Source organism: Eptesicus fuscus, chromosome 20 (assembly GCF_027574615.1).
Source record: "Eptesicus fuscus isolate TK198812 chromosome 20, DD_ASM_mEF_20220401, whole genome shotgun sequence".
NCBI lineage: Eukaryota > Metazoa > Chordata > Mammalia > Chiroptera > Vespertilionidae > Eptesicus > Eptesicus fuscus.
The window spans coordinates 39,523,614-39,797,612 of NC_072492.1; the positions used below are offsets into that span (position 1 = coordinate 39,523,614).

Below are 273,999 nucleotides of genomic sequence, written 5' to 3' on the forward strand. Positions count from 1 at the left end.
GGTCCTGCAGCACAGGCTGCCCCGACGCACAGCAAAACCGGATCAGAGGAGGCATCTCCCCACTCCTGCGGCCCAGTTAGGGTGGGGGGAGAAGACACACCGTCACCCCCGACCAGTCACCTCTTACCAAGAATGAAGACTGAGGAAATGAAAGAGGAGACCAGAAAACGTAGGAACAGAGAGGAGAGATCCATTCCAAACACCAGGTCTTGTGCAGGTGAACTGACCCACAGCAGAGAAACGGCTGGTTTGCTCAAGAAAGCCAAACCCACCCCGTGGTCTCATTCACCAGCCCAGCGGGGACTGTCGGGGCTGCCTGTACTCCTCCCGCACTCGGCGTCAGCCCGATGGAGGAAGACGGATGGCTCCGAGCCTCACTGGCTATGGGGACTGGTCTGGAACAGACTTCCGAAGGAGCGAGGAAATGAAGTGCCAGGCACTTTGCAGCCCCTAGAGAGGCAGGCTTACAGGTCTGAGGGATGGCCTAAACGCGGAGGTGTTCCCAGCAGCTGTCCCAAGAGGCCTCAGGTCAGATTTCAGGGACTTCATTTCTCACCTTTTTATAGTATCTGCACAGCAGAGCGGGAACTTCTGGCAATTTCCCAGTGAATTTTGGCCGTGAAGACAATATTTCCAGCCCAAAGCTCTTGGGTCTGAAGTCTTCAGACGACTCCAAGCCATGTAGATGTATACTAAAGTCCACCTCCGCCCCTCCCCCCTTCCTCCCTGCCTCCTTCCGAGGTCCTAACCCCCACACCTGTGGCCAGGCGGAGACAGCCTGCCCCGAGGTGTGTGTAAGGGACCACGCAGCTTCGTTTCCCCACTGCTCCATTTTTAATGGATTCAGGCCAGCACTCCAGAGTACAGGGCTCAGTTCTCAGGGACGGCCTGACCTGGCAATCTTGTTTCAGGAGGACAAAGCTTTATTTAAAAAACAAGAACAAAAAACGCCAGAATAGAAAATAGGAAAAGTCATCCAGGGCTGGGGAGGTTGCTCCATGAAGTGATTGCAAGCAAGTGTCGTGGGGGACGTAACAGGAGACTGGGAATCAGGAGATCCGGGGACTAGTCTGGGCTCTGCCTCAAACCGCCCGTGACCTTGGGGGCCCGTGACCTTGGGGGCGCGTCGGGCACCCCTGGAGCCTCCCATCCTCATCTAAAGCAGTTAGCACGGTTATCCCGGGGAGCGCTTCACAGGAGCAAACATCGAACAAATGCCCCCAGCCACCGGGTTAATTCTGCTGACATGTTTGGTGTCCTTTGCCTTCCTGAAGAAAACCAGGTCAGCCAGGAGGAAATCCCAGGCATATATGTTAGGCAAGACCAGCATCTCTGGCCATCCCATAGAAGATGCCTCTGGCTGCGATGAGGTTGGTTGGAGAATCAAATTCAGCGACTGTCCCTTTGTCCAGGACCAGGACCCTAGCCAAAAAAAAACAACAACAACGAAGCGGTCAGGTCTCCGTCAGCCCAGACCTGGCCTCGTAGCCCGACCCTGCCCTTCTGGGTACCGCTCAGGCCCCGCAGTGACATGCCAACCCTCCCACTTCAGCCGGCCCACCCAGCACAGCCGCTACGCCGCATGTGCGCACTTGCAAGGCTGGCTATTTTAGCCGCTCCGTTTGCTCTCCTGGCAGACGAGGCGGTTTCTGGGATCAAACACCAGGTTCCTATTCATCTCTGTGGGTCGGGGCTCCGAAAACCTTCCCTAATGAGCCTTTCTCCTGGCCAGGGTCACAGGACTGTGCGTGGGGGAGCCACGGGCCTGAGCGCCGGGCCCGGCGTGCTTCCATCTGCTTTGTGCCCGCTCACAAAGGCACACGGTGGGAAACCGGGCTGCAGTGAGCCCTGACACTGGAATCTGGGGCTCTGGCTGCAAATCTGGCTGCTGCTGAGGGGTGGAGCTCCCCCACCCACACACATGCAGTCAGGCCTCGGCCTGGGATAGATAATCACCGGGTGCACCTGGTACAGGGCCAACAGGCTGGCTCCCAGGGTGAGGCAGGAGTGGAAAGGCCTCTCCCAAGCCTGGGGAGATGCCCCTGGATGGCAGGGCGTAGAACACACTCTGTTTCCCCACCTGTGGGACGCCCAGAAACACGTCCTGGGAAGGAGTGTGTCTGTGGTCATCACTGCCTGGCCACTTCCCATCCTGGAGCCCTGGAGACTGCCCTCTCCCTTCTCATGACACGTAGGGTATGGGATGCTTTTCCCTGGTCCTAGGAGTGCAGCATAGCAAGGCCTGTCCCTCTCCCCCCTCATCTTGGTTCTACCGTCTTCTTTGCTCTTTGTACTTCAGCCTCATGGGCCTGCCTACCTCAGGGCCTTTGCACGTGTTGTATCCTTGGCCTGACATTTTCAGCATCCTCCCTCTCCCATCTCCTCCCCCACTTCCCACCTCCTACTCATCCCTTCGGGCCTGGCTGGGGCTTCCCTTCCTTAGGAGAGAAAGTGTCCTGGCTGCCCTGGGGAAATGGGCTTCCTCGCGCCCCCACCCCGCGGACCCCTGCTGCCTTCCCGTGGGGTCTAATTACACGGACAGCAGCATGAGTATTTGATTCATTTCTGTCAGCCCCACTACCACTCCCGAGGTCAGTTTGAGCCTTCTCCCCGCAGGGCAGCTGGTGAAACCATTCTCAGTTGGGCCCGAGAAACAGACTTGCTCGGCCCAGCCCTGTCCCTTATCTGGATCCAGGGTCCAGCAATTCCTGCCCACCCTCCCTTCTCTTCTCCCAGTGGGGTCCTGGGTGGGAGTGGGGAGTGGGGGGGGGGGCAGGGATGGAACAGACAGAACACAGCGTAGGGCATTCTCAGCTTGGTGCCCTAGCGCCTGGGGCCGTGTGGGGACACTCCTGACACAGGGACAGCAGCTGCCACTGCCCCATCCATGGCACCGTCTCCACCTTCCCATGCCCTGTGGGTGTTCATTTTGTGAATGAAGGCCTGGCGGTGTGCTCGCACCGTCCTCCTTCGCCATGGATTTGGGGCCGGGGCCGTCCTGCCTCCTCGTCTGCATGCTGCGCTCCCAGGCCTCCACGGGGCCAGCCTGCTGGGCCAGCACGGCTCACTCCCATGAGGCGTCTGAGTCACCCAGCCCCTCCCCTTGTCCTCAGCACCGCACTCTGACACTGGGCACAACGAGGGAATAGGTCACGGTCTTTCTTCTTGGCCGAGTGAGCTGCCTCTCCAAAGAAGCCATAGGTTCCAAGGACAAGGCCTCTTTCCTAATCCTCAGAGGACATGGGACTCGGGAGAATTCCGGTAAGGAGCTGGGGAGGAGACGAACATTTCCCAGGATCTCCTGCACTTGGGATGCTTTATGGCATTGGCTCTTACTCCAGCCCTGAGGCACTGAGGCTCAGGAAGGCTCATCCAATTGCCCAAGGTCACAGCTCTCTCCCGTGTCCAGGTGACCTTCCCACTGGCCCAGGTGACCCCACCCGCCCCTCCCTGCTTGGGTCCTGGCGCCCCACCTGGTGTAGTCCATGATGGTGTTGAGCCGGTGCGCGATGGTCAGCACTGTGCAGCTCTCAAACTGGGTGCGGATGGTGGCCTGGATGAGGTCGTCGGTCTCCAGGTCGATGGCGGCCGTGGCCTCGTCTAAAACCAGGATTCGGCTCTTGCGAAGAAGGGCTCGGGCCAGGCACACAAGCTGCCGCTGACCCACGCTGGGCACGGGGAAGGCAGACATCACCAACTGGGGAACCCCCAACCTGCCCCCAGGCCTCCCTCTCTGAACGGTTTCTGTCTCCTCTCCTTCCCAATGGCCCAGGACTGACCTCTTTCATTTCTACCTCAGCCCTGACCTCCTGGATGGGGAGTCGGAGTTGAGGTCTGGATACCAGAGGATTAATGTGGGGCCTCGAGGACAGAGCCAGTGCACAGCAACACTAAAATCTCCAGTCTGCCTCTGGCACCTGGGCACTTCTTTCTTTGCCTTCTTCCTCCTCCTTACTCCTCAACTAGTGCCATGATGTTTCTCTGCTTCCCTCTATCAGTCATTTACACCTTAGTAAGAAATACTTAAATGGCTCTCTCTGGATATTTGCACACAGATGTCATCTTGCTGAGCCTAATATCACACAATTCAGAGAGCCTCTCCTGCCCCCATGGGAAATATAGGCCAGGGCTGTGGGAAGAGGAAGGAGAAGGGCAGGGAAGGACCTGGGGGACTCCCCGTGTCTGGTCATTGGGGAGAAGGAGGAGGGGCAGGGTGCATACCTTCAACCTCTTCCCTTGGAAGCCAGAGCTAGTGAACAAAGCGAGGCTGTGTTCCCAACCACAGAGGCTGCAGCACCCCCACACCCAAGGACAAATACCTCAGCCCTTCCCAAAGGGGTGAGTCACCACAGCCCAAGTGAAGGCCAGGCTCTCTCCCTGGCCCATTCCCACAACTAATGAAGGTTTTGGCAGCAGAACGAGCCGCCAGATAGAACTCGGGACTGATTTATGGTGGGACTGGCACAGGATACAGGTTATCCTTAAAGCAGCTACAAGCTCAGGGAGGGAGGCGGGAGCCCATTCCTGCCTGAGGTCCTGATGTACGTGGGGTGGGAGGGGATGGAACAGGAGAATGGGCCAAAAAAACAACTCGGGGGCGCAGGGTCTGGAAGCTGGGGCGTGTCTGCCAGCTGTGCCCAGCACGGCTGTCTAAGTGAAATCCCGTTAAAATGCAGTCTTCCAGGGCTGCCTGCGGAGGCCGGGACATCCCATGGGTGGCGATAATGCAACAGCAACAACAAAGGTTTGGGGCAAAAGCCCCCACTCGCCTGAGTTTCTGCCCCTCCCCTTGCTATCTGAGCAGCTTTGGGCAAATAATCTTACACTTTGGAGCCGCGTTTCTGGCCCAGAGGCCTGCAGTAAAGACTAAATGAGATAGTGGAGCACCGCTAAGTGCTGAGCAAATGTAAAGGTTTCTGTTTTTGTTTTTGAGGTCTGGAGAGAGTCCAATGGCATGGACCAAGTAGAATAATAAGAATAAGAATAGCCCTAACCGGTTTGGCTCAGTGGACAGAGCGTCGGCCTGTGGACTCAGGGGTCCCAGGTTCGATTCCGGTCAGGGGCATGGACCTTGGTTGCGGGCACATCCCCAGTAGGGAGTGTGCAGGAGGCAGCTGATCAATGTTTCTCTCTCATCGATGTTTCTGATTCTCTATCCCTCTCCCTTCTTCTCTGTAAAAAATTAATAAAATATATTTTAAAAAATGAATAAGGCCGAAACCGGTTTGGCTCAGGGATAGAGCGTCGGCCTGCGGACTCAAAGGTCCCAGGTTCGATTCCGGTCAAGGGCATGTACCTTGGTTGCGGGCACATCCCCAGTAGGGGGTGTGCAAGAGGCAGCTGATCGATGTTTCTGACTCTCTATCCCTCTCCCTTCCTCTCTGTAAAAAATCAATAAAATATATTTAAAAAAATGAATAAGAATAGCTAAATTCCTCAGGGGTGTATATAGGCTAAGCACGTTCTATTTAATCACAGTGACCCTGAGACTGCTCTGTCCTGAAGTGGGATGTGCTGTACATGTGAAAACACACATGGGATTTCCAACTTAGTGAGAAAAAATGTAAAATACCCTAATCACTTTCATGTCAATTACATCTTGGAAAGATAATATTCTCTATGTATCAAGCTAAATAAAATACACTATTAAAATTTATTTCCCCTGTTTCTTTTTCCTCTTCTTAATGTGGCTAACTAGAAAAAAATTTTAATTACACACCTGGGGCTCACATGGTATTTTTATTGGGCAGTACGGTGCAAAGAGGTATGGGACTGTTATTATTTCCATTTTAGCGTGGGAGAAAAGGAAGCACAGAAAGGTTAAGCAACTTGCCCGAAATCACACAGCTAACCCAGGTATGGGATTCTCAAGCTTTTAGACTCAGTAAGAGGAGATTTCTGGCTCTCCTGGATGCACAGCCCGGAGGCGGGGGATATACAATCTAGGGCTATGAAGAAGCAAAGAAGGACCTAGCGAGCTCACTTTCCTAAACTACAGACGAGACTGCATCCACCTGGGAAAATATGATTTGCCTAAAGCCCTGTAGGTGTCCTCTCACCTGCTCCACAAGTTCAGTCCACACCCACCCCTGCTCCCTGCCCTCTCCCTTCCCCCTCCCCCCCTCCCCCCAGCCAATATGGCATTGAAAACCTACAGGACAAGACTGAATAGGGCTTTGGAATCTCCCAGACCTGGTTCAAATCCCAGGCCTGCCTTTTCCCAGCTATCTGACTTCGGGCCTGCCTCAGTTTCCTTCCAAGAGGGACCATGGACCACCTCTAGGGCTGATGGGAGGAGACAGTGAGAGGGTGCCTGCCTGGCACACAAAATACGTTCAAGACAAACAACGCCCCCTAAGGGCACCCAGGCTGCGATGGGAGTGGGAGGGCCGGAGGGGGCCGTTACCTAAGGTTCTCCCCTCCCTCGGAGCACAGGAAGTCCAGGCCTGCTGGCTGCGAGCTCACGAATGTGTGCAGGTGGGACAGCTCCAAGGCCCGCCATATGTCTTCCTCCGAGGAACTGCCGAAGGGGTCTAGGTTCATACGCAGGGTCCCCGAGAACAGGATGGGGTCCTGGGAACACAACAGGGTCTTAGAGGGAGGTAGCTCGGGCCCCACAAGGAGCCAGGGGGTAAAACAAGGGATTTGAGGTGGCAGCATTCCCACCCTGCCCCCGGCCCTCCAGGAGGGAGGCAGTGGCCACGGAGACAGAAAATGCCTGTGGGGAAGCGATAAACCTCAGCTCTGCCCATCACTAAGTCCTCCGCTAAAGCAGGGACCCGCGCGCTAATCTGGCTCCGAAGTGTCCGGTCAGCAGAAAAACACCCCAGAGCAGCCAAAAAAGGGAAATGTCATTTAGAGCCGAGAAACCAGGAAGCTGGGACAGACCATCTCGGAAACAGGCTGCTTTGAGGGGCCCTGGGGTCCTGGCCCCATTTGCTGGCCCAGGAGGTTGCAGGACAGGGTCTGGTTGGGCCAGGGTACCTCTGACCCTCCCAGATCCATAACAGGTGGCCGCTCTGTGGCTCTGCTCCTGCTGTGTGGCTCTCCAGCCTTGAGGTCCAGTCTTGCCTTGAGGAACAGGGCTGGGGTCTGCCCCCCGCCCCAGGGTAATTGGCCAGTGTGGCCCGTCCATGTCCAGTTCATACCTGGGGGATGATGGTCAGCTGAGAACGCAGGTCATGGAGCCCGATGTCTGCCACGTTGAGGCCGTCGATGCGGATTTCACCCTCTGCGGCCTCCAGGAGGCGGAACAGGCTGAGGGTCATGGATGATTTGCCAGCCCCAGTGCGGCCCACGATTCCCACCTGGAAGGGATGGGGAGCGGCCGGCAGAGGGAGGCCCAGGGGTCAGTGGGGACACCTCCTGGACTCCCCGAGAGGCCAGCAGACAGCTGGGATGGAGCACCCGCTCTCCCAAAGACCCACTCTCCCCACGAGGGGTACAGTCACGTCCCAGGCACAAGACCACCCAGGCGCACCTTCTCGCCACCGCGCACGCGCAGACTCAGGTCCTTCAGCACCAGATCCAGGCCTGGCCGGTAGCGCACGGAGTAATTCCGGAACTCCACCTCGCCCTGCGTGGGCCAGCCTGCAGGAGGGCGGCTGCCCTCCACCACCCAGGGGGCCTGGCATGAGGGGAAGAGGAATAAGAGTGCAGGTCACACAGCATGAAGCCAGCCTTGCCTGGAGGCAGGGGAAGCCAGACTGTCCAAAAAGCAAAGCAGCCCTAGCCGGTGTGGGTCGGTTGGTTGAGCGTTGCCCTGTGCACCGAAAGGTCGCTGGTTTGATCCCTGGTCTGGGCACATACCCAGGATTCGGGCTCGATCCCCAGTATGTTGCGTGAAGAAGGCAACCAATTGATGTTTCTCTCTCTCTCTCTCCCCTCTCCCCTCCTCTCTCTCTAAAAATCAATAAAAATGTATTTTTTTTAAAAAGCAGTAAAGCAGCCGGTACAGACCTCCCTCCCTCAAGGAGGTGTCAAAAGATGTCCCAGCCAGTGTGTCCCAGTGGTTGAGCATCGACTTATGAACCAGGAGGTCACAGTCTGATTCCAGGTCAGGGCACATGCCCGGGTTAGGGCTCGAGCCCCAGTAGGGACATGCAGGAGGCAGCCAATCAATGCTTCTCTCTCACCATTGATGTTTCTATCTCTCTCTCCCTCTCACTTCCTCCCTCTGAAATCAATAAAAACAGTGAAATTAAAGTACTATGTCCTGTACTTAAAAGCAAAACAATGAACAGCAGGATTGCAGGGGTGGGGGGGGGGACAGAATTTTTTAGGATATGGAGACAGGATCGTGCGTATAGATAGGGGGAAATGGAATGCTAGACATGACAAGGGAGAATTTGAAGATCCCAGCAAGTGGAGGGTTTGAGGGATGGTGGAGGGTGCCTGGGAAAGGCAGGGGTAGATGGAGCCACAGGGGCAGGAGAGGTCCGGCTGGGAGGAACAAGTGGGGTGGCGGCTCAATGGAGACCGACAAGGAGAGAGCTCCAGGCACAGAACCCGTGCCTTCCAAGACAGGAGGGGTCATTTCATCTGCACGTCACTGAGAGGTAGAATTAGACGAGAACAGAAAAAATGTCCCCTAGGTTTGGAACCAGGGAGGTCAGGGGTGAGGGGTTTCAGTGGAGCGATAGGGCCAGAAACCAGACGGCAGGGGGCAGATGAGCTCAGCGATGCCGAGGAGAGCGCTTGTAGACCATGTTTTAAAACAAGCTCCAAGCCAAAACCGGTTTGGCTCAGTGGATAGAGCGTCAGCCTTCAGACTGAGAGGTCCCGGGTTCAATTCCGGTCAAAGGGCATGTACCTTGGTTGCGGGCACATCCCCAGTAGGGGGTGTGCAGGAGGCAGCTGATCGATGTTTCTAACTCTCTATCCCTCTCCCTTCCTCTCTGTAAAAAATCAATAAAATATATTTGAAAATAAAATAACATAAAACAAGCTCCATGACAAAGGGGAGCAGAGAAATGGGGCAGTAGGATGCGGAAGGGGAGGGTTGGCTTGTGTGTCTAGATGGGGATCATCCAACAGAGGGAGCGAGGTAGGCTCAGTGGAGTGGGGTTTTGTAGAGAAAGAGAGAGGAGGGCAAGGGACCCGAGAGCAGTGGTGTTGGTGGGAGCACAGAATCCAGGCTAGATGAGCTGATGGGCAAAGGGACAAAGACAGGGGTCACAGGATGGGCAGTCCCAGTGAGGACAACGTGCCGTGCTCGTGGAGGGTTTGGGATCCATGAGCTGGGAGGGAGGGGCAGGATGGTCTGAACGAGGGATGCTTGACATAGAGACCTCAGGGATGGGCAGTTTCTGGGCACAGGGAGAGAGGTCTGGGGTCGGAGCACGGGAGGGTGCGAATGGAGAAGTCGGAATCTCCCAGGAGATTCAAACAAAGGGCAGGCTGCCGCACCATCACTCCTTCCACCAGGCCAGTGGTCCGCAAACCGCGGCTCGCGAGCCACATGCGGCTCTTTGGCCCCTTGAGTGTGGCTCTTCCACAAAATACCACGTGCGGGCGCGCACGTACAGTGCGATTGAAACTTCGTGGCCCATGCGCAGAAGTCGGTTTTCGGCTCTCAAAAGAAATTTCAATCGCTGTACTGTTGGTATTTGGCTCTGCTGACTGATGAGTTTGCCGACCACTGCACCAGGCTGCTGGCTTTGGCTGGATGCTCACCTCCCCTGATCATCCCGGCTGACTGATCCTCTTGGGGTGCATCACCCCGGAGCTCTGGTCTTCCACCCCAGCACCCTGCAGCGTGTCTTACCTCTCCCACGACATCAGAATCTGCTGAAGGGCAGAGCCTGTCTTGCTCAATTGGGAACCATCTATGCCTCCCTGCAAAGACCTCTGGTTGATGCTCAATCAGGATTGAAGGAATAAATGAATCAATGAAGAGCCACCTGAGTAGCTGGCTTCGGAGCTATAGGGGTGGTGGGCTACTGAGTACCCTTCTCCAGCTCTCCCAGACTCCCCCACCCCAGGTTCACCCCAGTACCCACCTCGGTCTCCGTCTTGGAGTACTCCTTGACTCTCTCCACAGCCACAATATTAGACTCCAAGTCTGATAACATCCGTATCATCCAGTTCAGAGAAAATGTCACCTGGCCAAAGGGATTGGGTCATCCATAGGGTGCTCTCTCCCTCCCCCGCCCCCTGCAATGGCTTTGGGAGCAGTTCCTCTCCCATCGATGACCCAGGTGGGCCCGGGTAAGTCCATAGGGTGTGCCACGTAGGGCTCGAATCACAACTGCAGCGCTGACCGTGACCATGCAGACTTAACCAAGGGCCAACGGGGCTAGCGTTTCCCAAGCTTTAATATGGATAAGCCAGGCTTCCCAGAGAACCTTGCTTCGGAGCCAGCAGGTCTGGGGGAAGATTCTGCGTTTCTAACAAGCTCCCAGATGATGTTGCCACAACTGGTCCTTGGACCAGACTTCGTGCGGCAAGGAGTCTTGATAGACACGCAGGATCCTGAGCCCCATCCTGGGCGACTTAGAGCAGAACGCGCATTTTAACACGATCTCCAGGTGATTCCGCTGCACAGGGAAGTGTGAGGAGAATGTGATTTGCTTCACAAAATTCCAGTTGCCAGCAGTGACCTGCCCAACCTCCATCCAGCCCAGGGCCTTTCCCTGCAGGCATGGGAAAGGAGGGGTCTCCCAGCCCTATACCCCCTGCCCCAGGAACCGTCAGGGCGGCGAGCCTTCTAGATCGTGTGCTCAGGCAGGACAAGTTCTGTTGGTGGTTTGGGGCCAAGTGCCAAGATAATGTCTCCAACACCCCAAGGTGGAGCATCTCCTCCAGGCTCTTAGAACGTTTTGTTCCTCCCTCCACCGAGACCTGCTCCCCCAGCATTGCAATCCCCTGCTGGGGGGAGTGGCTCTCCATGCTCGCCTGTGAGCGGAACCTGGGGCTGGTCCCCACCTGGGCAGAGCGAGGCGCTCAGGAGATGCCTGTGGCACCTGTGTGGCCCTGCCCTGCGGCCCGGAGCCCGGCATACCTGTAGGGCGTAGGACACAGAAAGGCCCACCAACCCTGGACTCAGGCTGCTTCTGCCAATCACAGCGAAGAGGGCAGCAAAGAACACAACACAGTTCCCCATGAACTCCACTCGGACGCCCAGCCACCTGCAAGGATCGGACAAGGAGGAATTGGGGCAGAAGCAAGAAGGGGGGGGGGGGGCGGGCAGTTTTCTGCTTAAGGGGAAGGAGGGGCCCCAGGGCACTGCAGAGACCCCAGTGGGAGCTGCTGCAGGAGCAGGGGTGGGGAGGAGGCCTCTGACCTGTTGGAGGAGATGTTGGGGTAGCAGCTCCTCTGGTTGGTGTCCACCTTAGCATCACTGATGGCCTCAAAGGCCTGGCTGCGGCCATAGGCCCGGATGACGCTGGAGCCAGTCACCGTCTCCGAAAAGTGCGAGTAAATGGGCGAGCGGCTGACAGATTCCAGCCGCTTCAGCTGCCTCGAGGTGGCCACATAGAAGCGCTGACGGGGGATGGAGAAAGAGCTTGGGGTGAGGACTGTGGAGCCCCAACTCAGCCCTGTGTACCCTCTGAAGCATCAATGATGTTTCTCTCTCTCTCTCTCTCTCTCTCCCCCCCCTTCTTCTCTGAAATCGATAAAAATATATTTCAAAAAAAAAATAAAAAACGAACAACAACAAAAAACAACCCCATCCATATACACATACGTTTAGAAATGTATAAAACGAAGGGAAGGATAATATGTCTCAAACTGTTAGCAGCATTTTATTTAAAAAATAGCCAGCAGGAACGCGTTCTGGGGCCAGTCACAATTTACAAGGATTTCATTTTATCCCGGCAACAACCCTATGAGGCAGGGTCTACGATTCTCCCTGTTTTACAGGTGAGGAAGGGACAGACTACATCCCAACCCAAGCCAGCTGTGACCCTGGGTTCTGCCTTCCCTGCGCCTGGCCTCACCTCGGTCGTCAGCCCTCACAAAGCCCCGCCCACTCAAGCGCCCCGCCCTCCGGACAGCCCCGCCCCCGCCCCGCCCCCTGAGCACCTGCACCGAGATGTAGATGACAGCCAGAGGCAGGATGACCACAGCGAAGAGCGGCGTGCTGGCCACGATGACCACGAGGGTGGAGATGGAGGTGTAGAAGGAGCTCAGCAGCATGAGGATGGTGGGGGCCAGAGCCTCGTCGATGACGCAGATGTCCTTGGAGAAGCGGTTGAGGATCCGGCCCGACGGTGTGGTGTCGAAGAAGGACTGCGGCGAGCGCATCTTGTTGTGCAGCAGCGCCTGGTGGAGCAAGCGCGCAGCCCGGACACAGCCCACGACCATCATGATGGACGACAGCACCACCAGGACCCCTGTTGGAGGAGGCAGAGGGGCGCTCACTCCCCTGGGCCAGGGGGCGGGCATGCAGGCGCAGGTTCCCAGATAGGGGCTAGGCGGGGCTCAGAGGCAGGTGGACACTAGAGCGGGTGAGGGAGGCACTGGGGCTGGGCCATGGCTGTGAGGGTGGAGGGAAGGGCATGGTGTGGGGGACTCCGCAGCTCAGGGGTGAGAAAGGGGCTACTGGAGTCCCTTCCAAGTCATCTCTGCAGGCTCACCTTGCAGAATTCCCAAGGTGGCATAGACACCCAGCCTCTGGGCAGTGCTGTTCTGTCGGCCAGCCACCGTGGCCTCGTTGGTCCAGGCACTGAGCCACATGTTGGCTCCAATGGCAGCCGCGCTTTGCCCCGCGTACAGCAGACAGATGACCAGTGTGGTACAGAGCCCCACAGCCCTGGCATAATCCCAGAACACGCTCAGCTTCACCTGCATGGCCGCGGCGGTCAGGGGCAGAGGACGCCTGTGAGCCCCAGGCCTGACTGCTGGGGCCCTGCCCATCCTCCCCAGCCCTCCTTGTCCACCCTACTCACCTTGCCCATCTCCACCTTCTCCTCTTCAATCAGCGTCCCATTTGCCTTCGCCTCTGCTGCCTGCACCAGCTTTTCCGCTGGAGCCAGGCGCCGCCGGGGCACAGGCCGACCTTGGCCCTCCCCCTCCGAGGACATGGTACTCAGCTGTCTGTGGAGGCAGCTGGTCAGGCCCGGAGAGGAGGCCTCTGACTCCCCCACAAGACAGAGGCCCAGGAGGAGGATGCAGGCAGCAGCAGAGGCCCAGGGTGTGTGTCGGGGAGAATGCCCATCCACCTATGTACCCCACCTGGCAGGGCTTGGGGAGCCCTGACCCAGCTTCCCAGGAGGCTGCGCGCTCCCAGGAGCTCACCTCATAAACTGCTTCTGGACCTCATATAGGACTGGCTCATTATCCATCAGGTCTGTGTGGCTGCTGAGCGTGTCTTCAATCAGCAGCACCTCCTCATCGTCTGCCTCCTCCAAGGCTGCTGCTGGGTGGGAGGAAGGAGACAGAGGTCTGCTAGCTCCCTACAGGGCCCATCCCTACTTCAGTGAAGGAGCCTGAATGGACAAGCATGAGCTAAGGAAGACGAGAGGGGTTGAAAGGGCAGCAAGAACAATAACGACAGAAATAAGGGACCGATTTTGTGTTGGAAGAGGAAAAGGGCAGCAAGAAAGACTTAGGTGAGACCAGAGGGGAAACTTCCCACCAGGGGCTATAGAGAAAGGGACTCAAGTGTAAGGGTTAGGAGCGTGGGCTCTGGAGTCAGCCTGGCTGCGCTTCCATCCTGCTTCCTCACTGCATGGCTTTAGGCAGGCATGGGAAACCGGGATAATAATAGTACCCACTTCATCATGTCGTTGTGAGAATTAAAGGAATAGATGTGTGTCAAGGGCTTAGCAAGGGGCAGAGCCCTCAGTGAATGCTCATACAGCAGCAGGCAAGAAAAGCCAGGGAAGGCCAGTGAGCCAGCCCAGAGTGTGGGGTTGGGGAGCTGAGACTGGACGACAGGGGGCGAGGATCAGGGGTGTCCCATGAGCCCAGGGACTTAAATATGTTCGATGAGGACAGGAATTTTGCTATTTGTTCACTGCTACCTCCCAGTGTTTAGAACCGTGCCTGGCCATAGTCATTGCCCAATAAATATGTGTTCATAAGTAAATGACATAGGCACCAAACCATGTATCCAGGCAATAGCCTGGGCCCTTATGTCCCTTTGACACATGGGAAAACGGAGGCTCCGAGGGTGCCCAGTTAGGGAAGAGGAAGAGGAGGGACTGACGACATCCAGTTCCCTTTCCCTCCTGGTGATGTCTGACCATCACACAGCGGGTCCAAGTTCCCCGGAACCTCCCTTGCACAGCCTCGGGCCTGTCCACAGACGCTCAGAGACCCCGAGGCGGGGGAGATGCTGGGAGGGTACAGGGATATGGAGGGCCAGGGGTACCGGTCCTGCTGTTCTCCTCCTGGTGCTCCTCGCCCTCATCCGGGGCGTAGTTGTGGAGGAAGTTGGCAAAGGAGCCGTTGCGCTGCAGGAGGGCTGGGTACGTGCCCACCTCAGACACCTGCCCGTCAGCGAGCACGACGACGAAGTCTGTCTGGGGCAGGAAGCTGATGCCGTGGGTCACCAGCACCCGAGTCTGGGGAGAAGGCAGGGGGCTGTCACTCCCACAGCCCTTAGCACACCCCTCAACCATAGGCACAGGGCCCCGGAGTGAGTGTGAGGTACCCATGTGCCAGGGAGCCCGGGCAGGCACATCAGGGACTCACCCTGTGCTCAGCACAGCTGGCTACTGAGCTCCCATCCCACACTCCTGCTTCTCACATCCCCACACCTCCAAGTCTCACCCAAACCCCTTGGCCTCCCACCAGTTCTCTCCTAGGCCCTAGATCTCACCTTAGCCCCTTAGCCTCCCGGAGGCCTCACCTTGCTGGCCAGCACACCTTCCGGCCCGATGACCTTGTCAAAGATATGCTTGGCCACGTGGGAGTCCACGGCTGACAGTGGGTCATCCAGCAAATAAATGTCGGCATCACTGTAAACGGCTCGGGCCAGGCTGACCCGCTGCCGCTGGCCCCCAGACAAGTTGATGCCCTGGATCGGGGAGAGAGGAGGGGGGTGGGTCCTGGGAGGAAGGGGGTCAGTTAGGCACAGGGGAACAAGGGCCCTGTCCATTGTCGTTCAGCCAGGCACGCCTCTGAATTCCCATTTCACATGCCTGGTCCTGTCTGTGAAGCTGTGAGGTCCTGGGGAAAGGGTGGTGGCTCTCAGAGTCCTCCTGGGACACGTGAGGACATCCTGCTCCCCTTGCCCCATCACCCTGCCCAACTGGTTCCCCCGCCTGCCACCCTCTCGCTCTGGGAAGCTGGAACTCCCCAGGCGGTCCCTAGCAGACCTTTGACTCTTCTGTCACCCAGACAGTTTGCAGGTGACTTTCCTAACCATGAGCTCATTTGGTCCTCAGGTCATTCCTTCCAGGGAGGTGTTGTTAGCCCCACTTTCTAGATGGAGAACTGAAAGCCCGAGGTGGTAATGACTTTGTCCAAGTTCCGGAACAATTAAGGTCAGAAGCAAAGACAGAAACCCAGCATCAACCCCAGAATTCATCAACCCTGACATCGTTCAGGTGCCAGAGGGGAGGTAAGATCTCTCCTTAAACCCAGGAGGGGGAAACTGATGCAGACAGCAGCAAGGCTGGGCCCAGAGGGCAGACCCCAGGGGTACAGCCTGCTTTCCTCCCACCAGCTTTCCTCATTCCTTCCAGCCCGGCTCTTAGGGGTACCCCGAGAAACTGACCCCTGAGGCAAGCAGATGTGGGAGCTGGAGCTGGTGGGGAGAATCAGGTGCGGTGACTGAGGCATGTGAGAATGCCTGCATTCAACCAAGCAGTCTTTCTTGAGTGTCTACTATGTGCTGGGCCCTAAATTAGGTTTGTGTGTGGGGAGGTCAGAGTGGGTCCAATGGAGATGGGAAGGAGGAGTTGTGTCAGAGAGGAGGAGGTCTTCTCTGGGTTCCTATGACCTTGGACTCCTACTTTCCCATCCCCTCTGCTCAGGCTCAGGTCCTCATCATTCCTCCAAACAGCCAGGAGGGCCTTCTCACTGGGCCCTGTGCCTTTGGGTCCCTCCACACTGCAGCCAGAGCAGCTTTTCAGCTGTCCCAACTTAAACCCTTCATTCACAAATTGAATATCAAGATAAATAATGAGCCCTGGCCAATATTCTCAGTGGTTAGAGCATCAGCCCACACTCAAAAGGGTCACAGGTTTGATTCCCGGTTAAGGGCAGGCTCAATCCCCGGCCCCAGTTGGGGTGGATGCAGGAGGCAACCCATCGATGTGTCTCTCTCACATCAATGTTTCTCTCTCTCTCCCTCCTGCTTACTCCCTTCTACTCTCAATAAAAGTCAATGGAAAAATATCCTGGGGTGAGGATTTAAAAAATAACAATAATAACGAGTGCTGGCCGGTGTGGTTCAGTAGGTTGGGCATCATCCTGTGCACCACAAGGTTGCCAGTTTGATTCCTGGTCAGGGCAGATGCCCAGGTTTCAGGCTCATTCCCTAGTCGGGGGCATGTAGGAGGCAGCTGATTGATGTCTCACTCTCACATCAATGTTTCTCTCTCTCTCCCTCTCCCTTCCTCTCTCTCTAAAGGATCAATAATTTAAAAAAGACAAATAACAATGGTACTGGATTATAATCCATTGGATCAAATAAGAATCTTGAGCCCAAATTGATATAAAGAAATAAATGAATAAGTAAAAAAGACAAAGGAGGAGAAAGCTCTTTCTTAGCGTCAAATGCCAACTAATAACTATAGAATGAACGGAGGTAGAAAGTTAGTATTTGGCAAACATCATAGTAAACACTGACTCAGGCGAGACTCATCAGTGAAAGTTATGAAATAAAATGATCAATGAAAAGACATGCCCTCAGTCAAGTGATCAAAGTTAATAAATTGACATCACGTGCCTCCTAATGCGGTGCACCGAGGAGGACATAATATTACTCCTTTAGTAATTCCCCCCAAAATATACAATGTGCATCTAACTGTGTTCAAATTGAGAGACATTCTACAAAATAACTGGCCTATACTTTTCAGAATTGTCAAGGTCCTAAAAGACAAAGACTGAGGAATCATCCAGATTGATAGAGAATAAAGAGATATGACAAGTAAATGCAATTCATGATCCCAGATTAGATCCTAGCCCAGGAAAGAAAATAGCTAAAAAAAGACATTTCTGGGACAAATGATGACATTTGAGTACAGACTGTGAATTAGTAATATTATATCAATGTTAAAATTTCTGGATTTTGATCATTCATCAATGGTTATGTAAGAGAATGCCACTGTTTTGAGGAAATACAGGCTCAAATCTTGAGTATTAAAAACAAAACAATCCAGTGTGGCTCAGTGGATTGAGCGTTGACCCATAAACCAAGAGTTCACTGGTTCAATTCCCAATTCCTGGTCAGGGCACATGTTCAGGTTGCGGGCTCGGTCCCCAGTGTGGGGCCTGCAGGAGGCAGCCGATCAATGATTCTCTCTCATTATTTATGTTTCTGTCTCTTTCTTCCCCCCTTCCTCTCTGAAATCAATAAAAATACATTTCTTTAAAAAGAGCTAAAATACTTAGAAGAAAGCATAGGGGAAAGTTTCATGACATTGGATTTGGCAATGATTCTTGGATATGACACCAAAAGCATGGGTAACAAAAGTAAAAATAGATAAGTTGGATTATATAAAAAATAAAAACTGTGTGTCAAAAGACACAACAGAATGAAACGGCAACCCACAGAAGAAAATATTTGTAACTCATATATCTGATAAGGCGCTAAAATCCAGTACAGTAATTCCTCTCTTATTGTAAGTCACTATGACTTTAAGCTAAATGACATATAACGAAACCAAATGATATAATCGATGTAAATAAGAGTTAAGTTCCTACAGCATGTCATCATGTCATAACAGAATAACACTGAATGAAATAACATTATTTGGGGGCCTCCTGTATCAACTCAACAAACGAACAACTTGGTCAAAAAATGGGCAGAGGACTCAAACAGACATTTCTCCAAAGAAGATATACAAATGGCCATTAAGCACATGAACAGATGCTCTGCACCACCACACCCCATTAGAATGGCTACCATCAAAATCCAAAAACAACCCCCCGCCCTCCCAAAAGCCACAAGTGTTGGCCAGGATAGGAGTTGGAATCCTTCTCTGTTTCATTCTTTCCCCCTTAGCATTAATCTAAAATATTACATATTTTACTTATTTATCTTGCTTAGTGTCTCTCTCAGAGATGTGGGACTGGTGGAGTCACTACTGTATAATATTGCCTGGGGTATAGGTGTGTGTTAAAATCTGGTGAATGAACGAGTGTATAGATGAACAGATGAATGACAAGCTCTCCTTCCTCAGCTGTTAAGTTCGGCTCAAAAGTGATGCTTTTCCTTATGCAGTATTCCCCCTCCCTGCCCTCCCTGTCCCCTGCACAGGCCTTCAGCCTGGCGGGCAGGCATTCTACAGCCCCCACCCGTTCACAAGTTGGCCTCTCCCCAGTAACGGATCTGTTTCCCCAGTGCCTAGCACAGAGCTGGACATGATATATTTACATGAATGTGTGAATGAGTGAATGAGTGCATATATGGGCCTGGGCTGGGCTGGGCTGGGCTGAGGTGGGCAGTTGTATATGCTGACTCCCCAGGGGACGGGAGGGGACCGTGTACCTTCTCTCCAATCTCTGTCTTGTCCCCACCAGGCAGCACCTCCAGGTCGGCTAGCAGGGCACAGGCCTCCAGGGTCCGCTGGTAGCGCTTGGGGTCCAGGGCTTGGCCAAAGAGCACATTTTCCTGAAGAGTGCAGTTCTGGATCCAGGCCTGCTGGGGCACATAGGCCACGGAGCCCTGGCCACAGGAGAAGCCCACAGTTACCTGGGGGTTCGCCAAGCTCCCCTTCCCAGGAGTCCCTACCCCACTCACCTTCACGTACACCTGGCCTTCCAGCTTCTCCATCTCTCCCAGAAGGGCAGACACCAGGGAAGACTTTCCACAGCCCACGGGCCCTACCACGGCCACCAGGGCCCCTTTTGGCACCTGGATGTCTATGCTGGGAGACAGGAGCCCAGTCAAAGACAAAGAGCAGGTTTTTGATCCCCAACCTTCCACCTGGAGACCCAGACCCTTCCTTCTTCCAGACACCGCCCTGGCCGGTGGAGGCTCTTCCTGCTTTCCAGGGCAAAGACTTGGGGGTAGGGTCGGGGGCAGGTTTTGCTATTTATTGATCTGAATTTTGGCCCCCTTTAGGCAGCTAAGAAGGGATGGGAGAAGCTGGTACCTGTGCAGGGTTGGGGGCAGGTCCTGGGCCCAGGTGAAGGTGCCATTGTCTATAGTGACTGCATAGCCTGGGAGGGTCAAGGTTTGCAGGGTCAGGGGAGTGGGGCAAGGCAAGGGGGAGGTGGGGAGGGAGAGGCACGGGGAGCCCTGGGGAAGGGGCCAAGGGGAGAAGGCAGGGAAGCTTGGAGCATAGTGAAAGAGACAGGAAGTCCTGGGACAGGGGCACAGGGAGCCCCAGGGAAGGAAGGAGAGTGGGGGGAGCCTGGGGAGGGATGAAGGACAGGAGAACAGAGAGAGGAGGGCAAAGGCAGGCATAGAGTTAAAGATATGAAAGAGGAAGAAGAAAGGGGGTCACGAGAGAAAAGTTGAAAGCTTGGGACAAGGATTTTCTGGAGCAGGGCCGCTATAAGAGCAGCCCAGGCAGGGGTGTCTGGACCTGGGGTGATGGTATTTCTTTCCACACACTGGGGGTCAAGTTCATCTTGGGTCAGGAAATGCTGGATCCGTTTCAGAGACACGCTGGTCTGCAGGAGGGCGTGTGTCAGCCCCGGAAGCCATGCCTTTTCTATCCCCCTCCACTCCCTCTTACACTCGCCTGGCCCTCAACTTCCGGGGCGTGGACAGGCCCCCTGAAGGCCCAGACACTGGGGGCCCTCCTGTGACTGAGTCTTCCCTGGCTCCCACTGCCAAAGACAGAGTCCAGGTTGGTAAGAGGAGGTTGTCTCCAGAGCTCAGGTTTCCAGGGACCCGACCTGACCTCCCTCTGACCCCAAATGACCCCTGACTCTAATGACTTCATTCAACTTTGAACAATGTCTTCATAATGTCGGATGGCCCCCTCCTGATTCCAGTAACTCTCCTTGATTGTCCCCTGCACCCAAGTGACCCCAACAACCTGCCCTCGCTCCAGCAGAATCCCCAGCCCCACTGGGGTTACCTGGGTCAGGCCGCTGATTATCTGGGGCAGCATGCTGAGGGGGTTCTTTAAGATATTGAACAGGGACACGGACACAAAGGCCCTCTCAGCATCCAGCACGTTGTTTGGGTCCACAGACACGTACACCCAGAGGGTGATGAGGGTCACCTGGAGAGCAGTGGGGGCGGGTGTCAGGGTGGGGTGTGCTGGGCCCCGAGGCCTGGGCTGCCCAGGTGGGAGGTGGGAGACGGGAGGCCAGCCCGGAAGGAGAGCCTCACCAGGAAGGGGGTGCAGATCCAGGTGAAGATGGATATGGCGTGGAGGTAGGCAGCCTGGCGCAGCAGCCGGAGCTCACTGTGTCGGATGCCCTCCACCTGCTGCAAGAAGCTGGGTTCCCAGGCATACAGCTTCAGCACCTTGATGCCACCCAGGATCTCGCTCATCAGCTTGATGCGCGAGTCCTTGAACTTCATTTGTTCTACCTGTGGAAAGCGTGGCAGTGGCGAGCTCCACTCCCCAACCCGGACCTCTACCCACAGGGGCTGGGACCTTCCAGGCACTGGCCCGGGCTGCGGCCAGCGGGCTGCTCACTGTTCCTCCTCCCGCCTCCCCGCGGGGCCTGTGCTGCACCTTAGCCTGGAAGGCCCAGCCCAGTCTCCCCTCTCCTCCCGACAAAAATCCAGCTCCAGCCTCGGTACCCGTGTCGTGGTCCCTCCCAGGCAGCATCCTCTGTCCCCTCCCCTGGGACTCTAGGGCACATTGTACTTTCCTTTAGTCCCCAGCGAGATCCTGTCCCTAATCTAGGGCACAACCCCTATTTGTTGAGTGCCTACTATGTGCCAGGCCACATGCTAGACGTGGGGCAGATAATGATGAACAACTCAAGCAAGGCCCCGGCCTTCACGAAGCTGACCGTTTGACGGGGAGGCAGGTCGGGAGCAAACAATCACCTAAATAAATGCTCATTAAATTAGTATGCGTGCTCTGAAGGGAAACAACGGGATTCCGTGAGAGTCTGGGAAACCAGTTTATGTTGGGAGGTGGGAGAAGAGAAGGAGTTGGACAAGCAAGGGAGGGACAGCATCCCAGGGAACAGTATGTAAGGTGGCCCAGAGGCACGCAGAGCTCGGTGCTTTAGGAGAAATGTAAGAAGGCCAGACTGGCTGAAATTTGGCCATATCTCAGGGGGTAAGGGCTTTCAAGGTGAGCAGGGAGGGACCCGGTAGGTGGTCCCAGGAACTTTGTCATTTATTCGATGTGCAGTGGGAAGCGACTGAAGACGTCAACACGTGTTTGCCAATAAAGGACTGGATGACTGGCTAGTCTCACTCAGCACAGGGTGGCAGGAGAAGCGCTCATTAGACCAGAAGATGCAGGTTCAAGTCCTAGCTCTGCCTGACGCGGGACTGCCATCATCTCTCTGGGCCTTGGCTCCTCAGCTGCATTTTTCCTAAAACCCTGTCAGGGTTGTTGTGAGGCCAGAGTGAGCTATGGTTTGTGAACGTGGCTTGTAGCCATCCACAGTGACTCAACAAAATAACCGAGGGGCCCCAGGTTCGTGAATGCCCTTTCCCAGCACCGAGCCAGGTGCTCCAGGCAGAAGCTGCGCACCTGTTACAGTGCCCACCTGTAAAGTCCGCATCTTCATGGCCACAACGCCATTGATTGGGATCAGCAAGACCATGAGGGCGACGCCAGCCAGAATGGAGGGACCCAGTTTCTGAGGAGGCACAGGGGGATAGATAAGACAGATAACCAAAGTGTATACGTAGACAGAACCCAACAGATAGAGGCTTATTGATCTGAAACATGGAGATGGAGCCTAAAAGACTTTGCACAGATGCAGTCAGCCATCAGATAATGACAACAGACAGGCACAGACAGGCAGACACAGGGATGTCCCAGGAGGGCAAATACAGTCAGACAGTGACAGTCAGTCACACACACCCTGCTTCCTCGTCCCTCTTTTCTCCCCTGGGATCTTTGAGAAGGATAATCATCCAGGTTGGAAAGACTTGGTTGCAGACACTAGCATCCTCCCAGTCCTGACCCCCACCCCAAATACCCAGGGAAGCCCTTGTGTCCATTAGGCAACCCCTCCACTGACCCAGGTAACCCTCCCTCATCCTTTCTCAGCGAGGTCAAGGTCAGAGGAAGGGAGCAGAAGTCGGGCTCTGAGAATCACCTGCCAGAGGAAGTAGATGGCCAGGATGATCTGCAGAGGTCCTGACCACAGCATGTTGAGGAAGGGGGCAACGTCCATGATGCGCTGGGCATCCACTGACATGAGGTTGACCAATTCTCCCACCGTGGACTCACGTTTGACTGAATTGGTGATGACCAGAGCCTGCAGGTAGACAGCAGGTGATGAGCTGCTCCCCAAGCCAGGCTCCCCAGCACCCCCACCCCCGTGCCTTGCTCCAGCTGACCTTCCTGTAGATGACACCTATGATCCCCGTACGAAGCCTCAACCCCGTCACAAAGATGCAGTGGTAATACTGGTGCAAGATCAGAGTCTGCATCACGGAGCACACGAACATCAGCCCGGCCACCAGGAAGCCCCACCAGGTGGGGGCCGTGGGGTTTGAAATAAATCTGATCAGGATGCTGCAAGGGCAGAAGAGAAGCATGAGGGTGGGGAGAGAGGGTTCCCCAGGCTGCTCTCTCTACTGCCCTCCCCTTTCCCCCTCAGCCTCCACTCTGTCCCCTGCTCTGAAGCCTCTCAGGAGGGGGCTGCTGCCCATCCCCCCAGACCCGGGGGACTTAGCCCAGTGCTGCCTCAAGACCATGACTCTCCATCCTTGCCCCCTTCTGCCTTCACCTCCTTTTCTATCTACTGTGGCTCCCACTGCCCCTTCCTTCTATCACTCTCATCACCAGCCTCACCTGCCTGCCCTTCTTGCCTGCTTGGACCACATGGCAGGAAGTAATGCCACATGTTCCTGGATTTGCCTTTCCTGTGTCTTCTCAGAGCCTACTGCGTTGACCATACAGACTCTTGCCCCTCAAATCCATCCTCTCCAACATCGGCCAGCCCCAGTGCCCCCTGGTGACCTTCTCCAGGGCCCTACCCACCTCCTCTTCCACAGCCCTCCTTACTTCTCTAACCTTCTGACCCCTCCCCCTCTCTGCCCCTCTCAGCAGCTACTCACTTAACTCATCCACTGAGAACTCCCCACCAACCTTCGGTCCATGTGGCCAAGACTCAACTCACCACCTCGCCCAGTGCCCGGCCCCCTCCTCCCACTGAGTTCATCATCTCAGCAAAAGACCCATCGTCCTCCAGTCACCCCAGCCAGAACCCAGTCACCCTTGACACTTCCCTCTCCCTGGCACACCACCCCCCCTCTCCCATCTCCAGAGTCGCTTTGGAATCCTATCTCATTCCCGGCCTGGACTCTCACCTACCCTGGTTGGCCCGCTTCCACCTGGCCACCTGCCCTACATCCCCCACACTACTGGCTGGGAATCCTTCCAAATGCAAAGCAGATGCCCCTCCCAGGCCGCAAATCTTTCAAGGATCTCCCTCTCCCTTTGTTTTTTTCTGCCCCTCCCTCTGCATTCCAGCACTTAGAAACACCTGGAGTTCCTGAGTCATGCTGTCTCAGGCCTTCGCAACTTCCCCTCCTTCCTCACCTGGTTCACTAACCCCTGCTTGTCCTTCCAAGTTTGATAACCTCTCTGGCCTGCAAATGTCCCTTGCTCCTTCCCAAGCTGGCCTCTTCACCCATCCCGGGGTTGTCCAGACACTTACAACACCTCTGCCCGCATTGTGCTCTAATGGATTTACACACTGGTTTCTCCCATAAGACATGAAGACCATAGCTCGTTTGATGTCTGCGTCCCTAGCATCTGGCACCATGTCAGTACCCTGGGGCTCAATAAATATTCAGTGAGTAAATGAGTGCCTGAATGGAGGGGCAAGGAGTTGGTGGCTCGGCAGCTAGGCAGCACTCTTTCCCACCCCCCTCATGTGAGAGCTCCTTCAAGCCCAAGCCACTCTGTGACAGATGAGAGAGCCTAGCATCTGGAGAGAATGCTGTAGCTGGAGATCAGAGCCCAGCACTCAAATCCATCTTTATCAGCTGGGTGCCCTTGGGCAAGTCACTTCACTCTCTGAGTTTTTGCTTCCTCGGTTGTTATTTTTGTTTATTTTGTTAATCCTCATCCGAGGATATTTTTCCATTGAATTGTAGAGAGAGTGGAAGGGAGGGGGAGAGGCAGAAAGAGAAACACCGATGTGAGAGAGGCACATTGATTGGTTGTCTCCTGCACCCAGGGGTGCTGGGGAGGAGCCTGCAACCGAGGTACATGCCCTTGACCAGGAATCAAACCCAGGACCCTTCAGTCTGGGAGACAATGCTCTATCCGCTGAGAAAACCCAGCTAGGGCCGTGTGTGTGTGTGTGTGTGTGTGTGTGTGTGTGTGTGTGTGTTTTAAATTTAGTTTTTTGCTTCCTCGTTTGTAAAATGGGAATAGGGACACTTTGTAGGATTTAAAGAATGTTAATGCATTCGACAGGGAGCCCGGCACACAATATGCACCTGGTAAATACAAGCTGGATGCGAATGGGGAAACTGAGGTGAGAGGCACTGCCACTGCCTTAGGGCACCCAGAAAGTGGAGAGAGCCCCTTCGCTTCCTGGGCTGGGGCTCTTTTCACTACATGTCGTCCCATCCTCTGGGCTCGGTCCTCAGGGACAGCCCGCCGTCCCCCGGTCCAGGGAAGGGCTGCAGCAAGAGGGAGGGTGGTGAGACCTGAGCAGCTGCGGGTTGACGAAGGCGAGCAGGTCCTGGATGAGCATGAAGCAGGTGCTGATGATGAAGCCGGGGCCAAAGGTGACCAGCAGGGCCTGCAGGAAGGAGGGCTCCCGGGGCCTGGGCCGGCCCCCCAGCAGCTCCTCATCCTCACCGGACACTGTCTTCCCAGGTGCCGCGGCGGCCTTGTGTCTGGTCAGGGAGGAAGGAGCAGTGGGTAGGAATGGGCCCCATGAAGCCAAGCCCCTGGGGTGAGTGAGGAGAAGAGGGGAGCTGCTTTCTTCTTCTTCTTTTTTAAAAAAAATATATTTTATTGATTTTTTTACAGCGAGGAAGGGAGAGGGATAGAGAGTTAGAAACATCGATGAGAGAGAAACATCGACCAGCTGCCTCCTGCACACCTCCTACTGGGGATGTGCCCGCAACCAAGGTACATGCCCTTGACCGGAATCGAACCTGGGACCTTTCAGTCCGCAGGCCGACGCTCTATCCACTGAGCCAAACCGGTTTCGGCGGGAGCTGCTTTCTTGACTTTCAGGACTGGGACGGGGAGGGGCAAGGTGACTGTCCAGGTAATTCCCCAGGACACTCTGTCCTCCGGTGCTAGAGGGGGTATGAGTGGTACCCTAGCTGCTACCTGAGGACGATAACCCAGCAATGGCCAGCCTCTGGCTTGCTGCTGCCACCCCAGGGAGGATGCTGAGAGGGAAGGGATGCATGGGCAGGGAAGGCTAGCGGCCTAGTCACCGGGGAGCTGAGCAGGGAGGGGGTAGAGGTGACACGGAGATGCCAGAGGAGTGACCACGCAGACTGGGGGTCCATAGGGCTTCCCAGAGGCTCCCAGCCACGGAAGCCACAGCATTGCTGACCGAGCTCAAGCCTGTGGCTCCTCCGACAGCCCGGGGGTAATCAGGGCTCTGACTGAACACGCACTGGGATCCTGGGGAGGGGCCTGTCCCAGGGTCAGCAGTGGTAGGGAGGGAGGACTCAGAGCCCCAGCTCTCGGCTGGGCAGGAGGCCAGAGATGGGTTTCCTGGTGGGAGGCTGCCAGTGGGAGGCTGCCAGTGGGAAGGCCCCTCAGCTGAAGGGCCATCTTCTCCAGCCCCTGCCTCTCCTGAGGGAAGTCCCTGGACTCTACCCTTCACTTGGGCCTGGTGGTGCAGTGGTGAGAACAGTGGGGCCAGACAATTGGGTGTGGATTCCAGCTCTACCACCAACGAGGGGACGTTGGGTGCTCCATTAAGCCTCTGTGCCCCCAGCTGTAACGAGGAGACAACAGAATGCACAGCGTAGGGTTGCTGGAGATTGAGTTCCTCTCCGTGCTCAGGGCCATGCCTGGGGTAGAATCAGTGCTCCGAAAGTGGCAGCCATTCTCTGGCCTCAGCAGAGGCGGGGAGAGCTGGCCCACCCAGGCCCAAGTGTCCCACCTCAGGACCTCCTAGCCCTGCTCTTCTCCCTACCCTCTCCCTGCAATCATCCCGGGTCCAGCAGCCTCCCCTCAGGAGACCAGGGTGCATGAAGGGGCCGGGTGGAGAGGTGTGGGGACTGGGAGGGCCTTACTGTGCTGCCTGCTTTTGCTGCTTCTTCCAGGCCTCCAGCAGTCTCTGCACCACCAGCTCAGAGCGATTCTCCTTGTTCAGGGACCAGAGGTCCTGATCTTCCAGGGGGCGCCGGTAGCCAAGGATGGCCAGCCTGGGGCAGGCAGATGGCCCCACAGGGGGCAGAGTTTAGCAGCCTGGAACTAGGACCAGGGTGTCCAGAAGGAAGGGGGTCCCTAGGGAGGTGTCTCCTTTATTGCCACAGTGAGCAGGCTGGAGGCCACTGCCTCCCATCCCAAGTTCCTCTCTCAGCCCCCTTCTCTCCCTCTTCCCCAGATGCGCCATTGGCCCCTGGGTCTGGTGATGAAGTGCATGCTGGCTGGGGCCCTCTTCAATGCTGCAGGGTTAGCGAGCTGTCACTCAGGTCACAGACACAATTATCCTGCTCAAGCCACTCTGACAGGCGGCCAAGGAGATGACAGAAGAGCGTAGAGCTAATTAAGGGTTCCTTCTAGCCCCTGGGCCTGTCCTCGCCACCTGCCAGACGCAGGGCTGGCCTGTGGCCTGGAGCCTGGGCCAGGCCTGGCCTTTGCACGCAGCCTCCAGCCCAAACAAGCAGGCTTCCCCATCCTCTCCTGCCCCAGGCCACTGAGGAGGGGGTCTGGGGTAGAGGGGCCAGCCAGGCCCAGCTCCGCAGGCCCTTGAACTTCCAGCCTGCTCCCCTTCCTCCCTCTTACCCCCTATCTCCTGGACCCCTCCCTCTGGCCCAGCCTAGAGGAAGAACCAACTCACTTTGTGAACCACCAGAAAGACAGGCGGGAGAGGAAGCCAGCGTCCGTCTCCGGGCAGGGGTTCTAGACGGTAAGAGTGGAATGGGGGAAATCAGGAGTGCCTGCCACCCTCTCATGGCGGAGTAGAGGGAGGAGGGCCCCTCGCCCTCCAGCTCCAAGCCCAGGTGGCACGTGGGGAGATGACCTGGGCATGGAAGGGACTGGAAGTTGCTGGGAAGGGCTGGCTGAGGGCCGAGCGTGGAAGCTCCACTCCCGCCCAGCCTCCGTGGGAAACTCACAGGGTCGACGTTCTTCGGGGAGAAAAACGGTGGCTTCTCCCTGAAGCAGGACAGGATGAGGGCAAAGAACACCAGGGCGAAGTAGATGTAGAAGGTAGTGAAGCGGAAGGGGTCCAAGATCTTGCCCTGGGGGGACAACGGGGAGGAGCATCAGAACGCCAGGCTCCTCTGGGGGGAGGGGGGTCATGAGGGGGCCCCTGTTCAGTGAGGACTTGCCCTGCCTCAGGCGTTGTGCCAAGCACCTCCCCCGCATCACCTTGTCCAACCTTCCTTGTCTCCCCTACAAGGTAGGAAGTCTGCGACACCTACTTTCCAACTGAGGAAATGAAGCTCCAAAAGGCTAAAGAGTTTGCCTAAGGTCACACAGAGAATAGGGGATTATTCCAAGCCACCCCTGAGATGGAGAAATGGGGAGATGCTAGATTGCCTCCCAGGGTTCCTGCCACCTACCATCAGCCCCACCGCAGATCAAGAGGAAGGCCAGGAACGGAGGAAGGTGGGAAGAAAGGGGAGAACAAGACCATGGGACTTCCAGGGGAGCCAGAACTCTCCACGCCTGTGTGTCACCTCACAGAAACTGGCCATGGAGGCTACAGAACAGCCCCCTGCGCTCCCATGAATATCCACCAATGGCCCCATTCCCCTGCGTTACACTGGTCCTCAGCCTGACCCCCCTTCCCCGTTCTGTTCTGCTTCCCAGCAGGGATACAGCATGTAGAGAACAACACAAAAAGGACTGAACTCAGTCCCAGAGGAAGTCCTGGGAGCCAGGGAGGGGCAGAGGGGAGGAGCCTGGGACCAGCAGTGACCTTGACCCTGAGTTCACCTCCCAGACAGGTCTGGATCGGCAGGTGCCCCTCTTTCTCCTTACCTCCACCATGGCTGAAAGGATCTTGGAGCGGAAGGGGATGATGGCGCAGACCACACACAGGAACCAGAAGATGATGAGGACCCCCGAGGACTGCACCCCCTGCAGCCGCTCGTACTGGATCAGCAGGGTGGCCAGCAGCTGTGCGGGGAGGGCAGGGGAAGCGGGGCTAGAGCACACACATCTGGGCTTGCCTCCCTTCCTCCCCCTCCCATGGTCAGATGTCTGTGGGGTCACCCCCATCCTCTTCCCACTGCTAAGGTGTCCAGGTTCTCCTCAGAGCCCACGGTTCCCCTACCACAATCCCACAACCCACTGGAGACCCTCCCCGACTCAGCTTCCAGGGCCCCCCACTGACCATGGTGACCCCCACCACCAAGGGGGTGACAAAGAAGACGGGGGCGGGGGCCCAGCCGTGGACCAGGCCATGGAAGGAGTAGAAGAGGTCAGCCCAGGAGACGCACCACAGCAGGACACCCAAGACCTACAGAGAGGGCACAAGTTGGCGCGGACATGCCCAGAGGTGGGGACGATCACTTCTTGCTCCTGAAGCTACCGGGCCGGCCTGGGCCTGGCCCTGAAGGCTGGAAGCTTCTCAAGGGTGGGAGAGCCCTGGCGGAAGCTTTGCTTGCACCTCCCCAAGCAGGGACTGTATCAGTTGGCTGCAGACTCACTTGGCAAGCTGCCATGGCCAGAGCAGCTGGTGGTGAGGCTGGGAGGTCCTGTCTAGCTGCTGAGGGTGGGGGAAGGGACTCATTCAAAAAAGAACCCCCCCACCCCCCGCTTCCCGGGGCCCCAGCCCCACCCGCAGGAGAGCCCCGAGCCCCTGACCGTCTTGAGCCTGGAGAGGGTGGAGAGGACGATGTAGCCTTGGTGGTGGTGCCGCAGGTAGAACAGGTAGCAGGGCAGAGCGGCCCACAGGTAGATGCAGGGGACCCAGGCCAGCAGGGAGTTCTGGAAGCAGGGAGTGAGGTCCGGGGTGTCTGTGTGCAAGGACAGGTTGGCGTCCTGGGGGCAGAGGGGACAAGTCAGTGCTCTGGCCGCCTTCGGCAGCATTGGGCTCTCCCTCCAGGGCGGTGGCTGGGCCAAAGAGACACTCCGTGCGCACGGGGTCAGAAGGCGTGTGAAGATGAGAGAGTAAGTGTGCCAACAAGCACGTGTTGTCCCGAGTGTGAGCTCTCCTAGGAGGTCCTGGTTGCCCCATTTCCTCATATTCTCTCCCTCTCAACTGCGGTATAATTTAAGTACAAGAAACTGCACCCATTTAAAGTCCATGATCCAATGGGTTTGACAGGTGTACACAACTGCCAAACCACCGCCCCAATAAAGACGGAGATTTCCATCCTCCCACAAGCTCCCTTGTGCCCTTTTACAGCCCGTCCCACTGGCAACCACCGACCTGCTCGCTGCCATTCTAGAGTTCTACTCGTTTTCAAATTAATTTTTTATTTTATCAGAACAACCTATGCACATAGTGGAAGATCCCACTTTCTCTCTAAGCCTTTCCCAAGAAGGGCCAGAGAGCTTCCCCGAGATTTCATGCCTCTCCTGTAAAATGAGGGAGGCCGTCCCCCACCCCACCCACCTCCCTGGGTGGCTGTAAGCTCAAAGGAGCAACAGGATGCGGAGAGAGCTTTGTACATGACCAGGCCTGGGGTGACCAACCATCTTGGTTTGCGTGGGAGTGTCCTGGTTCTAGCACCAAAAGCCGGGTGTCCTGGGGAACCAGTGAGTCCAGACAAGACCCCCCCCTCTTGTCTTGGACTCTAACTCCACCTAAGAACTTTTTTGAAAGAGATGGAAGAATACACGCAAACACGTATTTTACTGAGATTGTCTCCTCCAAGGCCATCAATCAACTCATCTTTTTTTCCTTTCTTGCAAAGAATTAGATGTTCTTTACAGAAAGCTCAGAAAATATAAACAATTTTTTTTTAAAAAAACCACCCACACAAAGAAAAAACAAACAAAACAAAAGTAAGTAATAAAACACCACCCGCAATTTCATCTACCTAGAGACAACTGTTAACCCCTACCTTCTAATTGAAAATAGACCTAATTATCATTTTTATTGTTTGTCAAAGTTATACATGCACATAATTTAAAAAGTCACACTGTGAAAAAGAAAATGGTACCTTGCCTCCCCACTCGCCCCTTTAGCTCCTTTTCCCAGGGTAAATACGTTCAAACGGGCTAACTTTCTTCTGGCATCTACTGCCATAGTCTAAGCCATTCGCTTTGGCCATTATTATCTGATTGACGATGATTTGATAATCACTATTTGCTTTCCCTTTGGAAGGTGAGGCGGTCCTAGTCTCTTGAGCGTCCTCACCCTTCCGGTGTAGAAACATCACAGAACTTCTGTTAAATAAATATTCCAAGTTGACACTTTTTGACCGTGTGTATGTTGTTCATTGCAAAGTTCAATACAAGCGGCTGTACCTCTTTCGAGTGGTGTGACCGTGGGGTTGAGTGTAAGGACACCCCGTCCTCTTTACTGCCTAGTGGTCTGTTGTGTGAGTGGACCCACGTATGTATGCATTCTACTGTCATCTCAGCGAGCCCTTTGAGCCCAGCCACTTAGATGCCCTCAGGGAGCCTGTCCACAGCCACCCCTAACGCAGACGGCTCGATCTCCAAGCCTGCAGTGCGTGTCCCATCTCTCTAGGCCCAACCTGAGCCTCACCTCCTACAGGAAGCCCTTCTGGGGCACCCCAGCCTCCAGAAGGGTTTTTCTTTGCTTCATCCTGCCTGGCCTTGGCAGCCAGGTAAAGGTCCCTTATGTTTCAGTGGTCATTAACTGGCTGGTTGGTTCAGAACAACTTCCGGAAGCAGAGAGGAGGAGCAGTATTAGGCCCAGCTCGCTAAAGAGAAAAGCAGGCTTCCCCTGCTCTGGTAACAGGAGCAAGGACCCCAAGCCTTGTGATGCCAAACTGGGGTTTCTCCCAGGCCACGCCCCCTGTGCCTCTGAACACATCCTCCCTCCTATAGAAACGCGAGCCCTTGAGGACAGACACGAGGCCCTATTCCCTGGCCCACATCCTCCAACTTCCGGCACAGGGCCAGATACGCAGGAGGCGCCCAGAAATGGTCTACGCATTGATTGACAAGGGAACCCGAGTTCAAGGGCGTGACAGGAAATCCCTGCAGGGGTGTGCGAGTCAGTGGCTCTTTGAGGCAGGCGGGGAGTGACCACTGGAAGAACCAGAACCTGATGCAGAGGATCCCGTGAGGGTTGTCCCTTTTGGACCATGGAACCATGGGCGAGCTCCTTCATCTCCCTGAACATCTGTCTCCACGTGTGAGTCATAACGGGAGTGATGACGGCATGCTGGGCAGCTCCCCACAGCACAGTCTCTTGACTCAAACAGGGCAACGCTTAGGAAAGCAGGCGATGGAGCAAGAGGCTGTGGGGACTTTGTTTCGATTGCACAGACAACCTGCATTGTGACAGCAATCAAGAGATCTTGGGGGCGTGAGGACTCAGTGGCTGCTTTGGCCCTCCGGGAGGTCCAGCCTGGGCTCCATTCCTTCAGATAAGCATGTCTCAGCTGGGCAGAGTCCTCTCCAGAAGGCAGCGGGTACCCATCCGAGCCTATGTCCTCATAACTAGGACGTCGATGGGTGTGTTCCATGCAACAAGCCCAGAACTGAACTCCCGCCCATCCCCTCCTCTCCAGCCTGCCCACCTCGATGGAGGGTAACGCTTTCCTTCTCCAAGCCAGATCCTTGGAGTCATCCTTAATTCTTCTCTTTCTGTCACACCCCACATTCACCCCTTCAGCAAATCCTGATCACTACCTTCCAAAGGATCAGGGTGAACTAGATGAGAGTGCTGTAGTCGACTGTTCTTATCTATTAAAAAGGCAACTTCATCTGGGTCTCCTTGATGGATCCAGAATCCTACTGACTCTCTCCGCCCACTCCCCCACCTGCCATAGCCCCCGCTCTGGGCTCCTGCTCCCACCCCTGCCACTTGCCCGGCAGCCTTTTCCAGCACAGCAGCTAGAGGCAGAGCTTTATGAAATCTAAGCTAGGCGACACGCCCATGTTACTGCTCGGTTCTACGCCACCAAGGACTCCCCACGTCACTCAGAGTAAAAGTCAAAGTCCTCATGTGACCCTCATTACCTGCCTCTCTCACCTTTTTGTTGTGGTTTAAATATATTTTTATTGATTTCAGAGAGGAAGGGAGGAGAGAGAGATAGAAACATCAACGATGAGAGAGAATCATTGATCAGTTGCCTCCTGCACGCCTCCTACTGGGGATCGAGCCTGCCCTTGACTGGAATCGAGCCTGGGACCCTTCAGTCCACAGGCCGACACTCTACCCACTGAGCCAAACGGGCTAGGGCTGTTGTTGTTCTTAACCCTCACCTGAGGATATTTTTTTCATTGATTTTTAGAGAGAATGGGAGGGGGGAGGAACTGGGGGAAAGAGAGAGAGAAAAAAACATTGATGTGAGAGAGATACATTGATTGGTTGTCTCCTGCACATGCCCCAACCAGGGCTGGGAATCGAACCTGCAACCCAGGAACATGCCCTTGACCGGGAATCGAATCTGAGAACCTTCGGTGCACGGGCCAACATTCTAACCACTGAGCTCTAACCACCAGCCAGGGCTCTCCCACCTCTTTGACCTTATCTCCCTCCCTCACTCCACAGCTGTCACCCACACAGTTCCCACAGCAACAACAGCTTCCTTAATAATGCGATTACACAGCTGATGGATCTTACTAGTACAAGGGCCCCTGACTGGGCCCTGCGGCTGAAGACCCTGTAGACCCCAGCCCAGCCGGGGACAGGTGGGACTGAGGACCCTAGAGCCCTTTGAGCCAGCTGGCCACACTCGGTCAGGGACTTCCCAGCCGCCACCCCCACCCCAGACTTGCTGACAGCCGATATCATCAGGAGAGTAATTACTTCCTTAATCCTGTGGGGTGGGGGAGAAGTGGGAGAAGGGATCAACTGACAAGTTCCTGTATCTCAGCAGAAATGGGGGTACAGAAAGGGCTCTGATCCCCGTTCGCATTCAGGGACCTCCTGGGGCTAAAACAGCCGCCTCTGGAAGGGCCTGGGTGTGGGGCAAAGCCTGGCTGTGTGTGTGGGGGGGAGGGGGGGACACGTGGCGGGGGGCCTCTATGGCTCACAGGCCCGGCTGGTCTGGCCACTTCTGAAAGGAGCCGTGCCGGCCCACAGCAACTTCGGTCATTTGAGCACCACTGTGTTCCAGGATTATCACTGAGTGTTCACAACACGGAGACCCTCGGCTGGAAAGTGACCGGCCCCAGCTCCCATGGTCTGACACCGGGGCAGGAACCTGGGCAGTCTAGCTCCAGAGTCCCCACCCCGAACCCTGGGTTCTGGGGTCCTTCCTCTATACCCTGTAGGACTCCGGCATGACATCCCGCCTCGGGGATAGGACACGCGTCCAGATCACCTGAAACATGAAAAATCTCCTTTCAGCCCTGCAGCCACCCCCACCCCAGTCACCTCCTTGCTTACAGAGCTGAGGGGAAGGGGCGGCGTGGAAGTAAGAGACCAGCTGGGTTCTGGGAGCCGGTACACTAGAAACCTGAATATCCAGTTAGGAGGAGAAAGCCAATCGAAGGTTAAGCCTCAATTATCCCTCTCCCCCTGCACCGCCCCCAGCTAGAGCTAGCCCCAGGTGGGGGAGGGGACAGGCCCAGCCACCCAGCAGTGGCACACCCAAGTCTCAACCCTCCCCCGGGATCCGGCTCCACCTGCGGCCCCGGGACGGTCCCACCAGGGTGGGGTGGACAGAGCCCAGGCTCCTGCCTCCCAGGTGGGTCAGCGCCTGTTCCTGCCGGGACCACCCTCCCTGGGGGCTGGCCTGGTGCCCCAGAGCACTTCTCTGTCTGGGGGCCAGCACACGGCCTGGGCAAAGTTCCCTCCCAAATGCTACTTCCCTGACTCATTTCCTTCCCTAAGTGAGGGAGCAGCAGGTTGGGAAGAAGCCAGCTTGGGGACACAGGGACCAAATCCTCCCACCAGAAGCCAGGAACTCAGAATTTCAAGCCATCCAACCCCAAGTTCACGGTCCCCAGATGGGATGGAGGCAGGCGATTCTAGGGGCCCTGGAATCTGGGGAGACTGGTTCCTGAGGGAGGAGCTTTGGTGCCCACCTGCCTACCGTAGGGGCCCTGCCAATGCCAGTTTCCCACAGCTTCGCATGCCACAGTCTTTATTTGAGAGTCAAAGTACACTGGAGTCAGTCTCGCCCATTACTCATAAGTTCCGGCAGCCGCCTACTCGGCGAGGAAGCAGCCCAGGAGGAGAAGCCTGGGGAGACAGCGATACCCAGGAGCCTGGCCACCTTCCCCCCTTCCCCAAGCCTGAGGCTCGGACTCCCAGAACCGGCACTGGGCAACTAGACCTGAAGGGGGCCCCAGAGCCCACCTCCATTCAGCCGGAGCCCAGAGACAGTCATTTGTCCATAGTGAGTGACAGATGGGACTAGTTGGAACAGAGCAGGAGACACAGGGAGCTGAGCCTCCGAGGGACGAGGGCTTTGCCACTCCCAGGGGTGGGTAAACAGTCCAGTGGACCGTGAACGTGCTGGCCCCTGACCCGTGAGAGACCCAGAGGCCTCTACCAAGAGCTGCTCCTACGTAAACTCTATGTGTGAAGCGGGGAGAGCGCCAGGGAAAGAGAGGTCTGGACATCTCAGAGGAAGGACCAGCCAACCTCTCATTGGCCACATCTTCCCTCTTTCTAGTTGGAATTTCAGGGTGAGACCCCAACCCCTTCTTTGACTTGAATCTTCTCTCTGCCATCCCCACAAGTGGTCACTAACCAGCGATGAGGGAGCTCACTGCTCATCAGGCAAACATTGCTATCTTTGGACAGCTTCATACCCAGGACCTTCAGATTGCACAGCCATCATCAGCCTCCTAGGGGCTTCTTGGGCCATCAGAACAAGGCTGATTCTGCAAATAGGTCAAGACCTCCTGAGGGTAAACAGCCCAGCCCTTCTCCATGCACCGTCTTCACCCCCTGGCTGCTGCTCAGAGCAGAGAGCAACCCTCCAGGCAGGGGACAGCAGGGTGCAGCAAAGGGACATCCTCACCTCCTTTGTTCTATCGGCATCTCTGTCTTCATGAGCCTTGGGCAATTTGGTCATACTTTATTCTTTTAGAATGTTTTTCTATATAAATTCCCAAGGCACACTCAGAGATGTTGGTAATCTGCCCCAGAGTAGGTAGAGATGAGAGAGAGATTTAAAAAAAGATAAACCATTCACCCCGTACATGGTGTGTGGGCGCACAGGTGTGGGTCCCCTTGAGTCTGCTACCCTCAGATTCATCTGGGGCTGAAATGGATGGATTTGGCCCCCAAATCCCCAGCAAAGAGCTGAAAAGGGAGTCCCTGGCCCACGGACCCTGCCAGCCCCTTTCTTGTAGGTCTTGCCAGCTCCAACACTCCCTTCTAACTTCATTTCTCTTTCTCGCCACTCTTCTTCCCAAGGAATGCCATGACCTGCCATCCATAGAGAGTTTTTTTCATTCTCAGTATCATTTCACATTCCCTATCTCATTTCATCTCCACAAGAGATGGTTAGGAGATGGGTTATTTTGAAATTTCCCAGGTGGGAAAACAGGCTGTGAGGCTAAGCTGGCAAAAAGACTTGGTAGAGGAAACGAGTGGCTCGGAGGGGCCTGAACCATGCCTACGCTCGCCCCCACGTTTCCACTCCTGCCTCAGGGTGCCCTGATCTACTTCCCACAAGGTAGCTCACCCACAAGCCCCTAAGAGAAAAGATTCGGGTGCAGATGTACCTGCATAATATGAAATGCAAATTAGCGCACCACAAATGAGTAGCCCAGGGTTCCAGGCTTTTTGGGTAACTGAGCCAGAGCTGAGGCCACAGCTCCAGCCTTCCCTGGCCTCAGACCCACCCTTGTCTCAGTTGTGCAAACCTTCGGAGGATGAGCTGGGAACCTTTCTGCTTTCTCCCTGCCCCACCCTCAGACGCCAGCCACACTGGGTGCAGCTGGGAACAGCTTTCAGGAGCCAAGAGATCATTGGGAGATGGAGGGTGTATAGAGACTGCGGTGAGGAAGAGTCACTTCCCGTGTCCTTTGAGGTATCCGAGCAGACATCCCCCATAGATGACATCCCTCAGACCTAATATACACTGAGTGGCCAGATTATTATGATCTCTGAACGCATAATAATCTGGCCACTCGGTATATATATATTAGAGGCCCGGTGCATAAATTTGTGCATGGGTGGGGTCCGGCCAGCCTGGCCAGGGGGAGGGGACATGGGTGGTTGGCCGGCCTGCCTGCTGGTTGAACTCCTGGTCGAGGGGACAATTTGCATATTAGCCTTTCATTATATAGGATATACACTGAGTGGCCAGATTATTATGCATTCAGAGATCATACTAATCTGGCCACTCAGTGTAGATGTGGTGACTCCCATGAACCCTGAGGTCCTCAGAGCAGATACATACAGCTCACGAGCCACAAGAAGTTCAGGGACAAGGAGGCCCAGAAGCCCAAAGGAGCACAGACAGGCAATGGCAGGACCACATCCCAGGGGTCCTGCTTCCCAGTCCGGCACCCTGCAACTGATTGTTGTGTGACCCCGACAAGTCCATTCCCTCCCTGGCACCCAGTTTCCCCAGCTCTACAACGAGAGGATGGGCTAGCTGCTCCACGCCCCCAGGCTCTGATCCTTGAGTTCTCCAATATCATGGAAGGGTAGAGTCAAAGGATCTCTAAGCTTGGAACAAGAAGGGAATCCTGAGTATCCCAACTCCAAGTTCCTCAAAGCTTGTCTCTGTACAGTCCTAAGCTCTCAGGGTCACTGTCCACCCAGGAACAGGGTAGCCCTTGCACTTGAGGCATGGACACATCTGCCCCCTTGATTTGCAAGCCCTCTGCTTGGTCACCCAGACATCACGACCATGCCACGGCCACCCCAGCCAGGCTCAGGTGGGCAGAGAAAGGACATACAGTTTGCCCTTGAATAACGCGGGTTTTGAACTTCCTGGGTCCACTTAGATACAGAATATTTTCAGTTGATCCACTCAGTTCAATTGGAAGGCGCAGTTCAAACCCACGTTGCTTAAGGGTTAACTAGTGGTTGGGAATTCAGGTACTGCATTCGGAAGGCCGACTTAAGTTATGCACAGATTTCAACTGCATGGGTGGTCAGCACACACCTGACCACTGCACCGTTCAAGGGTCAGCTGGATACTCATGAGCCAAGGGTGCAACCATCAGACTCTGGTGACGAGTGCCCAGTGCAGGCTGAGTGACAGATGGTGTTCATGTGGGGTGGGTGGGCAGCTCCAGAAAAGCCACATCATCTCTGGTTAACCCTTTAGTGACCCGGAGAGAAAGACACATTCTCCAAAGATACTTTTTTTTTTTTTTTACAGGTGCTCCATTGCCCCAAGTTTCAAAAATCCATGTAACCCCCACAGCCCATTCCACACTCAGCCCATAGTGGGGTTCCTGCCTGTATATACACACTTATGTACACACACACACACACACACACACACACACACAACACACACACAAATACACACCCATGGTAACACACACTTGGCACACACACACTAGGCATATATGTACAAATACTTGACATGGGAAAGGGGTTAGAGACTGAGGTTCCCAGGCCCGGGATTTGGGACCAGCCTATGGTGGGCATTGCCTGGGTGACCACACACAAGCCCTTTCCATCTGAGCCCATCTGTACGATGGAGACACAGTATCACGTGCCTCCCAGGGCTGCAGCGAAGGTCAAGGGAGCTGCCCTCGGTGGGCAGGGAGCTGCAGGAGAGCACCGGGGCTGACAGTGCATGCGCCCCGGCTCCTGGGGACCGGGGGTCAGCTCCGGAAAGCACCCTGACGGCTTAGAAAGGGGGTTGGTGTATCCGTCAAAAGGCCGCTTTTCCAGTCCAGCTCTGCGCTCCTCTAGCGAGGTGACTTAGGCCAGGCCCTGCCTCTCGCTGGGCCTCCCTTCCCATCTGTAGGCGGCCGCTGGCCCAGGTAATCCCGGGACCTGTAAGGGCCTGCCTCCAGCGTGAGGGCTGCCCTTCCCTCCCCAGCCCAGGGCAGCGAGGGCCGCCGGCTCTCCGGCTGCTCTTGCCCCCAGGAAAGAAGGCGGCAGGAACCCTTTACAAGAAGGGCAGAGTCCAGGGGGCCACCCTCCCCAAATCCCTGGTTGAACAACAGCCCTGGATGCCCTGGGCCACGGGGCAGGTGTAGGAGTGCTCAGCCGCCCCGGGACGGGGGCACCAGGCCCGTAGCTAACGGGGAAATGCCCTTCCTGCACCCTGCGGTCAGCCCCAGGCGACGCGGCAAGTGGGGGCACCTTCCGATTCCGAACGCCACCCACGGCGCCCCAGGAGCCCAGCGCCCCGCGGCCCCAGCTCCTCCACGCGGCGGGGGAGGGCAGGGCAGGCATGTCGGGGTGCCCCGAGGGGCCGGCTCTGAGCGCGCGGTCAGACACCCTCCCGGCGTCGCTCGGCCCCCTCCCCAGTGCGGTCTCTGAGGCCCGCCGGGGGCGCGCGCTCTCGGACCCGAGACACCTCCTTACCCAGAACTTGGAGCCGAACTCCCCGGAGCCGCACAGGGCGTCCATGGGGCCGAGGCGCGCGGCGAGGAAGGCGAGCGCGGTCCCGACCCAGCCTGGGACGCCGCCGGCGCCAGAGCCTCCTCCGCCCCGCGCTCCGCCCCGGCCCGGCCCGCCCCGCCGAGCCCTACCCCCAGGCCCTTTGGGTCTGATTCTGGTATCTCCGCGATTGTAGCCGAGCTCCGCGAAGGCTGCGGCTCTGGGAGGGACGCTGGGACCGCGGTGATGGTGGGGGTGGGGAGTCATTGACAGCCCCCGAGTGGCCACCGGGCCGCCCGGGAGAGATGCCGCTTCAGGTCCCGAGGCTGGTGGGACCGGAGCAGGTCTGTTTCCAAGGGACTCCCGCGCGCTCCCGCCCCGCACAACACTGTGGGGCCTGGTGAGTCACTGAGACCCGAGGGGGACCTAGCAAGCCCCCCTCTGGGAATAGATCCTTGAGAAGGTCACATTCATCTCTGGAGCTCAGTCTCCTTATCTGTGAAATGGGTAGAGCTTGTCTTCCCAGACAATCCAGAAGGCTGCCCCTCCCCACAAGTTTCCGGAGAACCAGCGGACACCCACACCTTGTGTGCACAGGAGAGGGGCAGGGGCAGGGGCAGGGGCAGGGGTTCTAGCATGATCCAGTTGGCGGCTTCCGAAGAGTCCCTTACATTGCTGCCTTCCGAGGTCCTGGCTCCCTGATCTTGTGGGTGTCGCCTTAGTGTCACTCCGTGCTTCCACTTTCACTTTGTAAAACAGGGGCAATCACAGCACCTACCTCCTAGGGTTACTTCGAGGGTTAAATGGGAAAGGTATGCAAAACATCAAGCATACTGCAGGCACACGTAGTAGGCACCCAGCATGTGTTCATTTCATCCATTTCAGCCTGGTCAGGGGAGAGGACCGGCTAAGGAACCCTTCTTCTGCACAGCCCTCCCTCCCTCCCTCCCTGTGTTGTATCACCCATTGTCCTGCTTACCTACCCCAGAAGGCAGTGGATAAGGACCAATTCTTGTTTATTGCTGTATCCTCAGCATCCAGGACAGTGCCTGGCAAAGTCGGTCCTCAGGAAACGTTTGTTGACTGACTAATCAAGTGATAGGGCAGGCAGTTAGACAGACGTGAGCAGAGCAGGAACGCTAGGCCAGGTACAGAAGGACATCAGGGCAGAAAGTCCCAGATACCAGGCAAAACTGGGTGTTGGGGAAAAGCCCCAAACGTCTCAATTCAGGATCGATTCTGAAGAACTGACCCCTAGCCTTATTCAAGTCCCTAAGAGCGTTAATAAGAGAAACTTACACACAAGGGCAACGCAGCTACTTCCAGGGGTGGCGGGCCAGGACGAAGCCACACCCCTCCCAGGACAGGGTCCCTTTTACAGGGGGTTCCTAGCAGGGCTTATAGGAAAGCCAGATAGCGGGTAATTGTGTGGACCTCCCAGAGGACAATGAATCACTAATTAAAAGGAAAGTTAAAAAAAAAAAAAGGAAAGTTAAAGATAACATCAGGCAGTTATGACATTCTATACATTCATGAACCTCCTTCCTGGGGGGCTGATGTGCATCTTGGGGCAGCATTCCAGTTTTGGGGGTAGTCAGCCAAGCATGAGGTTACAGAGAGTTAAACAGTCGCAAAGAGTTCAACAGTCACAGAGACCTTCACTGCTGGAGCCACACTGCATCTTTAACCCTTTGCACTCATTTGCTTTTTTCGATTCCTTTATTCTACTGCTAACCGTGTCGAGTCGCACTCGACATCCGAGTGCAAAGGGTTTTAAAGCGAGTTCCCCTCCACTGGGCAAAGCAGCATTGTCGGACCTCCCCACCGGGTGACCTCTCCTCCTCTAGCATATCGCTGGTCACGATGTTTAGACCCTTTTGGCCTTTCATATCGCCGATCATGCGGTTCAGACCTCCCCCTGCCCTTTGCTCCCCTAGCATGTCTCTAACCATGTGGTAGACCCCCTGAGAGGAGGAACAGGGGGACCGGAGCAAAGCCTCATATGGTTCCCATACAAGTCCTTGCATCAAGCTCAAGACGATGAGGTTCTGACCCACATCGAATGATCTTAGGAACACAGCCTCTGGTCTGCTGACCACAGAGACAAAGTCTAGGCTTCCATTGCATTTTAGCTCCAGGTCCAGAAAAGCAGCAATGAAAGAGTGGACCAGCTGCTATGACTAAAGATCCCCCGCCCCGCCCTTCCCAGCCAACCAATCACTGGAGACCATGACACTGACCAGATACACCTGGAAAGCCAATGAACATTCTATTGCAGGGGTCCTCAAACTTTTTAAACAGGGGGCCAGTTCACTGTCCCTCAGACCGTTGGAGGGCCGGACTATAGTTTTAAAAAAACTATGGACAAATTCCTATGCACACTGCACATATCTTATTTTGAAGTAAAAATACAAAATGGCAAAAACACCCGCATGTGGCCGTAGTTTGAGGACGCCTGTTCTATTGAGACCTTGCCTGGGGCCTTCAGATGAAAGCCCTTAAGACAAGGCCCCAGCTCTCTCTTGCTCTCTGGAGCACACCCATACCTTTCCCCTCTCCTTCCCCCAGGTGCCTCTTGTCTTTCTTTTCCCTAAGCTCCAGGGGCCCTTCTTTAGCCTCTGTAACTTGTTCCCTGAGCTCCTACAACCCAGCTGGCTCACTCACTCCTTCCTCCTCGGTGACTTTCTAAATAAACGTTTGCTTGTGTTTGCGTCTTGGTTCTGAATTCTTCCTTAGCCAAACTCAAGGACCCAGGTCTAATATTTGGTGCCATTCGCCTTTAACACAAGTATCTCATGTCCTAAAAGGAGGTCGTAGGTAGCAAGGCCACCGTGGCATTAGCACACACACTATGGGCACTGTCCACGCTGCTTTGAGCGTCCAGAACCAAGATTTTCCAGCTGGAGGCTCCTAAGAGGAGCAATAATGACCTGTGGGTTGGGCTGCAGCAAAGAGAGGGACTGAACCTCCTTCAGCTTGAGTGCCCCAGCCCCAGCCCCAGCCTCCCTCCCCAGCTGACTGCAGCTCCAGGCAGGATGGACAGAGCCTGTGCTGCGAGCCTCCCCTGCCAGCGAGCATCCCAGGGGAAGCCAGCATCCGGGATTTCCTGGCAGGGAGATGAAAAGATAAGACGATTTCAAGGTACAGGTCTGAGCAGGAATGACAACAGAGAAAAGAAGAAAGCAGAGCAAGGTGGGGACAGGGAGGCCCAAGGACAGGAAACGCTGCAAAGGAGAGTGAGATGGGAGCTGACAAGACAAGGAGGAGGGTGTGGGGTGGCAAAGGCAGGCTTCTAGCTCTCCGCTCCGATCACTGCCCGGTTCCTTTTAGCCCCTCGCGTCTCCTTGAAGGCCTGGAGCACCCCCACCTGCCTCCCGTTCCCAAACTCCAACCTCCCCCTTCCCTGCGGCTTCCTCCAGACCCCAGCCTGGTGGAGGCCACACTGATCCCACTCCTGGCCTCTGCAAGGCTGGCTCTCTGCCCCCCAGCCTGCACTTGATCTGATTTGGCATGCGTGTAAGCACCGGCTGCTGTGCCCGATTCAGGAATTTCCAAGACAAGAAGAATTAATTAGCTCCGTGGGCCTCAGTCAGCATTTCCCACACCTGGGCCGGGGCTAAGACAGTTTCAATGTTCCCTTGCAGAATCCCCACCTGGGCATTCGCTGGAGCTGCCACCGCTTTCGTCTGCTTTGCTGTGCCCTCAGAGCAGGACACCAGCCAACAACTAAACTCACTTTGGAGCGTTAACCCCCCTCCTAGAAACCACTGTTTGGATTAGCCCTGGTCACTGGCCTTAGGCAGGGATCCCTGGGTGCCACGGCTAAGCACTCTGATGACGGGGCTTCCCCAACCACAGACAAGGCCCCTCGCTGGGCCCCGTGAGGCTGTTGCCTCCTTTGGGGATGGGGTATGCAGAGCACCTGTCCACAGAGCGTGTCCACGTGTTGGTGTCCTCTCCCTGGCTTGGTACCTCTGAGAGGGGGCACTGGGTGGGGTGGCACCGGGTGTAGGTGGCTGGTGCTGCATCTGGTGTCTGATGCCCTCACTACACTGCTGTCACCAGCCCTATCGGTCAGGCCGCTCAGCTAGCCCAGGAGAGCAGACAGGAGGCCATGGGGCACCAGGCTGTGGTGGGGGGGGGACTACGGGTGATGATGGAGGTCTGAGTGGGGCAGGGGGCGAGGACAAAAGAGACAAGGGGCTGGGAGAAGGAGGGGTGCTCGGGGGTGGGAGGGCAGCGTTATGTCAGGGAAAGGTGGTTTCTGGGAAGCTGGGGGATTGCAGAGCCAGCCGTGGCCAGCCCTTGCACAAGCCCCTAGAGCTCAGGAGGTGGGGATATAGCTCAGTGGTAGAGCGCATGCTTAGAGACACTTTTTGTTGCGGTGGAACCTCTCTCCCCATGCAAGGTGGAGGGCTGGGGCTGCTCTAAGCCTCCAGGTGTGCCGAGCTGGGCGTTCACCTGTACCTTTCTGTGAACACAGGTGGTATCGCTTTGGAAAAGGCCACCCTGGCGAGGCACTTTGCACCACCCCCCATGCCCTCCACAGGAGAAGCGGCTGGGGTCGGGTGAAGCCAATGGACTGTAGGTTGGCCAGACTAGCATAACGTCTGCCATTTCCTGGCTGTGTGACCGTGGGCAAATCACGGAACCTCTCTGAATCCATAGCCTCGTGGGGAAATGAGAGCAACGGTACACCCCTCGCTAGGGTGTTGTGAGGAGTAAGTGAGAGACTGCCGGTGAGTCTCAGATTTGTTTTTAGCACCAGCTCAGCTCACTCCTCGTCCCAGTTCCCTCCCCCCAGACAGACCTTTTCCTGACGTCTGGGGGTAGAGGAAGCAGAAGCGGCCAAGCCTGAGCGGGGGGTGGGTGTGTGTGTTGCAGCTGCTGACATGATTTCTTCTGAACCCCCAAGGAGGAGGCTCAGAGCACATGTACCTCCCGAAGCCCCCACATCCCTGAAGTTCCTAGTCAGTTCCAACTCTGGCCCTGGAGGCACTAATTCAAGACCTGCTGCCTCCCCACCCCCAGCCTCCTCAGCACCCACCCACCCCCACCCCCGCCCGGTATCCTGGAGCAGAATAAAAACCATCCACACAAGCATCATGAGGTGAGCATCATTGTTATTATTACTACTGTTAATAAGATTCAGTAGTGCCATCATTTCCATTTCAAACTCTTTTAATGGGACACAACAGTTTCCATCATTGATAAAGACTTTACATGGTTAGGGGAGATGCCACGATTGATTCCCTCCCCCAGATACCCACGTTGACTCTGAGGGGTCCTGGGCTGGGTTGGAGGGGACAGGGTGGCAGCTCAGCTCTCTGGCTTAATCGTGACCCAGAATCCTCCAACTATTAGAGGTACAAAGGCCCCAGAACCCCTTTCCCAAACCCCCCAGCCTTACTAAGGAATAGACAGCTACGGAATTCTACAAAAATATAAAAGCTTAACTTGCAAGCCTAGGTCACAAAACTCTAGGAATTTTGTACAATTTGGCTAAAAAAAAAAAGAAGGCAGCTTCTATGAGCACCCTCCCCCCTCCCCCACCCGAGGAGGACAGAGAAAATAGAATCTGACATTATTGCAGGTTTTTGGGTCAAACTCCAAGAGAATCAAACCAGGTGTTTGCTTTAAGGAGTGGTATCATTTCTGTCCAGGTTAGGAAACACCAGGTTGGAAAAAGCATCCTGGTTCATCGCCCAGCAGTCTGGCACGCACCCGCGGCCCCCCTGGTCCCAGGTTCAGATGGGGAGGAGCTGCGAGTGAGAGCTGCCAGCTGCTGTTGAAGTTTCAAGAATCCTGGAGTTGGAAGGTGCTGGGCCTGTTCAAGGGAGTGGGGTTGGGTGGCTAGCAGGGAACAGGCTGGTTGAGCCTGTCCTCGGGGCCTGTGGCGCCGCCTCTGGGCACCAGGGTTTCAGATCAGAGACTGTTGCCCGCGGTAGCACCAGAAAGGAGGTTCTGGGCCATGTCCATAGCCCCTCCTCCTCTCCCCTTCTTCCTGTCCTTCCTTCCCCTCCCTCCCTCCTCTGCTTGCTCCCACTGGGCAGGCAGCAGCAGGCAGTATGAACACCTTGTGGGCACTCACTCAGCCCCGGGAGCCAGCTCCCCACTCAGCCTGGCTTCCCGACCTACCAATTCCAATGGACACCTGGCCCTGGTCCCCTCGCCCTTGGGAGACAGCAGCCCTCTGTTTATATAGCTCCATCCCGTCGCCTGTCCTGATGGGCTGGTCCCCGCGGCGCGGGTCAGGGACTCCCACAACCGAAGCCCAGACCCAGACTGCTGAGGTTGCCCTGCGGAAGCCTGGGAAGGGAAAACCCAGAAGCACCGCCCCTCCCCCACCAACCCAGGGATGGGATCTCAACAGCTGAAGCTGCCTCTCCCAGCCTCAAACGGCCCCATTAACCAAAACAGCTTCATTATGCCCATTTCCAGCTTTCGGTGCGAAGCTGGTAGCTGTCAGCAGAAATAAGAGTTAATCTGGAATTACATTCGCAGAGCGGCCTGGCTCAGAGGCAGCAGCGATAAAGCTCTGATAGAAGCCGGAGTGGATCCTGCCTGCCCAGCCTCCCACCACGCAGAGGGGCGGCTTCTCCCCTCCTCCCTTCCCCTGCGAGGTCAGGCTGGGAGGCTGCAGCCTCCAGGGAGAGGCATTTGGGTTCTCTTTGCCTCAGGCATGAACAAATACATATATACTCATATATACACACACATACACTCATAGACATTCACTCATATATATACACTCTTACACATCACTCATATACACACACATACACACACTCACACACACTCACACACATCCACTCATCCACACTCATACATACACACTCACAATACACTCATACCACTTATACATACACACCCCCTCACACACTCATACATAATCATATGCACACACACGTGTGTGCGTGCACACACACACACACACACGCAAAGGCAGCTTTGATCCCTTCCCTCCCACCGCCCACTCCCCACCTCCCCGAATCTCTCCAGTGCCATCTGGAAATGCCTAACTGTGCCTTGTGCTTTTACTCTGGACCGTGATTAACTTTATTTTGGAAAATTACTTTATTATATAGATATAGATATATAGATATAGATATGTATGTACGTATATATATAAAAAGGTTTCATTTCATTTGTAAAATCGTATTTTTTTCTTTTTCTCTCTTTTTCTTTTTTTTTTTTTCCTACAGAAAATGATGACGAGGTTCAAGGAGAAAATAAGTTACATTACAGTTTCCAAAATGGTCCCCGCTCTCCGCTGAAGATGGGTCACCGTCAGGGCTGTGATGCACTCGCCGTCCCAGCTTGTGCTTTGCAAGAAGAGGGGCTATAACTAGACTGGTTATTTTAGGTTAAAATAGCCGGGACAGACGCCTTCGCCTCAGAAATATTCTGAGACACATAGAAGTAGAAGGAAACAAGTCTCTTCAGTCACAAAAGGCCGTACATCCCGCATATACTAGATTCAATTAATTTAATAAAATAGAATATACACAGAGATTCTGCACAAACGTATTGCTTTCTCCCAACAGCTCCTGGTGTCGGGGTCCTCAGCTGCACTGGGCTTCTCCTCCTGCCTGGAGCCAGGGTGGGCACGGCTGCTGCTTCCCCCTCGCTGGAAATCCTGCTTCTGCCCGTGCCCAGTGCCACCGAGGGAGGGAGGGGCGCCTCCTGGGTGTCCACGTGGAACCTTTGTCAGGAATAGAGCCCAAGAGGAGGAGCTAGGATTTGGCACCCAGTGGAGAAAGGTGAGTGGGAGAGTGGGGCAGGACTCAGGGGTCCCGGTCTGCTGGGTCAGCGGATGAACCGGAGACACCCAGCATGTCTTTCTTTGGGGAGGGCGAGGCAGCCATGCTGTCAGGGGGGCCGGAGGCCGAGAGATCCTTGGAGTCGCTGGACGGAGCCCTCCTCCGGAGGCAGATGCCAGGGCTGGGTGGGGGCCGAGCGCCCTGGCCCTGGGGGGGGTCTATAGAGATACTGGGCGGACTGAGTTTTTTCTTGGGCCGGCTCCCAGGCCCCCCAAGAGGTTGCCCGCCAAGGCCAGAGGGGCCGGGGTCCAGGTGGGGTTGGGAACCGCTGTCCAGGCAGCTGACAGCAATGGAGTGCCTCCTCTGCTCCTCCAGCCAGGACGCGGGCCGGCGCCCGCAGCTCTGCGCCTCCACGCTGTAGCACTTCTTCAGGTCCCGTGGGGAAGGGGGCGCCTCCTGGCCGCCCGCCGGCAGGAGGTCTCCTGAAACCCAGCTCAGCTCCGTGTCCAGCTCTAAGCTGCGTCTGGTCTCCAGTGGGCTTTGGCCCCAGGTGGGTTCTGGGCCCGGGCAGGGGGCTGGCGAGTGCGTGTGCTTCAAGATCTTGCTCTGGCTGCAGGAATGCTGCGCCGGGGTGCTCAACCGGCCCCAGAAGGAGGAGGTCCGGGCCAGAGGCGGGGAGGGCCCACTCACCTCTGACAGCAGGTCCTCCCTGCTGCCGAGGCCCTGAACGTCCAGGGAATCGGTCCTTATTGCTGCCTGTGTGGGGTGGGGGGAGGGCTCAGCCTGGGGCTTCCTCTTCCCCATTAGCTGTTCCTCCAGGCAAGCCAGGGAGCCCCCTCCTCCCCGTCCAGGGAGCTGCAGGACCGCCCTAAGCAGAGGGCCCAGTATTCGCTCTTGTTGAGAGGTACGGGCCATGTGCATCGGGCCCTCTAGCCACTGCCCCCCTCAGGGTCTCCCCCAGGCCTGCAATTCCCAGCCCCTGGGACCCAAGGAGGCACTGGGTCAGCTCTGCTCTCCAGCCAGCTCCCGCATGCCTCCCTGCCTCTCTGGCCGGAAGCACCCTCAACTCTATGGGCTCCGGTCCTCTGTGATGTCCAGCCCGACCATCTCCACCCTCCAATAAAGCAGACCCCTTCCTCGTCTTTGCTCCCTGCTGCACCAGGCCCCCGAGCATCTCAGCGCCGTGACCCGTCCCTGCAGAGATCTGATGGGGTATAGTCTACTGTCACACCCTGCGCTCCGGAGGGCAGGGGCTGTCTCATTTGTCTGTCTCCCCGGGGCCTGGCACACAGGGACGGCTCAGTGACTATTTACAGGACGGATGGGGACTGTGCCTGTTCCCCCAATGGGTGGGATTGAGCAGATTCTCATGTGGCCATGCTCAGACCTAAGGACACACACCGCATGAGCTGTGGGCTTGTTGCTGGGCAACACACAAGCCTCACCTGGCTACACGAGCCTCTGCTCTGGGCCCCCGGAGTGTGGCCTCCACAAGGTGGGCCCCAGGTTTGGCCAAAGACGGGGACACCTAAAATGTGCCTCGAGCCCAGCCGGTGTGGCTCAGTGGTTGAGTGTCGACCTATGAACCAGGAGGTCACAGTTCGATTCCCAGTCAGGGCTCATGCCCTGGATTTCGGGCTCCATCCCCAGTAGGGGGCGTGCAGGAGGCAGCTGATCCATGATTCTCTCTCATCATTGATTGATGTTTCTATCTTTCTCTCCTTCTCCCTTCCTCTCTGAAATCAATAAAAATGTATATTTTTTAAAAATCTGCCTCGTGCCCCTTAGCTAGGATTAGAAATACAGAGAACAGGGAGGCAGCTCTGGGTCGGGAAAAGGGAGTCAGAAGCCTGGCTCCGCTCCAACTTGTCATGTGTCCCTGGGCAGCCTGGGCCTCCTCTGGCCTCCAGGCTTCCTCAGTGAAACAGGGCGGGGGGCCAACTCCTGGAGGGCACAGACCGCCTCTGCTTGGTCTGGCATTGCGTCCTGGTGCCTGGGCTGGCCTGTCACCGGCTCACAGTCAGGGTTTGCTCGGAGAACGGAAGAGGCCGCCCTGGTCATCACCAACAGCCGAGGATTCCCGGCAGAGAGGCTGGCCCTCAGGCCCATGCCCACCTCTCCGCGCCTGCTTACCTGGCGCCTCAGTGGCCTCTGAGCCAAAGGGGAGCGGCCCGGCGGGGGCAGTTTGGGGATGGCGCCCCACGTGGGAGCGCCGTGGGGCTGGAGCAGATGGGGTGCATCTTTGGGAAGCTGCAGGATGTAGCTGGTGTCTGCTGGCTGGGAGTGAACGGACAAGACAGAGCCTGCGGGAGGAGGGCACAGGGGAAGGAGGAAAGAGAAGAGCTGGAGGGCCCACCAGTCTGGCTCCCACCTGGGTCCCCTCCCTTCCTCTCTCCGTCCCCCATCAGGGCCTCCACCCTTACCACAGAACCCTCACCCTGTTCGAAAGCCACCTCCCTCAGGCAGGGGCTGGGGGCTCCTCAGAAATAGGAGAGCCCTCTTTGGCGGCCTCAGTTTCCCCCCAGGTTAGGACTGAGCCTAGTCAAGGACGGGGTCCCCAGTGTGAGCCATGCTGGCTTGCCCCGGGCCCTGGTACCTGACTGAGCTTTGGGGAGCCCCCAGCTCCTGTGTCCTAGGGACCCCTCGGCAGTGCTTCCATCCCGGCACATGTAGCTGTCATTGGGCAGAGAGTGCGTGCGGCTGACCCCGGACTTGCGCACCGTCAGCAGGTCTGGCACCTCCCCCGGGTGGGGCCCCCTCTGCAAAAGAAACAGGGGAGGGAAGTGGGCGGAAGAGGGGCCGTCTAGATTGGGTAACTGAGGCAGAGAGGGACAACAGAAGCCAAAAGCTCCCCACCCCTCGCCACCGCCCAAGGCCCTGGCCCCCATCCCCTTCTCGGACAAGGTAGTGATGGGATGAGTGTGGTCAGGCAGAAGGGTAGACACATGGAGGAGCCCTCCACACACAGGGAGGAAGGGGGTGGGAGGAGGCCCTGGCCCCACAAAACCATCCACACTGTAACCCTTGGAGCCTCCCGGCGGGGGGGGGGGGGAGATGGTGGAGGGTGAGGAGGTGTCCAAAGGAGGGAGAGCAGCCCCCAGCCCCCAGCCTGGTTTAAGAGCTCATCCTCAAGGCCCCACTGAGAGGGGCCGAAGGACCACAAGGGAGGGTGAAAAGCTAACAGCATTCGGCAGTCCTCCTTGCTGGGGCTGTGGAGGGCGGGGACTGGGAATGGGGGAGGACCCTCCCAGTGAGCAGGAGACTTGGCAGCTGGGACTGCCTTCTATGTCCCCATCTGATATTTAAGGCAGCCTCAGCACCCACTACTGGGCATGGGCTGAGTTAACAGGCTGAATGACCGAACGCTAGGGGATGTCACAGCGGGTGAGGCCCTTTTAATCACACAGTGGGGTGGGCTGGGCACTCAGGTCCTCCTCAGTGGAGAGACTGGGCGTTAAGGTGGGTGTTTGGAATCTATTTCAAAGAAAGGCAGGAACCAGCCTTTGACCCCAGCCAGAGGGAGACACGGTTTGCTCCCAAGAGACGTCTCCATCCCCCGGTCTGTTCCCCGTTCTCAGAGAGGCTGCAGGGTCCCACACGGGCCCAGCCGGCTGAGCAGCCCACCAGGCCTGGGAATGGCTGTGCTGAAGGGAGTCTGGTTCCTTTGCTTCCCCCTCTCAGCTCAGGTTCCACTTCTGCACCCACCCCAAGACCCCTAGGGACCCCCAGCCTGTGGCCAGCACAGAGCCCTGCCGTGAGGAAGGGGGTCCCAGTCCCCCTTAAGACCCAAGAGAAAGAAGAAGGGAGGGAGGAGGGGGCTGCTCATAGTCAGAAGGAACCAGGGGTCGGGCAAGGGTGGAGAAGCTGTCAAAACACAAAGAAGTCCCCGGGACACAGGGACACGCAGGGACAGTGACAGAGAAGACAGGACACCCCCCCCCCCCCCCCCAGCCCCGGTGGAAAAGGGCAAGATGGTGGCAGCAGAAATGTGGCTCTTACCCACTACGTGGTGGCAGATGGCGGGGGGGAGGGGAAAGGCGGAGGGCAGGTGGGAAAGAGGGGTGCAGGGAGGGGGAGGGCTGGCTGGCACAGGGCTCCAAACGCAGAGGCTGATTCTGCATCCTGATGCCACCTCTGCTTTGGGCTGTGTCACTCCTGGGGGTCTGGATTAACCCTTTCACAACTGTAGCCCCTGGGCCCTTCTGGGGGAGGCCCCGATTTCATATTATCTAATTTCTTTGTCCACAGTGGGGGGACCCGAGAGACACCTAACAAAGCCCGGGGCACTAAGTGCCTGCGGTGGTGGGGCTGTGACAAGGGGAGGGGGGGGACCTGGAGCCCGGCAGCCAGCCCAGCCCCCGGGGAGGCTGGGGGAGCAGTGAGGGGCTGTGCATGTACATTGCTCTCCGGGGCACTAAGTAAGAGTGTGTGAGTGTCATCAGGCAAAGAGTCATCCGTCAGAGCTAGAGAGCAGGACGGTTCAGACACAATCTCTGACGTCAGAGACAGAGCCTCCATCTCAGCTAGAGGGATCTAGACAGGGAGAGAGATGATCAGGCATAAGAAACCAGGACGGAGAGCACTCACGCACACACATGCAACGCACACGCACATACACAGAGCCCCTCTGTCCCCCTTTCCACAAAGCATAGGGAAAAGAGGCCTCCCTTCTCTCTCCCCACCGGCTTCCCGAGTCAACGGACAGCCCCCCACCCCCAACTTCCACCCCAACTCTGATCAGAGAGGCTGCGGCAGGCACCAAAGAGCCAGGGCAAACACTGACAAAAGCAGGAGACACAGGAACGTATTCTACAGATCCCCCAGGAACCTAACAGCACCCCCACCCCCCGAGGGAGCGGGATGGGGAGGGCTTTACTCTCATGAGGATTCCAGGGGGGGAGATGCAGAAAGGCCAGCAACGCGCCTCTCTGCTCTCAGCACAGACAGCGGCGGCGTGGCGGGTGCTGGGCACAAAGCCGCCAATCTGACGACTGCTTTCTGCCTATTCTCTCCGCTTCCAAAGGCCTGGCAGGACTTGGCCTGCCCCCGGATTCTGGCTTCTCCCCTCCCGGGGCCTCCTCCGCCTGCTGGCATAGCAGCTGCCCTCTCCAGCTTGTGCTCTGGGAGATGCTCCCCTCTTGCCAGCCGGCACTGGACACACCTGGCTGGGCGGCCACACCGCGGGCTGTCTCACCTGGAACCTGCTGGGGGGGGGAACGTCAGTGCCTGCAGGACCCTGGGGGGCAGGGGGGCCATCTGGCCCCGATGAGCTGGCTGCCCTGACCCCTTCTCATCGCATCCTCTTCTCTCTCAGCACCTTCCCCCACGGGCCTCCTTCAGGAGGGAGGCCTCAGGAAGGACTCGCTCTCCCTCTGGTCACTCTGGGTCTTCGCCAGGTTCAGGTCCCTGGAGCCTCTCTGAGACCCTGGCGGCCAGGCCCCGCCCCCTGGGAGGACCACTGTACATTTCTTTGGATCCGGATGCAGGTGTCCCAGACCCTGGAACCTGCCTGTCCAGCCCTTCACCCAACAGGGCCGGTGGGACTCGAGGCTTTTCAGTCTCCAGCTGACACCTGTTTCCGTGCCTACTCTCCAGGTCTACCGCAGCCCCTAGCCTAGGAGAGGGGTGTGGGGGGGTGCTCTGCCACGTGGAGGGGTCAAGGGCAGCCAGAGAGGTCACGGGGGGAGAAGAAGAGGACCCCAGAAAGCAGAAGATCCTCGTCTAGACGGGACTGGGGGAGAAAAACCTGTGGCACCGTGGGGAGGGGCTGGGCTTGAGGAGGAAGCCGAGCCGTAGGTCAGACCCACGTCCCAGAATCCACTCCCAGCTGGAGCCTCCCGTCCTTTCTCAGGACCAGGTCAGCATCCACGGGCTCCTGACCGCACCCGTCATGCCCAGGGGGTCCCATGGCTTAAAAAGCCTCCAAACAGAGGACGGGGGGGTGGCTGGTGGGTTCAGAGAAGGAAGACTGTGGCCTAAGCCTGTCCCTCAGTGGATCTCCTTGCCACCTGCTCTGCTCCCAGAGGCCTTTCTCCCTGGGGCCTGGCACCTCACCTCCTCCACTCTCCAGACCACGTCTCCATCCATCCTCTCCCTCAGAAGCCCAATCTCAGCACCCCTCCCTTCCAACTAGGTGATCCAGAGCTTCATCTCAGGCGGAGGGACACCTCGGTGCCTCCTGCCAAGCCCAAAGCTCAACTGAGGCCCTCAGGCCGCTCTTCCTCCAGGTCCCCAGTGCGCAGGGAACGCCCCACCTCCCCCGAAGCAGGCACAGCACGGCACAGCTCGCAGGGTCAGGGAAGGAGGCACAGCACGGGCACAGTAACCTGTGGGTCGGAGCCACCCGGGCTGCTGGCTGGAGGGAAGGCAGAGGGCTGGCCCTCTGGGCCTGCCAGCTCGTCCATCAGCTTCAGCTCCCCCTCCAGGGAGCCCTGGATCAGCAGGGATATGGTGTCAAACATCTGTCTGTCCTGGGAAGGACCAGCCCATAGGGGGAGCCGGAGAGTCAGGGAACGGGGTCAGAGGGGCAGTGAGGGGAAGTGTTGTGGCAGGGGATTGACCAGAGACACAGATGGAGAAAGAGGAGGCCACACACACACACACACACACACACACACACACACACACACGTGTGTGTGTGCACACACACAGCAACAAAGAGCCGGAGGAAGAGGAGGGAAGGGGATGGTGGGGAAGAGAGAGGGGTGGGAAGAGGAAGGAGAGATGGGAGATGGAAGATAAGAGCCCACAGGGAGAGGGAGAAGGAAAGAGAAGATTGGGGAAAAGGATTGAGAGATGGAATCAGGCAGGTTGAGGGTGGGAAGGAAAGAGGTTTGGTAATCGGGCAAGGGTAAGAAAGAAACAGGAAGGAAACAGAAAACTTAGCCTTGAACCTAAGAGCCAGGAAGGGGAGGCCAGGCCGGTGGAGGCTCAGGGGATGAGTGAGCCAGCACATACGTGGCCCTGGGCAGTGAGTGTGGGTGCCATCGCTGGGGATGGGCAGGGGACTGCTGGTCCCTCCACATCCAGGCAGGAGCAGCAGGAGGGCCAGGGGGAGCCCTTGGGTCAGCTGCGCTGCCCACTCCCTGTGTTCCACCCATTGAGCCACTGGCCACCCACCCGCCCCCGTCCCCGTCCCCACACCCCCTACAGCAGGTGGGGACGTGTGCTCACCGTGGGGTGCTCCAGGGAGTAGCGAGAGGAGGCTGCTCCAGCGTGGGTCATGGCATGCGGGGCCCCAGGCTTGGGGCTGTCGGGGCCCTCGACCCCGGGCCAGAGGAAGGGGCTGCCCAGCGGCGAGTGGGGCTGCGGGCTGAGCGGCTTCATCTCCAGCTCCAGCTCGGCCTCCAGCTCGGCCTCCTCCTTGGCCTCCTTGTTGCTCTCCTCCAGGTGTTTCATCAGCACGGCAATCACCACGTTGACCAGCACGAACTGGGCCGTCAGCACGAAGGACACGAAGTAGATGGGGGAGATGACCGTGTTGTAGCAGGTGGACTCCTGGTCGCAGTCCCGGAGGGTGTCCTGGGGGAGGCGGGTAGAGGGGTGAGGCTGGGCGGACAGCGGATGGAGCTGTCATGGGAAATCGGGTCACTGGTGTCACAGAGCATGAAGGAGGAGACGGAAGGGCAGGAGGAGAGCATTAGACACTGGCCTGGGAAGCATGAGTCAGAACATGACTGGGGGAGAGGGAGGTCCGGTGTCCCGGCATGGCGGATGGAAGGGCATGTGCTTTTAGTCACATCTCGCCAAGGAATCTTGGCTCAAGATGTAGGGCTGTCTTTTGGGGCCCAAGCCAGCCCTGGGGGTACCCCACTGCAGGCGGCTCTCACCTTCATAATGCCATTCCAGTTGTCACCTGTGGAGACTCGGAAGAGGGTCAGAAAGGCCATGCCGAAGTTCCGGAAGGTGGCATGCCGGCCCAGGCCCTCGCAGGGGTGCGTCTCGTCACACTCTGGAGGCGGGAAGGGGAGAGAGGCCCGAGTTAGTCCAGGAGGCCCGGGGTCCCCCGGCCTGGCTCCTCCACCCTCCCCACCCCAACTCACCCAGGTCTCCAAAGAGCTCCACGCCCAGAGCTGCAAAGATGAAAAACAACAACATGAAGAGAAGTCCCAGGTTCCCCACCTGGAAAAGAGGAAAAGCAATGGAAAAGGCGCCGCTGGATCTCCCAGCCAGCTCCCCTGAGCGCCCCACCCCTTCGGAGAGCGCCTCCCGCCCGGAGAGGACCCCTCCCACCTGCCCCACCTCCCAGCTACCTGGGGCAGGGCCTGCATCACTGTGTCCAGCAGCGCCCGCATGCCCACAGCCATCTTCAGCAGCTTTAGCACTGCAGAAAGGACAAAGTCGTGAGCTGGCCCCTCTGAGTCCCAGGTCACGTAGCTGGTGGGGCCACGGCCAGGGCCGGGGCGGGTAGGGTGCCTGGTCCCGGCGAGCCAGGCTGCCATGGCTCCACTGCCACCCTCAGCCCAGCCCCATGGTCCCCTTTGGCGGAGGCTGGGAGAAATACCCACAGGAACCCACACCTACCCAGGCCCTGGCCAGCGCCCGAGCCGACCCCTGCAATCCCCCCCGGGGCCGGTCACCCAGGGAGGGCGAGTGTGGTGGGCAGGCAGCTGGCCACTGACCTCGGGCGATGCGCAGCACCCTCATGATGCGGATGATGGTGGGGTTGATGGGCAGGGAGGCATTGACCTCGATCTCCTCCAGCGTGATGCCCATGATGGACAGCAGCACAATGGCCAGGTCCAGCTGGTTCCACCTGGAATGCAGGACACAGATCCCTGAGGGTGTGTGTGTAGGGGGGGAAGGGGAGGAGAGGGGCTCTGAGGAGGAGGAGGAGGCAGTTTGGGCTACAGAAAGGAGAGTGGAGATCACTTGTCCATGGTCACGTAGCCAGTCCAGTCGGTGGCATAGGCAGGGCTATGACTTCAGCTTGAGGGCCTCTGCTTTTCATTGTTATTCATTTGCTGTTTTATGGACTTTATAAATAGGAATGCTTTACCACTCTGTGATATGGATATATTATCGCCCATTTTACAGATGAGGAAATGGAGGCACAGAGATTTTAAGTAACTTACCCAAGGTCACCAGTTTCTAAGTGGTAGAGCCAGGATTCAAATCTGGTCCAGGCGGTCTGGCTCCACGCTCTCCGCTCTTAAGCCCCAGTCTAGGCCACATTGATTTCCAGCTGCCCCTGGCCCCCAGGCCCTGTCTCGTCAAGTTCCCTTCCTTCTCTCCCATCTCCCAGGCCCTGGATACCACACAGCCCACCCCACCCTCAGCCCTTGGTAGGTCCTGGGCTGAATCTCAGGAGTCCAGAAAGGTCTTCAGGCTCTAGGTCCTCCCCCCCTCCCAAACCCTCCTCTGTCCCCTGTCCCCTTCCCCTCTGTTACCTGTCCTGGAAGAACCGGCGGAAGCCAAAGGCCACGAGTTTGAAGACTGACTCCAAGACGAAGATGATGGTGAAGATGTAGTTGCAGATCTTCAGAGCCTCGTCCAGGATCTGGCAGGGATGGGGCAGGATGGATAAGGCCAAGGACGATACCTGCTGCCCCCCGCCCCCCCCCTGCCAATCGTACCTCCCAGATCTGGGAGACAGGGTGAGTCTGAGAGGAACTTTCTTCTCTGTTCCCGCCATGTTGGCTGACCACTGCTTACTACTCTCGGGCAGAGTAGGGTCCTCATTCTCGTGCATAACCCTAACTCTGTGCTAAAGGATCTCTCTCCTTGAGGGATGGTGAGGAGCCCCCAGGACAAATGTGCTGGAAGGCAGAGAATGCAACAACTGGAAGGGGCCTTGTGCATTACCAGTTCAATGTTCCTATTTTACAGATGGGGAAACTGAGGCCAGGAGGGCAGCCGATGAAAGCTGACACGAGGAGTGGCAAGACTGTTGGTGCGTTTGGGGGCTGGACATTCACTAGAACCTACGCTCCAGAGGGGCTGGCACTAGTCTGCCTTCTTTTTAAATTTATTTTATTTTTGTTAATCCTCACCCAAGGATATTTTTTCCATTGATTTTTTTTTTTTTAGAGAGAGTGGAAGGGAGGGAGGGAGGGAGTGGAAGAGAGAGTGAGAAACAGAGAAACATCAATGTGAGAGAGACACATCAATTAGTGGCTTCTCACACATGCCCCAACTGGGACTGGGGATCGAATCCGAGACCCTTCTGTGCCTGGGCCAATGCTCTAACCACGTAGCAACACCGGCTAGGGCCAGTCTGCCTTCTTTACCCTCACAGGTCCAGAGCTCAGCACAGGGTAGGCACTCAGTCCCTATGTGCTGGGTGAAGAAGTCAGGTCCTCTACTTTCAAGCTATGTGGCCTTGGTCAAGTCAATTAACCTCTCTGAGGCTCAGTATCCTCACCTGTTAAACCAAGATGAGACCCACCTCCCAGGGTGGAGAGAGGGGTGCAAGAGGAACCCATGCAGAGCGCCAGCTCAGGCGTGGCGGGTCTCACCCCGTGGTCCCACAGCAGGAGGCAGGGCCCACATGGCTGGCCACTCACTCCTACCTGGGGCTGCTGGTAGTGCTCCATGGCCATGGTGACCACGTTCAGCCCAATGACACCCGTGATGAAGAGGTCCAGGTAGTGGCTGGTGCAGAAGTTGTGGACGAGGAGCCGGAAGCGGGAGTAGTCCGAGTAGTAGGGTTTGCACTGGGCTTCTGGTGGGGCCAGGAGGAGAGCAGAGCAGCCGTGGGGCCCTGATCCCTGCGCCCCCTCCGCCCACAGTCCCTCATAGCCACCAGCTTCTAATGCCCGAGCTGAAACATTCCAGGATCATCAGCACCCTCGCCCTCCATTTACTTCCTTTTCGGGGGGGCGGGGGGAGCTCTCTCGGCATCGCCCCTCCAAGCGTCTGTGCTACTGGCTACAGGTGGGTGCAGAAGGGGTCAGGACATGCAGAGCTCCCCACCCACATTAGACACTAGGTGAGCCCCCGCCCCGAGGCAGCTTCCAAAATCCACCAGCCCCTCATAACTCCCTCGACTCGGTGTTCCGCAGCCAGGCCAGATCAATAAGATGAAAAACAACCGTTCTTATCAGGCTCAGAGGAAACTCCATCAACAGAGAGGCAAAAGCTCTTGCTCCTTCACCAAGCAGCCCTTGAGGGCAGCGGAGGAGATTACACAGAGCTGGGATTTGGAGATAAAACCGGAGATTGGAAATTGGACATCTTCTTGGCAGGCTGCACTGACCACCGCCCCCCACCCCCCCCCCAGAGGGCCTCCGGGGAGGCAGGGCCTGGGCCTCCTGCACCCTCATGTGCAGGAGGGCAGAGCGGAGGCCACAGGGCCCTGCTCTGTCCCAGGCTCATCTGGGAGGACCCCACTTGCAGGACTCACCCAGTTTCTAATGAGGCAGCCCAGCCTGCTCCGGGGGCCAGGGCAGCATTAGATGCAGGCTGGGCTGAAAGCACTGTCTGAGATCTGTCAGAGGCATACTCGTTCTCTTGTAATTAGGGAATCACTTAGTTATAAAAATCATGGTGCCAGGAAGTTGGCCTGTTACGCAGGCAGAATGCATCTGAAGGCAAGAGATTGCAGGGGGCCGGGGGGGCCTCCTCCAGGTGCTGGGGAAAGGCCAGGCCAGGTTGGGGATACATGCCATCCAGGGGTGGTTGACAGAATGGTCTCCCAGGCAGCCACAAGGAAAAAGAGGCTTCCCACGGGAGGCTGGGGCAGCCTCAGGTCCCAGACAGCCCTTCCCCCTCAGGAAGTCTAGGGCGGAAGCCAGCTAGCGAAGGCTGCAGCCTCTGAGGCCTGTGCCAGGGGTGGCTGGCTCAGGGGCGGCAGGAAGCTTTGGGCCCAGGCCAGCTCATCTATAATTGTCCTTTCCCATGCAGAGGACTGTTGGACAGAGAGGTAAACTGAGGCAGGGAGTGGCCTGGGTGGGCCCCCACCAAAGGCCGAAGGAAGAAGAGTGCCCATGAGCTGCACGTTCAGCCTCGCCCGGTGCCACGGTCCAGCAACAGCCCTGGGGTGTGGATAACCAAGAGGCAGCAGGTCTAGAATATTTGGGCGCATCACAGGCTGTGCTAGGTCACGGCTTTGCCTTCAGACACGGGCCAGCCAACGGTGGCTTTGTGTGCTCAGGCGGCCCTCCTGACCCCCAGGGGGGTGGCGGTGGAGAGGCCTGGCACAGGGGACAGCGGGAGGCCGCGGGTCATCCACAGGGCGATGGTGGAGGGCGGACCAGGCGAGGGGGCCTCTTCCTTCCTTCCGTCAGTACCCACAGAACCAGAGGGCGCTAGTCGCCCGTGTTGCTTTAGCAGCTGGAACTCTTTCTCTGCATTAATCTCCATAAGTGCCGAGAGCACCGAGTCCATTATGCTAAAATATGAATGGAGAATTAACTAAAATGTTTGAATACAGTTAGGTTAGAAAAAGTGGCTCCTTATTAGCCCCGTTATCAGCTGAGACAATGCAGAGGAGAGGCTGGGAGAGTGCCCCCTCTCCCCTCTCACCCCAGTCTGACTGTGTAGGCGGCCCCAGGGCCAAGTAAACCTCCACCTCCACCTCTGCCATCTGGCCAGGGACCCCTCCTCCAAGTGGCCCAGAGAGGAAGTGGGGGCAGGACGACTGAGGCAGGGCATCTGCTCATAGCGACTGGCGGGCCAGTCGGTCCCAGGCCCCTGAGGTCTGTGCAAATGCCCTTCCACCCCCACCCCCACCCTAGACCAGCAGGGCAGAGGCTGCTGGAAAACCCGTTAGCGCACAGGTCAAAGTGCACCAGGCCAACCCCTTTGTTTCACCGAGGAAGAGAACAAGGCCAGCAGAAAGCGAGTCGTCCACACACTGGGAGGCAGTGACAGAGCCCGGACCTGAACTCCCAGCTCGAGGCCCCCAGCAGCTGCCAGGTGGGCTCAGACCCACAGCTCGGGGCTTTGGCCCAGAGGGTGCCCTCGGAGAGTTCGCCAAAGGCCCTCGCTGTTGGGCTCTGAATGATGACACCCCCTTTCTGCTCCCCAGCCCGTGGTTTTATAGGCAGCACCTGGGCTCCCAGCAGAACCAGAGACGCCCCCCTCCCCACCCCCGGGAGGAGGGAGGAGCCTTGTGTGGATCTGCTGCTCCTCGGGTCATTGCCCAGGAGGGACCCAAACCGGTGGTCCCTGGCATGGTGGCAGCCCTGGCCCCACCTCCCTGCCTCCCAACAGTATGAGCTGTTTTAGGCAGAGAAAATACCAGAGTCAGACCGTGGAGAGAAGGGCACCCCGGGGGACTGCCCGGCCCCAGGTCAGGGGCAGGAACCCAGGAGAGGTGCAGGGAGGGTGTGAGGCTGTGAGTGAGGGCAGCAGGCACAGTGAGTTAGTAGGGGTCACTGGGAGCCGGAGGATTGGCAAAGGAGAGTGGCAGGGAGTAGGCGGAAGGTGGAGACACAGGCCCCCATCGCAGAGGCCACACCAGCAGCTGTCTCAGCCAAGCCTGCTCGCTGGGTTCAGTGGGAAAGGAGAGGGCAGTGCAGGCAGGCGTCCCACACCGGTGCGGTGGGAGTGGAGCTGGTGCCGAAGGCCACGTGGTCCCTTGGGGCTAACCTGACTGCTCAGGCTGGACCCAGGTGGCCAGTCAGGCCCATGGCCCTGGTAACCAAAGCCTTTTCCCCGCTGGCCTCTCCCTGGGGTCTGGCTGAACCCCTCCCGCTGGGCACAGCCCTGGTATTAGCAGGGAGGTGTTGGATTCCTGCAGCCCCAGGCTAGGGGGTGTGACGTCATCCCGGGGACACTGTGGGACAGGCTACGCAGCACCATCTGCGGCCCCAGGGAACCGACTGGAAATACAGATGCTCACCTCCTGCTCCAGTCCACAGTGTGAGCACTTCTAGGTGGGGCTCAGGAATCTGTGTTTTAATATGTCCTCTGGGCAATTCTTTGGCACACAGAGATTTGAAAAGCTCTGGTATGGACCACCCGGGACCCCAGATCGGGAAAGAGGGATATGGGACGATCTGAGGCCCTCTTCGGGGTCTCTGAGCATCCATTACTGGCTGGAAAGGTAACACACACTATTGTAATCCGTGTACACACTCTCATGTGCCAACAGGAGCACACAGAATGTCCCGAGAGGGGGGGGGGGGTATGGTGTGAGAGTAACGAGGTGTTTAGCATCGAGCCGGCATGTCAGGAGTTCTCAGAGGCTGTGAGAGTCTGCCTGTGCTGGCTCCAGCCCGACGCTACGGTGGTGTTTTGGGGTGAGCGTGTACGTGTGGACACTTCAGTCTACAGACCAGGTGAACCCACAAGGGAAAAACTGAAGGCTACGGCCTCCCACCTTCTCCTCCCCCCCCTAGCACGTCTGGAGCTTGCAGTACAGGCTGACGCAGGGAGTGGACCCAGGCGATCCAGACAGGCCAGCTGGAGACACCGGCGCCCCCGAGAGACGCCAGAGCTCGCACCATGGGGCCAGCAGACAGCCACCCACCTAGGGCCTCAGGGATGACCTCCCACACGGGGGCGGGGGGGGTCCCTGAGCCCCCGTAGCTCAGGTAGCCCAACACCCACAGGGCAGTGTCTGCCGGAGTCTTGTTTCGCGGGGGGGGGGGAATGCGGAATAGGGGAGAAAGGCTCAGCCCAGTGGTCCCCAGCCGGAAGCCCCACCCCCTCAGCAGCCTGAGAAGGCAGCCACATGGGGGTTCTTAGGTTCCTTTCCATATTTCTAAAAGCTTAAAAGAAGTCACGCATACGCCTGTGTTAAGAGCCCACAGATGAACTGAATGGAAATGTTTTCTGTTTTGTTTTGCTTGGTTTTTCTTTCTTTCTTTTTTTTTGCCATCATTCAGTGTGAAACCTTCTGCGGCTTAGAAGCTCTCTGATTAGCAATTTCATGTGCCTTTGATTAGCAAAAACCGAAACAAAGTCATTATTGAAGTGCTCTTAACTTCAAAACCAGACTTGTATCATGTGGGGTTTGTTGGCGATGATAAGGGGGGGAGGCCCTTGGGGATAAACAGGTTGGGAACCACTGCGTGGAGACATCAGAGGGTGTAACTGAGGTCCCACTGCCCTGACCCAGATTCTCATGACCTCAGAACCGCTGTCGGCGGGGGGGACGTGTGGGCAGAGCAGGCGCTGAGGACCCAGGGAGGGCAGGATCAGGAAGACTCCCCAGAGACCGGCTCTCGAAGAGAAGGACCCAACTCACTCCCAAATCGTGGGTTTCGGGGAGAAGCTGATGGCTAGCTCAGGCCTTGGATTCCCAAGTCCTGCTGTTTGTAGGGGTGACGTGGCCACCGCGATTACTGGACGATTAATGAGTCTGTTCAATTATTCATCGTTACATTTTTAAAACAAATCCTTCCCCTCTCTGCTCCTCTCATCCTGATCACTTGATCAAAGTCTCCCCTTCAGACAAAAGGAGCCGGGAGAGATTTGCAGCTCTAAGCATCGAACGGTGTGTGACCTGGGAGAAGGAGCAGGACTGGGAAGAGGCAGCAGGGGGCTGGGGAGCTCGGGTGTGGGGAGCCTTGGAAGAAAAGGTGGGTCCTTCAAGAGGTGTCTGAGGGAGGGGGTGCTGAGACCCTCGCCTCCCATCCAGCGAGCGCAGCACAGGTCTCTGGGAGGACCCAGAGCCCAGCACCCCGGGGACCCTCACCCCTTCGCCCCGAGAGGATAGAACCAATGAGCCGTGGAGAGGCAGCAAAGAGGAGGTCCCCAAACCCATGAGGCGGGCCTGGGGGCAGGCAGGGCCTGACCACCCCCGGGCCACACCCTGGAACCCGCAACCCCAGACGCAGTACCTGGCGCCGCGCTGGCGGAGCTGCCGGAAGCAATTACATCGTCCAGCATTAGATCTAAAAGAACGAAACACGACATGGGTCACTGGCCGGACCTGGTGGGCTGGGCAGGGCCCCCTCAGCAGCTCGCTCCCCCTCGGCTCTGACCCTCACTCCGACTATGAATGGGGTGTGGGTTAGGTGTCCAGCCCCAAGCTCGGGGCACACAGCACTTGAGGAAAAGGAGCTATTCAGCCAATTCAACAGGGTCACAGGGACAGGGAATCGGGCACAGGGAGGGGCAGGCAGCCGTCATCAGCACAGATGCCCACGCCTACCTGTGCCCCCGGCCTCAGCAGCACCTGAGGCGGCTCCAGACCCCAGAAGGGGAGCCAGCTGGTCAGGCAGGGCCACAAGTGCCTCCTGCCAAAAGGAATTCCGTCTGCAGATGCCCTGCCGAGAAGGCAGACTGCAAGGAGGGGAGGGAGCGTGGCTGCTGGGGGCAAGGTGCCTGCTCAGCTTCAGACACTCACAGAGCGAGCCAAGAGGGGACCCCTGCCCCAGAGCTGAGCGGTTCGCCTGGGACACAGGGATGGAGGATGTGGGACGGGGACAACTGCCACCACCTGCGGCTGCCCAGAGGCCAGCGGCCCCGCCTCTCCCAGGGCACACGGGCTCTGCCCCACCCTCACCCGTTTGGTGGTACTCACATGTCAACACACCCAAGAGCAAACTCACTGCACCCAGCTTACCGGCGGAAGGAAGACGGTTTGTGAAGAGGTGGGGAGAGAAAGGGAAGCCCGCAGACCCAACAGGGACAGACACACAAAGGCTTAGAGAAACCCACACACAGAGACACGCAGGGAAACGTGGGCAGTGACAGGAAGAGAGAATCGGGGAGATGACTGGGTACCAGACAGGCAGGCAGGCAGGCAGGAGCCCCGAAGACAGGTGCAGGCGCACCTGGAGGCTCCGAGGAACAAAGAGGCTCTTACACCTGTCACGTCTCGTCGTCTCGTCCGTCCTTCCTGTAAGCTGTGTGTCTGTTCCCTTAGTCTCAGGGCAGAAGAGCGTGGGGAGGGTGGGGAGGGGCTCACCCAGCCAATGCCAAGAAATGTTGGAGATCACAGGTGAGGGGGCTGAAGGCTCTAAGGCCAGAGAGTCATGTGCTTAGAGTTCCTGTGACCTCAGACCTTCCCTGAGCCAGGAGGAGACTTTTTTATTTATTTATTTTTTTTACAGCTTGGCTAAAAACTGACAGTCGGGAAGGCAGGGAGTTTTGCTGGAGATAGGGAGGGAGAGGGGGTCTGGGGTCCCCTCTCGCTGCTGTCCATTGGCAACCTCTGTGGAGACCTTGCTCAGCAGCTAGACACTAGGCAGGCACAGGTTCAAGACGCTTGCGTGCCAGCCCTGGGCCGGGCAAGGCTGGCACCTGGGCCAACCCCTGGGTCTCTGGACACGGGCCCCGGACCATGGAGCATGATTCTCATCCCATGAGGCTCCTCCGAGAGTCGAGCTGGGAGAGGTTGTGCACAACTCCCCTGGAATCATCTCCGGGGTCTGACGCGGAGGGAGACCTGGGGAGCCCCGCAGGGTGGGGGTGGCTCCCCTCCCCCACGGGGCTGAACTGGTCTGCTTCATGCTGGCTCTAAAGGCTGACATGCTCTTGTGGGGGAGGAGGTGAAGACGGGGGGTTGGGAGCAGCGTCTCCCTGCCCCCAGCCCCAGCCTCAGCCCCTGGCCCCCTACAGTCGCAAGGCCAAGGTCAAGCACGACTCAGAGAGATGTGGAAAGACTACCGACCAGCCATCTGCTTCTCCTTACTCCTTCTCTTTTTCTCCAGCCTCCGCAGCCGCTTCTCCTCCCGCCGCCGGGCCTCCTCCTCCTCCTGGTGCTGCCGGCACTTGTGGAAGTTCTCCACCACCACGCCCACAAACATGTTCAGGACAAAGAAGGCCACAATGAGCAGGAACGAGATGAAGTACAGGAGCATCCAGGGGTTGTGGTTCATGATGGGCTGGCAGGGAGCAGGAAGGACAGGAGGAGCCATCAGCCCCGGGGGACTGTCTCAGGTGCTGCCCCATCACCTGAGCCCTGTAAGACAGGGCCCCCGGACTCAGTGAGCTACAGGGACCCCGCAGGGGACAGAAACAGACCGTGTGGGTTCCGTGTTGGACAGTAGGGAGGGGTGGGGACTGTGGCCAAGTGGAGAGTGGCTCTATCTAAAGGGGAAGCTGCGTCTTTGCTCTGCTGATTCCAGCCTCGGGGGAATGCAAGTCCAGTGTTCCCAGGTCTTTGGATTTCTCCTGAGCAGGCCCAAGTCTGGATTTTCATGTGCAATTTCGCCAGCTTTTAAATGCTCACCACTAATTCAAAATGTTTAAACATGTTGCAGAGCCAATAAGACATGCCTGGGTTGGGCCCTCAGGCTGCCAGTTACAGCCTCGGCCGTGAGAGGCAATGCCTCTTCGATGGCCTTTTCCCAGCCTGCCTTGCCCTCTTTCTCTCTAGTGTCTGCACTTGTCATGCCGGGCGTCGGCCCATGCTGAGTGCCCTCAGCCCACACATGGGTCCTGCCCACCTCGGCCCTACCTGCTGGTCCACACCCACGGCATCCAGCCCGTCGTACATGATGTCCACCCAGCCGTCCTTGGAGGCCAGCACGAACAGGGACATCAGGGCCTGGGGGGTGGAGGGAGGAGGGAGAAGGAGAGGAGACCATCGGAAATCCAGGATGTGTGGCTAAACCACCCACTCCCTGTCCTCAAAGCACCTCCTGGCAGCAGCTTGGGGGACCCCAGCCCCTGAGGTCAGGCTGGGGTCACACTCCAGGCCCCTGGAGGGCTCCGGAGCTGGTATGAAACCAGAAGAGCCGTGGGGCGTGATCAGACCCCCTGAACTTCAGAAACCAAAACCAGGGTGAGCCAGGGACACAGCCGCCAAATGGAGGGAAGTACTTCCTTTTGTACATCTCTCTGTTCCTGTGAATGTGGAGTGGGAAAAGGGATCGTCTTGACCCTGTGCCTGTGCCAGGACACGAAAACACACACCGCGTCTCACTGCACCCTTCCTGTGGGCCTCCACGGGCGACACCACTGGGACCCATTCCCCCGCCGAGCACACAGGCTCTGGCGAGTCCACTGCCCTGCGGGCCTCATGAAGCCGGACTTGTGTCCTCTGGGGCCTCCTGCCACCACTCCCACCTCCACCGCACGGCCTGGGGCTCACCTGGCCGAGGTTGTCAAAGTTGTACTTGTGCCGGACCCACCGGTAGCTGGCTTCGGCACAGTCAGACTTGTTGGTGATGTTCCTGGTGTCCTCACCCTGGCACACGAAGAACTTCCCTTTGAAGAGCTGGGCACACGGGTACCCGGAGACGGGGAGGAGTGAGCTGTGACCACCGGACGCCCAGAACTCCCAGCCCCACCTCTCCCAGCAGCCCTGGGGCCTAACAGCTCTGCGCGCATCCTGGGTGAGGGTAGGGGGCCCAGCCCTGGGATCAGCGGAGTCAGGGAACCCCCCCCTAAACGCGCCCCTTCCTCTGAGCTCCTCAGAGCAGAGCCCTAGAGAGGGGAGGGAAGGGTGGCTACTGAAAAACGGGTGAAAGGACGGGAACAGCCATTCCTTTTCTACAAAGGGCTGGGGGGCTGGTTCTCCAAGTGGGGTCCCTGACCAGCATCAGCATCATCTGGGAATGTGCTATCATTACCAGTTCGCAGGTCCACCCGGACCCACTGCGTCAGACAGTCTGGGAGAGGGGCCACGTGATCTGGCTTAATGGTGGGGGTGGGCTAGGTATTACTGAGCCCACTTGACAGATGAGGAAAACTGAGGCTCAGAAAAGTAAATTCACTCACTAAGGTTGTATAACCTTATACGACCGGAAAGGGGGCTCAAGCTCAGGTCTGTGTGACGGAACAGCTCACCCTCATTCCAGAACAGACCAGGCTATGACTGTGGGTGAGGAAGGGACTTGAGGAACGAGGACCAGGGGGGCTGGGCAGCTGCTCGGGACAGACCTAAAACCCCTGGAAGAGCCTCAGACAGGGCTCAGCAATGGTTCCCTCTCCTCATCCAAGCAGGCGGGGAAGAGAGGGGAGGGAAGGGGCACTGGTCGTGCAGGGAAGCACCACACAGCCTTGGCAATGGTACCTGAGCCGGGTCCCCGGGGCTAGAGAATTCCAGGAAGCCTGGAGCAGCCCCATCCCCTCCCCAGGGCAGAGAAGACATCCAGAAAGTCAAAGGAAAGGAGGGGGACAGGGGTAGCCACCCAGGAGCTCCCCTGCTGCCCCCACAGCCAGCTGTCTCCCCTGCAGCTGAAACAGCTGGAGCCAGGGCCTCGGGAAGACAGGGTGGAGGGGCTCCCAGAGGCGCCTGCGGAATCCTATAGGCAGCTCCCGCTCTGTTTCCTCCAAAGCCAAGTTCCCTCCCTGGGCCAGAGGCCAAGTTTCCCCGGCAGCCCCCACTTCCTGCCTCGTCTGGGGTCTGCACCCGCCTGCCTGCCAGCACGCCGCTAACCTGGCCCAGCTGTCTGGGTCCTGGATCCCCAGGCCTGGCCTGCAGCCCACCCCACTCCAGCAGGGAAGGCAGGGAGGGGATCCCGGAGCAGACGGTGGGCCTGTGCCAGCATCTGCACTCCAAGCGCAGTGCGCGAAGCGGGCGGAACAGCAGCCTGCAGCTGTCACAGGTCAGCAGCCTCTCTGAGGCCCGCGCCCCCTCCGGGGCCCTCTTCCAGGCTTCCAGTTTCCTGCAAAGTGCCCAGGCGGCGAAGAGGCCCGAGGCCCGAGGCCCGGGGGAAAGCAGCCCTGCTTATTGCTTTCTGGAACAAAAGGTGGCACCAGCTTGGCTTCGCCATCCAAGGACCAAGAGGAAGGCCACTCCTCTGGCTTCGGCTGGCAGCTGCCCCCCACCCCCCACCTCCACAAACCTGCACCCCCAGGATGCCAAAAATGATGAAGAAGGCACAACAGATGACCACAATGTTGCCGATGGGCTTCAGCGAGGACATCAGCGTTTCGACCACCAGCTTCAGGCCCTGTGCCCGGCTGATTACCCTGGGGAGGGAAGGGGATCAGAGGGGTCCCCCAGCTCGGACACGCCCCTGCCTCTTGCCCTGCTGCCCCGCCCCCCAATCTTGGTTCCTTGGTCCCCTGGACTCAGGCTGAGGGAAGAGGCTGGCTTTCTGGGCAGAGCGGCCTTCATGTCCTGGGACCCCTGCTACCGGGATTCCCACCCACCATCTCTCAAAACAGGAAGCAGACACCCCCACTCTCACTTCCCCTCCCAGGATGTCAACGAGGACCTGGTGGAGCTAGGTAGGTGTTCAAGAAAGGTGTTCCCCGGGGATGCAGGGTGTTGCGAGGACAGGGACAGACACTTGGGCGGAGCATGCAGGGGGCGAGCAGGGAGGAAAGGGGGCGTGGCTTGTCACAGCTTGGGAAGCATCAGTAGCCAGGCGGTAGAGTCCCCATCCGTGTCCCCAGCCACGGACAGTTCTGCCTCTGGCCTGGGGATGGGAGGTGACCGCCTCCCTGGGGAGGGTTTCCTGAGGGGGTGGGGCCCCTGCTGCATCCGGAGGGTGGCCCCCTGAGAGGTGAAGGTGAAGAAAGCGAGGAAAGGAGGGTGCGGCTTCACCAGGGAGGGCAGTGCCACCCTCGAAGGTACCACCCAGGGCCCTTGGTACTGTGCCCTGCACAAGGCCAGGGGCACGGCCGCTCTGAGCACTATGTCCTCTAGGGGGTGTCCCTGAGGGAGGTGCCCGTATGACGGCGGGGTTCTCTGTGGGGGTGGCCCGAGGAGGCCCCTGGCGCGGGCTCACCTGAGCGGCCGCAGGGTCCGCAGCAGCCGCAGCACCCGCAGCATGCCCAGGATCTTGGTGCCGCTGTCCGAGACCAGGGACACCAGGATGTCGATGATGGAGATGAGCACCAGCAGCCCGTCCAGCACGTTCCAGCTGCTGCGCAGGTACGCCTGCTCCCCGAAGCACCAGCCCAGCGCCACCACCTGGGGGTGCCCGCCACACCACGGTCACCACCGCCCCCACCCCGGGTCCGCGGCCCTGCCCTCCACCCCCCCACCCCCCGGGAACCACCGCGACCCCTCACCTTCACGGTCATCTCCGCCAGGAAGACCGCGGTGAAGACGTAATTGGAGAGGGTCAGGAAGATGCGCTCCTGCAAGAGAGAGCAGGCGCGTGTTGCCCACCGGGGCCCCTCCTTGGGCCAAGTCGGCGCTGCACACAGAAACCAGGACCGTTCCAGCATCCGACTCAGAAAACGACCCCTGCCCTCCCCAACAAGGCAGATAAGCTCCTCTGCCTCCCCCCTCACACACACACCACACACGCACACACACACACGCACACACACACGCGCGCACAAACACGCACACACAAATGCACGCGCACACATATGCACGCACACACATATGCACTTGTGCACACACACACACACACACACACAGTGCTAGGCTCCTGGCTCACTAGCTCCCCTGCCCTGAACAGAACTGCTTCCCTCCCCAGAGTGGCCTGGAGGGGGGATGATCCCACCACAGTGCTGTTAGCTGAGCCCCATATCTCAGGCCCTATCCCGATTTCTTTCTTAAAACTGGGGCAGGATTTAACTTGATCTCCGACCCCCCTCCCCGCTTCTACTCTCCTCCTGCTCCACGGACTCCCTTTCCTGCTGTGTGCCCCAGAAACGGAGCCCCAGGGCGAGCCGGGGGCCTGAGTGCAGGCTGTGCATGCCCAGGTGCAGGGCTTGTGCTGGGCACAGGCTGGGGCAGGAGGGGAAAGAAGGCGGCCCAGCCCCCTGATGGCTGTGGGCGGATTCCATTGCTGGGTGGCCAGAGAGGAGTGTAGAGGACTGCAGAGGAGCAGGCAGAGCGTGAGTGTCAGAGAGAGAAACGGAGAAAGGGGAGAGAGAAGCACGCATGCGACAGCTGGCGATGGAGGAGCCGAATGGAGAGGTCGGGGAAAGCCTTGGGGGCCGCGGCAGAGCTCTGCAGCAGGGCCGGTGTAACCCGCGGCCCGTGCCCCACCCCACACAGTCCCTGGATTCATACACTCCCAGGGGTGGGAGTCCCAGTGCTGTGCTCACTCAGCCACCTCTTCCTGGGCTGGTCTCTCCATCCCTCAGGGCTCCCCCCCCCCCCCCCGGCGCCCCGCCTGGCTGGAGCCCACCCTAATGGAAGCCAGAAGCCACCGCAGCACTGACATCTGAACAATGGTGTGGAGGCAGTGAGGGGGGACGGGGCGCCACCTCCAAGCAAGTGGTGCAAGATGCCGTGAGAGGCAACAGAGCCACCCCCACCCACCCCTCTTGGACCAGAATCATGTCGGGGTGGGGCTGTGATGCCAGGCTCGGGAGAGAGAGCTCCCAGAACAGCTGGGCCCTCCCCGAAGAGGCTGGGCCCCGGGGAGTATGTCCTGATACTCAGGCCTCTGGCCTCTCCTTCTGAGAAGGACTGACAGGTTCACGGCCAAGCAGAAGTGACCAGTGTCCCCCCCGCCCCCCTCTCAGTGCCCCTGAAAACCCATTTGTTGTGACCTGGCAGGACCATGGGAGCCAAGGCCGCTTCCCTCTCTTGTTCTGCATCCCCCATCAATGCATGGGTCATGGGTCATGGGTCATAGGTGAAACTGAGACCCTTTGCCAGGAGCAGGGAAAGCAAGACAGCTCTGCCCAGCCAGGACCAGTCTCGCTGTTTGCATCATCCCAACACTCACCGGCTCACACAGGGGCCTCACAAGGCTCTGGCTCACGAGAACACGCCGTCTGCAAATAGCCGGGTGCGACGGAGCTCGCTTTTCACCCAGGAAAGGAGCAGGGCCCCCTCCCCCAGCTGGGCTGGTGTGTCAGCGAAGGGAGCCAGAGGCAGGAGAGGGACACAGGCGCCAGTCGCAAGGGTGGGAGTCAGGGGGGCCTACGGGGGAGTCCTGGCTCCCTCCCTCGGTGTGGTTCTGGGTCTCCGTGCCCGCCCTGCTGGCTAACCCGGGAGGGGCCCGGCACCGAGCAGGCACTCCACAGCCACCACGCGTCGTGCTGGGGACTCACAGCGCTGTGCGGGTCGATCTTGGGGCGCTCCATGGCAATGGTGATGCAGTTGAGGAAGATGATGACGAGGACCACGTGGTCGAACATCTTGTGCGTGATGACCCGGTGACACAGGAGGCGGAACCTGCTCCAGGACAGAGGCCAAGGCTGAGCGGGAGGCAGGGCAGGGCAGCGGTGAGAGGCATCGCCCGAGGCCCCGCCCCCTCCTGGGCCCTCCCAGCCCGAGGCCCCTCTCTCACACACTCCCACGTCTGGGGACACTTCTAACATCTCTGGGATGACGTCACAGGATAATCTCCTGTGAGGAGAGGTTGGGGCACAGGTCAGGGGGCCCCCCTGCTTACCTTGACTGAGGAGGGAAGATGTAGGCAGACCAAGTGTCTCGCTCTCGGCAGCAGGCAGGGAGCCGGGCTCGGATCCACGCTCTCATCCGCTCCCCTTTGCTCTGTAGGAGGATCACAGGGGTGTGAGCAGGGCCAGGCCTCCAAGGCCCCAGCCCCTCGTTCTTTTATAGCAGCTCCACGGCCCCCACTCCTTGTCTACCTTCCCCCAGCCGTGTTTCTTCCTGTATTCCTAAAACCACCTTCCCACCTCCCTCTGAGGCCCCTTTGTCCCCCGAGCATCCTTCACGTCCTTCATCTCCCCCCCCCCCCCCTTGCCCAAGCTCTCCACCTTTTCCCATCTCTGCCTCCAGCTCAGCCCTCGCCTGCCATTCCTCCTTCCCTCCCTGCTGGGCTTGGAAGTGCATCAATTATCAAACATTGGACCCATCACAGCTGTCTGTTCAAAGACACACCTGGGATGAGGGGACCCTGACCCCTTCTCCTCACGTGCTAACTGGGAGGTCCTGATCCCTGTGCCCCATCCCAGGGTTAAAGGTGGTGGCTGGGGACTGCGGGGGGACTGGGGGGGGGAGGGGTAATGGGTAAGGATGGGTGTGAAGTCGAGGCTGTGATGACGTCCAGATGAGACAGGGGGACAGGAGAGGGCATCAGTTTGGAGAGATGAGTGATGGGTCTTTCTGAGTCACAGGGGTAGGACCATGAAAGATTCATACACATCTGTCCAAAACCATTCATATCCACCAAGGGCCGCAGAGACACAGCCCGGGGGAAGATGAGGATCTGGGGCTCAGCGAGGCCAGGAGAGGGAACAAAGGGGGTGTTTGAAGCTCGGCCTCCAGGGCCGGCACCCTGATATCCCTTGGGTGTGATGGTACACTTCCTGAATGCCATAGAGCTGGGAGGGGCTGTCCACCCTTGCCCCAGGCCAGCATAGCTCCTCTCACTCAAGGTCGGAGATGGGGCGGCGGGGGGTGGGGTGGGGGGGGTGGGGGGGGGTGGAGGGGGGGGGGTGTCACTGTGCCCACAGGGGCCTCACCAGATTGCCCTCGTCATCGCCATCATCTCCATCCAGTGGGGGGTCGTCGGGGTGCAGGGCCCGGGCCAGGCGCCCCGAGGCCGACTTGCCATTGCAGCCCTGGTGCTCGGAGGCGGAGCTGCGGCCGCTGGCTGTGCGGTGCAGCCCGGGCACCTGCAGTGTGTCTGGCAGGTCCAAGGAGCTCTTAGCCTCCGGCTCCAGGGAGCCCCTGTGGCGACGGTCGCTGCCTGCTGGGCTGGCCCGCTCCTCCTCCGAGCTCTCCTCTTCGTCCTGGCTCTCCTGGCCCTCGCCCGACAACAGGGACCTCCGCTCCCCACTCGGGCTCCTCCGCTTCAGGCTGGGGGCCCGGCCCAGGCTGTTGCGGCTGGAGCGCCTGCTGGCCCAGCTGCTTGCTGCGCTCCAGGGGCTGTGCGGAGAGCTCCAGGCACTCGGCTGGGGATGAGCAGAGGAGAGGGTGGTCTCAGCCAGGGCCCCGTGGCCCTGCATCCCCCACCTGCACCCCACCTCCTGTGAGCCTCCTGGCATCGCACCAGGTGCGGAGGCACGATGGGCAGGAGCCTGGTGTCGGAGGCCTGGATTCAGGTCCAGGCGTATTCCAACCAGCTGTGTGACCTCGGCCAAGTTACTAAACCTCTCTGTACCTCAGCTCCTCATCTGTACACTAGATAGGACACGAGCACCTATTCCACACTTAGTTGGTGAGAGGAGTCTTCTACCAGCTGGTGGCAGTATAACGTACTGGTCAGAGCGTCGGCCCTGACCCCGGCCTCCTGGACGAAAACGCTGGTTCCATCACCTACTTGCTTCGGAGCTTCCCACAAATCACTTGGGCAACCGGAGATGCAGGTCCCCAAATAGGGACGGTAACAGTACCTACCTCATAAGGGTGCTATGAGGGTTCAATGTGTCTAGAACCCTCGGAGCAGCGTCTGGAATCAGTGACCAGGTGGGGTTTGCTACGATCGTAAGGTACTAAGGAGGTACCGCCACCACCACACACACACTTTACAAGGAGGCTCGGAGGTTGAGCCTCACTCAGTTCGGGAACAGAAGAAGCAGGATTAGAGCCCAAGGCCACGGCTCCTCCACATGGCCGCGTGACCAGCCCCGACCGACCTCCCGGGGCCTGCCCACCCGTGGCTCGGGGGATACCTTCTCAGGCCTGCCCTCCTCCCTCCTCTCTCCCTTCCTGATGTCCTCACATCTCCCGCCCTCGGGCATCCACGGGCGCCCCTACCGGGGACTTCATCTCGTGGCCTGCCCCGGGCTCCGCCGACCCGCTGCTGCTGGTGCGGCGGGAGGCAGGGCCCGGCGCCTCCGCCAGGCCCGTGCTGGAGCTCTTGGGCAGCGACATGGGCGTGGCGGCCGTGTGGATGATGAGAGGGGGCAGCAGGCTCCTCCGAAGCTCCGGGTGCTCTCCCAGGGACACCACTGCAGGGGAGAGATGGGGAGACCCTGCGTCCACTCAAAGCTGGCCCAGGGCCAGGGGCTGCACCCCGCCACCCCCAGGACAGATACTCACAGGCCAACCGCTTCTTCCTGTCCCCGTCGCCATCCAGGCTCGGGGAGAAGAAATCGGGCTCCGACTCGGACTTGGTGGCATCTCCCTAGGGGAGGGGAGCAGCGGGCCATGAGGGACCTGGCCCGGCAGGGGTCAGCGGGCTGGACGGAGGTCTCCCTGTCTTCACACGCACACACTACACATAGAGGCCACGGGGACCAGCAACCATGGCACGAGACATGCACTAGCATCAACCAGACCACCCAGGCTTGGGGCCCGGGGCTCCCCAGGGTCCCTAACACCTGTGTCTCCCTCCAGCCACACCGCAGAGGCCACTGTGAACCCCGGAGCCCACAGCACAACCAGTTTGGCTGGGACTGGCTCCCAGAACGGCTGAGGGGAGCGAGGATGGCTGGGTGGGTGGTGGCACGGGCCAGGGGGAGCTGGGGACCTGAGTGGTCACTAGAGCCTCAGTTCCAAAGGCCACCTGCAGCCCCTGCCTTCCCTCCGTGGCTGCCCTCCCCGAGCCTCAGCCCCGAGGACCCCAGAAGGAAATTGAAAGACCCCAGACAGAGCGGCTCAGCCCAAGGACGCCACTTGGGTCCCTCTGCTTCTCCCTGCACCCTACCCAAGCTCCCACCCCTCCCCCTGCCCCCATTTTGTACCTCTCTCTCTGTCTCTGGGACAGTTTTTTCTTCCTTCTTAGCAGGTCAGTAGGTTCCCCAGTAATTACACACTTCTCCTTAAGAAGTTATTAAAAAATACTTGATTGCTACTTTTGATAAGGACATAAATATTGCGTAATTGGCATCTCAGGGGATCATTTTCATTAACTCCGCTTACGTCCCTAACGAAGCTTTTAATTATCCAGTGGGGTCTCCAGGGGGCTGCTCGGGATGTGCAGCTCTGTGGGTCCTGCGGGAACCCTGACTTTGCCCTGAATCCGGGTGCCGGTGCAGGAAACAGCAGGGCACAGGCTCGGCGCTGGGGCCAGAGGAGGAGCGTGTCCCCCAAACACCTGCGGGACCTCCTGGGTGGGTGAGGGGCCAGAGCCTGGGAAGTGGATTTAAAACTCTGGCGCATTCTGGCAAGAGCCATCCCTGTCCCCCCCATCCTCCAAAGACATGTCCCGAGCTGAGGCAGCTAGCGGGGTCTCCAACAGGGGCTCAGGGCAAGGGGGGAGGGAGAGAGATGGGGGAGCACGGTCTGGGCCACGGATCGGACTCCACTGAGGCCCCGCGACTAGGACTCCCGGGGGCCCTTCTGCGTCGGCACGCACACGCGGTGCGCCACACACGTGCACACAGCGGATTCTAAGTCCCTTCCTTCTCCCTCCATCCACCGGTCTGTCGGGGACGGAACATGCCCTCTGCGGGTGGATGGGGGCAGAGGCAAGGAGGCTCCTCTCCTCGATGCCCTCAAGGGGGAAGGGACTTAAAATCGAAGCCAGGCTCACGACACCACTGACCACCACGGCGACCACAGGTTGCACAGGAGCTGAGCGTGAACACGAGCACAGAGACATGGAGGCGGAGTGGAGGGGGCACGGGGCACGGGGCGGGGGCATGCCGACTCGGATCGCGTACCTACCCCCTGGGAGTCGACAGGCAGCTGAATACAGCTTAACTGTCCACTCGCATCTTCCCGTTTGCTGATTTCCTACAGGGAGAGGGGGAGGCAGGGGCCGGGGCTGGTCACAGGCGCCCAGGCTTTCAAACATCAGCAGCGTCCAAAGAGGATGGAGAGAAGGAGCGATGCGAACCCGACAGCAGGGGACAGGAGACACGGGGGTGGGAGGAGGAAGGGGGGGGGGGGGGGAGAACGGCCTTCCAGAATTCAGCCACAGGCTCCAGGGCCAGAATGAATCTGAAGGGTGAGGAGGGAGGCCACGAAGATGGGGACAAGGGCAGGAAAGGCGGTCAAGCCCCCCCCCCGGGTGGTTCTAATGACAGCCACCATTCGCCGGGTGCGCCAGGCATCACGGAACGGCTTCATGAACACTAGCGTGCTTCCTCGCCGGGTGGGAAGCAGGTGCTGCCAGAGCAATCTTAGAGGAGGCGCCCGAGGTCTGGAAACGTTCGGAAGACTGTGCAAGTCATCCAGAGAGTCAGAGGCGCCTCGGGGCCTCGAACCTAAGAAAGACTCCAGCTCCCCCTTCCTGGCTGGGAGGCAGCAGGCTTGGGGAATGGACAGGAGCGGGGGGAGGAGGAGCGGGTGGAAGTCAGAGGCTGGGGAAGAGACCAGGTCAGGACTGAGAAGAGGCCTCCGAACTCCCATCCGTTCTGCCTTCGTCCCTCCCCATCCGAGCGGGTCCTGCCGCTCCAACTGGGATGGGATGTGACAAGGAACACCGGATGACAGCTATGATGTTGTTTAATATCAATTAATGGCCTCACACAGGGCCTGCGGCCTGTTCATTTAATTAAGTGTGTGGATGATAAATATACAGGGACTCAGGGCTCTGCCCCCTACAAGTCAGGAAATCTACAGCCAGCCGGCTCCGGCCCCTGGTGGCGTGGTAAGGCCAGCAGGGGGCCACTCTCGAGGCTCCTGCTAATGACATCCACAGAAATGAAGGCAGCCACTTCCCCCACGAGGTGGGCGGTCTCATGCCATCAGAGCGGCAGGAACCAGACTCCCCTGGCAGATTGTGGGGCCCCCAGAGCCCCCGGGGCAGCCCCCCAAAACTCGGTGCAGGAGAAGGCAGGTGTCTCTGGAGGTGTGCAGGTCACCGGCACCGAGCGCCCACCCTGCACCCAGGTGCTGGCTCACGTGCAGGACACCACCCACCCCATGGAGGGGGTGGTGATGCTGAAATCCTTTCTCCATCCCGCCCAGACCCGACGCACAGGCCCTGCCTGAGACCCTCCCGGTAGTCACTTGTCCTCTGCAGGTTGAGGAGGATGTGGCCCCAGGTCCTGGCTGGCCCCTTGGGCTGAGGCCGCCACAGGCCACGAGCAGGGCCAGAGTGACCAGGCCGGGCCCTAGGGCCAGGCTGCTCTCTTCCCACACACAGACGTAGCTGCTGCCTAGCAACCGGGCCGGCTCCGCGGCACTCGATTTAACAAGGTGTTCGCTGAAAAAGGCAGCGGTGGGAGGGGGCTGTCTGCGCTGGGCACCGCCAGGACTGCCCCGGTGGCTACGGGCCAGTTGAGGGAAGCAGAACAGGCTGGGGGTGCTTTCCATTCCCCTCCACATAGTTCCACAGCAATTATTCTAGGGGAATCTTGGCTGTCAGGAGCTGTGGTCTGGAAGGGGCTGAAGGACCGCGTCCCCACTCTGCTTCTCCTCCCACAGGCCAAGAGCTGTGGCTGAGAACGGTGGGTCTCCATAGAGACCCTGGCTTTTGTGGGAGCATGGTGGCACCCCTTAACCCTTCATGCCCCAGGGAACCACCCAGCAAGCGTCCTGCTGCAGGGAGAGCACCAGTGTCCCTCCCTCCTGCAAGAGGCCCGGCCATCACCAAGGCAGGGCTCCACCAGCGGCCCTCACTCACCCAGCAGGAGGAAACGCGATAAGGGGGAGCTACAGAATTACAGGGGACGCCGGGGAAGGCCAGGGAGGGACAGATGCCCCCGCACCCCACCAGCCTGGCCCTCGGGGAGCAGCCCTCCCTCGCAAGGCTGGGGAAAAGGCGGAAAATAGATTTTGTTTTTCCACCGTGTGCCGGGTATTTATAGACCAGGCCGCAGCGGGAGTTTCCATCCGGGTCACCCAAAGAGAACTGGACCGAGAGCTTCTCCACGCCCAACCTGGAGCGTTTCTAGGTTGGGTCAACCTCCCCGGCGCACGGCACCGGGCCGGGCCTGGGGTGGGCAGAGGGGCAGGGCTGAGGGAGAGGAGGAGGGTGCAGCCTTTTGGGCAGAGGCTGTGCCCTGGCCCCGCGAGGGCGGGATCAATGCAAGTCAATATTAAATTGATGACGCTGCCTGTGACGAAGGCGATGGAGCCGGGGCTGGAAATAGGACTCTCATCTCTGCCATCCCCACAGCTAATTGGGCTCATTTCTCACCCTGGGCAGCTCGGCCCTGCCCGGGCCCTGGTGGCATCTTCATCATCTCAGCCAGAGCTCAGATGACTTGCACGCAAGCTCCCCCCACCCCTCAGCTCAGATGGGTCCCCCCAGATGTCCCCGAGAGCACCTGTACTCAGCGATCCAGACGCCCTGTGTGCTGACCCTTGTCTAGCTTTCTGAGGAAGGGTCTAGCCGACTCGGAAGGGGAAGCCCACTGGGCAGCTAACCTGGGGACCCAAAGACACCCCCCCACACACAAGTACCCCGTTTCCTGAGTGCCCAGGGGCTTCCTGAGACCCGGCGCCTCCCCCCCACTTAGTCACCCCCACCTAATCTGAAGGGCGCTTCCTGCAGGACCTGCCAGGCCCCCAAAGCTCAAGCTGGGCAGCCGGTTCCTCCCGGAAATGGACGGCTGCGGGCGGGGGGTTACCTCCGCCTGGAAGCCCTCGACCAGGATGGCGACGAGCAGGTTGAAGAGCACGTAGTTGCCGAAGGTCATGAGGGCGATGAAGTAGAGGGCGGCCCAGGACGACGTGGAGGCCATGCCGTTGTAGAGCACCTTGTTCCAGTCCTCCTGGGTCAGGATCTGGGGGCAGAGGGCGGGAGTCAGGGCGCTGACCGGGGTCGTCCCCCCACCACCCCTGCCCACCCTGCCCTGTTTCCCTCGCACCTGAAAGACGGTGACGATGGCCCAGAGCAGGGAGTCAAAATTCTTCCGGTCCGGTAGCGTGTCCCCGTCCCGCTCGGATGCAAACTTGCAGCCGAAGAGATGCATGCCCAGGATGCTGAAGACACAGGGGCCACGAGACGGGCTCAGCCCCGGCGGCCCTGCCCCCGAGGCCCTGCCCCGCGGGCGCCCACCCTCACCTGAAGATGAAGATGAAGAGCATGAGCAGCATGCAGAAGGTGGCCACGTTGTCCATGGTCTTCATGAGCACCACGAGCTGCCGCTGCAGCGCCGGCAGGAAGCGCACCAGCTTCAGCACCCGCATCAGGCGGAAGGTCCGCAGCACCGACAGGCCGCCCCCCTGCTGGCCCACGATCTCCCACACACTGCAAGGGGGGCGGGGAGCCTGAGCCGGCGGCACTGCCCACCCTCCGCCTGCCCCTCCCTTTACGAGGGGCCAGCAGCACCCGGGGGGCCTGGACCGGCGGGCACAGCCCTCGGGCCCCCGAGATGCCAAGGATCTGGGGGACGGCTCCAGCCCTCCCCACCCTCCCTGCCAGGCCAGAGGTCACACAGCCTGGCCGTGGACCGCCCTCTCCCTCCACCGGCCAATGCAACAGCATCAAGTTATGGACTATTCGCTTTGGTCTCTTCTAATGAAATCTAACGCCAATTCCAAAAAAGCAATAAAGCAGTCCTCCTGGCTCCTGGCTTGAGGGGACGGAGCGCTTTCCCGAGGCCTTGGAAACCCTAAAGCAAGCTGTCAGCGTCTGAGATGGTTTCCCAAGCACTTTGCAAGCAGGGATGGCTTGGCTGGGCCTCTGACCTCCTCCAACTCCTCTCCAAGGCCAACTCCCCAGTCCTCACCCACCCGGGCCTGCGTGGGGGTGAGGACAGGAAGTAGAAGTGGGGAGAGGAGACTGCAGAGGGGCTTGGCCCCAAGAGATGTGAGGCCAAGACCCTCCTGAGCAGGGTAGGACCGAGGGACAGGGTGGAGTGGAGCATGGGGGGACAGAGAGTCCCCACCTGGGGGAGCGGCAGGGCCTGTGGGTCAGTGGGACCCCTGGGACAGGCTGCGTGGCTCCTCGCCCCAAGCCGCCCCATGGACGCTCTTCAGGCAAGAGGCAGTGCGGGGGCGGTCATACCTGATGACAACAATGACGCCATCGAAGATGTTGTAGGGGTTCTTGATGTAGCCAAAGGGACCGTACACGAGCAGCTTCAGCAGCATCTCCAGGGCAAAGAGGCTGGTGAAGACGATGTTGCTGATCTCCAGGGCGTTGGTGAGTTCCTCGGGCTGCAGGGCAGGGCGGGCATGAAGCACCCGTGGCTTGTCCCTGAGCCCCTCACCCCAGTCCCCCCGAACACAGGACCACAGGAGCAGGAACGGAAAGCCGGGGGAGGGGGCCAGGGTGGCTCTGGATGCTCAGGCTTATGGGGAACACCCTCCCCCAAAAGGGTCCGTGAGGAAATGCTCTGAGGAGCAGCCGTCACATGCAACCCTCGGCCCCCCCAACCCCCACCATTCCCAGCTCTGGGTCTCAGATCCTGGGGCCTGCCCTGTGGGCTCTGCCCACCTCCTGCTGGCAGCTCTGAGAGCCATCGGTCCTGTGCTGCCAGGTCAGCCCAGCGAGCCCAGGCCAGCGGCGCAAGGATGCTGGCCTGGGCCACAAGATGACTGCCAAGGCCTCACATGCATACCAGTCACACAGCCACAGGCTAAGGCACACGTGCTCCACAGTTCCTCTGTGGGCTTGGCAGCCTTCTCCTGGACAACTACTGGCTACCCTGCTTCCTTCCAGACAACGCACCAACAACGTCACACGCAAACACACACATGCACACAAACATGCTGACACACAGAAGGGAAACCCCAAGAAGGGTTGTCACAGATAAGGAGGTTCCTGAAGCTGCTCCCTGAGACTAGGACACCTCGGCTAATGCTGTCCACTCACTGTGTGACCTTCAGGAATGAGGACCAAGGACTCATCCCAAAGGGGTCACCAGAACTAACGACAAACCATCTCACCTGCTTTCCCAGCTCACTAGTCACCGCCCCCCGTTCCTCCTCTTTTCAATATTAAGTGTTTACTGCATGCCTAGAACGGCACCAGGTACAGAAGGGGCTGCACAAACATGCCGGCCACGCCCTCGGCCTCCCGGGAGCTCAGCAGCTAGCCGGAAGCAAGTTGTACACACGCAACACAGCTGAGTGACCGCCAGAGGCCGGAGATGCTTCAGTGGCAAACTAAATGACCCAGACAGTAAATCCAGGAGCTCGGGGGCAGAAGGTGCGGGAAGAACACGCTGGGAAAGCCTTCGTCGGCAGCCAGCATTTGACATGAACTCTGAAGGGTGAGTGGGGTCTCTCCAAGCAGAGGGGAGGGAAGGCATCCCAGGTCCAGCACAAGAAACCAGCCCTTTGCCCGGCCGGTGTGGCTCCGTGGTTGAGCATCAATCTATGAACCAGGAGGTCACGGTTCAATTCCCAGTCAGGGCACATGCCCAGGTTGTGGGCTCGATCCCCCATGGGGGGAGTGTAGGAGGCAGTCGATCAATGATTCTCTCTCATCATTGATGTTTCTATCTTTCCCTCCTTCTCTCTTCCTCTCAGAAATCAATAAAAAAGTATTTTTTAAAAGGAGAGAGAGAGCCGAAACCGGTGTGGCTCAGTGGATAGAGCGTCAGCCTGCAGAGTGAAAGGTCCCCGGTTCGATTCCAGTCAAGGGCATGTACCTTGGTTGCGGGCACATCCCCAGTAGGGGGTGTGCAGGAGGCAGCTGATCGATGTTTCTCTCTCATCGATGTTTCTAACTCTCTATATCTCTCCCTTCCTCTCTATAAAAAATCAATAAAATATATTTTAAAAAAAAAAAAAAAAAGGAGAGAGAGAGAAAGGGAGGGGTGTGGCTGAGCTGGAGGTCCGAGTGGAGGTGATTGGTTCAGCAGAGCCCACTGCCCATCGGGTGGGGTGTTTGACCATTCAAAAACCCAAGCTCCATGGCAGCCACTCGAGAATAATAAATAAATAAGCCGATGAAGCCCCTCGTCCATCAGACACCTCACCCTGGTTACCTGGCTGCCTCATCTGGCCGGCTGTCCAGGGAGGTCACCCAAGCATGGAGCCAGGCTCTGGACGCCACCAAATGGGTCCTACTGGCCCCAATCCGTGTGACCAGCCTGGGAGGAAGCGGGGGGAGCGGAGAATTGGGAGGAAAGGCCTCTTACTGCCAGGCGAGGCACGTTTGAGGGTCCGTGGCTGCTCAGGAAGAGAGAAGCTCTCAACTGGGCATGCGTTCTCTCCAAAGGCAGGCCTGGGGGGCAGAGCCAGGGTCAGCAGGCAGGGCCGAGAGCCAGCTGCCCAGAGAGTGAGTGGCTGTCACAGGGGCCGGTGTGGCACGGAGCCCGTGGCTCCTGTAGATCTGAATCGAGTCTTTTCTCCCCAGACTGCAAGTGGGGGCAGGAGAGGGCACCACCACCTGACCTAGTGAGCGGGGTCACAGAGAGACAGGACCTTTGGCCACTGCCTGTGAGCGCGGAGCAGGTGGTGGGGAGGGGCTTATGTCAGGACAGATAAAGCCCAGGGCGCAGAGCCCTCCTGAGAGAGTGGATCCCCGACTCTGTGCTCCCAAGTCCAGTCTCCCGGGAAGCTGTGATCGGCGAGCCTGCCTCCCTGTCAGTCTGCCACCTGCCCAGTTGGTCGCTCTTGGATTGGATAGAGATGAGGAGCACAGACCACGCAGGGGCATTATTTTGCGGGTCCCCAGGCTCATGTGTCTCGCCTCATGCCGTCCACACAACAGCGGGGGCTCACACCGGGGGCTTACAGATGAACAAAAGAAGCCAAGAAGATGGCGAATGACAGGTTCAAAGTCACAGGGCGGGGAGAACCAGGGAGGGGGCCCAACCCACCTCACTCTGACTCCAATATATACCGAGCAGGACCCCAAAGCTAATGTGGTGACAGTGACAGGCCTGTGAATCAGATACACAGATGGACTGAATATATTACGTATCTTCTAATGTACATAAAGTTACATTTCACATGGACACAGATGTATGAATAAAGAACAAGTTGAGCCCAGGCAGGGTGGCTCAGTGGTTGAACGTCAACCTATGAACCAGGAGGTCACGGTTTGATTCCCCATCAGGGCACATGCGGGCTCGGTCCCAGAGTGGAGCGTGCAGGAGGCAGCCGACCAATGATTCTCTCTCATCATCGATGTTTCTCTCTCTCTCTCTCCCCTCTCCTTTCCTCTCTGAAATCAATAGAAATATATTTAAAAAAAAAGGAACAAGTTGATTTGAAAAAACGTAACTGAAGTACACTATGTACATAGAGCAAATACATTATACCTCAACAGTAAAAATGAATGCAGCTTTTTCAGCTGAACACCCTGTCGTCTTCGTTATCATGTATTTACTCAGTCGGTGAGCCCTCAAAGTACAACTACTACCAGGCGTGTGGAGGGGGGATGTTTTCATCATGTCCTAACATTATCCCTGGGGTAGAGACAGTCTGTACCCGGTGTTCATTGACACACACACACACACACACACACACACACACGCTCACAAACCAACTCAGAGCCTCATCAGAAGGATGGTGCAGGGCTCCCCCAAGGCCTACATGATGAATCTTTGTCGGGGTGGGGGGGGGTGCAGAAAAGCCTAAAGCCTCCACCTCATCCCTCCAGGCAGCTCAGGGACTGGAGAAGCAGGTGGGGAGGAGGGCCGGGCACTCTCCCTCAGCCCGTCCTCTCTCCCCTCCACACACTCACTGGGCACACGTAGGGGCAATGCCTATCCTATCCCAGGACCCTGGGATCCCCCATGATCCATGGGAAACAAGCCCTCCTCCCCCAGACATCCTGGTCTGTCCAAGTTACTAAATCGGAGGCTGGGAACCGTCTGCAAATGCAGGACGAGGGCGCAGAGACACAATCTTAGCAACAGAGTGGCCCCAGGGACCAGAGCCCTGATCCTGGGACGCCGCAGCGGCGAAGCGGTGGGGAGGGAGCCAACTTCTGCTAACACCCTCCCCAGTCCCGCAGGGCTACTACCTTCCTCCCAGAGGTCACTTCCTCCCGGCCTCCTCATGGCCGGCTCCGAAAGGTGTGGTCATTGAAAGGAGCTCACTTAGGTGCAGGGCTAGGTCCGGCCGTGCTTTTCTCTGCATCTTTCCACGCTGCCCAACCCCCCATAGAGCCCCTGCCCTGATGTTATCCCTGGAGCAGATGCACGCAAGCCCGTCAGCTCTCCCCGTGGCCAGGAAGTCCTTTCTCAGGTCTAGACTGCATCCTCCCACCCGATGCACAGAGGTCAAGGCCCAGGAAGCGCTTTGGTGAGTGGAGGCCAGGCAGCCTGAGCTTCTCCCACCCAGAGGTCCCAGGTCTTCTCTGGGCTGACGCTAACTGTACGTCCCCCATGTCCCATGTCCCAACACCTTCCCTCCCTCAGCCTGTCACCTGAGAGCAGCTGTGGCCCCAGGTAAGCCGTACATACTTCCCAGCACCAGGTCTCCCCTGACACCCCACAGCAGCTCCATCAACGAACCCTTAACGTGCCCACAGTGTGCACAACCCTGGTGATGCAAGGTGGGATTGGACCCGAACACAGGAGGCCTGCCGACTCTGGGGCTGTCTACCTGTGTGACCTGGGGCAAGTCCCTTAACCTCTCTGATCCCTAGCGGCCTCTTCTGTCAAACAGGGTAACACCACCTCATGGTGAGGCTGCCTGGCAGAACACAGATCAAGCCGGTGAACACATCCAGCCGAGAGCCACGCTCAAGTGGCCCCGTGGGCACCGACCGTGGAAGTGGGCCTCACACGTGGCAGGACAGAGTGCCTGCACGGCTGTAACTAAGCACCAGGAGCACCCAGGAGCTCCAACCCCGCCGAGGTCAGTGGGCCAGCGGGGAGGAGCAGGCGGCAGGAGAGCGCCCATGGAGGACATGCCCAGCTGGGAGCAGTGTGAGCCAAGGTGCAGAGGAGAGAAGGGCCGGGCATACCAGGGACCAAGAGTTAAGTGGTCTGCCTGGGTCGGAGAGGGGAGGGGCCGGTGGCGGACAAGGCTGCAGGGTCAGCAGGGCCAGGCCCTATGACTCCGCTCCACGCCACAGGCTGGACTTGCCTCTGGGCACATGCTGCCATTGAGGCTGCCGGGGGTGGGGGTGGGGGAGGGAGGAGATGTGCAAAGCGGTGTATTAAGAAGATTAATCTGGCTGCAGTGGTGGCAGCGTGCGGATGGCGCGGAGAGCTGGAGAGACAGAGACCAATTAGGGGAGACTGCAGAGGTCCAGGCAGGAGGCCTGAGAGCAGGCTCGGCGGAGAGTGACATGCCTACTGCAGAGAAGGTTCCAGAGGGTGGACAAGCCAGGTGAGAGCGGAGTGGGGGCCTGCGTGAGTCACCCCAGCACTGCCAAAGTGCCACTCCCTCCCCTAGCTCCCCAGCTCCCTGCTCCACTGACCCGGAAATCTCTGCTCCCCAGTTCTGACTCTCCAGCTCACCTCACCTCTGCTTTTGACAGCCCGGCCTGCTGCCCCCACACACCGAGGAGAGGTGTTGCCAGGGGCCCACAGGGAGGGGGTAAGGGTCTCTGGGTCTGTGGGACCCCCTCCCTCCTCTTCCTCCTCCTTCAAGGAGGTGTGGGAGGTCAGGAGACACCTGTGTGGCGGGAGGTTTCCAGGAAACGCCACGGGCTTCAGCGTGGAGATGTGGCCTTGCTGTCCGCCATCCCCCTGGAAGCTCTCCAGCTGGGAACCGTGCCAGCTGGAATGTCACTGTGCCCCGGCGCCTCCTCCGAGGGGGTGGGAAGGCGTTAGCCCTTCCCCACGTCGCCCACGAGCTCCTGGAAGCCACCCCAAGTCAATACACACGCTAAGTGGGCTCAGGCCCCTCCAGCGCTCACTCAGCTGGGAGACAGCTAACCCAAAGCCCCTTCGACTTAAAACTCTGGCGCTGTGGCCCCCGCCCCTCACCTGCCAGCACAACCTCGCAGCCCAGAGCCCAGGGGACCGTTTAAAGCTGCCCTCATGCTGCAGGCCTTAGAGGGCTGCGGTCCTGCCCAGCCCAGCCCGGGCAAGGCCCCACTCCCGCCGCCTCTCCGCTGCGGCTAATTGCTGAGCGTTGCTAGAGTCACCAGCCTCTGCTGACTGGACGGCGATGCCCTGCTGGGGGCCCCAAGGCTGCTGCGCACCTTTATTCGCCGTCTTCTATCGCTGACTGTCCGTCCCTCTCCTCCAAGAAGCTGCCCCAAACCTCGCCCTCCCCTCAGCCCCCATCCCCACTCCCGACCTGGCTCCTCTTCCTTCCCTCCCCCACACAGCGCTGGTCCACAGCCTCCTCCTCTCTCTGCCCCTCCTGGCAGGGCGCCAGCCGCTCCTCCACCTGCACCTCCACCTCACTCCCATCCCTCAGGCTCCCCTGGGTCCCATTCCGGTCCATCGTTTATCCCTGGTTCCTGATGCCTCCAATCGCCTTTCCCCTGCCTAAAAGCAGAGCCTTCCTGTGAATCCGGGCCCATCCACGCCTAGACCACGGGGCCTACCTCGCCAGCGCTCTCCAAGGCCCCTCTCCCAGCCCTCCTCTTAGCGGAGGCCCTGCCTGAGCAGCGTCTGAGCCAGTGGCCACCCCTGCCTGCTGCCCAGCCTGCCCGGACTTCCCTGACCCCGTGCTGCTGGCCACCTCCTGCCCTCCAGGGCTGCCTGTCTCCTCTCAGGCCAACATTCTTGAGTGGAGTCTAAGCCCACTCCCTCCCCTTGTCTCCCCCTTCCCCCCCCCCCATCTCCCCGACTCCCACCTCTCCAGCTGTCACTGGGTGTAGAGGACACTAAACAATCTCCCCCCAAGAGCTTGGCTCCTCACCCCGAGAGCCAGCCTGTCTGAGAGCCTTCTCGGGGTGGCCCTCGGCCAGCTCAAAGGCAGCACGTCCAAAACAAACCCTCTCACCTCCGCTCCCAAACCTGTCCTTCCCTGCATTCCCGGCTCCCTCACTGTCCAGGATTCTGTCTGGGAACCTGGGAGTTATCTAGGATTCAGGCCTGCCCTCCATCCCTCCAGCAGCAGGGGCCAGCTGCAGACCCTGCCAGTGGGATGGCTGTTCCCCGACCCCTCGCTCTCCCTGCCACCACCAGACTTGGGGTCCTCATGGTCTCTGATCTGAACGACAGAAATAGCCTCCGGCCGCTCCCCCAACCCAGCCCACACCTACTGGAATCTCAGGCTTCCTTCAACTCTGCTGGACTCGCATCACTGCTGCTCAGACACCTCGGGGTGGGGGTGGGAGGCAAGACGTCTGTCCTTCAGAGTGTCCGAGGCCACCCTGCGCATTTCCAGGCCAGGCTCCTCCCACCTGGACCTCTCAGCTCCTATCCCACTTGGAGTTCAAAAGCCACCTCCTTCATGAAGCCCTTCCGAACCCCGCACCTGGGTATAAGCATCTCTCTCTGTCCTCAGAAGCCTCCTTACAGCATTTGGCCTAATCGCCCGTGAAGCAGAATGACTTTTCCGCTAGAACTTAAGTCTCGGGGGTGCTTCTGGCTCTGCCCTGCCCCTGCCATTCTATTATTCTATTCCGGTGTGCTGTGCGCAGGCAGTGCTCCTGCATTGGCTGAACCGGGGGAGCCCAGAGCCAGAGGACGCTGATAAACACGTGGGCGCCGCTTTAGTTGGCCATTTCCTTACAGCATCCTTCTCCCTCCCACGTAGGGAGAACCTTTGAAAGTCTGGGGCCTGGGCAGCAAAGTCCTGCTTGCACCCCAGCCCCAGCTCCTCAGCCAGGGCTCCTCTGCCTGGGAGCTCCAAGGAGCAGGCTTGGGATGGAAGGTGTCCACAAAAACCCTTGTTCTCTAAGGCCCCAGTTGGGGTGCCTAGGCATGTATGTGACTTCTGGGGAGAGGGTCCCTGGCTTTCAGCAGAATCTAAAAAGAGTCTGTGAATCTTCTCAAAAGTCCACATCTGGACTCCGCCACCCCCGCTCCCTTCACCTTGAACAGCCGATCTCACTCACTTATAAATAGAAACCCTCTCTGGACATGTATCTAGAGTGACAGGACGGGCCCGTGACAGTCGGAGCAACGAGCAGAGTCATCTCCTGCCCTGTCCTCTCCTGGCCTCAAAGGCCACCATCTCTGGACCCTCCCTCGCTCCCCTCTGTTGCCCAGGAGACCACTGGGCCGCACGCCCTTCCCCTACTCCCACACACTGTTGCCTCTTTTCTGGAATATGAGGTGAGCCCCGGCCCAGAGCAACCCACAGCCCAGAAGGGGATGATGAGGAAGCTCCTGTGTCCCCTAGACCTCGGCCTGGCACCTCCCTCCGCGCCCGCCTCCTGGAGCGGCCTTGCCCCAGTGCAGACCCAGGCAGAGACAGGTCCTGGGAGACAACCTCTCTTCTGAGCTCCAGCCACCTGCTGGATAGATACCGGGGTGTCCTATGGGCACCTCCTATGCATCGTCCTCCAGCCCAAATCTGCTCAAGCCCCAGTGCACCACCCCAAGCAGGAATCCGGATGCTGTCCATGCTGCCTCCTCTCCCAAATATCCGACTGGTGTTGAGTCCTGCAGATGCAGCCACCCGCCAGCTCTCCTAGCCCTCTCCTCCCATCTCCAGGGACAGAGATGTATGAACCGCCCGGACCACGGCAGCAGCCCTCTTGTCAGCCTCCCTGCTTCCTGTCCCCCCTCCCTCCCTTCCCCACAAGGCTTCTATGAACACAAACCTGCTCATATTATTGACCTGCCTCAAACCTTTGTTGGAAACCTATCACCTTCAGAATAAAATCCAAACTCCATCTCTGCCTCTCAGGACCTGGCCTTCAATTTTTCCCAAACCCATCTCTTATCATTTGCCCATCTCAGCCCCTACCCAATGCCTGGAACTCCTTATAAACCACTCCATTTTGGTGCCTGGTATCTCTGGCCCTTGCGCACACTGTGCCCTCCCCTCCCCCTTCACCATCACATCCCAGTCTTTCTTCAAACTCAGCTCCAAGGTCATGTCCTACATGGAGCCCTCCCGGAATCCTTTTCCCAGTCTGGGTCACGGGTTGTGCCTCTGTGCCTCCCTCTCCGAGCTCGTACTAATCAAGCAAATGTGACTATTTACTCGTTGGTGACCTCTTTGCGAGGAAGGATGAAGTGCCGCAGGCCCAGGGGTGTGCTGGAGCCACCTCCCAGCAGCTCAGGAGAACCAGTTGTGCACATCTCTTCCCAGCTCCGCACTCAGTGACATCATGATGGCAGCTTAAAATTGGCCTCGGTGGGAGCATTTACACCATGGTAATTGGCACATGCTACAACACTACAAATCAGAACTTCTTTTTCTTTCTCTTTTTAAGGGCTGATTGTTGTTGTTTTTTTAATTACTTTATTGATTAAGGTATCACATATTTGTCATCTACCCCCCTAAGAGCTGATGGTTAAACATTTATCAGAAGGCCACTGCTTAGGCCCAACTCTGACACACAAAAAATGTGTGTGCAATGGACGGACGCATGGGAAATTCACAGTAAGTTCCTTGCTCCACGTACTGCCCCCTAGTGGATGGGGCACCCATATGTTCACTCCCCATCTCCTCAGTGTCCGGTCCTTATCATCCTCACCAGTCCCCTCTGGACAGACCAGTCCTGTCAGTCCTCCACCAGCTGGTGGGTTAAGGGGTTGAGGAAGGAGGGCAGTGTGGACAGCATGGGGCCTCCCTTGGGTAGGGTGGGGTAAGACAACATGGGTTCTTCCTCAGTCAAGATGTTGGTAGAGAGAGAGGCAGAAGAGGCCTCGCCATCCCCAGCAGGAACACTGAATGATGGGCAAGTAGGTGCCAGTGGAGAGGACAGGCCTGGGAGGGCAGCGGCACCTGGCAGGGAAGAGGGCTGGCTCCTCCCCCAGGGAAGCACAGCAACACCCCCTGCAGCGCCCCCCAGCCTGATCAATACCAGGATTGATGGACACGATCACCTCATTACGTGCTCTGCAGGGGAACCAGGAGCCTGTGTCAGCATCTGCTGCCGCTCTCCCTGCTGTCGCGCTCAGCCTCTCTCCTTCCTCTGCAAGGCTCCATTCGAGCCCGTCTCCCATCCCTGCCCTGTCTGCCCTGGTCTGTCCTCTGTTTCTGGGTCTTGGTCTCTGTCTTCGGCTCCCTCTCCATATCTCTCTGTCTCTGTCACATGTCTCTGTGACTCCATCTGCTTCTGTCTCCTCCCCCTGAGTCTCTATCCCCCCTTACAACTCCGTCCCTCTGGTCTCTGTCTTCCTATCTTATATTCGCCTCTCTCCCCGGGCTTCCTCTTGTCCTCTGTACCCCGTCTCTCCGTCTCGGTCTCCCCCTTTCTCTCTCAGTGTCTCTTCCACTGTGTTTCCATCTAGATCTCTGTCTCTCTGCGTGTCTCCGTCCCCCACCTCCTGTGTCTCTGTCTCTCGGCCCCCACGTCTCCTCACTTCCCTCCCTGCCCACCTCCCCCCCACCAGCAGCCTGCTCAGGCTCCGGGGCCCAGATGGCGGGATGTTCACGCCGCAGTGCCTGCAAGCACAGGGCCATGGCTGCGTCTGGGACTTCTCGCCACCCCCGGTCCCTAGGCCTGCCCGGCAGTCAGTCATCTGGCCAGCCTGCTGGGGACTCCCACTCACCCCTATGGGGCTCTCAGCAGCCAGGTACCGGAACCAACTCCTCCCTGGAGCAGACACCGTGCCACCACCGAGTGGGGACTCCCTGCCAGCGAGGGCTTGGGGGGCCATCCCCTGCTTTCCTCAGGAACTTGGGCAAGGCGATGCCGAGACACCCCTGACCGATCGCTGCTCCTTTCTCCCCAAGTGGGTGTCCTTCTTGACGTCTAACCGAAAGCCCTCTTGCTGCGCCTTCATCTGCCCTCTGTCTCTGTGACTCAGCTTCTTCCTAGTGCAAAGCCTCCACCAGCAGCATCCGGCTGGGCAGAGACTGCTGGGCACACTGCCCCTAAGGAAAGCACGGAGGAGGTGACCCCTGGGGGTGGAGGGAGAGGAGGTTGAGGGTCAGGCTCCGGGAGCTGGGGTAAAGGGAGGTCAGGAGCTGCCACCACCTGGGGCCCAGCAGCAGAAGATGCTGCCCCCACCAGCCTGGAATAGCAGAGCAGCTCTCCTCAGGAGGCTGGCGGAGCGGGCAAGTGCCCACACCGCATGCCCCGTGCGCCCAGACGCTACACGCCCACCACGGTGGGTGCCACACTCCCCTCCCGCTGGCACTGCAGCCGGCGTCCTTCCTGCCCCCTCTGCCTCTCTCCTCCGCAGGGAAGGGCTCCAGCAGAGCCGGCTGGGGTGGGGGGCGCTGAGGCAAGCAGAAGGGATGCCAAGGTGTGTGATGGTGATGGGGGGGAGGTTGGGGGTTGGGCACACCTGGCTGGACAGGGTGACTGGGGTAAGAGCTGAGTGCTCACAACACTCAGAGGTCAGTGGGGTGAGGGAGGTGGCTTCCAATCTCCTGAAAAATGAACACCTCATGTTTTCCCAGCCCCAGCTTGGACCTACGCTCCCCAGCCATACATGAGACCCCTCCTTCCTCCCTCCCCTGTGGACGCTGGCAAGCCAGACCCAGACCCAGACCCCGGCTCAGAGTTGCCCTACCCCTTCCCACGTATGCCCTGTCCAGAGTTGCCCTACCCCTTCCCACGTATGCTCTGGCCCCTAAATGCCCCTACCCACAACTAGGGGGGCTGGGCAAGCGCATGGCCTTGGTGCCACACCAGGGACAGCTAGGTCCTGGTGACCCAGTTCCCGCCCTGAGCCCCAGGAAGCCAAGAAACACCCAGGAGAGAAGAGCAAAGCAGGGCCCGTGGACGGCAGCACCTGCTGGCTGCCTCCTCCTTTTAGAAGAACCAGCCAAGGGGTGACCGGGAAGGCACCTGGGGGGAAGGACAGCTTTCTGGAAGGAACCTTGTGGGGGAGGCAGCCAGACCTGGTTGTGAGGCCCCCTGGTGCCTACTCCCACCCCCAGGAAGCGTGAGAGGTGGGGGCCCGGGGGTCCCCCAGGCCACTCTTTCTGTCCTTGCATAGCTCTGAGAGTGAGGGCAGCCTCCTCCCCTCAGCCCAGATTCCTCTGCTTGCAGCCGTCGCCCACAAAACAAGCCTGCTCCCTCTTCCACACGATGGCCCTTCAGACATCTGAGACAGCTCGCCTGCCCCTGCTGAGCCTCCTTTTCTCCCGACTTCCACATCCCGGTTCTTAGAATGATTCCTCAAACGCGACGGTTTCAAGTCCCCTCACCACGCTAAGGTCCTCTCATCCACACAGCACCCCGCTCCCAGCAAGGCTCCCAGAACAGAGGCCAGGCCCCGGCGGCCTTGGCTCCATCCAGGCGCAGCCACCAGCCCTCCACCCCTCACCCCTACCTACACCCCTACCTGCTCCTAGTCCATCGTGATCCTAATTATGAGCCAGGTGAACGCTAGGGGGATCCCCCAACCCCTCCCCTCCCCCCATTATCTTCTCCAAAGACCCAAATCTCTTCCAGGGACTTGTGGCTCCAAAGAGGCCTTGCCCACAGCTGGTGCTCGTCACGCACGCACATCCTTCAAAGCCTGACTCCCCTGGGAAGCCGTCCCAGGAAGCACACACCCGGCTCAGACCCTGCCCCTGCCCCGGCACCTCCCAGACTCAGACACTGCGTGACATTCACTGGTTTTCACCCTCCAACGCGGCCCCACGCGCTGCTGCGTCTCCCCCGTCCTTCCTGCCACGCAGGCTAGCAGCGCGGTGAGGCAGCTGAACACAGCAGGTGGGAGGGGAGGGAGGCAGAGGGTCCCCAGCCCCAGGGACCCTCGGGCCCTTGCCCTACCTGCTCGTGGTACTCGATGCCCATGCTGAGCGTGTTGACCAGGATGGCAATCATGATGCCCCGACCAAAGTACTTGCTGTCCACAATCTTCCGGAAGGTGTCACAGATCAGCCTCCAGAAGGCCAGCACGGAGCTGGGCTCCACGTCCAGCCCCAGGCTTCGTCGCCGCCGACTCGGGGGGTCCCGGAGCTCGCCGTGCGGGGCGTCCTGTGTGAACTCATAAACCGCCTCGCTGTCTGAGTCAGGCATCTCGTGGCCGGCGAGCTCCACCTCCCCTGCCCCAGCCCGGGCACAGTAGGGGCAGCTGTCGGGGCCACAGGCTCCACGGTCTGCCTTCAAGCAAGGGCTGGAGATCTTGCAAGAGCTTTGGCAGGTGCCTGAGACAGGAGGGCAGAGGTTAGAGGCTCCAGGGTTTCTTAGTTGGGGTGGCCCTTCCCTCAGAGGGTGGATGAAATGAGTGGGGAGCATGGGGTTGTTACAATGAGGGGGTGCTGGGCACTCAGTGGGCCAGGGATGCCGAATGCCCTACAATGTGAGCAGTTCTGAGCAACAGAATGCTCCCAAATGCCAATAGCATCCTTCTGACAGTCACTGCAGTGTCCCAGGGTCAGGCAGGTGGCCTTGATGTCCTCTGAGGTCCTGGGAAGCTCTTATGTGAGGTCCTAGGAGCCTTCAGCACAGAGCTTAGGTCATCTCTACATCCCAGGGTCTCCAGCCCTACACCAACACTGCTCTGAGCAGTATTTCCCAAAGGACTCTTAAATCACACGCCCTCACATGTGTGCTCATGCACGCACCAGACACATGCACATGTGCACCATAGACACTTCATGTGCATAAACACATGTACTATGTACACACACACTATTTGCATACCACACATGCACAGCCAAACACATGTGCACACAGACACATGCAAATCACACAATGCACATGTAACAGGCACGTGCACACATGGGCATGCATACACACCAGACAGGAGCATTACTCCTGTGTGCGCACACATGCACCTACACCATCAGATATGTATGCACACATACACACACGAACACCAGACACATGCACACATACAGACACACACACACACACAGGATGGCTTCATGCATACACACACACACATACACACACACACCAGACCGTGCATGCGCACACACACAGTGACCTATCCCTAAGACATAAATGTCTGTTTAAACCCAGCTTTGACCATAACATATGGGAGCTGAAAGGAACGTGAGGAACCACCCAGGGCCGTGGTTGGCAAACTGCAGCTCGCGAGCCATATGCGGCTCTTTGGCCCCCTGAGTGTGGCTCTTCCACAAAATACCACGGCCTGGGAGAGTCTATTTTGAAGAAGTGGCATTAGAAGAAGTTTAAGTTTAAAAAATTTGGCTCTCAAAAGAAATTTCAATCGTTGTACTGTTGACATTTGGCTCTGGTGACTGATGAGTTTGCCGACCACTGACCCAGGGAAAGCAGGCACCAGGCTAAGAGCCCAGCCCCTAGTAGGCACCCAACACTGTTCCCCTTCCCCCTGCACACGGGAGGGTGTCCCTAGGCATCCACCGACCATGCTGGTCCCGCCTGCCTCTATAGAGCAGGGAACTGAAATGTGCCGGCGCGTGTGCGTGCAACTGCTCGCGTCACGTGGCGGGTAGTGGAAGAGTTGGCACCAGAACCCTTCGCACTGCGTCCTGTGATCACACCTTCCTATCCCAGCCCACATTCCCACAAATACACCACTTCTCCCACGTGCCAAGTCCTCCCTGAAATACAGGCCCTGGGCTGTGCTGCCAGGGAGTCTGTCTGTGGAAGGGGGCCCACCGCCCCTGCCTGCCTGACTGGGGGACACCCACAGGCAGCGAGCATCTCCCTCCTCCTGACAGGGGGTGCTCCTCTCATCAGAATAACAGCCCCCCGAGGGCTTGCTGCTCCAGGCGCCCTGTCTCCCCGCGGGGAGGGAATAAAACTCGTGCCCACGAGAGCATGGTGCTGGCCACAGTCATACACCATTTCTCCTCCACGCCTGGCAACGAGGGGGTCCCAGCATAGAGCATGGGCCTCAGTGTCAGAGGGTCCTAAGTCCACCCCTCACTAATGGCACAACCTTGGACCACGACCTGCCACCTCTGCGAGCCTCCTTTTTCTCATCAGTAAAATGGGGTCAAAAAGAAAGCTTATCGTTCAAACCGGAGGAGCCAACAGGATTTTGCCTGCAAGGCATGTGACAGGCACGGAGCAACTGGCCAACAACCGTAGGTATTATACCAAACAGCGCAGAGCATGTAGCAAGCAGGTGCTTATAACATGATGGTTATTGTTATTATTACAACGTGGGAACTATAATTCCCATTTTAACAGGTGAGAAAAGTAGGGCTCAAAGAAGTCACGTGACTGGTTGAAGGTCCCAAGGCTGTGAGTGGCAGAATGGGGATCCGAGCCCAGTCCTTCTGACTCCAGACCCCCAGACCCCTCTGGGCCACCACCTGGCCCCGGGATGAGAGGCAGCCACATGCCCCCTCCCGAGTTCTCACCTGTACTCTGCGTCTCTAGCAGCTTGTGCATGGAGCTGTAGCGCTCAGGTGGGATGTTGAGGCTGGTGAGGGTGGGGGGTCCGGAAGTGGGGGCCACCTCCACAAGTGCCTTCTCCTTCAGCATCTCTGGCGGAGGGCTGGCGTGCACAGTGGGGTACACCTTCCCGCTGCTCACAGTCCTGCCTGATGCCTCGGATGGCGACCTGGGAGCGGGTGCCTGGCAGCGGACTGGCTCCAAGTGGCAGTCGGCATGGTAGAAGCTGTGCACAGCCTCTGCGCCCCGAGGAGGGCCCCCCGAGAGGGCAGGTGTCGAGGGCGGTGGCAGCATGAGCCGGCGGGACCCGTTGGCCTCCCGATCCTGGATCTCTGGGCTGGCCCGGGGGCCCCGCAGCGTCCCGTTGCCCAGGTGGTAGTGATGGTGGTGGTGGTGGTGGTGGTGCACCAGGTGATGGACGGACGGGCGGCGATGGGAGCGTGAGCAGCTGCCACTGGGCTGGGGCTCCTGGACCCCGAGGGCCGCCGGGCTGAGCAGCCCGGCCCGCACGCCCACTGCCCGAGACACCTGGGCCAGCCTGCGGGCCGCTTTCCGGAGGATGTACACCAGGTACTTGAGCAGCTCTTCGTAGCAGCTGCCCGGCTCCGAGAAGCTGGCCAGGGTGCTGGCGTTGGACAGGAACCGCACGCGCTGCTCCCGCATCAGCTGGCTCTCCCGCTGCTTGGTCTCTGAGAACTGCGTGGCGATCACCACCAGGCACAGGTTGATCATGAAGAAGGAGCCCACCTGTTGGGGTGGGGACAGCAAGAGGAGATGTCCTGAAGAGGAGGGAATCACAATGCCAGCCACCGAGTACGGGGCACTTCCTGTGGCCGGGCACTGGGCTCGGCCACTGTCCCAGCGCTGTCTCATTGTATCCTCTTGACCAGGCATCCTCAAACTACGGCCCGCGGGCCACATGCGGGTGTTTTCTGCCGTTTTGTTTTTTTCCTTCAAAATAAGCTATGTGCAGTGTGCATAGGAATTTGTTCATAGCTTTTTTTAAACTATAGTCCGGCCCTCCAACAGTGAACTGGCCCCCTGTTTAAAAAGTTTGAGGACCCCTGCTCTTGACTGTCTCAAGAGGTGATACTTCTGTTATCTTCATTGGACGGTGAGGAAACTGAGGCTCGGAGGGTCTGAGGAATCTGCCAAGATCCTTCAGCTCATGTCTGGCACAGCTAAGGACGGAACCCAGCTCGCCGGCATTCTAAGGCATCGCTGTGGCTCCCGGCCCCTAAACGTGCCTGTGCACAGATTCCGGACACCCCTCCCCAGTTCCCGTCAGGAGTAGAGAAGGCTGGGGAAATGAAGCCAGCCTTGGGGACACGGGGTTTTCACACTGGTTCGAGCCTTTGAGATGTTAGCAAAATCCTTGTTCACAAGACGCCTGCTTCCAGTCCCAATTCTAGCCGTGTGACCTTGAGTGGGAGAGTCTTATAACCTTGGGTCCTCAGCATGCTCATGACCATTGGCTCTGCCTGTATCTCTTTTCCCCATGCCTACCCCCTCGCCCAGACAGGTGATGGGCTGAACCCTGAACCCTGGGGACTAGCCAAGCTGTCACTCTGACTTGTCCACACTTCCCTGTCCCCATCCCCGTGCCTCAGTTTCCCTAGAGTTCTGGGATGGCCATTGCTTGGGCAATAATCCAGAAGGAAGGAAATGAATATTTATGGTGACAAAGCAGTTTTGTTTTTCTGAATTGTGTCCTGGTAATTATGATAATTAGCTTCACTGGTGTGAGTCCAGAGAGCTGTTTGGAAAGATTTCTCAGGGGGTGTGTGGGAGGGTGGAAACTGGGCCCCTCACCTCCCTGTCTACGTCCTTCCCCCTCACCCAAGCCCAGAGAGAACAGCAGAGTGAAAAGAACCGGCTTCCACAAGGCACTGATGGGGGACGCCACCCCAGGTCCTGATGGGGGATGGGAACAGGCCCCCAGCCTGGCCACTCTTTCGCACTAGGGACTGTTGCAGGGGCCGGAGGGGGTGGCCTGGAGGACTCGTTCTTTCTCAGGGCCTATCCACCGTCTCTCACTGCCGTATTCTGTCTCCACCTCTCTCTGAAGCTTGCCCTAAATCCTGTGTAGATTTTGATCTCTTTCTCTCATATCTGCCCCTCTGTTGGCTCTGTCATTGGCCTCTTGGTGACCTGGGAAAAGGGCTGGGCTTGGAGTCAGTGGCCTGGGGTGGATTTCTCGGCTCCAGCCACTCAGCCTGGTGACCAAGCCCTCTGAAGCTCAGAGTTCTCATGTAGGAGCTGGGGCCCCATTCTCTGAACCCCCTTCCCTAGGGACTATGGAGACTCAGCAGGCAGCAGCTGTTTGAGTGCACAACAGCACCAACGCCCCACCCAGCAAGATTAACCCACAGCACATGCCAAACCCACAGCACATGCCAAGCCCACGCTGAGGTCCGACCAAGGAGGACACGTTGGTCTCCTCATCTGTTAAGTGGAAATGATAACAGGGTCCTGGTGAGAATTACACGCACCAGCACATAACAAGTGCTTAGAGCAGGGCCTGGAGCAGAGTACCAGGTGCACCGGTTCACAATGCGGATTTTGTGCAGGGCGTACCGGTTAAGAATGCAAAAATCCGCATTACGAACCAGTGCACCTTGTAAGTGCTCAGTAAATATTAGCTATAAGTAGTAGCAGTTAAATTGTTAAACGATGGGATGGCAGTGACTTAAATTTTAAATACTGCTACTTTTGCCTCTGTCTTCTGCCCTCATTAAGTCTTGGAGCTTCTGAGCTGGAAGGAACAGGAGATCGTGCAGTGTTTCTTCATAGCAGGCGATGGGAATTTGGGGTCGAACAAACCATTTTGCCGAATGTTTACCACCTCCTGCCCGCTCCCCAACCAAGTGCCAATAGTGCCCTGCCAGTCCTGGTGAAAACCAGGACCAGCCTTTGCCACTTCCGGAGGTGGTATCACCCTGGCCTGAGAACCGCCCATTTTACACAAACAGAGGTCCGGGGTGGGGCTGGGGGCCTGGCGGGAATGACTCGCCCTATGTTGTGAGTTGTGGTAAGTGACAGAGTCCGGCCTTGACCTTGCATTTCCTCCCGAGTGCTCCCGACAGGTGCCCTCTCTGTCTGCGTCCCAGTGGGACTTGTCCTGAGAGCTAGAACTTGAGACCGAGCAAGCTTTCCCCTCTCTGGATTCCCCCGACCCGTTTCCCTAGGATCCCCCATCCCCTCGGGGGCCTGAGGAATCACTCACGATGATGAGGAGGATGAAGTAGATGAAGTTGTAGAAGGAATGAGCATCCATCACAAAGTACATGATGTCGACCCAGCCCTCCAGCGTGATGACCTGGGGAGGTGGGCAGAGGGGCAGGCTGACTCCAGGCCCCCTAAAGCCTCCTGCAGTCTCCTCCAGAGGCCCTGACCCCACCCCCCACGCGGAGCAGGACCGCCCCAGCCCGGCCTGCGGAACCTCCCGGCCCCCAGGCTGCCCCACCTGGAAGATGGCGATCCAGGCGTAGCCGATGTTGTCGAAGTTGATGGCGCCCTTGAAGGGGTTGTGCTCCCCGGCGGAGCAGTTGGTGTAGTACTGGTTCCAGTTGACGCAGGTGGTGTTGCTGGAGCTGTTGTAGGCCTCGTAGTCCAGGCCGCAGGGGGAGCCGCCCCCGCCCTCCCCGCGCAGGGTGGGCACGCTCCGGCAGGACCGCATGCCGTTCTCCCGGGGCTGCGAGCAGATGAAGGGGTTCTCGTCCTCGTTCTCCGTCTGGTAATAGGGCTCCAGGTCCACGCTCAGGGGGCTGTGGAGGGGGAAGGGGTGAGGCTGGGGGCGGGTTCCCCGGGGGGAAGGCCCCAGAGGGGAGAACTGCATGTGTGCACCGAGGCATGCGGGGTGAGGAGGGCAAGGACCAGAGCCGGGGCAAGCTCCGGGCCGGCGCGGGGACTGGTGAGTGTGGATAGGGGGTGTGAGGATGAGCCGGAAACTCCAGAGTCGGATCGTGGGAGGTTTGTCCCATGAGGCGGCATCTCAGGCTCACCGAGGAGCTTATAGAACTCCCCAGGCCCAGGCTGACCCCCAGACCAATGAAATCAGACTCTGTGGGGGTGGGACCCAGGCCTCAAGAATTTCGTAAGCTCCCCAAGTGACTCTAATGTGGGAGTTTGAGAACCAGACGTGTCACGGGTAGGAGAGCAGATATGTCAACGGCAACGGGGACGGAGGCGGTCCCAGCCCTCCACACCACTCGCAGGTGACCCCCGGCCCCTGTGACACTCACAGGCTGAAGTTCTCGGGCAGGAAGCAGCGGTTCCGGAGCAGCCCTGCCCACAGCTGGACGCCCACGATGCCGAAGATGAAGAAGACGAAGAAGCAGAGCAGCAGGACGTTGCCCAGCATGGGCAGCGTGTCCAGCAGCAGGGTGACAAGGATGCGCATGCCTGTGGGGGGCAGAAGCCACGCTGGGGGCGCCAGGCTGGCTGCCACGGGCCTGGCAGCACTCCCAGAGGGGGCCCACCGGGGCCTCTGAGGCTGAGACCTACCGACCGACCAACAGACACCCCGAACTCCGCAGGCAGCCCTTTGCAGCTGCTAACTCTACCAGCAACCCCTCGTGGCCCCCCCACCTTAGTCAGTGTGCGGGACCACCAAGGGTGAGCCAGAGTAACGGCCCTTCCCAAAGCACCCTCCTGCACCGCATCCCACCTAGCATCCTCGCGGCGTGAATATCAGGCCCAGTTTGCAGAGGAGGGTCGAGTTCCAGAAAACTGGCATGACTGGTCCAGGGCTGGTAATTGTAGGTGCCGGGACTTCAACCAGGCCCGGCTTCCGAATCCCATTACACACACACACACACACACACACACACACACACATACACACACACACACGCTCCCCTCCTAGTCTTGCTCTCACCACAGTCAGCTGACCTTTTTCTGTTACTGCCACCACAGTCACTGGGGAAACTGAGGCAGAGAACTCCAGGAGGGAAGTTAGCAGGCAGGACTCTCACTTTGAGATCCAGGCCCTCTGTCGGGGATGAGTTGTCCTGTGCTCCACAGCGGTTCCCAGCCCCCTGCCCCCAGTCTGCTCTCTGTGTGGTCCAGATCGCCACCCCAGGACCTGACGGGCACACAAGGCTATCTTCTCAGGTGGCCATCCATCAGCAACATCCTCTCAGGGACGAGCCACCACTACCCCACGCTCCCTTACCGCGTCAGGTCTAGGACCAATCTACCCACAAGGTCTGGACCAGCCTCCAGCCTCCAAGCCCCTGTCAGACTCACAGACCTTTCATGGCTGGTTTTGACTCCCAAAGTGCTGCTTCCAGCCCCCTGCTCCCTCCAGGGGAAAAGCTTCTAAGCGGCAGCTAATTAACAGGCTTGGTGACTACAGCTGCCCTGTCCCTGCCCCTAGCAGCCCCGTGTTCTCACTTCGTGCCTCTCCCTCTCCTCAGCCCCATCCCCCTTCAGCTCCTCGGTGCTCCAGCTGAGATCAATTCCTCAGGGTTTGCATTAAAGGAATTACACCGGTGGTTAGACAGCAGCCTATAAATCTGCCAGCCATCACCTGGGCGGGAGAGGCGGCGAAGGCAGGCCTCGCCCGGAGCTCCTGTTAACCAGCACAGCACAGCGCCTGGAGGACACACTGAGCAGCTCTGCCCACCCAGAGGCAGCTCATCACACACACAGGATGCATGCACACGCACACACACGCATGCACACGCACACACACAGCAAAGGGGGCTGCCGCCACATGACTCCCAGAAACCGGCTCCTCCAACCCACCCCACTCCAGGGATTTCAGCAAAGACCATCTGCAGCTGGTGTAGGTTAGGGAGTTGCGAAGGGGGCCTGAGCAAGGGTGGGGGGCAGGATGTATGGGGAGCTAGAACTGCCAAAGCTTCGTTGGCTCGGGGAGCCAATGCGGTTTAATTTAGATAATGGTCCCGGCAGTCAGTTGCTATGACGAGTTGGAAGGGGGTGAGAATGAAGAGGGGGATACAGGTGGGAGGGTGAGGCACGGAGTGGCCTTGTCTTGAGAGAGGTCAGGCTCAGCGCGACCATGTGGTCTCACCAATGAGACCCCCATCGCATGAGAGACTTCTGGCTAGAAAAGGCCGAGGCGCCTTGCACCCACTCCCGGCCTGCCATCCTCTCTACCTCGTTCTCACCACCCCTATCCCAGGGAAGGAGTCATCGGAGACACTTCTGAGACTCTGACCCAAAATCAGGCTCAAGTGAGCGGGGAGGGTCTTTCCAGGTCATTCTTACAGAACCACAGCCAGGGGGGAGGGGCTCCTTTTGGCTTCAGTGACCCCAGCTTCCCACTAAGCCCTTCCTTGATATGGCCTGTGAGTGGTCAGGAGGTAGGGGTGGGGTCTGAGATGTCCCTATTTCCTCTTGGGGCTCTCGGTCCAGGGGCTGAGGGCCGAGGGGTCACTCACTGGGCACCCGGTTAATGGCCCTGAGCGGTCGCAGCACACGGACTGTCCTGACAGCTGAGAAGCTGACGTTCTGCAGGTCCAGCGAATACTCCAGCATCCTGCAGGGAGGGGCCCAAAGGGAGGCCCTTTGAGTCTGAGGCCGCCATGGGGGTCAAAAGAGGTCAATGAGGAATCCTGCTGCAGAGGTGCAGCACAAACTCCGACCCTCCCCTCCTCCACCCAGGGACCCTGCAGAGGCCACGGATTCAGAGAAGAACAGGCTGGACAGCCTCGGACCCTTAGTGAACGGGGCGGGGGGGAGGCGGGGGGGGGGAGAGCAGCACTGTAGGCTGGGGGGGGGGGGGGGCAGGCCTAGGACTCTGGCCCGAGGGATGGGACTGATCTAATCCATTTCTTGCCCACACCCAGCCCAGGATCTCACCCTGCGATAACGATGAAAAAGTCCAGCCGGTTCCAAGTGTCTCCCAGGTAACACTTTTTCCCAAAGATGCCCAAGGCCACCATCTTCACCACCATCTCCACGGCGAAGAAGGCAAAGATGAAGTCATCGAAGGCCTGGTGTGGGGATGAGAGGCTGCTGAAACTGAGAAGGGGGTGGGGGAATATGCCCCACCCCCAGCCCATCAGCGGGGTCAGGGCCTCTTACAGAGAAGGGGTCAGGGTTATTAGGAGCCCCCCCGCCACACACACACACACACACACACACACACCGCACACGCACTCACCTGCAGGATCCGGCAGCGCTGGGAGTCACAGGCCATGTCCTCACACGGCCGGAACATGCCCAGAGTCACACAGTTGAGAAGGATGACCAACATGCTGATACGCTCAAACCAGGTAAACAGGTGGTCAAGGAAACAGCAGGCCAGGGCTGGAACGGAGCCCATGCCCCACCCCCACCCCAGTGCCTCCAGCTTCTTGACCTCCCAACCCCATCTGACAGGAGCAATGGGAAGGCCCTGGCCCCGTCCCACCTTGGTCATCTCACCCCTCTGGACCCAGCCTTCCTCATCTGCAAAGTCAGAAAAGCCATAAATACCCTGACTATTTACACAAGCCATTTGGGGAATAAAATCGATCACACTTATGGAAATGCCAGACACCAAGAGTTTGCTGCTGAATCTGAATCCGATTCTCCCTACCTCCCAGGGAAGATGTGAGAAGCAAATGAGATAATGTATGTGAATGTGTGACACAAACCTAAAGTCAGACTCTGTCTGCCTTACAGTTTACCAAGCACTCTCACACCACGCCACACGTGGTGCTCACAGCCCCCCGGGAGGTGCCTGGGGTAAACCGTTTTCTTCCCCAGAACCCAAGGAAACTGAGGCTCGGAGAGCCAACGTCCTGTGCTCAAGGTCACAAGAAAAGCCAGCGTGAGACAGGTTCAAGCATGCAGGGCGAGGGCTGTCGTGGCCACACTGGCCCAGACAGATAGGCAGAGGCAGCCAGGAGGGTCCACAGCTTCGCCACAGCACCAGAGCCCACGGCTGCCTCTTCCACCACCAGCCCCCCGGCCTCTCAAAGACCTGATGGCCTCTAGCACAGTCACGCGTTAAATCATGAGCCCCCACGACACGCCGTGCCCTGTGCTGGACACAGCCCCCAGCCTGTGCAGAGTGGACAGTACCCTGCACACACAGACCAGGCTGCCATCACACCTCCTTGTGGCTTCCAGCCAAGCCCTAGCCCGGACCAACGACAACAGACCCTGTTTTGCAGGAATGGGGAGAGAGGAGTCTTTCTGAAACCTGCTTCTTTCCACATCGTGTACTTCATTGAGGGGCTCACCTCCAGCCCATCAGCAAGAGATGCATGAAATGGGTCTCTGGACCTTAGAAGGTTCTGGACACCAGAAGGTTCTGGACAAGCAGCCTATTTTTCCCAAGGAAAATATGAGAGGAGTGGGCAAGAGCAAAGAGGTTGGAAGCAAGCAGAGGTTGGGCTCCAAGGGATGGAGGGAGGAAGGGTCTGCTCCCAGCATGACCCGCCAAGCCAGAAGCAGTGGGGTAGAGAGGGCCCAGAAGAGACAGGACCTTCCTGTTGTCACTCCACTTCTAGAGTGAGAAACCTGTGACCAAGACCCAATGACTCTTCCCAGCCGATCCTAGCCACACCCCATCTCTGCCCTGTACCTGACCATGCCCCCTCTCCAGGAGTCCTTGACTCGCTCAATCCCTCCATAGCCCTCCTCCCCTCCTCTGTCAGCCAGGCCCTCTTCTCTCAGACATCACTTCCCTCCATCAGATACCCAACTGTCCCCAGACACGGCCATTTCCCTACCCTCCACCTCCTCACAAGAATAAAAGTTAGAAAAAAAGCAAGTTCTAGGTTTCTGGGGTAAGTAGATGGAAGTGGGAAATGAAAAGTGTTGTTTCCATGGAGCTGTTTTCCTGAGTGGAGCTGGAGCCCAGTGTGTCTCTCTCCAGAATAGGGGTCAGCCAGGGGTCACCCTGGAAAAAGGGGGACAGGGAGGGAGCTCCCCTGGGGCTATCATCCCGAAAAGCAAAGACACAATTACTCTCAAAAATTGGTCTGCTTTCGCCAAGCTCGCCCCCTCTCCGCCCCTCTGCAGGGAAGGGACCCATGTGAGCAGATATCTCTGCATTGGGGGAAGGTAGGTAGTTCTGGGAAGAGTGGCTGCTGGGACACCTGTGTGAACTGCTCTAATGGCGGTGGCTCCACCCTGTCATTCTCTTCACCTATCCCATTTCCCTTGCCAAGTCAGGGGCGCTCTGATACATCTTTATATACCCTACAAAGCTGAGCGTAGTGCCTGTCATATAGCAGATGATCCATACCTGGAAAGAAGAAATGAATGGATCAATGAATGAATGAGTCAATCAACTGGTCAGTCAATGCCCCTGCCTAGAAGCTAGATGTATTTCCCCATTCATGTTTTCCTGCCTTACTTGCCTTGATAACCAAGGCGGTAGGTGGGGTGGAGAGGGCAGAGGTACCATCGGGGAGCCGTCCCTCCTGTCCCTGCTTTATACATGCTCACACGGGGGCCTCTTGTAGCCAGAGTGCCTCCAAATAGTCCCATCTCCAGCTCGTAACCACAGAAGCCCCTTCTCTAGGGCCCCCTTAGCAATTCAGCTTATGCCCAGGTACATCCTGCTCTCTCTCTACTTCTCTCCTCTCCCTACAGATAAACATACAGGGACAGGGAAGACACCAAGGCACAGAAAAATGTGGGACAATCTGAATTAAGGAATAATTAATGGGGGTGGGGGGTGTCTTTCACCTTTCTCAAAGTAGGGCTTGTTTCCCTGGGAATATAGCCGTATGTCACTGTGTGATGTTCCTCTGTTGCCATAACAACAGGAGGATGTGTCACCAGGTGGTGTGGATTTGTTGCCATGGTAATTAAAAGGACCCCCTCACACATGAACTCCCCTTACCTAGGCTGCTGTCTAGTCCTCGAGCAGGGAAGGAGAAGCAGGGAGACCCACAGGTTATCAACTTGGGGGGAAACCCTGTGACAAATCTCCATAGCAACCAAGAGAACGGGGGACACTGGTTGCTATAGTGACGATGAGAGACCTGTGCAGTCACATGTCTACTGTTGCTATGGTGACTGTCCGGGCTGGAGTGGATCCCAAAGGGAGAAGTGGGTAGGAGAGGGGAGGATCTTTCTTCTCCTCACAACCCACCATCAAAAGCAGAGAAAAAGGAAATGGCAGGGCGAGGGACCCCACTTCCATGGCTCCTCCTCTTCTCCCTCCAGGAGAGAGAACTAGAGCATGTTATCTGCACAACCGAGTCCTCTCTGTGGGGCTTTGTCTAGAGCCCTTGTAGCCTGGCAGCTGTAAGGGAGAGGGAGGTGGGAGAGGAGGGAGGGGGGCTGGGGCACCTCCAGAGGCCCGGGGGGTCTAAACAGGGCATGACTGAGAAGGGGAGCAGGCCCTCAGCTGCCCATTCCCCACTAGGAACCTGGAAATCTGAAACGGAGGAGCATTGAGGAGCCGGCCTGGACCCAGGAATCCTGGCCTCCCAGAAGTTGGTAGGAAGGTGGGGTGCTGTTCTCAGCCACTCCATGGAGAGGCTGGTGTCTATGGGATTCAGCGTTCCCCGGGTTGGGGTGGGATAAAGGGGCTCAGCAGCAAGGCTCCTGCTAGGAAGGCAGACAGGGGAATTCCCCCGCCGAGCCCCCACTCCCACACGCCTGCTTCCCAGTGGTCTCCCCGCCACCGGCTCCAGCATGTGGGTGTGTGGGGAGAGAGGCTTCCAGCTGAACTGAAAACTGAAGCCTGAAGAAAGGCAGCCGGCCCCACCCAGAGACAGACGTGAGGCAGAGACACAGAGAGCCGGCCTGCTGGAATCTTTGGAGAGGAAATAGGCCAGAAATCCGATTCAAATGTCTGTGACTGTGCGTGTGTGTGTGTGTGTGCGTGCGTGCGCGCGTGTGTGTGTGTGTGTGTGTGTGTGTGAGCAGTTGTGTCTGTCGCCATCCTGGCTGAGGCAGGCAGGGTGGGGTGAGAGCAGGCGAGGGGTAAGGGGGGCTGTGGGGTGGGGGTAATCCCAGGAATGGCTCCAACTGGCACTGTGGGTGATGGGGAGTCCCCCAACAGTTCTGTGGAGCAGAGTGGGTGTGTGACCCAGAAGGAAGGTGTGCCTGGGACAAAAAGAGGCTCTGCCCTCCTGCCACCCCCCCACACACACACACACACCCCGTCCTATTCAATTCCTTAACCCCAGCCCTTCTCCCCAGAACCCCTCTAGAGAACCTTGGGTTTGAAAATGGGAGGACGGCATTCGTGAAGAGACAGAAAGAACGCCCCTCTCCCATTTGCTCTGAGGACCAAAATGGAGATTTCTCCCCAGGTAGGAGAAACAGGCAAACTTGGGGCACTGGGACAGTGGCAAGGAAAGCTCCAGAAATTCCGGGCGCCCCCTCCCCTCCAGACGCACACACTCAGACACACACAGTGACGCAGTCACACACTCACACTCGCTTCTGGAAGCCATTAGGGTTCCTGCCCGTCCAGGCCTCCCCCTTCTCCTCCCCCCACTCCTGGCAGGCTCCCCTCTCCCCCTCGGGCCCCCCTCCCCCTCTCAGCATCCCAAATGCCAGCCTGTGATTTCCAAATGAGAAAAAGCTGTGCTGGGCTCTGAGCTTGGAGAAACTCCTACACAAACTTCCAGATGTGACACAACAGCCGGGGAGGGAATGCTCAGGATCTCCTTCCCGGGCGGGGAAGCGCACTCCCTCACACTTGAAGAAACACATACTGGGAAGTCCACCACACTCCCCTGTAACCTGGGAGGAGGGGGGCCTCTCTGACGCTGAATTGACTGCTGGAAGCTCCCCTGGCCTCCCCAATACCAAAACTTCCCAGCCTCTCTTCCTTCTGCTGCCCTCCCTCCCTCCCCAACACACACACACACACACACACACACACACACACACACACACACCCTTCCTTCTACCTGGGTCTAGATCTCCCTCTAGGAAACCTGGTCTCTGACAGAGGCCAGGAGAGCAGGGCACTGAGAAGGACGCCCGGAAGAGTCTCACTAGCTTCGGTTACTTGGGGGGAAGGTGTCCCCGGGTCCCTCGGGGTCAGAGGTGCAGAGAGAAACCTTGTGGCGTCAAGGGAAGCTTCACAGAAGCCAGAGAGACAGAAAGGGAAACAAACGCTGAGGCCCGGAGCCGGTCAGAGCGCCTCTGGTAGCAACAACACGGGTTCCGCTTGGCGCCTGGGTGCCACGGGAGTGGTGGGCACACACCTAGGCAGCCCACTTGCCAAGAAACTGTCCTCGACCCATCCTCAGCCAGTCTAGCCAAAGCGGCTTGTCCAGACCGAGCGATGCCAAGCCGCACCCCCTGGACACCCACTGCCCCAGAGACAAGCTCCCCCAACCCCAAGACAAGCTCTGGGCTCCTACCTCTCTTCTCCTTCCAGTCCTCCCCATTTGCCCCCTCCCAGAACCCCTCAAGGAAGGAATCTGCCTCCCCCTCCCCACCCGCCGCCCCGCATCCACTAGCACCTGGAGATAGGGCAGGTGGGGAGATGCTAGTCAAGAGGTTTGGTGTTTGTGGAGGGGGAGGGCAAGGGGAAAGATCTGCCTCCCCTGGGCCCCTGAGGAGCGGGGGCGGGGGCTGGTGCTTCCTCTCGTTCCTGAGGAGTGTGGGTAGTTAAGGGTGGAGGAGAAGGTTGCCCAGAGCCCATCCTTCTAAACTGCGGGTCTCTGCGCAGAGAAAGGGGCCTGGGGACAGGGGGGTGGGGGCGGGGGAGAGTCCAGAGCCCAAGACGCGCCTACTCAGCAGGTTCGCAGACCTCTGAGGCCCCACCTCTCTCTTCCTGCAGCTCAGAGAGAAAGGTAGAAGAGGCAGGGAATGGAAAGAGGGTGTGATCAGGGGAGCTTCCTAAAAACCCCTGGGGTGTACAGGATGGGGGTTGGGGGAGACCCAAGCTCACATCCCCGCTTTGCGCACTAGAGGCAGCAGAGGCTGCAGAGAGCGAGGGCGGCACCGAGCTTCCCCTCCACCTCCCACCCCTGACTTCCCCAAAGCAGAGTCCTGGCTGGGCTCTCAGGGGTTACGGGGAGACCCGCAGTCCCCCGCCCTGGGTCCAAAAGAGCCCCTGAGCTGGGAGGGAGGAGCAGGGAGAAGCCGTCAGGACCTGGGATGGCAGCGCACTCTCTCCCCTCTCCTTCCGGCAGCGGTGGGACCCACCCGGGAGACCGGGAGCCTGGCATTAGTCAAGCGGCACTTGGTGCCAGGGGCTCAGGGAGAGAGGCCGTGGGGATGAGGGCGGGGAGAGGCTGGGGTCTCCCATACCCCTTCAGACGGGGAAGAGGATAGGGAGGGGGCAGTGCTAAACTGTCCCCCTGGAATGCGGGGCTTGCGTTCCACAAACCCATCCAAGGAGTAGACGCTGGGGTGGTGGACCGGAGCCTCCTAGTGACCTGGCCTACCGTCTCAGCCCTCCACCCGCACCCCAGCACTTTCTGGAAGGGCTGAGGTCTCCCGTGCCTGCTCTGCGATCCAGCGGGAGCACTCTTTATTAGCGAAAGGGAATGGATAACTTAAACCGGCTTCATCCCATCCCCCGCTTGCCAAAGCTCTTGCCACAGTCTTTCCCTCCACAAGAAAAAAAATCCAGCACAAAACTCCCAACCCAACCAGCCTTAAGCACCCCGCATTGAGTAAGGGCTGTGGGGCAGGGCGGCCCGGGGCACCGGCTCCCCCGGAAGGGTCCCGGCTCCGGCTCTGGGTGCAGACAGCTTCCCCTCCACCACATCTTGTTCTCATTCTGCGCCCCTGACATCAGCCGCCGCCGGAATCTCCTTGTTGTGCCTCCAACCCGCGGGGTGGGGGTGGGGGGGTTAGGACCTGGTCCCCGCCCCCCCCCCCAACATTTCCCTCTGGGTCAGTAAAAACCTCAGCCTCAACGACCAGGTTGGGGGAGGGGGTCAGACCCTAGAATGCACTGCAAACTTTGGAGCGGGGGTTCAGAAGGGAAACCCAGGAGATTGCGGTCCCCCCTCCCCCGTCCCCGCAGCTTCCTCCCCACCCCACCCCCCAAACTCGGAAACCGAACCCAGCTCGCTAACCGGCGGCGGGCGGAGCAGAGCGCCCAGGCTCCCGAAGATTCCCACATCTGGAGGACGACGACCCTCCCCTGCCCACATCTGGAGAGCATCCAGCCGCCAACCCACGGGGCACGTCCCCTCTCTTTTCCTGGCCTGAATCCCAGCCCCCCCAAGGAGGTCTGAGGTGTGGGTACCGAGGTGGGGCTCGCCAGGGTGTCTGCCAAACCCGCTCGAGCCTCCGCTCCCCTCTGCCGCCCCCTCCCCTTCTCAGCAGCCCCCCCCTTTCATCTGACCACCTCCCAGGCTCATCCTTCCGACTCACCTGGCCTTGGGTCCCCTCCAGCGGCGCGGCCCGCCCCCCTGCGGACCCCCCAGCCTGGCCGTCGCGGCCGGAGGATATGGGTTACAGACCGTGCGGAGACACCAGCTCCGCGGACGGCTGTCCTGGCTCAAGTAGAAGAAGACCACCGGGGCCAGCGCGGGGTACGGCAGCCCCTCCGCCTCGGAGTCCGCGCTGCCCGGGTCCTTCTCCGCCGACCCCGGCCCCGGCCGGCCCCCGGCCCCCGACAGGTCGTTGAGCCGCAGGAAGCTTCGGGGCTGTCCTGACTCCTCGGCGCCCGCTCCATCCTCCTCCTCGTCCATCCTCTGGCCGACCGGGGCCCCGGGCGGTCTCGAGAGGGGCGAGCGGCGCCCCTCGGAGGAGGTGTCCTCACGCAACCGGGGGGCCCCGGAGGGGGCGCATCTGGGGGGCTCTAGGGCGCAGGCTGAGCCCCCGGGAGGGCCAGTTCAGCCCAGCTCCCCCTGCCCGCAGGGGCATGCTGCCCGCGGGGCGCCGGGTCGCTGGGAAGCCCCGCCCGGCGCGAGTTCCGCTACCCCAGGGCCCCTAGGGCCCCCCCGCCCCGGGCCAGCCGGCCGGCTCCCCCTCACTTTGTTCCGGCTTCTTCGCTTCGCGCCTAGGCTCCAGTCGCCCGATTTGGCTCTACCTTCGGCGAAGCGGCCCCGATAGAGGAGGCGAGAAGGGGGGGTGGCGGAGGGCGGGGGGTCCGGTGAGGGGCGCCCCCTCTTCCCGCGCCGCGGCTGGAGCAGGATCTAAGGGGTCAGCATCGTCCCGGCTCCGCGCCAGAGACGGCGGGGGGAGGGGAGGAGGGATCTCTTTGGGGGTGGGTTTGGAGGGGGTGGGGGCCGGCTTCTTCCTCCACCCCGCGGCGGGCTCACGGTCCGCGAGAGGCGGGGAGACCGCGGGGGGCAGTCCCTGGCGGGGGTGGAGGCGGAGATGCCGCCGCCGCCGCAACCGCCGCGGTGGCTGCCGCTGCCGTAGCTTTCGCCGGCGCCACAGCCGCCTCCTCCGGCCGAGACGCGGAGCGAGCGAGCGAAAGCGGCGGCGAGGAGCGCGGCGCACACCACAGCTGGATCCCTCACTCCAACTTCAAGCCTCGGCCCCGCCTCTCCCCAGCCAGCCTCGCAGCCAATCGCCGCGCGCCGTCGACACCGAGCCGCCTGCCCATTGGCCGGCCGCCGTGGCAGTGCGGGCGGGGGCGCCCCGGGAGAGAACCACAGCTGGAATCCGGTTCCCACCCCAAAGCCCAGGACCGCCCCTCTCTCCTCCTCTCGGCCCTGGGTCCGTTCCCGAAGGCTGGAGCCAATTAGACGGCTACCTAGACCGAACCCACTTTCCTATTGGCCGCTGGGGTCTCGGGGACTCCCCTGGAGGAGGAAGCCCCGGGAAATCGGAGTCTTCGGCGCGGGGTCCTGGGATGGCGCCGCCCGCCCCCACCGCATTCTTTGTCCGAGACCCTTTAATTGGACTATAGCCGGAGGGCGGGGCTCAGCTCTGGGCGGGCCTGGAGGTAAAGGGAGGCAGGCGACCCGGGGGTGTGGGGCGTGACCAGGATCCCAGACCGAAATCTAGGTATCCCCCCGATTAATCGCCCACCCTGGAGTAGAGCCTGAACGGGACTGAGGAAGGAGAAGAGCGGAACAGGTTGTCAGGCTGGAGGCTGCCAGTCTTGGGAATACCGGCGGATCCCAGGAAAGGCTGGGGTGGGCAAAGTCTGGGCGTGGCCTCTGCCAACCTCTTGGACTTGATCTAGTCCCAGTTCACTCCTGCTGCTTCCACCCTGATCTCCTAACCTTCACCCGCTGACCCTGACCTCACATTGACACTCCTGAGCTTCATTCCCTCTGCCCCCCCAGGGATCCTGTGGAGGGTGTGCATTCCACGCGGGAGCTTTGCACTGGAACACGTGGCCCCAGGCAGGTCATGCTGGACCCAGAGCCTATCCCCCAAAGCAGCTGCGAAGCAGAGATAGGCTCCTGCGAAGGGACCTGGGGTCCGGGGGGGGGGGGTGTGTGTGGAGGCTCAAGTGTGGAAGCCCAGAGCTGGGCTTTACTGACTCTTGAACTGCAAAGTTTCACCAACCCGCCACTCCGTGCCTCAGTTTCTCCCTCTCAAGTTCCAATATGGTTTATGGGGAGACTGCACGCAGGGCAAGAGCTTCGTGGGGCTGCTCTCCTCGCACATCTCCAACCTACCAGGAGCGGGTCCACTCACGTGCAGCCCCCAGCCCCCACCTGGCCTCACCTTCCCGATTCACCTGCCCGAGCTCAGGCAGCCCTAGCCTGCTCGCCGCCAACTCAAAAGTCTGTGGGTACCCAGAGCGCCGCGGGAGTGCTGGGTGCTGGGTGCTGGGTGGGGTGGGGCGGGGAGAGCACCGAGGATTAGCGGTCGGGAAGCGCTTCCCCACTTGTGCTAAAGGTAGACCGGGAGGAACAGACCAGGTCAGAGTCTCCCAAGCCTTCGGGATGCGCACGCCACTGCGGAGAGGCAGAGGAATGGACCAGAGGACCTCCCGCTCCCGCCTCTCCCCTCCCCCACTCCCCGGCGGTCTGCGCTCCCTCCAGGCTGCGCCACTCGCGCAGCCCCCGCGCGCCTCCCGCCGCGTCGGATGGGAGTCTCAGCTCCGTCCCGGGCGGGGTGCGCTGAGTGCGGTGTGGCGGGGAAGGCCAAGCGGCGGCTGCGCCTTCGCCACCCCGTTTGCCCTTTCTCCGAATCCCCGCACCGAGTTGTGCAAATGAGGCCGGGCTCATTTGCATTTCATGCTAATGAGCAGATCCCTTAAGCGCCTCTCCCTCCTGGCGGGAGTCTCTGCTCTCATTCTGCGTGTGCCGAGCCAGAGTCTTGAACTCGCAGCGGTCTTCTGGGAGAGGGGCCTATTTATGGTCGGCTCCACGTGTCTGACACCTTCTTCCCTCCCGCCGGTCCGCAGTCTGCCGGGTCTGCCTGCCCTTTGCGCCGGACCGACTGGATCAAGAAGCCTAGGGAAGGTAGCGACTCTAATCAGCCCCTCTTTGCAAAGGGGAAAATGAGGCCAGAGAGGTTTGGTCGTGTTTCCTGGTGGCCAACAAGCTCAACACCTTAATCCACCATCCAGGCCACCCCCTGTCTCTGGGCTGAACTCTGTTCTAGAACATAGGCAGAGCAGAAAGAGGGTAGACACAGGCACCATCTGAACAAATCGAGACCCACATTTACTTCCCTGGGCTAGGGGCCTGGGGTGACCGGCCACCGAAGGCATCCTGGTCTCTGTTCATGGCACCAGGGTGCTCTGACACCCCCCTCAGGGTTGCTCCCTGTTGGCCTGAGTGAGGGAGGAGAGAGGAGAAGCAGAACCCATAGGGAAGGCAAAGGAAACCTTGAAACCATCCTGAACTGCCACGGTCCCCGCCTCATCTCTGACATCACCTCCTCAGAGTGGCCTTCTTTCAGCAGCTGTGCAGTGCCAAGGTGCAGAGGACACGGCGCTGAGCGGGTCGGAGTCTGGAACCCGCGGCACTCAGTCCAGGCTGGAGTTCCATGGCTATGTTTGTAGTAATGAAATGATTGTCTCTCCCTCTAGCCTCTGTGTTCCCTGAGGGCAGGGGCCATGTCCATTTTACTCACCGGGGCCTAATCTAATGTTCGGCAGATAAACAGGTACTTAGTATCTATTATGTTAGATGAACAGTGACTCTCAGGCAGGGAGAGGGAATGAGAGGGACAAGACATTCCTTTTTAGGGGGGGCTGCAGTTTCCCAACAAAGAAGTTAGGCCTACGTGTTACCTAAGCTTTCTTCCGAGTTTGAGGGAGCGCCCCCATACAGGCCCTGCTCTGCCAGCGGCCCCTCCAGCCCCTCCCCTTTCCGCCTCCCTCACAGCCTGGCCGCTTCCTCAGGAACCCGATAATCTCCCCATCTGTGATGCTCTCTGCGCAGCAGTGATACACGGTCCCATTTAGTCACCTCGCAGCCTTGGGAGATGGGTGGTGGTTGTCCCATTTTTTACGTAAAGAAACCGAGGCGCAGAGCGATGAAATTAACTTAAGCGACTGCCCAAACCACGAGGCCCCGTCTCCAATGGCCCTGGCCCACAGCCCCTCCAGGACAGTCCTGCCCACAGAGCAAGGAGCATAGCCAAGAGGGAGCAGCATGAGGGAGAGGGGGTGCAGACTTAAAATCCCAAGTCTGAGCAAGACGTATGTTCAGCCTTGCCCTCTTTAGAAAATGCAAGCACTCCCAGAGAACTAGCCCTTTAAGGCCCCAGCGCCTTCCTCTGAACCCATTTACAGAATCCAGGTGCCTGCCTGGTGCCGGAGGAAGGAAAAGCAGACACACAGAGCAGAAGGGAGACCGGAAGCGGGGGACAGGAGACACCAAATGCACCCTCCCTCACGGCTGGGTCTGAGTGGTCTTTATTGTATCCCGAAGGCCCCAGAAAGAACCAGACGTGTTGAGCCATCTCAGGCCAATCTCTCAGCCTCTCTGGGCCTTGAATATCTTTATCCGTAGGCCAAAAGTACTCACCTTCTCACCTCATTCATGAGGGTCAGTGGGATGACTGAGACAAGGGGACTTTGCAAACTGCCTAGACCTTTCCAAAGCCACGGCTGGGGATGCCAAAAAGGCCACCTGTGCTTCACAATGCTCCGCCTCCTTCCTCACTGCCCCCAGACCAGGCTCTCTTTGCCCAGCCCTCAGATTTCCTGGCAAGGCTGGGCAGGCTCCAGCCGGAAAGGGGACAGCTGACCTTGTTGGCCGGAGCCCTAATCCCCTCCAGATGGGCCGGTGGCTTGCACAGAGGGCCCAGCTGCCCGGATAAACCCTGTTTCCTAGTGACCATGTGCGACTGTGTGTGACCGTGCCCAGGGGGTGGCCATGGTCCTCAGCAGACCTTGGAGTGACTCAGTCCAGTCTCCAGCTCCTTCATGTCCCACTCCTCCCACTGCTGGCATCCCCACAAGCAGTGGCCACACTTGGGTCTGGTGTCCAGCAGCTCCGCCTGGCTATCTGTGCTGTTGGCTCTAAGGCTACAAGGCTCAGCAGACTCCTGAAGGTCAGGGTAGGGGACAGCTCCGTCCCCTCCTCCCCACCTGTCAGCCCCTTCACCCTACACCTGCCCTTCCCAAAGCACAATTCCTAGCGCCCTCCCCATGGTGGGAGCTAGATGGGGTTTCTGGGGCCTGTGAAGGGGTGGGGGCCAAGAAGGAGACTTGTGAGGATCTGCCAACATTGAGGGGACAGGAGGTGGTCATGGGAAGGCACCAGCTTTCCCTGCAGCAGGAAGGACTCCGATTTGGAGAAGGACTTCCAACTCCATAGATGCTCCAAGTGAGAGGAACTCTGTCCCCGGCCTGGGGGTGTGGAAGCAGGGGGATGGGCCATATGACGTCCTGCAGGCAGGCTTGGCTCCATCCTGGTGAGGCTGAGGGCTGGATGGACACCCCAAAAGAAATATCCTTGGTCCTGCTAACAGCAGCTCCCACAATGTGCCATATGCAAATGTCATTTCAGGGAAAATAAAAGTTAGTATAAAGCATCTTCCTGCGCCTTCGCCAGCTTAAAACAGGAGGGGATGATGGGAAGCGGAGGGTAGACTCCTTGCTCAACCCCACCTAAGGGCAAGTCCACACTCCACCCCACACCCACTGGTCATGACTGGTCCCCTGACCTCAATTTTATCCGGACCACAATGACCGTGGCCAGGGGCAGGGTGACCTCTGAAGGTGAAGGAGGAATTTGAGAAGGCAGAGGGGTCAGTTAGGGGCTCCCAGAAGGAGGGGGCCTGGCTGCTAGCTAGGCCTGGGCTGGAGTCTGAGGCCCCTCTCTCACAAGCAAGGACAAGGCCCCGGGTTACCGCGGGACGCTGTTAGGTTTATTTCAAGGTGAGTGGGTGCCCATGCGGTCAGTGTGGATGGCCAGGTCACCTGGTGACAGGGTGCCCAGGGTTGGCCGCAGGCTCTGCGGGGCCCTACAGGGCTCATTCTCTGGTGGGTCGGGGAGCTCCGCCTCCTGCTCCAGTCCCAGCCCAGGGGGGCCAGGCAGTCAATGATGCAGCAATTTTCGCAGTTCACTGGGCTCCGTGATAGGCATGGAGCAGGCTTGGTTCTCACACACGTAGGCGGTGGCCCGGTCTTCTAGCCGCCGCAGGGTACTCAGAAAGGGCAGCTGGCGGGACAGGAAGCTAGAGGGGTCCCCATCGGCCAGAATCAGCACCTGGGTGGTGGCAGGAGAGAGGGGGTCACCTGGGGATGCTGGGACACTGCAGGGCCCGCTGGAGGGTTTCCTCTCCCCAGGCCCGCAGAAGAGGAGATGCTGGGGAGCTGAGGAGGAGAGGGTAGGGCCAGGTTCACGGCCGCACACCTTGTTAGGGATGTAGATGGAGTGGACACACTGCACCAGAGCCTTGGTGTCCTTGGCCTGGGGGTCTCCACAGATGACGATCTGGGCACAAGAGGAAGGGAACTCAGGGACCAGACCTACCAGGGCTTCCCCATCGTCCCTTTACCCCCACGTATCCTTAAGAAGAATGGGACTCTGCTCAGCATTCCCCAGACCAGCCACCAGGAGGCCGCCTCAGATTCACTGATGGGCAAGTAAGGACACACACTCACTCCCCCCCCCACACACACACACATGCATGTGCATGCAAATTCGCAAGGTGTCACGCATAGTGGTAGTGATACAAACATGGGGAGACACACACATGGGCAGAGACACCTGCACATGCACACACACACACACACACACTCACATGGTACAAACACACAGAGACCCATACACGGAGAGACAGAGTCATCACATATGCCCACATAGAGGCAGGTACCACATATACAAGCAACCACACACACACATACACACACACACACACACACACACACACGGAGAGATATAAAGGTAAACATGCAAACGTACGGCATATACCTGCACACACACCAGCAGACCCAACTACACGGTACACGGAGACATACAGAGAAACACTTCATCGGCCCCAGCGCCCACCACCCATAGGACCCCTGCCTCCCGGCCCGGCTCTGAGAGCCCAGTCACAGGCACTCGCAGAGGCACCTGCCGGTACCAGAGGCCTGTCTCAGACGCACACTGACACAGACGCCTCCACCTGCACAGAGCGGCCCTTACAGCTGTTCCCGCCGAGACACCTGCGCACAGACACTCCTAGGTGGCCACACACTCATGGGCCTGCATCCTGTCCTATGTCCCCATCCCCCACGGGGGCACTAGCTTCCCTCCCACCCCGGCTCCCAGCCCAAGTGTCCTCAGCACCCCACCTGCTTGAGAGTCTGCTGGTGGGCCGAAAGGGCCCGGACCATCTCGGGCAATGCCACGGGGACACGGCGCATGCGCTCGGAGAAGGCCGTCAGCAGGCACACACATTTGTCTATCCAGTCCTTGTGGCCCGTGAAGCCGTGCAGCCGGAGCAGGTTGTGGGCCGACACGGAGTTGGCGCTGGGCTCTGCACCATCCTGGTCTGCAGGGTGCATGGGGGCGGAGCCATGAGGGGGGGTCCCTGGGCCCCAGGACTGTGGCCGGGGCGGCTAGAGGGATGGAAGGGGAGGAGCCCTGCCCACCCACCCTGGCCCAGGTCTGAGTGGAATGCCAGCACAGCAGTGATGGAGCTGTTGCTCTCCCACATGCATACTCAGCTCCCTTGCCCTAGATCAGTGGTCGGCAAACTCATTAGTCAACAGAGCCAAATATCAACAGTACAACGATTGAAATTTCTCTGGAGAGCCAAATTTTTTAAACTTAAACTTCTTCTAACGCCACTTCTTCAAAATAGACTCGCCCAGGCCGTGGTATTTTGTGGAAGAGCCACACTCAAGGGGCCAAAGAGCCTGCATGTGGCTCGCGAGCCGCGGTTTGCCGACCACGGTCCTAGATGAACTGTTGGTTCCCCGGTTCCCCCATCCCACTGATGACACCTCCATTCAACCACCCAGCTGCCAGCCAGGGTGGCATTCTCCTTGTCCCTCCCTTTCTCTCACCTCCCACTTCTAATTTCTCCACGAGACGGCTGGGTCTGCAGCCAGAATAGACCCAAATCCTCTACTTCTCCCATCTCACACTTCTCCCTGGTCCAGGCCTTTGCCAGCGCTCGCCTGAACTGAATGCCATTAACAAACAGCCTCCTAACCTATCTCCCTGCTTCCCCTGCCCCCATCCCTTCTCCACCATCAGTCAGAGTGACATTCTTAGAGCTAATCAGAGCAGGTCACAGTCCACTTAAAACCCCTCAGAGCCTTGGACTCCTTGCCACGCCTACAAGACCTGCAGGGAGCCAGCCCCCTCCTCACCTGGGCACTCTCTCACACAAGCTGATCTCTGCCTCCATCCTCCATGGCGCAGGCTGTCCTTTCCAGGCCTCTCAGAGGCTGTTCCCTCTGCCTGAAATCCCTCCCCCCTCCAACTCCTCCATGACCACTGGGCCCCATCTTGTCCTCTGACCCTTGCTTAAATGAACTTGTCACTGGTTTAATCTGACCTCCCTCCAGCTGAGTTCTGCTCCACTGTTGTTCTCTCTCAGTATCTTTTATTCATTCAACTAATGTTTCTTGAGCACCTACTATGTGCCAGGCCTGTGCTAGACCCCTGGGGATGCAGCAGTGACAAAGTCCTGCTTTTGAGACCAGGGGAGGAGCAGGGGCGGACCATTAACAGACCAGACACATCAAGTGATGGTAAGCGCTACTGAGGAAAGTTAGGGGACAGGATGCAGAATGAAGGCCTCATACTTCCTCATGGCACTCACAATTTTAACTGTGCATTTGTGCGTGCATTTTTGCATTAAGTCTTAAGGTGTCTCCCCTACTACACTGTAAGCTTCGTGAGGGGAGGAAACTAGTCGGCCTTGTCCGGTATATGAATCCAGGCATGCCAGTTACTGTGCTAAGCATATTCACGGAACAGTTCATCTTTACGTCAACCCTGTAAGGTAGCACCAGTGTTAACTCCACTTTGCGAATTAAGAAAATGAGACTGAAATAGAATGAGACCAGGCCAAAGTCACTCGGTGAGTAAGTGATGGAGATGTGTACCCAGGAGGGCCTGGCCCCTGCCCTCGCTGGCTCTTCACCACCCACCCAGCTTATGCCGCCTGCAGGGTAAACCAAGCCCCCGTTGGGTCCAGGAAACCAGGCCAGCTCTGCAACCCCTCACTGACCATCCTTCAGACGCAGGGGCAAGCCAGCCCCCAGCTCAGCCTCACTGCAGAAGTAGCCGCCACCACGGGAGTCCCAGAAGAGCCTGTCTTGCGTATCCTGCAGCCTCAGAGCCCACTCGAGCCACGCACTCTCCAGCGAGGCCTCGTACAGGTCCAGCAGGCCCCGCACCACGAAGGCGTAGTCCTCCAAGAAGCCCCAGCAGGGCGGGTTGCTGAGAAGACAGGCACGGGGAGGGGGGAGGGGCTTTCACAGAAGCGGCCCTTTTTGTGCATTCTTTCATTGAACACAAAAAAGTCTACCTCTCCGGTGGGTCCCATTAGCCCATTTCCCGGGTGAGCAAGTAGGCCCAGGATGGCCAAAAGCTCACAGCCGGCCGATGGCAGAGCCAGGACTGGAGTCTACCCAGAGGGGAGGATAGGAGCAGAGCGAGGCCTGGGTGCCCAGGGAGACAAGCCTTCCTCAGCTGCTTGCCCACCCCCACCTGTGCTCCACGGTCCCCCCAGATCCTGCGTAGCAGGTCCGCATCAGACGGCTGCTGGCCACGTCAAACATGTGTCGCTTCAGGAACTTGGCACCATTGGTGGCGTAGTTGACCAGCCTCTCCATGCCCAGGACAGCTCCGGTCACAGCGTAACCAGATACCATCAGTCCTAGAGGGGGGTGACACCAGTGGTCGTGAGAAGCTGGCCGGGGCCCTCCAGGTATGTCCCCTCCCTTTATCCCCCTGAGCCCTGATGCCGCTCTGGAGCCACTCGGTGAGGGGGTGGGACTTGGGCTCCAGCACCAGGCGGGGCTGGGCTCCTAGCCCCTGTCTGTGACCTTGGCTGAGTTACTTAGTCCAGAGATAATAAACCTGATTAGGGAAAAATGAATGTACAGCAGGTGTCGGACACACGGAAGGGTAATTCTATGAACGGGCCGGGCTTCAGACACGGCCGCCCCACCGTTCCAGGCGGCCAGCATCTTGCTGTCCAGGTGCGGCTTCGGCCGACGTTTCCGGGCCTGGAAGAGCTTCTCCAGCCCTGTATTGAGCAAGGTCCGCACCACCTCCACCTCCAGGCCGAAGCGGGCCGCGGTCAGCTCCAGGGAGTACCGCACGGTCAGCACGTTCTGGCCCTGCAGCTCCCCCTTGGGGTCCTGCGGAGAATAGCTCTTGTCCGAGAGAGTCCCGAGCCTGTCCGCCGGCCCAGCTTCCTGCCCCGCCCACGCTTCCGGAGCCCTCACCTGGCTGGGGCTGATGTTGCCGGCCTCCGTGAGCCCGTAGTGCTTCATGAGGAGCTGGCCGGAGGTCAGCGGCTCCGTGGCACCCAGCACGGGCTCTGGGAGCAGCTGCTGGACCTCTTTGATGGTCCACACGTAGAAGGCGCCCTCTTTGGGCGGCAGGCCCCGCTCCGGGGGCGAATCCGCATCCTCTGCGCTGTAGAAGCCTCCAGACTGTGGGGAGGGGAGAGTTGCTGGCCCCAGCCTTCGGCGCAGCGGAGGCCCCGAGCCCTCCCGCAGCCAGGCCCGCCTGCCTCGGTGGACACACACCCGGTGACTCAGGTTCCGAGCCACGTACTGCAGGATGCCTTTGGCAACGTCGGAATAGAACTCGTCGCCAGAGATCTGAGGGGAGGAAGGAGGCTGTCAACAGAGGTCCCGGGGCAGCCGAGGCACAGCGGGGCAGGCAACATCCTCCCAGGGGAGTGCGGAGGGGACCTGGGTACTGGCCTTCTGGAAGGGGATTAGGAGTGGGGTCAAGGGGGAGCCACAAGTTACCAGAAAGACCCTGGGAGGAGCAGCCAGGAGGAGGTAGATGGGCTGGGGTCAGGGGTCACCTGGAAGGCCTGGGAATAGGCCACGGCAAGCTGCCCCTGATCATACAGCATCTTCTCAAAGTGGGGGACGTGCCACTGGCGGTCCGTGGAGTAGCGGTGAAAGCCCTGGACAGGCGGGACATGGGTCTGGAGGCCGACCCCAGCCTCTGCCCCCACCCCACGGCCTCCCGCTGCCCCCTCCAGGGAGCGTCTAGCCCCCTCACCTGCCCTATGTGGTCTCGGATGCCCCCATTGGCCATCATTTTCAGGGTGTGCAAGGCCATCTGCTGGGCCCGGGAGCCATCCTGGGTGAGTCGGTGGCTGAGCCAGTAGGAGAACAGGAAGCTCAGGATCACTGCGGGCACCAAGAGCACGTGGGCAAGAGAATGGGGGGAACAGAGGGTGCAGATCTGGGTGGTCAGCAGGCCTCTGGCCAGGCTGGGGTTAGGATTTCACACAACAAGGCAGTCTCTCTGACAGGCTTGGGGTCAGGGGGTCAGTGGTCAACCCAGAGCACAGAAGGTCTATCTTCAGGTCAGGGTCAGGGTCAGGGTCACGGCTAAGGTCTTCAGTCAGATCTTGATGAGATAGCTACTGACAGGATGGGAGTATGGAGAACGGGAGGATAATGACCAAGCCATTGACCAGGACAGGCATCAGAAGGCAAGGCTGGGGTGAGGCGGGCATGGGAGGGGGGGGCACTGACCTGGTGTGGGGAACTTGGGGGCCTCAGCGAAGCCGCCGTACTCCTCATCATAGCCCTCATCCAGCTGCTGGAAGCAGCGGCTGTTCATGGTGGCCGCCGAGGGCGGCAGCTGGCGGTCCCCCGTGCTGATCTCCGACCGGGCCAGCAGGGCCGTGGTGACACGCTGGCTGTTCTCTAGCAGGGCATTCTTATTCTGTTTCCACTGGGCAAGGCAGGAGCAGACCTGGAGGTCAGCTTGGGTGGGGGTCCCTTGTTCCCTCGCCCTTGACCCCTGCCACCACCACCCCCATTCACACCCACCTGATCCCGTATTCTTAGCAACACTGTCCGGAAGCCAACTCGGGTCAAGCCATCCTCGGGGGGGAAATAGGTGCCCCCCACAAAGGGCTGGAGGTTGGGAGTCAACCACACACTCATGGGCCAGCCCCCACCACTGCTGGTGGCCTGGGGGAGAGAGGGCGAGGGTGAGGGGAACGCCCCGCCCCCGACCCCCGTGCATGCGCACCGCCCCCCTCCCCCCCCCCGTGGGAAGACCACCCACCTGCACGAAGGTCATATACACTTTGTCCACATCTGGCCGCTCCTCCCGGTCCACCTTGACACTAACAAAGTCTTCGTTGAGCAGGCGGCCAATCTCCTCATTCCGGAAGGACTCCTCCTCCATCATGTGGCACCAGTGGCAGGTGGAGTACCCCACTGGAATGGGGCCGCGGGGCCACCGTGGGGACCAGTGACTGGTCGGAAGGGGTGCCAGCCAAGGGGGCCCAACTGGACTGCAGAAACCCTGACCTCTGGTTTCTGGGAGGTCCCGTCCCCCAACCACCACCCCTCTGCTCCCCGCCCTCCCCGGGGAGGCAGTTGCATTACCTGAAAGGAAAATGGGCTTGTTTTCTTTCCTGGCCTTGTCGAAGGCTTCCTGTCCCCACGGGTACCTAGGCCCGGCGGGCATGGGGGAGGCGTCACTCGCTAGCCCAGGGCGGGGGAGGAGCTGGGAGCCGGCTGCCCCAGGAAGGGCACGGGGAAGGGCACTCACCAGTCCACAGGGTTGTAGGCATGTTGCAGGAGGTACGGTGACTTCTCACTGATGAGGCGGTTGGGGACCTTCTGGGGCGTGGACTGGGCGCAGTTGGTGCGGCTGCCCTTGCCTCCAGCGGGCATGGACACTGAACTGCTCACCGACACGCTGCGGTCCTTGTCCCGGGAGGAGCCGCCCCTGCACGCGCAGGTGGGTCAGGCCAGGGGTCTCCCTCCCCCACCCCAGGGGCCCACCCCACCCCACCCTGCCCTCTGGCACCCCTCCCGGAACCCCCCGCTCCCAGCCCAACCCACCTTTCTGAACCACGGGGGAGACTGTGGCCTTTGTGCTCCCCCTTATGTTTTGGGGGGGATGAAGAAAGGTGGCTCATTGGGGGCTCCCTGCCAGGTTAGTCTCCCCCAACTTCTCGGCCTTTAACCCCAACTTCGCGGCCTGGCGGTGGGAAGGATGATGACTGTGAGGTCAGGGCAAGTCACAATGGGCAGAATGGTTGTTCAGGCTCCATTCTCTCCCCCTGGCCGGGCCCCCTCCCCAGGATGATGGTTCTGGAGGCGTCTCTCCGGCATGCCTGGCGTGGGATCCGGGCGGAAAGGCCGCCCGTTGGCAAGAAGAGTTGAGTCTGGGACTGGAACAGGTTAGGGGCAATGAGAGGAAAATCCAGAGAGAACTCCCCCACTCAACATCGACTCACTCGGCACTTCCGTGGGGCCAGGTCCTGTACCGGTCTGCCGGGACCCCTGGTAAATCGGAAACTGACCCTGATTTCAGGGGGCTCAGTCTGGGAGGGCGGTGCTGTAGGGTAACCTAATTAATGACAGGCCTCTGCACCAATAAGAGCTGTGACAGGCCAGCCCTGGGTGCTGTTAGACAAGGACCCTGGCCTAGCATTGGGGTTCACGGAAGGCTTCCTGGAGGAGGGGTCAGGACAGAGTCCCAGGGGAACTAGCCCTGCAGCTGGAGGGCAGGGGCTTGGAGGGGAAGAGGGCGGGAGGACGCTACTGCCAGGGCCAGGACCAGGGCGCCAGCTGGGGAGTGCAGAGGGGGTAGGGGTCAGGCGTGAGGGGCTGGCCAAGCATGCACTGAGTACCAGCGCCCGCCCGCCCGCCCGGGATGCCTGGAGCTGGGGCCCAGCAGGCACAGGGCACGCAGTAGCGACCCACTCGCCCGCCTGTACCTGCGGCTTGAGGCGAGGCAGGGTCTGGCGCGCAGCAGCAGGAGGCCGCGGCACCACCAAGTTCGCGTGCCCAGCATGGCCGCTCCAGGTCTGGGGCCCGTGCGCTGCGGACCGGGAGGGAGGGAGGGAGGGAGGGAGGTCTGGAGGCCGCAAGGGGCGGGCCCAGGCAGCGACCTAACCGCCAACACTCCGGGCCGGTGACTGGTCTCAGAGCGCCTCCTGGTGGCCGAGCGCGGGATTCCATACAGGACGACCTGGGATTGGGAGCACCTGGGTTTGCGCCCAAACTTGGGTGGACTCAGCTAGTCCTCAATCAGCTGTCTGAGGGAGGATCACCCTCCTGAGGAGAACACGGAGCACTGCGAGGATGCCAAGGCCGTGGAATGCCAGAGCCTTGGCTTATTTTGTCAACCCTTGCCCATTTTACAAATGGGAAAGGAGGCCGGAGCAGAAGATAGGGTTTGTCCGGGCCCAGCCAGCAGGCGAGCTTTGCCTCTGTGCCGCCTCTCCATTATCAAGGCCCAGCTCAAATCGCACCCACTCCAGGAGGCCTTCCCTGACCAATAATGACGAGCCCACTTTATGTCCCATCATATACTTTACACACTTGTCTCATTTGCTACGTTCTGCCAATATTTATTAAGTGCCCCCCCCCCCCCCGGCCCACTGCCTACCAGACACTCTGCTAGTTACAACCGTGGCAGAGAGAGACCAGGCACCTGCCCTAGTGTTGTGCACAGTCTGATGAGAGAGGTAGAAGGTAATCTGAAAGCCATACCAATGAAGGTACAACCACCCACCGCGAGAAGGACCGCAACTAAGTCTAAGGAACTTGGTCTGGTGGAAGAGGCAAGGGAGGGGAAGGCTTTCCTGAGGAAATCGTGTTTGTGTAGCAGCCATCGGGAGAACAAGAGGATGGAATCTGGAGAGGGCAGGTGGGGAGTACTGGGGAAGCAGGAGGAGGAGATATGCAAAGGCCCTGGGGCAGGGCAGTGTGAGTCAAGGCTGAGGAACTGCAGGAGGCCAGCCTGGCAGCAGTCCAGAGCACAGGGAAAAGGGGTCATAGATGAGATTGAGGTTCGGAGGAGGGGAGGGCCCAAGTCTTGGAGGGACTGGTGAACTGGGAGAGGGAATTTTGTTGTTGAGGGGAGCAGAAGAAAGCTGTTGCAGGGCTTTGGTCAGGGGAGTGACCCTGCGTTTTGGAAAGCTCCCTCTGACTTCCCAAGGAAGAATGGCCTGGAAAGGGGCAAGAGCAGCAGGAGTGGTTAGGAGGCCCGAGCAGGACCCGAGGAGAGGGTGGAGGGCTGCACCCGGTGGAGGTGGAGACAGAGGGGATGTCAGGAGTGCTTTGCAGAGCGGGGCTTGCGCTGGGTCCATGTGCTGATGAGGCGGTCCAGGGAGAGGCTTCGGTGAGGGTTCCTGAGGTCAATTCTGAACATGTTGGCTTGAGGAGCCTTTGAGAAGTACAGGTAGACATGACAAGGCTCCGGAATGCAGAGGAGAGGTGGGTGGGCGAGAGGAATCTGGGTGTTCGGCGTGGAGACAGTGCGGGCACAGGAGAGATCATCCAGGCAGACTGTCATGAGAGAAGGGAAGCGGGCTTGGGCCTGGCTGGGGAACTCAGGAGTGCATCCATGAAAGACAAGAGAGGAAATGGCCACAATGTCAAGGGCAAACCAGGACAGGGTGGCACCCCAGAGGCAATGGGACAGAGAGTTGCAAGGAGAGGGGGGTCCATGTGGTCAGACTCCAGAGAAGCCAACTGGGAGGGGACACAAAAAAGGTCCGCTGGCTTTAGCAACATGGCCATTGGCGGGCCTGGCAGACGCTGCTCCATGAGGTGAGGCTAACAGCAGAGGCTGGTAGAGCGGGTTGAGGGGGCAGGGGAAAGGAAGGGGACGCAGAGAGTGTGGACATGTGATGCGAGAGGAAAGACACTTTCAAGATGGATGAGGCTAATTATGACCAATACCAAGGGGAAGGGTTCGGTTTAGAGAAGGCAGTTGATGATATGGAGGAGAGGAATCTCTGGAATGACAACAGGGTTGGCAAGCCGGAGAGTCTCCTGGGTGCTCCCTGGGAGACATGAGGGCAAGGTCAGAGATCAGGGAGCCTGCCATGAAGGTGGAAGAACCTGGGGTGACATCCACCTCCAAGGTGTGACCACTGGTGAGGGTTGCTGAGATGTCATGGAGACGCAAGGTCATCCTCTTGGACAATAGAGTCACCTGGGATTTAGCAAGGCCTGGGTGAGTAGCAGGCTGTGAGCCAAGACTGAAGCACGGCAGGAATGAGGTGGAGCGCGGCCCTTGGGGTGGTGGCGGGAGGAGGCAGGGACGGCCCAGTGTTCCCCACCTTCAAGGAAGGAGGGTCTTCCAGGAGGAAGACGGTCTGGAAGCAGCTCTTCTTCGTGGGAATCAGAACAGCACCCCTGGGGGGAGAGGGTCCGGGAAGCCGTGTTCCCGCGACAGCCAGTCGAAAAGAGCCCGAGTGGGGGAGGGGTGAAGGGTGGTCAGTGACCAAGGATGGAGACCACCTGTGTGTGTGTGTTGGGGGGGGGGGGGGGGAGGCAGAAGACAGATGGGGGCTGGATTCGCACTGCCTGGCAAACCAGGAATGAGGGGGATGGCAGGTTAATCCGCCTGGTTAGCCTCTGGAGAGGGTGAACCCCGGGCCACATGGACAGTGGGCCTGGGAGGAGCCACATAGCGACCTCATAAGGAAGGAACTCCTGTTCCCACTTGACAAGGAAACGGAGGCAGAGTCAGAGAGAGGTGACGCACTTTACTCAAGGCCAGGGAGCATAACCACTTATTACTAAGTGATTATGGCATTAGTATTGCTCTGTGCAAATCTCGGAGCAGAGCTTCGAACTCTTGTCAGTCTGAGTCCTAAGGAGGTGCTCTCGTCCGTGGTGCCTTTCACAGCCAAGGTGGGACTGACGCCCTGCACGCCAAAAAGCAGCTCCTTTCCCCGCCCCAGCCTTAGGAAGGGGAGCAGCACTGTGTCTCCCGAAACCCCAGCTTTGGTGTTCCCGGCCTGTGGACGGCTATTTTCTCCCTGCACCCCAAAGCGGGTGGCGCTGGCAGCAGGCTGCCTGCGGGCCAGACCCTGAGCACTAAGGACGCATCAGGGCCTGGTGGTCCAGTGGTTGGAGAGCATTGAGTAGAAAAGGAGGGAGGGTGACCAGGGTGCTCCCCAGGATGAGGTAACAGCACCCCCCCCCTCTTTCCCCCGGCTTGGTTTCCCAGACCCCATATAAGCCTTCAGGCTCCCTCTGCATGGCTGAGGTTGAGTTTATTGCCAGCCCCGGGAAAGGAGGGGAGGGGAGCGCCAGATTGAAGGCGACTCAGTAAAACCAAGGAGCTGGGGCTCCTGTACCTGGCTCGCCTGCCCCAGTGAGTTCTGGGCTCCGGGAGGCTGTGGGCTTAGTGATGCTTAGTGGTTTCTCCGCAGTCAAGCCAGCACTTGGTTCACGACAGTCCGTCAATATTTGCCAATTAAACCCGCTGTGCAGCCAGGGACCTCAAAGCCAGTGGAGCCAAACTGTCTGACGCTGGGTCCCAGCCCCGCTCTGTGCTAGCGTTGTGACGTTGAGCCTCAGTCTCCTCCTCTATAAAGTGGGTTTTGCGCTTGGTTTAATGCTCTGCTGTCCGCCTGTGGACATTCTTAACCCAACTCTGAGCAAGGGGCCCTGCGTTTTCGTTTGGGGCTGGGCCCCACAAATCACGGAGCTAGTTCTGAATGGGAGTCCTGTTACCTACTTCAGAGGGCGGTTGCAAGAATTAAAGGAAGTAATCTGTCTCAAGTGCTTAGCACGTGAGTGTGTAACAAATGGGTTCCGTGCTATTCGATCACCCCAACGCCTATGTGTGACAAATGAATGAAAATGATCCAATGAGGGAGCGCTTAGGGAGCATCTGGGAGCGAAAGTGCCAGGCTGAGGGGGCTGTGCGGGACCGGGGAGCGGGTTTGGGCCCCACGTTGTGGGGCGATTTCCACAGCAGCCGGTGATGTGCGGTGTGGTCCAGACCTGGCCGCCACGTCCCGCAAGGAGTCCAGTTGGTGAGAGCCGAGACCCTGGGTTCCAGTCTTTATTGCGGGGACGTGGTCTCGGCCGGAGCCGTCCTCAGCCTCTAGCTCCTGGACCTCCCGAGGACCTGGGTCGGCCTGGCCTCGGGGTGGAGCCTCAGCCGTCCCGGGCTTCCCCAGCAGATCCTAGCCTCGCCCCAACATCTGGGGAGCAGGTCGGCGCGGTCCGGGTCGGGGGGCGGGGCCTCGCCCGCACGCCGGGGGCCGGTGCTCAGAGGAAGGGGTTGGTGCCGGCCTGCGGGGCGGGGTGGAGCGGCCCGGCTGAGTCCAGCGAGGGCAGCAGCGGCGGCGGCAGGCTCGCGGGCGGCGGCGTGAAGGCTCCGGCCCGCGGGAAGACGCTGACGGAGGCGGGGAGGGTCACGCCGGCCGGCACGCTGCTGAGGGGGAGGGGCAGGGAGGTGCTGTAGGTCATGGAGCTCAAGGGCGCCCCCAAGGGCCTGCCGGCCGCAAGGCCCAGCGCCGGCGACCCGGTGCGCATCTGGTTCAGGGTTGGCCTGCCCGGCTCGCCTGCGCCAAACGGGTTGGTGGGGGATGGAGCGCCTAGATCTGCAGAACGAGAAGGGGTTGGGGGGGTTTGGAGTGGGCTTGAGGCATAGCCCTAAAATAGGAGGGGGACAAGATCTAGGGTTTTAGAAATAAGGAAGAAGAGTGAGATTCTAGGGCAAGGGCTGGGCTCTGAAAGGAGGAGGGGGGAGGGAGGGGGGCAGTGTTGAAACCTTGCAGGGGGCAGGGGTGTTGTACCTGTCAGGAAGGGGTTCCGGGTCTTTGCAGCCTGGGGTGTCTTGACTAAGGAGTCCAGGTTGACCAGCGAGGAGGCTGAGGGGCCCAGGAAGGACTCGGGTGTGCGAGCTCGGGCCTCCTTGCTGGGCTGGGCTAGGGCTTCCCCCACTAGACCCAGGTCAAAGGCATCTGGCTCCTTGGTACCATTTTGCTTGGAACTGGGGATGGGGTCTCCAAACAGGTCCAGCTCTGGAATGCAAATGGTGGGGAGAGCGGTTGCTCACTCTGCAGGAGGAAGAGGGCAGAGGCCAGCTCTGGGCAGGCCCCTCGTTCCGCAGCGCTGTGTCATCCCCTGCCGCCTGCTTACCCACGGGACTGCTGGCTTTCCCCGAGGGCAGGGCCTGGGCACCCTCCAGCCCCTCCTTGGTCTCTGTGGATCCTGGAGGTTTGGCAAATGGATCAAAGGTCGAGGTGCCACCTAGAGCTAGCCCAGAAAGAAAAGGGAGAGGAGGTGGGTTGGCAAAAAGACAGGCATTAGACTGACCTCTTTCCAGGCAATCACCCCTCCTGACAGACAGGATCTGCTGCCCCTTGGCCCTGGAGAGCAGGGGACCCAGGAGTCCTCCAGCCCCTCACCCGGACCCTCTGGCCCTCCACTTACCAGGTGTGTTGGACGTGTCCACCAAGGCCCCCCAGGGGTCAGCCCCAGTGTTGGGGAGTTTGTTGGGGGAGGAATTCTGTGTCCAGGGGTCTGTAGTGGGGGCTCCAGCAGGCAGCACTGGGGTCCGGCCCCAGGGTTCAGAGGAGGAGAGCGTAGGGGGCAGGTCCCACGGCTGGCTTCGGGACAGGATGCTTCCCGCGGGGACTGGAGACCAGGGGTCTGCAGAAGGCCCCCAGGAGGAGCCGCTGGGCTCTGTGTTGGACCTGAGACCTGAAATGGGAACAGCAGAGACATGATCCCAGGCTCACCCTGGGCCTTCCCAGTTACCCGGTCCAAGTTTCGAGGCTAAGGGATCCATTTCACAGATTCGGGGTGCTGACTCCGAACCACCCAGCAAGCTGGAGCCCAAATCCAGTAAGCTATCCCAGGCGCCTGGACTCGGGGGCACGGGCAGCTCAGGCCACGTCCCAGTCAGGGACTGGCCGGGACAGGAGAGCCAGGGGGACGGGCAACCAGAGCACATTTCTGGGATCATTTCCCGGGAGCTGGGCTCTTCGGACGTGCTCCCCCTTCCTCACTGTGACGCCACAGAGGAAGCTGAGGCTCAGAGACATGGGTGGCTTGCCCCGGGGCCCTCAGCTGTGGGAAAGGGGGTGCCAGCAAGTGGCCAGGAAGGGAGGGGCTCTCTGGGGCCAGCCTGCATGCCCACCTGGGATGTCCCATGGGTCGGCGGAGCCGTGCGTGGAAGGCGGGGCAGGGGTGGGTGCGAAGATGTCCGCCAAGTCCAGGATGGAGGACTGTGGAGAGGAGAGGCAGCCATGGCTCAGAGGAGGGCGGGCCCACAGGAAGGCAGGCCCTGACCTGCCATTCTGACTCCAGCGCATCCTCTCCAGCCATTCCATAAACACCTAGTAATGACCCCTTGCCTCTGCGCAGTGCTTCTCAGTTTGTTTCCTCATCCATTTAGCGCCTGGTTTTCCTAACAACCTTGTGCAATGGGTACGGAAGGTGGTGCTGTGCCCATTTTACAGATGTGCTGGCTGAGTCCCGGAGAGGGGGAACAACTTGCCTGAAGTCACACAGCCAGGGAGAGACAGAGCTGGGGGCTAGAACCCAGGCCCGTCTGACCCTTCCTCACCTGTTCTGCGCCTCAGCCCATCAGTGGTAAGACTGGTCATGTGACTAGCTTACCTCCCTAAGTGTCCAAGAGGGACTGGCCACAGTGAACGCACAGAGCCAGCAGAAAAGAGGCAGACACACCCCAGGGGTGGCCTGGACAGCTTCGGAGGGTGGCCTTGCTTCCAGCAGCTACCCACTTCCTCCTCTTGAAAAATATGCACATGAGCTCGTATGCCTGAGTCCACCCCCAGTCTTGATCCACACCTCACATCATCCTAGCATGTCAGAGCTCGAACTATCCAACAAGCCCACTACACAGAGGAGGAAACTGAGGCCAAGACGACGACGTGGCCCAGCCATAACGTGGCAACAAATCCAGAACCCAGCTCACGGGGTCTCTGGTCAGGGTTCTTTGCCCCCCGTGGCCAACAGCTTGGTCACCAGCCTATGCAGCATGGGACCTGACCCGGGACTGCGGCACCCCCTCCACCCCCATTTCATTGAATAAACACTTAGGGAGTGCTTACTGTCTACCCAGCACGGTTCCGTAATCTCTGCAAATCTGAACTCAGTTTATCTCCCAGGCTCTTGCCAGCCCACGCACCCCAGCACCCTCCCTACCTGGCTGGTTTTCAGCTTCTCCTCCTCCTTCCTCTCTTCTCTCTCGGGCTCTCTTTCCCTCCGACGGTGGGCTGCAGCCCCAGCACCATTGGCCATGGGGGAGTCCTCCCCCCGCCAGGACCTCACCTCCTGCAGAAGGCACAGAAGGAGTGAGGAGAGCGTGGGCAGCCCAGGCTGGACGCGAGGGGCCCCGAGCTGAGTGGAGAAAAGTGCAGGGTGGGAGGCAGCTGAGAGGTTAGGCACGCGGGACCACCAGGTGAAGCGGGAGGACTCTGGTTAGTGCCCCTTAGCACCTCCACCAGCACCGGCACCAGCACAGGAGGCTCAGCCACTACCTTCTGGTGCTCCTGCCGGCTCAGGCGAAGAGCCAGCTGCAGCTGCAGGTCCTCGTCCCTGAGGGAGGTTGGGGGGACTGGCTGCCAGGGAGGAAGAAAAAGGTGAACTTGGCCCAGCCCTCCCACTCCTGGGCCCAAAGGCAACAGAGCTCCGCACAGGGCAGGGGATGGAGAGAGATGCCCACCCCGGGCAGCCATGTGGTGTGGCCTCCCCCACGCGGAGAAAGCTCATTCCTTTTCTCCTGGGACCCCTGAGTCTCCGCGGGCCCTGCTCCCGTCTGGTCTACCTGGATCCACAGAGGTGACGGCAGAGAGGAAGGTAGCGTATGGGGTTGTCCCTGCCCCCCAAAAGGATAGCTGATGGCGGGGTAGTGGTGGTGGTAGCATGTCACTGTGTCTCCCGGGAATGTGTGTGTCAGCAAACACACCCCCTTCCCCTCTATGGGGCAGGCCACAGGCCCGTACCACACTCATCTACTCCCAACCCACGACACTCACTGTCCTTCCAGGCCCAGCCAGAGGGGCCTGGGAGCTGGAAGGTGGTCCCTGCGGGGACAATCGCAGGGACAGACGGGCCCCGAGCTGTCCTTGGGAGCAGGACGAGGGCTTTGGGGCCCAGAGTAGGGTAGTCCAAGAGTCAGGGTGTGGGGATGCAGGCACCTCTCCTTCCTCCCCCAGTTCCCTCCCCATGCCACCCTCAGCCCAGCTGTGGGGCCCCCGGGGCTGCCCGGGAGGGGCCTCACCTTCTCCGCCTCCTCGCGGCTCATGGCCAGGGCCAACTGCAGCTGCAGCTCCTCTTCTCCCGACGTCTGGGGCCGGGCCTGCTCCAGGTCTGAGGTGTAGCGGGGGGATGAGGAGGAAGCTGCAATGACCGTCATGGCTTCTGTGACCACACAGGTGCCCATGGGCTCCCACACCCCTTCCCCTCCAGAGACGGAGGCTCAGAGAGGGAAATGGGGGGAAGAGAAGAGCAGGCATCCGAGGGCCCCAGGGGGCCAGGCCGTGTGCTTGGCCCTTTCTGTAAGGTTTCCTACCCACCCCATAAAGAGTCCAGTCCCTCCTTTACAGACCCCCAACAGCTCTGACCCCCAGGCAGTCAGAGTCCTGCAGCAAGACTTGAACCCAGGTCCCCGGACTCATCCAGTTGGGCCCCATCCAGCCTGAGGTCACGTGGGGTGGGACGGTGAGATGCTCCAACCAAGGTCACAGCTCTCAGAGCCCACAGCACAGTGCCAGGGGCTTTATGACAGGAGGCCATTCTGAGTAAATCTCAGACCAGGGAAGCCCCCACCAGGAGGGAGAGGAGGGTCAGGAGCTGCTCATCGGCTACCCCCATTTTCAAGGACAGGGCCCTTGAGTAGGGGGTGGGCGTGGACGGGTGATGGGGAATGCCACCGATGGAGCACGGTGTGCCACGTGTCTGGGTGAAGAGCTGAGAGCTTTCCTGAGCCTGGTCTCATTCATTCTCGCATCAAACAATTGAGGTAGCTAAGATGACCCCTATTTAATGGACGAGGACGCTGAGGTTCAGAGAGCTGGTTGTCCAGACCACACAGCCTGGAAGGGGCAGGGGCAGGGATGCTACCGGACTCCAGAGCCCGTGCTTTTACCTCACACCATCCTACCAGACAGCGAGCCAACAACAACAATAACAAATGCATACCGACGTTACTGTTTACCCTCGCTCGTTGAGCACGTGCTATTTGCAGGGCATTCTGCCTCACACTTTACTATCCGTATCTCACTGAATCCTCATGACCTCCCTCTGAGGTCCTGGGGCCAGGACTGGAACTCAGACACCTCCCTGTCCCCAGCCGTGCACCCAAGGCCCACTCACAATTGTAGGAGGACGGAGAGCCCCTGGCGCGGCCGTAGTCCTCGCCCTGGCGGCGGCTGAAGCCCAGCTGCCCGCTGCCCATGGCCATGCCCTCCAGCGCCATGCGCTCCTTGGTCTTGAGGGCGTGGGTCCGCTCCTGCCGGAGGCGCTCCTCGTCCTTGAGCAGGGCCATCACCTGCTTGACCTTCTCGCGCACGTTCACGCCCTGGTCCTTGCCGTCGCGGTCGATGTACTGGAAGTCCTTCAGCGTCTGGATGGTGAAGAGGTTCTCCCGGCACTGGTGGGCCACCCGCTCCGAGCCCGTCTTGAGCAGGTAGTCCAGCAGCGTCAGCGCCTTGTACACGTGCCTCCAGTTCTTGCCGCTGTCGTTGAGCCGCCGCCACAGCATGCCCATGACCTCGGCGAAGGCCACCGTGTTGAAGGTCAGGTCCGCAATCTCGGACATGAGCGAGCTGGGCGGGCCCCAGGGGTCATTGCTGGTGGCCTCGCGCACCTTGATCTCCGCCTCTGAGTAGTTGTGCACGATGTTCTTCACCTGGCGCCGCAGCGCTGAGGTCGTCATGGCTGGGGACTGGGAGATGGGCGCCCCCCGCCCCGGCCGGGGGTGGAGGGCCGAGGGCCACCGTCGTCGCGAGGTCACGGTTTCCGAGGTGGGGCCGCCGTGCTCTCAGCAGGGCGGCTGCGTCCTTGGCTTCCACATGGGTCTGAGGAAGAGAGGGTTTGCAACTCAGGGGCAGTGGCCCACCCCGCTCGCTGGCCAGGGAGTCACCCCCTGAAGGCCTGTGCAGGGTGTCCCCGCTGCCAGGAACAGCCTTCAGCAGGCATTTGTTATGTTTCTTATTTTAGTTATGATGTAGCAGGCACTTTTAGCGTTGCCTGCGCATTTCTCTTCACCCCCACACTACAAGATGCTATTGTTATTATCTCCATTCACAGAGGGGAGAAATGAGGCTTCGAGCGGATTAATTGACTTGCTGTCCAAGATCACAGAGCTCATAAGTGGGGAGTTAGGATAAAGCCCGGCAGACACACCCCAGTCCTTACCCTTATTGGGGGACATGACAATGACCCCCCAGGAATGCCTACTCGCCTAGCTTCTGCTTGGGTCCCTCTCCCCTTTCTGCCAGGATCTAGCTTAAGACCTATCCTTTCCAACTTCTCAGTCCTCACTTTTCTCTCCTCATATTGTTAATTTTTTAAAAAAATATATATTTTATTGATTTTTTTTACAGAGAGGAAGGGAGAGGGATAGAGAGTTAGAAACATCGATCAGCTGCCTCCTGCACACCCCCTACTGGGGGGATGTGCCTGCAACCAAGGTGCATGCCCTTGACCGGAATCGAACCTGGGACCTTTCAGTCCGAAGGCCAACGCTCTATTCACTGAGCCAAACAGGTTTCGGCTCATATGGTTAATTTTGTAGCTTGATTCATTTAATACTATTTCCTGGGGCCTTCTGAGCCAGACACAGGGCTCAAGTCCTGGTGCACCTAAGCCCAATTGAGAGGCTACAGACAATCACAGCCCGGTGTGGGAGTGCAGAGGAGCACAGGAAAATCAGGGGAGACTCCCCAGAGGAGGTGACGGTTGAGCTGAGACCAGAGATCTGAAGCCAAGGGAGAGGAAGCGTGAGCCAGCAAGGTGGGAGAGGGGGAGGGGCAGCTCAGAGGGAATATTGTGAGGGAGGAAGGAGTATTGGGAGAGGCTGCCTCTCAAAGAGGTTTAGCCGCCGCCACCCACGCTGTACACACAAGAGCACTGAGGCCAGAGCGGGGACATGGCCCGCCCACAGCCACACAGCGTGTAGGTGGCAGAGCTGCGCTAACACCGAGGCCTCCAGTAGACTATTCAGTGTTGATTGTCAGTGTCACCACTTCTGTAATTCATTCATAGGATTGCTCCACTGTCTCAGCCCCACCTTCTCAGCCAGAAAGTAAGCTCCCTGAGGTCAAGGCCAGTCTGGGCTCCCCAAAGCCCCAAGGCCCAGGGCCCAGGGCCCAGGGGCCCAGGGCAGCACTCTGATACGCCAGCCGCAGGGGGATCAGGGCCGGCCCTAGGCCCTCCCCGCAGCCACGGGACCAGGCCGTCTGCTGAGAGCAAACCCAGGCCCAAGTCAGACAAATGTTCTCCCCGCGCCCTGCCAGAAACCCAAACTGAGTCCTCCTGCCATCACCATTACTCTGTACGGGCACACACGGGCGTGGGCGTGCACACACACACACACACACACACACACACACACACACACACACACACACACACACACGCTGCCTGGACCTGCAGAGCCTCCACTTCACCAATGAACCCCCACCAATACCAGCACCCACAGAGGCTGCACCTCTCAGCTCTGCCTTGGGACTCAGCGGGAGTCAGAAGGAGTTTGTTCTACCCGCCCACACCCCTAAATTCAGTTCTCCCTCCACCCAGTCCTGCCAACACGGGGCTCCTTTCAAAGGGGCCCGCGGGCCTCCGTAGTTTTCTTCAGGGCCCAGGGGCCTGGGAGAGCTTCGCCCAAATGCCGGGGTACCACGGGGGACCCGGAGGGATGGAGAGCGCTCCATGGAAGCACTGCCTACCTTCTGTCTGCTGTCTTTCTGTCCCGCCGGCCTTCTGAGGGGATGCCACTGGCCAACACTTGTTTAACTCCTGCCCTCCCCCTCACTAGTGACTCAGACCTGTCTTTACCTCTCTAACCGGTGGGCTGGCAGGTGGCAAGAGTCAAGATGAGAAATAATTGTGCCCCAAAGCCCGCCCTGAGTGCATGCCCCTCCCGGAGCCGCTGGAACCTGCAGAACCAGTCAGGCATCCTGACTCCAGTGGGAGCTCGGCCTGGTCCTCCAGCCGCCAGGGGTGGTGGGAGGGGCCCTCGGGGTGGGCCCTGCAGCCCTGCCTGGACTGTTCTCCGGGGAGGTGGGCACGGAGGAGCCTTCTCTGCACACCTCTGCCCGAGCTGGGGGAAGGGAGGGGTCAGAAACACCTGAAGGCCGAAGGGAACCAGGTAGGGAGGAAGAAGGGGGCAGGGTGAGGCCCAGGGAGCGTGGAGGGGAGGGCGGAGGAGAGGAAGGAACGCGGGAGGGAGCGGCTGGGAGCTCTGCCAGCGGTGTTACAAGCAAAGGGTTTTATCGAACACAATATGCCCAGAAATAAAAGGGAGTGAAACAGAAACCCAGCAGCCGATAAGGCGGCAGCGGCGGCGGCAGTGGCGGCCGGGCAGCCCGGTATGGAATTACCGCAGTGACCTTGAGCCAGACCCTGTCAGGTGGAGGAAGGACACTGAGAAGGCAGGGCCTGAGAGGCCAATTCAGAGATGGGGGAGAGGGCAGGAGGGGCAGAGGGCAGGGGAGGAGGGAGGAATCCACTGGGGGGGGGGGCACCAAGGGCCAGCAGGGGGTGGGACCAGCGTGGGGAAGGGGGCAGGTGTCAGCTCTCACCTATATTAGGGTCCCAAGGAGAATGTTGTAGCGGGGAGGGGGCTGCTGTTCCCAGGGCCCAGAGGACTGGGGGACCTGTCAGGACTGGGGAGCAGGTGGCATCCCCAGAGTGAGGGTTCGGGGAGATGGAAAGAACCCAGATGTCTAGAGTTTTTCCAAAGTCTGTGGGTGCCCCCCCAGTGCACACCCCCTCCCACCCTCTGCTAAGGCAGACTCTGGCCCCTGCCCCCATCAGCTCCAGCAGGCACAGTGGGGGGGAGTGGCAGTGCCCTAACTTTTGCTGCTGGAGGGACAGGGTAGTGCCCTCTGGCTCTAAGCTCAGGTACTGGGGGCACTGGAGTTGGGTAGGGGATGCCCTGAGCCGAAAGGTGCATCAGGGCTGAGGAGAAGGGGTTGGTAGAGAGGAGCGGGAATCTATGGGGAATGCCACCAAAGATGCTAGTCCCAGGATGGGGAGCAAGCCCCCCCTCCCCCGTCCTCCTTCCTGGGGGCAGCAGGGAGGGAGGGGCTGCAGGCAGGAGACCACTGGAGGCCCCCCTCCACCGCCCTGCCCTCCTCACCCCTTTCCCCGCAACCTGGGAGGGAGGCTAAGCCCCGAACCTCCCATGAGGGCACCGCGCTGCCAGGGAGGGGCAGCTTACCTCTGGTGCAGGCTCCGTGGGTCCCTGCCCCGGGACCACAAGCAGCCTCTGCAATGACCCTCCAAGCTGCAGGGCAGGGGGGCGGCACAGCTTCGGGAGCGTCCCCAGAGCCATCCACCACGGACCCTTGTCCCGGAGACCCACCCTCTCCCGGGAGGCGCAGACCCCTCGGAAGGGCAGGGCGCGGCAGGGTCCCCAGAATGGGCTGCAGCTCTGCCTCTTGTCCGCTGGTGTCCTGGATGCCCGGCCGGCCGGCAGGCAGGCAGACTCGGAAGGAAAGTTGCTCAGCTGGCCCGGCAGGTCTGCCTCAGCAGTAACAGGACACAGGAGGCAGCGCAGGCGTGTTAACCCCTTCCTGCTGGCCAGGCGGCGGCACCTTCCCAGGGGGGTGGGAGGCTTGCCTGCTGCCAGTGCCCGGGAGGTGCTGATGGAGAGCCTGTGCAGGTGGCCTACTCCCACCCTGCGGCGAGTTAACCCTTCCCCTGCCTCCTCAACAGGAGACGGCCGGGGGGGCCCCAACCCCCCTCCCCTCCCCAGAAGGACCTTTCCCCGGGGCTGGCGTCTTTGTAGTTAATGCCCACTGTGGGCCCCCAGCTGGCCCTCTTGGCCATCCTGACAGGGGCATCAGGACTCCAGGCACAGCCCCTTCCCTGCCTCGACAACAGGAAGTGTTCTGCTCTCCCTGAACCTCCTCCTCTGCCTCAACGGAAGGATGCGCGAGGCCCACGAGGTCCTTCCTTATCAGAAGCACCAAATGCAAAACCAAGCGGGTGGGAGACTGTGGCCACCCCCTGGGTCTCCCACTCCCACCTCTGCTCCATCGGCCCTTCAGGCAACAAGCCCACCATGAGCAACGTCGTTTTTCAAACTCGGGGAGCCTGGCGCCCACTCCACACAGGAAGTCTGGCCAGAGAACAAGGACGGCACTGAGCCCGAGCTGACAGCACCTTTCTTCGCAAGAGCCATCTCTTGCCCACTGCACGTTTCCCTGAGCGAGGGGCGGGAGATCAAGTCCAGAGGCTGGTTTTAAGGCAGAAAAGTGGCTCAAGGAGGCCAGAGGCTCTAGCAGGTGCCAGCTTTCCTTCCTGTAGGATCACACGCTGAAATCCGGAATAGTAACCTCTGGCCGAGGACAGAGGGATCCAGCCTCTAGGGGTGCAGAGTATGGTGAGCATGACCTCAGACACCGGGACAGGGCCCTTGGCCCCAGCTGAAGTGGGAGGGTCTCAGGGAGCCAGGTCCCAGGGCGTCTAGTTTTCCTAGTCTCAGCTGTTGTCATACTTGGTGATGACACTTGGGGAAGACCTGGCTCCGGGAAGCACTACCCCAAACGTGTGGGGGAAGGAAGGCCGGGAGCAGGAACTGGGAGGGGTGATGCTATCTGTCCTACCCTCCGCTTCATTCCTTGTCCTGCTACCAACCTGCTCTGAGGCTCAGCATCCCACATATCACCTCCCCAGGTGCGTTTCTCTCACTGCCTGTTGGATGACTCCAGGGGACAGGGTGGGGTGGGGAGGGGTAGACCTGACGGCAGGTGGGACCTGGGAGGACCTGGGCCATGAGCTGATCTCATCAAAGAGGCGGCATTCAAGACAGGAAGCCTGGTGGAAGTGGTAGGAACTTAAAGGCTCTTTATTGATTTGTTTGTTAACCAGTTGCCCAGAAGCCTGCTTGGGCACATGCGTCAAGTGCAAGGGCGCAAATGCTCCTCAACGTCCCTTTGGGGCTTGAGCTCATCAGCCAGAACCATGAGGTTCGTCACCATGGCGTCCAGCAGCCCATAGACCTGGAAGGACAGGACAAACGTCACAGGCAGCGGCTTGCTCTGTGGAAAACACCTCCACGAGGGAGCGCCCACTGTGCGATGAGGGGGGGCGGGCATGCTCACTCCACACTGAGAACAGCTGGGGAGGGGATACGACCAAAGCGGTGAGAATTTCTGTAGAACTTTCGTTTCTGAAAATAGTTGCATTTTTCAAACCAGTCTGGGCCCTGGCACGTATGGGGACATTGGGGCCCAGTATGGTTAAAAGGGGCAATTCTTGGGGTCTGGGGAGCAGTGCCCATTTCCTCCCTTGGGGTGGCCCAATCCTACTCTGGCCTCACAGGCGCCAACTTTACTTCCTGAAATGTTTCCAAAGCTGTTCCCTAAGTGGGGCTGGACCACACACGCCTCAGCAAGTGGACTTAGTTTCAGAAAGCTGAGCGAGTCCACCGCACGGGTCCTCGGAGACCTAAGATAACTTGCCTCCATCAGCCTTCAGAAGTCTCAGGGATGTCACCAGCAGCAAACGGAGCTTCTGGTCAAATGAGATCCAGGGTGTCCCCACAGTGCAGAGTAATCCCAGCCACCCAGCTGTCCACACCAGAGGAAGGCAAAGCCTCGCCATTAGACGGGCAGATTGAACGTGGCTTTGTGGACCCCCCTCCCCCGCCCCCGAGACAAACAGCAACCCTAACTGCGAACCCAACACAACACACGATGAGTTTCTCAGGACCTACTGCTTGAGAATGCGTTACCATGAAGTCTCTCTGGTGTTTCAAAACCCTTATGCTCGCTAGAAATCCACTCAGCATGGTGTTCCGGCCGAGATGCCCTCTGACACGCTGGGTCTAGCTCCCAAAGTCAGACCCTGTCACACTCTACTATTCTAATCCCTGTTTGGTTTCTCGTTTCGCTCAGAAAAACTCTTGAGTCCTCACATAGCCTACAAAGCCCCACATGACCTGCCCCCTCTTGGTGGCCCCTCTGCCCTCTGTCCTCCTGGCTCCTCCCTCCCCTGGCATTTGTTGCTTCCTCTCCTTAGGGCACTGCTCCTCAGGGGTCCACAGGGCCACCCCACCTCCCTTCAAGTCTGTTCGATGTCACCTTTTCGATGAGGCCTCTCCCCCGCCCCCCTCGCTGCCCTTGGGCCTTTGTCGTCCCCCTGGCTCTGGTCTGTTTCTCTCTCCCTGAGGGCTCATCGCCATACCAGATGTGTTACTTAGTCACGACGTCTGTCTCACACAGGAGGACGCCCCTCACAAGGGCAGCGCTGCTTACCCTGTGGATGCAGCAGGCACTTACCATTTGTCGAACGAACGGGATGGATGAGGGAGTGGGGGAAGCGCAGGTGTGAGGGAGGGGAGGGCTGGGCCCGGGGCCTGCCCTCACCTCCATGTACATCCTCTGGGTGTATTTCTCCATGACCAGGGGATCGATGGGCTCCTGAGAAGTGACGGTGATGTCAGGGACAGGGTCTTCCACGTAAAGCCTGTCCCGACTCGAAGACTTCGCAGGTTTCTTGTCGTCCTTTGCCTTTTGCTTCTTGCTGTTCAAACGGTCCTGCTTGGAGAGAGGAGACACGCATCGCCTTCACTAGCTCCCGAGGGCGGTCCAGGGCCTCACCGGGAGGGTCCCGCGTCATCCCAGCCCCGCCCCAGGCCAGACCACGCCCCAGAGCGTGCCTCTTTCCCTTGCGCCTTGGCCTTTTTATCTTCTTTATCTTTGATTCCCAACTGCTTCCTTTCCTGGGCTATCCCTTTCCGGTCCTCCTTCCCAGCTCTTCCGGGAGTCACCTTCGTCTCTATGATGGAAGGCGTTTTTCGATCTGAGGGAGGCGAATGGAAGACAGTGTGGACTGCGGCCTCGCTGCGCCCATAGGCGGGAGTCAGGAAAAGCCGAGTGCTCTCAGCAGCCTTGAGAGGATTCCCACAGATGAGGAGCAGAGCCCCGGGTTCAGGGGTGGACGGATGGCCCTGTGGAAGGGGACTCTGTGGGGCAGGGGCAAGGGGCCTGCTTCTAGTCCCAGCTCCGCCACTCCCCCCTGTATGGCACGGGCAAACCCTTAATCCTTCTGAGAGTCCATCTGCAAAACGAGGGATGTGAACCCAGGTGATACTAAGGTCACTTCCGGGTTCCAAACCTTGGCAACAGATAAAAGGGTAGCAGGGGCCTACTCCATGGATCAACAGAGGTCCCCCCAGAGGGTGTGCAAGGCGGAGGCAAGGGGACAGGGAAGACTGCGGGCAGGCAGGCTGCGCGGAGTCTGACCTAGCTCTTCTGGCAAGTCCAGATAGGTGGTCTCCTTCTCGGGCAGGCCCAGCAGAGCCCTCAGCCACAGGGAGTAGATCACCAGGCCGTCAATCACGTCCCGCCACAGCTGAAAACTAGAGGACAAGACACACTGGAGACAAGCCATCACCCTTCATTTGCCCTGGAACCTGCAGACACACTGGTGCCAGGAGATGCCAGGGACGTGCCATGCCCCTGTCCAGCCAGCATCCTCACCAGCACCTGGGCAAGCGTTTGAAACCATGGCTGGATCTCGCTCAAGATTCCCAGCTGCCGGCTACCAGGGACGTGTTCGGAGGGCCTTGCGAAAACCCGTCCCCCCCCCACCCCCCACCCCGAAGCCTCTCCACACAAGTTCCAAACCGGCGACAGGAAGGCCGGTCCCCGAGGGATGAGGCTTTCTGTGGAATACGCCCCTCCTCTCACCGCCCTCTGGCTTCTCCTCCGTTCGTTCCTCTGCTCGTTGAGAAGAAACAAAGGACGAGGAAGAAAATGAAGGTCCAGGTGCTTCCTCTGCTGTGACGGCCCCGCAGGGAGCAGCCGGAGGCTGCAGGGGCGGCTGCGGCGGGTGCCGAGCATGGACGGTGGTAGCATCTTTCGGGGACCTGAGCTCAGGGGAGCTCCGCACCCTGGCGTGCTGGGACTGCCTGCTTAGCACCCTGGCCCGATGCCACGAAGGGGAGGAGATGAGGCTGGCCTGGTGGGGCACCTACCACATCTGGTACAGGAAGTCCGACTGCAGTGGCCTCTGTCCCTGGCACAGCTCCAGGGCTGCTTTGTTGAGCCTGATGAGGGCATCTTCTCTCTGGTTCTCCTCGGGGAGTACCATCGCTGCCTGGCAGGGTCACAGGTACCATGAGCAACCCTTGTGCCCAGGACACCAAGGGTCCCTGTGTCCTCTAGTGATGGGCGTGGTGCTGTGAGGACAGGTGTGCGGGAGGCGAGATAGCCATGGGCAACCTGTCTGGGGTGCCTTTTGTGGGAGCCTGGGACCTCCTTCAGAAACCTGTTCCCACGAATCCCTTTGGCAAGGTTTGCCAGGATCACAGAGGGAGCCCCTCCGGGCACCACGGGGGCCTAGCCACCCGAGGCAGAAAGAGATGAGCCCAGAGACAGCTCTTTCCGGGCCCATGGGCGCAAGAGGCACCGCTGGGGCCCTCCCTCACCCCGCTGTGCCAGAGCTGTTTTCCCCACCCGCGCCTTCGGCGTCAGGGCCCCACCTCCCTGAAGTCCTCCAGGCAGAGGTCCCACTCGGGCGGCGGGAGGCCCGCCTGCTCCCAGGGGCTCTTGGTGCTGTCCCAGTCCCGGCTGCCCTCCACCAGGATCTCCTCCATGATGCTCTTCCGCGGAGAAGCCTTGGTCCCCACTCGGACCCTCTGGGGCCTGAAAGCATCTTGGGATTCCTTGAAGTACGCGTTCTCCTGCTGGGGCTCCATGGCGGAGCCCTTCGGGTACGCCAGAGAGTCCGCCTGCAGCGTGGTCTTGTCCAAATAGCCTGACTGGCTCCTGGCCGCCCAGGCCCGGGGCGCCGTGTGCTCCTCCTCGTTCGGCCTGCCTTCCTCGGCCTTGTAGGGCAGGACCATGTACTGGTACCACAGTCTATGCAGGTTCTGCACGACTTGGTGCTGGTAATGCAGCTGCAGCAGAGGCAAGGGAAGACACGTGATGAGGAGGCGGGGCGGCGGGGGCGGGGGGGGGGGGGCGGTTCGGACCCAGAGCCCGTGGACCTGGGCCGGTTTCCCATCCCTGAAGAGCACTGATGGAGGAGAAGGGAAGGGACCAGCAGGAGTGGCTCTGGCCAGAGGATATCCCCACTTCGCCTTCAACCTGAGCATCTCCAACTTCAAGCATTTTTTTTTTTTTTTTTTTTTGCATGTGAGCTTCCAAGTAACGTTGGGTTTGAAGGCAGGAGTTGGTGAAACTGTTCTCACCAAGCATCCACTTAGGAGCCACGTGATCTTGGGCAAATTACTTAACCTCCCTCGGCCACAGTTCCCCCAGGTAGCGTGCGGATAGAAATAGTGCCCATCTCCATGGGAACATGGAATGGACTGACCAATCTCAGAGGGAAGGGGGGTGGGCGGCGGGAAGAGACGAACTAAAGATCTTACGTGCACATATGCATTACCTAGGGGCACAGACTATAGGGTGGTGAAGGCCTGGGGCGGGGCAGGAACTGGGTGGACAGGGGCAATGGAGAGAGGGGGCGGGGGACATATGTAATACTCTCAACAATAAAGGTTTTGGTTGTGCTTTTTGTTGTTTTTTTAGAAAAAAAGTAGTACCACCCATCTCACAGGGCTGCTGGGAAGTGAAGTGAGTTACTCATGGAAGACGCTCAGAAGAGGTCCTGGCGCATCGGAGGGTTTGCTATTCCTCCCACGGGGCGGGGGGCCAGTGCTGGGCTGTACCTGGGGGTTCCTGTGGTAGAACAAGTCCTCCTCCGTGAGATAGGCGTCCACGGGCGACGGCACACGCTCGGGGGTCAGGATGCCGCCCAGCAGCTCCTGCAGCATGCTCTGCGCGATGGTGACCGCCTCGTGGGAAGCCAGCTCCTTCTGGGGGAGGCAAGGTGGCACGAGCGGACAGCTCAGGCCTTCGAAACCCATGCTGCACCCCGGAGGGAGCCAGGTCCCTCAGGGCTCTGTGCCTTCCGAGGGGTTGAGTTCCCGCCATTGTCTCTCTCTCTCTCTCTCTCTCTCTCTCACACACACACACACACACACACACACACACACACACAACTATTCCCAGACTCAAAACTCCCTGGGTCTCCCCAAACATCCTTGCTCCCTAAAAGAGGCTGGAAGGATCCCGAGGAGGAACCAGTTCCAGAGAAGTTGACCCTGGCGGGGCCAGGAGGTCCGGCAGCATTTCCCAGAGATTAGGAAGGCCAAGGCCAGGGGCAGCCCCTGGCCTTGCCGAGCATGTGACTTGGCCACACAGTCAGTATCACAGAAACGGGGTCATCCCGAGAGAGAGGCCAGTCCTAGACTAGCAAATGAAACAGACATTGCACGTGTCACAGTCATCTCCGATCGCCGCAGGCTGAGCCTCAGCCGCAGCAGCTGGTTCGTGTTTGGGGACCACGGTGGACAGAAAAGCACAGCTTTCCACGGAATCCCACAGAGGGCAACGCCAGGCGGCCAGGCGATGGACGCGGTGGGGGCCCGGCAGACGCCCAGTCCCCACCTCACACTCGCTCCCGGGTGCCGGCCCCCCTGGTTAAATTGCTCTCTGTGGTTTTGAAGTCTTGCCAGTTAAAGGCAACGCCACTGGAGGGTACCAGACAGCAGTGAACAGATACAGTACCCGTGCAGGGGCGTTCCTTGGGTTTGTGCTCAAGTACTTCCACGAAGTCTGCACCCGGAGGCCCAGCCTCATCTCTTCCTGGCGGTGGGAGCCAGGCAGGGTGGGGCTCAAAACTGCCCCGCTCTGGCCTGCCCACCCACCTTTTACCTCACAAAGTCCTGGGAGGTGGTTTGCTGAGCCAGACTAGCCGAGAGAAACAAGAGCCCCGCAGGCAGGGCGAGGAAGGACACTGGACCTATCTGATGTCCACACGGGGCCTCGGCCCCGGCTCCCTTCCTTACCTCCAGTAAGTTCCTCTCATCCCTGTAAATGTCCTGGGCCAGGGAGACTGCGTGGAGATTGACCTGCAGGACGGCACCCCCTAACAGGGTGGGGTGAGTGCCAAACTCCCAGAATTCCCTGAAGATCCCAGCATTCACAGACTTGAAGAAGAAGGTGAAGGTTTTCGTTTCTCCAGGCAGAATCACACCTGAGGGGGCAGAGACAGAGGTTTGCACTGAGAAGGAGCTCACGGAGCCCCACGCCTGCATGTCCGCAGGTAGCCGAGTCCTAAGCCTCTGGGGATACATTTAACCGAGCCCCAGGCAGGGTGACACCCCCACGCCCCCCCGTCCTGGTTTGCCCGGGAAGGAGGGCTTTCCTGGGTTGGGGGACTTTCGGTGCTGAAATGGGAAAGCCCCCGGAAACAGGCGCAGCTGGTCATCCCGGCCTCGGGTCTGTGCAATGTAACTGAACCCCTAGAATGCTCCTGCTCCCCCGGGGCTCACCTCCCTGCCCCCAGCAGACACGAACAGTTAGGAGATAACACGCGTCACGGAGGAAATAGAGGGGAGGAGGCAGGGAAGAGGGGCCTGAACTTTCAGGAGCTGGGCACTCGCTCGACGTCAGCGTCTGGACATGAAGGTGCGCAGGGCCGGCCGCGCCTCCCAGGTACCTTCCCGGTTGTTAAAGTAGAACTGCTGTGTCCTGTTCCTCTTCAGGTCCTGGAAAGCGTCCGGCTGGAACTGCCGCCGCCAGTCGTACCAAATGGCCACGGTGCCGTTGTTGACCACGGTCAGCTCCGAAGATGTCTTCTGCCGTTCTACGGTTTCAAAGGTCAGGCGGACGGCGATGCCAATCTGCTTCTGCGGGAGGGGGCGGCGTGAGACGTGTCTTGGACGGGGAGGCCCTGTCCTGGGAGGATCAACTCATCCCAGTTTGCCAGGGACTTTTCTGGGTTTTGGCACGGAACGTCCCCTGGTCCCGGGGCCTCCAGGGCCTGGCTGCTCTCAGACAGAGGGGTGTCATCCCCCGATAGCGGCTGTCCCTGAGGGGCCCGTCCGCAGGAAGAAGAGAAAACAAAACAGATTTTATACCGGATGAACATTTTTGCTCCTTAGCATCCAAAGAATATTGTAGAACCTCCCTAGAGCCACGCCCAGTGGGAGAAGTTTGCTTACACGCATTCTTGGGGACTGGGTACAAACGGGGCGGCTTGTGACTCTCCCCTTTCGGCCTTGTGACTTGATTCTGGGTCGCGCGAGCCTTGCTGTTACCATTTTCAGACATGCTGAATGCAAGGCCAGGTAAAAATGCAGGCGGGAAGCGGCAGGCTCCTTGTGACGGCCAGTCACCTTGAGACGGCACCCAAGGATGGGTGAGGGCGAGGCCAAAGGCAGGCGTACCTTGTCATGGGGGTTACAGCCTCGGATCCAGCAGGCCGGCTTCCCACAGAACAGCAGAGAAGGGCCAAGAATGGGCATGGGGGCCGCCTCAGAGTAGTCGGTCAATAAATCGCTGTAAGGAAAACCAATGGCGTCTTTCCCCGGAGGCTGCCATCGCCTGGCCACATGGAGCCCCCAGCAGTGGCTGCCAGCTCTGCCCTCCCACGGAGCATCGTCAGCTCCCCTGGAGCTCGGCCTGGTCCGGCTCCCTTCCCGTAGGCGGGAGGTTCTCGGACACACACAGTGCTGCCTCTCCATGGGCACAGCCTGGAGCGCCCCCTCCCCAGCGAAGGGATGTCTGGGAAATCCCCATTAGGAGCTGGTTGCTAGGAGGGAGCAGTGGCCATGGGGAAGCGAGCACAGGTGCTGGAATGGGCTAGAGGAGGGGGCGGCAGCATCAGGGGCGGCGGCGGGGGGCGGGGGGAGCCCCACTCCCCAACCTCTCTCCCTAGGGCCCAGGCCGACTCACACGCCTATTATGTCTCCAGAGGAGCTTTTCTGGCTCTTTTCAAACACTAAAAAGTCTTTCACTGTAACCGTTGAGAAAGGCTGCCCTCTGCCCACCACCTCCAGGCCATCAATGTCCTCAGAGAGACCAAGAAAGGAAAGATGAGCCGACTGAGGGCAGGTGCCACCCTAAGGGGCTTCGGACGGGGCACGGGGACATGACCAACCTGCTGGCTGAAACCCAGCTGCGCCATGATGTGCTGCAGCTCCTTGCGCCGGTAGATCAGAAACAGACTCCGGTCCCAGGTGTAGCGGTACCGCGCGTCCTTCCGGGCCAGCAATCCTACCGCGGGGTCCGAGGGCCCTCAGTACGGGCCCTGCCATGGCCCCTTCCCCTCACTCTCAAGAGCTCTGAACACACCCGTGCCAGCACCATTTCTGGGAAAGGGGGTGGGGGGTGGAATACGGCTTCCCTGTGCAGCTGGGCTCCAGTCCTCCTGCCCATTCCTGCGCCTTGGCCACCCCACACAGGACTCCCGCAAAATTAGCTTCCAAACCACCGCATCTTCGGATGATAATGCGTAAAAGCAACAGCAGCCACCTTTACTGAGTGTGTAGCAGGGGGCCAGAACCTCTTTAACACACACCGTGCTTCCTTTCACCCTCTCACAGCCCGTCAGGGTTTCACAGATGTGGACACTGGGGGCCAGAGAGGCCAGCTCACGTGCTCTGACCGCAGGGGCCCCGGCAGCCTTGAAAGCCGCGCTACCCAATAGAAACAGCACGCAAACCACAACCGTGAGGCACGTCCTTTAAAACTGCCCAGATGGTTGGAAAAGGTCAAAAGAAACAGGGGGGATTCATTTTAGTTGAACCCAATGCATCAAAAATATTACCATTTCAACATGCAATCAGTATAAAAATTATTAATAAGGAATTTCACGTACGAATCAGTGCATCATTTACACCAGTGATGGTGAACCTCTGACATGCGTGTCAGCACTAAATATTTAGTTTTTGGTTTATTAAATACAATTATATATAACAATTACACATTTATGTTATTTAAACTACAAATATCGCGAAATAATGTTTTTCCCTCAAAGTGACACACTACCCGAGTTATGCTCAGTTTTTTGGCGAAGTTTGACACACCAAGCTCAAAAGGTTGCCCGTCACTGGTTTACACTTACATCTCAGTCAGCCCAGCCCAGCCACACATTCCAGGTGTTCAGAGGCCACAGTGGTTCATGGCTGCTGGACCGCCGCACAGCCCTAGGGCCTCCCTCTCACTCCCTTCCGCCCCCTCTTCCATCTATCACTGTCTAACTGAACTGGGGACTCGACCTCCGGAGGGTTAGGAGACTTGATCCCCGGTCGGTCCCGTACCAGGGCCACACTGTCTGCCCCCCGCGCCCCCGGTACCCCGCTCCTCACCCATCTCCTCCTGGATGGAGTACGGCTTCCTGATGCGAGTGACTGGCTCCAGGAGGCCACGCTGACTTTTTGTCTTCGTTATGACCAGACCCGACATTTCGTCTCCCAAGTATTCCAGTCGACTCCAGAACCCACTGGACTCCTCAGAGCACTGGCAAGGATGGGCAGACAAGTCGGATCACCTGGACGCCTTGGAGAGGGGCTGGGGGTTGGGGCGCTGGGAGGCAAGAGCACCGTGGACAACAGACGCTCGCTCCGGGGATTCGCAGGAGAGAAGCAAGCACACTCTTGTTCTCAGGTCGCCCTCCGATAGCCTTTCCCCGGCCCCAGACAGTGTGGGTGGCGCGGACACTGCACTCGCACACCAGACACAACGGGGTACCCTGGGTCGTCCAAACGCTGGGGCCTCGGCCTTTAAGAGGGAACACCAGGACTGTTCTAGTAACTCAGGACCCGGGCTGTCTTTCTCCTCACATTCACCACTGACCACCACTGACCACCACAGGCTGAATTACGTAACTGACCAGTCCCTGAACGCCCAATAATAGGACCAATAATGTCCTTTTAATAAAGGCCTTGAGGGCGTAACACTGCTTTGCAGTGGATAGATTTGTCATGTCCCCCGCTGTGCACACCGAGGCAGGCAGCCGTCCCTGTGTCCAGACCTCCTCCTCGCAGGGCGCGTGGGAACGCTGTCCTTACCTTCCCATCATGCTGCGTGGGCAAGATTCGGTCAATGACCGCCCGTTCCTCCTGGATCTGTCTGTAGGTCTCCCCGATGTGCATCAGCAGCTCGCTGACAGGTTTCTTCAGGCGTTCTGGAGAGAAGAGCCGAGAATGCAGCCCCTCCACCGAATCGGAGCCAACAGGGGCCCAGCACTCAGCACCGGCCAGCCCCGTCCCTGGACTGATCTCAGGACCCGCCGAGTGAGAAACACCGGGGAGCGAGTGAACGGCACCACGCGCTCAGCCCGAGTCCATCACTGGACAGGCACAGGGAGAGAGCGCGCCCAGCAGCAGGGCCGGGTGCCGGGGGCAGGGTGGGGGGGGCGCCAGGCGGGCGCCCATCCTCTCTGCTCACTGCTGAGGGCCTCCTGCTGCCTCTTCCACAGGGCTAGGTTGCGCTGCCAGTTTCTCATAAAGTTGTGCTGAGGAGGCGGGGCCCAGGGAGGTGGCTTCTCTTCCTTGGGGGCTTCCTGCTTCGGCTCGTCAGCAGCTGGGGCGAGGGTCATCAGGCAGGGTGGGGTGTGGATCAGCTCAGCCAGCTGGAAAGCACAAGGTGTGTGTGGGGGTGGTGGTGAGAGGCGCTAAGCTGGGGCCGAGCTGAGACTTCTCTAGGCCTAAATCCCTGCTGTGCGCCCGCTCTGCTGGGGATCCCTCCTCTTCAGGACCCGGCGGTTGTGAGTGACCGAAAACAGGTCCCAGAACCAGGGGGCCGTGGAAACCGCCGCCAGTCTCCTCTCTCCCAGAACGGGGACCTCTGTGCTGAGGCTGTGTTCCAGACCCTTCCCTGTGTCTGTCCGCCGACTGATGTTCACGGACGCCTTCCCCTGCAGGGTGACGGGGTCATTTTTAGATGACCCCAGGCTAGCCCCTGACCAGTGAGGTTCTTAGTCTGGAGCCAGGGAAGCGAAGGAACCGAGACAGCGAGCAGCACTGCATGGTGGGAAAGTCGGGGACACGCAGGCCCTCTGTGTGGCCCTGGAACTGTGGACTGAGGAGAGCAGGCCGGGTTTTGGAGAAGGGAAAACAGAGTCGGTGCACAGAGGAGCAGAAGGCGATTAGGGGGCACAGGCCCGGAACCCTGATGCCTTTGTGGGTTCAGTCTAACCCAGCCAGACACGCTATTGCCTTTGCGTTCCCCGAGGCACCTCTGCGTCCTTAGAGTGACTTCCTGACTTGGGCTGAAGCTCGCTGAAGCGGGCGTCACTGTTTCGGGGGGAGGGTCACGTGTCACTTCAGACTCCGGGGCCCAGAGACTAGACTGTCTTTGTAACCCCAGCCTGCCTGGCTCTGCAGGTGTGAGACTGGAAGGACTCTGGTGACTGGCCCCGTCCAGGCAGCTCTGTGCAAACGAACCTCGATGTTCCCTTGAGCGACTGCAATTCTCCTGAAGTCGTGGAGACTCCCCAAGATGTGGTGGGGCAGGATCTGGTCACCGCTATAGAAACTGTCACGGGGACCTGGGGAGAAGGGGGGTGGAAGACAAGCTGCAGCGAGCGGTGAATGTCAATGATTCCCGGGGGCTCCTTTCTGATGGAGACCCCGCTTTCTTTCCAGGCTGACCCGTGAATTCTGAGGCCGGCGGGGCCAGGGCCGGGGCCGGACATACCGGAGTAGTCCAGGGGCCTCATGGTGGCATCTGGAGTGGCAGGATGTGCTACCAAGTGGCAGACCTTCCTCCCAGGATCCTTGGGTTTGACTTTACGGATGAGAAATTTCTGGGTGATGTCAGATTTATCTGCTGTTTCAATAAAGCGAGGAATGTGTTGCTATAAAGAAACAAAACAGAGGAGAATTCCACTTGAGATCTGGAGGAGGAGACACACCCCGTCGCCTCTGTCCGAAGTCTTTGTGGAATTCCTGAAGGCTGGCAAATCTGTTTCTCCAGCTCTGACCATATGCTCTGTCGAGGAAAACGCCTCTGCAACAGACGAGAGACTTAATAATGTCTTCGAGGGGGAAAAATACCATTTTGTGCTCTGGCTGGGTGGCTCAGTTGGTTGAGCGTTGTCCCATACACCTAAAGGTTGTGGGTTCGATTCCAGGTCAGGGCACACACCTAGGTTTCAGGTTCGATCCCCATCGGGACATGTAGGAGAAGCAACCAATCGGTGTTTCTCTCTCTCTCTCTCCCTTCTTCTCTCTCTAAAAAAACAAAAATAAATCAATAAACAAATCCTCTGGTTAGGATTTTTAAAAAAAACAACAAAAACATTTTGTGCCTCCAGACAGTTCAGGTGAGAAGTGCCTGATTCTTTCAGGTAAAGCCTGGGGTTAGGGAGTAGCAGGTTTTTCCGCATTTGTGACTTTGACTCTCAAACTCATTTTCCCGTCGGTGAAATGGGGATGACGGCTCTTGGCTCCATGGGGAGCAAGACACCTCGTTCTCTCGTTCCCCTGTGGTTCTATATGCCTCTCAGGAATGCTCAAACAAACACGGTACATTCCTTTAGCTGCAGAAGTGAAAAGAATTTGCGCCCAGTGGGTTTTTCCATGGAATCAGACACGCCCTGTGAGGAAGGAGGCGGCAGAGAGGGTGGACGTGGTTGATGTTCTAGAACACACAGGCTGGGAGAGAAAAGCTCGGCAGGAAGGGGTCCCTGGATTTCACCCTTACCTTCTTCAAGTTCTCCTTCTTAATGGCCAAGGCCAGAATGTCATCTCCTTGCAGGACATTGCTCACAGGCTCGGGTTCCTCCTGAATGGGGGGTGTGGACTGTTCAGGGACCTTTGCCCGCTTCTTTTCTGAAGAGAAACAGAAGGTGACAAGTGCTTCTAGATAGACAGATGTATCAGGCCCCAGAGCGGGGAGGCAGAGCTGGCCACAGGCAGCAGAGGCTGCCAGGGAGACTGGGCTGCACTTGCCTGGGGCAGCGGGAGTTCCTTCTCGAAGGCTCCCCTGCCCGTGGCCCTTGGCCTGCCTCACTGACTGAGGCTTCTTAGCTGGAATTGACATGGAAAGATGCCGCCCCCCCCCCCCCGCCCCCGCCCAGGCTGTGCTACTTATAAGCTGGACAACCTTGGGTACATCACTTAACCTCTCTTGGCCTCGAGTCTTCCTGTCTGTAAAAAGAGGAAGCTGGGCTAAATCAGTGGTTCCCAAATATCAGTCCAGTGTCTTCCTCCCAATCTTCAGGAGAGTTTTACAACTACAGCTTCCTGGCTCCTGCGTGGAGCCAGAGCCTGGGGAGCTGGTTCTATAAAACTCGGCAGGGGGTTCGGATGCACCGTGGTCTGGGACACCTGGGCTAGATGCTTTCTCAGCTCCTCCATTGCTAGCACTGCTGCATTCTCATGGGTGAAGGAATCAGCTTTCTTTTTTTAATCCTCACCCCAGGATATTTTTCCATTGATTTTTAGAGAGAGAGCGGGAGAGAGAGGGAAAGACAGAGAGAAATACTGATGCAAGAGAAACACATCGATTAGTTGCCTCCTACACGAGCCCCGACCAGGACCTGGGCCGGGAGGAGCCTGCAACCGAGGCATGTGCCCTTGACCGGAATCAAATCCAGGACCCTTCAGTCCACGGGCCGACACGCTATCCACTGAGCCAAACCGGCGAGGGCGGCATCAGCTTTCTTAAGACATTGGTTAAAATACCGATGCTCTGGGGGGGTAACAGAACACCCATGGCTGACCATTTAATACATACTGTTTAAGTATTTCCTATGTGCCAGGCTCTGGGAACATAAGGCTTCAAAGAGTACACATCCATGAAGACAAGGCTGTCAGGCTGAACTATGGGAGCAGCCAGGGGGGTCCCCGCCCAATTCTGGGGGTCGTCAAGGCGGGCTTCCTAATGAGGTGATGTTTAAATGGAGAGCTGGAGGATGAAGAGAACATAGACCAGGGGAAGGGTCTGGGGACCAGGCAGTCTACAGGGACGAGCAGAAAGAGGCCTAGAGGCGAGAGAGAATGGAGCGCCCCCCGGAACGCAAAGCATGTTTTTAAAATCGCTGGAGGGTAGCGAGCGGGGAGGGAGGAAGGCGTGCCTGGAGAGGGACATAGGAGCCGTATCACGAAGAGCTTAGTGAGCCGTGCAAAGGACTTCACCCCGGGGGCCATGACGTAGCAAGGAATGGACTAGGGGGTGCAAAACCGAGGACGAGATGATTTAGGGGTCTACGGCAGTCACGAAGCGGCTGATGACGCCAGCGACTGGTGGAGCTGGAGAGCTCTGAGCCTCTTTCTCTCACGGGCCAGGCTGGAGCCCGGCAGGGAGAACTCATGCCCGAAGCCAGTCATTCTCCAAAGAGGACGCCCTCCCTGCCTTCCCCCCACAGGGGTGGGCTAACATTTCACATGCATCTCGTTTCTCTGGCTGGAGCCTCCTGTCTGCTGCCCTCTGGTTTAGAATGGTTTGATGTAAGGCCTACGGAATATAATCAAAAGAAAACCCGAGTCCCGACCTCAGGGACGTGAAAACAGAACCAGGTTGTGTCCTGCTTTGACACGGAACCAAAGCACTCGCCTTTTTTTAAAAGGCAATCTCGCTAACACATCAAAGCCGGTGTTTTGGTTACCAAAGTCAGATTCTCTCTTTTTTTTAGGAAATGCCCACATAATTGGTGACAAAGAAGCACACATACAAGAAAACCCAAGCCAGAATCATTCTAAACATAACTCTTAAGTTCTCTGCCTCCGGGCCAGAGTCCATCTCCTCGGCCCTGGGGTCGGCGGAAACTCGGGAGCATCGTCAGCTAAACCGCGTGGCCCTGGTCCCACCCGCTGCCACGTGTGGAGGTGCAGCCTTGGGTTGTGATTTACAAAACCTATACAGCCACCAAAGGGTGTGGCAGCCCGAGAGAGAACTGGGACCAACGGAAGGTCTGCTTTTATAAATGTGATGGTGTTATGTCTCTTGTCCAGGACATCTGCTTCCTCTGTCCACCACCTTGGCTGGTTCTATGCCTTCCCAAGGGGATTAAACATCTCCAGCTCTGTGCTTTTTACTGGTGGGTGTCTGATGATCATGTTCGAATGTATAAAACTTCACCACTGTTGAAGATTTCTGAAATACGGGGGGTGGGGGCAGCCGGGGAGAGGTCAATGGGGGGGGGAAAGGAGACTCATGTAATACTTTTAACAATAAAGAATAAAAAATTAAAAAAACCCAGATTTCTGAAATAGTGGAACTCTGGCCTGAGGTTTATCTGAGAAGGTTCTCTTAACATACAGCCAGGGAATGGTGTGTTCTAGTTATACAAAATATTCCAAATCATACGTACATTTTAAACTTTCACTCGCCCTGGAAAATATTTACCAAGTACCTTCTAGGTACTATACAGTATGGAGAAGATAGTAAAAAAAAAAAAAAAAAGTTAAAATATGGCTCCTTCTGCTGAGGAACTGAAAAAGACACCAGACACTCGCCCACACGAATCATAGCGTAAGGGCCTAAAATTAGTGGCACAGATGATAACAGGTTTGGTTCCATGTCAAAGCAGGAACAGATGGATGTGGCCCATGCAGTGTAGGGCTCTAGCCAGAGGTTCAGGAGAGCGGCTGCAGGGGTCAGAGGGAGCTTCCCAGGCCAAGCTCGGCCTTGAAGGGCAGGAAGGCTTCGCAGGTGGAGCAGCAGACAGAGGTGTTCCAGGTGGGGTCAGAGTTGGAGCAAAGGTGGAGGCGGGGCGGAGTGTGGCATTTGTGAGGCGTGGTGACACAGAGGCTTGTGGAGGAGGTGGGAGTGAGACCGGGGACACCAGGGCCTGGTGACTTTTGTAAAGCAAAGCGGAAGCAGCTGCTCATCCTCTGTCGGCAGCAAGGAGGTTTGGTCCAGGAGAATGAAATGAAAGCACATTTCAGAGTGATTCATCCGGTGAGGGTAAGCCAGGGGGTCTACGGTCACTTTAGGACCTGCAGGAAGATGCTGCAGGGTCCAAGGGTGTCTCACTACGGACTGTGTAGACTAGAGGTCCAGCTGTTTCCTTTTCTCTGGTCTGGAAACCCAGGCGGAGTGGGGCTCCTGCTGAGTCACACAGCTGATCCTGACGTCAGCCCCCTTGAGTGGGGCAGTCAGGTGGTACCTCTGCTGGGGCTAGACCGGGCAGGCGGAAGCAAGGTGTTCAGGTGGGGTAGGGAAGGAGTGGGCAGGGAGAGAGGATAGCTGCAGAGGGAGGAGAAACTGGGTCTCAATTTTTCTGCTTCTTGTTTTATCTAAATGTTATTATTTTTTTGTGTGTGTTCATTACAGTCTTCAGGGAACTCTGACCTCGGGGTTGTGCTGGGATACCCAGGGAGGGGCTGTCCCTCCCGGAGCAGAGCTTTACTTGATGGAGAGGGGGACCTGGGAGAGTCCCCTGTGCCTTGGCAACAAGACCTGAAAGTGTTTACAGTCACAATATTTGCTCGATTTTGGCTTATAATTCAGAGACCTTGGAGTAACCTAGCACAAGATTACACTCGGTTAGCTGTATTCTAATGGGGGGAGGGGGCCGTAGTTAGAGGCTTCCCCTGAGATATTTAGAGGAACTGAATACTTTGGGGTTTTTCCCCTCCTCATCCTGGTGCATGTTATTAACTCAAGGGCTATTTAATAAACTCAACTTCCCCTTATTAAAAATATGCAGTGAAAAATCTTTCCTTGGTTTATTCCAATCTGATAAGATCTCCAGAGACTAGGTAAGTAGTAGCTAGGGAAGCCCTTGACTGCCCTTGGGAAAGGAGACCAGTTATTCTTCTTCTCTCTTCCTCTCTTAACTGTTACACAGTGCATCGTGCCTTAGCCAGTTTGGCTCAGTGGATAGAGTGTTGGCCCTCGGACTGAAGGGTCTTGGGTTCGATTCCGGTCAAGGGCGGGCAAGTGCCTCGGTTGCAGGCTCCACCCCGGCCCTGGTTGGGGCTCCTGCCAGGGCCGCCTTCGGGAGGCAACCAATTGATGTGTCTCTCTCACATCGATGTTTCTCTCTCTCTGTCTCTCCCCACTCTCTTTGAAAATCAATGGAAAAATATCCTCGGGTGAGGATGAACACAACCACCAAAAATCGTGTCGTGAAACAGCGTCTCAATGTAGCCTACATCGGGCTTTCATGCTATAAAGCAGCATTAAAGAAAGCCAGGCTGAAAATCAGCTAAGCTCCTGTTAGTTTGACTCCAAGCCGGCCGACCCCTCTCCTCACAGTGGGCTTTCGTGGTCTGACCCTTTCATGGACTGACCCACCTGTGCAGGCCCCTCCGGCTCCCTTCCCTCTCCTCCACACTGGCCACCTCTGCCCTGGCCACCAAGGTCATACAAGTTCACAGTTCCACGCCTCAGCTCACGCTGCTCCCTAGACCTGGAGAAGTCAAGTGCTCCTTTTTATTTTGTTTTTGGTTGGCCAGAAAGAAATGTGTCACCTTCTTCAAAAAACCTTCCCTCCTCAGTCTACCATCCGAGGAACTGGGTCAGGTGCTCTGAGCCCCCTCAATGCCTACAGGTGCCTGTACTGCAGCATTTACAGTGTCCGGTGACTCCTCCGGGAGTTCACTGGAATTAATCTCTTGAGGGCTGGGGCCACACCGTTAATACCAGTACCTTTGTTGCCCAGCACAGTGCCCACACACATCAGGCCCTCCATAAATGGAAACCGCGCCCTGGCCGGCTTGGCTCAGTGGATAGAGCATCGGCCTGTGGACTGAAGGGTCCCAGGTTCGATTCCTGCCAGGGGAGCATGCCTGGGTTGCGGGCTCGGTCCCCAGTGGGGGGCGTGCAGGAGGCAGCCGATCAATGATTCTCTCTCATCATTGATGTTTCTGTCTCTCTCTCCTTCTCCCTTCCTCTCTGAAATCAATAGAGAATTATAAAATAAATAAATGGAAACCACAAAAAAGGATGGAAGGGAGGGTGAGTTGCAAACGGGAACGTGTCCTTGGGGATCCGCCTGCTCTCAGGCACCCTGGGGCTGTCCCACCGGCTCCCAGAGGGGAGCTGCAGAGGCCAGGAAGCTGTCATGTCTAGTGACTGTCTCCAGGTTCTATAAGCGGGACAGGTGTCACCCAGCCAAAAAAGGCACGTAGGTGGTGGGAAAAGGTAGCCAGAAATAGAACTAGCCAAGTTAGCATTTCTTGGTTGTTTTCCAGCAGGACTTTTAGGTGACACCCCCCATCCCCCAAAGAATCCCACTGAGGTTGGTTGGTTGCCCACCTCAGCATGTGTCTTGCATTCCTCCCAGCATTTCTTCCCCCAAGGACCCCATGTCCTGTCTCTCCTCGTCTTAAACTTTCCTGGCTTTCCTCTCCCCCGTCCCCCCACCCAGATCCTCCCTTCTGCGTCCCATCCTAAGATATGGTTCCAAGTAGGGGTCTCCTATGCCTTCCTGCTTAGGGCCATCTCCCCAACAACTGAACTCTGAGGCCTCAGCCAGTCCCCCACTTCCTATGTCCCCATCCCAAAGCCCCAGTGCCCCGTGCCCCCTCCCTTGGGGGCGGGAGGGGTTCTCCGCCTTGTTCACCATCTCTTCAGGTACGGGGTACACCTTTGCCCCATACCCCATTCCCCAGAGATCTTTACCTCCATCCTGGTGTCACCCCCATCCTCCAGGCCCCGGGTCGTGAATCCCATCCAAGCACCCCTGCCCCTGCCGCGGTCTCCGGAGCGCCCAAGGCAGCCAGCGCCAACCTTTCAAGCTCTCTGCAGCCTCCAAGAATTTGTTTGGAGTGATCCTGAGGCGGGATTCCTTCTTTAGAGACTTCATAGTGTCCGCCGGCCTGAGAGCTTGGTCCTACCCCGCGGGAACCCTGGATAAGGTGGCCGAGCAGCAGTCCCCGCGACCCCGCGACCCTGCGACCCCGCGACCCCTCGACCCTGCGCGCCGGCCCAGCGGCCGCCGCCGCGTCCATAGCAACCAGCGCCCCGCGCGGGGGCGCGCACGCACCGAACAGCTTGGGCGGAGACGGCTTGGGGGCTACCGGTTTCATCGGATCAGCTTCACGTGCCGCCAAAGGCCGCTCCTCCTCAGCGCGGACCCGGGCGTGGAACCCCTCGGGGCCCGACCGTGACGTCACAAGTGGCGTCCTGACATCACCAGCCAGGTGGGGCGAGGCCCCGGGAGCTGGGGGAGCTGGCGGGTAGGGGCTGCGTGACCCGCCCCGCCCCGCCCCGTCTGGGTGTTGTGGCTGCCAGCCCCTTCCCTAACTGCCCCGATTCCGCCTTCGCTCTGCCCCTGCACAACCAAGACCGGATCATTCCTTTCGCCAGGGAGGGCTCCCCTTGGGTTTTCACCTGGTGCCGACCCTCCGCCCGCTCTCGCTGCAGCCACTCTGGCCTCCCACCACTTCCCAAACCAGCCAGCGTCCCCTCACCCCGCCCCCCCCCCCCCCCCCAGCGTAGGGGCCTTCACATACTGCTGGTTCCAGTTCTTGACTCCCGATTTAAAACAGCCCCTCTGTTATCTCAACTTTCTGATTGCACCCAATTCGTTTTTCCCCCGGAGCCTTAACGCCTTCTGGAATTACTTTGTGGATGTGATTGCCTGTGGTCACGCTTGCTCTGAGGTGAGCTCCATACGAGCAGGGAAGCCTGTCCCTGCTGCCACCCCAACCCCAAGTTCAACCCAGAGGTGACTAATGTGTGTGCTCGGGGCCTCGTGATTAATCACAGCTGGGGAAAGGCAGAGTGGGTAATAGGGGAGCCTTCTTAGAGGAGGGGCATGTGAGGGGAGCCACTAAACAGTTCAGCAGGCAGGTAGGGTGGCAGGCATTCCAGGTGAGGACGCAGCAGGAACCAAGGCCCAGAGGGGAGAAGACACGAGTTCAGGTTCCGGGGAGGGGGAAGCATCCTTCAGCCACCACAGCTTTAGCCGCCTCCTCCCAGCTTGGCAACAGGGAGCAACCTCCTGGAGCCCCGAGTGTTTCCTGCACTGGCTGCATCATCCCTCTCCAGGGACAGACACCCTCTAAAGCCCCAGGCTGGGGGGGGGTCTGTTCTCAAACCCCTCACAGCCAGCTCATCCCCTTCACACCTGTCTCCCTCCTCCAGTTCACCCTGTCACTTCTGCCTCACCGCCACGTGCACACCTGGCCCTCTCCCCTATCGTCTGCATCCCACACCCTGCACCTGGCCACCCACATCCTCCCCACACACACCTGGCTCACTCTCCACATCCGGGTCATTCCCCTCAATTCAGCCACCACCACCCCCCCCTTTTTTTTTTTTTTGCCTATTTTTATTCCTTTTATTAAAATAATCTTTGAACTTAGCACACTGTGGGTACCCTGTGTGTCAGATCATTAGATAGCTCATTCTGACTTTACACAATGTGCAAAGCAGAGGAGCTTAAACCACAACTCTGGATTTGAATTTGGTAGTCCTGACCATTTTAGGTTCTGTGCGCTATGTTACCAGGAAGTGAAGACAAAAACTATCTCGTTTCAGCCATTAATTTCAATCTCGTCTCTCGATTTCAAACAACACCGGTAAGGCAGCAAAACGACGTGTGTTTTATTTTCCCATTGACCTTGCACCCAAAAGATGAAAATGAAGAATACGTTGTGAATTTCCCTCCCGCGGAGACTAGTCTGCGGACCCGGGACCCAGCCCGGACACAACTACGCCACCTGCGAGCCCTTCAGGCTTGCTTCAGTGTCCTGAAGCCCCCCCCCCCCCACTCCCACCCCCACCCCCCGACCGGCTGGGTCAAGAGGGCGCTGCCTCCCAGAGGACGGTGCTGCACAAAGATGCTCGGGCGGAGTTGGCGGGGGAAGTGGGGGGTCGGGGCGTGTGTGGGAGGCTCATAGGTGCCGAGGTGCGCAGGACGTGAGGACTGGAGCGCCGCCTTGAGGGGACCGTAGGCCTGAGTGGGCGCGGGGGTAGAGGGACTGTTGCCAGCCCAGGGGCTGCCGTGGAAGAGAGGCCCTTTTTATATATAAATTCCTATTGATTTCAGAGAGGAAGGGAGAGGGAGAGAGAGAGAGAAACATCAAGGATGAGAGAGGATCATCCATCGGCTGCCTCCCGCACGCCCCCCACTGGGGATTGAGCCCACAACCCCAGCATGTGCCCTGACTGGGAATCAAACCGCGACCTCCTAGTTCATAGGTTGATGCTCAACCACTGAGCCATACCTGCTGGGCCACTATCCCTGTTAAACAACCCATCACACCATTATCCTCTTTACCAGACACTTGCTCAGCTAACAGGGAGCAGGAATTCTTCTTGGCCCTGGAGTCTGGCCACCACTGGACACTGTTTCCAGGAAGACAAGATTTCAGCCTCAGGGATGAAATTGCTCTCATTCCCTCCTGGGGGCCACAGAGGGTAGGGGTCAGGAACAAGGGGGCTTTGGTGCGAAATGTGGGTTTGCATCTCAGCATTGCTGCTCCCTAGGCCATCTCCCTGTCCTTAGACTTGGGATCATGCAAATCTCACAGAGTTGCCATCACCCTCTACCATCTGTCTTGTCCTGCTTTGCTATGCTTAGCATCTTTATCCCATACTAGAGGCCTGGTGCATGAAATTCATGCATGTGTGTGTGTGTGTGTGGGGGGGGTGTCCCTCAGCCCAGCCTGCACCCAATCGGGCCTAAATGGGCAGTTGGACATCCCTCTCACAATCCAGGACTGCTGGCTCCCAACGGCTTGCCTGCCTGCCTTCCTGATTGCCCCTAACTGCTTCTGCCTGCCAGCCTGATCACCCCCTAACCACTCCCCTGCCAGCCTGATTGATGCCTAACTGCTCCCCTATTAGCCTGATTGCCCCCAACTTCCCTCCTCTGCTGGCCTGGTCACCCCTAACTGCCCTCCCCTACTGGCCTGATCGCCCACAACTGCCGTCCCTTGCAGGCCTGGTCCCTCCCAACTGCCCTCCCCTGCTGGCCATCTTGTGGTGGCCATCTTGTGTCCACATGGGGGCAGCCATCTTGTGTGTTGGAGTGACAGTCAATTTGCATATTACTCTTTTATTAGATAGGATTCCTTTATGGTCTGTCTTCCCCCCACATATGCAAAAGTTCTGGGGGAGCAGGGGCCTTGCCTGTCAGCCTCACAGCCATACCCCAGTTCCTGGAATAGTGGCTGGTACACATGGATCATTAATAATGGGTGGGATGGAGAGAGGCCTGGTGGAGTGTCACTGGACTCATGGAGCTGCCTTCCAATATCTGGGGGGCAGGGAGAGAGCCTGGCTCCTTTTGTGCAGCACCCAAGGGCAAAACTATGAATCACCTGGGAGGTCTGCCACACAACTTTTCTAAGAATCATGCCCAGCCAGCGTGGCTCAGTGGTTGAGCATTGACCTATGAACCAGGAGTTCACAGTTCGATTTCCAGTCAGGGCACATGCCTGGGTTTTGGGCTCTGGCCCCAATATGGGGCGTGCAGGAGGCAGTCAGTAATTCTTTCTCATCATTGATGTTTCTAACTCTCTCTCCCTCTCCCTTCTGGAATCAATAAAAATATATTGAAAAAAGAAAAAGAAGAAAGAATCAGAGTGTCCTCCTGTTACAGGAGTTTCAGGACAGGCTCTGGGACCATCTGCCTGGGCTGCTGTTGAGGTCACGCCGAGATGGTTAGATGCTGAGTCCTGGGGTCTGTGCCAAGGCTCTCCATTAAAAGGAAGGCTCTCTGCCTGTGTCCCTCCCTCCTTGTCCTGGTCAGGAGAAGGCTGCCTCCTAGGGCAGAATCAGGGCCAAGGGAGCTGGCTTACCTTGGAAGCTGCTTCCTCTGGATTGTGGGGGTACCTGAGGAATTTCCCCGTTCCACCAGTGAGAACTGGGGGTGGTAGGGATGAGGTGGGAAGATGCTGAATTAAAAGCCCCGGTCCCTAGTCTCCATCTATCTTTGTAACCCAGGCACCGTGCTCCCCCCACCCCCAATCTCATCTACTTCCCTTACAGAATGGCCTCAACACCTCCGCCTTCGACTTCCCAGGATCAATGCAAGAAGGAAAAAGAAGTTGTGTAAGTACTCTGAAAACTGTACAGACGAACACTCAAATCCCAGAACACTCAAATCCACTAGATAATTTCTCTCTTAGCGTGGTAGGCAGAATAGCTGTCTAAAGATATTTGCATCCTCATCTCCGGAAGCTATGAATTTGTTGCCTTACATAGCAAAAAAGAACGTTGCAGATGTGACTAAGGATTCTGAGATGGGGAGATTATCCTGGATTATCCAGAGGGGCCCAACGTAACCACAAGGGTCCTTATGAGGGGGAGGCAGGAGGATCAGAGAGGGAGCTGAGGTGATGGAAGCAGAGGTCAGCGTGGTGTGGCCATGAGCCAAGAAATGCTGCAGCCTTTAGAAGCTGGAAAAGGCCCTGACTGGTATGGCTCAGTGGATAGAGCGTCTGCCTGTGGACTGAAGGGTCCCAGGTTCGATTCCGGTCAAGGGCATGTACCTTGGTTGCGGGCACATCCCCAGTGGGAGGTGTGCAGGAGGCAGCTGATTGATGTTTCTAACTTTCTATCCCTCTCCCTTCCTCTCTGTAAAAAATCAATAAAATATATATTTAAAAAAAAAAATAGAAGCTGGAAAAGGCAACGAGTGGATTCTTTCCTGGAGCCCCCAGGAGGAGTACAGCTCTGCTGGACCTCGATTTTAGCCATTGCAGACTTCTGGCCTCCAGAACGGTAAGGTTATACATTTGTGCTGTTTTTAGTTTGTGGTAATGTGTTATGGCAGCAATAAGAAGGTATAGACAGGCATATGAACACTTTCAAGTCTGATTCTCCAAACTCTCTTTTTCAATATTCCTTCTCAGTTGATGAAATCTTCTGTCCTTACCAGGGTAGCTCAGGACTCCCATGTTGTTTTTTTAATATATTTTTTAAAAATATGTTTTTATTGGTTTTTAGAGACAGAGGGAGAAAGAGAAGCATCGATGTGAAGAGAAACATTGATCTGTTTCCTCTTGTACTCACCTGACCTGGGCTCGAACCTGCAACCTTCTAGTAGGTATGTGCCCTGACCGGGAACTGAACCCGCAACTTTTTGGTACACACGCTCCGCTCCACTGACCCACCTGGTCAGGGCTGCGTGAGTTTTTAAAACGTACTTTATATTGTTCATCAATGAATTTGAAGGGTCAGAGTGGGGCGAGGACCAGGAAGTCGGGTGTTTCCACAGCACGTTCCTCACTGATCTAAAGCTCTGCCCACCTTGTCCCCCATCAGTGCTGCTAAGGCCCTCCCTGAGGTCTTAATCACCAGAAGCAAAGCAGGTGAGGCCTGTGTAAGTTGGTCAGGTTCAAGGGTGGGGGGAGCGCTGGGCCGAGTCAGGGCCAGCAGGAATGGAGCTGAGGAGACATAAGGTCTAGGGAAGGATGGGGAGCAAGGGCAGCAGGAGAGACCTAACCCGGAGGTTTGGGCAAAGGAAAGGCGCCTGCTGGGAGTGTGTCCCAGGTGTCAGGGTCTGGTCCCTCCACCTGAGGAATGGGGCCATTCCTGTCTGACCTGATGGGGGAGAGCGAGGTAGGAGGAGTCACCTGCTGTCTGGAGGCTGTCAGTCTGCCTGTGGCACACACCCTCCCAGCTACCTGGGAGGTGGCAAGTCCTACCCTGAGCCACGGGTTACCTTCTGACAAGTTTCAGCATCGCAGGGAAACAACAAGTTCCCGTCTTGTCAGGCACCAGGAATTTCTGTTTGGGACATGCCTTCTTTAGAGCTAGCATGCCCAGGGCACTGCACACCACCATGAAAACATCAGTAGTAACAACTGCCACATTTGTCAGATGCCCATTTTGTGCCAGGAACTGCAATAGGCTCTTTCCATCCACCCATCCATCCATCCATCCTTCCATCCATCCATCCATCATTGCCAACCTCAGAATAACCTTGAAGAAGGCACAGTCCCTGCTTTCAGAGCTGAGAAAATGGAGACCCGCAGAGCGAGTGGCTTAACGAAGGTCACCCAGCTAGTAAGTGACATGGCCTCCTTCCAGGGGCATTGCTATGGCACGCTCCCCCCCGCCCCCCCCGCCAGGCTATAGCCCAGGAACCTGACCACCATCTCACCTCACGCCCAGCCCCAAGGAAGCAGGATGACGGGGCTGCTGCTCAGGCTGGATGTGAAATGGGGGCAGTGACCCAGCAGGAAGAGGCAGGGCAAACTGGCTTTGGCGGAGGACCGTGGCCCAGGGCTCCCTCCCTCCTCTCACTGACTACTCAGAGCCCGGCACAGGAAGCAATCGCAGACACTGGCGGGTCCAGAGGTTCTGCAACATGGCTGAGCATCGGGCTCCTTAGAGAGCATTTACAAGTGCAGACTGCTGGGCACAGAGGTTTAGCTTCTGTAGATCTGGGGGGGGGGCGGTGTGTGTCCAGAATGGGCGTGTTATGTGGGGCCGTGGTTAGCTGTGATGCAGAGCCAGGTTTGAGAACCTGGGGCTGGTCCAACTCCTTCACTAAACAGTCAAGATCTTGGGTGCGGGAAGTGTCCCGCCTCCAGTCACACAGGAAGGAAGTGGCGGAGTGGAGCTGCGGGCCAGCTGGGCCTGGCTGCCACCTTTTGTTCCACTGTGTCTCCTGGGAGAGGACGGCCACCTTGAAAGCTGGCCAAACCTCTGGAGCCTGGAACTGATAAGAAAAGTCACGAGGCAAAAGATGGACTCGACATAGAAATACTTCATTAACGGCGAAAAGTATAGCACAGTGGAAGCAACACTTGCAGCAGGTAAGACCAAGAGTCAGTATACTTGTAACATCTACCTCATCTGTCTATCCATCTAGTTCACTCAAGTCGATTAGGAAATCACCATGGCTTTCATTGGCTTACTAAACAAAGAGCTTAAATGTGCACACAACACAATTCTTAGTAAACCAATATTTAATGGAGAACGTTTAATCTGGTTGGTACACTTTAAAATGTAAATTGAAACAAGGTACCATGTACACATTAGACATTTTCTGAACTCTATTTTCCTGTATGATACATATGTGTCCATTGATAGGGAAGGACTGGGAAGGATACACAGTGGCAGGGCTGTCTGATGATATCTCCATGTCTGTTCTTCCCCCTTTTCATTAACCACCCTTTCTATTCTGGGGGATTGAGCTGAAGGGAAAGAAGCAACATGCCCAGTTTAAAACTACATTTCCCAGCCTCCCTTAGGTATAAGGGTGGCCAATTAGAAGCAAGCGGATGTCATGGGGCAGGGGGACTTCCCAGGAAGCTCTTCACATAGGGCTGATTCACCTGGGAAAAACACACTGTGGCCCCTCCAGCCTTTCTCCTTCTTGGAGCCTGGAATGCAGATGTGATGGTTGGAGCTCCAGGGACCACATTAGCCCAGATGGAGCCCTGAGGGATGGAAGCCATGAACTGAGGATGCAGAGCAGGAAGACAGAAGCCTGGTTCTTCGTGACCCGAGAGCAGGGGTCCACCATGCTCGCCCTGAAATGCTTCGTCTAGACTTCTTTTGTGTGGAAGGAAAATAACTAAATTGACTTGTTTAAGCTTACGCGACTCTGATTTTGTCATATGCAGTTAAACCTTAACTGATACACACATCAAACCTCTGTGGAAGGTTTGATGTGTGTAACTTTCCTTTCTATTTGGTATTGCTTGCATTTATTTTATTTTATTTTTTAAAAACCCATTTTATTGATTTTTTTACATAGAGGAAGGGAGAGGGATAGAGAGCTAGAAACATCGATGAGAGAGAAACATCCACCAGCTGCCTCCTGCACACCCCCTCCTGGGGATGTGCCCGCAACCAATGTACATGCCCTAGACCGGAATCGAACCTGGGACCCTTCAGTCCCCAGACCGACGCTCTATCCACTGAGCCAAACCGGTTTCGGCTGCATTTATTATCTTTATATTTTTTACAATAAGAATGCATTTGTGTATGATTTGTATGAGCATCTGTTTTGGAGCTCCAGAGAACTCAAGTTGAGAGCCAGCCCCACCACGTCCTAGCTATGTGACCTTGAGCAGTCCATTCATTTCTCTGAGCCTGTTTCCTCATCTGCAAAAATGGGCATGATAATAATAGAACTTCTCTCACCGGGTTGCTGCGGAGCTTAAATGAGCTAATGCGGATAACCTTCTTGGCACATGCCTGGCTTACAGCTATTACCGTGTGTGATACATTATGCTACCACTAGGCACTGGTGGTAGCAGAACCAATTAGAAAAGCCCAGGACATGTTGCTGGGGGAAAAAATACCCAAAACACCAGGTTGTAAAACTGGCACAGGAGTACGGTTATCTTTTGTGGAAAATTATTTTTATTTCTACATTTATATGTATATCTATGCACCGAGAGGTTTCTGGAGGGAGGGTTACCCAAATGTAGTAGTACTGGTAATGTCTGGGTAGTAAAATTTTTCTTTCTTCTAGATGGTTGAAAAGGAGGGGGAAAAAAGCATTATTATTTTGGAGCAGGAAAAAAAAAGAAAAACGCTTTATTAAACAATGTTACAGTTCACTTCAAGAATTATTAAAGCACTCATGCCCTTTGGCCTAGCTACCTCACTCTTGGGAACAGGCCTGAAGAAATAACTCAAATGAAGAAAGACGCTCTCTCCATCAGAGCATGCAGTGCAGCATTATTTATAACAGAGGAAAACGGGGAGCCGCTTAAGTGACTTACATTAGGGTAATAATTATTAAATTATTCAGTCACTGGAACACTGTGCCACAATTTAACTGAAAAGATGATGACCATGTAACAACACAGAAAAATGCTTATGGCAGGAGGAGCAGCAGAAAGGGCAGAATGCAAAATGAGATCTGTGCCAGGAGCGTCCTGGGCACAGAGCCTGCATGCATTTGGACGGGGACTGGAGGAGAACACAGGCAAATAAAAACAGTTTAATTTGTTGGGGCCATTGATTGTGGGTGATGTTTCTTTCTCATTTAGGATTCTAATGTTTCTATAATGTTGTTTGTATAATTTTAAAATTTGGCTTTAAAAATCCGGGCAGGGCCCTGCCGGCGTGGCTCAGTGTTGAGCAATGACCTCAGACCCAGGAGGTTCGATTCCCGGTCAAGGGCACAGGCCCGGGTTGCAGGCTCCATCCCCAGTGTGGGGTGTGCAGGAGGCAGCCAATCAATGATTCTCTCTCCCTCTCCTTTCCTCTCTGAAATCAATAAAAATATATATTTTTAAAAATCCCAGCAGGGAAAAGAAGGGGGAGCAGGGAGAGGAAGATAGAGGGAGATCTGGGTGGGTGTGGGTAAGAGAAATTCAAGAGGCAACACACTGGCAAACACGTCCAGTTCGGTCTTCTACCTGGGTGGCCCCTGCGTTTGCATCCTCTTCACTCTCTGACTTGAATGATTAGAGGGACAAAATAACTGCCGGACTGGAAGGCAGCGTGTTAGCTGATGCTAAAGCTAGGGTTACGAGTGCTCTTCAGCCCTAGCTGGTTTGTCTCAGTGGATAGAGCATCGGCCTGCAGACTGAAGGGTCCTGGGTTCGATTCCGGTCAAGGGCACATGCCCGGGTTGCGTGCTCGATCCCCAGTGGAGGGCGTGCAGGAGGCAGCCAATCAATGACTCTCTCTCTCATCATTGATGTTTCTATCTTTCCCTCTCCCTTCCTCTCTGAAATCAATAAAGAAATATATTTTTTAAAAAAGAGTGCTCTTCAGATTGGAATCCTTTGGGAAAATGGATCATGTTTGCTATTGACAAAATTATAGAGGAACGAGAACACTAGCAAGCTGGCAAGAGCGTGCATTATGAAGGTTTCCTGGAGGGTAGCTTGGTATCGTGTATCCAAACAAAGAATGTGTGTATCCTCAGTCAGCAACCACACTTCTTGGGATTTATCCTAAACCTAAGGCAAGGATCAAGCCAGTGCATACAAATATTTACATAAGATGTTCATCACAGAGTTTGTAAAAATAAAAATTAAACCCTTCATTTCACCAAAAAAGAAATGGTGAACTAAATCCTGGCACAACCATGCAGTGGTTTCCGATGAAGCTATACTCAAAAAATAGGATGTAGATATAAACTTGACATGCATAGATGCCCACCACATATTAGCTAGAACAAGAAGGCTCCAAAGAAAAGAAATTCAGAGGCAAAGAAGCATCGAACAGACTGTCAAACTACAGCGGGAAGGCAGGGGAGGGTTGAGCGGGGAGGTAAGAGATCAACCGAAGGACTTGTATGCATGCATATAAGCATAACCAGTGGACACAGACACTGGGGGAAGGGGGAGGGCCTGTGCGGGGGTGGGTAGGGGAGGTTGGGGGGGAGGTCAATGGGGAAAAAAGGAGACACATGTACTACTATTTGTAATGCTTTAAACAATAAAATTAAATTTAAAAAAATAAAAAAGGCTCCAAAGAAAGATGCATATTATCTCATTTTTGTAAGACTGTGTATCTAAATATGTTCATTTGCATGTAAGAATTTTTGCTAATATATACACCAGAATCTTAACAGTGATTAATCTTTGAATGGTGGGATTACAAATTATATCAGTCAGTTTAGTCTCAGTTATGCTTCGGTAATAAACAACCCAAAAAATCCACTGGCTTACAACAGTGAATTGGAATTTCTCATCCCTGCTCAAGTCTCCAAGGTCGACTGCTCCTCTGTCCAACATCTTAACTTGAGGACCCAGGCTGAGGACACAATCCCTGTCTGAACACGGCAGGTCTCTGTGGCAGAGAGAGAAGGTGGACCACCTACTGGCTCTTACAGTCAGGGTAGGCAAGTCTCTGGGTCCTCAGGTTCACCAGGGCAGAGAGAGATGATCCCCCACAGGCCTTCAGGAAGGGGCACTCGAGGAAGGATGGCAAACATTTGAATAATAACACCATCTACTAAAGTTATTCATCCTTGTCTTAGTCCATTTGGGCTGCTATAACAAAAGTACCATCGACTGGGAGGCTTAAACAACAGACATTTATTTCTCACAGTTTTAAAGGCTGGGAAGTTCACGAGCAAGGCACCACCAGCATGGTGCCTTCTAGCCATGTCATCACACGAGGTTAGGGAGCTCTCTGAGGTCTTGTTTCTTAAAGGGCACTAATCTCATTCACGAGGGCTCCATCCTCATGACCTAATCGCCTGCCAAAGCTCCACCTCCCCATCCACATCAGCTCAGGGGGGAGGTCTCCACGTATGAATTCTGGGGGCACAGACATTCAGACTATAGCAACTGTATTATTGAAGCCCCTTTCTTTGCAAAAATAAGAGTTCTGTCCCAGAAAATGCATGGTCACATGGAGGTGGGACATGTGGGTTCTCACTGTTCAAGCCGCTTCAGGGGAGAAAGGTCAGGATTTTGCCTAATTTAAGAGACAGGTCAGTCGACCCAGACCCACGGTTAAGTATAAGGTAATGATGTAACACAAGTTCTGGATGCCCAGAAGTGTTATGCCAGCTCTGCCACTTCCTACTTAGATGACTTGGGCCAAGTTAGAGAGCCTCTTTGAATATAAAATGGCAATTATAATAGCTGCCCTGCCTATGCCCACTACTTGGTCGGGGGAGGGGGGTGGTGGTTCAATCTCTAAAATTGTGAGTGCTGTTGTACGAGGAAGGTTTGCTCTTTCGAGTTGTAACCAACACACTGACACACATTCCATCTCCCCATCTCCTCTCATCACCAAAGTAGCTCCTTCACTTCTTCATTGTGTTCATGTGCTTTTCGGGGGGGCAGGTGAAAAATGACAACGGAAGTCTCACTGTGGAGGACCCTCACTGTGGAGGACCCCTTTGAGGAACGAGGCCTGGCAGGCCTGGATGCAGGGGGAAGTAGCCGTGTCCCCCCACGTCCCTCCTGACCCCAGCCTCTGAGGATGGAAGGCAGATGGCAGGGCTGCCCACGCGGGCCTGATCGTCAGAGCCATGTAGGAAGCATTTAAAAACTGGATTCCTGGGCTCCACCACCGGGAGATTCTGATTCACCTGGGGAGGGTGGGACCAGGCTGAGTCACACCTGATCCGTGCCACCCCCACCTGGCCCTGGCGACTGTCCAGGCCGAGTGAGCCGGGAGGGCCTGGGTGTCTCAGGTGGCAGGAGCCTGGCCACGGGGAGAAACCTGAGCGGGCCCAGGTTATCTGATGGTGCACCTGCTCCGGCCCCGTGCTCACTTCTTGAATATCAAGATCAGGGGAAGGCTTGGGAAGAGGCTGCCCGGGGCAGCACAGTCACCCCACAAGCCTCCCCAGGGCCAGAGGAGTCGTAAGAAAAAGGGATTCCCCCTTTCTGCTCCCAGCCCCTCCGAAGCAGACGCGTGGCGGGCTTCCGCAGCCCACCTGCACGTCCTCACCGATCACCCTGAAATGTATCTCTTTCCGCATCTGTCAACACGGCGGTGAGTTCCTCATGGGCGGGGACAGGTCTTATTCCTCGCTGCGTGCCCAGCACAGTGCCTGGCACACCAGTAGTGCCTGCTGAATATTTCATGAATAAATGAGAAGTCGTAACACTTACCATAGGTTCACAAGAGGACTGATATTCACACCCACCGGGCACACGGGAAACGCACGTGCTCACCGCCGAGGGGCGGGGAACCCCATCCTGAGTCACCCGGCCAGAGGCTGAGCTGCGCACGCCCCGATGTGCGGCAGGACTGAATTCCTTTGGGCACCACAGTAACCCTTGGATATGAAGAGGTGGGAAGCCTTTCCACGGGAAAACGCCTCTCTCACACGCACGTATACACACACCCTGCATACAGTCCCTATAGAGGCCGAGTGTCAGCCCTCCAAAAGGGGAAAGCTCTTTTGATATGGATGAATGCCCGTTAATGAATGTAGATGGGATGACAGAGTCAGGAACTAACATTCTGCCACCCTCAATCTAATCGTGGATGTGGACAAGGATCATGGATGGATGCTAAAATCACCAGGTAAATAATGGCCGGGGAACAGGAAGAAATCTCAGCCTAGACTAAGTCTCTAGCCCCCAAGTCAGAATCCCACGCTCCACAATGGAGCCCAAAGGAGAGGACCACAGTCAAGACAGGATCCAGGGGGTCTTGTTAGGCTACTAACATACACACCAGGCGACCATTTCTGCAAGTGACAGGCCAGGGGAGGATCAGCAGGCTCTGGGTCTTTTCTGAATTCTTCTTCCCTCCCTCTTCCCTGCTTGCCCCGCCCCTTCTCTCCCCCTTCACTCTCTTAAGGGAAAGGCTGCAGGGAGAGGGAACTGGGGAGGAAACTCAGGAAGGTCTGTGAGGCTCCTGACACCCCAAACATACCCTGGTTGCCAAAAGAGAAGGGGCAGGGCTTGCTCTGATCTTGCCCACTGTTCTGAGTCCAGCAGGCAGGCCTGTGCTGGATGCACACAGGGGTCGGCCAGCATCGCTCAGCCCCTTCTAGGTCCCGTCCTGTATGGTAGGGGCTGGAAGCCTGAGAGCCGGATCCCTCAGCAGCTCTTGCCAGCCAGGTGTTGCTTTAGAGGCCACCAGTGAGAGGCACTGGCCGACACCACAACCCCTGCCCTGGCAGCGGTGGGCACACTCGATGCCAGTTCCCAGACCTCCGACAGTGGTCCTCCCATCCCCCTCACTGTAGGCGGTCCCCTGGGGATGCCAGGGCTGGGCCATGATGAGAGCTGAGATGTCCGCAGTGTCAGTCCAGCCCCAAGCCCACCTGGGACACTGTCCTGGAATGCAGGGACATCCGTCACCCTCCTGGCACAGGGGAGGGGGTTTTCTGCTGCCACGCCTCTTGGAGCCGAGGTAGAAGGGTCAGCAACAGAGAGTCCAGCACAGCCAGACCTTCCCAGGAGCACCGAAGACCCCTAGAAAACCAAGAGGCCTGGGTGTGGCAGCTGCCTCCTCTCACCAGTTTCAATGCCCACCGTCTACCAGGGCCCATGGCACCCACAGGCCCTTCCTCATCACGTTTCTCACTTTCCCCAGGTGTGTGATCGGAAGTCAGGACTTCCTGCGACGTCTAACCGCCCTCCCACCGCCAGCACACCTGCGATCCAGCAGCAACAGGCCCTGCTCCAGCAGCGCGTTCACCGCCTCGCTTGCTCCAAACACGTCCCCCAGGGTCAGCTGGGGCTCAAACTGCTGCCAGTGCTGGGGAGACCAGAAGGGGCAGAGGTGTGGGGCTACGCTGGGCCATGTGTCTGGGGGCGTGGGGAGGGGTGAGGGAGGGTACAGTCCAGCACAGGGATCTCAGCCAACTGACTCTCATGCATCCCAGGCCGACAGGCCAGCAGGGACGTGGGCACCTTCACTCCTCCATGTTTAGGCCGAAAGCCAGGTCTCCTTCGATTCACCCCCGACCCCCTACCCACTGCTGCTCAGGATATGGCCAGGGCTTTAGAGCCCTGACTTCATCCAGAGCAGCTTGAGTTGCACTGATCATTTACTGTACTTCCTATCTGAGCTCTCAGTGCTACTTACAACATCTGAAGCCCTTAATCTAGGCTATTCCCCCACACAGCTGAGAAAAGGGACGTTCAGAGAGGTGAGAGGATGTGTGCTCAGTGGTGCAGTAGAAGGGGACTAGAGCCTGGGTCTCTGCAGCCCTAGTCCAGAGCCCTCACCATTGCACCACACTGCCCATCAGGCCTCAGCTGGACTAAAGCCCAACCTCCAGCTGCCAGAGGGATGGGAGGTGTGTGTGTGTGTGTGTGTGTGTGTGTGTGTGTGCGCGTGTATGTGTGTGTGCGTGTGTGAAATGATTATGCACGGCTTAGGAGGAAGCAGTGTGCCAGAGGGATGGGAGGTGTGTGCGTGCGTGTGTGCGTGTGTGCGTGTGTGTGTGAAATGATTATGCGTGGCTTAGGAGGAAGCAGTGTGCCAGAGCCCCTGGGCCCCTTACCTGGTGAGTGACCCCTACGTCTGTGCGTAGCCCCATCGCCAAAACTTCCTCCAGCCTGAAAGGAAAACCATCCAGGGGCCTTGGAGAGGAGACTCGTGCTTCTCCCAGCCTTCTAGCCCCGTGCTGGGATGTGTGTATGGGGGGCTTATGAGGACCGTGCAGTACGGGACAAGGTAAGAAATAAGAAGGTGCACATGGAGGCGGTTCTGGGGCCGCAGGGGAACCCCGGGGGAAGCGCCCTGTGCCCTCAGATGCTCACAGCTCCAGCTCGCCCAGGGAGAAGCGCTTCCGGGTGCCGTGACCGAACAGCTTCACCTCCTTCATCCAGTTGTCAGGCTCCAGGGTCTGGATCCGAGCCTCCCGAGCAAGGCCGCCGGCCCCCTGGGGCACAAATCGCCCATGGGCCCCTGACAACATCAACAACCACACCCACTTTAATACCCGCCCACACGGCGTGCCTGCCAGAGGTTGTCCGTGGCTCTCCAAGTGTGATCCCCGGGCCCACAGCATCGAATACGCTAGAAACCTAAATTTGCGGGCCTTACTCCCGCCCTGTGCACCCAGACATTCTGGAGGTGGGGCCCAGCCGCCTGGGTTTGAATGAGCCTTCCCGGTAATTCTGGCGTGTGCCCAAGGCTGAGAACCACAGTGCCAGGCATTAAGAGCACCTCAAAATACACACTCAACGACATCACTTTTTTGCCGCGCTGTACATATGAGCGAACAGAGGTTAATAAGTGGCCCAAGATCACACAGCCGTGACATTCCACTCCTGAGCCACCCCCCTATGGTTCACCGGGCACTCACCAGGCCCAACGCCAATGTACTGGCCACACTGCCAGTAAGTCCAATTGTGGGTGCTCAGCGCCCCCTGTGGGGAGGGAGAGGATAGTCAGGGCCAAGCAGAGCTGGCAGCCCGGTTGCTGCTCAAGTAAGGGGAACCTGGTTAAAATGTACCCCCACCTCAGGCCTCGAGGACCCAGCTGAGACCCTTCTCCCCACAGGATCCCCTTCCTAGGGCTCGCCTCAGCCTGCCCACTCCCCACCATCAGCCATCAGCCCCAGGACTTACATTCCGAGCAAAGTTGGAGACCTCGTACTGGCGGAAGCCAGCCTCCCGAAGGACCGCCCGTCCCTCCTGGTACATCTCGGCAGCCAGCTCGGGGTCCGGGGCGGGAAGGGCACCCCGCTGCACCTGGGCGAAGAGGGCAGTGCCCCGCTCCAGGGACAGCTGGTAGAGGGAGACGTGGTCGTCACAGAGGCGCAGCAGCTCCTCCAGCTGCCCGAGCCAGGGTCTCACCTGCTGTGCCGGCAGCCCCAGCATCAGGTCCACGGACACGCGCCCGGGGAACAGGCACCGGGCCTCTGCCAGTGTCCGCAGAGCGTCGCTGGCCGAGTGTGTCCGCCCCAGCAGCTGGAGCTCAGTGTCATCCAGGGACTGGGGAGAGAGGCTCGGTAAGCACACAGGCCGGCTCAGGGAGACACAAAACCACTTGGCCCACCTGACTGTAGACCAGGGGTGGGGACCCTTGCTTCTGCCAAGGGCCATTTGGATATTTATAACATCATCCACGGGCCAAGCAAAAATGATCAACTTAGAAATTAGCCTGCTTGCCCTAACCGGTTTGGCTCAGTGGATAGAGCATCGGCCTGAGGACTCAAGGGTCCCAAGTTCGATTCCGGTCAAGGGCATGTACCTTGGTTGCAGGCACATACCCAGTTGGGAGTGTGCAGGAAGCAGCTGACTGATGTTTCTCTCTCATCGATGTTTCTAACTCTCTATCCCTCTCCCTTCCTCTCTGTAAAAACTCAATAAAATATATTTTAAAAAATTAGCCTGCTATATTTGGTCAAATATGTAATCAATTCACCCCTAATGCCTGGGCAGGGCCAGACCCAATACCGAGGGCATACCATTCACTGAAGGGCCACGCACTACGGGCCAAGCTTTTTTATGCGACGTCTAATTCATCCTTATAACCCTCCAATGTTCGCTCCAAATTTACAAATGAGGAAACTGATGTTCAGAGATGTTAAGTAACGTGCCCAAGGTCACACAGTGACAGAGTCAGACCTGGAATTTAGGACTGCCTGGCCCCAAAGCCAAGAGCCTTTCTTAATTTTATTTTTGATTTTGAAATATTTCAAACCTATAGAAAAGTTGGGGGGAAAAAAGTCAACGAAGACCACCATCTAGATTCACCAGCTCACATTTTGCCACATTTGCTTTGTCTCTCTATAACTATACACGCGTATGATGACGATGTTGACCCATTGGAGAGTAACGGACAGACCAGCACTACGGAAATGTTCCATACCTGCACTGTCCAATACAGTAGGCGCTCACACATGTGGCTATTTAAATGTTAAGGTAATTAAATTTAAATGGTCACATGCCAAGTGTTTCCTGGCATATAGTCAGTGCGGCTATAGAGCATTTTAGCAGGAGATGGTAGCCACTGGCCACATGCTAGCGAGCATTTGCAAATGGGTTATTTAAATGTAATCAACTTAAATATTGTACCCTTTCACCCCTAAATAGTTAAGCGTGTACTTCCTCACAACAAGGACATTCTCTTACATAACCACAAGCCAATTACAGAGTTCAGGAAATGTAACGTTGACACGATGCCATTATCTAATACACAGTCATATTCAAATCTGGCCAACTGTCCCAATAATGGCTACTGTAGTCATTTCCTCTTCCCACCCCACTCCAGGATCCAGTCAGGGGTCACACGTGGCACTCAGCCGTCATGGTCTCATTCGTTGCCTGTAGTCTAGATCCTTAGCCTTCCCATAGCTTTCAAGATAATTGACATTTTTTTGAAGAGTAGGAGCCAATTATTTTTTTTTTCAAAATATCGCTTAATGAAGAAATTCTAGAGATCTGCTGCTCACCGCTGTCCTAACAGTTAACACATTTTTACTGTATACTGTATACTAAAAATTTGATAAGAGATTAGATCAACCTCATGCTATCTGTTCTTACCACACATACAAAACGTCTTTTTCCTTTTCATTTTCTTATTGAAACACCGATTTGTTGTTCCACTTATTTATGCATTCACTGGTTGATCCTTGTATGTGCCCAGACTGGGGATCGAACCCACAACCTTGGCGTATCAGGACGACACACTAACCAACTGAGCTACCCAGCCAGGGCAAAAAGTCTCTTGATTTAGGTTTCTTTGCAATTAGAGTCCAGATATGCACGCATCTGGGGCCAGACTATCTCAGCAATGATGTGTTCCTTGTAGTATGTCCCATGAGAACAATGCTCTGACCCCAAACCCTGTGGTAAGTGGTGCATGAATTAGAAGTGGGGAAAGCAATACCGGATATGAAAACACGAGAGGCCAACCTGAGAGGATTCTATTTCTCCCCACTTACACACCTCCAGTGGCTCCCCTGTCAACCACGAGGCAAAACCCAAACTCGCTAGCATGGTGCTGAAGGCTTCCTTGTGTCCAGCCTCTCCAGTCACAAGGAATGACTCGCAGCTCCCCCAAAACATGCAAGGCTCTTCTGTATCCTGTGTCTGTTCCCCCCACACCCTCTCCCCTGGTGAACTCCTCCTCCTCATTCAAACATCACCGGTCTGGGAGGGCTTCTATGATTTCATCAGGCTGAGATGCCCTTCACTCTGTGCTCTGAAAGCCTTTTGTAGCGACACCCCCCCCCCCCCCCCGCTTACCATGCTGCAATGAGCTGACCACCTGCTTGCCTCCTGCTGTGTCTCCAATCATGTAACAAATCTTTTCTGAACACCTACTATGTGCCAGGCACTATGGAGGGTGCTTGGAGACTGTGTCTAGCACAGACGCAGACAATAGCATACTGTTACAAAAGCATCACCAAACACTTCAGTACCTACGAGGCCTTGGCACCCAGAAGGGGCTCAATAAATGTTTGTCCAAGCATGGAGGGACCTGGAGAGTGTCAAGCTAAGTGAGATAAATCAGTCAGAGAAAGACAAGTATCACATGACCTCACTCATATGTGGAGTCTAAGTAACAAAATAAACTGATAAGCGGAGTGGATCCAGAGACATGGAAGCATGGAACAGAGTGCAGAATCTCGGAGGGAAGGCGGGGAGGGTGGGTGGGTAGGAGGTAATCAACCAAGGACCTTGTGTGCATATATGCATAACCCATGGACACAGACAGTGGAGTGCTGAAGGCCTGCGGCTGGAGGGGGTCAATGGGGGAAAAAGGGAGACATACATAGTAATACTTTCAAAAATAAAGAATTGTTTTTAAAAATTGCCCTAACTGGTTTGGCTCAGTGCATAGAGTGTCAGCCTGAGGACTGAAGGGTCACAGGTTCGATTCCAGGTCAAGGGCATGTACCTTGGTTGCTGGCACATTCCCAGTAGGGGGCGTGCAGGAGGCAGCTGATCGATGTTTCTCTATCATGGATGTTTCTAACTCTCTATCCCTCTCCCTTCCTCTCTGTAAAAAATCAATAAAATATATTTAAAAAATAAATTAGGAAATGTTTGCCCAATAAATGAATGTGACCAGTGGAGAGACAGCACGGAAGGGCTGGTGCCCTGGGGTGGGGTGGACAGACTGGTTACCTGGAGGCCAATGGACAGCCTATTGACTCCTGCTGCCCCAAACGCTGCCAGCCTAGAGGCTGGGGCGGAAGTGGGGTTGACCTCCAATGTGACTTCGGAGTCCGCGGGCAGGTGAGCTGTCTGGGCCACTGCCTCCAGGACAGCAGCCACAGTGTGGGGACTGGCCAGACTCGGGGTGCCTCCACCAAAGAACACAGACTCCACCCTGGGTAAGGAAGATAAAGAAGATGAGACCTGGGGGAGCCCTCCAGGAGGCCTGCAGCACCGGTCCTATCCATTCCCTCCAAGCCCCGCCTCCAGCCCCCCAGTACCCACCGCTGCACCCCGCTGAGCCGCAGCAGTGTCTGAGCCTCAGTCACCAGGCAGCTCCGCATCGCAGCCTCGTCCACGCCGCGGGGGATGTACTTATTGAAGTTGCAGTAACTGCAGCGCTTCTCGCAGTAGGGCCACTGGGGGGCAAGGGGTGTTGGAAGGGGGTGAGCCGGGACTCGGGGCTGCCCCGGCCACGTCCAGGGCTCAGTTGCACACATTCCCAACCCCATTCCAGGTCTGTCGACAGTGGCTGCGCCATCTGAGCCACACAACTCCCTAAGACTGGGATTATGAAAGACAAGTATCACATGACAAAACTGGGGTTCAGAAGGGAAGCCACATGGTCAAAGGTCACCGCGCTGCTGAGCACCAGAGACTTCGGGTCCCCGGGCACAGACATTTCCCTGCCAGGGCACGGGTCCTAGCCAAGACCTCGCCGGGGAGCGGGGAAAGTCGGCGGGTGGGCTCACGCGTGACAAGTCACCATGTGGACTCCTGCCCTGCCGCCTCCTCCCCACTCACGTGGACGTAAAGCGCCGCGCGCTGGCCCCGGGTCACAGGACTCGGCGATCTTCCCGCGCCCTCCACGCGGCGGCGCCTCTGGGCCACCTTGGCCGCTGCCGCCCAGGCACCGGCCCGGGCCCGGGGAAGCGTCATGGTGCGCTCCGCGGCGGGGCGGGCGGCGTGGTGCACCCGGCAGGATCCGAGCCCGAGACGCGCCCGGGGCGCACGGGGTGCGCAGAGCCGAACCGGTCCGGCCGCCCCGGCGGAAGGAAGAGGGGCTGCGCGCCTGAGCGCCGCGTCCGACGCGCCCGGAGGGCCGGGGGCCTGGGGTCTCTGGCGCCACCTGCCGGGCACATATGCGCTCACCGCAGCCACCTGGCCTTCCTTTCGCTGGCCGCCGGGAGGTTCTGGGGTGAGCTGCCGCTGCCTGCTTTCCGCACCCTGTGTGGAGGGCGAGTACCCTGGCCCACCCAGGAATTCCTAGTTCATGCAATGAATTCCTTAACATTTTATGTGCCTGGCTCAGAGCTGGGCACTGGGCACATCTGATGCATAAGACCAAGTCACAGTACAGGAGAAGCAAGCCAACGAGAGACAAAAGGCAACAGATATTAATTCAGCATCTGCTGGATACTAGGCCAGTCTGCTCTGTGCTGTGGGGCGATCTGTTACAAGGGCCGGCGAGTCGGTATGGGAGGAGAGGACACTTGGGTTGGACGTTGAAGGAGCAGAAAAATCCCAGGGGAAGCCGCTAGGCCAGGAGACTAGGCTGTCAACTCCTATGTCAGACCCCCCCCCAACCCCCCCCTACCCCTGCACCTGTGGGGAGGAGAGACAGGGTTCAGGTGAAGGGCTGGGAAAGTAGGCACCTGAACTGTTCCATGAAGTGGGAAGATCATGGGCTTTGGAGTCGGACAAGTAGGTTCTAATTCCAGCTGTGTGACCCTGGGCAAGACACAAATGGCCCTGAGTTTCCGTTTCATCATTTGTGAAATGGGGCTAATGTCCACTTGACAGGGTTGTTGGGGAGATTTCAAGAAAGCACCTAGCATAGTGCCTGGCACCCGGAGTACCCTAAACTTATGTCCATGGTCTAAAAAGAGGAGAAGGCCACTGCTGCTGAGAGTAGACACACTAGAGGGTAAGGATTGCAAGCAGGAAGTGCTGTTTTTATTTCTTGGGTCAAGGTACAGCCTGCTTTATCTGGCTCTGCCCATCAAGCAAACCCAGGTTCATTGATTGAAAAAAATATATATTTGTTTTGGGGGGAGGGAGAGGTGGAATGATAGCTAAAGGGTATAGAGTTTCTTTTTCAGGAGATGAAAATGTTCAAAATTGACTGTGATGATGGTGGCATAGATCTATGAATATACTAATAACCAATGAATCGTACACTTTAAATGGGAGAACTGGATGGTATGTGAACTATATCTCAGTGAAGCCGTTATGAAAAAAGAATACTTCTTGATGGACTAATCTGGTGACAATATGAAAAAGAAATGCGTATAGTCTCTAGAAATCCTCACTGAATCCCTTTGGTATCTCAAGGGAGCGAGTGAGGATTAAATTAAGTAGCGAATGCACACCAAAGTGCTTAGCACCAGCGTTGATAAGGAGTGGGTCTGAAAGTGCTGGTACCCCTTTGGAGTCTTCCCTCCATCCCATAGTAGCTGCCAAGAGACCACACCAGCAAGAGATCAGCCAAAGAAAACAGAGAAGCTCTTTATGTCAAATCACAAAGACAGACAAGGGGAATGTGGGGGAAGGGCAGGGAGGGCCTAGCAGACCCCCCTCCCCTTTATTCACAGGTTTAGATGCCGTTCCATCTGCTCTCGAAGTTTGAATTTCTGGACCTGCAGCAAAGAGAAAGGAATAAAAGCCAGGATCGCGACCAACCGTCTTGGTTTGCCTGGGACTGAGGAGTTGCTTAGGCTAAAGCCAGGAAACTTTGGGGCAAACCAGGATGAGCTGACTAGTTGGCCATCCTACTGCCATACTCTTACCCATCCCTGGGGCAGAGTTAGGGCCACCTGGCCTTCCGTGCCTGGGTCCCAGGCTATCCTGCCCCTCCCTTGTCTGCTCCATCTTACACACCTTTCCTGAGATGGTGAGGGGGTAGTTGGTGACAAACACGATGTACCGGGGAATCTTGAAGTGGGAGATCTGCAGACCAGAGGGAGATAACGCATGAGGCTGGGTGGGGATCAGAGGGTTGGGGGAGGGGACAGTGGGTGGAGTGGTTGGCAGGGAGGGGGCGGTGAAGAACAGAGCACCATAAGTTGAGGTGCGTTGAGGCTCCCACCTTCCCTTTGCAGAAAGCCTTGATCTCCTCTGGTGTGGTCTCTTCCCCACTCTTCAGCTGAATGCAGGCGCAGACTTCCTCCCCCATCCGGTCATCCTTCACTCCCACCACCTTCCGGAGTCACAGACAGGTCTCAGACCTCACCATCCCCCTGGGTGGTTCCTGCTCCTGGGGCTCCCCTGGCCTGGGTGCCTCACCTGCACCTCCTGCACCTTCGGGTGTGTGTGAAGGAAGTCCTCAAGCTCTGTGGGGTAGATGTTCTCGCCGCCCCGGATGATCATATCCTTGGAGCGGCCCACGATTTTGCAGAAGCCCTGCTCGTCCATGGTGGCAATGTCTCTGCAAGGAAAGGCCAGAAATGGCCTCTTGCCTCTGCTCAACCGGCCGGCACACTCACTCATTCATCCAACATTCACTGAGCACCTACTATGTGTCTTGCATTGCTCTAGACTCTGGAGGCTACAGCATGAACAAGACATTCCCTGGAACTTACAGTCTAGTGGGGGAGGGAGAAAAAGAACAAACCAATACCTATAACATGGCCTCTCTCTCAACAAATCTGTGCACATGCGTTTCATGGCTGACTTTTTTTTTAATTTATTGATTTGAGGGAGAGAGAAGAAACACTGATTTGTTGTTCCACTTATTTATGCATTCATTGGTTCTTTTTTTAAAAATATATATATATTTATAGATTTCAGAGCGGAAGGGAGAGGGAGAGAGAGATAGAAACATCAATGATAAGAGAGAATCATTGATCAGTTGCTTCCTACATGCCTCCCACTGGGGATCGAGCCCACAATCCGGGCATGTGCCCTGATCAGGAATCGAACTGTGACCTCCTGGTTCATAGGTCGAATGAGCCACACTGGCCAGGGCCATTGGTTGAGTCTTGTATGTGCCTGACCGGGAATCAAACCTGCATCCTTGGTGTATCGGGACAGTGCTCTAACCACCCAACTACCTGGCCAGGGCTTGACTTCTTTTCTCTCATTCAGGTCTCAGCTCAAAGGCTTACACCTTGGAGGCCTTCTCTGACCACTCAAGCTCCCCTCTCTCTTAGAGGCACTTCCTTTCCTCTGATCTTATTTTCTTTTCTTCATTTTTATCAACGTCTGAAATTCTCTTATTTGTATTGGTCTCCCTCCACCAGACATGTGCGAAGTAACGGTAAGATCGTTCTCATCTTGCTTTCCACTGGTCTGCCAGTGTCTAGAAGAGTGGCAGGCGAATAAGAGTTTGTTGAATTAACAAACGAGCGTCTAAATCTTGGCTCCGATTTTGGAGACACCGGTGTAGTGCACGGTCCAGGGGTCCTAGGCACTGACTCTGATCGCCCCCGTTTTACACACTGTGGAAATGAGGTCTGAGGAAGGGGCCATATTGACCCACATAGTCTCCCTCTTCTAGTTTAATGTCCCCAGCTCAGCCTCAGGACCCCCAGCTTCCCCTCAGCAGCCAAGCCCTCTGCCCCGCTCCGCCCTCTCACCCTGTCCGATACCACTTGTCCTGTCCAATGACTTCCTCAGTCTTCTGGGGCTCCCCCCAGTAGCCCAGCATGACGCAGTACCCTCGGATCCACAGCTCTCCGGGCGTGTTCAGCTCTGCCATGGTCCCCAGCTCCATGTTCACGATCTGGGCCTGGGACAGGGCAGCTTCAGTCGGGGGGCCTCCACCCTCCCACTTCAGGATGCGGTGGGGGGAGAGACTCGGGAATGGCTGGGAGCTTCGTCTTTCCTCCCCCCTCTAAAAGTGAGGCCCCCCCTGGCTCTGCCCAGCCAGATCCAAGGAAGGGACACAAAGGCCAGAGTGGACCCATCACCAGGCAGACACCTGAGCCGGGCACACAAGAACAGGTGAGGCCCAGCGCAGAGGTCCCGAGGAAACCGAGTGGACAGGGGCTGCCACAGAGGAGGAGGCCGATGGCGGGCCAGGCGGGCTGAGGCGTTATACACTGTGCAGAAGAAACGGCAGTGTTCCCTTACTTGCCATTTAGCAGCAAATAGAGAAGCCAAAGAGGGTGGTGTGGTCGGGCCGTGCGCACAGGAGAGGCGGCAGAGAGGCAGCCTGAAAGCCTAGCAGGGAAATGGGCCGCAGCCAACGTGAAAGGAAAACTCAGCGTGCCTCAGTGTTGGCCTCTGTGAAATGGGGAGAAGGGCGCTGGCCCTGTCTGCCTCACAGGTGGGCGTCCCACCAAGCGGCCGTGAGGCTGTCAGATGCATGGGAGGGGGCTGAGGTCACTGCACGCTCACTCCAGGGAGGAGGGCAGGAAAGATTCGCACCGGGACGGCAGCTGGCTCCAGAGGAAACAGCTGCCTGGGCACACTGGCAGTGACCTCAGAGGCGCCCGGGCACAAGGGGGCACGGGGAGCCAGGTGTGGACTGGCCTAAAGCACCAGCGACGGAGCAGGAGAGGAGTCACCGTTGGGAATGTGACAGTGAGAGATGTTCGGGGTCGGCCTTGAGGTGCAAGGGATCCCTAAAGGGACAGGCTGCTTGGGAAAGCCAGTATTTCCGCCAAGCGGAAGGAGGAACTCTGTGGAAGTGAGGGTAGGGGGCCTGGGGGGTGAGGGGGGGGGAGTGGGGGGTGGGAAGCGCTGTTAGGAAAAACCTCTGTGCTCTGGCTCCTCTTTGAGGCTGTCCTGGCTGCCCCGGAGCAGACAGTGGGGCTTGGCAAAAACACACCTCAGACAGCAAGGGAGGCTGCGGAGAAGTTCAGCTGGCAGCTGCTCATGGCCGCTGCTCAGCTCTTCCTCTCAGGCCTCAGCCCACAGAGAAAGCCCGAGGCCAGGCCTGGGGAAGACCCTGCTGGGAGGAGGGAGGTGGGTCTCTACAGGGGGTGAGGACTGGGGTTCCCGGTGGTCAGGGGGCTCACCTCTGTGTGAGGCATGATTCTGCCCACACTTTGGGACTTCTGCTCCTCCGTGTCCTCGGGAAAGCTCATGAAGGTCACAGGACTGTTCTCTGTGGTTCCATAGGCAACCTAGAGGGTCCAGAAAGGGTGTTTGGAGGGAGGTGGGGGGCTGCGGAGAAAGGGGGTGAGCCGCCCTGAGGGATGGAAGGAATCGGGGGAATGTGGAGGGCAGCTGAGTGCGGTGGGGAAAGAGGCACGGTTGGTCGAGGTCAGAGGTCAGGAGGCAGAGCCGCTAGGACACTGACCTGACTAACTCAACGAACAGGGGCCCCAGATGTGAAACTGAGAGCAGGGGGGGGCACTCTCTTCTAGCCAGGGCGCTCTCAGTCCCTGTTTCCCTGGAGCAGCCACACGCCACAGCCTGTGGCTCCCAGTCTTACCCGTGCCCAGCCTTCTCTCCCCCATCCCCAGGCTGCCTGAGCCCCACTTCCTGACTTCAGGCCACAGCATCCCCTCCCCCTCCCTTCCAAGCCAAAGATCCCATAAGCTTGATGAGAAAGCCAGCCTGCCTGGGTCCAGCTGGGAGCCGCACACTCATAACCCCCACCCCACCCTGCCCCATCCACCAAAACCCGGGACAAGTGCCTGGCCTTGGGGTGAGTGCCCCTAAGCTCTGGAGAGTTTCCTGTGGGTTTTATTTCCATCAAAATAAAAATCCAGCCAAAGCAAGGGTTTTTAAAGCCAGTGGCCCCCTCTGCCCCCCTCCCCCCGCCCCTAGTGGTTGGAACATCCTGAGCAACAGAAAACCAGAAGCCAGTCTTGGAGGAGCCTAAATACCATCAGGGAATGTCCCGGGCAAGTACGATCCTCATTTAGAGGCGACGGGGTGAAAGGGGCTCGGATGAGGGGCAGGCCCCCACACCTGAGTGAGGAGAGGGCTAGCCACTCTGTATCCTATGTCCTTCCCAGTCCGAAAAGACACGAGACCTTTGTCCTCCACACCCCCACCTCCCACTTCCTCTGTGTCAGCTGGCACAGCTCAGGCACAGCTGGGGTCTGGCAACGCCTGGGGTCCAGTTCCTCCACCCCCTCCCAACACAGACAACATTCCCTGCCAGGCAGCCCCGCACCTCACCCTCACCGCACCGAGACCCTGACTGCCCACCCTCCCCTTTCCGCAGGAATCCGGACACACAGAGGCCTGGTCGGCTGGGGCAGGGCTGCCCACAGGACCTGGGCCCTTGTAGCCAGGACCTGGGCCCCCTCACCCGCCCGGCCCTCCTAGTCCTGGGGCCACTGCCCAGGTGTGGCCTCTGCCAAGTACATCTTGGCGCCACTCTGGCCACCACCCTGGAGAGGGGAGTGAGGGGGTGGGATATTTTAAGGAGATGAGAAGGGGTGGGGGTGGGACTGTGCTTGTTCAGTTGCCCTGACTCCCTGCCTGTGGTCTTCAGGTGTGTTTTTGAGTCCTATTGGTCACCGCCCCTCCCTCCCCCATCCTCCGCCCTGACACACACACACACACAAACACACACACACACACACACACACACACACACACACACTGTTCCCGTTAGTCTTCAGCCAAGGAAAAAGGGGAGAGTGGATGCAGGGAAAACTCCAGCTTCAGGCTGGTAGAGAGGAGCCCGAGGCAAGTCCAAGGGCGGGGGCGGGAAGGGGCGCCCCTCTCCCTGGGGCTGCCTGCGAGTCTAGCCAGAAGGGGGAGCCCGACGCCAGGGCGGCTCGCACGCTCAGCGGGCGCCGCACAAGGGCCCCATTAAAGCACCGGCGGGGCTGGCCGACCACGGCGGCGGCGAGACTCGCGTCCGGCCGTCCGGCCCCGCTTCCTCCCTCTCTGGGTCCAGGGCACCCGGCCCAGTGTGTTCGGGAGGGGGCGGGAGCAGGGAGGCTCGAACTTGAGCAAACAAATACGTCCACGGAACGCCTCCATCCCCGCGGTGTCATCACAGGGCTCTAAGCCACCCACCCTCCCACCTCCCCCCCGAAAAAAACAGCCCGGGGAAGGCGCTAGGGGGTCTGGGAAGAAGCAGGATCCCAGAGCAGGGGAGGAGGCGGAGGGCCACAGTCCCTGTCCTGCGAGGTCGCCAGCTGGGGGAGGGGCCGCCCCCACCCCGTGGAGGGCGGGGGCGCATCACCGGGCGGGCGGGCGGGAGTTAAGCCCGGTGGCCTCGATGCTCCACGTAGGAGCTGGCTCCGGCTGTCAGTTGCGGTCAGGGCGACCGTATAAATAGGGCGGGAGACCCGGGCGCCGAGGACTTCCCGCTGCCCGTGCCCAGCCGGCCCGTCGCTGTCGCCGCTGCCCCCAGCCCGGCCCCAGGCGTCCCGGCCATGGCCGGCCCGGTCCTCCTGCTCAGCCTCGGCCTCCTGGCCGGCCTGCTGCCGGCGCTGGCCGCCTGCCCCCAGAACTGCCACTGCCACGGCGACCTGCAGCACGTCATCTGCGACAAGGTGGGCCTGCAGAAGATCCCCAAGGTCTCGGAGAAGACCAAACTGCTCAACCTCCAGCGCAACAGCTTCCCCGTGCTGGCCGCCAACGCGTTCCGGGGCCTGCCCAGCCTGGTGTCGCTGCACCTGCAGCACTGCCAGATCCGCGAGGTGGCGGCCGGCGCCTTCCGCGGCCTCAAGCAGCTCATCTACCTGTACCTGTCCCACAACGACATCCGCGTGCTGCGCGCCGGCGCCTTCGACGACCTGACCGAGCTCACCTACCTCTACCTGGACCACAACAAGGTGACCGAGCTGCCCCGGGGGCTGCTGTCCCCGCTGGTCAACCTCTTCATCCTGCAGCTCAACAACAACAAGATCCGCGAGCTGCGCGCCGGCGCCTTCCAGGGCGCCAAGGACCTGCGCTGGCTCTACCTGTCGGAGAACGCGCTCAGCTCCCTGCAGCCCGGAGCCCTGGACGACGTGGAGAACCTGGCCAAGTTCCACCTGGACAGGAACCAGCTGTCCAGCTACCCCGCGGCGGCCCTGAGCAAGCTGCGCGTGGTGGAGGAGCTGAAGCTGTCCCACAACCCGCTGAAGAGCATTCCCGACGGCGCCTTCCAGTCGTTCGGCCGGTACCTGGAGACCCTCTGGCTGGACAGCGCCAACCTGGACAAGGTGAGCTCCGGGCTGCAGCAGCGCTCGGCCCCGGCTCCTTCTTCGCTGCCGGGGAGGCCCAGGGAGCCAGGGCCACGGCTGGGCACCGTTCCCTCTGCCCTAAAACTGCCTCTGTCCCTCTGGCTGTCTCCAAGGCGAGGAGCTCTGTCTCTCGTCTTGCCACATCCCCATCCTGGCCCAGCAGCCCCTGGCCCTCGTCGCAGCCCCTGCCCTCCTAGCATTTCTACTTATAAACGGAGCCTGGCTGCCCTCGCCCCTCCAATGGCCCCTAGGAAGCGGGTCCAGGGCTCCCGAACCCCCCACTGTGGGCAGCAGCCACCTCTTCCTGTTGGGCCTTCTGCCCCGCCTCTTCTGTTTTTCTGTCTCCAGTAAACCTACCACCCCATAAAGGAAGGTTTGTTTATTGAGGAGACTTCCAGAGGAGCTGGGTGAATCAGGCCCACAAAGAGACCCTGTTCCTGGACGGGGGTGTGCGTGTGCGCTGTGGTGGGATGGGAGGCTGGGGAGTGAGCGGGGAGCAAATGCCCGAGGACGACCTCCTCCACGCACCCCGGGGGCCGTGGCGAATACCCCGCCCCCCCCCCCGTCCACACACGTATTCCACTGCGTTCTCAGGTCCATTTCAACCGAATGGGGACCAGGGACCAGAGGCTCCCCCAGATTGCAGGCACCTCTGTGAAAGGGCAAAGGCAGGAGCCACACACCGTTGTCAACCTCTGGCACAGGTCCCCGGTGTCCCCCTCCGGGAAAGACTAGCTATGCCGCCCTGCCCCCTGCCCACCCCAGTCACCAGACCCATCTCCTGGCCGCAGCCTCATGGAATCCTTCCTCCCTTGTGAGGCTCAGCACCTGGCCAGGTGGGGCTGCCTTGGGTCCGGGTGCTGAGCCTTTTGGGGGGCTGGAAAAATTGCTGTGGTGCAGGGGCTGCGGCCAGGAGTCTGGGCAGGCGCCGGGGAAAGGTGGGGGAGACGGCCACCAGAACCGTCTGGTTACCAGAGAACTTCACACCCCTCCCTGGCCACGAGCATGGAGATAAGGACAGAATCAACCCTGGACGGCAGCCAACCTTTGTTTGCATGAACGGAGCCTGCCCTTCTTCAACCTGGCCCCTCCCCCGCTGAAGTCAGAGTCCCGTGCTGGGGGGGGGGGGGGGGCGGGGGAGGGCAGTGCCAGAGCAGCTTTTCGGTGGGCAGCAGAGCAGGGGCAGCAGGGACTGATCTGGGCCAGGGGGGGCCGGGCAGGATCTGTGACGCCGGGGCCAAGATGTGGGCACCAATAGAACATTTCCTCTGGAACTGTCCAACCTGGCCAGAGGCTCCACCAAGGAGGATCCACAAACAGCTGCTGGCAGGCAGCGAGGGAGCAGTGAGGACAGAGCTGGGGGAAGTCCCAGCACCCGAGGGCTGCGGGGAGCCTGGGCCCACTGCCCATCCCACCAAACACTGACCAGCTTCACCATCTGCCAGCGTGGGCCGCTGGGGCCAGACTCTGGCTGCCTCCCCAGGGGCAGTGTTTGTGCAGGGAGCGTGGTGCCAGGGGCCGAGGAGCTGGGTGTGGTCCTACAGCTACTGTTTACTCCCTAGTGTGACCCTGGGCAAGGGACTTCACTTTCCCCCCTGCCTGCATGTTGGAAATAGCGAGCTATCTCAAAAGGTGGTTGCTTGCACTAAAGCAGGGGTCGGCAAACTCATCAGTCAGCAGAGCCAAATAGCAACAGTACAACGATTGAAATTTCTTTTGAGAGCCGAAAACCGACTTCTGCGCACGGGCCACGAAGTTTCGATCGCACTGTACGTGCGCGCCCGCACGTGGCATTTTGTGGAAGAGCCACGCTCAAGGGGCCAAAGAGCCGCATGTGGCTCGCGAGCCGCAGTTTGCCGACCACTGCTCTAAAGCATCAGAGTCAGCTTGGTCACCTTGAGACACTCATCAAGGTGCTACTGCTTCTGTCCAGGGAAGGACCCTGCCCCTCTGGGGCCGTAGCGCTGGGCGAGGCTGGACACTGGGGCTGGGGTGCTCACTCGTGTCTGCCTCGCTCCACAGATTTCCGACGGTGCCTTCCTGGGGGTGACCACGCTGAAAAACGTCCATCTGGAGAACAACCGCCTGACCCAGCTGCCCTCCAACTTCCCCTTCGACAACCTGGAGTCACTCACTCTCACCAACAACCCCTGGAAGTGTACCTGCCAGCTCCGGGGCCTCCGGAGGTGAGAGCACCCCCCTGCCACCCCCAGAACCCCCCCCCCTCATGTGATGCAGTGGAGGCAGGCTGGCCCTGCGCAAAGACGTCCTGGGCAAATGGCCTAGGTCTCTACCTGATAGCAGAGGCCCTCTGTCTGTGAAATGAAGAGGGCCGCTCCCAGACTCTCCTGGAGCCACCCCCCCAGCATTGCCACATCTCTTCCCCAACCCCGGCATTTCTCTGTCTCCCCAGGTGGCTGGAAGCCAAGACTTCCCGCCCCGATGCCACTTGTGCCTCGCCTGCCAAGTTCAAGGGCCAGCACATCCGTGACACGGACGCCTTCCGCAGCTGCAAGTTCCCCTCTAAGAGGTCCAAGAAAGCCGGCCGCCATTGAACAGGTGGGCACAGGGCAGGCAGGTCGCAGCTGCCCTCTCTGGAGAATCTGGCAAGCCAGGAGGGGATCCCAGGGTACTCCCTCTCCACAGAGGGGCGTGTAGGCCCTCCAGTTTTGCAGGGAGAGGAGGGGAACTGGGGCTCCCTCCTAAAGGGACCCCGCCCACAGCTCTCACCATTCTCTCCAAGCGTCCTCTGGGTTCCTGGAGTCCTGACCCAATCCTTGCCTCACTGCAGGTCCTGATCCAGCCAGTCCCGGCGACTGGTCTCTGCCTTCTGCTGGAGAAACTACTGACCTCCCACCTCTGACCCCGCCTTCTTCCACAGCCTCTGCTGATGCACAGAGCTGTCCACACCTAGACGCGTCCTGGCAGGGGGCTCAGCACTCCAGTGTGAACCCAGCTCCACCATCTCTGCCTGACAGCGAGGGCTCCATCACACCCGGCCCCGCCACGGCTCCTCTCAGAGAAGCCGTTGCCGAGACCCTCAAGACCTTCAGAACCAGAACTGGGTGGTCATCAGGATGGCCACCCTTCCGGAACCCTCCTTCCGCCGTCGGCTCCCCTTTCCCTTCCATTTGGAAACAAACATCAGATCCTTGCCCCGCCCCTTGTGTCCAGAAAGGGTCTTAAGCCCTTATGCCAACTCCACCAGCCCCTGCCTGCCAGGACGCTCTAGCAGGATACCGGTGCTTTGCCAAATACCCCTGCTGCGTCTCCTCCCCAGGTTCCTATGAGTATAAATGTACGTATGTATGATAGTCACTCCCCGCTGTTCCCTGTCTCCATGACGCGCCAGCTGATGATGGGGTCAGACTGCGTTTTCTCACATCTGTTTTCCGGAAGAGGGGTGGGCTGAGAGGGTCTACGTTGGAGACCTGGCCTGGCTCATCCCCACTCCCCAACATCTGTTCTCACCCCAGGCTGCCCTGCCTCCCTCCCACAGCCCCAACCCCAGCCCCAGCCTCCACTCACCACCAGCTCCTTCGCGTTCAGCTTGTTGATGATGGCTCGGACCACCTCGGGGGGTGCAGGGGACCCAGCGATCACACCTGAATCAGAGAGAGGGCTGACACGGCTCGCTGCTTCTCCAGGCCCCGGGGACCCCCTTCACCTGCAGCTCTTTCTAGGGAAGAACATTCACGTCTCCTCCCCGACCCTGGACCTGTTCCTACACTTGGCATCTGGCCTTGGGCTGGTGTCCAGGGTGGCTGGGACCTTGCCTCCCTTCCACCCACATTTCTACAGTGACCTCTTCGCCCCCTAAGTAAAGGACTGGGTGCCCATCTAGCTCACCCAGGACAATGCTGGCCTGACCACCCTTGGCCCCATCCCACCTCCACGCATGGTTGAGATGTCGTAACTGGAGAAGTTTGGCTGGTTCAGAATGTCCACGAACATTGTGGGGGTGCCATACAGGAAGGAGCCTCTGTATAAGGGGGGGAGGTGGCATCTCAAAATTAGGCTTGGAAGTAGAAGGGAACCCCCTCTTTTCACCCACCCACCTTGAACCTATAGTAAGGGCCAAGGCTGCCACTGAGGGAAACAGGCAGGAGTTCGTTGGAGGCAGGAGCTGATGCTCTCCTGGGGTGCCCCACTCCCCTGTCTCCCTTTCTCCTGGCTGGAGGGAGGAGACATCCTGGAGAGGGATCGGGGTCCAGGAGTGAGGGATAGGAGGGTCTCATGAGCCAGCAGGTAGCGGCCCACTGATGCCCACCTCTCTTTGCTGACGGACTCCAGCGCCATCTTGCCATCAAAAACCGGAGAGGACAGGATGAGGGTGACACCGTGCATCATGCTCACCATTGTGCCCCCCACAGAACCCAGGCAGTGGTACAGGGGGGTGGGCAGGACCACCCTCGACTCCTCTGGTGTCTGGAGATGGAGGCAGGAGGCTAGGTCTATCCTGGAGCCCAAAGCCCCAGAAGCTAGTTCCTCTAGCCAGCAGGGGGAGCCCAGCAACCCCCCTCCCCCCCCATGCAGGTTGCCAGCAAGCCTTTGCCAGCACCCCCTCACCTTCAGGTGCAATTTCAAGCGCTCCCCTATGATGTTGGCATTGTTGACAATGTTGTAGTGGGAAAGGGTGGCCCCCTTGGGGCTTCCTGTCGTTCCCTGATAAGACAAACAGGTGACACTTGGCCTCCTTCTCCCCATCTCCCTCAGGCCCTGGGCCGCGCGCCGCCTGGAAGAGCTCTGGACTGGGAGTCGGGAGCCTGGGACTGCGGCCCCAGATCCATTCATTCACTCAATACGTGTTCACAAAGGGTTACCACGCGCCTGCGTGGTGCCCAGTGTTGGGATCCAGAAACACGGAAGATAAGATTTCTGTCTGCCAAGCCACTCACTTGGCTGAGAGAAGTCTGTGGCCCCGCAGCAGATTCCGCGTCTGGGCCTCACTTTGCCCATCGGCTACATGAGGGGGCCGCTCTCCCTGTGCGTCTGCCCCTGGGCTGGGGACAAGAGGGCCAGGGGCGGGGGACGTGTGACAAGGGCACCAGTGGCTGATGTCTTCTAGGGCAGAGAGGACAGCTGGGGCGAGCCCCAGGAGAAGAGTGGCTGCACTCCTGACCTCCTGCGCGTGCCCTCCTTCTCGGGGAAGGGTCACGGGGGCAGGCAGGGGTTAGCACGCCAGCCTGGGCTCCGGTGCGGACGACCTCTGCCTTACCGAGGTGAACTGGATGTTGACGGGGTCGTGGCAGGACAGGAACAGCTGGGCGTGCCGGAGCTCGGCCATATGCTGCTCTTTGCTTCCCGCGGCCACCACGTCGTCCAGGAGCAGAGTCCCTGGCATAGGGGTGTCCACGGAGATGACAGTGGTCAGGTCTGGGAGCCTGGGGGTAGGGAGGATGGAGAGAGTCAGGGGCTGAGGACGGGCCCACAGAGACACCCGCCTCCTCCCTGGGGGTGGGGAGGGAATGAGGGGGCTGGGACGCCACATGGCACACTCTTCCTAACCCGGGACATCCCACCTCTGACTCCTCAAGAACCCTGGGTGGGCCTTCTCCAGTTCCGGACAGATGTGCTTCAGGATGTTGTAGTATTGCTGGGTCTTGAATTGCTTGGGGAACGCCAGGGCTTTGCAGCCCACCTGTGGGAGGGAGCCCCCCCTCCCCAGTCAGCAGAAAGCCCCACGCTGCTCTCTCACACACACGCACCACAACCCTTACACACATGTACCACCTCTAACACGACACACACCAACTCACTCACACACTACTGCCAGGACACATGCATGTACCACCACACACACACACCCCCGCCCCCGCCCAACTCATACACCAGCTTCGTATCTGCCCAACTACCTCCTCCTCCCACCCACTCACAGCCTAGGGAAGGACAGACTCCAGGCACCCCCACCTGTGCATGCCTTCCCCACCTCATCAACCGGAAGCCCCCTGGTCCAGGCACCCACCCAGCCCCAGCCCCAGGAACGGATCCTACCTTCTTGAGGGCATACTCCAGTTCCATAGCCTGGTAGGCGGGGTTCACAGATACCTGGTGGAGACAGCAAGGGGATGTCGGTGTCCTGGGAAGACCCTGTCCCTCTCCTTGCCCCTCCACGCTCAGCAGCCACAGAAACACGGTGTAGACAGAGGTAGCACCCTACCCCCCTGGCTCTCCTTGGTGGCTTCAGGAGAAAGCTACCCAAATAGCCATGCAGGCGCTGGTTTGGTTCTGAGGCCAAGGGGCCAGCAGGCTACCCACGAATGATGTTCCGCTGCATACCCAGCTGGGTCAGGTCAGCCCCTCCTCACCAGAACTATGCCCGCCTGGGCTGTGGCCAGCTGCAAGAGCACCCATGCGTAGGAGTTGGGTCCCCACATGCCCAGCCGGTCACCCTTGCGAAGGCCGATACTCAGGAGCCCAGCAGCAGCTTTGTCCACCTGGTGTCAACAGACGGGGCACAAGGGGTAAGGTGTGGGCAAGCAGGAAGGGGCCACGGCTCCCACCTCAGCCCTCGGCCCAGCGGATCACAGCAGAGTCCCCTAGGAACAAGGGACAGGCCTCAGTGGATCTGGAGTGGGGCATGGAATACACGGAATTAGCAACTGCCCCAGCGCGACTGATGCAGGAGGCATCCAGGCCACCTCTGCCTCAGTCCTGTCCCATCTCCTAACGCCCCTTGGTGTTCTCAGGCAGCCCCAACACTCTACCCCCCAACCCCCGTCAGGTGCTGCTCTTGTGACTCCACCCAGCCAGAGAAGCCTGGGGGTAGCACCTGCCCACCTTCAGGGTTCAAGGTCAGGACCCACCTCTTCCTTGAGCTGAGCAAAGGTCAACCTGATGTTCTCATGGACGACGATCAACGCCTCTCGGTCCGGGAACTTCTGTGCTGCGGCATCCAGGCAGCGGCCCACGGTCTTGTTGATCAGGCGGAATTTGGTGTAACCCTGGACATAGCTAAGGCCTCCGATAGGCAGCGTGGCAGTGCGGTCCTCTCCGGAACTGCAGGGAGAGGCGCCATGGGCTCCAATGCGCCAGGCCAGGCCTCCCTGGCACCCCGGGCCTGGCACCCCCAGCTGGGAGGCAGGCTGCTTACAATGTGTTAGGGACCCCTGCAGAAACTGGGGCCCTGGCCATGGAACTTAGGGGCCGCTTCAGCCTGGGGGGATCCAAACCAGAATCTGACTTCCTGTCCTTCATCAGTTTCCACTCCCCAGTTTCCAGTCAGAGCCAGGGGCCTGGAGCCTTGGTGCAAAAACACTGGAAAAGGAAACTGAGGCAAATCACGCTCCTTTGACTAAGCAGAGAGGTTGCCTCAGGGCTAAGAACAATGGCCTTATCCTAGACACCCTCGGGGTGAGAAAGCCCCTGGGCATTCCTCAAAACCCATCGAACAGTCCAACTCAAGGACTAAACCTTGATGTAAACTATGGACTATGGTCATAATAACGTATCAATGTCAGGGGCACTAATTGTACAAATGTACTTACTACACTAATGCAAGATGTTAATAACAGGGAAACTGTGTCTGCGTGGGGTAGGTATATGGAACTCTAGTTCGACCTGCTCGGTTATTCTGTAACTCTAAAACTGTACTTAAAAAACTAAGTCTAGCCTGACCTGTGTGGCTCAGTGGTTGAGCACAGACCCATGAACTATGAGGTCACTGGTTCGGTTCCTGGTCAGGGCACATATCTAGGTTTCGGGTTTGATCCCCAATAGGGGGAGTGCAGGAGGCAGCCAATTGATGCTGTTTCTCTCTCACCGATGTTTCTATCTCTCTATCCCTCCCCTTCCTCTCTCTCTAAAATCAATTAATAAAACATATACAAAAATTAAGTCTATTATTAAAAAAACGAAACCAAAAAGGCCTCCAGAAGTCCAGGTATCACATGCTTAGGCCAGTGGGTGCTCATTTGCCCATCCCGGTGACAGCTGCTGGGCTCCCACCCAGGCCTGGGGAGGAGTGTAACAGGTTTCAGACCCTGCTCCTGGCAGACAGGGCATGCTCCAGGCTCCAGCCTTCCAGGCCACCCCTGGGTGAGGTGGGCCCTGATGATTGTGTTCTGCAGCTGCTAAAAATACCAAGGCTATCTTTTGTTGATTGATCGGCTATGGCTTGTGGGAGAATTTCTGGGAAGAACAAGGTATGCAGGGCAGGAGGGAGCAAAACTAGGTCACCTTGTACACGAGAGAGGAAGCCACCACCATCTCACAGAAGGGTGGGTGGAGATGCCGACTGATGGGGAGGCGGCCCTGACGTGGCTCCTGAGTTAGAGCTGGAGAGGGGAGCATGAACCACACAGTGGGGGGCTGCTGAAGCTCTGTAGGGAGCGAGCAAGCCCTAGGCTGGAGTTGGAGGCCAGAGGTCTCATCCCAGGTGTGCTGCTGGCTGGGCCAGTGACTGTCGCACACACCTTTGGTGTCCCATGTCACACCTCCTCAGTGCATCTCTGGTTTCAGCTGCTGGGGCAGTTCCTTGGGGGTCTGTCTGCTCAGGGACTTCCTCAAGTCTTCCTTTCTGCCGCTGGACAGTTCTGGGAGGCAGCTGTACCCTCTCCGAGGTCCTGGTTCCCTGGGGCAGTGGTCGGCAAACTCATCAGTCAACAGAGCCAAATAGCAACAGGACAACGATTGAAATTTCTTTTGAGAGCCCAATTTTTTAAACTTAAACTTCTTCTAACGCCACTTCTTCAAAATAGACTCGCCCAGGCGTGGTATTTGGTGGAAGAGCCACACTCAAGGGGCCAAAGAGCCGCATGTGGCTTGCGAGCCGCAGTTTGCTGACCACAGCCCTGGGGTGACGAATTCAATAATACGGCTGAGCTGAAACCGGTTTGGCTCAGTGGATAGAGCGCCGGCCTGTGGACTGAAGGGTCCCAGGTTCAATTCCGGTCAAGGGCATGTACCTTGGTTGTGGGCACTTCCCCAGTAGGGGGTGTGCAGGAGGCAGCTGATCGATGTTTCTAACTTTCTATCCCTCTCCCTTCCTCTCTGTAAAAAATCAATAAAATATATTTTAAAAAAATATAACACAGCCGATATTAGCTTCTCCTCCTCTCTCCTTTTCCCACTTCCTCACTCCCATTCCTAGGATCACAAACAAGTCCTTGTTCTCAGGGGAATCCAAATTAAGGTACAGGACTTATCCTCTCTAGGCCTCAGCTTTCCCACCCATAACGTTTGGGGACTGAATCAGTGGTTATCCTCAAGGGAATGTTATCTGAATGAGCCGGACAATCTTCTCAAAGGGTTGTGGTGAGCCACCTAAGCTAAGAAAATAGCCAAGAACTGCAGGGTCTAAGGTCTTGTGATTCCAGAGGTTGACAAGCTTAAAGAACTGCTGATGTGGTTCCCAGTGGTCACCATGACACCCCTCAAGACAGTGTACCCCAAGCCCCTACCTCACAGGCATACTGTAGAGAGTGAGGAATAGAGTGAAGAAATAAAATGGAGTCACTACCGTCAAGCTGCTAAATGACGAAAATCAAGAAGGTTGAGGCATGAGGAAATTATTCTTGCTTTAGCCCAGGGACTTAAAAGTTTTATATAGCTATCCTATTGATAATCCTCTGGTCACCCCCTGAAGGACGAAGGAAAGAATGTTTGGGTGTCCACTGGCTATCCTGGAACAATCCAGAGGCTAAGAAGGCAAGGCTGGTTCTTCTCAAGAGTGTAATCCTATCTAATAAAAGAGTAATATGCAGACTGATCATCACTGCAACACACAATACAGCTGCCCCCATGTGGTCAAAGATCCTGCCCCCATGTGGACACAAGATGGCCACCACAAGATGGCCAGCAGGAGAGGGCAGTTGGGAGGCACCCAGCCTGCAAGGGAGGGCAGTTGAGAGGGACCAAGCCTGCAAGGGAGGGCAGTTGGAGGTGATCAACCCTGCAGGAGAGGGCAGTTAGGGGTGACCAGGCCGGCAGAGGAGGGAAGTTGGGGGCAAACAGGCTGGCAGCAGAGTGGTTAGGGGGTGACCAGGATGGCAGGCAGAAATGGTTAGGGGCAATCAGGAAGGCAGGCAGGCAAGCAGTTGGGAGCCAGCAGTCCTGGATTATGAGAGGGATGTCCGACTGCCCATTTAGGGATCCGACTGCCCACCGGGATCGGGGCTAAACGGGCAGTCGGACATCCCTCGAGGGGTCCCATATTGGAGAGGGTACAAGGCTGGGCTGAGGAACAACCCCCCTTCGTGCACGAATTTTGTGCACTGGGCCTCTAGTTTTACTATAAGAACGCTTAGCTTTTCATTCTTAGGAACACTCTGGGTATTGCCTAGTTGTGTTTCTGGTGTGCGAATCCTAAGAGCCGGGAATAAAACTTTTTTTTAAAAATTTCTAGCCAAAGCCTCCTGCTTCGTTTATGCGAGGTCAATAAGGGCACCCATGTTTGCCCTTATTGGGAAACAGATCTGCTCTTTCCTTTGGGTTTGCCAACGCCATCGTTGCAAGAGCAAGCATGTGGAGAGAACCCGCGCAAGCAGAAAGCCAACACAGGGGAAAGCAGGGAGAGAAGGAGACGGAGAGGCGGAGGGAGACAGAGACAGAAACAGGAAGACAGTGGCCAACTTCATCTTAAGATTATTGGATCCCGAGGCCCAGTCATGTAAGTCTACCTCTGGACTTTTCACTGTCAAAAGCCAATAAACTCCCTCTTCAAGCAATTTTTTAATGTGGTTTTTTTTTTTAACTGATTTTTAGAGAGAGAAAAAGGGAGAGGGAGAGAAACATTGATGTGAGAGCAAAGCATCAATCAGCTGCCTCCTACAAGGCCCCTCCAGGGATTGAGCCCGCTACCCGGGCATGTGTCCTGACTAGGAATCAAACCCGCAAGCTGTTGGTGCACAGGACGATGCCCAACCAACTAAGCCACACCAGCCAGGGCCCCTCTTTAAATTTAACCCAGTTGGCGGGGAGGAGGGAATAGCCAAACTCCATTTGTGACAACGCGGATGAAAACTGAAACTCATTATACTAAGCCAGTGGTCGGCAAACTCATTAGTCAACAGAGCCAAATATCAACAGTACAACGATTGAAATTTCTTTGGAGAGCCAAATTTTTTAAACTTAAACTTCTTCTAACGCCACTTCTTCAAATTAGACTCGCCCAGGCCGTGGTATTTGGTGGAAGAGCCACACTCAAGGGGCCAAAGAGCCACATGTGGCTCGCGAGCCGCAGTTTGCCGTCCACGGTACTAAGCAAATAAGCCAGACATAGAAAGACAAATATTGCATGATCTCACTTATATGTGGAATCTAAAATATTAATTAATTAATTAATTAATGTCAGTCTTAGTTGGGTGTCTGTTGCTTACAACTGGTGAATCCTAACTATACCTAAATTTTCCATGGTCAGTGGATAACTGGGGCCCTTGAAGGCCTAGCAGGCCACCTCGCCCAGCCCAGCCTCTAGGCTAGGAGGCAGCAAAGTGCAAATCTCTTCCAGTTTAATGGTCTGATTGTCAACAAAGCACTGAAGGTGGTGGTGGGAGGGGGGGAGGTGTGTGTTTCTGCTTCACAACAGGCATCCTCCTAGTCTCACAATGAACCAGAGTTTTATTTGGTTTGGAACTTGGTTTTCTCCTCTTTCACCATCGTTTTCAGATTGGCCAGTGGCCTCTTGGAAAATCTAGTTATCGAATCAACAGTATGATTTTCATCCCTCCCCCCCCCGCCAAAAACAAAACAAAAACCCAGTTCAATTGTCACACATGCTATCTCCATTATCTTTACAGCAGCTCTGACAGAGACCCCCAACAGCCCCTTCTTCCTTGGTAATACACCCTCAGACGTTTCTCTGGCCATGTGGAATAGAGAGTACTCTTTCAAGCTCCCCCAGAAGGTGATCTGACTCGAAGGTGAAATTCTGGCCAATGGTGTTTAAAGAGAGGGAGTGGGTGCAACTTCTGAGAAGAATCCTCAAAGGGAAGACCACCTTCTCTTCTTCTTTCTAGCCAGCCACATGCAGCTTGTGACAGGGAAGCGTGGCAGCGAGTCCTCTCCAGGTTGGCTCAGTGGATAGAGTGTTGGCCCGTGGACTGAAGGGCCCCAGGTTTGATTCCAGTCAAGGGCATGGATCTCCTACCTTGACTGCAGGCTCAATCCCTGGCCCCAGTCGGAGTATGTGTGTGTGCGAGAAGCAACCAATCAATGTGTCTCTCTCATATGGATGTTTCTTGCTCTCTCTCTCTCTCTCTCTCTCTCTCTCTCTAATTCTCTCTCTCTCCCCCCTCTTCCGCCTCCATTCCACTCTCTCTAAAATCAATGGAAAAAAAATATCCTGGAGTGAGGATTAACAAATAAATAAAAAGAAAGGCAGCTATCTGGACTACCTGCTGAGCTGGGACACCGCAGAGCAGCAAGACAGAGGGGGCTGGAGCCTGCGGCAGGATGCACCAGGCCAGCGACAGACTGGCTGTCTCCCAGAGACAGTAACTCCCACCTCCTTTAAGCCACAGGGAGAGTGGTTTCTCTGCTACACGTTGTGGATGAAAAAAGGGGTTCTATGGAAAGTAAGGCGATCTTATCCTAAATTCTGGTGGGTGGTCACATCCCAGGCCTATCACTTCTTTGGTGAAGGTTTATCTTGGCCTTAAGTAAGCCCTGTCCATTGTTTCTGTGCATCTAGGTTCACACACCTTTGAAATAAGCATAACCACCTTCAAGCAAGCGCACAATCTTACTAATTCCAACCCCTGCCTTGCTTTTCCCCACCTCCACGTAACCCTCCCTAGCGTCCCTCCTTAGTTTCAAATGCATAAAGGAATCTGCAAACTGTTTTTCTCTGAAGCATTCAGTCTGTCTGTTGAGATCTTGCTTCCAGGTGTATTCTCTTTTTTGGCTCAAATACATTTTTATAAAAATTCTCTACAGGTTTGAACATCCTTATGTCGAATATACTAAGCAAATCCTAAGGAAACCAAGGTAGGAATGAACTCTTTATTCCGTAGATAAGAAAACGGAAGGTCAAAGAGGCCAAGGGGCCGACCCAGCTGGTAAGCAGCTGAGCCCAATGTGGAGAACCCAGGAGGACTGGCCCCGCTCCGCCTGGACCAGGGAGAAAGGGGTGCGCTGGGTACCTCTGTTCTCTAGGGTTTGGATTTACCTCCTATCTGATCACTAGAGACTGTCTAATCTCAATTTTATTTTTTCCACAAGAAACTGGGACTGGGGTAGGGCAGGGCTGAGGTGGAAACAGGTGCCTCCTTCAAAGGACTTAAGAGTTCTAGAAACTCGTATCAATGCCATTTGCTCATGAACTTCAGAACCGCCCATCATGTCAAAAGTCCAGGCACAAACAGAACCGATTCTACTTCCCTCCTTCCTCCAACACACCCCAGAGGCTTTGGGCAAAAAGGGGGCCACTTCTTTTTCTATTCTTAAACAAAGTGGCAGAGACTCCATTTAACCCGAAAAAGACAATAAAGAGATTTGGTTTCAGGAAAGGTCATTTGCTTGGTTAAACGTGTTGCAGTTGAAGGACGGCCAGCAGTCCCAGTTGTACCCAACTCAAAGAACGAAAGTAAATACATATCTAGGGAGGCCTTGGCTACTGGGAAGGTGATTGTGAAACCCAAGGTCCCAGCTGAAGTGTGTAAGTCGGCCAGGTGGAGGCTGTGAGGGAGCTGGAGACAAAGCACAGCCCCTCACGGCACCCCGCCCTCCCCCCTCCCCCGCAGAGCTGGCCCAGGAGAACTCAGGCCCACATCTGCTGCCAGATCTGATTTCATAAGAAAATTCAGGAAACGGGTTTTTTACTTTTTAAAGAACTCTCTTGACTTCTCAGTGTTTGGCCACTGGTGTGTTCATTGTTTTATCCCCAGTCCCTGGAATGTAAGAGGTGCTTAACTGAACGGCCAAAAAAACGAGTTGATAGTAATGCATATAACAACCCAATTAAAAAATGAGTAAAAGCCCTAGCTGGTTTGGCTCAGTGGATAGAGCGTTGACCTGAGGACTGAAGGGTCCCGGGTTCTATTCTGGTCAAGGGCACATGCCCAGGGTTGCAGGCTTGATCCCCAGTGTGGGGTGTGCAGGAGGCATCCAATCAATGATTCTCTCTCATCATTGATGTTTCTATATCTCTCTCTGAAATCAATAAAAATATTTTTAATATATTTTTATTGATTTTTTTTTACAGAGAGGAAGGGAGAGGGATAGAGAGTTAGAAACATTGATGAGAGAGAAACATCGATCAGCTGCCTCCTGCACATCCCCCACTGGGGATGTGCCCGCAACCAAGGCACATGCCCTTGACCGGAATTGAACCTGTGACCCTTCAGTCCGCAGGCCGATGCTCCATTCACTGAGCCAAACCGGTTAGGGCTCAATAAAAATATTTTAAAGATAAATAAATAAATAATGAGCAAAGGACTCGAATAGACATTTTTACAAAAGAGAGATACGAATGGTCACTGTGTGCAGGAAATGCAAACTGAAACCACAATGAGATGCTACTGCCCACCACTTGGAAGGCTGTGATGAAAAAACACACAAAACAACCAGTGTTGGCCAGCACGTGGAGACACTGGAACGCTCGAGCACTGTTGGAGGGAATGTAAAACGGGGCAGTTACAGTGGCAAACGGTTTGGCGACGGTTCTCCAAAAAGTTAAACATAGATTTACCGTAGGACCCAGCAATCCCACTCCTCGGTATATACTCAAAAGAATTGAAAACAGGGGTACAAAGACTTGCACACAAAGTTCATGGCAGTACTGCTCACCATCAACAAAACAACAACCCAAATGTCAGCCATGGATGACGGGCAAACAAAAGGTGGGATACCCATGTAATGAAATATTATCTGGCCATAAAAAGGAATGGCATACTGATACATTCCAAAGCATCGATGAACACGACACCATCAATAAAAACGAAGACACTCTTTGTATATTTAATGATATGGAAAATGTCTCACGTGTTTTAGGTGAAAAAGCACATTTTTTAATAATGTAAACTGGCCGAAACCGGTCTGGCTCAGTGGATAGAGCGTCGGCCTGCGGACTGAAGGGTCCCAGGTTCGATTCTGGTCAAGGGCATGTGCCTTGGTTGCGGGCACATCCCCAGTGGGGAGTGTGCAGGAGGCAGCTGATCGATGTTTCTCTCTCATTGATGTTTCTAACTCTCTATCCCTCTCCCTTCCTCTCTGTAAAAAATCAATAAAATATATATTTGTTAAAAAATAATGTAAACTGGCCCTAACCAGTTTGGCTCAGTGGATAGAGCATCGGCCTACGGACTCAAAGGTCCCGGGTTCGATTCTGGTCAAGGGCATGTACCTTGGTTGTGGGCACATCCCCAGTGGGGGGTGTGCAAGAGGCAGCTGATCGATGTTTCTCTCTCATAAATGTTTCTAACTCTCTATCCCTCTCCCTTCCTCTCTGTAAAAAATCAATAAAATATATATTTTTTAAAAAATAATGTAAACTGGCCCTAACCAGTTTGGCTCAGTGGATAGATCATCGGCCTACGGACTCAAGGGTCCCAGGTTCGATTCCGGTCAAGGGCATGTACCTTGGTTGTGGGCACATCCCCAGTAGGGGGTGTGCAGGAGGCAGCTGATTGATGTTTCCCTCTCATCAATGTTTCTAACTCTCTATCCCTTTTCCTAAAAATAAAATAAAATAAAATAAAATCAATAAAATATATTAAAGAGCATTTTAAAAAATAATGTAAGCTGACATTTCATGGTGTAACCTCATACCAGCTCTCCTCCAAAAACTCCACACTCATGACCTCCTGTGACCTTTATAACCACTCCCTGACCAAGCAACGTGCTCACTTCACGGGAGAGAAAATGAGGCTCAAAGAAAGTCAGGAAGACAGGCAAGCTGAGGTTCAAACCCAGGACTGCCTCGTTCCTAAAGCCTTGATACAATACGAAATGAATCTTTGTAGAGCCTGCTGGCTTAACACGGGCTTCCGTACATGTCTCACATGATCCCCACGTCAGTTTTGGACCATCTATTAAAAGGCTTATTTCTTCCTGTGGATGAAGATGCAAGAGGTTCATTTTCTTAAGGTTCTAACTCTGGTGGGGGGGTTTGTGTACTGCTCTTTATTTTACTTTTTAAAATATTTTTTTATTGAGTTCAGAGAGGAAGGGAGAGGGAGAGAGAGATAGAAACATCAGTGATGAGAGAGAATCATCGATTGGCTGCCTCTAGCACCCCCCACCCCCACACACACACACACACTGGGGATGGAGCCCGCATCCTGGACATATGCCCTGACCGGGAATCGAACCGCGGCCTTCCGGTTTATTGGTCAGTGCTCAACCACTGGGCCATGTTGGCCGAGCTGTGTACTGCTCTTTATACTGCAGCCCACCCACAGCCTCCCCTGGGGGCCCTGCAGTGGCCGGAGCAGCACACCTGAGGCGGATGGGGCCCTCCAAGTGCCACAGGCCTGGCCCCTCCAACCGCCACCTCTCCGTGCTCAAGCACAGCTAGCCCTGTTTATTGTTCTCTTGAGTATCTGACTCCTCTTCTTCGCTGCCTCTGTTCCTATGGTCCTGTCCTCATGGTCCCTGCACACCGCTCCTGGAACAAACTGTAATGGCCTTGCATCCTAACGGCACAGCCCCCTGGTGGCCCAAACCTGGAAAGCCTGGTGCCCCAGTGTCAGCCTAGCCTGGCCTTCAAGCAGGAGCTGGGCACAAAAATATAGGCTGGCTGGTTCAGGGAACTCCGGCGGAACAGCTGTGACACTCTGTCACTTTCCAAGGCTGACAGCCAAGTCCAGGCTAGAGGCCTCTCTGGGCACCAAGGCTCATACCGTCATAAAGGGTCAGGCAGAGGCCACAGGCAGAGCTGGGCTCTGATTAGTCCTGGGAGGCGGGGATGGTCAGGTCACCTGAGCAAACAGATCTGCAGAATGGACTTGGGGGCGAAGCTGTTTGTTTGGTCTCCCGTCAGATTACTGTTGGGTGGAGGTGCTTGGGACCTGGGCCAGAGGCTTGGAGGTAGATTCTGCCCCTGCTGGAGGCTGGAATTAGCCCAGGTCCCGAGCGAGCGAGGCCTCTTAATCCTTTCAGAAGCCACCAGGGAGGGCGGGTGAGTAGATGTGAGGGGCCCATCAAACTGCAGAAACATGCCCCACGCCGAGGCCGAGCGTCGCTCCCTGGGCAACGTGCCAGTGCCATGCAGGCCACCAGCAAAAAGGCTTTAGAAACAAAATTGAAAGCAATTGCTTGCTTTTGTTCCAAGTCTTGGCCTGGCCTCTGCCCCTCCCCCCACAGGCATTTGATGCCAGGCTGGCCCCCAGCCCTAAGAAAAATATAAATCATCAACAAAGCTAAAAAAAAAACTAGTAACTGCCTAGGTTTACAAATTTCATTTCACTTTTATAAATTTTATTTATTGATTTGAGAGAAAGAGAGAGGAAAAGAGAGAGCGAGAAAGAAAGAGCAAGAGAGAGAGAAAGAGACATCAATTTGTTGTTCCACTGATTTATGCATTCATTGGTTGCTTCTTCTTCTTTTTTAAATACATTTTTATTGATTTCAGAGAGGAAGGGAGGGGAAGAGAGAGATAGAAACATCAGTGAGAGAGTCATTGATGGGCTGCCTCCTGCACTCCCCACACTGGGGATCAGAGCCTGCAACCCAGGCATGTGCCCTGACTGGGAATCGAACGGCGACTTCCTCATTCATAGGTTGACGCTCAACCACTGAGCCATGCCAGAGAGTCATTGATCGGCTGCCTCCTGCACCCCCCACACTGGGGATCGAGCCTGCAACCCAGGCATGTGCCCTGACTGGGAATCGAACGGCAACTTCCTCATTCATAGGTTGACACTCAAGAACAACATTCTAACCAACTGTATCTAGAATACATAAAGGACTCTGAAAACTCCACAGTCATAAAACAAACAATCCAACCAGAAATTGGACAAAAGACATGAAGAGACAGTTCACCAAAGAGGATGAATAGGGCATGAAAGGATATTCAACATCATTAATAATTAAGGAAATGGACACTAAAACCACAGTAAGATATCGCTATATTTACTTATCACAGTGTCAAAAAAAAAAACAAAAAATAGTGACAGTACCAAATGCTGGCAAGGATGCTGATCACTTACATTGCTGGTAGCAAAGTAAAATGGTATAGTCATTCTGAAAAACAGGCAGTTTCTTTAAAAACTAAACATGTGCCCGGCCGGTGTGGCTCAGTGGTTGAGCATCGACCCATCAACCAGGAGATCATGATTTGATTCCCGGTCAGGGCATGTGCCTGGGTTGTGGGCTCCATCCCCAGTGTGGGAAGTGCAGGAGGCAGCCGATCAATGATTCTCTCTCATCATTGATGTTTCTAGCTCTCTCTCCCTCTCCCTTCCTCTCTGAAATCAATACAAATATATTTAAATTTGTTAAAAAGTTTTAAAAAGAGATCAACTGCCATCCTGCCATCCTGTACTTTTTGTTTTGTTCAGCAAAAATTAGAAAAAAGAAGAAAAAAAAAAAAGTAGCCCTTAATCCCAACACTCAGCATTAAACAGTTGCCCCTGTCAGAACTGTGTCCCCCCTCCTCTCAGGACAAGGTTATTAAACTGTGGGCCTCAGGGACATTGTAGACATGTGCAAAGCCGTTGTTTCACAAGCACTACCTGTATAATAAATAACTCATCACTGCAATGAATGGAAGCTCTCAGCACCAGATTGTGGGTTAAGAATTTCCTTATGTGATCTCACTAAACCCTCACAACATGACACATGAGAAAGGTCAAGTTCAACTTCAGTGCCAAAGCTACCAGCTAGAAAGTGGTTCATTTGAATCCAGGCCTGTCTGACTAACGTTTCTGCCTGTAGATTAAATCAGTACAATCATGTTGGGGAGGTTAGGAGGGCTGCATACCCAGAGTCAAAAGAGTTCAAGCACAAGCAAGATTTCCTACAAATCTAGAGGCTTCATATTTGAAACTATAATCCAGTCCTATGGGGGGAGGGTTCCGGCCTCTTTAGGAAGCCCTCCCTAAGCCCATTTCCACCAATCCAATCCTCTCCTGCTTTGATTGACAGCACCCACGGTGCAGCACCCTTTCCGCCTTGAGTCAGTGAGTCTATGGTCTTCCCTGTAGATCCTTTTTGGACAAAGAACTCAGTAAAAACAACTTTGTACCCGCCCCCCCACACACACACCCTCTACAGTAGAGTGCACACCTACCTTGTGCAAGGCATTAATGTGTAACCGATGTGTACCACTCACTGGCTACAACGTTCAAGTTTATAGTTTATTTTCTATGGTTACATTTAGAGTGGAGGAGCTCCTGTGTAAGCCGCATAGGGCTCTCATTACCAAATCACTTGTTAATCATCTCTAAGGAATTAGGAGAAGAGTCTATTTTTTGTAACCATTATGGTTTCCATCCAAAACACTTCCTGGCTTAATGCAATCCCCTCATATAGGGATAGCATTTTATAGTTTCCGATACTGGTCCCACCTAATGGCAGCCGTCCCCCTGGAGGGTGGTCCATGAAGGCCACTTACCCCTCTGCCCCAACCATCCCCATCAAGTCATGGAGCCCCAGCTCTGAGCATCTCACCCAATTCTGAGAGGTTCAAGTCACTGTTCTCTCTGTCTCCCAGCTCCAAGGGCTCCCAACACCCCAGATCAGTGATTTTCAACCTTCTTCAGCTCATGGTACACATCAACTAATTATACAATTCTGTAGCACACACACAAATATATTTTTTGCCTATCTGACAAAAAAATAGGTATAATTTTGATTCATTCACACTGGACAGCTATTGTGTTGCTTCTTGTTATTTTATTTTTTTTAATCCTCACCCAAGGAGTGAGGATATTTTTTCCATTGATTTTTAGAGAGAATGGAAGGGAAGGAGGAGATAGGGGGGGGGGGGGGGGAGAGAGAGAGAGAGAGAGAGAGAGAGAGAGACTCAAGAAAGACACATGGATTGGCTGCCTCCCACTCTCGCCCCAACTGGCGCCAGGGATCAAACCTGCAACCGAGGTAAGTGCCCTTGACCGGTAATCAAACCAGTGACCCTTCCGTCCGTGGGCTGACGCTCCAACTATTGAGCCAAACTGGCCAGGGCCTGTCACTTTTCTCTATGACAATCTAAGGGAAAAGAGGCCGGTCCCCTAACTAAGTAGTCAGGCATTGCGTGTTTAAACGTTCTTGGGACACACCAGGGAGCCTCCCGCAGCACACCGGCTGACAATCGCTGCCCTGGATGGATGCCACTATGTCGCAGGTGGCCCAGGCCAGCTTTAGAGAACGGAGGAAGCCTGTTCATCTCGGGTTCGTCAAGGAATCCGTGTTAGATGGCTCCCTCCGAGGCTCTCCGAAGCCCCACACTGGGGTTTCCTTGGGGAAGAGGTTGTGGCGGCAAGGGGGAAGGAGTGGTGGTTCAGGGCACCTGCAGAGCAATGGACAGCTTCTTCTTTTTTTTTTTCTTTTTCTTTTTTTGATATTTTATTGATTTTTTACAGAGAGGAAGAGAGAGGGATAGAGAGTTAGAAACATCGATCAGCTGCCTCCTGCACACCCCCTACTGGGGATGTGCCCGCAACCAAGGTACATGCCCTTGACTGGAATCGAACCTGGGACCTTTCAGTCCGCAGGCCGACGCTCTATCCACTGAGCCAAACCGGTTTCGGCATAATGGACAGCTTCTTATTTCCTTCGGGGAAAAGGGCTCTGGACAGCCTTGACTTTTTATTTATTTATTTATTTATCTATTTATTTTATTTTACTTTATTTTATTTTAGAGAGAGAGGAAGGGAGAGGGAGAAACATGGATGAGAGAGGAACATCATCAATCGGCTGCCTCCTGCATGCACCCCTCCTGGGGATCAAACCTGCAACCCGGGCACGTGCCCTGACCAGGAATCGAATCGGCAACCTCTTGGTTCCTGGCCTGGGTAGATGCTCAACCACTGAGCCACACAGGCCGGGCTGGACAGCCCTGACGTTGATGGAGAGAGGAGTGCCCAGCAGATCCAAGGACTGGACTTGTGGCTTGGCAGAGACTGCCATCTTAGCAACTGGCCAGGAGCGAGGACCAGGTGCAAGAAAGAGGCCTCTGACAAGGGGATCCCCTCCTACCTTCAAATCGGTTGGGATTCTGCCCTAACCGGTTTGGCTCAATGGATAGAGCGTCGGCCTGCGGACTGAAAGGTCCCGGGTTCTATTCTGGTCAAGGGCATGTAATGTACCTTGGTTGTGGGCACATCCCCAGTAGGAGGTGTGCAGGAAGCAGCTGATTGATGTTTCTCTCTCATCGATGTTTCTAACGCTCTATCCCTCTCCCTTCCTCTCTGTAAAAAAAATTAATAAAATATATTTTAAAAAATCAGTTGGAATTCCTACCCAGACACCATTTGAAGGTTCCCAAGGACCGGCCCTGCCTCCAAGGGAAGGCTGAGAAGAGCAAGCCTCCAGCAAGGAGGGAGCATTAGTGTGCAGCAGCTCACCGTGCCCAAAGGTTAGGGAACATGCCGGTTGGGTGGCAAAGGTCGTGCAGCAAATAGGTGGAACGCCAGGGCTGTGACAGGCTACCCTGGGAATCTGGTAAATAACAGGCCTAGCGTACTGAGCAGCGGACTATCAGGCTGTACGGAACCAGATTAGAAAGAGCAAAGGACAGGAGTCCATGAGCTTTGACACCCTTTGACTTGGAACAGGGAGTCATGATCACCTTGGTTTAGGTTTTCCCCGCTAGACCGTACGTTTCTGGAGGGCTGGGTCCAACGGCTCCCCCAGCCACAGCACCCGCCAGGGGCTGGACAGAACATGTTTTCAGGAATGTCCGAGACTCTTGTGGGTTTCTGAAGGGCAAACTAAGAGTGGAAGCGATGGGGAGGAATTAGGCCAAAAGGCTTAGAAATCTTCTCTCTCTGGGTAAATAGGTTTTCCTGAGGCCTGGTGCCTCTCCCCTGGAATCGCAGGCCGGCAGCAGGAAGGTGACCTGTTGTGTGTACGCACACCAAAAAGTCACAAAGTTCAGAAATGTTGCCAGGTATCCAGAGGTGGCCTGACTGAGCATCGTGAAGCACGTACACTTTGGGGGCGGGGGGGGGTCCCTTTCCTTAGAGCCCTCACAATAAAAGAGGGCACCCAGGAGTCACGAGGTGGCGGCTGGAGGCTAAGGGGCGGCCTACGTGGCTGAGCTTGGCCAGGGAAACCCTGGAAAGTAGTAAGAAACAGAAAACGAGGCACAGGGATCTCAACGCAAGTTCAAAACACTGTGATCTTGGCATTCTAGCCAAAAGAGGGGTTTGTACCTTCCCCCAGCTCCCACCATCCAATGGTTCTCCTTTGAACCGAACGGTTCTCTCCGATGAGAAGCCTCTTCGGCCTTCTCCTCCTTTTCCCACGCCCAGGCCCACACGCTGAGATCTGGTGTCCACCACTGCGTCCTGACCCCAGACGGAGGACCTGGCCCAGCTGAGCAGCCGGGCGGGCTCAGGGGTGCCCCGGCCTGAAGATGACTCCCTCCACTGAGAACGTCAGTGGGAGCCCAGCCCTGCTAAACCCACACCACTTCCACAGTTGCAATCCGACAGGAAGGCAGCATGACCGGTGCTGCACAGAGGCATCAGCGCATCCTCCACCTGCCAGCATCCCACCCTTTGCACGGAGGACAGAAGCCAACAGGCCGGTCAGTAGGAAGGATCAAAGGCAGTGTTTGGCGGCGGCTACATGAGGAGAAGGGAGACTGCTGAGTTTCGTGGCCTGGGGTGAGCAAGACCCGACTGAAAACCCCCAACTCTATCCCTGGAGCGGGGTCCAGGCCTTGCCCTTCCCCTCAGACTAGACTGAGAAAGGCCCCGCGCTCCTGGCCCGCTTCCTGTGCAGGAACCAAAGACTCTTAGCGACCTGGACCAGAACCCAGAGTCAGGGCAGGGTCCCCTGCCCGCCACCAGCCGCGCCCCACTCTGCGCCGGCGACGCCAGCATTTCCTGTTGCCCGGGTGCTGGTGCGGGGGAACCGCTCTCCCGAGAGCCACCCATCGGCCGAGCAGCGGTGGGATCGGCCCCCAGCGAGGCTGTGCAAAACCTCCCGGGGTGCCGGCCCGCCCCCTCTCTTCCCCGCCCCCCTCCTCCCCGCCCCCCGTACCTGATGAGCCGGACGCCCAGCACCCTGGCTTCCTGCCAGCCCCGGGAGAGCACCGTGCGGGTCCCTAGCACCCCCGTGCTGCCGACGCACAGCCTCCCCAGGCGCAGCATCCCGACGCAGACAGCCATGGCTCGCCGCGCCCGGGTCCGGCCGCAGGAAACTTTTAAAGAGAGCCGAGGCGGGGCGAGCGCGCAGCCGGCGGGGAGGCGGAGAGGGTCGCCTCTGCCTATGGGTGCGGAGGACTGGGCCCGGCGGGGCGGGGCGAGGCGAGGCGTGGCGTGGCGTGGAGGAAGCGACTCCGCGCCCGGCCACCTTCCTCTGTGCCCCGCGGCCCGCTCTCTCCCACCTTCGAAGAATTGCCTGGATTTCCCTCTAGATCCGAGGGCCCGCGGCTGCCGCCCAGGGCAGGTTCGTGCCCCTCCCAGCCACCAGGGACCTGGGTTTGGGGGCGCAAGGTCTGGTGGACTTCCTAGAGGGGAGCCAGTGGTGCTTGAATGCGGGGCGGGCGGCCAGGCACCCCTTGGTCCATCCCTGGAGACCGGTTTAGCGCGCGGGTTACGTGCAGTCTCCGCTCCACCCCCCCCCCCCGCCCCCTCCCGCCCTTGTGTTCCCAAGGCCTGCCAGCTGGGTCAGGGGGCCGCGGGGACAGGGACGGAGATGGGGAGCCGGGACAAAAGGTGCCGCGGGTGAGCGAGCCCAGCTGGGCCACACGTTAGCTTGTACCCCCATCTCCCATGGGGCAGCCTCCCAGCCCTGTTCCCGGGCCTCTGCCTTCATCCGCCCACCCGTGCGGTGCGGTAAGGTGGCCTCGGGCACTGCCACTGGCTTTCACCATCCTTCGTCTGTTCCTGTGAGCTGCCTCCGGAGCAAGTGGAAAGCAACCTCACTGTATTTCCAGATCCTCTTCCTGGTCCCCTGAAGCCCAGGGGTGGCTGCAGGACTGAGAGGGAACTGCCCATCTCTGGTCCTGGCTGGAAAAGGTGGCACTGGGCACCAGAGTCCACCCTGTCTGTCTCCAGCCTTGACCCTTCCTCCAGAGGCGGAGAGGGAGAGCAATGGGGCAAAGGCCCCGGCAGGGTGACCTTCCGTCTCGTCTCGTGACCCAGAGGTGCTGACGAGAGCTGGGCTAGACAGAGGGGACAGCTGAGGGTGGGGGGTGGCCTGAGAAGACCTCTGCCCTCATCTGGGAATTTTGGCTCACGTGGGAAGGAGACTGCTGCTCCTCTCCAGGATCCTGAGAAGGAAGCCCTGGCTCCTGGGAAGGCTCTCCATACTTCACATGGTGTGGAACCAGGCCGCGGCGGCTCAGGAGTTGAGCGTGGACCTATGAACCAGGAGGTCATGGTTCGATTCCCCGTCAGGGCACATGCCCAAGTTGCGGGCTCAATCCCTGGTGTGGGGCGTGCAGGAGGCAGCCGATCAATGGTTCTCTCGCATCATTGATGTTTCCATCTCTGTCTCCCTCTCTCTTCCTCTCCGAAAACAATAAAAATATGTAAATATGTGTGTGTTTAAATGGTGTGGGAATAGAACAGGAAGGAAGATAGAGGAGCAGAGGGATGATGGGAAGCTGGGCTTGCAAGGGCAGGCCTTCCTGATGAGACTCACTGACTCAAATAGCCCAGCCCAGGCATGTGGGGTGAGGACGAGTACCCCAAGTCTGGGATATGAACCTACCTGGCAGGCTGTGCCACTAGCTTGCTGGGTGACCCTGGGTAAGTTGCTGCCCCTCTCCGGGCCTGTGACGTGAGGGGCGGATACCCATCTTGCAGGCCCTTCCACTTACCTTGCTGGGTTGAGGGTCGGTCTTGGGGATAGAGACGGATGAGTTCATCCTTGAACTTTGCTCCAGCCTTGGCTCTCTCTCCACACACTGCGTTTCCCTGCCTTCCCAGACACACATGCCATGGAATCACAGCCAGCAGTTTCAGAATACCTCCCACAAGTCAGACTCCTCATGGCTGTTACCTCTGGCACACACAATGCCCCTGCAAGGAACAGGCGTGCCTTGGAATACGTTTTCATGGGCGAAGAAACAGACTCAGAGAGATCCAGCTACTCGCCCAAGGCCACAGTGACACAGGCCAAGGCTCTCCCCATGCTCGCTTTGTGGCTGTGGGTGCGTTGTGGGGCCTCGCAGCCTCAGTGGCCATCTTTAAGGCGGGGGAATAATAGCAGCCTCCTGCCAAGGGTTGGGGTGAGGATGGAGTGCCGTGGTACAGAACTGGTGTTCCGCCGGTTTTCAGTTTTTTGACTTTCACCCTCCCCTCCTTCCTCCTATGTCTACACTCTGAGACCTTCCTCCGTGGTAGGCGTGGCAAGCCTATTTTAGGAGGAGGAATTATTTTTCATGTCTGCAAAGCCATCAGAGTCCTAGTAGACACTGGTTCCATGGGAGGGGGGAGAAAGGCTGGGAGAAAGGATGGTGAACATACCTGATGTGTAAGTCCCCGAGTCTTTGTTTTGGGCCATGTTGACCAGAATTCTGGGAGTGGGAAACGGGGCACGTGGACCATCCAGGCCCTTCAACTTCCCTCCCTCTTTCTTCAACCACCTCCATTTCTCCTAGCTCCCCGAGGGTCTTTCTGCCTGAACTGAGCACATCTGCTGTGAGCTGGACATGACTCACACAGTACATGGTCCCTATGATTTTGCGCCTGCCATTGGCTACTCTGAGAAAGCCCTTAGCCCCTCCCCTTTGTCAATACCCTTCCCATCTGTGCTTCAAAAATGGCTCAAACTGTAAACACCACCTACAGATTTTTTTAATTGTTATTATCAACCTATGAAAAAAGTCCAGAAGACTTCATCATAGTTAGAAGACGATGTAAATACTATGAACCTGGAAGTCACACCTGGGAGGGATGCCAGTCGGGGGAGAGATGCCAGTGGGGGGGAGGGATGCCAGTTGAGAGGTAGAGAGAGGGCAGGAGATGGGGAGTGGAAGCACATGTTCTTACCTTATAAATCAAGGTGTTGGGAGATCCTGCCTACCAGTGATGGACATGAAATAAAGGAGTATGGGGGACTCTTTCCCCTTCCCCATGTGGGAGTCTGTACTTGTTCTTCAATAATTTTCCACCTTTCATATATATATATATATGTATATATATATATATATATATATATATATATATATATATATATATATACATACATATGTAGTATGTTATTCAAAGTTACAAAGGCAGCCAGTATATATACAAAATAACAGGAAGCTATTTAGGAGGACTTGGGGAAAAGAGATGGAAGTACAAATCCTTACCTATCAAACAAAACCAAGAAATAGCTGAATAACTATGTGGTTTGGAAGTAAATCACAGAAGATAATAAAACAAATGGCTAAAATAGTTCAAAATGTTTGGACTTGAATGCACATTTCTCCAAAGAAGATATACGAATGGCCAATAGGCTCTGGTGATGACAACATTACTAGTCATTAGGGGAATGCAAATCCAAACCAGAGTGAGAAATCACCTCGTACCCATTAGAATGACTCTTCAAAAGAACAGAAAACAAGTGTTGGTGAGGATGTGGAGAAATGGGAACACTGTGCACTGTTGGTACAAATGTAAAATGGTGCAGTTGCTATGGAAATTTTTTTGACCGTTCCTCAAAAAATTAAAAACAGAATTTACCACATGATCCAGCAATTCTACTTCTGGGTATGGATCCAAAAGAATTGAAAGTAGGGCCCTGGCCAGGTTTGTTCAGTGGTTAGAGTATCGGCCCATGGACTGAGGGGTCACCGGTTTGATCCCTGGCCCTTTGGGGGGCCCATGCGGGAGGCAACCAGTCAATGTCTTTCTCTTTCTCTCTTCCCCCCTCCTTCCTCCCTTCCACTCTTCCTGAAAAATCAATGGAAAAAATATCCTCAAGTGAGGATTAAAAAAAATAAAGATTTGAAAGTAGGGACTCGAGCAGACATTTGTGCACCAATGTTCATAGCAGTATTATTAACAGCCAAAAGACAAAACAACCCAGATGTTCTTCAATGAATGGATAAATAAAATATGATATACAGGGTGAGGCATGAGCAGGTTTACAGTTGCGAGTATGCAAAACACCAGAGTTTATTCTTGTATTATTGTTTATTAATTACTAGAGGCCCAGTACACAAAATTTGTGCATGGGTAGGGTCCCTAGGCTTGGCCGGCGATTAGGGCTGATCAGGGCCTCCCTTCCCCAGCTGCCAGCCAGGGCCTTCCTTTATTCTGTGCCATCCCCTGGTAGTCAGCGCACATCATAGTGAGCGATTGGTCTCCCAGTTGAACTCCCCCGGGGCCAATTTGCATATTAGGTTTTATATATATAGGTTATATTAATTTCCATATGAATAACTGTAAACCTACTTTTGCCCCACCTTTATACTACAATAGAATATTATTCAGCCTTGGCCCAGCTGGCATCGGCCTATGAACCAGTAGGTCATGGTTTGATGCTCGGTCAGGTTCCCACGCCCGGGTTGCGGGCTCGGTCCTCAATGTGGGGCATGCAGGAGGCAGCCGATCAATGGTTCTCTCTCATCCTTAATGTTTCTATCTCTTTCCCTCTCCCTTCCTCTCTGAAATCAATAAAAATTTATTTGAAAAAATAAAAAAGAACATTATTCAGCCTTATTAAGGAAGAAAATTCTGACACATCCTACTACAGGGATGAATCTTTAAAGCAGGCATCCTCAAAATATGGCCCGCGGGCCACATGCGGGTGTTTTTGCCGTTTTGTTTTTTACTTCAAAATAAGATATGTGCAGTGTGCATAGGAATTTGTTCATAGTTTTTTTTTAAACTATAGTCCGGCCCTCCAACGGTCTGAGGGACAGTGAACTGGCCCCCTGTTTAAAAAGTTTGAGGACCCCTGCTTTAAAGCATACACTAAAGTGAAATAAGCCAGATACAAAAGGATGAATACTGTATGATTTCACTTATATGAAGAGCCTAGAGAGTCACATTCATAGAGACAGGAAGTAGAATGGTGGTTACTGGAGGGAGGGGGCATAGGGAAGATGAAAAAGTTCTGGAAATGGATGGTTACACAACAATGTGACTGTACTTAATGCTACTGAACGGCACACCTAAAATGTTTAAAATGTTAAATTTTATGCCCTCGCCGGTTTGGCTCAGTGGATAGAGCGTCAGCCTGCGGACTGGAGGGTCCCGGGTTCAATTCTGGCCAAGGGCACATGCCTGGGTTGCAGGCTTGATTCCCCACGGGGGGCATGCAGGAGGCAACCAATCAATGATTCTCTTTCATCATTGATGTTTCGATCTCTCCCTTCCTTTCTGAAATCAATAAAAATATTTAAAGATTTTTATTGTCTCTTTTACCACAATAACAGGAAATGGTTCTATTTGGAGCATGGGACTGAGAGGAGGTGTAAAGCAGAGAACTGCTCTTCTTGTTTAAAAGCCTTTTTCTTGTTGTATTTCCCTAAGACAGCGTACGTGCTTTATCTTAATAATTTTTGGTAGCAGGGACTAGTATGTGAGGTTTTCACTCTGAAGCGATAAGTGCAAAGGGCTTACATGGGCCTGTGGTCACCCTGGGAAGAATCCAGCTCTGCTTCTTTTTCTCTCAATGACCTTGAGCAAATATCTCCTCTCTGATGTAATTTTTCATAGCTCTCTGTTGTAATCGACTGTTTCTAAGTAGCATATGAAAAGCGCCCCTTTTAAAGGATTTTCTTCACTGTATGTCTGAGAAGGGAGTACTGTACTAAGAAATACCACAGCGTTGGTGGGGGTGGGGGAAAAGGGGGAAGAGACGGCTGGCAGCCACATAAAGGATTGCAAGGTGAGGAAGAGAGTTTTAATTTTGAAAGAAGAGATGATAGTGACTTGGAATATAATGCTTATATTTTGCCCATTAGATCCAATACCAAACAGTACATAACAGTAGCCAATACCAAAAAAAACACACAAAACAAAACGAAAGGCTAGTAAAAATTGTTCTAAAAACGAAAGCTTCTGATTTTCAAATGGAAAGTGAAAAGAAGGAACTTGTTCTGAACTGCTGTGTAGGGTAAACTTATTTTGATCACAACTGATAACTGAAGGCGGATGCAGGCCGAGGTGATCTGAAACAATCAGTATTTTCTTGCAGACAGCCCCAAATCGAAAAACCGAATACGCTGCGATCCCAGCAGCTGCCAAACGTTGTGCAAACCTTGCTTTCATAGAGTGTGGGACAACAATCTTTCTTTGGATGATGTCATTTTTAACTTGCGTCAAAGTCAAGAGCTAAAGTTAACTGTGCAGTCTTGGAGAGAGACCCAGTGCCTTGATAAATTAGAACAAACCCAACGTATCTCCCTTTCCTCATTCGTGGTCTCACAGACACTCACCGAATGCTGACTTCATACCAGGCACCACGCTGGGTGCTCAGGCTGGAGCTATGAATGAGACAGGGCGTCTGTCCTCAGGGAGCTCACTGTCCAGTAAAGGACACCGACCCGAGACCATGCTGTGGGTGAGAGGGTGTGGGGGTCAGCACCTACCCTGGGCATGTCGCGGAAGGTCTCCTAGAGGTCTGAGCCAAGGCCTGAGAAATGAGTAGTGTATTCGTTTCCTATTACTGCTGGAATAAATTGCACAAATGTAGTGGCTTAAACAGCAGAAGTTTATTCCCCCACAGTTCTACAGATCAGAAGTCTGAAGTGTCTTATGGGACTAAAATCAAAGTGTTGACAGGGCTGGTTCCTTCTAGAAGGTTCAGGGGAGAATCCTTCTCTGTCTCTTCCAGCTCCAGGGAGTCCTTGGCTTGTGGCCACAGCTCTCTCCTCTCCGCCTTCATGGTCACACTGCCTCCTCTCCTATGTCCAATCTCCCTCTGCCTTTCTTATAAGGACACTTGTGACTGCATTCAGGGCCCATCTGGATAATCCTGGGTCATCTCTCCATTTCAATATTCTTAATCACATTCTAATTTATCCAATCACTCCCCTGTTGATGGGTTTTTATATATATAAACTAGAGGCCCGATGCACGAAATTCGTGCAAGGGTAGGCCTCGCAGCCCTGGCCACCTTGGCCGCTGCCTCGCAGCCACAACGGCTGCCTTGGCCCTCGCAGCCCCGGCTTCGTTCAGAAGGATGTCCGGACGGTGGTTCCACTGTTCAGCTGTCCGGTTGATTTGCATATTACGCTTTTATTATTCTAGAAGATTGATTCCAGAGAGGAAGAAAGAGATAGAAACATCAGTGATGAGAATCATTGATCGGCTGCCTCCTGCATGCCCCCTAGTGGGGATCGAGCCTGAAACCCTGGCATGTGTCCTGACAGGGAATTGAACCCTGACTTCCTGGTTCATGGGTCAATGCTCAATCACTGAACCATGCCGGCCCGGGCTCACCGTTGATGTTTCTATCTCTCGCCCCTTCTTCCTTCCTCTCTCTGAAATCAATAAAAACATCCTTTGAAAAAAATCTTTCTCAAAGTGACAGCTGCTGTCAGTCCCTCACTTTGCTGTCTCACTCCTCTGGGCTGTGTCTCTTGTCTGAATCTGAGCCATTCTTCAAAGCTGAACTTACATGCCACCTCCACTGGGGAGCCTTTTCTGATTTCTTCTTTCTTCCTAGGCTCCTCCTTCCTGCCATGGGGCCTATGCCCCACTCCCCTTGGAATGCAATTACTCACTTGCTGAGACAGTCCTTAAATAGTTACACTGATGACCTTTCTGAGCCTCAATTAGTTCCTTTGTAAAACTGAAATAATACCTGCCGTCTATGGCTGTTGTGAGTTAAGAGAAATATATGTGAACCACAGTCCTAGGACACAGAACACACTTAACATATGTTAGTCTGACGTTCTCACGTACATCTACACTGCCCTGAAATGCACACACAGATTTTTTCTGTATGTGTGAGGGCCCTTATTCTTTTTACTTTATAAAATAGTTATTTGTGTTGACTGTAAGCTCCTGGGCCGGGGCAGGGAGTAGGAAGGGAGGGAAAATAGGGTATAGTGAAAAGAAACAGGATTTGGAATAAAAAGAGTTGGGTCTGCTCCTCAACCAGCTATGTGACCGAGGACAAGGTATTTCTCCTCCCTGAGTTTCTTTCTTCGTAAAAGGAAGATACACAATAAAATGTCCCATGGTCTTTTCATGTACGTTATCAAAACAAGCACTAATGTCTTCTACCCAACTGCCCTTGTCTGTTTCCCAAAGCTCAGCACAGTATCTGGCTGGGGACGGGGCGAGTGTGCCCACGGATTTGTTACATGAGTGGGCCATTGCATTGACTTCATTTGGTCTTCACATCTCCCCTCTGAGATAAGCTTTCATATCCCCATTTCAAAGATGAGAGAACTGAGGCTTGGAGTGAATAAAGTGCTTCATCCATTCATTCAATAGACACCCGAATGAGCAACTACCATGCATCAGACACTCAGATGCTGGGGATACGAAGATAAAAATCTCTGCCCCTCACAGTCCAGAGTGGCAGGCAGGCCCATAAAAATAAGTATAACTAATATTTATTGGGTTCTTACTAAGTGCCAGTCACTGTGGCAAGCTCATTCAGTCCTTCCCAAACCCTGTCAGCTAGGGAACATGCTTATGCCTGTTTCTCATGTATTCATAGACAAGGCATAGTGATTGCTTAAGGTTTCATAAGGAGCAAGAGGCAGAGCCAAGATTAATACCCAGTTGGTCTAGTCCCCACCTTAGCCACCAAGCTCTACCACCTCTGACAATAAGGCAGCATATAGGGCATCGTCAGAGCTCCAGGGAGGGGCCTCTAACTCTGTCTGGGGTCCAGCCGGTGGCTGAGGGGTTTCCTGAAGGACTGGGGGAATTAGCTAAGCTTCAGAGGTGCGTGAGGCAGGCAGGGCCGTTCCAGGAGAGGGAGGGGTGAGGAGCCCCCCACTGAAGGTCTCGCACAGCATCCCAGGCAGGGACAGGGCTTAGGAGGAGGCTGCAGAAGCAGGCTGGGCCCGTCTAGAAAGGAGAGAGATCCATATCCTAAAGGTTGCTGGAGGTTTGAAGGGTTTTAAGCAGAGGGGAGACCTCGCTGGATTTTTAGAAACATCATCTGGGCAGCTGCGTAGAGGTGGATGAGAGGAAGAGAGACTCAGAGTAATCCCAGGTGCGAGTTGATGGTGGCCTAGACAAGGTCTGGGGCAGTGAGGAGGGGATCAGAGACGGGCAGAGGCTGAGTTTTCCGGATGATTTGGAGATTGTTGGGTAGAGGACAGGAGCAATTTTGAAGGACACACAGTTTCGGCTTCTAATCCAGGAGAATGGGGGTGATCTCATGAGGTCAGTTTTGGACGCAGCCCAGGTCTTCTGGCCCCATTCGCGTGCCCTTTCGCCCCGTCACTCGGTCAGCAATGATGCCCGCAGGCGTGCCCCCAAGTCACTAGGGAACGTGGCGGTCCCGCCTTGAAAACCAACTCAGAGCCTTGAACCCCACCCCTCTGGTGTTGGCGGCGCCTGCAGTGCGCGGTCTCGGGCGCCAGAGGGCGCGCAGGCGCCTGCGAGAGCCACTCTAGCCCAGCGCGTCTCGGTGGCCGTGAAAGGTGACGTGGACACGGAAGTGGTCGTCGTCGCGGCGGCACCGGTGGGAGCGGGGCGCGGGGATCAGAGTGCGGCCGGCGGGCAGACGGGCGGCGGAGGTTTTGCACCGGCGGCGGCGGCGGAGGACGCCGGCGTTATCGGTTGGGTGCGAGACCCCTGAGCCCAAGTGCGGCTTCTCGAGCATCTCCTGCCGGTTGCAGCCCGAGAGCGACGGGACCGCTCCGCCGGCGTCACCATGACCAAGGCCGGTAACAAGGGCGGGAATCTCCGCGAAAAGCTGGACGGCAACGAGCTGGACCTGAGCCTCAGCGACCTGAATGAGGTCCCGGTCAAGGAGCTGGTCAGTACAGTCGCGCGAGGCCCAGGCGTCCACCGTGCCTGCCCCTGGCCCTGGCCCGGGCCGTCTCCTTTCCCATCCCGTGCCTCCGCTCTTAGGTCTTGAACTAAGGTGGGGAGAGCGGGACTGCGTCCCCCGGGGCGGCCGCGTCCGGGCCCAGTGTTCTTCTGGGATGTACACGTGTCACTTTGGCGCAGTTCCAGAAGATGGGGTCTGGGGGAGGGGGGCTGCTGGTCTGGCCTTTGGCTCTGTACGGGTCAAGAGTAAATCCTCCCCCTGCCCCATCTGGGCGGTGTTCACAACGCCCAGCTCCGTGCCGGACCCCGGGTAGGCGGCCCACGGAGCGGTTGCTGGATGTATTCGGAGAATGAATGAACAAATGAATGAATGACTAGGTCTGAGAAGTAGGCTTCCAGGTAGACCGGGGTGTGGCCCGGAACCAGGGTTTTCTAGGGAGCCAGCAATCCCAGGTGGCCGCCCCAGCCCCGAGGCGTCCTTCCTTGAAGGAGGCGAGGTCTCCCTGCGTGGTTGGCAAGGTCTCTTGCCTACTGGACTGAAACTGACCAGAATCCCCGCTGCCCGGGGCCCATCCCTTCATCCCCTCTACTCCCACACTCCCACCCAGGAAACCGAGGTCTGAGGCCCTTAGGAGATGCACAACTAGTTGCCAAAGTGGAGTGAGTGAGTGAGATGGGACAACCTGGTGCCCCACCTGCGCCCTCCTCGCTGGCCTCACTTTGGATGACGTCGACTTTTCACTGCCTTTGGCGCTGGACCCAGTCTTCCCTCCGCCTTGGCTGTGTGGTATGGAGCTTAGCACAAGATTCCCAGTTAGCGTGTCAGCTCCCCATTGCTTCATAGCTGAGTGCCCTTGGCAAGCTAGTTCACTTCCCCCCCGCCCCTAGATTTCCTCATTTATAAAATGGTGGTCATAGTTCCCATCTCATAGAGGTTATGAGGATTCGGTACAGTTGTGAAGTGAACTGTTTGGCAGGTAGCAAATGCTGAAACGTGCAGGTATTACGGCTTTCTTCCCACTGTAAAATCTAAAACTTTTTTAGGTGGTCAAACTTTAATCTGGGGACTTTCTGACCATTGGAAGGTGTAGGTTGGCCCAGGGTCCTTGATCTGAGTTCTTGGCTCCTTTCCCACCCCGGGAGGATGGCCAGCCTGGTGTCCGCCTGGCCCGAGGGCTGCGGCGGGGAACCATGTACTCCAGGCGTCTGGTCGCACAGCATTGCCCCTGGGGAGAAAGAAGGGCTGGTTTTGCTGAGCTTCTCCAGTCCTGGACACCAGGGAAAGTGGAGATGGGTCCGGAGGGCCTTATTTTCACTCTGATAGTCTCTCATTTTACTCATTCATCCAGTCACGAACCGGCCAACATGTATATTGAGAGCCCAGAAGGCCTGAACTAGGGAATATGGAAATTGCAAAGCCGTATTAGACACAGTCCCTTCGTTAAGACTGATAAGGAAGGGTGCTAGAGAAAATATTAGAAATGCTAGGGAGGATTCCTTAAGAATCCGTTTTCCTTTCTTGGATGTTCCATAGCCAAACCTCTGTTTGCATTCTTCCCTAGGTTTTGGTTGATGGGCTCATTTTTCCTCTCCTATCCCTACGAACATTATACTTTAGTGTTAATTTTTTTTTAAAAGGCCTTTCCTGATCATAGGAACTGGTAAATGCTTCCTTGGCAGATGTCACTGAATCAGTTCATGTGTTGATTTGATGTTTTGTTCTCATTCCCTTTTCTAGGCTGCCCTTCCAAAGGCCACCATACTGGATCTGTCCTGCAATAAACTGACAACCCTCCCGGTAAGACGGGCAAGCAAGCACAATTCCTTCTGGAGCCCTGATGCTTCATCTTCCCGTTTGGAGCAGTTGTGTCATAGGCATGATTTCAGAACAGGCCTATAGGCCGCCTTCAACTAAGTCTGAGTGTGTTGGGGGTGGAGTCACCTCAGTGGGAAGGAAAGCAAGGTAGGGGCCTCGTTCAGTGGAACAGTGGGACAGTCAGCCACAGAAAACTGGAGTCAACAACAGGATGCTGGCTGAGGCCCTTATTGGGCTCATCCTTTTTTCCTGCCTGATATTATTACTTTGTAAAATAGTTTATCACCCTGTTGCATAGAGGAGACTGGAGAGCTTCTTAAATTGCTTGTTATCTGTGCAACAGTTAATGGGGAACAGGAAAACGTGTGGTCGGATGGGCTACTGTGTCATTATCCTTTCAGTCTTTAATTGCTTGAGGTAACTTTTTGTTCAGCACCTCCAATCTATGGTCAGATCCTTTTGATATTTCTTGTACCAGTTCTCCTTTGCTGCACCTGTGTAGGGGCTGGACTCGTTCATCCCTTCAGCCTCTCCTGGGTAATGGCGGCTTCCTCTATAGCAGTGCATTTTTCACAGTCAGGTCCACGTGGGGGGCGGTCATTGTTGCCTTTTCCGTCCATTGCCCTGGCCAAGTCCCTTCTTGCCTTTCTCTGATATTCACACATTTACTCAGGAATCGAGTCTCAGAAGTTGGCAGTTTCTTCCCGGGGTCATTAGTCCATTCCCCTCTCAGCATTCACCTGGACCTCACTCATTATCTGCAGCATCATCCCACAGCTCACCAAGAACCATTTTTAATACCGAAAAAGGCATCTGAGCTCCCACTTCTAGGAAGTAGTTTGTGCTGAATTAAAGAAGGACAGAATTCCTTGCAACCTGACACCTGCTGTACACTTTGTCGGATGGCCACTCGGCACTCCCAAGTGTACTTTTCAATCCGTTGTCTTGCCTTCCTCTGCAGTGCAGGTCCCCTGGTGTAGGCCCCCTGGCGTTCACAAGTCCCCAGAGAACACGAATAGTACCTTGACGGCTTAATGACGAGAGGGATGTTTTGACATGAGCTGAAGAACAGCCAGGATATGGGGAGGGTGTGCCTCAGCCCATTCAGTCAGTCATTTAAAGAACCCTCACAGGGCACCTGTGCTAAGTCCTGTGCCAGGTGCTACAAAAATAAACAGAATAACACTGGTATTCAAGGGGAACGTGATCCTTTTAGGAAAATGGATGATCTCACTATGTTTTGACAGCTCCTGTGAAAGGTGAACACAGGGTGGTGTGTGAGGACAGAATGTGTCTCCAGTCACTCTAGCAGCAATGTGGAGGATAGGTTAGAGGGAGAACTGAGGGTGAAGGGACCCACATTTATTTTGTGCCTGCTTTGTGCTCAGCCCTTTTGCATACACATCTCACTACCTACCTCCAGGAGTGATGCTCATTATGTCTGTTCTCATTTGAGATGGAATAGCCGGTAAAAAGTAGAATCAGGATTTACACATAGGTGCCTGAGTTGGGGGCTCCTGGGCTGTTGCACCAGTGTGTGAGCCCCAGGCTTAGGTGTTCTCTCTTCGGGTCCTAGTCGGATTTCTGCGGCCTCATCCACCTGGTGAAGCTGGACCTGAGTAAGAACAAACTGCAGCAACTGCCAGCCGACTTTGGCCGTCTGGTCAACCTCCAGCACCTGGATCTCCTCAAAAACAGACTGGTCACCCTGCCTGTCAGCTTTGCTCAGCTCAAGGTAACAGTTCAGGAACCAGTGCTTCATGGCCAGGGATGGCCGAGGGCTCAGGGACTCCTGGACCACGGCTTTGAGAAAGGCTGACCGGACAGGTGCTGCCACATGGCGTTTCCTACGGCCGGGACACAGCAGAGCTCTCTCCCTACTCGTTTTGTTCCACTCGAGGGACTCAGTGTGTGAACTCAGGCTTAGCCAGTCTCAATGCCCATCTCTTCCTTTTTTTAAATTTTTTTTTTTTTTTATTGATTTCAGAGAGGAAGGGAGAGGGAGAGAGAGACAGAAACATCAATGATGAGAGAGAATCATCGATTGGCTGCCTCCTGCACGCCCCCTACTGGGGATCGAGCCCACAACCCAGGCACATGCCCTCGGCTGGAATCGAACCCGGGACCCTTCAGTCCGCAGGCCGACGCTCTATCCACTGAGCCAAACCAGCCAGGGCTAAATTTTTTTTTAATAAAATATATTTTATTGATTTTCTACAGAGAGGAAGGGAGAGGGATAGAGAGTTAGAAACATCGATGAGAGAGAAACATCAATCAGTTGCCTCCTACACACTCCCCACTGGGTATGTGCCCACAACCAAGATACATGCCCTTGACCAGAATTGAACCTGGGACCCCTGAGTCCGCAGGCCGACGCTCTATCCACTGAGCCAAACCGGTCAGGGCTCCCATCTCTTCCTTTTTTAAATTTTTTTTTATTTTTGCCCCATCTCTTTAGAGCCTGAAGTGGCTGGACCTGAAGGACAACCCCCTGGACCCTGTCCTGGCCAAAGTGGCAGGGGATTGCCTGGACGAGAAGCAGTGTAAGCAGTGTGCCAACAAGGTAAGCACAACCCCCCCTCCCCCCCCGCCCTCCCCCCGTGTCTCCTTCACAGACTCCTGGGACTTGCCTCTGCCTCTTGTTTTCCCTCCCAGGGCACCGTAGCTGTGTGCTGATTAAAGTGCCGTTTGTCTACTATGAACCTGGCAAGCAAAGGGACCTTTGTTTCTGTGCTGACTTTACAAGTAATAGAACAATACTAGTTTGGCTCTACTGCAGGCCTTCCATTCTTAAGAAACCAGGACCTTCCTGATCCAACATTTCACTGTCACTGTTGTTTGAATGGGGCCAGAGAGTTAGGGGCAGTGGCCTTTCTGAGTCACAGAAAGGAACTTTGATAATAAAGGTATTGTTTGTATTTGCGAGTTTATAGCTATAAACAGACGTATCCTTTGCAGACCTGGCATTTGATTTCAGTCGAGTCATGTGAAATAGTGAGGAAATGAAGGCAACATGGAAGGCAAACATTGCCAATAACCTTGAAGACGCCTCACATGGCTAAGGACAGCACTACACCCATCTCTCAAAAGTCCCCACCTGCAGTCATTTTCCCTTCCAGCTTCAGAACGGAGGGCTGCTGCCTGCGCGGGGCACCCGGTGACTGGCTTTGCTTAGGGGGCGTGGTGAGCAAAAGGCCTTAACTTTAAAAGCAAGAATTAATGTAAGTGACATGTGTGTATGATGGGTCTCTACAGGAACCTCGAGAGTAATGGACCTTCTTATCATTAGCTTCTTAGATAGTCCCATCATCTGCACCACCTATTATTGTCAGAAACCAACAGCAAAATGAAGGCAGCCAGGGAACCAAGGCGGCAGCTTGCCCGTGGCTGAGGACGCCTCAGGTGATCAGTGAAGTCCCACTTTGAAAACGTGGTGCTTTAGGAGGGAGGTTTGTTTCGAAGAACAGTGGTAGCTACCATTGACTGCTCTCTCTCTCTACTACATGCTCCGTGGGAAATATGTGTTCATATCTCTGACACTAGGCACCCTTATTGTGCACATGCCTTTCGTTTGTCCATTTATTTGGTCAACAAATAATACATTGAGCCATATGAAATTGCTGATACTCTACAGTTAGTGACTATAGTTTTTATTGGTCTTGAGTAGTACTCCCACATACCTTACAGACAAGGCTCCAGGTAGCACAGTGCCCTGTGGTTGTGGTAACTAAGCCATCCTTCCAGCATGGCTGCCCCTGAGCTGTCTCCTGCAGCACACCTTTAGGCATTGCTGGGGAGTGGCCTGGGTGAGTCAGAATGAGGTCACTTGTCTCCATGAGTTAGTTTAGATCTCACCTCGTGTGGGTTAATCGTAGTCACTCATCAGCTTGGTACGTAGTAAAGAATCTTTTAAAAATAATTTGTTAGTTCAACAGTATTCATCAGGTGCTCACTATATGCTGTGAACTGGGGTAAGTAGACAAAATCTACCCTCTAGGGCAGGGGTCCTCTAACTTTTTAAACAGGGGCCAGTTCACTGTCCCTCAGACCGTTGGAGGGCCGGACTATAGTTTAAAAAAAACTATGAACAAATTCCTATGCACACTGCACATATCTTATTTTGAAGTAAAAAAACAAAATGGCAAAAACACCCGCATGTGGCCCGCGGGCCATAGTTTGAGGACGCCTGCTCTAGGGCATGGATGGGGAACGTCTGGCCCACGGGCGGTATAAGGCCTGAGAAATCATTTGGTCTGACCCTGCTAAGGCATTAGGGGTGAGTTAATTAAATGTTTGACCAGATACAGGCTAATTTTCAAGTTGATAATTTTGTGTGGTCTGTGAATGATGTTATAAATATCCCTTGGCAGAAAAAGGTTCCCCACTCTGCTCTAGGGCTTACAGCCTAGACTAGAAGAGTCCCCCCCATTTCTGAACTTGCTGTGTTTTCAGATAAATACAAGTTAACTCCTGCTATAAAGGTAAAAGGGACGTCTCTTAAACCTCCTCGCTCCTCATTTAGCCAGCTTACACTCCCTAAAACCATCCGAATGGGTGGTGCTTATTTAAAATTCAGAGTGACACGGACTGTCCCCGTCATGCTTTACCTTCCTCCAGATCCTGTAACTCCTTGTTGAGAAGCCAATTTTTAGGATGTTGATTCCCTTTGGGGAGAAGAGATTCGACTCCTGGGTTACACAGTTGGTTCCTTGTGACTTCACACCAGGCCCTTGGAGGGAGCTGCTTTGGCAGGCCTGCCCGAGCCCTCTCATGATGGGTGTGTGCATGTCTGAAGTTCCCACGAAGTAAAATAATTGCATTTGAATACATGTCTGTCCTGTAGGGTGTCTAGTGCGGTAGTGAAATGCAGACCGTTTGCTGTTGTAATTTACACTAGTTTAGGTTTTCCTCTCTCTCCTCATTAATGCAGTTAGGAAGCTGAAGTAAAAAAGCAGCCGTATTTAGTGAGCACACATGATGCCGGGGGCTGTGTTAGGCAGCTAGTACAAGTTATGTAATTTAATCTTTGCAACAGGCCAGAGAAGTCGTATCTCTGTTTCCCAGATGAGAAAATCAGCTCAGAAAGGTTAGTCAAAAAAAAAAGAAAGAAAGGTTAAGTCACTTGCTAAGGTCACACTGTTAGTAAGAGTCAGGATTGTGCTGGGCTCCAAGCTTGTACTAAGTCCCCTACATCCAAGGAAAGTCAGCTGCTAGAAAAATAAAAAGGTGTTTACCTCCTCCCTTAACCGTGCCCATCGCGAGAATCTCTGAGGTTAAATTGGAGGTCGAGGTCAGCCGTGACTGAGCTGAGAAGTCGAGGGGCTCGGGTGCCAGTGCGTGGTGTGGTGTTTGGGCAGAATGGCTCCTTCCCTTTCTCCTCAAGCTCTCCTGCCTCTGCACGCGTGAGTGGAACAGGCTCTGGTCTGGGAACTCAGAAGACCTGCCCTCCCAGCTGTGCTGCTTCCAGCCCACGAGGTGTGGACAGATCGCCCTATGAGTCTCGGTTTTCCTCCTGTTGAAATGGGAATCCTGTTACTCCTATACCCAGTCTGTCAGTTGTTCATCAGACATGTATTGAGTGCCTATAATTAGCTAAGCTCTGTGCTCGCCTACAGACAGGACAAAGGAACTCAAAGTCTTATAACCGAGTTAGATAAGAAAACTCCCCAGGACTGAGGAGAGGGGAACCTGAGGCAGCCAAAGGAGGGAGGCCCGGAAAGCGTCTTGGGGGAAACTGCTGTCCCTGCTCGTCACAGAGTAGTCCATGTTGGGCACAGAGCTGCTGGGAGAATTACGGAGAATTATGAAATTGTGCACATCCGAGACTAAATGGCGGGGATTGTACAGATTCCATTGTCACTGAGTTCACAGTTTTTCCCTGACAGCTATAGTGAACTAGGCTCAGACTCTTCTCCGGGGATTGGCACTAAGTTGGGATTAGCTCCATTAGCTCTGCACTGCTCCGGAGGCTTGCGCTGATCTGGGATCCTGGGAAGAGCAGTCTTTTGAGACGTCCCCTGAGCTGAGTGTGGCTGTAGGCTGCTGCGTGGAGTCGTTGAGCGCCCTCTTCTGCCTTTGCAGGTTTTACAGCACATGAAGGTGGTGCAGGCGGATCAGGAGCGAGAGAGGCAGCGGCGGCAGGAAGTAGAACGCGGTAGGTGGCCATCCCTCTTCTAGTCATCTTCCGGGCCCTGATCCCAGCCACTGGTTCTGCTTCAGGAGCTGGAATCCAGCAGAGGAGTCATGCAGAGCAGTGGGGAACAGTGTGGGGGTAGACAGTATCATCTTTGTCTGACGAACCTCTTTCCAGTCTTGGTTTCTCCACTGAGCTCCAAAGTCACGTTCAAACTGCTTATCTGTCTGCCTGGAGGATTAATAGGCATCTCAAACTCAGCCTGGCTAAAACAGGTCCTCGCAGTGTTCCCCAGGAGAGGAAATCAACATCCCTGCAGTCATTCTAGCCGGAAATCAGAAAGTTGTCCGTGATTCCTTTCTCTTGATACTCCTCTCCCAGTCTGTCAGCACGTTTGTATGCGACTGTTCCCCACCTCCAGGGCCAGCACCGAAATCAAGCCTCCATCCCGTGGACTGCCACAGTACCTCTTTCTCTGCAAAGTCCTTCTCCACACAGCAGCCAGAGGAGTCTTTTTAAAACAAATCAATTATGCTGCTTTTGGTTTAAAACCCTCTAAAGGCTTCCAATTGAACTTAGAATGAAACTCAAACTCAGTAACATTGGCCATCAAGACCTGCCACGGTCCATGCCTGCTTGCTTCTCCAGCCTTCTCTCTCTCTCTCTCTCTCACACACACACACACACACACACACACACACACACACACAGAATACAGTTACCTTCAGCCACACAGGCCCCTGCTGTTGCTGGAACACAGCAGGTAGTCTCACCTCTGGGGCTTTGCTTGGCTTCCTTTTCCCTCAGATCTTTCCACAGTTGGTTTCGTGTAATCCTCCATGTCTCTGCACAAATGTTGCCTTAGGTGAACCTTAACCCTTTCCGGACCACCCAAACTAGAATACCATCCTACCTGTCATTCTCCACTCATCCTCTAGCATTTACTCTATGGCACACATCATTTCTGTTTTACTATTTGCTCGCTTGTTTATTGTTCGTCTCCTCTACAGAGTAGACGACTTGGGCACTAGAACCTGCTTGTCTTCACGGCTGTCTCTCGAGCACTTAGAACAAGGCCTGGCGCCCAGGTGCTCTGTCGCCTGGCTGGCTGGCTCCTGTGGTTAGAGGCTCATGTGGTACTGATTGCACGCAGTCCCTGAGATCAGAACTGAGCTACGCCTGTCCCTTACACGCGCATGGCTACTGTGATGCCGTGTTTACCCCACCACTGCTGCTCCCGCTGCTTCACGCCAGGCTCTGGAGGCCGCGTGTTCTTGGCACTCCCAGCGCTCAGCTGGAACGGGAGCCTGTGTGCACAGAGGCAGTGGAAAGCTACAGTCCTTATAGTGCTGCTATTCAGCTGCATGGTGGTTCAGACAGGCCTTTAAGCCCGAAAAGGACGTTTAGCCACCATTTGTGGCATCTGGCTTTGGAAAAATGTACTTCAGGTGTCCAAATAACGAATTTGGCAATGCATTTTTAGAAGCCAATAATTTGTAAGTTGGGGACTGCGTGTAAACATCTTTGAACTGTGAAGTAAATCAGGATAAGTCTAGACATTACAAACTATTCATCTCGCTGGTTCAGAAAAACATTTCCATCGTCTCTAACCCTGAACCTGAGTGCTCACTTTCTCTTCTTGCTTGTCCTTCTCAAGCCACGTTCCTTCCCGAAGCTCGGGAGACAGGAATCCTGCGGACTCGACACCTCCGTGGTTGCTTCTGCTCAGAGCCGAGTTGTTGATCGCTGTGCTTTCTGAGTCGGTACCTGTTCTAGGGGAGCACCGGCCTCATCACGCATGCCTTGTGCCCCTCTTGTTAGCTCACCCTGATCTCTTTGCAGCTCGTGGCTAGAAACCCCCTCATGAGTCCATTCAGCAAACCCCGAGAGCCGCTCATTACATTGCAGGGAGGGCAGGAAGGCAGCTGGTTCCTCAGGTGTCCTTGGTGACCCTTGGCCTAGGGAAAGGGAGGCTGAATCCAGGCTTTCAATCGCTGGGGAAAGCACACTGGGAGGTGTGGGGAGAGAAGCCATTTGGGGAAATCTGTTCTTGTAGAGGCGGAGAAGAAGCGGGAGGCCAAGCAGCGAGCCAAGGAGGCTCAGGAGCGGGAGGTGCGGAAGCGGGAGAAGGCGGAAGAGAAGGAGCGCCGGAGGAAGGAGTATGATGCCCTCAAAGCATCCAAACGGGAACCAGAGAAGAAACCCAAGAAGGAAACAAATCAGGCATCGAGTAAGTGTGCCCTCGGTTTTAAGGCCCCAGCAGGTGCAAAGAGGAGACGCACGGGTGTGTTCAGGCGTGGATGAACGAGCGAGCTTGAAAGCTTATCCGATACAGTGACCCTCTGGCCTGGGAGCACCTCGGAGGGTTTGCTTACGAGGAATGGGGATCTCCTTGGGAACAAGTGTCTGGCCTGGCTGGCTGGCTTGTTTGCCCACGGGCACATGTGGGGTTTTGGTCAGATGTGGCGGAGAGCATTCCCAGGACAGGGAATTGCACTTGTTGTAAGTTAGATCTAAAATTACCAAGAAAGGTCAAGGATGCGTGTGGTCACATGACTTCAAGAACACTGGGTGTGCTTTGGGAGGGTGGAGCTGGCTCAGGAAAGCCAGCACTGCCTATGGCTTTCTTTCCACGTTGGAACACATTACTCCCTTTTTGCTTGAACACCACGGGAGTCATTTGGTCCGTATTCGGGGAGCCATGGGGTATAAAAAACACGTTAGTGTTTTGCCTGAGTGTGCCCAGTTGAATTTGTGTTGTTATGTGGCTCCATGTACATAGGATGGTCGTATACCCTCTGGGCCAAAGGGACCCCTGAGCAGGAGGAGCTCTGGAGGGGAGCGGAGGCCCTGCTCGCCCTTGCTGGCCTTGAGCAAAGTGCCTAACCTCACCGCCTTTTGGTTTCCTTGTGTAAAATGAGGATCCTCCTTCTTACAGGGTAGTGACAGGATGAAGAGAGAAAATCATGGGTTCTTGGCATGAGGGTGCTCAGTCAGGTTTTTTTAAATGTTGCCCAGTAATCTCAAAACCATTTTTTTCTAATTATAAATGTAATATATGTGTTCATTGCAGAAAATGTAGAAAAGTTCTCTCTAAATAGATCAGAAAATGGCAGTCACCTCTAATCCCCCATTCCCAGCAGTAATCACTGTTTTTTTATATGTATCTTATACAGGGTGGGACAAAATTAGGTTTGTTCCTATGGAAAATAATACCGTAATTAATAACTAATAATACAAAAATAAGCTGTTTCACGGATTCACAACTATAAACCTACTTTTGTGCCACCCAGTTTAATAATTAACAATATTAATACATCTCAGGGCTGTGGCCAGATAGCTCAGTTGATTAGAGCATTGTCCCGATACTCCAAGGTTGCGGGTTCAATCCCAGATCAGGGCACATACAGAACCAATGACTGCATAAATAAGTGGAACAACAAATCGATGTTTCTCTCTAAAAATCAATAATTAAAAAAGTAAAAATCTTAAAAGTGCTTCCCCAAGTGGGCAGCCCTCCATCCATGCCTCCTGACAAGCCCCTCCCCTGACCCTGAGCGGCCTGGGGCATCACCATGTTTTCAAGGCCTTAGGACCCTGGGGACTGTGTACGCCCCGTGAGACGTCCAGAACGAGTTCCAGTCTTGAATGTCTTCCCTTGAATCCAAGGAGAAGGCAGTTTATATCTCAGTCTGCACATAGCAAGTTTTTAAGAGCTCAGATGTTCTTAAAACAATATTCATGCCTGAGAGGGCTGTACGTGGATCTGCATGGAGGAGAACAGCATTGAGTGGTGGACAGGGTGGGTCTCCTCAAAATGACTGAACTCTTGTCTACTGTGACTTTGTCACTCCAGAATCCAAGTCCGGCTCTCGGTCCCGGAAGCAGCCACCCCGGAAGCACACCCGGTCCTGGGTGGTGCTGAAGCTGCTGCTGCTGCTGCTGCTGTGCGTGGCGGGCGGGCTGCTGGTGTGCCGGGTGACGGAGCTGCAGCAGCAGCCCCTCTGCGCCAGCGTGAACACCATCTACGACAACGCGATGCGGGGTCTGCGCAGCCACCACATCCTCCAGTGGGTCCTGCAGACCGACCCTCAGCAATGAGCGTGTCCTCAACACCTGCTGCCTCCCAGCCCTGGGACTTGGATTCCTATGGAATTGGGTTCTGCTGGACACAACCTCTTTTTAGCGTCAGACCTACCTGCCGTCATTAAATGGCTGCTGATTGGTACTTGAGACCTCCTCTTTGTAGGACTTCTTTGTTCCTCAGTCAGGGTTCCCTGGTGGAATAAGAAGTGGGAGTTAGGGAGAGGGAATAACCTCAGGCCTAAAGGAATAGGCTTGGGGGTGAGGAGAGGAACAACAGCCTTTTCTGGTTGTTATACGAAACTGTAAAGGCAAGGTTCATTTCTAACTGGTCAGCTGTCACTACATTTACACTTTTGTGTGTCACAGACCCTTTCATTCCTCCCCGGGGACCCGGGGCAGATCAGGAGGCAGTGGGTTGTTATTGGGAATTAGGACACCATGCTCAGCAAATCTAGCCTAAATCGGAGGGGAGGGGCATACCTATTTTCTTAAAGACCTCAGGCATTCAGACATTTTAATGACCATACAGTCTCAGGCTCAGAAGGGGACTTCTAGACTATGCAGTCCAATAGAACACTTGCAGGTAAGGAACTTGAGGCCTTCCGTGACTTGCTTACGGTCTCCCAGCTGTTTTGAGGGAACTGGACTCCCACTCTGGTATTCTTTCTTTTCCATAATTTTGCCTTCCTTATAATGTCCTGAGAGACCGGAATGGAGTATCTCTCAGCCAGAGTATGGAATCTTTCATGTAGACAGATTCATGGCCCACAAGTAGAAATCTCATAGCTTTGAGGGTCTTGGGCAGCTCCTGTGGAGTCCTGTCCCTACTTACGTGGCTTCCATAAAATGCCTCGATTTTAGAGCATTAACTTCCTTCCCCATTGCCAGTAAATAAGGCGTCGCCTCACAAAGCCTTTGCCTTCTGTGACAGCCGTCAGTAGTTGGTGTGACTAAATACCTCTCAGGCACCCTGAACACTCCAGCGTCAGAGACTGAGGTTTAGAATTGTTTGATCCCAGCCCTAGAACTTACCTAGGCAGCGAAGGGAATCGAGGAGCATCGAGGCATTTAAAAAGGGTCAGGAACTCTAGTGACTTGTGCAATTAAGGGCAGGGCTGTCACTCTCGTTTGCCAGAGTAAGCGTTTTCTTGCTCAGTGGCCTCCTTTGCTTCATCTTTGACAACAGCTGGATGTAGGGCTCAGGAATGGCCATGTCATGGTGCCCGCTCACTGAAACTCCCGATTGCAAGTCCCTTAAAGTTCAGAGGTGAAGAGGACGGGCTCCAGCTTTCTAGCCTCAGTGGCCCAACTGGATAGGATTGCCAGTTGTGACTGTCCTGATCCTGGAAGAAATGACTTCTCCCCCAAGGATAGCTCTGCTGTATAGGCCCACACCTTACTCTGGATCACTACGCATTCCTTTAGTCTTCCTCCAAGCTCCAGAGCCACTGGTACAAATGCTTTATTGAAACTAAACACATAGTACATAAGATAAGACTGACAGAATACAGAAGTCGGCACAGCGATCAGACCCGTTCCCTGGCTGGTTGAGGCAGCCTCCGTGGGCCAACAGAGGGCTGGGCACCCAGCCTAGTAAAGCCAACCCACCGAGGGCACTTCACTCATGATCTCAAGACTTGATGTTGAGGTTCTTTTGGATTTCTACAATTATTAAATATGTGTCTGAATGGTCTGTCTGTGTTCCTTTGTATTTTGAGGGCTGGCAGGGGTGGCTTATGCACGGCACTTGATTTTTGCCAGGAGGCAAAATGAATGCTGAATGCTGGTGAAGAAAACAGCAAATATCTCAGCCAGTTGGTAAGTAGGGAGACTTTCACAGCGGCACCCAGGAAAGAGTCTGTCGTGGGCCTGACCTAGGCTTGTGCTCCAGGAGACACTTCCCTCTCTTCATTGGTCATGTCCTGAGGCAGAATCCCCAGCTTTTCATCCTGTCCCTTGGGGCTAGCTTCAGTCTGCACTGTCTAAAGAGAGATCTGGCTGCAACGTGGTCATCTGAAGGTAGATACGCCTGGACAGATCTGGTCCAACACGGCGGGAGGTAGATGTCACGCCTTCCCCACGGCGCACCTGTATGTCTGCAAGCAGATTCTGGCGTTCTTGCTCTGAAAAGCACCGCCTATAAGCCTGAAAGTGGAAAATGATCTCTTAATACCACACCATCCACAGTCACCCTCATCGAGGAACAAGGGTGTGGTGAGCTTGGGTTGGGGGATGAGAATTGTCCCCCCACCCTGGGTCAATGTTAACTCAGGTCTCAGCAGACCTGCAGTGTTGACCTACAAGGCAATCTTGGGCCCTCACCCATGCTGTCCGTGAAAACCATCTGGGAGTCCCCTAGCCACAGGGCATGGGGTGGTGGACCCTGGAGCAGCATACCTGGACCAGGAGCTGTGGGGAGGGGTAGGCGGCCACAACAGCACTAGCCATTTCCAGGCTGACTCGGTTCAGCTGCTGAATCTGCCGCCGCCAGACCTGAGCAAGGCCCCTGCCAGCACGGTCCACCTTCGCCCCTCCAGCCCAGTCACTCTCCAGGCAGAAGGAGAAATTGGTTTGATCTCGGAGTTTCCTGCAAACAGCAGGGATGAAGAGATTCGGTTCCTTTCCTGTACCTGTCCCCTAACTGGGATCCTAAACTCCTCCCTCCAGTGACCTTGAAAGAGGTGGGCACAAGGTTATGTCTTGCTCACTTTGATCCCAAGCAATGCTAGTTACTGATTCCCTTAAAAACAACATCTAGTCCTTTTCATGAAAAGGGAAGGTACCAGGAAAGAGCCAGAATCTTTAGTTTATGTTGAGATTGGGTTGCACTGACCAGAGAGGCAGTGCACACGGTCAAACACCAGGGACTGGGTGTCAGGCACTGCACAGTCTAGTTCTGGCTCTTCTAACTTGCTGGGAGCTTGGCTAAGTCAGTCTTCAGGCCTCAGTTCCCTCGGGTACAAAACGAGGGACTTGGATTAGATGGCCTCTGAGGTCTCATTTAAATTCTGACTAGGAACACTCCTTGAGCTAAGTAGGCTAAAACTTTCCTTTTTACGAGAGCCTATCACGTTGTGACCTGACCTGCAATGAATCCTGGTAACTTTGCCTACTGGTGAACCTGGGCCAACCGGCAGCACACAAACACATAGGCTAAAGCAGAACACCTGAAAGGGACTGGGCCTGAGGGCTCTTCCCCAGAATCCCCCTTGTGAGGTCAGCTCCTGCTTCGAGCTGGAGACAATGGACTGAGTTTGGGGGGAAGGGACATCTTTGGGGACCAGAACGACTGTAAAGGACCAGAGCCAGCAGTGGGCTGGGATTGGCCTGGGCACTTACTTGAAGGGCGCCTCAGCCACGGCCTTCGTGAACGAGCACGCGAAGTCGGCCAGCTCTTTCCAGCTCTGCACAACTCGAGCCTGGGCGTGTGTGTGCAGCTGCAGGTCCACCAACGCCTGAAACGCAAAGGCCTCGGACTGGAAGGGCGGCGAGACTAGTCTGAAGTTTTTCTTCCCTCCATGTTCCCTGAGGCTTCTCTCCTCCCTGTTCCCAACCCCTTTTCTCCTGTTTAGCCCACCCTCTCCTACTTAGTCCCAAGGCAGAGAGTCCTGGCCAGCAGGCATGTCACTCTTTCCCAATAGCAAATCGGGTTAGTAACATGGGTGCCCAGCCCAACTCGGGCAACAGGACGCTCTTACCTCCTCCATGTCCACCCTGGACACCACGGGCCCTGTGCTGGCCTCCGGTGGTCTATGTTTCTTCTTCTCCTTGGCCTGTTCTCCGTTTGCCACCCCCTGTTTCCTTCTCCTTGGAGGATTTGGTGCACTAAAACAGTGGAGGAAATCAAAGAAGGGAAGCAAGCACCTTCAGGCTGAGCTGAGGCAGAAGAGGTACAAGAAGACTGGACCAGAGCATCCCACAGGGCTCGGCAGGAATGCTACCCGGCAGAAGGATCTAGATTTGGGATGAATAACTTCACCCCTGTTGGCCCAAGAGCTGCCCCTTTTGATACTAAGTCTTGACAAATCCAAACCTGAAGCATCTCTCCTGATCCACAATCACCAGTGACAGAGCTTTTCCCGCTGTTCTTGCCGTGATGTCTGTTACAAAGCTCCGAAGTGTTTCCTTCCCTCTCTCAGTGCTGCCTAGACCTCCCTGCATAAAGGGGCAGGAGCTGCATTAGTGTTTGCTCCCTAGAGTCAGCCCTCCGTCCCATGCCTCAGCGCCCACCCCTCCGGCTCTGCCCACCTGCTTGAAGTTGTGGATCATGGAGACAAACGCCTCTGCCGGAAGCAGCACCAGGACCACCGGCTCCTCCACCCAGGCCTCCTCTCCATCCTGCCAAAGCACCCGGGACCCAGCAGAGGGAGGCAAGTCAGCAGGTGCTCAGCACCTGCGAGAGAGACCCAGGCCTTCTAGAGCAGCGGTCGCCAACCTTTCGGACCTCATGGACCACCAGTGGTCCGCGGACCACCGGTTGGCGATCGCTGTTCTACAGGAAGGAACTCACCCCCATCAGCCTAGCCCTAGCCCATTTTGTTTTATTCGTTTTCTTCTGGAATGAAGTCATGGTGGCAAGAACCAATAACCATGATCCTGTCCCTCCCCAGTCCTCAACTGTTCAGCATCTCAAAGGCAGTAGATAAGAAAGGAGCCCGGGCGGTGTGGCTCAGTGGTTGAGCACCATCCCATGCCCCAAGAGCTCACTGGATGGATTCCCTGTCAGGGCACATGCCCAGATTGTGGGCTTGATCCCCAGTAGGAGGTGTGCAGGAGGCAGCCAATTGATGTTGATGTTTCTCTCTCATCCTTGTTTCTATCTCTCCCCTCTCCCACTCTCTAAAATCAAATTTTTTTTTAAAAAAAAAGTTAGCTGAAACCGGTTTGGCTCAGTGGATAGAGCGTCGGCCTGCGGACTGAAGGGTCCCGGGTTCGATTCCGGTCAAGGGCATGTACCTTGGTTGCGGGCACATCCCCAGTGGGGGGTGTGCAAGAGGCAGCTGATCGATGTTTCTCTCTCATCGATGTTTCTAGATCTCTATCCCTCTCCCTTCCTCTCTGTAAAAAATCAATATATATATATATATATATATATATATATATATATATATATATAAATGCTTTAAAAAAAAAAGAAAGTTATATTTACAAGTTGAAATGGGCTGAGAAAATTATGAGATCCAAACACGAGAGCAAAAATATGATGTTTCATCTACAGACTCTTGAAAATGCGGGGTCGAGTATTTTGGATTCGCAGATAAGAGGAGTGGAAGGTACAGGAGGTATAGTAACCTGGGTGCCCAGGCTAGGAAGGAGGATGTATTATGTGCCTACTATGTGCTCGGTGCTTGGTTATCTCATTTAGTCCCTACCACAAGGGTTGGGGGGGACTGAAAGGGACGTAACAGTATCCTCATTTTATACATGAAGCACACAGGGATGAAATAACTTGTCCGGGGTCACAGCAATAAAGCCACGAGGCTGCGATTCAAACACAAGCCCGCCTATTCTCAAAGCCCCGTTACAGGGAAGTAGGAATCCTGTATGGATTACCCTCCCTCTGCCCCACAGATCACTCTCCTCCCTTCCCCACTCTGCTCTCTGCCCAAGGAGGGTGATCTCTACAGACCACGTCACAAAGTCCACACGCCCTCTGGCTGCTGGCCCTGGAGATTAGAGGGAGGGAGAGTAAACGCAGGGTATCTCTTTCCCTGGCTCCCTCCCAACAGGGTCACCTAGCATTTGCTACACTCCTCTACAGGAGGTCAAGGTTCTTTCAAGGTGGTGTCCTCTACATTTCTCTCCTGGATTCCAGTAAACACGTTCTCCCCTCCTCCCTTCAGGCCTATGCATGATAACAGCTATGAAAACCTGGTGGTACCCAACCAGGGCGATTTTCCTCAAAGAAACATCTGCAACATCTGGAGGCATTTTCAACTGTCACAACAGGGGAAGGTGCTCCTGGCATCTAGTGAGTAAATGGCAGGGATGCTGCTAAATGTTCTACAATGCACAGGACAGCCCGGCACAACAGAATGATCTGAAATGACAACAGTACCCGAGCTGGAGAAACCCTGAATCAATACTGTTATCACCCCGAAGTACTGCACTGTCCTTTGCAGTTTCCTTGTACCCCACCCACGCCTTGGAAAATAGCTCCTTTATTAAATCCTCCTCAATTTATCCGAAGTTGAGTGTACCATCTGTTTTCCCGCTGCGGCCTTGACTGATATAAGAGGGAGGAGGGAGAGGAAAGACATAGCAGAAACCCTACCGCAGCCGGCCCGGCCCTCCTCCTCCAGGCGATGCTGCGTGGCACGGCCTGCGCCTCAATCACACAGCAGCACTCCATGGACTGCAGCGCTCCGAGGAGCTGGCCCCCGCCTTCCATCTGTAAAAGCACTGCAACAGACGGAAAGGGCTGTCAGGGGGTGGCCCGGGAAGCAGAAAACCCAGCACAGGGTGAAGACAGATGCTAGGAGGACCTGGATCCAGCGCCACGGCGATGTGCTTTAAGCACTCCTCTGGCCTCTGGGCTTTTGGTCTGTTCACCGGTGCTGCCTTTTTGTCCCTTGGCGGTCGTGTCAGGGTGCTTTCCTTCCGGCTTGCTCGTCCCTGTGAGCCTCTCCCCTGGACCTTCTGACTGTGCTTGGTTCTCTTCTGAGGTGGGCGGGCCTCGGCATTTGTTTTGGTTACTGACAAGCTGAAGCTCCGGAGAGGGCAGGTCGCTTGGGAGGCTGGAACCTGATGGCATGGACTGTCTCCCGTAGAGTCCTTGTTATTCAATGTACACCCTTCTGAGGGGTCTTGGAGGGGAACATCACAGATCTTTGGAAAGGGCTGTTTTTCCCCGTCATGTGATGCTCCTTCAGTATTCTGATGATCCAAAACGCTTTTAACTGGGGAGTTAGAATCCTCAGGGCTCAGCTGCTTGTGGGTCAAAAACTTACATGTAAGTCTCTCAGCCAGGGGAATGAGTTCCTCCTCATCCTCACTTCCACTGCTCAGCTCCCTGACCGGCTGTGTTGGTGTGATGGTTTCAGCTGTGTCTGGGACGGATGGCGGATCTTTCCACCTTGGTGATGGAGGACAGGAGGCCTCAGAATCTGAGGTGGGAACCACTACGATCTTCTCCTCCCTCTGAGGCTGCCTCCTCTTTGTCGAACATGGTTCCTTCTTCAGAAAGGTAAACACTGGCAACTCCTCAGCGTCACTGGAAGAGTCCAGGGAGAGTGATGACTTCTTTAGAGCCATTAATACGTGCTATCAAATTAATTCTCTAAAAGACAAAGAAAGATGAGACAGACTGTGGCATTCAATTCAGTCCACTAGATGTGTTCTGTGGCCAAGCTTTATGGAGATAAATATGATACAGAGAAACAGAGAAATAGGGTATGTCCTCAACACATTCAACCTGGAACTCTGAGAGCTACACCTTCAGTCTAACAGGAACCCTCCTCAAATCCTTTCTGGGTCAAGGTGAGATATAAATGAAGTGGAGGTTTCTAATACAAAATGTTAAGGGGGTAGTAACAAGATTCACACACCCCTCCCACATTGATCTTTACATTTGAAATGGAGTTGACAAAAGTCACCCTTTAAAAAAAAAAGATATTAACATCATGAAATTCATCCTTTTAAAGTGCATAGTTCAGTGGTTCTTTGTATATTCACAAAGGTTGTGAAACCATCATTACTATCTAATTCCAGAATGTCTTCATCACCTCCAAAAGAAACACCATAGCCATTGAGAAGTCACTGTATATTTCCTTCCCCCCAGCCCTTAGCAACCACAAATCTACTTTTTCCTGTTCTAGATATTTCATATCAATGAAATCATACAATATGTGTCTTTTGTGACAGGTTTCTTTCGCTTAGCACCCAAGGTTCACTTTTGTTGTAACATGTTTCAGTACTTCGTTGCTTTTTATGACTGAATAATATTCCAATGTGCAGATATGCACATTTTGTTTATCTTTTCATCACTTGGACATTTGGTTTGTTTCCATTTTGGGGCTATTATGAATAATGCTGCCATTGCACATTCATGCACAAGTGTTTATGTGGATGTGTTTTCAATTCTCTCGCTAGGTATGCAGTTGCTGGGTCTGTGCGAGAGTCATTCTTTGAACAAATTTTTGTAACACTGGAGGGGTGAGCCGGGATAAACCTTGTAACCTTCCTGGGCCTCGCGTTCTTCTTAGTAAAACAGGGATAATGACAACACCTACTTTATAAGGTTGTGAGAAGAGAAACCATGCATCTTCTACAGCGCTTACGCCAGTACCTGGCCCACAGTAAGAGCTCCGGAAAGGAAGCTCAAGGACTAGGGAGGGGCCTCACCCCGGTCCCCTCGCAGAGCCTCCAGAGACTCCTGCAAAATGAGGGAGTGGGACAGGCGGGCCCCGCAGAGCCTGCTCCTCTGCCAGGCGGCTCCTCAGTTCATCCACACCCCGCGCCGAGGCCCAGGACGCCCAGGCCAAGTCCCTGGGGAGCAGGGCTCAGGAGGGGAGCCCAGCCCAGGCCACCCCCGCCCACCCCGTCCGCACCCGCTTCCGCACCCGCACTGCGCGCACTAGCTCACCGGCAACTTCTCCCGCTTCTCTTTGAATTGCCACGCGGGACCCGGAAGTAAATCCCCCGACAGCGGAAGCAGAAGCTTTGTGAGACCGGAAGCGAGTGTACGGCAAACATGGCGTCGGCGGTGCTGGCGCTGACGACGCGGGCCGCTGGTAAAGGGACGCGTGGCCGTTCCGGGGGGAGGCGGGGAGGTGGAGCGGAGACCTTGCAGGGAGCCTTGGGGGCGGGGGTGCAGGCCGCTCCCTGCGGAGGACCCTGGGTGCGGGGCGGGGGGGGGGGGGGGAGTGTGCGGGGCCACGAGGTTTGAAGGGCGGCTGTCGCTGATCACGTGACAAGCCAGGGCGCCGAGCCGTGGGTGGTGGTTCGAGGAACACGTGTCCTTCCTCTGCCTGGAGTGGAAATACAGCTTCCCTAGCGATGGGTGGCATGGGCTCCCCGCTTCCCTTCTCTGGTTTTGTTTGGGCGCTTTCGTCTACATAAATGGGTTACTAACATCGGCACACCGAGCTCAAACAGTCAGTCTGTTGGCTCAACAGATGGAGGTCTTTGTGCCAAACACTGGGGATCTCAGCAGAAAAGAAGACATAGTCAGTATCCCCTGGACGATTCTTTCTAGTGAATAAGCCAATAAGTGAGCACAAATGAAATGTAAATAGTAACAGGTGCTGTGAAAGAAAGCAGATGTGTGTGTCTAGGTTGAGTGGTCAGGAGAGCCCTCGGAGGAGGTAACATCTAAGTTAAGACCTGAAGGATGACAGGAAGCTCAGCTCTGTAAGAGTGAAGAGCAAGAGAGTGACCTGGCTCAGTTTTAAACTTTGAGAAGCAAACTCTTGTTCTTATGTGAATCTGGACGGTAGGAGTGGCAGTCAGGAGCCCAGGCTTCCTGAGAGATGAGAGATGGTTTAGGCGAGATGTTAGTGTCAGTGAACTTGGAGGCACAGGGATGGATTTGAAGTCTGTTTTGGGGGTAGAACCCATTGAGCTTGCTGGCGAACTGGAGATTGAGGTGAGCAGAGGGAAGGGATTTGCGATGACTCCTTGATTTCTGCCTGAGCAACTGCATAGGTGGTAGCATCACTTACTTTGAAAAGAAGGCTGAGGAGTGAAGGGCAAAGATTTGTGAGTGAGATAATGTAAAACAAAAGCCCAGTTCCTGAGCTCAGTACGTGAGTAAGCGAACAAATGAATCGATATTTAAATGGAGGTAGACTGTGGTGCTGGACATGTGTTTAATGTGTTGTCTGTCTAAGTCCTTATCTCTGGTGTGTTGCCCCAGCTAGTCTCAGTTCTCATTAAAACTTCAGAAACTTAGGCTTTAGGAACTCTGAATTTACAGGCTCCAGAGACCCACAAGATCTCTTATACCTGGCATGTCCCTGGTTAACCATGGCTGTGTCTGGAGACCTGAATGCAAGGACTGCCATCCCTGGGCTTGTCATATAGCAAGTGGCTTACATCTCGGTTAGTATGAGTTTTAGTTCACTTTCCTTTTTAAAACAAATGCCACTGAGCACCTTAGAATGGGTATAGAGAGGTCAGATGAGCAGGGCAGCGTGTCAGCCCTCTTGGTTGGACCTGCGCTTGGTGGGCTTGCTGAAGAAAGGGTCCAGCCTTCTGGATGCCCAGGATCCTGTGGGAGCCATCCTTAGATGGCTCTCTTGTTGTTTACAAGTATTTGGTGTGCAGTGGATGGGTGGCTGGCTAAGGAAGTGGTGGGTGTCTCTCTGGGTGTCCTGTTGCTAGGCTCTGTGGTCTGGCCCCTCCACAGTGCTTGAGGGCGTGATGGTGAGTGAGGCTGAAGTAGGCAGCTCTGTGGTGTCCTCTTGCTGCCTTCTATTTCTGAGTGTTTGTTTCTCCTCAACAGGGCTGAATGTGTCAAGACCCAGGGCACATGGTGTTTTGGGTTTTTTTCCCCCATTAATATTTTATGCCCCATCCCTCATCCCCTGGCCACACACACACACATCCCATGCAGTGCTTCCACTCTGGACAATACAAGGAATGACTTGTCTCCTACCATGGGAGAAGGCCAAAGGCTTGAGACACTCCCTGAAAACCAACACAGTCAAGTGGCATTTCTGCTCGCCTATCTCCTCACCTCCCCTGCCACTGCCTCCTACCACCCCGCAAACTAGCAAATGGCCACTGGGGCAGAGAAACAGAGTCTGTCTGAACAGCATTTCTGTTCTCTCTGCAGCTACAGCCCTGCTGAGGCCTCCTCAGGTTGCAGCTCTTGCCGTCAGATATGCATCCAAGAAGACCGGTGGCAGCTCCAAAAACCTCGGTGGAAAGTCACGAGGCAAAAGCTATGGCATCAAGAAATACGAGGGTGAGGTTGTGCCTTGGCTTTCATTTCCCGCTGCACCTATCTTGTGCCCCGGCCTTCCTTTGAAGAGCAGGAGAGCCTGGCCTACTGCTCTCCGCTTAGCTCACCAGAGCATTTGGCTCCAGATTAGAGTCAGATAAAGCCTGAGGCGGGGTGGGGGCCTTGAGGAAGAGCAGATAGTGTTAACCTGGGCATGCGACTCAGGGGAGGAGGCTGCTGGGTGGGAGACAGGGAGCTGCTCACGCTGGACCACCTGGGAATTGGTTTTATCCAGGTGCAGGCTCAGAGGTTGGTGTGCAGTCTTTGGGTCAGGACAGTGTGGGCCATCATGTTTTCTCAGCAGTTCGCTGTGCTGCCCCATAGTCAGTGCACTTGTGGACTTCTCTTCTAGGTCACTATGTTCATGCCGGCAACATCCTTGGGACTCAGCGCCACTTTCGCTGGCACCCAGGCGCCCATGTGAGTTGTTTTGTGCCCCCTCCCATTTCTTTTCTGGGACCACCTCTCCATGCTCCTACGCACAGTAATCCTATATAATAAAGAGGTAATATACAAATTGACCAACACTCCAACACACAAGATGGCCGCCCCCATGTGTATGCAAGATAGCCGCTGCAAGATGGCCAGTAGGGGAGGGAAGTTGTGGGCAATCTGGCCTGCAGGGGAGGGCAGTTAGGGGCAACCAAGCCAGCAGGGGAGGGCAGTTAGGGGTGACCAGGCCGGCAGAGGAGGGCAGTTTAGGGCAATCGGGCCAGCAGGGGAGCAGTTAGGTGTCAATCAGGCTGGCAGGTGAGTGGTTAGGGGGCGATCAGGCTAGCAGGCAGAAGCAGTTAGGGGCAAGCAGGCAGGCAGGCAGGCAGTTGGGAGCCAGCAGTCCTGGATTGTGAGAGGGCAGTCAGACATCCCTCGAAGGTTATACATGGTAAGCACTATATGAAGTATTACCTAATATTATGTTTCATTAGCATATACATTGTCCATATAGCTTTGGTCTGTTGTTTCGTTAAAGTCTACACTTGACAGGTCACTGTATAAATGAAAATGTGTGTCAGACTAGTGTTTCGTATGACAACTTTTTGAAGTCTACGTGAAACAGGTTCCCAGGGGCAGAGAGTAGGGGCATTTCCTGGGCCTTTTCAGATCTGGCCAGTGTGGCTTCTAGCCAGCTGTGCAGACGTGAGTAGCTCCTGGGGTCCCTTTCCCACCTGCCTGGCTTTCCCGTAGCTGAGCAGGTCTGTGTGTTGCAGGTGGGGCTGGGGAAGAGGAGGTGTCTGTATGCCCTGGAGGAGGGGATCGTCCGCTACACGAAGGATGTCTACGTGCCCAACCCCAACAACTCGGAGGCTGTGGATCTGGTCACCAGGCTGCCCAAGGGCGCTGTGCTCTATAAGACTTTTGTCCACGTGGTTCCTGCCAAGCCGGAGGGCACCTTCAAACTGGTGGCTATGCTTTGAGCTCCTGGTCAAGGCTGTTGGACTGAGACTGGAGCCAAGTGACAGGAGTGGGTGGTACCAGAAGTCAAGGGTTGGGGTGACAACAAGGCTTCCTGAGGAAGAAGTCTGTGAAGTGACTTTGGAGACCTGACCTGGGGCAAGAATAAAGTTAGTTGGAGTCGAGTCTGTATTTGGGGACAACCTGGATGGAGCTGCTTATTGACCTGTTGGTCTTGTCTTTCTGCATGTTGTGTAGTGCACACCAAGGGGGAATCCCTGGCAGGAAAGAGGAGCTTGAGCGAATGACGAGCGGGGACTTGCTTTGATGAGGGGATTGTTTTAGTCCACCCCCCCGAGGGGAGGGAAGAGGAGAGCTTGTGCTTGGGGGTGTCCCTGCTTCCCGCCTGGATCCCACAGAAGCTGGGCTGGGCCCTGGGAGGAGCAGGTGGGGGGGCCAGCAGAGGAAGCACTCCAGAAATGGCCCCAGCACTCTTGGCACCTTTGCACTGCCTGGACCTCAGTGAGGATCCCGTGGTCCTGAAGCAGGGAAGGGAGCCGAGCCGTCCTGGGGATGAAGGACGACTCAGAGTGAAGCTCAGGACTTAGATTTGGTTTCTGTTGAACCTCACAGCCGGCCAGAGGGGAGCTCCAACTCGCCCAGATCGCTGCACTTGGCATTCCCAGATTCCCTCCCAGCCCGACTGCCCCACTCCACTTCCCATTGACCCAGGTAACTGGGCTCTGAATGCCAATTGGCTATCCTCTGGTCTTGGCTCCACCACGAATGGAACCTAGCTGGCCGTGGTTGCCTGGAAACGGGGCATGCAGGCCACAGAATACAAAAGCCCTGGCTCTCCCTCCAAAGGAATTGTGCAGCACCCGGGGCCCAGAATTCCCCAACCAGCCACTATCCCACTGCCCGACCAGAATCCTGATCTTGACCCCAGGGAAGGATTTCAAAGAAGCCTCAACAAGCCCAAGCCCCTAGGCAGCTAACCCTACAGAAAAATGGGGTGAGAAACACTGTCGGCAGAGAAGCTGCACGCGGCACCCCTCAGTGATGTGGATTGGGGGGAGGATAGGAGAGGAGGGCCTTCACCCCCAAGCCTGTCCTCTGAACCTGTCAGGAATCAGAGAGGAGCCTGGTCCCTGGTCTGCAGTGATTCTAACTCATGGGGCCAAGACTTGCCTCCAGAACAATGAGGGCGGGGCTGGACTTGTACTTCACACAGGTGTGCAAATTAGAATCACCTGTGGGAGCTTTGAACCCAGACTTCATCGTCAGTCGTTGTGTTCCCACGTGAGGCCAATTAATTCAGAGCCTTTGGTGAGGATCACGATCCACTGGATCAGTGCTCGGCAAACTCATTAGTCAACAGAGCCAAATATCAACAGTACAACGACTGAAATTTCTTTGGAGAGCCAAATTTTTTAAACTTAAACTTCTAACACCCCTTCTTCAAAATAGACTCGCCCAGGCCGTGGTATTTTGTGGAAGAGCCACACTCAAGGGGCCAAAGAGCTGCGTGTGGCTCTCGAGCTGCAGTTTGCCGACCACGGCACTGGACTAAAAGTGCAAAGGCAAAATGTTCAGCAGGTGACAGTAATGAGTAACAAGGACCTGGTGTGACAGAGTGGCAGGGACTGAACCAAGCGCACTGGTCCGACCCAAGCTCAAACAGGAAGACTGAAGACCTATACTAGCCTGACGGTAGCATAGCCACAGCCCAGGCCAAACTCGCAGGCTGGTCTGAGTCCTTAGCAAGCAGTCTAAATGTTCTGATCTTGACTACCTGGGTCGAATGTGCTGAACTCAGTTTTTCTTTTTATTTACCTAAGATTTGATGTTAAAAATATTCTAGAGAACGAGAGTAGAGCTTCTCGATGTTCACTAAAGTAGGGGCCAGAAGAAAACAGTTATCAGCCACTGAACCCAAACACTATTTTCTTAAGAGTTCTTGCTGTTCGGTCTCTGCCCTGAGCAGAATGTAGTGACAGAGTGACAGGGAGGCCTGCTCCATCTGAAACCTGCTGCCACCACCTAATGGTTGTGACTGTGGGCTCATCATTTCAGTTTCCTGATGTGCTAAATGAAGGTAATAAAAGTCTGCCTCAAAGGATTCTGAGGAGTAAATGAGATATTGCACGCAGGGGTCAGCACAGTGGCTAAACAAATGGAAAACCCCAATGCCCTTATTGGTGGTCAGGGGTGCCCTCTCCTGGCCACTAGGCAAACTTCACATGTGGCAGCCAGGGCAGGAACTGAGCCGGTTGTTCCCAGGCTGAGCTGACCAGGCCAGCGTGACTGGCTGACCAAGGCCAAGAACCCTTCCCCCTCACCCCCACGTGAAGTAAGGCGAAGGACTGCTACTGAGAGCCCTTGCTGACAATGGCAGGAGAGGAGGGAAAAGGTTCTGAGAAAAGGGGGAAGCTGGATGGCCATTTCCACCATGGCCCTCCCAGGTCCGAGGGCAGTGGCCAGGGCCCTAAAGGGACAAGCTCTGAAGGTAGCCGGCAGGCCGGGGCCGGGACCCTCTGTTCTTGAGGGCGCTCCATACTCAGGACTGGGCGGGAAGCAGTGAGGAGGGCTTCTGGGATGGGCCCTGGGGATACCAGAGCAGCGGCATCTGCTTTGGCCTGGCAGCAGGGGAGGAAGTGCTGGGTCAGGACTCTCAGGAACCGAACTGGCTCTCCGGCAGGCCTCATGGGAGGCAATTGAAAGTCTCTGGGCCTCTTTACCCCTCCGAAAAAGAGCTGAATTAGATGGGTTTTTGCATCCCTTCTGGTTCTTGGGTTGATTCTGAGCTGTCGCCATTCTGGAATGAGACCTCCACCTCGTGGCTGCCAAAGTATCAGCCAAGACTTTTAGGAGAAGAAGGCCTAAGGGTGACGGCTTCCCGTGCCCAGAGGAAAAACACAGAGGCTCGGCTTAGAGAGATAGAGATATATTTCTTCTGTTGCATATATCAGACTTCACACTGAGCTTCAGGCACAATGCTGCTCCAGGTTCTGAGAGCCCCGGCAGAGAATTCTTCCCATGCTGCTCGCGAGGGCTCACCCCTCAGGCAGGAGCCCAGGCCCTGCTTGCAGTTCTGGGTGCCTGGGAGACTGCACTGGTCTCAGTAGGCCCTGGTGTTGCCTTTTCCATCAAGGAGCAGGACATGCTGGGAAGCCCTAGAGCCAGACCCAGCCCCTCACTACGGTCCCCTGGCCACGAGAGGAGAGGCTGTCCCACTCGAGTCCAGCTCTGCAGTGCTCCCCCAAATCACCTGTTCTCAGGTCCTCAGAGCCTGGCATGGCACTTACAGAGCCTCAGCCACGAGCACCAAGGCCCAGGCTGGGGGGAGGCCCTGGAGAGGGAGCCAGGCCCCACCTCCAGAGCAACAGCAGATGGGCTCATCAGGCCCTGCTCCCCAGAGCCATGGCCCACTTCCTGGGGCTCCTCTGAGCCCTATTGCACATCTTTTGTTTCCAGTTCCTCCCCCACCACCCATTTTCCTTTAAAAAAAAAAAACTAGTGGGGAAGGTTTAGAAGCGTGGGGCATGGAAACTGGAGCCCTTCTCCCCACATTCCTGCCACCCGCTGGTCCCCAGCAGAGCCATCAGCAGTAGTAAGGACTACGCCCACCTTCCTTGCCGTCTGTGCGGGTTCTTGATGGCTGTCATGGGTGTGTTGCCTGGGCCTCTGGTCCTTGTGTGTGGGGGGACAGCCCTCCGTTGTCTGTAAGGTGCAATTCCCCGGGTGTTCTGGAGGTGCTGGCTGGGCCCTGCTACCTGAGTCGCCCGTCTGCTTTGACAGGCCCCAGCTCCGATTTGGGGTCGGGGAACAGAGAGCTCCAGCTGGTCAGTCTGCAGAGCTCCAGGGAGGGGCAGGCGGAGGGGCCCGTGGCACACAGTCCAGCCACAGACCAGAAGCCGCTCAGTTCCCCATCTGTCCAGGCCTCGAGCGCCGGGCCTGTGAGCAAGGCGTGCCGCCGGGCGGCCTCCTCCGCGGGCTCTGGCTGCGGCAGGCTCAGGATGCCGCTCAGGCCCTGGAAACTCTGCTCCATGTACTCGTTGTGGGGGGGCCCGGCATGCAGCCAGCTGGCTTCATCTGGGGGTGCAAGAGCATGCAGTCAGCACGCCTGGCCCCACTGATTCCATGAAGGCCAGACCCGGGAAGTCAGGTCTGGGCACCCCAGTTCTGTCCCCAAGTCTACTACTGAGTCACACACACCTTTGCTGAGTGACCTGGGCTAATCCACAGAACTTTCTGTGCCCGTAAAACCATTCGTTTATCAAATCAAGACAGTCATTGCTGAGTTCCCAGCTTGAGGGTTAAGTAAAACAGTAGGTTTGAAGCACAACAGGAAATAAGGTAACTTTCCCGCCCCTTCTCAACCATCTCTAGTCGTTCCCAGAGCCATCGGAAGCCTCAAGCCCAGGCCCTCCAGCTGTGGGGCCCTGCTTCGCCAGCCTTCTCTCCTGCCACCACCTGCATCCCACTCCCCTCCACTCTGCTTCCCCCATGCCCCGGACACCTGCCAGCTTTGTTCCCTCAGCTTAGAACACCCTTCGGTCCATAAAAACCCAGCTGCTCAGGGCTCAGCTCCTATACCTGCCTGCTGTGAAGCTGTCTCCATTCCTCCCTCAAGCTGAGTCCTGGGAAAGCAGGGGTGCGGCTGCCTGCTCTGGATCTGCCACAGCCCCCCATTACTCCATCCTCCTCTGGGTTACCCCCAGACTGATCCATCTTCTCTGTGATAGGATGTGGCCAGAGGATGGAAACATCTACCCACCTATTCGTACCTGACACGTTTACCCACACACTCATCCCAAACGTCTCCCAGGGACTAGTTACTTGGGAGACGTGGACCCCCCCCCCCCCCGCCCCCCGGGAACCTGCATCCTATACCCGCGTTCAGGGTCCGCTCCCTTAGCCTCAACCAAGTGGGTGGAGAGCTATGGGACCCTGCCCACCGGGCACAGATTTGCTGTCCCAAGAATGTGGCACCTGGGGACCAAGAGGCCATGGTCAGTCTCCGTTGCCCTGAGAGACCATGTGTCATGTGTCGGGAATCCACGCCCGAGGCTAACACAGAGAGAAGACAGGATGAGGGACAAGAGGGCCCAGAGAGTCCGAGAAAGTACCTCTGACATCCCGTGAGATCTGAGACATTTCCTGGGGCCTGGGGGCACAGCCTGCATTCTTCCAGTAACTCCCCCTTTTTCAGGTTAGCTAGTTTGAGTGGATTGTGTTCCAGGCACCCAGGAGCTCTCCGATAGTCACATTAGCTCCTACTTTACACGTGATACGACTGAGGCTCAGGAAATAGATTGCCAAGGCCAGTGGTCGGCAAACTCATTAGTCAACAGAGCCAAATATCAACAGGACAACGATTGAAATTTCTTTTGAGAGCCACATTTTTTAAACTTAAACTTCTTCTAACGCCACTTCTTCAACATAGACTCGCCCAGGCCGTGATATTTTGTGGAAGAGCCACACTCAAGGGGCCAAAGAGCCGCATGTGGCTCGTGAGCCGCAGTTTGCCCACCACGGACCAAGGCTAAAAGCCCAATAAAAGTGTCAGAGCTGTTCCAAAGCCAAGTCTACCTGACTCCACAGCTCCCCTTTCATACCACAGCAGAGCCCCAGGATGCTAAGGGGCAGACCATCAAATTCCCAGCCTTCCCCCTTCCCTTCTCTAGCTAAGGGGGAGGAGGGTTAGCTCTGATGGTCAGCTTCCCGGGGTCACCTCTGGGAACTAGATCCTTACCTTTCCTGAGAGGTAGTTTGCGGTTGAAGGTCAAGGGCAGCACGAGGAAGCGGGTCTCCCCTAGGGGTTCCCAAAACTGAAGCAGTCGAACCGTCCAGGCCCCTGGCCGCAGGGGCCGGCTCAGTGGGGGCTTGTACTGAGTGACCTCGGTCTCTGCGTCCACCACGAGGTCGTAAGACGTGGCCACCACATAGGTGGGGTCGATCCACACCACGGTGGCTGTGAGGTTGGGGCCCCGGGCCCAGCGCTGCATGGCCACAGGCTCATCCAATGGTCCCAGCAACCCCCCAAAGTTCCGGAAAAGACGCTCTTTGGGGTCCCACTCGGTGCCAACCTGTAAGGAAGGAGGCAGCTGGGCAGGAGCCTGGGGAAGAGTCCTCTCTACTCTGATGCTGCCTCTAACTCACTGTGGGACCTCGAGCTGGTCACTGTCTCCTTCTGGGTCCCAGTTTCCCCATCTGCAAAGTGAAGGTCTTGGACTAGAATTCTTTCTAGGCTCGCCTTCCGACCTGCTCTGCAGTGGCGGGGCAGGAAGGCAGATAAGGTTCAAGGCCCTGCCCGGAGACCACCCCACAGGAAGCCAAGGCCTCTGAGGAAGAGAATGAGAGACCGTGAAAGGCCTACGCGACGGCCTGAATGGGGTGTCCCAGCCCCTCTAGAAGAAAGCCCTGGCAGTTTAGAAGATGAGGTTGCCTTACAGCGGAACTAGTCCCCTCTCTGATCACTGCGTGTCCTCTGCACCCCAGGGGCGCTGCTCCTCCACGTGTGCATGCAGGGGGGCCAGGCATGTGCACGAGGCCTCGCCAAGGCTGCCGTCACTGGGTAAGAAGGGCCCGTGAACCCAGTCCTTGCCCCTCCCTTAGTGTCTGTCCCTCTCTTCCCTCTACCCTGAGTCTTGCTGGGGGTCAGATGTCCCACCTCCAAACTCTGGAGTCGGCTGGCCTGGTCACTGCGGCCCAACAGCTTCAGCGACCCCTGGGGCATCAGCCACATCTCAAGCGTCTCTGCCGGCCCCTCGACTGAGGACTGCACCTCCTGCGTCACCAGGTAGCCCTGGAAATGGTCGTCATAGAAATACAGGTGCACGCTGGACGGCAAGCCCCTGGGCTCAAACCTAAGAAGGTTCCAGCAGGGAGAAAGGGAGATGCCATCAGCATATCCAACGTGGTCTGGAGTCCCAGGGAGGGGGTTCCGGGGAGTCCCACTCCCAGGTACTTCCTTTGCCCCAAATCTCACACCCAAGCACCTCTGTGCCTGTGTTTTCGTTGCATTTCCCCCCTGCCTGAGACTGGGGGCTCCCTGGGAGCAGGGGCTCTCTTTCTGATTGGCTTCCCCCTAAGTCACCACACCTTGAGGGCCCTGCCATATGTCAGAAGAAGGTCTCACCTGCAGAGAGGGGTGGCCGGCGCGGGCGCAGTAGTGACGGCATGGCGTAGGCTGAGGCGGACAAAGGCGGTGTAAGCGGTGAGCATGACATCACTGAGCCCATTGGGGCCATCGGCCACGTCATAGACGTTCTCCCAGTAGGCCTTGAGGGCTGGCGTGCCGGGCGGGTAGCTGCCATACAGGTGGAAGTCCAGAATTTCCAGGACCTCCTGGTTCACAGTGGACTCAAACTTCCGGGCGAAGAAGGTGGGCCTAGAGACTTGCTGGAGGGGGAGAGCAAGCATGGTAAGGGGTCTGGAGGTCCCAGGGGCCCCTCCCAGCACCCCAGATTGGCCACAGTCATCCCTGAGCCCCGAGGGCAGCTCCAGCTGCAGGCCCTAGCTCCTCTGACTGGCCCACCCTGAGTCCTTCCTGACCTGGCCAAAGGCCGGGGCGAGGCCCTAGCAAGGGGCAGCGACTGGGGCCGTGGGAGCACCTGCAGCCGTAGGAAGTCCTGCGGCTTGAAGTCGTTGGGGGAGCAGCCGCACCAGTCCACGATGTGCTTGTACTGGCACTTGCAGCCCAGCTTGCGGTTCCAGTTGGTGACCCGCAGGTTGTTGTCCACGAGGCTCTCGCAGGCCGGGCTGTTCTCCAGCACCGTGTGGAAGAAGGACTGCAGGTGGCAGGGCAGGGCGGGCGGTGAGCCACGGGCACCCCACCATGCTCCCTCCCTGGCCTGGGTCAGGGCCGGGCCACCCACCTCGGCCGGGAGCAGCGTGTAGGTGTAGAACTGGCGCAGCTGGGCCACAAGCGGGTCGTCCGTGTACACCACGTACTCCACGAAACTGCGCGTCAGCACGAACCAGTCGGAGCCGCCGTCCACCACGATGCCCGCCGGGATCTGCCGTTCGCCCAGGCGCCACATGTGCGAGTCACATTCATGGAAGAGCCGGTCCAGGCCCTGTTTCTTGATGAACCTGTGGGCCGCAGACCAGCCAGGCTGGGGGTTGTGTAGGGTGGGGTCCCATCCGCCTAAGAACCAGCACTCCTCCATCCGTGATTGGTTTGTTGGGTGTCCATATCCCCTTGTGGGAGGGACTGTGTTGAGACCCCAGGGCCAGGGCCCCCTCCCCCAGCCCCTCACCTGGAGTTGTCCCTGCCATGTGACTTGAGGAAATTCTTGTCCCGGTTCTTGGACAGGAAAGCCACCAGCTCCTCGTTGGTCCTGGAGAGGGAATGGGGTGTGAGCAGTTGCTCAGTCACTGGCCCAGAGCGGACTCCCTCCAGCCCTCATCACTTTCACCTCTTGGCCTCCAGGACACGTGCCCTAGCCCGGGGTAATGGGTACCTGAGGCCCCCGAGAAAGACCACCCCATCCTTCCTGTACCCTTTGCTGTCTGACCCAGCACCCCTCCCCGCCCCCGTACACACCTCTGGCTCCTCCACTTCCCCATCTCTGTCACTCTCAATCCTCACATCATCATTCACCAACCCCTCCCCTAAAACATGGCTGGGGCCAAGAGAGGAGGAGTCTGGGCTGGGGAGAGGAAGGGGTCTACCAGGACCCTCCCACCCCAGTGCCCACATGGGCTCCCTCCCATCAGGAGGTTCGGAGCCCCCCCCCCACCTGGTCGGGTAGTCGGTGGCACTGAGGTTGATGAAGAAGTCCCAGGCCCAGCCAGGCACCTCCAGCAGGTCCTGCATGCTCCGCAGATACATCCTCAGCAGGCTGGCCCCGCCCCAGATGGTGACCATGCGCCAGGGCGTCACGCGAATATTATCATACTGCCGGGCCAGCTCCACCACCTCCCGGTGCAGGTAGTTGGAGCGCTAAGGGAGGGGGCAAGGTTCTTAGCAGCTGTAGGTGGGCCCTCGGCATTACGACCTCCACACCCACCCCACCCCACCCCGGGACAGAGTACAACTGGCAAGGAATGGCGAGCACATGTCACCTGGTGCTGGCCGCCCTCTATTCGAGGCCTGTTCCCCTGACTCGGGGCCCCCTGAGCAGCTCAGAAACCCTGTGTCTGTGACCGTCCCGGTTTCCGCTCTGCTCACCCAGAACCCCGGGGTCTCCCCACCGTACCTTGTCCACGTGGATATAAAAGAAGTGCTGCTCGTGGTAGACGGCCTTGAGGAGACGCTTCAGCTGGCGGATGGCGCGGCCGTGAACCACCAGCATGTAGGCGATTCGAACCGGGGGGCCCTCCGCGGGCTGCTGGGCCCGGGCCTCCTCCCACTGGATGCCGGGGTTCATCTTCCCTGAGCAGAGAGCAGGGCATCAGTGAGGCCCTGCCCGCCACAGGGTGGAGGCCTGATGGGAAGAGGGAGCCGCCTGCCTCCCAAGGAAGAATCCCGGACCTGGAGCCCAGCGCTCCGGGGCCAGGCCCCCCTCTGCCACCTGGGGTGCTCGTCACCAGCTGGGCAAGGAGGCGCGCCCCTCTGAGCTGGCTCCTCTGGGAAGCGGGGGTGGGGTCCCCGCCACGTCACCTCCCGGGGCTGCCACCTCTCCACCCAGGCCGGTCCCTTACCAGCCAGTGGGCAGTGCCGGGGCACAGCCTTGGGCATGAGGCTCCCGGCCTGGTGCTGGCACACCACGCTGGCGATCTCCTGCTGGCATCGCTTGGAGCTGGCCCGGGCCAGTGCGGACAGCGCGTCCTTGCCCAAAATCTCGCACTTCGGGGTGAAGCCATTGTCTGTGGGCTGGGGGGCGCCCTCCACACTCCCTGTGTCTCCATGTGGGGGGAAGCCAGCTGCCCCGGCCAGCGCCTCCCCGGCGGCTGCCCCACTCAGGTTCTGGCGGCCGGGGGCCTCTGGGGGTGGGGCAGGAGGGACCCTCCGGCTAGCTCTGTGCCGGCTGGTAACTGCCCGCACCACTTTGGCCACGGGCACACCTGGGCTCTCGGCACGGCCCCGCCAGCGCCCATGCCTTCTGCCGGCGCTGCCCCGCCGCCCCGCCGAGCTGTCTGTGTCCTTGGAGCCCTCACCGGGGTCCAGGGGCCGTGGCTTCCTCTGTCTTCCTTTCTGTGAAAGACAGGCAGGCACAGGTCACTGGGACAGTCACTCCGCTCTGCTCCCTCAGCTCCCTGCTGGCCTCAGGCCGCGGAGCCCCTGCTTCCCTTTACCGAGAGGAGTCCTGTGCACCGAGGACTCCGCACAGCCGCGAGTCCCCGAGCCGCTGGCTGAGAAGCGCCGGCCTCCCTCCAGCACCGTCGCACCCACATCCACCACCACACAGACCACGGGCCTCGTGGCTCCTTTGTGCTTTGGACTCAGTGCCGCTTTCCTTTTCGGCAGATGTGAACAGGAATGTCCACACGCCACAGGGAAGGGTGCGGGGGGGGACCCTGCAGAGGCCATGCGTGTCCACTCCCGCCCCGCTTAGCTGGGAAGAGACGGAAGGAAAGCGTTCCTCTGCCTGCAGCACGTCCACGCGGCTGCGCCACGGAGGCCACGGCAGGGAGCAGGGGCCTCGCCTGGTGGAGAGGACGGAGGTGAAACCCGAGATCCCACGCTGGTTGGGTTCCCTCGGAAGCAGAGACCAAGACAGAGTCAGTGCGAGATTTGCTGTGGGAGCAGCACCTGTGGACGATGGGGAGCAGGCAAGGCCTCCAGGCTGCCAAGGCGGCCTGACCCCTGTGCCAGGAGGGAGGGAGGGGGAGCTCAGTACTGCGTGGAGGGAGCCCCGGCTGGCTCATGGGAACCCCAGTGCAAAGACGGCCTTAGATGGGGGCCTGGTACCACGGCCACATTCAGCACGGGCTGGGGCTGCCCGGGAGGTGCGTGGCTGGGGCTGCCCGGGAGGTGCGTGGCTGGGGCTGCCCGGGAGGCGCGTGGCTGGGGCTGCCCGGGAGGCGCGTGGCTGGGGCTGCCCGGGAGGCGCGTGGCTGGGGCTGCCCGGGAGGCGCGTGGCTGGGGCTGCCCGGGAGGCGCGTGGCTGGGGCTGCCCGGGAGGCGCGTGGCTGGGGCTGCCCGGGAGGCGCGTGGCTGGGGCTGCCCGGGAGGCGCGTGGCTGGGGCTGCCCGGGAGGCGCGTGGCTGGGGCTGCCCGGGAGGTGCGTGGCTGGGGCTGCCCGGGAGGTGCGTGGCTGGGGCTGCCCGGGAGGTGCGTGGCTGGGGCTGCCCGGGAGGTGCGTGGCTGGGGCTGCCCGGGAGGTGCGTGGCTGGGGCTGGGAGGCCAAGGCAGAGCGTGAAGACCCCGCAGCTGGAGGTGGGCAACTAGATGCTGCTACAGCAGGTTCTCCCTCCAGAAGGGACATCTGAGGGGCGGGCCTTGGTGGCTGCTACACCCGCTTCCTGGCCTCTGCTGCCTCTTCTCAAAGGTGGCCCAGTCCCCCTCTCCCCGGCTCGCCCTGTCCCCCTCTCTTGACCCCGCTTCCCTGCCTGGCCAAATCCCATCCACCTCTCCTCAAGCGAAGCCGTCCCATTTGAGTCAGACGTTCCTCTAGCAGACGGAGCTGTTGGGGGGACTGTCCTATCAGCCCCATCTCCCTGCGCCCGGGGGAGTCGCTGGCACACAGGGGCCACCTGGGTGGTGTCTGCTGGATGAGACACGGCACAGGAGAAGCAAGAGGTACAGTGTGACCACTCCGAGCCCCAGGGCTCCCCGCCTCGCTCGGCCACTCCCCGTCACCACCTTCTGAGCACATTCCCTCAGCTGTGAGATACAGGAGGGACGGTGTCCAATGAGACGGGCACGAGATAATGCAGCTAGAAAGAGCTGTCTCGTTAGCCGTCCCCACTTTCTCTCGCCATTCTGTCGACCCACTCCATGGGTCTCCCCCTCCACAGACCTCCTCCCCTGCACCCCACAAGCTCCTCAGGCCCTTCTGGCCTGGCCTTTCAGGAGCAGGACCCCCGGCACCCAGCCTCTTCTAGAAGCACCCGCTCACCTGGCTGCCAGGATGCCCTCCCCGTGTTTCCCCGGCCTCGTGACCACCCATCAGCCCTCTTGGCCGAGCCTTCCTTCTCTCCCAGGGCTTCCCTGGGCCTTCCTTGTCCTGCTCTACAGGGACCGCCTTCCGTCTCAACTCCACCCACTCCCACGTCTCTCCCTCTGGCCTGGATTGCTCCCGTGAACCTTCAGGCTTTTAACTGCCCACCCTCTTGACATCTCCCGTGGGAGCTTGCCAGCCCTGTCAACCCCACCCGTCCAGAAGCAGACTCCGGTCTTCCTCCCTGTCAACCCCACACGTCCAGAAGCAGACTCCGGTCTTCCTCCCTGTCAACCCCACACGTCCAGAAGCAGACTCCGGTCTTCCTCCCTGTCAACCCCACACGTCCAGAAGCAGACTCCGGTCTTCCTCCCTGTCAACCCCACCCGTCCAGAAGCAGACTCCGGTCTTCCTCCCTGTCAACCCCACACGTCCAGAAGCAGACTCCGGTCTTCCTCCCTGTCAACCCCACACGTCCAGAAGCAGACTCCGGTCTTCCTCCCTACCACTCCGTTTCACCAGCTCAGCGAACGGCGACTCCATCCTTCAAGTTGCTCAGGCCAAAACCTCTTAGGAGTCAGCTTTGACTCATTTCCCTCGCACCCCACAGCCAATCAATCATCAGTAAGTCCTGTGGGGGTTCGCTTCAGGAAGGGAACTACAGCCCTGGCCAGTGTGGCTCAACTGGCTGGAGCATCATCCCATGCACTGAAGGGTCTCGGGTTCGATTCCCGTTGAGGGCACATACCTAGGTTGCAGGTTCAATCCCCGATCAGAGCACATATGGCAGACAACCGATTGATGTCTCTCTCTCATCCTCCCTCCCTTCCTCCGTCCCTCCCTCCTCTCTCCCTAAAATCTGTAAAAGCATAGCCTTGGGTGAGGATTAAACACACACACACACACACACACACACACACACACACACACACACAAAACTTATATAAAAAAAGAAGGTAACTACATCCGGAATCAGATCACTTCTCACTGCCTCCATCACTGCCACTCCTGCCTGTCCAGTGCCTGGAACGCTCCCTGCCCCCCTTGCCCCCACAGCTTATTCTTGCCTCCTTCAATTCTTGGCTCAGGTGGTGTCTTCTCAGTATGGCCCACGGAAACACCGTACCTAAAACTCCAGCCTGCCCTCATCCTCCACTTTATTTTCCTCTTAGCACTTGCTGCCTTCTCTGGTCCTACCTACCACGTATTTATATTGTTACTAGAGGCCCGATGCACGAAATTCGTGCAAGAGTAGGCCTTCGCAGCCCCCTCACAGCCGCCACAGCTGCCTCGATCCCTCGCAGCCGCCACGGCTGCTTCGTCTGGAAGGTCGTCCGGACAGTCGTTCTACTGTGTGGCCGTTCGGTCAATTTGCATATTACGCTTTTATTATTATAGACTAGTAGCCCATTTGCAGGAAGAATCCTGCAAATTGACTGCACCTTTGCCGCCGCCATTGCAGCCGCCGCGCCTGCACCCGCGCGCTGCTGTTGCCCGCCCCGCTCCGCCCTACTCGGGCTTTCCCTCTGGCAGCCACCTTGCTTTCCGCTTTTCCTCCCTCTTCCTTCTAAGTTGTCTTCAGTCTTCACTCCTCCCTCCCTCAGCGTATGCAAATTAACCTCCATCTTTGTTGGGTAATTTGCATACTCGCCCTGACTGGCTGGTGGGTGTGGCTTGTGCTTAGCAAAGGTGCGGTCAATTTGCATATTACTATTTTATTAGGTAGGATTCTGTGCCCCTCCCCTTCCAAGAATACAAGCTTCAGGAGGATAGGGCTTGTTCTGTTCGCTGATGCATCCTGAAAGCCCAGAATGTCGCAACGGTGCACACTCAGCAAATATTTGTCGAATGAATGAGTGAAATGAAGGAATGCAAAGCTCCTGGCGTAGGCTAGAACTTGGTAATCATTATTACTGGAAGGGGAGGAGAACCTAGTCCAGTGTGATGTCAGGAGAGGGCCCCAGGCCTGCAAACCCTGTGGACTCAGCTGTGTTGGTTTTTCTCTGCCCCTCACCTCCCTAGGACCTTCCTCCCCTTCCCTGTGGGAGCCTGGAGCATGGCACCTCACACGTCAGGCTGGCGGCCACCTCAGGGCCAGAGCCCCATCCCTCCACCCGAGCACCCACGCCCTTCATGCCCTGCACCCAGCCAGCCCGCTCATCTCTTGAGAGGCGCCCAGTGAGAGCCGGGAGTGTTTATTCCCATCTGAGAAGAGGCATCTGCAGGAGGGAGGGCAGGGTGGGGAGGAGGCACAGGCCCCGTCCTGTGCCCACGCAGGAGAGGACACTTTGAAGTGGGCAGTCCCCAGGAAGGTGAGTGCAGCTCCACTGAGCTGAGTGTCAACCTGGCGATGTCTGATCTGGCCACACGATGGACAAAGATACCCTCCAGCTTCGGTGGGCAGCGATGGCAGGGGAGCTGTGGGCTCTCAGGGTGGGAGTCAGTCTCAGCAAGTCAGAAAGCTGGTCAGGAGGGCAGGGTCCAGGGCACAGGGCCAGGCCGGCTGCGGTGGGAGATAGGATGTGGGAGGAGATGGGCATGCTGGTGCCCTGCACTGCAGCAGGGAGCTGGCTGACGCAGAGAAGGACAATCCCTGAGGAGGCTGGGGGGCCAGGAGGCAGCAGTGAGGAACGGGGGGAGAAGAGGGTCCTTGGTGGACAGCCAGCCCCCAGCCCTGCCCCCTTCCAGGCATGTGCAGATGGTAGCTGCAGGGCTGCTGGAGGAGCTGTCTCAAATAGCCCTTGAGGTCCGAGTCCCGGAGGTCAGGGTCCCCTCTGATCCCTGAGGGTGGGGACTGTCCCTCTGACCTGGGTGCCTTCTGGCCTCCAAGGCCCCCCTCCTCCCCACTGCGGAGGCATTTGAAGTCCTCCGTCACCTCCGGGTTCTGCAACCCCCCGGGATCCTCTGAGCCGGGGAGACAGAGCGCAGAACCGCTCACCCCACACCCCACCTCCCTGGGCTTCTCAGGCTGCGTTTAAAACCAGTGGCGAGGCAGTGTTTGTGAAAGCTTCGATACACTGGCTCTCTGGATGTTAATGATCATCCTGGTCTCCACGCCAGCCCCCTCCACAGACGGGCATCCTAAGTGCACATCGGCTCCCATCGCTGCGCAACCCCCTCCTGGGCTTGCCCACTGCACTCACACTGAAACCCTCAGCCCTCCCTGTGGTCTCTAGGATGCGTCCTGGACTAACTCCTGAGCCTTCTTCCAGGGAACATACCACACCCTCCTTTCATTCCTCGAAGGCAGCCGAGCCCATTCAACTCAGGGCCTTCAGCCCAAACTCTGCCCCCCTCTGCCCCAGGCTGAACGGCTCCTTCCGCTCACAAGCTACCTCCACAGAAGCCTTCCCAGACCAAGGGATCTAAACCAGCCCCCTTGTTATTCTAATGAGTTTCCTTTCCCCTGGGGGGCTCTCCCTGCAGACCGTCTGCCCATGAGGGCTGTGACCCTGTCTATTTTGTTTATTTCTGTATTCCCAGCATTAGCATAGTGCTTGGTACCAAGTAGGACTTAATAAATATTTGTTGAATGAATGAATGAATGAGTCCCTACCCGGATGTGCCATGATAGGATAACAACGAGTTATTTACTGATGGCTTAGCAGATGCCAGGAACTCCTGCAAATACTTCACGGGCATCATTTTCATGTAATCTTTACAATCGCCCAACCAGAGAGGTGCTATTCTGATCCCCATCGTGAGGGGAGATACTGATGGGGGCACAGAGAGGTTAGGTGACTTGTCAGTGGTCACCCGCTACTTAGCAGCAGCGCTGGAACAGGACACGGGACGGCCAAGTGGGGCAGTCCAACTTCAGTGCCCACCTTCCTAAGCTCTAGGTTATGCTGCCTGGTAACCCCGAGATCTGGTGAGGTGGCTGCTGAGGGGGCCAAGCACTGATGGCTACGTGGACTACACAGTCTTTCAATCATGGAGGACATCTTCCATTCCAGCCCAGGATTTCCTTATCAGCTTCTGCCAGGAAGAGGTGGGAAGGGGGGATCCCAACCATGCCACTGCCCAGGTCCCCACCCCAGGGCAGCAGGGACTTCAAGCCTGCACACTCTCAGGCTGGCCAGAGCCTCTCAGGGTTATGTGGCTGCTCGGGGCCATTCGTTTCTGAGAAGCCTCAGAGGTTTCGCTGTGCCCCTCCCCCCCAGAGGCCGCTGGCCCCTGCTCACCTCCTCCAGGGTCACAGGCCTCCTGCCTGCCTTGGCCTTAGGATGTCTCCTCTGCCCAAAGAGCCTTCTTACACTGAGCCCCAAACATCCTCTTCCTCCTACTTATTGGGCAACTAGAATAAACTCACTCCCTTCAGGTGCCCCGAGCCAGCCTCCCATACCTCCACCTCAGCTCCTTTAGGAGTGCCGGTCTCCCCGTGACTATGTCCCATCTCCCCTCATCAGCCCAGCCTCTTGGTTCTCCCAAAAAAGGCAAGGGCAGCTCTTCAACCAGCCCCCACACCAGGCCTCCCCGAGGCCCAGATGCACAAAGGGAACGTGGACACCGGGGTTCCTTTGGTCTTCACCCTGCCAGGTGGAGAGGCCGGGGAGGACAGGACGTGGTAAACAGAGTGCCTGCCTTAGAGCCACCCAAACCCAGGGGGCGGGGTGGGCACAGGGGAGCTCTGCCCCCTGGCCCACAGCATAGGGCCGGGATTTGGCCTATCCTCCCCAACCTTCCAGGACAGCCACAGACCCCATTGGACTCCTGACCACATTGGGAAGGACATACCCGGGCCTCTAGCTGAAACCATAGTCAGCCAAGAATGTCAGAACCTCAGACCTTGGGGTGCAGGGACCAGGGAGTGAGCAGGGTGGGTCTGCCCCGCTCCAGGGCCTGGGGCTCTACTAAGCCAGCTGCCGCCGCCACCACTCCCTTGGAGCCAATTCCCTGAGGTCAACTCACCAGTTCACTTCCCCCCACCCCCTCTGGCATCTCCTACCGAAGACCCACCCGTGCGGGTTCCTCAGACCCCTGGCGTCGCTGGGCTAAGAAAGCCACGCCTCGGACACTAGTAGGTCTTTCCCTCGGGGTCACTCCCTGTTCCCTGAGTTGCTGGACTGAGTTCCACCCCCGGCCTCCACTTCCCCACCGGCCGCTGCCCGGCAGGCGCTTCTGGGGGTCCCTCGGCCCCACGCCTCCGCCCGCGGCGCGCACACCAGCCCCCTCCCAACTTCAGAAAGTTTGGCCTGGGGCTCCCCACCCCGGAGCAGGCTCAGGCCTAGCCCCGCCTCCCGGCCCCGCTCCCCGCGCCTGACCTTCATTGCTCCCGGGCCGGAGACCACCCCACCGAGACCCGCTCCTCCCGCTCCGGCCCCCGGCCCGCCTGCGGCCCGAGCCTCCGGGTCGCGCCCCGCCGCGCGTGCAGCCCCCCAGGCCCGCCTGGGAAGGGGCGCCAGGAGTCGGATGCCCAGCTCCAGTCGGCCTCCCGCGTCAGGCACGCCTGCGGCCCGTGCCCCACTTCCCCAGCCCCGGCCGCCCTCAGCCCCGCCAGGACCCCGCGCGCCCCGCGCCCGGCCTGCCCGCCCGGCCCTCAGAGCACCTCGCCCGGCTCGTCCTCCTCCAGGCCGCTGAAGCTCCACACGACCAGGCCCTGCAGCAGCAGGATGGCGAGCGCCGTGGCGATTGCCAGCTTGTAGCGCCGCACCAGCTTCTGCACCCGCGCGCTCGCCACCATCTTCCTGCCCCGGCCGCGGGGCGCGCGCTCAGCCCTGCAACCCGGCCGCGGGCGCGCGCAGGCGCGCGGGCCCCCACGGCTCCCCCGACGCGGGAGGCGGGCAGAGCGCGCTGGGCCTGGGCGGGGCCGGGGGCGGGGCCCGAGGTCTCGAATCGCCGCGCCCCGCAGGCCAGGGGCGGGGCCTGGGCGCGCCGGGCCGCCCGCTGGGCCGTGGTGGGCGTCGGGGCGCGGCGCGGCTCTGGGACTCGGTCCCGGCACCTCCTTCCCTGTCTTTGCTGGTTCCCCAGCTCCCGCGTGGGCTCACCTCCTCTTGGATCGCAAACCCATGGCTCCGCGGTGCGGAGATGTCTGCAGCCCGACCTCTCTTCTGCCCACCGCCCGGTGTTTCGGGGGTGGTGGTGGGGGAACTCAGTACCTTCCTCGGACCCAGGTGCACAGAGAATGCCAGAGCGGCCAGACGCGCCGAGCTGAGAGCTTGTATAGGTGACGCAGGCCCCTGCTTTTGTCGCGACCCCGGAGGCAGCACCTACGGGGCAGTCTAACCCCCTTGACTGGCATCAGAGGCCCTCACAAAGCCTCCTTTCTTTCTCCTCGCCCTCTCCTCTAAAGATCCTCACTCTGGCCTCCACTAGAGCCGTGGTTCTCAAATTCTAGGGTGCGTCCGAATCCCCCGGGGGACTTGATAAAACACTGCTGGGTCGCGCCCCCAGAGTGTCCGCTTTGGAAGGTCGGGAGTGGGGCCCGAGAATTGGAATTTTCAGCAAGTTCCCAGGTGATGGCGATGCTGCTCATCTCTTGGCCAAGTTCTAGCAGCTGTACCCCCACCGCCGTCCCTCCAGTGGCATCCTCCCCAAGTGCTTCCCCAGCACTGACCACAGCTGCTGGACTTTGGACATACAGCAATGCTCAATGCATGTTGTGAAAGGGAGAGCCGGTGAGGCCCAACTTCCCGTTTCACCTGCTCACCCTATCGTTTTTCGAGAGCCTGGCATGTCCAAGCTCTGCAGCCCCCCTCTGAACCCGGCAGGTGCGTGGAGAGAAGGCATGGGAGAAGAGGGAAATCGGTGCCCACCAAAAGCAAAGGGCATGCCCAGCGGGGGGGAGCCAAGCAGCGTGAGAAGGAAGTAGTAAGAAGAGCAAAACCAAGACTGGAGATTTAAAATGAAGACTTTAAGAACCATTACCGAGAGGTCTAGGGGAAAAAATGGCTTTAACAAAGAAGTTCGAAAGCAATGATGATGAAGGGGTTTGGGAGTTGCCAGGAGATTAGCTTGCTGAGGGACTTCTAGGCTGTGATGAGTCCAGGAGAGCCAGTTATCCAGGTATGCGATGGGGCACTGAAATAAACCGTCCTTTAACGCCTCCTGCCCCACTGGTATTTGTAATCATTGCCTTCTTCGGTCTTAGTTAAATGGGAGGATTATAAACAATGTTTCAGATGACAGTTTGGCTACTTAAGAGAACCTACGCTGCAAGCGTTTTGGAAAACATCAGTTGACATGCCAGCAATTGATATGTTAATTAAATATCGATCTTTGATCTTCTGTGCTCATTAAATGAGGTCCCCTGGAGACCTCTACGTGCCAATACTTCCCCCTCCCCCCCCCGTGAAAATAGCTTTGTTTTCCACGGATTATATAAATAGTATATACTCATGACATAACATTTAAAACACAGAAAAAATGTAAGGAAAAAAGTAAGTCACCTGCAATTCCACCCCCTGAGATAACCACCATTAATATTCTGGGGACTACCCTTTCCCCCATCTCTATGCACATAATTTTGCATGGATGGAGTCACATCATACACATGGTTTTTAAGCATAGAGACTTATTTTTAAGTAGTGTTTCTCTTCCCTCCCTCTCCATGTTAACAGCCTAGCTTGCTTGCTTCCTTAGTAACTTCTTTCCTTCCACCACTCTGTCTAGCAATTCACACACACACACACACACACACACACACACACACACTCAGAGGTTTTGTATTTTGAGGGGACAGGTGTTATCATATTTAAAAAGTTGCATCATGCCCGGCTGGCATGGCTCAGTGGTTGAGCATCGACCTATGAATCAGGAGGTCACGGTTAGATTCCCAGTCAGGGCACATGCCCAGGTTGTGGGTTCGATCCCCAGTAGGGGGTGTGCTGTGCAGGAGGCAGCCAATCAATGATTCTCTCTCATCATTGATGTTTCTATCTCTCTCTCTCTCTCTCCCTTCCTCTCTGAAATCAATAAAATTATATTTTTTAAAGTTGAATCATATTAACATACAACATTCTCCACCTTGCTTTCCTCCTTTAACTGTGAGTACATAGTAGAAATCCTGCCATGTTGGGGTGCAGGCCTAATCAGTCTTTTTACCAGTAATGGCTGCGTAAGATTCCACTCCCTTCTTGGAAGGGCCTTCACTCACGTGGTTTCCAGATTGCCGCTACTACCAGGCTACAGTACCGCGTGGTTCTAGCCAGATCCTAATGAGTTGTTGCCTCTATTTCCATGGTGGTTTTCCAGGAATGGTTTTACTGGGAAAAGGGAATTTTTTTTTATTGTAATTCACATTTCCAACAGCCATGTATGAGAGAGAGTATTTCCAAGCATGCCTTTCATCAGCAGGTGTTATCACTATTTTTAATTTTTGCTCCTCTGCTAGGTGAGAAGTGACCTCCTTGTTTTTTTTAATTTGCGGGTCTCTGCTGGGGAGTGTCTGTTAATTGGTTTCTTGCCTGGATCTGCTCTTGCCAGAATTGCCTCTTCACCATCTTCATGAATTTACCTACTGCTGTTACATTATATGTCTTTCTCTTATCGATTTTAAGAGGGGTTTTTTAATCCTTTTAAATTTTCCCTCAATTTATCACTGCACTTCGATGTAAGCCCTTTCTAAAATTTTTAATTTGAGGGGAAATCAAATGTGTTCCTCTTGTTTTATGACTTACCGTTTTCTGTTCTGGTCTAGTAGATCTCCTGATCTTAGAATAAGTATATGGTCTTGAGACTTGAGACATGAGTGTGAACTGTGGAGTTTGTTGTCCATGAATGAATTCACGGACAAGGGAGGGGTAAGCACAAGGGAAGTGACATTTACTACAGCTGGAAGCAACAAAGCTCTCAGCATGCCAGAGTGGTCCCGGAAAACGGTTGCCTCAGAAGCTCACTAGTCTAGGGGTTTATATTTCCTGCACTTGCCTTCTATTGGCTCTTTCAAAAAACACCAGCCAATCTCCTTTTGCCCTCATCTCCCCACTTTTAGTTCCCGCTCTTGGGTTCAGGGGAAGGGCAGCTCTGTGGCTGACTGGTACATGCTGCCTGTCTTGCTCACATCCTGACCATCAGCTCCTCTCCTCCTTATCTACCATCTTTCCTCCCCGAGGCCCTTACCCTAAACTGCCTGATCCCATCTAATCCTCAGCCCATATATTTTCTCCCACAATTTTCATTTTACAGCTTTACGTGTAAGCCTTCAGTGCACCTGGAACTTGTTTTTGTGTATGCTATGAAGTAGAGGTGCGGGGGTCTTGACGGAACACGTGTTCCCAGCCACTCTATCGGTCTCCATTTAGACTGGACTGTTTTTTTAAAAACGACTTCGTTATTGAGATATAACGTAAATAGATTGACGTAGGTTCGACCACAGGAAATACTAGGCTCATTGCTCCCCACCGTCTCCTCTCCTCCTCAGGTTCCCCTGTAATTGTCACTGCACTCCCCCTCCCTTTTTATCATAGAAAATCTTGAAGATGCAAAATGGCTCCTCAGAAAATCAGAACAGGAAAGCCTTTTTTTTTTTTTTTTTTTTAAGGTTTAAGTGGGCTGCCTTTTGATGCGTCCTTTCTCGTGTGAAGGCATTATCCTTAGCGTCTTAGGCTTAAGAGCTACTTTATGAGACGTGGATGCTGAATGTTTTCAAATGCGTTTTCAGCAGCTGAGTTTACACGTGGCTCAGGACCAGAGGACATGAGGGCCCCTGCAGCGAAGCCCACCCTGTGCCTCCGCGCGTCTCCCCTGGCTCTGTCCTCTCACCTTCATCCGGTTGCTGCTTTTCTGTCCAGTTCTTTGGAGTGGGCTGTCTGCTGGGCCTCGTGCTGCCTTGACCCCTAGACGCCACCTTTGGGACACCCTCTGCCAGCCCACACCCAACCCAGCTCTGGATCCCTGGGCCTCTGCTGTTTAGGAAGTGAAGTTCCAACATCTATTGAAATGATCACACAGGTTTTTCTAATGTGACCTATTGAGATGATGGGTTATTTTTTAAAAATAATTTTTATATATCAACACATTTTTGAAACGCTTAGAGTACATGTAACTTGGTCATAGATTTTTTAAAAACAAAATTGTTTGGACTTGAATTGGACTTGCTAGCATTTTTAAAAATATATATCTTTATTTATTTCAGAGAGGAAGGGAGAGGGAGAGAGAGACAGAAACATCAATGATGAGAATCATTGATTGACCGCCCTCTGCACGCCCCCTACTGGGGATCTAGCCTGCAACCCCGGCATGTGCCCTTGACCGGAATCAAACCCAGGACCCTTCAGTCCACAGGCCAACGCTCTATACATGGAGCCAAACCAGCTAAGGTGGACTTGCTAGTATTTTATTCAGGACTTTTATGTCAATGTTCATAGTAGAGATCAACCTACATCAGAGGCTGCAAACTGGTGACATGTGACTTGTTTATTTGACCAGCCCAGAATTTGATTTGGATTTCCTGATTAAGGGGTACACACTCTCCAGTTCCTGTAGCTTCCATTTCCCCATTTTATGCCAAATTGACTTCATTTTTTATAATATTTTCTGGCTCTTGTAGACACTTGTGTTTGCAAATCCTGGTCTATGATTTCCTTTGCTTTTTTTTTTTTTTTTTGGTAGATTTGAGAATTAGAGTTATACCATTTTACAACCCAAATTGAGGAGCATTCTTTTTTGATTCTGTGTTTTGAAATAATTTATAAACAATAGATACTGCTGTTCCTTAAACATTAGAAAGGCCTGCCAGCAAAAGCACCTAACCTAGAAGTCCTTTAGGGAGCTAATTTTTGGTAACTTCTATTTTTTTCTTCCTCTCTTGGTTGTTGGTCTATTCAGAATTGTGTGCTTCTTTCTGGGGGTCAATATTGAAACTTGTGAATCCTTTTCTGGAGAAGAATTTAAACACTCGACTACATCTCTCTTATTTTTCTTTCTCAGTTATTTTGTTTATATTGTATGTCAACAGTATGAATTGTTCCCAAAACAAAAGGGTCAGATCTTGTTTATTTTTTCTGTTTAGCCAGCTGAGAGCCCTTACGCAGTATTAGCTTTCTTTTTTTTAAAAAAAAAAATATATATTTTATTGATTTTTTACAGAGAGGAAGAGAGAGGGATAGAGAGTTAGAAACATTGATGAGAGAGAAACATCGATCAGCTGCCTCTTGCACACCCCCTACTGGGGATGTGCCCGCAACCAAGGTACATGCCCTTGACCGGAATCGAACCTGGGACCCTTGAGTCCGCAGGCCGACGCTCTATCCACTGAGCCAAACCGGTTTCGGCTTAGCTTTCTTTTTGAGATGTGTTGTATGTGCCCTGACTGGGGATCGAAACCTTGGCATGTTGGGATGATGCTCTAACCGTTAGAGTCTAACCAACTAAGCTACTTGGCCAGGGCAAGTTTGACAAGCCCTCACTGCTCCAAATACATAACAATGAGAGAACAAGTTTTAAAAGACATTAGTAAGACACAAACGGGCTGAAAAACAGGGGAAACATCTCCGTGGACAAGAAAGAGAACTAACTGAAAAGCCGATTGGTGGGTAGGGCCAAAGCCAAGGGCCTGTGAGGCAGTGGGAACTGAAATGTTGCACATGGAATGGAGGATGGAGCCAGACGCCCTGGCTGAAGCCAGGGCTGGAATGAGGCCGTCTCACTTGAGAAAGAAGGCTGGGGAAAAATAGCAACTGACCAGCTCTCAGGAGCCATGGCCAAAACTGTGGGCTTAAGGAGGCAGCAGAGGAAAGATAGCCTTGCAATCAAGAATTGGGTCGAGTCCCAGCTGGATAGCTCAGTGGGTTAGAGCGTCGTCCTGATACACCAAGGTTGTGGGGTCCATCCCCGGTCAGGGCACATACAAGAATCAACCAATGAACGCATAAATAAATAAAACAACAAATCTCTCTCACTCTCTCTCCCTCCCTCCTTCTCCTTTCCTTTCCCTCTAAAATAAATATTTTTTAAAAGAAAAAAATTGGGTTGAGCCATCTCTTAACGTTGCACAAGACACCCAAATCAGTGAAGAGCACAAGTTTGAAGCTGTCCCCAAATACAATACCAGTCTGGAATAGGGCACAGTGGGTGCCACCACAAAGTTAAACCCACCAGACAAGAAAGGAGAAAGAGAAGAGTGGAGCCCAGAGCAAAAGCAACAACTCCCAGCCATGACGAGCCTGTAAACCAGCATTCTAAAGCACACGAAGAAATCAAGTGCTAAAAAAAACCCAACCAACCCATTCAACAGCTGAAATAGAAACCCACAGAGAAATTAATTTTTGGACTAATCTGGCAAACACCCGAAAATACAGACGCCCAAAGAGATAAACAGAGACAGTGTTTGACAAACAACAAATTACGAAACAATGCAGACGAAGAGGAAAGGAAGGTACAGGTGTGAAATACAAACACTCTGCCTATTGCTGCAGGAAGCATCTCAGGCCCTACATCCTTAGATACTGGTGTCTTTGTTTCTGAATGAGAGATCCCTAAGAGTCAGATGAACACATCCCATTTCAATTTTTAAAAGATATTGCCCGAAGATTTAAAAAAAATAAAAAGATGCTAGGAATTCACATTCTAGAATACATGGAAGCTCTTCGTTCCCTAAACCACTAAATGGGTGCTTCAAACGGGATTTTTTTTCTCATTCTTGAGGGTTTTTTTGCATCGGTTTTTTCCTATATCCCAACTGGCATTTTTTATTTGTTTTGTTACTCCTCACCTGAGGGTATCTTTTCCATCCAGGCAGGGATCGAACCGGCAACACGTGCACAGGTGCGTGCCCTGTCGTTTTTTTAACCAGCATCCACACCCGAGAAGGCCTTTCCATCGCCTTCATCCTTGATGGCAACGGGCTTTGCCTTTAGGCTGTTGTAGGCCAGCGTGTTTCAAACTGGACTGGTCACAGCCCACTGAACTTAACAGACTGCGAGTGCGTTTTTAAAAACATAGAACAACATAGACAAGAATATAAAATATTAAAGGGCATTGAATGTGGTAAAGATAATTACTGCACCATGAATGTCCAAGGATCTAAGTAAGCAGAAGATTTCATTTTTCTTTTTTTATCCCTTATCCTGTTTAACTATATATTTTCAAAGCGAGATGTATTTTTAATGATGAGTCCGAGGTAAAACAAATTGGCATTTGTTTCTCTGGCTATTGTGAGAAGACTAAAATCGTTTTAATTTTAGGCTCTTTGTTCTTTTATGTCTGTAAGGTCCTTATTTCTCACCCTTCCCTCCAACTTAAGCTTGTTTTAAGATTATAAAACACAGCAGAACAAAGGATATAAAAAGAAAACTCTTTCTCTCCCTTCAGTTCCCTGTTGCAAGGGTGTGTGTGTGTGTGTGTGTGTGTGTGTGTGTGTGTGTGTGTGTGTGTGTGTGTGTGTGTGGAGGTGGGTTGGTGTGCGTGTGTGTTTCAGGAAATTGAACCCCTTTCCCTTTCAGAATCCCACCAGAGTGTGGCTAAATGAGGCCCTCTTTTCATCAGCTTTGCTTGGGACTCAGCACACACTCTCGGTTTCCAGCCGAGTTCTTTCTGTGTTCCAGAAGAGTTCTCTCCTCCCGTGTCTTTGATGACTGCTTTCGCTGTGTCTCTTCCGTTCTCCCCGGAATTCCTATTATTGCCAGGTTCTGTGCCCTGTGCCTGACCGCCTGCCTCTCTCCTTTCCATCTCTTCATCGTCTCTACCCTTGACGGTGTTCATTTTATTCCCTCCCGTGTCCTATCTGCTGGTTACAGCTGGCTTCGTGGCCTCTAAGCCAGCTGTTGTGGTCTCTGTCTCCCCACTACACTTCCTGCTCTCCGGTTTCTGCCTCTTTATTATGATCTTCTCTAGTTTCTAGGTCTTTTCCAGATCCCCCTGGAATGTTACTGAGAATTCAAATCAGATATTCGGATTTAAAAAACAAACAACGTGTGCTGCAGTAACCCCCCCACCCCCCCCCCCCGCCGCACACACACACTCAAGAGGCAGCTTCGAGGATGTTTAGCCTCTAAGCTGCAGCATCTTCCCAGATCCTATGAGCTTTCCCTCATCCTCCCAGAGGAAAGTCTAAGTCAGCCCAGTATGGCTGTCGGGGTAGAATCTTTATTTCCTTGGTTTCATTTTTCCACGTCGAGGTGGGATTCGAGGTGGCACTGACTTAGGAGGCCTCTTTGTTGCCGGCTCCTCAGAAGAATGTCCTACCTGATCTGTGAAGGTGGTTCAGCTCCTCCCCAGGAAGTGTTTTCTGGGCTGCGCTTTGCCTGCCATAATCTGCTTGGCCCTGCAGGGGGCGGTGTATTGGGGGGGGGCGGGGGCTGATGGCAAAATCAGCCTAATTCAAGTGTCAACCACAAGGAAGCCCATTTGTCTAAGGAACGAAAGCCACATTCCCAGTCCCCTTTGCCAGGGATAAAGCTGACATTTTCATCCCCGGTTGCCTAATTCCTGTGACCTGTTTCTCAAATGACCCCGCACTTAGTGGGAGGAAGAGAAGGATTCTGCTTTGCCCGGTCAAGAAGAAAGGAGCCAGGGTCAGTGGGAGGCGCTGACTTTCTCAGTCATTTAGGTTCAGACCAAAGGCCTGGAGGAAAATAGACAGAGAAGGGAACCATCCCTTCAGACATCAGCAGCCCAGGAGGAGTGGGCGGAAGCAGGAGCTCCTGCTGGGAGTTTAGTCACCTCCACGGGTGAATTTTTAGGGAAGAAAAAAAAAAAGGAGTTTTATTCTTTTTAAATTCTCAAGAAGAAATAATCATTGCAAATACGTTACTAAAAGGTCTGGGGGAATTCCTGGCAGGATGGAGGCATGCTGTTCTGCTTCACGGAGCCACCAGCTGCTTCTCGGGGGTTCTCCGTGGCTGAGCCCAGGTGTGAGCAGGCAAGCACCCGGAGCGCACTTGGGGTGGCCTGTGGGAGGGAAGCTTAGGCGGGCACCCTCGCCCCATCATTCCTCGGGCCACCCTGGCCTCCAGGCCTCGCCTGCTGACTCCCCTGGTGTGGGCCGCAACCCTGGCCGGGAGCTTCCCCGGTGAAATCTAAACCAGGCCCCGGTAGGCGAAGAAAGGCAGCCCACCCCAGATTGGTAGGTGGCAGGTTCAATCAGCAACGGGACTCCTAAGTGAGTCTTGGACGACTGCAAAACAAGACGTTTTCTCACACCCACCCGCCAAATCTTACATGTTTGTGGGGAGGTTTTAACCGGATTAAGGCATGTGCACAGAGGCCTTAGCTGGGTCTAGTCACGTAACCAGTCCAGAGAGTCTCCTCACCACATTGCAATCTCAAGGGTGTGTCTTTGGCAGCTTCTGGGAGTGGGGAAGGCAGAGCACACATTCCAAAAACGGGAGGGGGTGGGGAGCCTCCGACGGCCGTGTCCTTTTCCAAACTGTATTTCTATTGATTTCAGAGAGGAAGGGAGAGAGAGAGGGAGATAGAAGCATCCATGATGAGAGAGAGTCATTGATCGGCTGCCTCCTGCAGGCCCCCCACCCCACTGGGAATCCAGCCCACAACCTGGGCATGGGTCCTGACTGGGAATCAAACTGTGACCCCCTGGTTCCCAGGTTGATGCTCAGCCACTGAGCCCCCCGGGGCCGGGCTGGTATGTCTTCCCCCGCCCCCCTACATCTTCCTGATGACCTCCCAGACCACCTGGGTCGCCAGCATCTCCGACCTTGTCCCGAACACACGGCCCCTGTCCGATGGGGAGCAGCCTGGCTTCTCTCGGCGATGCCTTCCGTTGGGTCCCACAGGGCGCAGTCTGGCCGAAGTCCCGTTCCCTTGCTGTGGGTGGCCGGTTCCCAGGGCTGATGCAAGTCTTGGCCTTTTTCTGAGGGCCATTCCGGAGTGTTCTGTTGGGACAGGAGGGAGGGAAGTACTAGCATGAGATCCAGAGAGCAGGGTCTAGGCCACCATCTTGCCAGGAATTCCCAACTGAGTTTTGTTCACTTATTTGCTTGAATTTGCATAAGAACTTGAAGTTCTTATGTCTACTTGGAACACTTGGAAATAAGAAAACTTAATTCCCCCCCCCCCCCCCCCGCCATTCTTAACATTCTACTCTGCAGGCTTCCTGGACCCTTTCCCCCATCCATGACCATGATACGCTTTTCTGATGATTAAAGGGGCTGAAGACAGAGGCTTCTTCGTGAAAACAGTGTCAGGTGGGAGAGACCTAGGCCTGGGGAACCGCTAACCCTCTCACCAGCTGTTACCTGCTGAACACTACCTCATCTTCAAATGCAGCATCGCCTCGGATTAACATAAAAATATATCAGTTTATACACACACACACACACACACACACACACACACACACTAATGCCGCTTAGCCTGGTTGGCGCGGCTCAGTGGTTGAGCGTCGACCTATGAACCAGAGGGTCACAGTTCGATTCCAGGTCAGGACACATGCCCGGGTTGCAGGCTGGATCCCCAGTGTGGGACGTGCAGGAGGCAGCCGGTCCGTGATTCTCTCTCATCATTGATGTTCCTATCTCCCTCTCTCTCTCTCCCGTCCTCTCTGAAATCAATAATAAAAATACATTTTAAAAAGTGAATGCAGCTCAGTCACCCTTCTCCTGGCCCTCCCCTCTCTCCAGGCAGCAGTAACCTCGTGAAACCCCCAAGCCCCCTGCACGCACCAGCCTCCCACCAGGCCTCCCTGTTCCACTCTTGCTCTGCTGAGGTTTTAAAAGGTTCCCCCCGCGTCTGATTCCTGATTGTGAGAGCACTTAAAGAGTCCTCTTCCGTGCTTTTAACATTTTAAAAATTATCGCAGAGAGGCTAAAGCAGCGCAGAGAGCCATTCCCCGCTAATCAGGCCTCCCGGTGTTTGTGCGCAGAGGAGCTGATGCAGGTGGAAAGCGCGCAGCGGCGCAGACGGGGCGGCCCAGGCAGGGCTGCAGGGGGCTGTCGGGGCAGCGGGAGGCCGTGCATCGCCCTGCTGGCTGCTGGCCCTGCGGAAACTGCCTGCGGGAAAGTGGAGGCAGTTGCGGCGGACGCTTGGCTTCGCCTTTGTGCCGCGGCTGATTCTCATTCCGGGCGGAACACGGGAGGAGACGCTCATTTCACGGATGACCGGCACGTTCCCTCTGGTCCTTCCGGCAGAGGACCCGGCAGCCACGGACCGCCCGCCCGCGAGTCCCTGGCCATCGGAGGTGAAGTGACTGCTCTGCTTCCAGATGCCATGGGTGCGTGTTTGCCTGGCGTTGGACCCCCGTCTACAGACTCAGGAGCTTCTCAGAATGGACTTGGATGGTCTGTGTCTTGTGATGCATGTGTGTGCATGTGTGTGTGTGCGTGTGTGCGTGTGCGTGTGTGTGTCTGTGTGTTGTTCACACACCCGCGGACCAGGAACGCCGAGGCCCTGGCAAAGCTCTCCCAGGCCTGGCCCTGTCTGTCTTCACTCTGACGGACTACAAAGACCGAGTCCTGGGTTTGGCAGGGCTTAGCTTTGGCCAGACCGGGGATGCCCTCTCAGAGCGGCCTTCCACCCCAAATGACCATCGCGAGGACAGGTCCTGATGCTAGGAAATTCCATCAGGGTTGGTTGGGGCTAAGGACGAGGCTGTACCCCTGTGGGGGGTACCACGAGGACAGTCGGTACTTCCACCAGCAGGCAGGCTGGGAAGAGCTAGGTCCCTACAGAACACCAGAGCCTCGGAGGTGGCCTCCCGCCGGGAGGAGGGAAACCTTTCCTCTCTCTGGGCTGTGGGACCAGGACTCCAAGTAGAGAGGATAGTCAACACTCAACGGCCAGTGGATTTTAAATGAGCACCTACTGTGTGCCGCGCACATCCTAAGACTGAGATACAGTGGTGAGCGGAACAAAGTTCTTGCTCGCCTGGGGCTCACCGACTACAGAAGAGAGATGATACTCAAGCAAAAATAAACGAAGAGCGATTCTTATAGTGACAGATGCCCTGAGGGCCTTAAAAGGCTGAGGTGACAGTGGCTGTTGTAGAAGCCCCTGGGGCAACATTAGGAGCAGAAGTAAAGACCAAAAGAAGCCAGCCGGGCCAAAGTCCGGGGGAGGGGCGGGGAGGGTGTGTGTCCCCGGACAAGCAGACGTCCTGCAGGGGGAGTGGGCGGAGCACATTCTTGAAGCAGAAAGAAGGCTCAAGGGGCTTTGGGTTGATGAACGGGAAGAAGTAAGAGGAAATGAGGGAGGAGTGGTGGCCAAGGTCAGATCATGTACTTGAGGGCAGCTGCTGCCCTGCCCACAGCACCAGCTGGGTGGTCCGAGAGATGTCAGAGGCCCTGGAGGATGGGCCCGAGGGCCCCCGGACTGCAAGAGGGCGCAGGCCAGGCTGAGGGACCCCTGCCAAGTGCACAAATTCCATGCACCAGGCCTCTAGTTAAACAATAGAATGATTCTCCCCTTCTGGGTGAGCAGTCCTCCCCCGTGTGACTTGGTTTCATGATTTCCGCTCCCTGCAGCTGCCGTCTTCAGGGAAGCGTGTCAGAGCTGCCGCTGGTTTCAGAGTTGGTGCCATGCCCGGGCCTCCACCTGGTGATTTCCATGTGGGTGGAAACTCAACAGAAATTGTCTGAGGCTGGTGAGCAGTATTTTAAAATGTGCGCCCCAGCCGGTGTGGCTCAGTCGGTTGGGTGTCGTCTGTGCACTGAAATGTTGCTGGTTTGAATCTCGGTCAGGGTACATGCCCAGGTTGTGCTCTCCCATCAATGCTGCTCTCTCTCTCCCTCTCCCTTCCTCTCTCTAAAAGTCAATAAAAATATATATTAGCAAAGGTGTGCCCCAGGGCATTGCCCAATCTGGCAGGAGTGGGGATAATTCGCATCTGGCTCCTTCCGTAAGGAGTCAGTCGCTTGTGGAAACCTGGGTTAACCGGCACCACTTTTCGTGCTGACACCAAGGGTTGACTCAGGCAACGGCCAGGCTGGCCCGCCTCTGAATCTGGCTCTACTGAAAGCATTCGGGTTAGAGTCAGAGGGATTAGTATTGGTTTAATTAAGCTAAAGGCAAGTATAACTCTTCACATTCGAAAAGGTGGGAAGGTAAAACCTTATCGTTAGACAATCAACCCTACAGTCAGAGCCTCCAGAAAGGTATAGAAAAGTCGACTCCGTTTTCTATGGCGTCTTTGGGAAGCCACATGACCTTGGGTGAGGCAGAGGGTAGTATGGTATGGGAATAAATAAAGCCCGAGTATTGACTGGCATGAAACAAAGCCTGGAGGACTCAGCTGGGAGCTATCAACAACCAATCCTCCCAACATCGGGGGTATGAGAGCTCTGGTCCTGAGAGAGAGAGAGAGAGAGAGAGAGAGAGAGAGAGAGAGAGAGGTTGCGCTTTCGACCCCAGCTTGTTGGTGGCTTCCTTTGAGCTGCTGGATGGAACCTTGCCTGAAGCCACATTTCCTTTGTACAGCAAGCACATTCTTTTCGTTGGAGCCAGGTGAGTTGGGCTTTCATCACTTGCAACATAAAGACTATCGGTGATCTATGAATCCAAGCGCAAACATTAATGGTTTATTGTCTTTTTAAAAACCAGAAGCCCAGATGGAACATGTGAATTGGAAAATTTTTACTAAAAAAAGGTTTCTGTGTAAATTAATGATGATTTTTTTTTTTGGACTGCAGTACTACCGGAATA

At 56.5% G+C, this 273,999-nt stretch overlaps 12 protein-coding genes and 1 long non-coding RNA gene across 43 annotated transcripts; 4 read left to right on the forward strand and 9 right to left on the reverse strand.

The window, feature by feature from the left end:
• Positions 1-902: 902 nt before the first annotated feature.
• On the reverse strand, positions 903-38,994 carry ABCC3 (ATP binding cassette subfamily C member 3). Of its 2 annotated transcripts, none has more exons than XM_028128637.2 (31): positions 38,944-38,994; positions 29,196-29,372; positions 28,723-28,848; positions 28,368-28,505; positions 27,497-27,622; positions 27,220-27,281; positions 26,450-26,581; positions 24,890-25,081; positions 22,562-22,739; positions 22,318-22,479; positions 21,760-21,852; positions 20,411-20,614; positions 20,154-20,300; positions 19,653-19,740; positions 19,218-19,284; positions 18,863-18,989; positions 18,611-18,787; positions 14,801-14,968; positions 14,321-14,513; positions 13,243-13,363; positions 12,894-13,041; positions 12,582-12,789; positions 12,028-12,338; positions 11,285-11,484; positions 11,003-11,129; positions 10,002-10,103; positions 7,481-7,627; positions 7,149-7,307; positions 6,407-6,573; positions 3,474-3,668; positions 903-1,422 (listed from the first exon to the last, which is right to left on the reverse strand). In XM_028128637.2, exons 1-31 carry the CDS (start codon positions 38,986-38,988, stop codon positions 1,314-1,316), a joined length of 4,596 nt encoding a protein of 1,531 aa, XP_027984438.2. In that variant the 5' UTR covers positions 38,989-38,994; the 3' UTR covers positions 903-1,313. The 2 variants fall into 2 exon arrangements, with proteins under 2 accessions (XP_027984438.2, XP_027984437.2); XM_028128636.2 differs by having other exon boundaries at positions 13,243-13,360; positions 38,944-38,993.
• Positions 38,995-46,479: 7,485 nt separating this feature from the next.
• Positions 46,480-109,008, reverse strand: CACNA1G (calcium voltage-gated channel subunit alpha1 G). 27 transcript variants are annotated; one of them, XM_054708877.1, is made up of 38 exons: positions 108,767-109,008; positions 101,550-101,661; positions 101,246-101,379; positions 100,825-100,922; positions 98,659-98,818; positions 97,881-98,181; positions 97,641-97,733; positions 94,381-95,161; positions 91,850-92,226; positions 79,190-79,341; positions 78,245-78,430; positions 78,048-78,162; positions 77,808-77,963; positions 74,953-75,021; positions 73,384-73,468; positions 73,099-73,292; positions 71,862-72,293; positions 70,826-70,926; positions 70,482-70,605; positions 68,532-68,600; positions 68,246-68,430; positions 67,355-67,481; positions 65,656-65,781; positions 65,020-65,109; positions 64,252-64,444; positions 62,453-62,506; positions 57,233-57,384; positions 56,111-56,220; positions 55,343-55,476; positions 54,974-55,044; positions 54,764-54,842; positions 54,551-54,672; positions 53,895-54,242; positions 53,048-53,191; positions 51,120-51,254; positions 49,318-49,480; positions 48,855-49,024; positions 46,480-47,477 (listed from the first exon to the last, which is right to left on the reverse strand). In XM_054708877.1, exons 1-38 carry the CDS (start codon positions 109,006-109,008, stop codon positions 46,746-46,748), a joined length of 7,116 nt encoding a protein of 2,371 aa, XP_054564852.1. In that variant the 3' UTR covers positions 46,480-46,745. The 27 variants fall into 27 exon arrangements, with proteins under 27 accessions (XP_054564852.1, XP_054564878.1, XP_054564855.1 ...); XM_054708903.1 differs by lacking the exons at positions 51,120-51,254; positions 53,048-53,191 and having other exon boundaries at positions 46,480-47,177; positions 47,412-47,477; XM_054708880.1 differs by lacking the exon at positions 51,120-51,254.
• Positions 109,009-114,531: 5,523 nt separating this feature from the next.
• Positions 114,532-121,838, reverse strand: SPATA20 (spermatogenesis associated 20). Its single transcript, XM_028128643.2, has 16 exons — positions 121,692-121,838; positions 121,396-121,575; positions 121,230-121,294; positions 120,904-121,058; positions 120,663-120,806; positions 120,363-120,564; positions 119,881-120,011; positions 119,678-119,782; positions 119,391-119,465; positions 119,085-119,294; positions 118,805-118,997; positions 118,342-118,510; positions 117,860-118,071; positions 115,968-116,167; positions 115,042-115,122; positions 114,532-114,894 (listed from the first exon to the last, which is right to left on the reverse strand). The coding sequence occupies exons 1-16, from the start codon at positions 121,766-121,768 to the stop codon at positions 114,724-114,726; spliced, it is 2,370 nt and encodes a 789-aa protein (XP_027984444.1). The 5' UTR covers positions 121,769-121,838; the 3' UTR covers positions 114,532-114,723.
• A 4,004-nt stretch (positions 121,839-125,842) lies between these two features.
• Positions 125,843-132,519, reverse strand: EPN3 (epsin 3). Its single transcript, XM_054709656.1, has 9 exons — positions 131,958-132,519; positions 130,864-130,952; positions 130,121-130,201; positions 129,786-129,914; positions 128,755-128,842; positions 128,046-128,315; positions 127,752-127,868; positions 127,406-127,633; positions 125,843-127,210 (listed from the first exon to the last, which is right to left on the reverse strand). Exons 1-9 carry the CDS (start codon positions 132,517-132,519, stop codon positions 126,876-126,878), a joined length of 1,899 nt encoding a protein of 632 aa, XP_054565631.1. The 3' UTR covers positions 125,843-126,875.
• A 5,115-nt stretch (positions 132,520-137,634) lies between these two features.
• Positions 137,635-156,654, reverse strand: MYCBPAP (MYCBP associated protein). 2 transcript variants are annotated; one of them, XM_028128642.2, is made up of 19 exons: positions 156,558-156,654; positions 150,323-150,450; positions 149,315-149,474; positions 149,062-149,165; positions 148,064-148,247; positions 147,685-147,800; positions 146,983-147,133; positions 145,773-145,888; positions 145,568-145,683; positions 145,060-145,171; positions 144,330-144,519; positions 143,677-143,864; positions 142,495-142,641; positions 141,304-141,720; positions 140,797-140,918; positions 140,063-140,178; positions 139,477-139,619; positions 139,184-139,354; positions 137,635-137,815 (listed from the first exon to the last, which is right to left on the reverse strand). In XM_028128642.2, the coding sequence occupies exons 1-19, from the start codon at positions 156,598-156,600 to the stop codon at positions 137,714-137,716; spliced, it is 2,826 nt and encodes a 941-aa protein (XP_027984443.2). In that variant the 5' UTR covers positions 156,601-156,654; the 3' UTR covers positions 137,635-137,713. The 2 variants fall into 2 exon arrangements, with proteins under 2 accessions (XP_027984443.2, XP_027984442.2); XM_028128641.2 differs by lacking the exon at positions 156,558-156,654 and adding an exon at positions 156,302-156,437.
• A 1,384-nt stretch (positions 156,655-158,038) lies between these two features.
• On the forward strand, positions 158,039-164,077 carry LOC114227135 (uncharacterized). 2 transcript variants are annotated; one of them, XR_008554777.1, is made up of 6 exons: positions 158,039-158,097; positions 160,514-160,576; positions 161,474-161,573; positions 161,792-161,838; positions 163,035-163,290; positions 163,872-164,077. It is a non-coding gene; the product is annotated as an uncharacterized LOC114227135 (long non-coding RNA). The 2 variants fall into 2 exon arrangements; XR_008554776.1 differs by having other exon boundaries at positions 163,052-163,290.
• Positions 164,078-169,770: 5,693 nt separating this feature from the next.
• RSAD1 (radical S-adenosyl methionine domain containing 1) lies at positions 169,771-176,967 on the reverse strand. The gene is made up of 9 exons (XM_008153692.3): positions 176,794-176,967; positions 176,275-176,408; positions 175,960-176,164; positions 172,450-172,815; positions 172,185-172,248; positions 171,637-171,784; positions 171,378-171,432; positions 170,523-170,626; positions 169,771-170,340 (listed from the first exon to the last, which is right to left on the reverse strand). Exons 1-9 carry the CDS (start codon positions 176,926-176,928, stop codon positions 170,223-170,225), a joined length of 1,329 nt encoding a protein of 442 aa, XP_008151914.2. The 5' UTR covers positions 176,929-176,967; the 3' UTR covers positions 169,771-170,222.
• A 1,509-nt stretch (positions 176,968-178,476) lies between these two features.
• ACSF2 (acyl-CoA synthetase family member 2) lies at positions 178,477-208,314 on the reverse strand. Its single transcript, XM_008153695.3, has 16 exons — positions 208,167-208,314; positions 191,882-192,074; positions 191,384-191,512; positions 191,070-191,123; positions 190,598-190,716; positions 190,294-190,459; positions 189,645-189,740; positions 189,346-189,503; positions 188,966-189,057; positions 188,604-188,680; positions 181,953-182,060; positions 180,567-180,718; positions 179,275-179,416; positions 179,078-179,188; positions 178,870-178,938; positions 178,477-178,628 (listed from the first exon to the last, which is right to left on the reverse strand). Exons 1-16 carry the CDS (start codon positions 208,292-208,294, stop codon positions 178,578-178,580), a joined length of 1,845 nt encoding a protein of 614 aa, XP_008151917.2. The 5' UTR covers positions 208,295-208,314; the 3' UTR covers positions 178,477-178,577.
• Positions 184,281-188,176, forward strand: CHAD (chondroadherin). The gene is made up of 4 exons (XM_008153693.3): positions 184,281-185,054; positions 187,098-187,261; positions 187,489-187,634; positions 187,867-188,176. The coding sequence occupies exons 1-3, from the start codon at positions 184,281-184,283 to the stop codon at positions 187,628-187,630; spliced, it is 1,080 nt and encodes a 359-aa protein (XP_008151915.1). The 3' UTR covers positions 187,631-187,634; positions 187,867-188,176.
• Positions 208,315-217,693: 9,379 nt separating the features above from the next.
• On the forward strand, positions 217,694-231,763 carry LRRC59 (leucine rich repeat containing 59). Its single transcript, XM_008153699.3, has 7 exons — positions 217,694-218,021; positions 219,774-219,833; positions 221,428-221,586; positions 222,310-222,414; positions 225,933-226,005; positions 228,041-228,214; positions 229,841-231,763. The coding sequence occupies exons 1-7, from the start codon at positions 217,917-217,919 to the stop codon at positions 230,083-230,085; spliced, it is 921 nt and encodes a 306-aa protein (XP_008151921.1). The 5' UTR covers positions 217,694-217,916; the 3' UTR covers positions 230,086-231,763.
• Positions 231,764-232,011: 248 nt separating this feature from the next.
• EME1 (essential meiotic structure-specific endonuclease 1) lies at positions 232,012-237,324 on the reverse strand. 2 transcript variants are annotated; one of them, XM_008153701.3, is made up of 8 exons: positions 236,556-237,324; positions 236,345-236,472; positions 234,319-234,408; positions 234,104-234,225; positions 233,769-233,895; positions 233,410-233,525; positions 232,468-232,657; positions 232,012-232,215 (listed from the first exon to the last, which is right to left on the reverse strand). In XM_008153701.3, the coding sequence occupies exons 1-8, from the start codon at positions 237,322-237,324 to the stop codon at positions 232,039-232,041; spliced, it is 1,719 nt and encodes a 572-aa protein (XP_008151923.2). In that variant the 3' UTR covers positions 232,012-232,038. The 2 variants fall into 2 exon arrangements, with proteins under 2 accessions (XP_008151923.2, XP_054565281.1); XM_054709306.1 differs by having other exon boundaries at positions 233,769-233,934.
• A 1,421-nt stretch (positions 237,325-238,745) lies between these two features.
• On the forward strand, positions 238,746-242,592 carry MRPL27 (mitochondrial ribosomal protein L27). Its single transcript, XM_008153703.3, has 4 exons — positions 238,746-238,802; positions 240,848-240,979; positions 241,368-241,435; positions 242,224-242,592. The coding sequence occupies exons 1-4, from the start codon at positions 238,763-238,765 to the stop codon at positions 242,428-242,430; spliced, it is 447 nt and encodes a 148-aa protein (XP_008151925.1). The 5' UTR covers positions 238,746-238,762; the 3' UTR covers positions 242,431-242,592.
• Positions 242,593-245,344: 2,752 nt separating this feature from the next.
• Positions 245,345-260,190, reverse strand: XYLT2 (xylosyltransferase 2). Its single transcript, XM_008153704.2, has 11 exons — positions 260,012-260,190; positions 252,062-252,554; positions 251,617-251,792; positions 251,158-251,360; positions 250,675-250,755; positions 250,291-250,507; positions 250,027-250,203; positions 249,552-249,814; positions 249,084-249,279; positions 248,166-248,499; positions 245,345-246,502 (listed from the first exon to the last, which is right to left on the reverse strand). Exons 1-11 carry the CDS (start codon positions 260,144-260,146, stop codon positions 246,180-246,182), a joined length of 2,598 nt encoding a protein of 865 aa, XP_008151926.2. The 5' UTR covers positions 260,147-260,190; the 3' UTR covers positions 245,345-246,179.
• Between the last annotated feature and the right edge of the window lie 13,809 nt (positions 260,191-273,999).

What these genes read in the sequence shown, in the direction of transcription:
- SPATA20 (XM_028128643.2), bottom strand. Translation starts at nt 121,768, where the DNA reads ATGAGCCACCTTTCTTCATCCCCCCCAAAACATAAGGGGGAGCACAAA. An exon ending in GCCTACAACCCTGTGGACTG is followed by an intron (nt 121,295 to 121,395) that starts GTGAGTGCCCTT and finishes CGCCGGGCCTAG; the next exon opens with GTACCCGTGGGGACAGGAAG. An exon ending in CTCGGAACCTGAGTCACCGG is followed by an intron (nt 119,295 to 119,390) that starts GTGTGTGTCCAC and finishes CCCTCCCCACAG; the next exon opens with TCTGGAGGCTTCTACAGCGC.
- RSAD1 (XM_008153692.3), bottom strand. Translation starts at nt 176,928, where the DNA reads ATGACGCTTCCCCGGGCCCGGGCCGGTGCCTGGGCGGCAGCGGCCAAG. An exon ending in GGCTGTCCATTGGCCTCCAG is followed by an intron (nt 172,816 to 175,959) that starts GTAACCAGTCTG and finishes CTCTCTCCCCAG; the next exon opens with TCCCTGGATGACACTGAGCT. An exon ending in CTGTTGCTGCTGGATCGCAG is followed by an intron (nt 170,341 to 170,522) that starts GTGTGCTGGCGG and finishes TTGGTTTTCTAG; the next exon opens with GGGTCTTCGGTGCTCCTGGG.
- ACSF2 (XM_008153695.3), bottom strand. Translation starts at nt 208,294, where the DNA reads ATGGCTGTCTGCGTCGGGATGCTGCGCCTGGGGAGGCTGTGCGTCGGC. An exon ending in CTGGGCGTCCGGCTCATCAG is followed by an intron (nt 192,075 to 208,166) that starts GTACGGGGGGCG and finishes CTCTCCCTGCAG; the next exon opens with TTCCGGAGAGGACCGCACTG. An exon ending in TCAACATCCAGTTCACCTCG is followed by an intron (nt 189,741 to 190,293) that starts GTAAGGCAGAGG and finishes TTGTCTTATCAG; the next exon opens with GGAACGACAGGAAGCCCCAA.
- CACNA1G (XM_054708877.1), bottom strand. Translation starts at nt 109,008, where the DNA reads ATGGACGAGGAGGAGGATGGAGCGGGCGCCGAGGAGTCAGGACAGCCC. An exon ending in CTCCGCACGGTCTGTAACCC is followed by an intron (nt 101,662 to 108,766) that starts ATATCCTCCGGC and finishes CCACCTGTTTAC; the next exon opens with CTGGTTTGAGCGTATCAGCA. An exon ending in AGAGGCCACTGAGGCGCCAG is followed by an intron (nt 47,478 to 48,854) that starts GTAAGCAGGCGC and finishes CACCCCACACAG; the next exon opens with GCAGCAATAAGGACCGATTC.
- LRRC59 (XM_008153699.3), top strand. Translation starts at nt 217,917, where the DNA reads ATGACCAAGGCCGGTAACAAGGGCGGGAATCTCCGCGAAAAGCTGGAC. An exon ending in AGGTCCCGGTCAAGGAGCTG is followed by an intron (nt 218,022 to 219,773) that starts GTCAGTACAGTC and finishes TCCCTTTTCTAG; the next exon opens with GCTGCCCTTCCAAAGGCCAC. An exon ending in ATAAACTGACAACCCTCCCG is followed by an intron (nt 219,834 to 221,427) that starts GTAAGACGGGCA and finishes TTCGGGTCCTAG; the next exon opens with TCGGATTTCTGCGGCCTCAT.
- MRPL27 (XM_008153703.3), top strand. Translation starts at nt 238,763, where the DNA reads ATGGCGTCGGCGGTGCTGGCGCTGACGACGCGGGCCGCTG. An exon ending in TGGCATCAAGAAATACGAGG is followed by an intron (nt 240,980 to 241,367) that starts GTGAGGTTGTGC and finishes CTTCTCTTCTAG; the next exon opens with GTCACTATGTTCATGCCGGC. An exon ending in GCTGGCACCCAGGCGCCCAT is followed by an intron (nt 241,436 to 242,223) that starts GTGAGTTGTTTT and finishes TGTGTGTTGCAG; the next exon opens with GTGGGGCTGGGGAAGAGGAG.
- XYLT2 (XM_008153704.2), bottom strand. Translation starts at nt 260,146, where the DNA reads ATGGTGGCGAGCGCGCGGGTGCAGAAGCTGGTGCGGCGCTACAAGCTG. An exon ending in GCCACCGACTACCCGACCAG is followed by an intron (nt 250,756 to 251,157) that starts GTGGGGGGGGGG and finishes TTCCCTCTCCAG; the next exon opens with GACCAACGAGGAGCTGGTGG. An exon ending in GCCGACTCCAGAGTTTGGAG is followed by an intron (nt 248,500 to 249,083) that starts GTGGGACATCTG and finishes CCTTCCTTACAG; the next exon opens with GTTGGCACCGAGTGGGACCC.
- EME1 (XM_054709306.1), bottom strand. Translation starts at nt 237,324, where the DNA reads ATGGCTCTAAAGAAGTCATCACTCTCCCTGGACTCTTCCAGTGACGCT. An exon ending in GGAGGGCCGGGCCGGCTGCG is followed by an intron (nt 234,409 to 236,344) that starts GTAGGGTTTCTG and finishes GTGCTTTGGCAG; the next exon opens with GATGGAGAGGAGGCCTGGGT. An exon ending in GATCAGGAGAGATGCTTCAG is followed by an intron (nt 233,935 to 234,103) that starts GTTTGGATTTGT and finishes CTCAGCCTGAAG; the next exon opens with GTGCTTGCTTCCCTTCTTTG.
- CHAD (XM_008153693.3), top strand. Translation starts at nt 184,281, where the DNA reads ATGGCCGGCCCGGTCCTCCTGCTCAGCCTCGGCCTCCTGGCCGGCCTG. An exon ending in ACAGCGCCAACCTGGACAAG is followed by an intron (nt 185,055 to 187,097) that starts GTGAGCTCCGGG and finishes CTCGCTCCACAG; the next exon opens with ATTTCCGACGGTGCCTTCCT. An exon ending in CAGCTCCGGGGCCTCCGGAG is followed by an intron (nt 187,262 to 187,488) that starts GTGAGAGCACCC and finishes CTGTCTCCCCAG; the next exon opens with GTGGCTGGAAGCCAAGACTT.
- MYCBPAP (XM_028128641.2), bottom strand. Translation starts at nt 156,377, where the DNA reads ATGAAGTCTCTAAAGAAGGAATCCCGCCTCAGGATCACTCCAAACAAA. An exon ending in GGCTGCAGAGAGCTTGAAAG is followed by an intron (nt 150,451 to 156,301) that starts GTTGGCGCTGGC and finishes GTTTCTCTTCAG; the next exon opens with AAAAGAAGCGGGCAAAGGTC. An exon ending in CTCCATCCAGGAGGAGATGG is followed by an intron (nt 145,889 to 146,982) that starts GTGAGGAGCGGG and finishes ACCCCGCGGTAG; the next exon opens with GATTGCTGGCCCGGAAGGAC.
- ABCC3 (XM_028128637.2), bottom strand. Translation starts at nt 38,988, where the DNA reads ATGGACGCCCTGTGCGGCTCCGGGGAGTTCGGCTCCAAGTTCTGG. An exon ending in TCTTTCTGGTGGTTCACAAA is followed by an intron (nt 26,582 to 27,219) that starts GTGAGTTGGTTC and finishes TGCCTGCCCCAG; the next exon opens with GCTGGCCATCCTTGGCTACC. An exon ending in CAGCAAAAGCAGGCAGCACA is followed by an intron (nt 25,082 to 26,449) that starts GTAAGGCCCTCC and finishes CTCCCTGACCAG; the next exon opens with ACACAAGGCCGCCGCGGCAC.
- EPN3 (XM_054709656.1), bottom strand. Translation starts at nt 132,519, where the DNA reads ATGACGACCTCAGCGCTGCGGCGCCAGGTGAAGAACATCGTGCACAAC. An exon ending in GGACACGTCCAACACACCTG is followed by an intron (nt 127,869 to 128,045) that starts GTAAGTGGAGGG and finishes TTTCTGGGCTAG; the next exon opens with CTCTAGGTGGCACCTCGACC. An exon ending in GAAAGCCAGCAGTCCCGTGG is followed by an intron (nt 127,634 to 127,751) that starts GTAAGCAGGCGG and finishes TTTGCATTCCAG; the next exon opens with AGCTGGACCTGTTTGGAGAC.